This window comes from Scyliorhinus canicula, chromosome 1, assembly GCF_902713615.1.
Source record: "Scyliorhinus canicula chromosome 1, sScyCan1.1, whole genome shotgun sequence".
Lineage (NCBI taxonomy): Eukaryota > Metazoa > Chordata > Chondrichthyes > Carcharhiniformes > Scyliorhinidae > Scyliorhinus > Scyliorhinus canicula.
The window spans coordinates 94086988-94375345 of record NC_052146.1 but is presented as its reverse complement, the minus strand read 5'-3'; the positions used below and the strand labels follow the sequence as shown (position 1 = coordinate 94375345).

General features: G+C 47.6%; 1 protein-coding gene and 1 long non-coding RNA gene across 4 annotated transcripts in view; one reads left to right on the top strand and one right to left on the bottom strand.

Annotated features, from left to right (window-relative positions):
- The first annotated feature begins 61782 nt into the window (after positions 1-61782).
- On the top strand, positions 61783-278821 carry si:dkey-34d22.1 (discoidin, CUB and LCCL domain-containing protein 1). 3 transcript variants are annotated; one of them, XM_038795503.1, is made up of 15 exons: positions 61783-61953; positions 98392-98616; positions 131874-132011; positions 202733-202784; positions 209152-209224; positions 214077-214210; positions 215552-215589; positions 227587-227787; positions 235725-235849; positions 242105-242267; positions 255302-255400; positions 263961-264051; positions 264776-264813; positions 266959-267084; positions 277910-278821. In XM_038795503.1, exons 1-15 carry the CDS (start codon positions 61857-61859, stop codon positions 278185-278187), a joined length of 1878 nt encoding a protein of 625 aa, XP_038651431.1. In that variant the 5' UTR covers positions 61783-61856; the 3' UTR covers positions 278188-278821. The 3 variants fall into 3 exon arrangements, with proteins under 3 accessions (XP_038651431.1, XP_038651452.1, XP_038651441.1); XM_038795513.1 differs by lacking the exon at positions 61783-61953 and adding an exon at positions 96780-96808; XM_038795524.1 differs by lacking the exon at positions 131874-132011.
- Positions 278822-283365: 4544 nt separating this feature from the next.
- Positions 283366-288358, bottom strand: part of LOC119965242 — a 17873-nt gene continuing 12880 nt past the window's right edge. Inside the window, exons 2-3 of the long non-coding RNA XR_005460476.1 lie at positions 286249-286328; positions 283366-283880 (exon numbers count right to left, since the gene is read on the bottom strand). This is a non-coding gene — a long non-coding RNA (uncharacterized LOC119965242). The remainder of the gene's footprint in view (positions 283881-286248; positions 286329-288358) is intronic.

The window sequence follows — 288358 nt, the reverse complement described above, 5'->3', positions numbered from 1 at the left end:
CTGAAGAGTAGAATATATAAAATTGGATGATAATCAAAGGCCTTGTGTTAAAATGTTCTTTGACCAGCTTGACTATCTGATCAAAGGTCTTTGAGTCGGACCCTCTGGAGATGTGAGGTTCCTTATTAAATTACAATGACTTGTGCAGAATTACAGTTGCATAAAAGCCAACTATCCTATTGAAAGTGAGAGGATGCCGTAGTACCCAGAGGCAGAAATGGGAGAAAACCGGCCGTCTGATAGTAATATGCAAAATTCAGAATCTTAACAAAGGGGTTAACTATCACAACTTGAATTTGCATCTTAGGAGTCATCAGTGACGTTTCCGATTCTAACAGCCCGTTCCACTTGCATCAAGACTGAAATTGTGGAGAAATCTTTTTCTCTGAAAAATCTTATGACAGCTTGAGATTTGCGACATTTGTAACACAATCGCATATTAGAGAATGGTGATAAATATTCAGTTAATCTCTCTCTTCCTGAGCATGAGGTAGCTCATTTTCTATTGCATGCATAATTGGAGAGTAACTTCAATAAAGATTAAATTATGGGGTTGTTTTAACAGCAGTAAGGACATAAGAGGAAGGTGAAAATGTATTTCTGAAGGCAATAACATGTAGTTTAAAGAAGATATCCGAGCAATTACACATGACTACTGCATCGTAATAACCCCAATTTTGGGAGTTCACTGAGGAGCATCAACTTGTGGTGACAGTCACTTTCCTCAAGTTATCCATTGTTTCTGTTTAGAATGCCACCAAGGATGATGACAAGACCACTCCTTACATCCAGAAATTACCCACAGATGGGTTTCTACTAAACCAAAGCAAGAAGGTCCCGTTGAAGGTGGACACACCAGTCAAGCATGCCTTGAGGCCAAGAGCCTTCTTAGTTGGCTAGAAGTAGAACTAGAAAGTTCTGATTCTCTGACCCATGCTCCCACCAAGTGAAGTTCTTCGGTGGATTCAACAATCATTCCTTTTTAGTGATGTATCTGCTATCTATTACAATGGTTATATTGGGTGCAAATTGCTACAGTAACTGAAGTACTGCACATGTCAAACCTTCCCTAATTGGATTGGGGAGTTATTGAGTTTTCTTGTTGAACTTGATTAATGTATCCCCTCTGGGATCTTAAACAAATTTGTTACACCAGTTTCCTCAAAGTATGCAATTATTTTTTCAATTATATTCTCAGTAACTCGATGTGCATAATTTGAAGGGGATAATCTGTTTCTGTATTCATTGTCTCACTTTTGTTTTAATAAAGAGTTCCAATCTTTCTTGCAATAAATGTCCAAAATTTCAAGTGTGTCACTCAATGGAAGGAGAATGTCCAGAAGGCACCAAATGTGTCTTTTTTGCAGTGAGAACAATAACTAACAGGTAACTATTGACAGCTCATTGCCAGTATTTCTCTATATCCTTAACAATGCCCATTTGCCACAGTTCAACATTGGTGCATCTCCTTTCTGCTGTAAATGTACCCAGATACAAGTACTCTTTACCGAACTTGTGTACCAGCACCGTTGCAACCTTCTCCGGGAGGGTAATGGGGTAGCACACATGCTGTATTCCACAATTGCCGCTGTTCATCAACTGTCCTACCTTTTAGTCTTCCCACCATTCACTAGGGCCAACACAATTACCTTTGTTTAACTCCAAAACGCGAGTGTGGGTCTCCAGTTTGTTGTCCTCAAACTGAATTTGAAATTGAAATTCTATCATGCTATGATCATTCTTTTCTGGAGGGCCCTTAACTATTAAGCAATTAATTAATCTATCCTCGTTACACAATACCAAATCCAGAATAGCCTGCTCCCTGGTTGGTTCCACAAAATATTGCTTCAATAAACTATCTCTAGTACATTCAATAAACTCTTCCTCAAGCTACCATTGGCAATTTGATTAATCCAGCCTATACACATATTAAAATCACCCATGCTCATTGTTGTACCTTTCTCACAAGCTTCTAATTTTCCCTGGTTTATATACTGTGCCCCAGTATGGAACTACTGTTTGGGGACCTATAGATCACATCCACCAGGGACTTCTTTCCTTTGCTATTTCTTATTTCTACCCAGACTGATTCCACATCTTCATCTCCAGTGCCTATATTATTTCTTACTACAACACTAATCACTTACTTTACCAACAAAGCTACATCACCTTCTTTTTCCTTTCTGTCTACCCTTCCGAAATACTGTGCACCTTTGGATATTCAACTCCCAGACCTGGTCTCCTTGTACCATATCTCAGTAATCGCCACCAAATCATACCATGTTGACTCTATTTGTGCTGTAAAGTCATTAACACAACGCCTTTAAGTTTGTTCTATTATCAAATTTCCTTGCTCTTGTAAGGTTCCTTGGTGCAAAATAATGTTCACACATACTGTGCCGTTCTTTTATTTTCTGGCAACAATCCACCTCATCACTAATCTGCACTCCTACCTTCTCCTTTAAGTTTGATTTTCTAATTTTCCATACAACTGAACCCTCCACCCATGAGCCAATGATATCATGAGCTTATGAGTCTAACAGTATTAATTTTTAAAACATATATGTATGTGTGTATGTGTGTGTATATGTATGTATGTGTATATATATATATACATATACACACAAGAGCAGCAAGCAAGCATAGTATGTGCAAATAGTCCAAATTGACAATAGTCAAATAGACAAATTGAGTCGATCAGGTTTTCATCTGGCTCTGGTTGATCTTCTCAAAGTTTGACCTTGCTGCTCAGAACTTGTAGATTCAATGTTCTCCATGACAATTGCATGCTCAGGAACTGCTGAACTATCTGACACTGCAGCTTACGTTGATTCATTATCCAACACGTTGTTGTGAAAGTCTCCTCTGGGTTTGAAGAGTGCGCGACGATTTCTTCGAAAACCAACCCATCCTCTGCCTGTACATATAAGCTGCTACAGTACTTCTTCAAGTACAATGACTTTTCTCAACCAATTTGCCTGAATCTTCTACTCTCATAATTTCATCACTAATCAGAGGTGGTAAAGTTCCAGACACTCTATCATAGAACTGCTTTTGTTTCACTTTAATGTTTTACATTTCCCGCAGTACCACTGCTTCTCCTCCTTCATTGTCAAGTATGGAAGTGTGGTACGCAATCTTCTATTCATGAGTAACTCTCACAGCAATCTACCATGTGACAATGGTGACACTCTGTAACGCAATAATGGATCAGATTGGCTGTCCATTGCTTACTTCAACAATTGCTGAACAATATTTACACCTTTTTCTGCTTTTCCATTGGCTTGAGGGTTACAACGGACTCGATGTGACATGATTGAAATCATACATGACTGCGAAGTGTTGCCACTCTTTACAGCTAAAAGGACCGTTGTCACTCACGATGACTTGAGGAATTCCATGTCTAGCAAAAATGGACTTGGCATGCAGTATTACACTGCTTGCCATTATGAGTTACAGTCGAGCCATTTTGGGATAGTTTGAAAAATAGTCTATGATCATTAAATCATTCTTCCCTCGTCGGCAAAAGAGATCCGTAGCTACTTTCTGCCATGATGCTGTAGGTAAATGAGATATTTGCATAGGTTCTCTTGTTTGCTTGCAACGATGTGTCTGGCATGTGTCACAACAACTGACCGTCCTGTCAATATCCTGGTTTATACCTGGCCAGTAAACAGAGTCTCAAACTCTCCATTTATACTTCTCCATCCCGAGATGTCCGTCATGCGTCCTCTTAAATTCAACCTTGTGAAGAGATTGAGGTATAACTATAGTGTTCAAATGAAGTACCACTCCATAATGATACTGAGTCAGATCTTGTATTGTAGAACTTCATACATTAACCTCTGGGCAAGTGTGAGTTGATATTCCTCAACATCTCTTGAAGAGTTTGATCATTCCTGGTCTCTTCTTGGATCTCACATAGTTTTGCATCTGATATTGGTAGTAATGTGGAAATAGGATTGACATATAGATTATCATCCTCCGTAAACTCACCACCAATACTCGATAATGCATCTGCTAAGAACAAAAGTCATAGCGTTGTAACTTCATGATCAACCTCCAAATGCGCGGAGACATCTGGTTGTGATTTATTTTGATGATAACCAAAGGACAATGATCTGTCTCAACTGTGAAAGTTGGAAGATCATAGACGTAGTTGTTGAATTTCTCCAAGCCTCCAACTAAACCCCGGCATTCTTTTTCGATTTGAGCGTACCTCTGCTCTGTTGTCATCATGGATTGTGATGCATACGAGACGGGTTTCCAACCATCATGTTCGAGTTGCCGAAGAGCTGCTCCCAGGCAATCTTTGGACTTCTCTGTTGACACTTTACTCTGCTTAAATTGTCAAAAAAATGTGAGACTTGGTGTGGTGGTTCGTGAAGTCTTGAGCTTCTTCCACTCTTGTTCATGTTGCTCAGTCCAAATGTCTTATGCAGATCATGTGGTTGTCTTGTTTTTGCTGACAGGTTTGGAATGAATTTCCCGATAAAATGATCACGCACGCCCCCCCCCCCCCCCCCCCCCCCAATCACTATTAAGATGGTGTTCTTATCGTGTGGTTTTGGCATGTTAGGAATTGCTTGAATTTTGTCCTTGTCAGGTTCAATGGCAATTGATGAGGGCTTGTCACCTTGGAATTTGACCTCAGTTACTCGAAATTGCCACATCTATTTATTGAGCTTCAGCCCATTTCTCCTGGCGCTCATTAGAACTTTAAGCAATCTCATATTGTGCTCTTCTATGGTTGAGCCCCAAACGATGATATCATCCATGTTCACACGTACACCTTCGATTCCTTCGATTATGTGCTCCATGGCACAGTCAAAAATGTCTGATGCTAAAATTATTCCAAAGGGCATTCTCAGAAAGCAGTGCCACGCAAATCGTGTATTAGAAGTGCAGTATTTTGTACGTTCCTCGAGCTTTAGTTGCCAGAAATTCTGAGATGCGTCAAGTTTCGTAAATAATAGTGCACCAGCCATCTCAGATGTAATTTCCTCTTGCTTTGGCATTTGGTAATGTTCTCTTTTGCATTTCTTGTTAAGATCTTTAGGATACATGCAAATGCGAATATCACCATTCTTTTTCTTTGCACAAACCATGGAGTTTACCCAATCGGTCGGTTCTTCTATCTTTCTGATTACTTTTAATTTTGTCATTCTGTCTAGCTCCTTTTTGAGGTGATCCTGAAGAGGTGCAGGTACTCTTCTTGGTGGTGTACCAAAACCTGTGAACACATCACTGAATTTGCTGATAATGTTCTCAGAATCGTTGGAGTGTTGATCCAATCCATTGTGGATGCTATATACTGATGAAATGAAATGAAAAAATGAAAATCGCTTATTGTCACGAGTAGGCTTCAATGAAGTTACTGTGAAAAGCCCCTAGTCGCCACATTCCGGCGCCTATCCGGGGAGGCTGGTACGGGAATCGAACCGTGCTGCTGGCCTGCTTGGTCTGCTTTAAAAGCCAGCGATTTAGCCTTGTGAGCTAAACCAGCCCCGTGATTGCACTCGACCTAATTTTTCACAGGACTGATTATCTAATAATGAATCCAAGCCCTTGGGTACAATATAGAATGGGACAGAATAAACTGTGTTCTTCATCACCACACTCAGGTCACAAGCATCATAACATTTAATGCTTGAACCATTGTGATCCCTCAGTGATATTTTGGGATTTCTTCTAATCGACTGAATTTTTAGTTTTTAAAAAAATCTGTCATGCTGATTAAATTGGCTTTGGCACCAGTGTATAACTTCAATCGGACCACTGTACCGTTCACTTCAAGTGGTAGCAGCCATTTGTCCTCATCAACCTCATTTATTTTAAATGGAGTATCAGTTTGCATCTTTTTAAGTGCTGGAGAATTTTTTGATGTCTCCAACAAATATATTTCATTTCATATATCATCACTGGAGACCGTGTGTTCCACTGTGCTGACCGGTCTTGGGTTGAGCTTAGAGTAACAATTCTGAGCAAAGTGATTTTTTTCCTTTGCATCTGGAACAAAGCTCGACAAACGCTGGGCACTGCCTTAATTAGTGCATTTGACCACGTCTTTCACACAGAAATACTTTGTCCTGATCTTTAATCTGTTGGTTGGTGTAAGAGGAGCTGCAGGAACATTCCCATTTTTTTTGGAAGTTTCACGTCCTTTTGGAAAAATAGTGGCAACCAGAGTGTTCCTCCAAGAAGACACCACCATTACTGAGAAACATTTTAGAATGCTGTGCTGCTAGATGGTGAGCCTGACAAATCTCTTTTGTTGCAAAGACAGCTATGATTCCCTCAGCAACCGTTCCCTCAGCTTATTGTCATTCACACCAAACACAATCTGGTCCCGAATCATGGAAAATTCCACCGCAGAAAATTTAAAGGTTTTAACTTTTTTGTTGAAGTGATCCATGGATTCTCTTGCCTGCTGTAAACGTGATCTAAACACATAGCGTTCACAAATTACATTCTTTCCGGTGTGCAATGGGCATCAAATGTTCGAATTACTTTGTAAAAATTTTAACAATCTTATTGTTTCCAAATTTAAACGTATAAACACAGCTTTGCTTTGGGCCCTGTCGCTGTTAGAAGCATCGTGACCTTACATGAATCTGATTGATCTTCCACATTTACTGCAGTAAGAAACAGATTAAAGTGCTGTTTAAATACTTGCCAATTGCTGTCCACATTACCATGACAGCTGAGGCTCTTTGGTGGCTTCAACGACTCCATGCTGTTAATTCTGCAGTTGCAAAATCTTCAAATATCTGTGGCAGGCTTTTTTAGTGTTAATGTTCTTGTCGAATGGCTTGAGTTATTACAAGAACACTTGTAAATAAAGCTATAAACAAGTTATTAAACATTAAGTGTCTGTAAACTATGTACAAGACAACAGATGAATAACAGAATCATCATGCACAAGCTTCAGCTTCCTCTAAGCAGTCTGAGGTCAGCTGACTTTAACATTCACTTATACTAGTGAGATTCCTAGTGGTCAGTCAGTGAATTACAACACAACCATGATATCACTACATTTGGCATTCTATTGGCTATGTTGACTTCTGTCGTAAGTAGGTTGAATATATTACAAGTTAAAGACTAAGACTCCAGGGTCTCTTTAAGCTTCATCCTGAACATTATCACATTCCATTTATTTTTCCTTTGGATTTTATACTTATCTGTGTTAAATTTCATTGGACATAATTCTGCCTCATTTATTTCTTTTGTCCAACTCATTCTATAATTGCTAAGCAACCATTTGTTGTGCCGATTACAGGCATGAAGATATTACAAATTTAAAAACTATGAACGGGCGCCCCAATCTGCATTAAAATTAGCATCCAAATGGATCAGGAGAACCCCTTCCGTCACATACAAGAACCAGGGCAATCCCCCCCCCCCCCCCCCCCGCCCCTCACCCATCACAAGCACTGTGGCAACATCCCCACACACAAGTGGAAACCACCACCAACCCCCGTTGCACATGGAGCCCACCAGAGGGTTCCCCTTGGAACTGTGCGGAGGGGGGCCATGGTGGGAGCAGAGCCAAGGGCAGTGCCAGGGCAGTGGCCAAGCATGTTCCTCTTCCCCTGGGGGCTATATTTCCCTTTACATCCCCTCGAATGTTTTATGTTTTAAAATACCTTTCGTAAACCTTGCCAACAAGGGGGAAATTCTAAATGTGGGGGGAGCATATGGCAGGGAAGCCCTTTCAAATGTCATGTCATGGTGTTCCCGCCCTTTCTGGACAAGGGGGAAGGAGTAAGAGTGGATGAGCAATAGTGGTGGGAGACTCCATAATGACGGGTGCAGACAGGCATTTCGATGGCCGCAGACGTGACTCCAGGATGGTGTGTTGTCTCCATGGTACCAGGTTCAAGGATGTCACTAGATTGTTGCAGGGCATTCTGAAGGGGAAGCGTGAACAGTCAAAGGTTGTGGTTCACGTTGGTACCAATGACATAAGTAGCCAAAGGAATGAGCTCCTGCAGCAAGAATTTAGGGAAGAAGTTTAAAAAGAAGGAACTCAAAGACTGTAATCTCTGGATTACTCCTGAGAACACGTGCTCGTGAGTCTGGGAATATGAGTATAAAGTAGGTGAATGTGTGGCTGAAGAGATGGTGCAGACTGGTGGGCTATAGTTTCCTGGATCACTAGGCCCATTTCTGGGGAGGTTGTACCCTGTACAAGTCAGATATGTTTCACCTGAAACAGAACGAGACTAACATCATTGCGGGGAGGTTGGCTGATGCTGTTGGGAGGGGAATTTAAACTAATTCAGCAGGAGGATGGGTTACAGAGTGGAAGGACAGTAAGGGGTGATGCACAGCCAATATAGAAGAAAAACCAAGTCAGTCTGAAAGCAGAACGAGGATAGAGGTGTTAAGGCACAAGAGAATGTGACAAGGCTGGATGGCATTTATTTCAATGCAAGAAATCTTACGGGTTAGGCAGATGAGTTGAGGGTGTGGATTAACACATGGGAATATAATATTATCGCTTTCACTGAGACATGGTTGAGGGAGGGGCTGGACTGGCAGTTCAATATTCCGGGATATAGAATCTTCAGGCAAGATGGGGTGTTGCATTATTGATCGAGGAGTCAATTACTGCAGTGAGGCGAGATGAAGAGCGGGATTAAGGGTGCAATTCACAGGCTGCGTTGTGCTCTCGCTCGAACGCGGTGTGAACGGTGAATGCTGGGCCAGGCCTCTCGCAGGCTTCTCGCCAGCCTTCACGCCCTGCAGGAGCCACCCAAGCCCCACAGTTGGAATCTGAATCACGCCTACAAGGGGCATGACTGACCAAATGGTGCTCGCCGAAGCTGGGTTTAAACCGACTTTTGCGTGCTTACCTGGGATCCACTGGCCTTGCGGGATCCACCGGCCTCCCCAGTGAGGCCACAGCTGGGCGACATTCATCACTCACCCAGGCCATCGGAGAGTCCTGGGTGGTCAGGGACATGGCAGGTAGTTCCCTGGCCCTTGCCTTGGAATGTGGGCACCTTGGCAGTGCTCAGTTGGCACCTTGGCACTGCCAAGCTGGAAGGAGCACTGCCCTTGCCAAGCTGGAAAGAGCGCTGCCCTTGCCAAACTGGAAAGAGCACTGCCCTGGTTTCAGTGTGCCAGTGCAAGGGTGCTCAGGTGCCAGTATGGCACCGCCAAGGGCCAGGGGCCAAGGGGGGCCATGCCTATGAAAGGAGGGTAGAGGGCGATATAAAGGGTGGGGGGTGTGCAGGGCAAGTAAATAGGGGCCTTTGGAAGTTTGGGGGGGGGGGGGGGTGATGGCTGGGGATCCTGGAAGGAAGGGGACTGTAAGTGGGTGTGAGGATCCTGACGAGGAGGTCCACCAGGGACCCCAGAGAGGGGTGTACTCACTTGGGGGAGGGGGGGGTACCGCCCATGTGTGTAGGGGTGGCACTGCCCATGGGTGGGAAGAAGTGGCGGACCCACAGGCTAGCTTAGAGATCGGGGCACCCTTTCAAAATGATGGCCCAAGCTCTGAGTTCAGCTCTCCATTGCTGGAAAAAATTCGAAGTGTGGACTAAACTGGTCAGAAATTCCCCAGGACCCAAAAAAGTGACTAACGGCACAATTCTCTGGAAAGATTCTGAAATATGGTAGCGAGCAGAAATTGCCGCGAGCTTCCCGACGCTCAGCCCAGCGAGGCCGGCAACGCAATTCACCGTTAATTGGTCCACTTAACGAGGCCTCCTGTGCTTCCTGCAGCGAATGACAGCTCGCCAGCTGATTTGACGGTGCCACGCTCGCCAGCTCCCCGCTGACACCGAGCAGCAATTAAACTGCACTTGCTCAGCCAACCCCAGCCAGCTCACAAAAATGGTGCCCGAGAGACAGGCGCCAAAGTTTGGAGATGCTGACCTGGGGCGGCTGCCAGACGCCGTGGAGGCCAGGAGGGATGTCCTGTTACCCGAGGGTGACAGAGAGTCAGCCACAGGTTGGCCAGTGCTGCCTGGAATGAGGTGGCGGCAGCTGTTACTCGGGGTGTGTGACCAGGAGGACTGCCCTTCAATGCAGGAAGAAGGTCAATGACCTACACCGGGGAGCACGAGTGAGTAGACACCAATGCCCCCTGCCCACCGAAGGGAGCATCCACCCCCCAACTCCCCATGCGACCACCAGCCCTTCCTCCACCCCCCCCCAACCCCTCCTCACACCCCCTCTCCCATGACTGTAAACCACTCGTGTGGCTAACAATGCCCTCTCTGTGTCACCTCAGGAAAAGCTCTCCCATAACCGTCAGGAGAAGATTTGTGTAGAAAATTTTAATTTAGACGGGCAGCAGGTCGACGCAGGCTCGGAGGACCGAGGTTCCTGTGCTGTACTTTTCTTTATTCTTTATTCTTTGTTTGGGAGAGGGACCAGATTGGCGGAGGGGTGCATGACATAAGAATCCTCACCTCTTTTGAGGAGTGTTTCCTGGAGGTGACCGGCGTGACCAAGGACAGTGCGGTCACCAACGCGGAGGCTGGCGGACGCCGCAGAGATGAGGAACCACCGGGATCCACCTGTCAAATGTGAGTTGTTATTGTCTTACAGACTGACCCATCCCTCCCACTGACCACATGTCCATTTCCCCGCAGGCCCTCCAGCCGAAGGCGCCGGCCCATCCCGAGTGGCCCCATCCCTTGACTCTGAGGAGAAACCTCGGAGGAGAGCTCCACCATAATAGTCACGGCACAGCTGTCATTCCCACCCTCCACCAGCGCAGATACACACACCTCGGTGTGACCTGTTACACAATCTGGTGAGCATCACACTGCTGATGATGCACATCAAGTGGAGGCAGGAACCCCCAGGCAAGACAGCAGTCGGAGGGCTGCTGGATTCCAGGACCCAGTGGTACAGAGTTTCCCAGAGCTGATGGAGATGATAGGGAGTAGTTGATAACTGAGCTGGGGCCCTCAGGCCCCAGAGCCCCAGAGGATGCCCAACAGGGGCACCGAAGCCCACGAGATGAGGTAAGCAGCTGGCTGCTTCCACCTCATATGTGCATCCTGGGGAGACACCAAGATGTAATAGTAGAGCTAGGAGGGCCAGGCACATTGAGGATCACTGAGGGGGGTGGGGGGGGGGGGGGGGGGGGGGGGGGGGGGTAGGTCGGGGGGGGGGGGTGGGGGGAGCGGCATCACCGGGGGTTTGTACAACACATTAAACATCCTTTCGCACAACCATTGTGATGCCTCTGTCACTTTGTTCCACAATGCGAGCTGACCACCGGAACCTTTGACCAGCTCTCCAGGCATCTCTCACCCCCCCCCCACCACCCACCCACTCCGACTCCCCGGCGCACTCACCCACCTTCCGGCCATTGTCTTGCCGCTGGAACTGTGTACCATCCCCTGGGTGTTCGGATGTTGCCTCCCGCTGCTTTCAAGTACAGTGTCCAGGCATCAACATTCTCTGATCGGCCCCCAACCCTCCCTCCTGACCCCCCCCCCCCCCCCCACCCGTGCTCCCAACCCCTCCCTAACACCCTCTCTCCCACCACGGTGAACAATGCGTGTGGCTCATGATCCCCTCCCTGTGTCTCATCAGGAAAAGCTCTCCCACAATCAGCCGGAGAGGGCACAGACTGCGGGATCCCAGGACGCAGCTGGGTCCCAGCCTGATGCTGAGCCTGTGGTACAGAGTTTCCCAGAGCTGATGGAGAGAGAGAGAAGTCCCGAGGGGGACCACTAGATCTGCGGCCCCACGCTGTTGGCGGGCACTGGACCTGGTCAGTGAGCCCGGAGAGAGGGCAGTTGCCGATGCGAAGGTCGGCATCGGGCGACCAAGTGAGCCCCCGCTGAGTTGCGGTTCCTCATGGCACATGTGGCATGACCACACCAACCCCCCACCACTCGCATACCACTCCCATACCATCCACCACCTGAAACCGCAATCCTATCAGGCGTCATGTCTTGTGTCTCACAAGATTACCTGTCAAAGTGACAGGCCCTTCTGGTGACCCCTGGCCCCCACTGCAAGCATATTCCAGCGACGAGGCGGCAACGGACAGCGGCGAGAGCCCCCAAACAGCAGCCTGAGACACCCTCTGACAGAGTACCAAGGCAGATTGAGAAGGTGAACATTTTTGTACAGGTTTGTACTCTAGCCCCTATCACTATATTGTGTGCTGCACCTGTGCCAACTTCAGTGGTACTGCGCTCATTGGAGGACATGCATCCTGACGATTACCCTTCGGACCTGGGACATCCCAGCGATGGCACCGAACCCTATTGCCTGGGCATCCTGGTGGGCTTGGTCCACGTTGAAATGGATTTATCGATCCACATGGGCGTATAGGGCCTATGTGATGGCGCAGATGCACGTGTGCGCTGAAGCCTGTGAAATCCCAGACAGATCCCCACTCAGTGCCTCGAAGGACCCGTGGCATAGTAGCTTAGGGTGACCGTCACCTTTATTGCCAACGGGAGAGGGTGTCTTCCTCCATATCCCCATGGTTCCAGGTGCTCTGTGATCTGGCAGATATGCCATAAGGTCCCCCTGCTCAGGCGGAGTCTTTAATGGCATGACCGATCCGGCAGGTCCTCAAATGACAGTCACTGCCGATACACACGAGGCATAATGCAATGCCTCCTTCCCACCTCCTCCTCAGCCTGTTGGGTGGCCGACTCTCCATCCTCATCGGCTGGTTCCTGTTCCCTTGGGGCAGGCTCCTGTTCTGCAGGGTCCTCCTGGAGCAACCTGTGCTCATACAGCCTTAGTGCATCACCCAGGGCTGCAGCAGCCTGGCAGAAGGCCACCATTCCTGGTTGAACTCCAAAGTCCAATGTCTGCAGGGGAGTGAAAGGCAGACATGTTAGCATGGTGCAAATCCTTATCCCAACCAGGTCCACCAGGCTTCACAGTGGCCCCGACCTGCACTCTAACCCCACGGCCCCACTACTCCCCCCATCCCGTCCCTGACAGACTGCCCCACCATACCAAAGCCAGCACGTATCGCGGACACCCCGGATAATACCAGGTGAGGCTCGTTATTAAAATGCCAACAGCGTTTACTGTACGTGTGGAGTAGAATGCATTGACGCTGCTGTCGAGGCACCATACCATGGCATTCCAGTGGACCTCCGGCCCCAGCTACAATTTTCGGCTCACGTGCAATCCTCCGCTCAATTGTGTTTCCCGATTCCGCTGCCGGCCGTAGGAGAACGCAACCCGACCCCCACCCCACCCCGATACCTTAGCACCCCCCACCCCCTCCCCCCGATATCTTAGCAGCTCCTCAATTGAGGCCATATAGATAGAACTTAAAAACAAAAAGGGGGCAATCACATTGTTGGGAATGTATTATAGGCCCCAAAACAGTAAGAAGAGAAGATATGTAGGCAAATCATGGAATCCCTACAGTGCAGAAGGAGGCCATTTAGCCCATCGTGTCTGCAACAACCCTCCGAAGGAACACCCCACCCAGGCCCATGCCCCTGCCCTGTATCTGTAATCCCACCTATCCTTTTTTACATTAATGAGCAATTTAGCATAGCCAATCCACCTAACCTACACATCTTTGGACTTTGGTAGGGCAGCACAGTGGCGCAGTGGGTTAGCCTTGCTGCCTCACGGCGCCGAGGTCCCAGGTTCAATCTGGGCTCTGGGTCACCATCCGTGTGGAGTTTGCACATTCTCCCTTTGTTTGCGTGGGTTTCGCCCCCAAACCCAAAGATGTGCAGGGTAGGTGGTTTGGCCATGCTAAATTGCCCCTTAATTGGAAAAAATTAATTGAGTACTCTGAATTAAAAAAACAATACTTGGGTTTGTATAAATAGAGTCAGCCAGTAATCACCAACCAGAGAAGATCCCAGTCGGGAACTAGTGGAGCTGTAAATAATAGTTATTGCTAAATAAATTGCATTTTAGTTTCGATCTGCTCAGCTTAGACTCCTTGTTGCCCTTACAAAAGTTGCTCCAATATTAATTGGGATAGTTAAAGGGTGAAAGGATTAGCGGGGGTAAAGTGCATCCGGGAGAGCTTTTTGAACTAGTGCATAGAAAGTCCTGCAAGAGACGGGCGGTATTGGAACTCATTTTAGGGACTGAAACCCGGTAAAATTTAAGGTAGTTGTGGAAAAGAACAAAGATGGGCAGGAAATAAAGGTTTTGATCTGGGAGAAGGCCAATTTTAATATGATAAGACAGGATCTGGCCAAAGCGGATTGGGAGCAGCTACTTGTAGCGATAATTAAAAAATAAATTAGGAGAGTGAAGAGGGGTGTGAAGAAATATGGGTGGGCAAAATAAAAGAAAATCACAAGGTGCTTTATAAGTATATTAAGGGCAAGAGGGCAACTAGGGAAAGGGTAAAGCCCTTTAGGTTTAAATAAAGGATCTGGATCGGTGCAGGCTGGGAGGGTCTTTGTTCTTTAGGGACCAAAGTGGCAATCTTTGTGTGGAACTGAAAGATGTAGGTGTGGATTTCAATTTTTTTTTGCATCAATGTTCACTATGGAGAAGGATTATATACGTATATCGAGAGAAATCAGGGAAGGGGACTGTGGTATAATTGAACAAATTAGCACTGGGAGGTATTAATGGTTTCAGCAGGCTTAAAAGTGGATAAATCACCAGGCCCAGACGAGAAGACACTCAGGTCCTTGGGAATTCTTTGCTTTACAAGAGCTCCATTCTAGTTAAAGCATCAATTTGCCTCAGAAACTAAAGGCTACGAAAGAGACTGAAATAATCCCATTTGGTAACTGTATTTTATTTCTTCATTTGGATCTAATCCTTGGGTGTATGATGGTGGGCAAGATCTTCCGGCTCTTCACATCGATGGGATCCTCTGGTTCCGCCCACGGCACACCCCAGCCACGGGTTTCCCGGCAGCATTGGGTGGAATCAATGGGAAATCTTATTGATGGAGGTGGGAGCAGAAGACCCCACCATCAGCCAATGGTGGGTCATCTCCCACTGCCGCAGCGAGGCCAGAGAAACGCATCCAGTGTGTGAGAGACATCACATTTTAACCTCCAGGGCAAGACTGTGATAATAATTAATCCTCTTTGTTTTTAAATCTTTAAAGGTTGCTGCTGGACATTATTTAAATTGGGATACATCATTCGTGATCAGAAAAAACACATACTTTGTATCTGAAAACTTTGATCACAGACAACAAGAAAACAAATGGGGCTGGATTTTCATGGAGTTGGGAAGACTCTGCAGACCTTTAAAAATGGTGGCTGGGGCACGGTTCCGTGACTCCCGACACCATTCTTGGGGTTTATGATTTTTAACAGTGCCGTTTAAGGTTGGTTCACCTCATGAGCGCACACCCTGCATTCCCAACCTGGCCAGCTCCATTGCGGGGATGGGTGTGTCCTAGTCCTCTACAATTGTCATGGAGTTAGGCCAGTTTTACAAAGAGTCGTGGTTCATGGTATCTCAGAGATATCAGGAATCATAGTCTGATGAGGGAAACCTTTGAAAGGTAATTTCAAGAGGTCTTCCGACCTACCCAAAGGTTAAAGTAAACCCTTCCACACACCCACTAAGGGCCCTCATCCCCCATGATAAGTTATGGCACTTCCCTGCCCATTCCACCACTGTACACTATATAGAACCACTGAACCTTAGTGACAATAGGATGTGTGAAAGTCATTCATTGCTAACTCTTCACTTCCCTAAATAAAAACAGATTTTTGTTACAGGCCAATAAAAGTTTCAATCATCCATACCCGTTAACATATCAATATTTTAAATGACATGCAATTAAATCCACTTTATCCTGTGTGAATAAAAATTGTGCAATTGACAGAAGAGATCAAGAGCCAGGGCTGCCAATCAAGCAATGTTATCTCTGGGGCTCAGGTGTTTCAGTACTCTAATGGATTTCTAGGCTCTCAAGCAAGCATCACTACGCCCCTGTGGTTACCTCAAAACTTTCTCCCAGGTTGCCTGGCCCAAATGCAGCCTGCAACATTTCCCAGCTGCCTCCCCCACCCCTGTCCACCCCGGGGATATACATTACCATCTTTCACTGGTTATTTCTCCCATGGTGGATGGATTGATATGGGAATTTTCCCAACTCCCTCTGCTCACCTCAAGGATGAAAACCCAGCCCGTAAACATTGTCCGTGATATCTTTCTGAATCCAAAGCCCCTTGTTGTTTAAAATCATCTTTACATGTGAAGATCAAAGATTGTCATCGAGTCCATAGTACATTTTTAAAAAGCTTTACTCAGAGCCAGCATCGCGTAGGTAATGAAAAGCAAAAACGGACTTCTGTTTGTGATTTTTCTACAGTTCGGTGGAGAATTGGTACTGATTAATGGTTCAGCCTTCATGCCTGAAAGAGTAGATTGCTGCTCAAATTCCATACAGCTCTTTGATGGGGAACTTTTGTACTTCTACCAAATCTGATGAAAAAGTAATCCCAGTTAATCAAAATAATTTCTGTTAGGTCCATTAATTTACCTCAAATTTTATAAAATGCAGTAAGTAAAGTGCATGGAACATACAGCACAGAAACAAGCCATTTCACCCTATGGGTCCATGTCAGTGTTTCTGCTCCACTTGAGCCTTCTCCCATTTCCTCATTAAATAACCCAAACAGCATAACCCTCCATCCATTTCCCATTTGTACGTTTATCCAGCATTCCTCTGAGTGTCAGCCATGGCCCACTGGGTTCAAGACACATAACAGAATTTTAGTACTGCTCTGTTGGAGTTGCTGTCTTGGATGCTGAACCAAGGCTTCATCTGTCTCCTCGGATAGATGTAAAAGATCCCACTGCACTATTTCAAAGACGAGCAGGGGAATTATTCCTAACCAATATTTATCCCTCAATCAACATCAGAGAAAATAGTTGATGTGGTCATTGTCACATTGCTTTTTGCATGGGTGCTTGCTGAGTGCAATTCGCTGACCATGGGCTGGATTCTCTGCAGCCCCGCGCCGAAATTGCGGTTGGTGCGAGGTGGAGAATCCAATTTGGCGTCGAAATCAGGCCCAGCGCCGGTCCGGCGATTCTCATGGTCCCTGAAAATCGGCGCCTGCGCGTACTACTCCGTGCGGCTGGGGGGCCATTGCCAGAGGTCTGCCCTCCGCTCCCGACCAGCCGAGTTCCCGACAGCGTGGAACTAACATGCTATGGCCAGACGAGACTCTCGCGTGACGACTGCGGACTCAATCCGCGGCTGCCCTGGTGGGGAGCAGAGGGAATGGGCACCTGCGGGGACCTTATGGGTGGCCAGGGGAGAGATCGGACCCGACGGATCCTCGGGTGCATGGCCGATCGGGGGTCCTACATCTTCCAGATGCCTCCAGTGTCCGAGTCCGCCATGGCACCTGGCGCGGGCTGCTGGAAGCCACCGCTGTGCACATGCGCAGATTCGAATCCAGAAGTGTAGGGCCAGTATCCATGAACAAAGCTGCGTGAAGCACTCCAGATCCCTGCTCGTCCCCTGAAGGTAAGTGAAACGGCTTGTATTTTTTTCAGGAAACTCAGCAGTGCAACGCCAGCGTTTTTACGCCGCTGTAGGAACATAGCCCCATTTTGGGAGAATCCAGCCCCATGTTTCTGACATTACTTAGTGATTATGCGTGTCTATAATCAATCTATTATTATTGTGCTTGATTAGTTAAACCTGGGTGTGGACTCAGTGCTAAAGTAAGGAGAGTAATTGCTAGATACTGAACGGTCAGCATTGTGCAAGCATATACAACAAAGCAGCAAAATACTACACATCAAAAAGTACTTAATTAGCTGTAAAGTGTTTTGAAACATCAGGTGGTTATGAGAAGTGCTATATAAATGCAAGAGTTTCTATCTTTTTCGAATAGAAGCCGCAGAAGTTCTTTTAAAAACGTATTCATGCAAGCTTCCATCCTTCCTTCAGTCACGGTACATTACTAATTGCAGATTACATCATACTTTGCGCTGCATGCATTGAAGATCTTGGATAGTTCAGCATACTAGTATAGTAATTTTCAAGCTCTGGTTTGTGACTCGTGGGTGGGTCGCAGGCGGGTGTCGGAGGCTCGCAGAGCAATCGGACGCGGTGCTCCCAATCATGGGAAGAAATGCCCAATCGCTGCAAGTGACTTTTAAAAATTCCGGTCACGACTGGCTTTCAAGAATGCCGGCTGTCCTATCCCTCACATGTGTGACCGCTCAGCCGGATGTAGCAGTGTGCAGGCCCAGAGCACAGTGGGGTAGAATGCCTTCTCCCAACATCAGCGCACTGTCCTAGGGCCAGAATGTTTTAAAAATCATTGGAGTCTTCCCACCAGAAACGGCAGCAGAAAGAAGGTCACGCGCCCCATACACTGAAGTCATGTGCTGTTTGTGCAAAATCATGGAAGAGAGTTTCCTCCAACAGGACTGTATGGAGAATTGATGCTGGATCATTTTGTAATAAAGGCAGAGAGGGCCAGAGACACAAACAGACCAAGATCTCGGAACCTTTCAAATAAACATTGGATCTCTTAACACCCCTTACTTCAAAGATAACCCCGAAAATAATACAACACTACCCAATCCCGCAAACTGTTCCTTTAGACATCCAAAAGACTTAACAAATCCTTCAAACAGAAGCACATTAGGTTTATATTCAATACTGAGACCTTTTTACAATTCCAATTTCACCAAAGGATTAAGAGATAGTCCTTCATGGCAGAGATCACCAGCAATGCAGCTCACAGCCACACCCAAGCTTTCTTCAAACTGAAACTAAAACTCCCAAAAAGCAGAAGTGAGCTCAGCTCCCCACTCTGTGACATCACTTCAGTAATATGATCAGCTTAATTTCTTAAAGGTACATTCCTTAAACATCAAATTCTTAAAGGCACTCTCACATGACACCTCCCCCAAGAAAAAAAAATAAACCATCAACTTCAAGATGGTTTCATTTTTCACTTTTGCACCATCCATGAAGAAATGCACACAGTAAATATAAGTTTTTGTTTTAAAAAACAACACACGCAAACAGGTATAATAATATAGTCCATTTTTCCCATTCTTCTTCCTCCAACCGAAAGCCTTCTCGATTGACAGTCTCTTTGAACAAGAAAGTCTCTGCACGATCCATCCATTCCTCTACTCCTCGGCATTTCTCTTTAGAATCAGATACTTTAGTTCAATCTGACCTTGCAATTCTCCAATACAGGAGCATTGGTGATCACAGCTTTCAGGCAGTCAAATGCCTGTTGAAAGTCCCCTGTCCATTGAAATTTTTAACATTTCTTCAGCAAGTCCATCAGTGGAGTAACCACGCGACAAATCTTTTGCACAAAGGTTCGATCAAATTCATTCATGCTAAGAAATCGCATTATTTCCCTTCGTCTTGAGGGTATCAGAAACTCCTCAAGGAAAGTGATTCAGGCTTCTCCAAATTCACTTTCGGCCAGGTTCATCACCAAACCCGCCTCCTGAAGTCGATCAAAGAACTCCATATGATGTTTTAAATGTTCTTTCCATGTCTGGAAGTTGGACATAAAAGCAGATTGTCCTACTTTCTCAATGCAATCCTTCAAACGTGGGATAGGATAAGAGTCCGTTCTTGTAAGTTCATTCAACTTTCTATAGTCCACACACAACCACTGGGTACCGTCTGGTTTTGGTACCATCACTATGGGTGAGCTCCATTGGCTGCAACCCACTTCAATTATGCCATTTGTAAGCATACTCTCAATCTCTTTGTTAACTTGTGCCAATTTTCAAGGGTTAAGTCTATATGGATGTTGTTTGATCAGAACAGCATTTCCCACATCTACATCATGTATAGCCATTTTAGTACTTCCCAATTTATCTTCACAAACTTGCCCATGTGATATCAATAACTCTTTCAGGTCAGTTCGTTTTTCCTTTGGAAGGTAACTTAGCAATTCATCTCAATTTTTAAGAACATCCTCATTTTCCAATTTAATTTGAGGTATGTCAAATTCACAGTCATCTGGATTTGGTTTGTCACTTTGAGTTAGAATCATTAAAACCTCTTTTTTCTCTTCTTCCCTTTCAAAGTGCCTTTTAAGCATATTCACATGACACACTCGGTGAGTCTTCCTTCTATCTGGTATTTTTACCACATAATTCACCTCACTTAATTTCCTTTCAATCTGATAAGGTCCACAAAACCTAGCTTTTAAAGGCTTCCCTACCACTGGTAACAACACTAAAACTTTATCTCCACTTGCAAAACTACGAACTGTGGATTTCTTGTCCGCTACCCGTTTCATCACATTTTGTGCAACTTTCAAATGTTGTCTGGCCAATTCACCTGCTCTATTTAATCATTCCCTAAAATTTGACACGTAATCCAATAGTGTAATTTCCGATTTCTCACCCACCAATTTTTCTTTGATCAATTTAAGTAGTCCTCTTACATCATGACCAAAAATTAGTTCAAAAGGACTAAATTTGATTGACTCATTAGGTGCAATTAGGGATTAATTGCAAACAGTGCTAATGGAATTCCTTTATCTCAATCCTCTGGATAATCATGACAATAAGCCCTCAACATTGTCTTTAATGTCTGATGCCACCTTTCTAACACTCGCTCCGATTCTGGATGGTGCACAGTTGATTTAAATTGTTTTATTCCAAAGCTATCCATAACTTCTTTTAATAACTTTGAGGTAAAATTTGATCCTTGATCCGATTGTATTTCTGTGGGTCGTCCATATCTCGTAAAGAATTTAAGTAACTCCTCCACAATCCTTTTAGCTGTAATATTACGTACTGGAATGGCCTCTGGAAACCTAGTGGATACATCCATTATAGTCAAAAGATATTGATTCCCACTTTTGTTTTAGGAAGCAGTCCTACGCAATATATTAGGACCCTCATAAAAGTTCCTCAAATGCTGAAATGGGTATTAAGGGTGCTGGTTTTATCACTGCTTGAGGTTTCCCTATCACTTGACATGTGTGACATGATTGACAAAATTTAACTACATCTTTATGTAGTTCAGGCCAATAAAAATGTTTCTGGATTTTAGCTTGAGTTTTCCTTACTCCCAAATGACCTCCCACTGGTACCTCATGTGCAACTCGCAACACCTCCTTTCGATACCCTACCGGCAATACTACTTGATGAACTTCTGCCCACTTTTCATCTGCCTGCATATGTACAGGTCTCCATTTTCTCATCAAGGCATCACTTTTACGGTAATAACACTCTGTTATACACTCAGATTCCTCTTCCGTATATGCTTTCTGATACATCCGTTTTATTTCTACATCTTTCTGTTGTAACTCCGCTAATTTTCCTGAGCTAAAAATATCCGCCTCATCCTCCACCTGTTCTTGTTATTTTTCAACCATCTGATCAAAAATCGTTTCTGATAATTGCACTTCTACTTCATCTTCACTCTTTGATTTCTCTTCTTGTCTTTTTTTTTAACAAACAATTTTATTGAGGTAGTTTTTAGCTTTGTAAACAGTTACAGACATCAACAGAAAGAAAGCAAAAAAGGCAAAAATGTGCAAACATCCATGTACTTTCAATACTTTATTCGTAACATAGTGCACAAGCCCGCTCCTCTCCCACCGGTACTACCCGCCATTTTGTCCCTCCTACTCTACTCTACTCTACCCCCCCCCCCCCCCCCCCACACCCTGCTGACGCTCACTCTCCCGCAAAGAAGTCAATAAATGGTTGCCACCTCCGGGCGAACCCCTGTACAGATCCCCTCAAGGCGAACTTAATTTTTTCCATACCCAGGAAACTCGACATGTCCGCAAGCCACAACTCAGTCTTCGGGGGCTTTGAGTCCCTCCATGCCAATAGTATTTGTCGCCGGGCTATCAGGGAAGCAAAGGCCAAAACATCGGCCCCTTTCTCAACCTGGACTCCCGGGTCTTCTGAAACCCCAAAAATTGCCACCCCTGGACCCATCGCCACCCTTGTTTTTAGCACCCGGGACATGACGCCCGCAAATCCCTCCCAGTACCCCCTAAGCTTAGGGCATGCCCAAAACATGTGAACGTGGTTCGCCAGTCCTTCCGCGCACCTAGTGCATTTGTCCTCTATCCCAAAGAATTTGCTCATCCGAGCCACCGTCTTATGGGCCCGGTGAACGACCTTAAATTGAATCAGCCCGAGCCTGGCACATGTCGCGGTCGAATTTACCCTACTCAGGGCCTCTGCCCACAGCCCATCCTCCATTTCCCCACCTAGCTCCTCCTCCCATTTAAGTTTCAGTTCCTCCATCTGGGACCCTTCCTCCCTCATGAGCACCTTATATATACCCGAGACTCTGCCCTCCCCTTCTTCCCCCCTAGAGACTATTCTGTCTAGGATCCCCATTGGCGGGAGGCGTGGGAAAGATGGGACCTGTCTACGAACAAAGTCCCGCAACTGTAGGTACCTAAAATAATTTCCCCTTACCAGCCCAAATTTCTCCTCCAAGCGCCTCAAACTCGCAAAGCTCCCTTACAGGAACATATCATCCACCCTTCCCACCCCCGCCCGCCGCCATACTCGAAACCCCCCATCCATACTCCCAGGGGCAAACCGATGGTTGTCGCAGATTGGCGCCCAAACCAACGCCCCCGTCTCCCCTACGTGCCTCCTCCACTGGCCCCATATCCGCAGGGTCGCCACCACTACCGGGCTGGTGGAGTACTTGGCCGGTGGCAGCGGTAGAGGAGCCGTGACCAGGGCTGCCAAGCTGGAGCCCCTGCACGAAGCCGCCTCCACCCGCTCCCAGATAGACCCCGTACCCACCATCCACTTCCTTATCATAGCGATGTTGGCCGCCCAATGATAATTAATCAGACTCGGCAAAGCCAGCCCTCCCTCGCTGCGGTTCCTCTCCAGCATCGCCTTCTTCACCCGCGGGGATTTTCCCGCCCAGACAAAGCTCATGATCATCCTGTTAACTCTTTTGAAGAAGGACTGTGGGACAAAGATCGGGAGGCACTGAAAAACAAACATAAATCTAGGGAGGATTGTCATCTTTACAGTCTGCACCCTCCCTGCCAGCGACAGCGGGAGTGCATCCCATCTCCGAAACTCTCCCTTCATTTGCTCCACCACCCTGGCCAAATTTAACTTGAACAGCCTGCCCCAGTCTCGTGCCACCTGGATTCCCAAATACCGGAAATTTTCCTCAACCAGCCTGAACGGTAGCCCTCTCAATCTGTTCTCCTTGCCCCTTGCCTGTACCACAAACATTTCACTCTTGGCCGTATTTACTTTGTATCCTGAAAACTGGCCGAACTTCCTCAACATTCCCAGTATACTTCCCATCCCGGCCACTGGGTCCAACGCGTACAGGAGCAGGTCGTCTGCGAAAAGAGAGACCCTATGTTCTACCCCGCCCCTCACCATCCCCTTCCATCCCTCTGCGGCTCTCAGCGCAATCGCCAGCGGCTCTATGGCCAGCGCAAACAGCAGCGGGGAGAGCGGGCAGCCCTGTCTGGTCCCTCGGTACAGCCTAAAGTACTCCGACACTTCTCTGTTAGTCCTGACGATGGCCCTCGGGGCCTGATATAATAATTTGATCCAATTCACCAGTCCCTCCCCGAACCCAAACCGTCCGAGCACCTCCCATAGATAGTCCCACTCCACCCGGTCAAAGGCCTTCTCGGCGTCCATCGCCACCACTACCTCCACCTCCCTGCCCACCGGGGGCATCATTATCACATTAAGTAATCTTCTCAGGTTGGCCGCCAGCTGCCTACCTTTCACGAACCCCGTTTGGTCATCCCCAATCACCTCCGGTACGCAGTCCTCCATTCTAACTGCCAGTACCTTTCCAGGAGCTTGGTGTCAACATTAATCAGGGAGATTGGCCTGTAGGACCCGCACGCCTCCGGGTCTTTATCCCGCTTCAATATCAGTGATATAGTGGCTTGCGACATTGTCGGCGGCAGGGTCCCTCTGTCCCTTGCCTCATTGAAAACCCTCGCCAAGTCCGGGCCCACCAGCTCAGAAAACTTCCTATAGAACTCTGCTGGGTATCCATCCGGCCCCGGGGCTTTCCCCGACTGCATGGCCTTTAGGCCCCCCAATACCTCCTCCACTCTAATCGGGGCCCCCAGCTCATCCACTCGCCCCCCCCCCCCCCCACCTGTTGGGAATGTTAACCCGTCCAGAAACCTTTTCATCTCCTCCGGTTCTTCCGGCGGCTCTGAAGTGTACAGCTTGCGATAGAAGTCCCGGAATACCTTATTCAATCCTGCCGGGTCCTCCACTTTGCGCCCCTCCCCATCCATCACTCTACCTATTTCCCTGGCCGCCTCCCTCCTCCTGAGTTGCTGCGCTAACAGTCTGCTAGCCTTTTCCCCATGCTCGTACACCACTCCCCTCGCCTTCCTAAGCTGTTCCACGGCCCTACTCGTGGATAGTGTCCCCAGTTCCGCCTGTAGTCTCTGCCTCTCCCTGAGTAAAACCTCCCCTGGGGACTCCACGTGCTCTTCATCTATCCGACCCATTTCCCTGACCAATCCATCCATCTCTGCCCTGTCTGCCTTGGCTCTGTGGGTCCCAATTGAAATCAGCTCCCCCCACGCTACTGCCTTTAGCGCCTCCTACAGGGTCACTGCTGAGACCTCCCCCGTGTCATTCACCTGCAAGTAATTTTGCATACACCTCCGAAGCCTCTCACAGATCCCCTCCTCCGACAACAGTCCCACGTCTAGCCTCCATTGCGGGCGTTGGTAGCTCGCCCCCCCGATCTGCAGGTCTACCCAGTGCGGGGCATGGTCTGAGATAGTAATTGCCGAATATTCCGTGTTCTTTACCTCCCCTATACAATCCCTGCTTAGTACGAAGAAATCTATCCTAGAATATACTTTATGGACGTGCGAGTAAAACGAGTAGCCCCTTCCTGTCGGCTGTCTAGCTCTCCAGGGGTCCACTGCCCCCATTTGCTCCATAAACCCTTTCAGCTCCCTTGCCATTGCTGGGAGTCTACCCGTTCTGGAACCTGACCGATCCAGCCCTGGGTCAAGGACCATGTTAAAGTCCCCCCCCATTATTAGCCTGCGAGAGTCCAGGTCCGGGATCTTCCCCAGCACTCTTTTAATGAAGTCCACGTCATCCCAGTTCGGGGCATATATATTCACCAGCATCACTCTTTTCCCCTCCAGTCTGCCCCGTACCATCAAGTATCTGCCCCCCCTGTCTGCGGTTATGCCCTCCGCCTCAAATTGCACCCGCTTGTTGATCATGATTGCCACCCCCCTGGACTTTGAGTCCAAGTCCGAGTGGAAGACCTGGCTAATCCAGCCCTTCCTTAGCCTGGTCTGGTCAGATGTGTCTCCTGCAACATAATTACGTCTGCCCTCAGAGCCCGCAAGTGCGCGAACACCCACGCCCTCTTAACCGGCCCATTCAGTCCCCTGACGTTCCAGGTGATCAGCCTGGTCGGGGGGCACAACCCCCCCCCCCCCCCCCACCACGCTGGTCAGCCATAGCCTTTCTCGGGCCGGCCCCCGGCCCGTGCGTCGCACCATTCCTGGCCCGCCCGTTGGCTGCCTCCACCCTTGACCTCCTTCCCAGTGCCTATTTCAAGTCCCTCCCACGGCTCCTCTTGTCTTTACCTGCGACTTTGCAACCTTGTTACTACACAATCTGGAAAAATCCCAGGATGTTCGTCCTTCAACACCTCAGTTGTCTGATTTTCCACTGGCTTATCAACCACAGTAGGCATCACTCCCACCTGCAATCCAGCTATATCATTACCCAAGATAAACTGTACTCCTGGACAAGATAGTTTATCTATTACTCCTACTGCCACTTCACCACTCTTCACTGGACTTTCCAACCTTACCTTATATAATGGAACACTACTCCTCTCACCCTGAATTCCACATATCACCACCTTTTCTGGCAACATTCTTCCCAAACTACATAATTCCTCATCTCTTACCATTAAAGACTGATTGGCCGCTGTATCTCTTAAAATTATGACTTCTTTACCTGCTCCTCCTGATACACATGAGTAAACTTTACCCACACAAGTAAATTATTTAAAGACATCTAGCACCTTCTTAACAAATACTTCTTGAACAGGCTGTATAATCGTTTGCGCCGCCTTCGCTTCCCTTAGGCTTTCCTTTACCACTTTAACAAACCCCACTGTCTTACCCTGTTTTACCACATCAGCCTTCCCAGTGCTTTTCTTCAACCACCAACACTGTGATTTTACATGGCCTAGTTTATTACAGTGAAAACATTTGAAACTTTTCATTTCTTTTCCACCCTCCTGGATTTCTTTTTTAATCTGAGGTACACTCTCTTTATTGTCTCCCATCAGATCACCTATACCTTTACCACGTGAGTATTTCTCATGTCCCCAGTTTCTATCCTTCACAGGCTGAAACTGATGTCGGAAACCAATCTTTGACTTATGAACTAATTCATAATCATCTGCCATTTCTGCTGCTAATCTCCCAGTTTTAACCCTCTGTTCTTCCACGTGTTCTCACTCCATCAGGAATTGAATTTTTAAACTCCTCCAAAAGTATAATTTCTCTGAGACCTTCATACGTTTGGTCTATTTTCAAAGCCCTTATCCACCTGTCAAAATTACTCTGTTTGAGCCTTTCAAACTCCATGTATGTTTGACCAAATTCTTTCCTTAAATTTCTAAACCTTTGTCTATAAGCTTCAGGCACTAGCTCATATGCACTTAAGATGGATTTCTTCACCTCCTCATACGTTCCAGATACCTCGTCCGGTAGTGATGCAAACACTTCACAATCTCCACCTAACAGCTTTGTTTGAATTAGTAACACCCACATGTCCTGTGGCCATTTCATTTGTTTACCTACCTTCTCAAATGTAATGAAAAAGGCTTCCACTTCCTTCTCGTCACACCTTGGCAATGCTTGGACATATTTAAATAGATCCCCGCCATGTCTTTGACTTTGACGCTCTTTCTCACTATCCTCATCACTATCATCCAACTGTACGTTTCCCTTTACATCTGTCAATTTTAACTGACTGTCTTGTTTCATGGCCATTTTCTGAAATTCAAACTCTCTCTCTTTATCTTTTTCCCTGATCTGTATCTCCCTTTCTCTTTCTTTTTGTTCCGCTAGTGCTATTCTTTCTTTTCTCCTTTCTTCTCTCTCCTTTTCTTTTTCCTCTCTCTCTTTCCTTTTCCGCTCTCTCTTTCGTATTCAAGCTGCTTTAATTCTTTCTCATGTTCCATTTGTTTAATTTGCAACTGAATTTTTGGCATTTCCAATGAGTCAAATTGTATCTCAGGCAACTTTAAAGGCTTAGCCACCGCCATAATTACCTCATCTTTTCGCATTTTGTCGGGTAATGTTAACTGCAATGTTTTTGCCAAATCTAACAGTCTGCTTTTAGTCTCTGTCCATAAGGTACTGTGTGTGACAGTATCCACTCCCAAAAACTTCTGAGCCTCTGAAAGAGCCATTGTCCACAACACACTTAAACTAAAATACCACACCGGAAAATCAACAATCCTTCACTGTCTTTAAGTTCACAAATGCCAATCCAATCGATAGACTTTATTCCCGGACGACCCCCCAATTGTTGTGGGAGAGGTGTTTTCAGAACCCCAAAATGTACCATGGAGTTCAACCAACCCCCACCATTAATGGATTGTTGCTTTTGAAGCCCACGGCTTGTTCCCCGGGTGTAGTATTACAATTATGGACATGTGGTTTTTAAAACAAAACAATGTTTATTCCATGAATGCAAACTAATCTTTTAAATAAATATTGGATCACTTAACACCCCTTACTTCAAAGATAATCCCAAAAATAATACAACACTACCCAATCCTGCAAAATGTTCCTTTACACATCCAAAACACTTAACAAATCCTTCAAACAGAAGCATGTTAGATTTATATTCAATACTGAGACCTTTTTACAATTCCAATTTCAACAAAGGATGAAGAGATAGTCCTTCATGGCAGAGATCACCAGCAATGCAACTCACAGCCACCCCAAGCTTTCTTCAAACTGAAACTAAAACTCCCAAAAAGCAGAAGTGAGCTCAGCTCCCCCCCTGTGACATCACTTCAGTAATATGATCAGCTCATTTCTGAAAGGTACATTTCTTAAACGTCCAATTCTTAAAGGCACTCTCACATGACACAGTGTAAAGGTGATTTCTTGAAGTATGACATTGTCAATTTTGCCAATGCAAATCAGGATGCAAAGCTCATGTGTGTTATATGCAGGGAAGTACTGGCGAATGAAAGTTTATAACCCTCAAAACTTCAAAGACATTTAAAGTCGAGTTGAATGGCGAGTTTGAGGACAAAGCTCATGATTTTTTTCAAAGGATGCAGCAAATACTAAAATCGTTAACTGAAGTCCTTCGCAGAAATGTAACATTGAATGACAAAGCAAGTGAGAGTGAGGACCAAGCAGGCTCACCTGTTGCATTAAAGGTGGCTTTGCAACTATTTGTCTTCAGGGAGAGATCCAGAGAGCATCCTGGGAAGGTAAAAGTTTAATTTAAAGGGATAAGACATGACAGGAGAGCTCCAAGCCGCGGTTTGCTCCTCGTGCTCCATGTGGCAGGCTGTGGAAAATTCCAGAGTCCTCAGGGTCAGCATGTGTGCAGGAAGTGTCTCCAGTTCCAGCTCCTGTAAGCTCGAGTTCCAGAGCTGGAGCACTGGCTGGAGAAACCGTGGAGCATCTGCAAGTCGGAAAGCATCGTGGATAGCACGTACAGAGAGGTGGTCACACTGCAGACTCCGCAGGCAGGAAGGGAATGGGTGACCACCAGACAGAGCATGAAAGCTAGGCAGGTAGTGCAGGAATCTCCTGTGACCATTCCCCTGCAAAAAAGATATACTGTTTTGGATACTGTTGAGGGGAATGACCACTCAGGGAAAAGCAACAACAGCCAACTGATGGTTCTGCTGCAGAGGGGAGGGGTAATAAGTCAGCCAGTGCGATAGTTATAGGGGACTCAATTGTAAGGGGACTAGACCGGTGTTTCTGTGGCCGCAAGCAAGCCTCCAGGATAGTATAGTATAGTGTGTTATGGACAATGGCTCTTTCAGAGGCTCAGAAGTTTTTGGGGGTGGAGACAGTCACACGCAGCACCTTGTGGACAGAGACTAAAAGCAGACTGTTAGATTTGGCAAAAACATTGCAGTTAACATTACATGACAAAATCCAAAAAGATGAGGTAATTATGGCAGTGGCTAAGCATTTAAAATTGCCTGAGCCAGTTTGACTCATTGGAAATGGCAAAAATTCAGTTACAAATTAAACAAATGAAACATGAGAAAGAATTAAAGCAGTTTGAATACGAAAGAGATAAAGAGGAAAAGGATAAAGAGAGAGAGGAAAAAGAAAGCGAGAGCGAGTTTGAACTTCAGAAAATGGCCATGAAACATGACAGTTAAAAATGGCAGTATTATTATTATCAATAAAGGGAAACATACAGTTTGAGGATAGTGAGAAAGAGCGTCATAGTCGAAGACTTGATGGGGATCTATTTAAATATGTCCAAGCATTGCCAAGGTTTGATGAGAAGGAGGTAGAAGCCTTTTTCATTTCAGTTGAGAAGGTGGCTAAACAAATGAAATGGCCACAGGACATGTAGGTATTACTGATTCAAACAAAGCTGGTAGGTAGGGCTAGTGAAGTGTCTGCATCACTACCGGAGGAGGTAGTATCAGGAGGTGAAAAAATCCACCTTGGGTGCAGATGAACTAGTGCCTGTAGCCGACAAACAAAGGTTTAGAAATTTAAGGAAAGAATTTGGTCAAACATACAAGGAGTTTGAAAGGATCAAATAGAGTCATTTTGATAGGTGGATAAGGGCTTTGAAAATATACCAAACGTATAAAGCTCTCAGAGAAATTATACTTTTGAAGGAGTTTAAAAATTCAACTCCTGATGTAGTGAGAACTCATGTGGAAGAGCAGAGGGTTAAAACTGGGAGATTAGCAGCAGAAATGGCAGATGATTATGAATTAGTTCATAAATCAAAGCTTGGTTTCCGACATCAGTTTCAGTCTGTGAGGGATAGAAACTGGGGATATGAGAAATACTCAAGTGGTAAAGGCAAAAGTGATTTGATGGGAGATAATAAGGAGAGTGGCGAGTACGTGCCTTCCAAAGAGTGTGTTTGTCTTCTGGACGTAGTTCTCTTTAAGGAGTGCCATAGCCTCTGTGTAATTCGGGGCGTCCTGAATCAGCGGGAACACGCTGAAGCTCAACCTGGAGTAAAGCACTTGGATCTTCTGAGCTTCCGTCGGCACGGGGGTCGCAGCGTTGATATAGGCCTCAAAGCAAGCCAGCCAGTGATTAAAGTCCTTTCTGGCGTCTGGCGAGTGCGGATCCAGCTGCAGGCGATCCGGTTTGATCCTGATGTCCATAATGTAGAAAATCTGACTGTAATAAATTGATGCACGATCAATTGCACGAAAGGCTCAGATTGGTACAACTGTGGCTTTATTACAGTCAGATGCGTGGCCTCCTACTGCAGCTGGCAGAATGGCTGATCAGGAGGAGGTCATGCATATTTATATGGCTCCTTGTGGGAAGAGCTAGCCGGCAGGGGCTACCGGCGAACCTGTAGTGTAGGTCTTAATGTACATCCCCTTAAACAGGTGCACACAGATAACACAGTGGATCATCACACATAGTCTAATTGCAGGAGACACGCCTGAGAGAGAAGGACCGAGTGCTGGTAAGGAAGGGCTGGGTGGGACAGACGTACCATTCATGCTACGGGTCGCGGGCTCGGGGAGTAGCCATACTGATTAGCAAGAGGACGAGATTTACTGAGACCAGGTCGCTTACAGACCCAGGGGGACGGTACGTCATGGTCAGCGGTGTCCTGGAAGGGGCACCGATAGTACTGGTAAATGCATCACCTCCAGTACAAATTATTGATGTTAAGTATATCCAATAGTCATATTTACCATCTCCTTTGATTTTCTGGATTTTCTTCTGATATAAACCTCTTTATTTGTTGGTATTCTATGATCTATATATTTTTAATTGTCTTTTACAGTTTCATTTCCTTTTTAATTTAGCTCTTCTCTTACAGGTTTTTAAAAATCTGTTTCTCAATTCGTTTTGCCGCTACAAAACAGCCAGTTTTATTCTAATCTTAATTTTTTTTTTTCTGTGTCGAATATTTTCCATTGGCCTCTCAGCCATTTCCATCCTCTCTTCAATCACTTCACCTGCTTCTTCTCTTTCCTGATGATCCCTTCAACTTCCTAGGCTGCCACTGTTTTCAAATCAGGCCTTTATATTTGAACCTTCATATTTTTCACTTCTCAGACCAGTGTTTCAATTTTAAACGTCAGACATTCAACTTCTAAATCTGGTGTTACAACTTGGAAGACAGTGATCAGCTAACAGTATCGTCTTTCCTACGCTTCTACAATTAACTCTAATTCATATTGCTTGCAGTAATACTGGGATTCTTGAAGCCTGAGCTTGCTGAATTGGGTTTGTTTGTAAGATCATTGGGCGCGATTCTCCGTTCCCCACGCCGGGTGGGAGAATAGCGGGAGGGACTCCCGACATTTTTCACGCCCTCCCGCTATTCTCCCCCCCCCCCCCACGCCCGACCCACGCCACGAATCGGCGCTCGCCATTTTTTAGTGGGCGTGAAGGCTGCCGTGGGTCACGGCCTGTCCCACGGCAGCCTTTACGATTCTCCGCATTTGCGGAGAATCTCGGCCATTGGCTTCTCCGGGTTTTGCCAGGTACCTGTGGATGGCGAGATGTGAACGCTGATCCATGGCCACTCAACCCGGACTGAAGCTGTGGTGCACCCCCCGAATCAATGACTCACATCACTGAAGACTTCCCTCTGACAGAGGGCTTAAGAGCTCCATTTAGCCATTGTGGAAGCTGTTGCCAGGCCTGGTCGTTACTGCACACACTAATAATAATAATAAACCTTAATAAATGTTTTTTTCAAAATTCCAATTCTCTTCTGGCGCCTAATGGTGCACTGAAGCAGGCTTTCTTCCGTTTCCATAGCTATTAATTCTCGGAACAGGATGCTCATCTATTGCCAGGGGCTTATAGCTTGAGGGGTGCCACTCCATATCAAGACCAGGAGTCTCTCTCGCTCGTACTGCCTGCCATTGGTCTGTTTGGAAGGATTTGCAGGTTGACACTCAAACTGTCTGTTATGAATGCATCTTTCTTGGCCATCAAGTTCTGAGGTGACATTCAAATGCAGAGCTTCTGTGTCAGAGGCTATCGACTGCACCACAAGGCCTCTTTTTCAAAATAATCCAGTGCATATTTTAGGAGGGCTATTAAGCAGCACATCAACAATTCAGAATTCCACTTGCTGCTAATTGGCCACACATCCTACTGATACATTTACTGTCAAGACTTTGATTCTCTGACTAGACTTTACCACTAAACATAGAACATAGAACATACAGTGCAGAAAGAGGCCATTCGGCCCATAGAGTCTGCACCGACCCACTTAAGCCAAAGAAGCTTACTAAACGGTAGCTCAGTCAGCACACACACTGACCCCAGGGTATAATGGTTATGGGTATAAGTCACACAAATGAGTAGGCTGATGATGCTAAAGTGCTGGGATTCTCTGCATTTTCAGAGCTGCTGGGCTGGATTCTCCGATTATGCGGCTATGTCCGGTGGAAACATCTGGTCTTATGACCAAAATGTCAATGGAGCCCCCGCACTGATGCTCCGCCCGATGGGGGGCTCGCAACCACGGCATGTAAAGCCCCCCTGCAGATACGGACGCAGAATGGCCGGGTCTGTGGCCGCGCATGAGCACAGCGGCGGCCTGCAGTGGCCGCGCCATACATCATGCCGCCGGCTGCACGTGGACCCGGCCGGCAGTGGACCCGGTTACAGTGCCCCCTGTAACCCCCCCTCGCCACTCCCAGACCACTCCCACCAGTTTCCCCTCCAACTGTGGCGGCGCTGGACACACTCCATAGCCGCCACGCCAGGTTCACGAAAGTTGAGAGGACACATGTCCCACGCTATCAGGAAGTGGGCCCATCGGGGGTGGAGCATCGGGGGGCACAGGTGATATCCTGAGGGCGCGGAACATCCGAAAATCAGCGCCGTCCCCGATTTCGATGTAAATACGGATTCTCCGGCTGATTGCCGAATGCTATTTCGTCGTCGGCAATTGGAAAATCCCGCCCACTGTCTTTCAGCTGTGATATTAATCTGAGATCCTGGCTGCCCTCGCAAGTGGATACTGTATAAAACAAATTATCTGTTAATTTATCTAATAGCTGTTTGTGAGACCAATGTGTTTTCCAAATTGGTCACCGTGTTTCTTATTGTACAACAACGGCTTGATTTCTAAAGTTCATCATTAAATACAAAGCTTCGGGGTCTCCTGAAGCTTATGCGCAGCACGGTAGCACAAGTCATTAGCACTGTGGCTTCACAGCGCCAGGGTCCCAGCTTCGATTCCTTGATGGGTCACTGTCTGTGCGGAGTCTGCACGTTCTCCCCGTGTCTGCGTGGGTTTCCTCTGGGTGCTCCGGTTTCCTCCCACAGTCCAAAGATGTGCAGATTAGGTGGATTGGCCATGATAAATTGCCCTTAGTGACCAAAAAAGGTTAGGAGTTAGTAGGTTACCGGGATAAGGTGGGTGAGAGCTTAAGTGGGTCGGTGTAGACTCGATGGGCCGAATGGTCTCCTTCTGCACTGTATGTTCTATGTTCTGTAAAATGTGTTGTATAAATAGAAGTCTTTCTTTAAATGAGCCAGACGTTTGTCCAAATTTGAACCCTGGATATTTTTATCCTTTACTCCTATCACAAGGAGGTGTCCTGAGAGTAAATTGCTTCTCGGTGAAGAAAAATGATCAAAGTGAGGATGAAGGGTTAATAACTAACGTACTTTATTCCCTTGTGACAAACAGTAACTACTTCATTAGGGTAATAAATTGCACATTCACTTTTATTCTTAAACCGACCAAATACATTTTCTAAAGACTAACTTTGAATAATTGAAGCATTTACTGATGAAAGTCAAATTAACCTAAACTTCAGTCAGTGAGGAACATTAGAATATAATCTGACAGCACAGCGTGGGTCTTTGTAAAGTTATTTCTTATTTGCCAGAGGACACATTGGATTTTACCAACTCTTGGTAGATATTTACCACCATTTCCTCTCATATGAGGAGCTTGAAGACTTGTGAACCTGCAATCTCCCACCCTGCCAATACGGGTTAGACCCTGTGAGTGATTGGACCTTGCATATAGTTCTCAAGTACATATCATTTTGCCAAAGAATTTTCACTGCCATTATGAAAGCTGGAATAACTCCATGTCTATGACAGTAACATAAAATGGTCAAAGTTCCTTAGCCTGGCCAATGTGAAGAGAAAAAGGGTGTCATAATATCCACTCGTGGATATAATGAGATACAGACAGGCAGTGATTGACACACAGGATAACCAATGAACACACACAACACAGAACAACCAATCACCAGACAGGACACTACCACTAGAAAGCGTATGATAAGGTTCCCCACGGCCGGCTTTTGCAGAAAATACGGAGGCTGGGGATTGAGGGTGATTTAGAGATGTGGATCAGAAATTGGCTAGTTGAAAGAAGACAGAGAGTGGTAGTTGATGGGAAATGTTCAGAATGGAGTTCAGTTACGAGTGGCGTACCACAAGGATCTGTTCTGGGGCCGTTGCTGTTTGTCATTTTTATAAATGACCTAGAGGAGGGCACAGAAGGATGGGTGAGTAAATTTGCAGACGACACTAAAGTCGGTGGAGTTGTAGACAGTGTGGAAGGATGTTGCAGGTTTCAGAGGGACATAGATAAGCTGCAGAGCTGGGCTGAGAGGTGGCAAATGGAGTTTAATGTGGAGAAGTGTGAGGTGATTCACTTTGGAAAGAATAACAGAAATGCGGAATATTTGGCTAATGGTAAAATTCTTGGTAGTGTGGATGAGCAGAGGGATCTCGGTGTCCATGTACATAGATCCCTGAAAGTTGCCACCCAGGTTGATAGGGTTGTGAAGAAGGCCTATGGTGTGTTGGCCTTTATTGGTAGAGGGATTGAGTTCCGGAGCCATGAGGTCATGTTGCAGTTGTACAAAACTCTAGTACGGCCGCATTTGGAGTATTGCGTACAGTTCTGGTCGCCTCATTATAGGAAGGACGTGGAAGCTTTGGAACGGGTGCAGAGGAGATTTACCAGGATGTTGCCTGGTATGGAGGGAAAATCTTATGAGGAAAGGCTGATGGACTTGAGGTTGTTTTCGTTAGAGAGAAGAAGGTTAAGAGGTGACTTAATAGAGGCATACAAAATGATCAGAGGGTTAGATAGGGTGGACAGCGAGAGCCTTCTCCCGCGGATGGAGGTGGCTAGCACGAGGGGACATAGCCTTAAATTGAGGGGTAATAGATATAGGACAGAGGTCAGAGGTGGGTTTTTTACGCAAAGAGTGGTGAGGCCGTGGAATGCCCTACCTGCAACAGTAGTGAACACGCCAACATTGAGGGCATTTAAAAATTTATTGGATAAGCATATGGATGATAAGGGCATAGTGTAGGTTAGATGGCCTTTAGATTTTTTCCATGTCGGTGCAACATCGAGGGCCGAAGGGCCTGTACTGCGCTGTATCATTCTATGTTCTATGTATGTAGTTTCTGAATTTGCCTGTAGATATTGTATCTAATTTACTTTAGAGCACCATCTACTGTTATGTTTTATGCACTGCACTTGATCGAATATAAAAAACGGATATTGATGATTACTCTTCAGTTGCTTTTGCCCTGCAAATGTACATAAAAAGTTTATAAATTATGCCTCAATAAAAAAGACAAAACATTATCTAACCTATTCTTTAAGCTAGTCTTTCAGAAGTAACATTAATAATTGTTCATTTATTGCTTTTCTTTACTGACTACAGGAGTTAATAATTTACCTGTTCAACTCGGCCCTCCTCCAAAGACTCTTTTCTGTCCATCCTGTTTACACAGGGTTAAAACACTGCTGAGCATTGTTAGATATTTATAAATGCCAGTCACATCAAAATAACTGATTGCCATATCCATAACTGAGGCAGTCACAAAGCTTACAATGAGGACGGGGTTCTCCAATCGTCCAGCCGTGTGTTTCTCGTCGGCATGCCGTTCGCTGGCGGTGGGATTCACTACTCCCCCTGCTTGTCAATGGGATTTCCCATTGAAACCACCCCACACCACCAGGAATGCGCTGCCAGCGGGAACAGAGAATCCCAACGATTGGAGAATTGCGGCCCAGACTGCTCGACCACTCACACGTTTAGCCACAGAGGCTAAAATTTGTCTCCACTTCCAGTATTTATGTATGGATTTTGTTGGAAATTTGGGCCTGGATTCTCCCCTACCCGGCGGGGCGGGGGGTCCCGGCATGTTGGAGTGGCGTGAACCACTCCGGCGTCGGGCCGCCCCAAAGGTGTGGAATTCTCCGCACCTTTAGGGGCCAAGCCCTCACATTGAGTTGCTCGGCCTGCGCCAAAGTGGTTCACGCTCCAGCGGCTGGCGTGAACGGCCTTTGGCGCCACGCCAGCCAGGGCCGAAAGGACTTCGCCGGCCAGCGTAAGTCCGCGCATGCGCCGGAGCATCAGCGGCTGCTGACGTCATACCGGCGCATGCGCAGGGGAGGGGGTCTCTTCGCGAAGGCGGAAGAAAAAGAGTGCCCCCCACGGCACAGGCTCACCCGCCGATCAGTGGGCCCCGATCGTGGGCCAGGCCACCGTGGGGTCACCCCCCAGAGTCAGATCGCCCCGTGCCCCCCCCAGGACCCCGGCGCCCGCCCCGCCGCCAATCCTGCTGGTAAGGTAGGTGGTTTAATCCACACCGGCGGGAGAGGCTTGTCAGCGGCGGGACGTCGGCCCATCATGGGCCGGAGAATCGCCGCGGGGGCCCACCGACCGGCGCGGCGCGATTCCCGCCCCTGCCAAATCTCAGGTGGCAGAGAATTTGGGACACAGCGGTGGCGGGATTGACGCCGTCCCAAGGTGGGAAGCAGAGTTGGGGCCCATATTAAACGACGAGGAGTGGAGTGAGTCCCTTCACAGGGTGAACTTGACATCCTCGTTCTCGAGGCTTGGTTTGATCCAACTTAAGGTAGTTTTTAGGGCACAACTGACCGAGTCCAGAATGAGTTGTTTCTTTGTAGGGGTGGAGGACTGGTATAAATGTTCTTCAGAAGGTCTGGCTAACCGCGCGCACATACTCTGGTCTTGTACCAAGCTCGTGGTCTTCCTCTTTAGCACCATTACGGCGATTCTGTGGATTGAGCTGGAGTGTTAGACTGGCTGGATCTGCACGCAGGCGCGGGGGGGGGGGGGGGGGGGGGGGGGGATGTCCTGGCCTGTGCCTCACTGATTGCCTGCAGGTGAGTACTGCTGGAGTGGAGGTCCCTATCTTCACCTCGTGCCTCAGTGTGGCTGGGGGATCGGATGGAGTTCTGAACCTCGAGAAAGTACACCGCGAGGGGAGCAATCAAAGGGTTCTATCGGAGATGGCAGACTTTTATTGTTTATTTCAAGGAATTGGTCACCGTTAGCTTTTGGGGGGGGGGGGGGTGGGAATGGAGAGATGTGGGTTTTGTGAGGTCCATTTTTCTGTATTTTAGGGTTGATGTTTGTAAATTTGTTTATTTTTTTCTATTTTGCATTTTATAAAATGAAAAATTATAATATTTTTAAAATAATAATTTGACCTTTGCCCGTGCAGGCATACAGCAGGCATACTGCTTCCCAAATGGTGTGTGATGATGTCAGGAGGGCATCCTGGTGTGATCATGCCGCCTTGCGATATTTTGGTTGACGATGGAGTGCAGAATTCGGAAACGCACCTGTAATTATATATATAGGTACGCCTGTGAAGGGTTAATTATTACATCTCAGTGTAATTCAAACACTAGAGGGCACTACTTGTTCCCAGTATAAATATCAGACCTCAGGTAATCTTTGGTAGGGTTAGCAAAGGAGAAGTATTGAGCACAGCACGAGGAGTAGTTTAGATTAGAGAGAGAATTAGCACAAGGTCACCATTAGTTAATACTAGATTATAGATTATTGTTTCACATGTTCAATCTTACGTTATTCATAGTTATAGCTCTGTAGTGTGTTCAAACTTTTATTTAATTAATTGTTATTCAATAAATTAGATTTGCTTCAATCTAAAGATTGATGGTTTCTTTATCATCAACTCATCAGGTCATTCTGCATCACAAGGCAAAGAATAATGACATTATTACCACAAAGTGTAACATAACAGCACCTGCCAACAATTAAAGGGTTAATTAAGTCCATTGAAGCTCCAATTCACCAGAAATTTGAGTGGCCTGTGTGCTTTTATGCTTGGTGCAGATGCCAGTTGGAAAGGCAGCCTTGACATTTTTTATTATTCTACATCAAGAGCAGGATAAAAGGTCCAGGTGATGTTGGAGAGATAGGAGTTTTGAATTGACCTGAGAGTTGGTGTGGTGATATCATGGTCATGTTGTAATTCACCGACTGACCACTAGGAGTCTCATTAGTATATAAGTGAATGTTAGAGTCAGATGACCTCAGACTCACGAGGGAGCTGGGAGAGAGATTGCTTGTGCATGGTCATCCTATTATTCATCTATTGCTTGTTTATATTTGATCCACAGTTAATGTTAATAAATTATTTATAGCTTTGGCTACGCGTGTTCTTGTGATATAAATAAGGCCATCCGACAAGAACATTGCATGGTACCAGGGTTGGGTGGTATTAAACACTGAGAAAAATACTATCACATCATCGAGTGAAGCTTGCCACAAGGTCCACAGAGATTGACGATTTTGCAGACTGCAGAAATGAACTACGTGGAGTTGTGGAAGCCACCAGTGAGTCTCAGATTTCATGGTAATGTGGACAGCAACTGGCGTGTGTTTAAACAACACTTTAATCTGTTACTTTACTGCAGTAAATTTAGGCAATCAATCAGAGTCGTGTAAGGTAGTGATGCTCCTAACATTGGCAGGGCCCGAAGCAATTGCTGTGTTTAAAGTGTTTAAATTTGCAAACGATGACGATAGTAAAAACTTTAATGAACATTGCATCCCCAGAAAGAGTGAAATTTATGAACGCTATGTGTTTAGACCACATTTATAGAAGACAGAAGAGTCCATCGATCATTTCATCACTGATTTGAAGTTAAAAGCTAAAACCTGTAATTTTTCTGCGGTGGAATCTCCCATGATCTGGGTCCAAATTGTGTTTGGTGTGAATGAAAATAAGCTGAGGGAGCGGTTGCTGAGGGAATCGGAGCTGTCCTTGGAATAAACAGTGAAGATTTGTCAGGCTCACGAGCTAGCAGCACAGCATTCTAAAATATTTCTCAGTAATGGCAGCGTCTTCTTGGAGGAATGCACTCCGGTTGCCGCCCTCTTTCAAAAAAGGCAGTATACGTCCAAAAAAAAGCGAGAAAATTCCTGCAGCTCCTCACACACCAACAAACAGGTTAAAGATGAGTAAGTAGTATTTCTGTGTACAAAATGTGGTTAAAAGAGGCTATTCAGCCCATAGAGTTTGCGCCAGCGCCTGGAAAGAGCACCCCACTTAAGCCCACACCTCCACCATATCCCCGTAAACCAGTAATCCCATCTAATTTAAGGGCAATTTAACTTGGCCAATCCACCTAACCTGCACATCTTTGGACTGTGGGAGGAAACCGGAGCACACGGAGGAAACCCACGCAACACGGGGAGAACGTGCAGACTCCGCACAGCCAGTGACCCAAGCTGGGAATCGAACCTGGGACCCTGGATGTGTGAAGCAACTGTGCTAACCACTGTGGTACCGTGCCACCCCGTCTCTGTTAGGGAGAACTAATAGAGGTATACAAAATTATGAGAGGCATAGACAGGGTGGATAGTCAGAGGCCTTTTCCAAGGATGGATGTGTCAATTACAAGGGGCCACAGGTTCAAGGTGAGAGGGGGAATGTTTAAGGGAGATGTGCGGGGTAGCTTTTCCCTTGACCCTGCCCCAAACCCGTAGTGCTGGCAAAACTGCCTCCAAATTCTCAACAAAACTATTACTACCGGACTTCCTGATTTTTCTCCCCAGAGCCGTAGGGAGCAGCTCTGTCGCTAGTACCTACAATCCCGACCCCCTACCCAAACTCGCCTCCATTCTGACCCATTGGAAGTCAATCCTCTGACCCAACTCTGTACCTTTTCCACATTCGCCGCCCAGTAATAATACATCAGGTTCGGAAGACCCAAACCCCCTGTCTGCCTTCCTCTCTGTAGTCGCACTTTTCTAATTCTGGCCACCTTCCCTCCCCATATGAACGAGGTAAAAAATGCCTTTGGCAGGAAAATCGCCAGGCATTGAAAAATAAACAGGAATCGTGGCAGCAGATTCATTTTAACTGCCTGTACCCGCCCCGCCAGTGATAGAGGGAGACCATCCCACCTTGCCAGATCAGCTTTCACCCGCCCCACCAAACTAGAAATGTTGTACCTACGGAGCCCGCCCCAATCCCGAGCAACCTGCACCCCCAGGTATCTAAAGTGAGTCCCTGCCCTACTGAATGGCAGCCGCCACACCCCCCCCCCCAACCCCTGCCCCCACCCTGGCCGAGACACCATAAAATATTCACTCCTGTCTAGATTTAATTTGTACCCCGAGAAAGACCCAAACACTCGAAGCAGCTACAATATTCCCCCGATTGACACACTCAGTTCCGATACGTATAATAACAAGTCATTGGCGTATCAGGACACCCTATGCTCTATTCCTAACCCCCCCCCCGCCACCCCCACCGCACTATTCCTTTCCATACCTCCGAACATCTTAATGCAATGGCTCAATCGCGAGTGCAAATAACAGGGGGGATATAGGACATCCCTGCCTAGTCCCACGGTGGAGAGAATAGTTTCTTGAGCTGATGCTGTTTGTGCGGACACTGACCCACGGCTCCTTGTATAATAGCTTTACCCAGTCCACAAATCTGGGTCCAATTCCAAACCGTTCTAAAACTGCCATCAAGTACCCTCATTCTACCCGGTCAAACGCTTTCTCGGCGTCAAATGCCACAACCACCTCTGTTTCCTTCCCCTCCGCCAGTACCATAACCACGTTCAATACCCTCCTCATGTTTGAAAAGAGCTGCCTCCCTCTCACAAACCCAGTCTGATCTTCACCTATCACCTTCCGGATGCACTCCTCTAGCCTACCTGCCAGTACCTTCACCAATATCTTTGCGTCCACGTTTATAAAGTGGTATGGGCCTAAACGACCCAGGGAAATCGATGCCTGCCCCAAAGTTTGTGATAACACCCCCTTCCCTATTGCCTCCTCAAACATCCCCACCATCAGCGGTCCAGCTTATTTTTGAATTTTTTATAATATTCCACCCGGAAACACATCCGGCCCTGCCACCTTCCCCGTCTGCATCCTCCCAATTGCATCTATTATCTCCTGCTCCACTATCGCCCCCTCTAATGTAGCCCTGTCCCCCTCACCTAACCTCGGGTACTCCAGCCCATCTAGAAATTCCAGCATCTCCCAGCATCCCCCAGGTGACTCTGACCTGTACAACCTCTCATACAATTCCTTAAAGATCTTGTTAATCAGATCTGCAGCTACCACCAACTTCCCTGCCCTAGTGCCAAAGCCAATTTGATCAATATGACCGATTTTAAAAATCTAAAAATTCAACTGATTAGAAGAAATCACAGAATATCTCTGAGAGATCATAATGGTTCCAGCATTAAATGTTATGGTGCTTGTGACCTGAGTGTGGTGGTGAAGAATACAGTTTATTCCATTCCATTCTGTATTGTTTCCATGGGCTTGGATTCATTATTGGGTGCTTAGTCCTGTGTAGAATTAGGTCCAGTGCAGTCGGTATATAGCATCGATAAAGTATTGAATCAACACGACAACGAATCTGAGAACTGGGGCGGGATTCTCCCCTACCCGGCGGGGCGGGGGGTCCCGGTGTAGTGGAGTGGCGCCAACCACTCCGGCGTCGGGCCTCCCCAAAGATGCGGAATTCTCCGCACCTTTGGGGGCTAGGCCCGCGCCGGAGCGGTTGGCACCACACCGACTGGCACCAAAACCCGGCACCAGCGGCCTTTGACGCATGCCGCTCGGCGCCGGGGCTGGCCGAAAGGCCTTCGCCGGTTCACGCATGCGCTGATGGTGACGTCAGCGGCAGCTGCCACTGATGTCACCACCGGCGCATGCGCGCTGGGGAATTCTCTTCCGCCTCCGCCATGGTGTAGGCCGTGGCGACGGCGGAAGAGAAAGAGTGCCCCCACGGCACTGGCCCACCCGCCGATCGGTGGGCCCCAATCGCGGGCCTGGCCACCGTGGGGGCACACCCCGGGGTCCGATTGGCCCGCGCTCCCCCCAGGACCCCGGGGGCCCGCTCGGCCGCCGATCCCGCCGCCACCAGAGATGGTTCAAACCTTGGCGGCGGGAGAGGCCTCCCAGCGGCGGGACTTCGGCCCATCGCAAGCCGGAGAATCGCCGCAGGGGGCTTGCCGCTCAACGTGGCACGATTCCCGCCCCCGCAAATTCCCGGGTGGCGGAGAATTTCTGCCACGGCGGGGGCGGGATTTTTGGCGGCCCCGGGCGATTTCGCCCCTGACGTGACCATCAATTCACTCGGAACACGATTGGAAGTAAACTGTGGTTTTAATAGTCTTACAACTGAGCCTGCCTGTGACCAGAAGAACTGAGGGCATGCTCACACGGCTGCAGCACTTTATACTTCCGGTAGTGGGAGGGGCCATGGGCGCAACCGTTGGCGGAGCCAAGGGTGGAGCCCTGTACAAGTTCCTCATCTCCCCTATGGGCAGAGTCGCACACCGGCTCACAGACAGAGCCCACAAGGACATAATACTATACAATACAATACAGTGTGAATTACATTCATCACAAGAACATTATCAGCAAATTCAGCGATGTGTTCACTGATTTTAGTGCACTACCATTCGCCAACGAGATACAATTTGAAGAAGATGCATTATTGAAAGCACCGATACAAACTATTAGTAGTAAAATTGCTCAAGATGTAAATCTGCATATCAACCTCATTTCTACCCTACCACCCATATCAGATATGGAACCACAAGTTATCACGAAGATATAAGAACCTACCAATGGGGTCAATTCCATGGTATGTGTGATACAAAAGAAAGGTGATGCACATAGAGGCATGGATCCCGATGATCTTAACGACAATAGTGTACATATTAAGGGCAGCACGGTGGCGTAGTGGTAGCACTGCAGCATCACGGTGCCGAGGTCCCAGGTTCGATCCCGGCTCTGGATCACTGTCTGTGTGGAGTTTACACATTCTCCCCATGTTTGCGTGGGTTTCGCCCCCACAACCCAAAAGATGTGCAGGTTAGGTGGATTGGCCACGCTAAATTGCCCCTTAATTGGAAAAATGAATTGGGCACTCTAAATTTATTTTGAAAAAGTGTACATATTGTAAAACAATCATCACAGAAAGCAATGGACAGCTAATCTGATCCATATCTCGCAAAATCACATTACAAAGCGTAACCATTGTCACATGGTAGATCACCAGTAGAGTTACTCATGAATAGAAGGTTGCGTCCACACTTCCATACTTGGAAAAGAAGGAGGAGAATGCAGTGGTACTGCAGGAAATGCAAAACATTAAAGCAAAACAAAAGCAGTTCTATTATAGAGCGTCTAGAACTTTTCCACCTCTGAGTAGTGATTTCATTGTGAGCATAGAAGATTCAAGAAATTGGTTAAGAAAAGCCATTGTACTTGAAGAAATCGCACCTTGTTCCTACAATGTACAGATAGAGAAAGGGTTGGTTTTAAGAGGAAATCGTGACATGCTCTTGAAAACCAGAGAAGGCTTTCACAACAACGTGATGGATGATGAATCTACATCAGAATCAATTTCAACTGCAGTGTCAGAAAGTTCAGCAGTTCGTGAGCATGAGAACGTCATGGAGAACATTGAATCTACAAGTTTGGGGCAGCACGGTAGCACAAGTGGATAGCACTGTGGCTTCACAGCAGCAGGGTCCCAGGTTCGATTCCCCGCTGGGTCACTGTCTGTGTGGAGTCTGCACATCCTCCCCGTGTGTGCGTGGGTTTCCTCCGGGTGCTCCGGTTTCCTTCCACAGTCCAAAGATGTGCAGGTTCGGTGGATTGGCCCTGATAAATTGCCCTTAGTGACCAAACAAAAGGGAGGAGGGGTTATTCGGTTACGGGGATAGGTTGGAAGTGAGGGCTTAAGTGGGTCGGTGTAGACTCGATGGGCCGAATAGCCTCCTTCTGCACTGTATATTCTATGTTTGAGACAATCAACCTTGAGTCAGAAAAAACCTGATCAGCTCAATTTGTAGATGTGGACCATTTGCACATGCTATAATTGCTGTTCTTATGGATATATATATATGTATATATTTGTTAAACCAGTTTTAAAAGTTTTAAAGAAAACATTTATACTGTCAAGACTCACAGGCTAATGATGTCATGTAAATATACTGATGCCAATGTATTAATTTATTTCTTCAAAGGAAAGGGGATGTAGTGACATCATGGCTGTGTTGTAATTCACCAACACACCACTGGGAGTCTGATTAATACATAAGTGAATGTTAGAGTCAGGTGACCTCAGACTGACTAGGGAGCTGGGAGAAAGGTTGCTTGTGCATGGTCATACTATTATTCATCTGTTGTTTGTATATATTTGACCCTCAGTTAATGTTAATAAATCGTTTATAGCTTTCAGGTGGTCTTGTATTATTAGTCAGGCCACCTGACAATACCATTACAATTGGTGTGTTATGTAGATCATTTTTTGAACACTTGGGTTCATAATTCTAGAAGGTTCAATATTTGCAGAGGCTTTCTGCAGAAAGGCCTCTTCGTTGCTGAGGTCTGTGCAAGCATCAGATCAGACATTGGGATTGCATACTTTGCTGGAAGGTGCTCCTCAGAAGAGGAGAAGGGGCCAGCAGGGAGTGGAGAACAGTTCCCACAGGCACCATGCCATGATCTGTCCTGAAGACCAGGGGATGTCGCCAGAGGCAGTGAAGAATCAGCAGAATTTGCAAGGGAGAAGAGTCCTAAGATGCCAATTCCCTGCATGTAGAGTGTGAAGACAACATGCATGTTACCTTGACATGCCAGAGGTTCAGTGCTGAAGAAGGCTTTGCCTCTTTAGGAAAACAGTCATCTCGAACTGCTAAATTCGGCCTCAAAATAGCCTCAAGCTATGTTGATGGCGGCACAGTGGTTAACACTGTTGCTTCACAGCGCCCGGGTCCCAGGTTCGATTCCCGGCTTGGGTCACTGCCTGTGCGGAATCTGCAGGTTCTCCCCATGTCTGCGTGGGCTTCCTCTGGGTGCTCTGGTTTCCTCCCACAAGTCCTGAAAGATGTGCTGTTAGGTAATTTGGACATTCTGAATTCTCCCTCCGTGTACCCGAACAGGCACCAGAGTGTGGCGATTAGGGGCTTTTCATCATGTCATGTGAGAGTACCTTTAACAAATGGGTGCTTTTATAGAATAACTGTAGTGGGTGTACCTTTAAGAAATGAGTGTTTATTACTGCAGTGATGTCAGAGAGTGGGTGGAGTTGGACTGTCTGTCTGCTTTACTTTCATTTTTGAGCAGGCTGCTATCGAGTGAAGTTTTAGTTTTGTTTTCAGAGAGAAGAGCTGCGGTGAAAACCAGCAGATGTGCATGGATCTCTGTACAAGCTAAAGAGTGTTCATTTGGGTGATTTCAAAGGGATAACTGCTCTCATTGGAGAATTTAAACCTGATCTCTGTGTTAAAAGGATCTTTTGTCTTCTGGATGTTGCTTGGGAATTTATTAAGAATTACTTAGTGTTGTATTCTTTGGGGATTGTATTTGAATTGATAGTTGCTGAGATGTTTACTGTATGTTTTAAAAAGGTTAACTTGAGTTCATAGAATAAACATTGTTTTGCTTAAAAAAATACTTTTCGATTTCTGCTGTACCACACCTTAGAGTGGGCCATGTGCGTCCATACCACAATCTATTAAAAGTTGTGGGTCAGGTGAACTCCATGATACACTTTGGTGTTCTCTAAACCCTGGCCCAAAGCAATAGTAACTTCCTTGCAGTATTGATGTAAGCCTACTTGTGACAATAAAGATTATTAATTATTACTTGGCCGTCCATTGCCAGTGTCTCTGAAGATGACAGTGGCCCTGAACTTTTATGCCTCGGGATCATTTCAGGGGTCAGATGCGAGATCTCTGCAGAATCTTGTTATCCGCTGCGCACAGTTGTATAAAGTTGGTCACAGATGCACTGTTCCGAAGGGTAAACACCTTCATTCAGTTCAGGACAGACTTGGCCAGCCAGGCAGAATGATTCACTGCATTGGCAAGATTTCTGAGAATTCAGAGAGCCATTGGCTGCACACATATGCCCAACAAGGCACCAGCAGCGGAGCTGGGTGCGTTCGTGAATAAAAAGAGGTTCCATGTTCTAACTGTACAGACGGTGTTCGACCACAAGCAAGAGATACTGTAGGTTTGTGCCAGATATGCAGGAAGCTGCCCTGATGTGCTCACAGGTGCCATGGTTCTTCATTGCATCAGCACAGTTGAATGGCTGGCTGCAAGGGGACAAAGGCCCCCTTCTTAAAAGGTGACTGGTGCTGCCACTAAGATACCCAAGGACTCCTGTAATATCCTGTCGAGGGAGTCTCCCTGTGTGTTTGCTGCATACTGCACAGTTTGGCTCTCTCAATGGTGGACTATTTGGAGAATGAAGAAAGTGATGCTGTGCTAGAGGCTACTGATATCAAATCCAGCACTTATTGTGAGGAGGATCCAGTTCAGTTCCAGGGTGAGGAGCAGGATCCAGCATTGAGGATGCCTATGGGAGGCTGGAAGATCAGGGAGGCCTTGATTAAGAGGACTTTTCATTAGGACTACAAAGTTGGGAGTTCAAATGATTGGAAGGAAACCGCTACCTTACTTCTCCTGTCACCCTCAACTCATGTCCCTCTCACTGAAATAAAGTTTTCAGCCTAGTCTATGTGTTACACAGTCAGATGCATGATTCTCAAGCCTCCTCCCTTACAATTGCATGAAGCACACTAAGGTCACTGGGGAAAGATCTCACATTTTAATAGTGAACTGTGAGATATAAATCCACCATTATGCATCTGGCAATGAAAAATGATTCACCCATGAGACCACTTCTGTGTACATAGTGAGTCAAATTTCAGCTTATGGGTGTTATGTCTTGGTGCTTCCCGCTCATCAGCAGCTGCATTGGAGGCAGGCACTGCCTCTGCTGTCCCATTGTCCTCGATAACTTTGGCGGCCGTCCTCTGGTACCCCGTCTGGGTGGGAGAGGCCAGCGCCATGGCTGAGGCACTCCTCAGTCATCCCGGTCTCCTCGGATGTGACAGTCATGGGAAAAGGTGCGGAGGAGCTGCTGCCATCATCAGGAGTGCCCTGAGACGAGCCCCCAGATGTGAGCTCCAGGTCGCCCACCATCATGAGGTTTGTTTGAACCTCCGTGCTCACCATAGATGGACAGGCAGCTAACAAAGTCACCACATGCCTCATTCATCTTTCACATTGGCAGTAATCTGTGGAGAGTTTTGCAAGTCTGAACACAGTGTGTTCCTGGAGCTGCTTCTCCATGAGAGTCGCTATTCTCTCTATGGAGGAAACTTTACATTCAGAGCTCTGGGTTAACTCAGTGCTCGTGTTCCACATGGGCTCTTCCAACACTGAGAACAGGCACGCAAACCCTGATGAATCTCTGTCAGGTCTTCAGGCGCACCCCGTTGGACATCCACATCTACCGCATGATGGGCGACTCCAGAGGTTCATCACCTGCCTTAGGGTCAGCAACATATTGGTCTCCAGAAGTTCTTTGACTGCAGCACTCTGTAAGAGTCCTTCCTTATTTCTGCTTTCTTTATTTTTGTTGGTATAATTTCTGATCCATGGATGCCAAATGGACATATAACTTTAGGTCAAAGCAGAGAGAAACAACATAGTATTTGGTGCTGCTAGCTTTGGACAGCAAAACTCAGACCTGTCGGCACCACCGAGATGGGCTGGGATTCGATTCGATTGGTTGGCAGGTGGCCAATGAATTGGCCAAAAGGCCATATTCTGCCCAGTAACAGGTGGTGATTGGATCCTGCCTGAGTGGGATGATTTCCAGAGACCTGAGGAAAGTAGAGTTGAGACCTGGACACAGAGAAAGGAACCTGCTCTCTCTCTCTCTCACTCTCTCACTCCCTCATGTTTTCTCCAGGAAAGTTGTGAGTTGCTGTATTTCTGAAACTGCAGAGACCCGAATGAATCTGCAGTGAAAACCATTACAGGCTGCCAACAGGGACCTGGATCTGAAAGCTTACTTTGAAGGTAGGTCTGCTTAAAGTCAACCATCTGAAACAAAGACTCTTTTCCTTGTCCTTAACATTTTCAGCCATCTCATAGAACATAGTGTCGTGTGTGTGTGTGTGTGTAGAGATGGTGGGGGCAAATTGAAGTGGGGATTAAGAATTAGATAATAGTTAATGAGTTGTATTAGCTTATTTCATTATAATTCTTGTTCTTATAAAAAGTAATTGTCTAAAAAGTAATTGTCTTTAAATTTACAGTCCTGGTGACTAATTATTGGACAGCCAAATGCCAAAGACTTTGGGTATTTTTCTAAGAATTATTGGTTAATTCAATTGTGTTGCGATTCCAGGTCAAGAGTGGCTGGAACTGACCACGCACTAACCCAGGGTGTTGTAACAACTCTCTGCTTCCAGCAGCTCACCGCAATGCACCCGCATCACATATTCTCTTTGCACCATTGCTTTTGAACATCCTCTGGTGACAAGGGAGTGTCCTCTGAATCCTTCTGGAGGAGGCCCTATTTGAGGGAGAGAAAACATTTGGAAGTCTCAAGCAGCATTCAGAACTCAGAGTGGGTGCAGTCTGGTTGCTTCTCAGAATGGGAAACAAGCTGAGCAAAGACTTCTGATTGGATGAGCAACAGGGGTCGGTGAATTTCACATGTCATTCTTAAAACCATTGCCCCACGTCTCTCATAACCTCTCTCAGTCTTTTGTGTGTCCACTGGACCCTTACCCTCCTCTGAGATGCCTGCCTCTCTGACACAACCCATACAAGACTAACAAGGTGGCAATAATTAAACTCCCTATGAGCCTCGCTGAATATGGGCTCCCCCATCAAAGGGGTGGGGAACCCTGATCTATCTTCTGTATAAAGTCGGCCAGTTTGGGTACCAATGAGAGAAACCCGCCTGGGATCTTTCCTGTTGTGCAAATAATAGTGATTGTAATAAACTTTTATTTCCCTTTCACATATCGGTGTGAACTCTGTCCTCTGCAAAACTGTCAGCGGGGGTTCAACTGGTTTGCTGTCGACACTGTTACTCTGGCGGTTAAGCCACCTCCCTAACTCTGCTGGATTAAGGTCAGAATATTTTCATTTACCATGCCTCTGTTTGGAAGATTAGATGTGTTTGATGTCCATTTGGAGGGCCAGACTCAGTATGCGGAAAGAATACACAACGTTTTCTGGGCCAATAGTATCACAGAGAATTATCGGCAGACAGTCATTTTGCTAACTGACTGCAGCACACATACCTATAGTGTGATACGGAGCCTCACCTATCCTGCGGCACCTGACACTCATTCTTTCAAGCAGCTAGTAAGACTAGTGGGGCGACCACCCAAAATTGTGCAGAGGTATCACTTTAATACAGCGGAAAGGACCACGGGTTAATCCGTCACCGGACTTTGTCGGGATTGCGAAAGATAGCCGGATTTTGCGACTACGGCACGTCCCTACCGGAAATGCTGCGCGACCGCTTGGTATGCGGCATCAATAACGTGGCTACTCAAAATAAATTGTTTGTCGAACCATCCTTAAACCTACAGCAAGCTGTGCAAACTTTGCTCTCTCGCAAGAGTGCTGAGTGAGGGGTGCAAGAAATCTGGGGAATGGAAGTTAACACCTTGGGACTCGCCCACCTCCGAGCAATCGACTCTTCCCAAGGGTGATACGCCGCCCTGGACAGAGCACCGTACAGGCTCGGTCTATTGGTCGAAGTCCGGGTCATCCCGAATGGATACTCCCCAGAATCTGCAGAGGGAGAACTGGGCCGTTGTAGGGCACGTTGTAGGCCCCGGTATGAGCGCAAGCTCGGTAGAGGTAGGCATCTGCTTAGGGCCTGCATTTCTCATCTGGATGAGCCAGAGGAAGACTGATTGCAGCTTAACTGTGTGGCATTGTCTTGGGTTGCCCTCATCATAATGCAGGTGAATGGGCATTTATTAGATATGGAGCCTAACATTGTCGCTGCAGTTTCCATTGTAGAAAGGCAAACGTTTGACCGCATTAAGAAAGGCGTACAACATTTAGATTTGAGGATTAATGTGGCTCGATTGGTCACTTGTACCGGTGAACCGCTGGACATTGCGGGCCTCCCAGCGGCGGGACTTCGGCCCATCCAGGCCGGAAAATCACCACAGGGGCCTCTCCGATCGGAGTGGCAAGATTCCGCCGCCGCCACTTCCCGGGTGGCGGAGAATCTCTGCCACGGCGGGGGCGGGATTTTAGGCGCCCCCAGGCGATTCTCCGACCCTGCTGGGGGTCGGAGAATTTCGCCCCTTGTCCGAGGAATCCCACTCGCCCGACAATCCTAAATTCAGGAAATCCACGCGGCGCCAGGAGAGAAAGAAGCCACAAAACGTCGAGGCCCATAATGTTAATTAAACCCTGCGTATGCCTGCAAAATACCACATGGTCTTTACATTGCCATTCTTTAACACTTTTCTTGATGATGTAATTGATTTCAAATATTTGATTTGATTTGTAACTATGAAGATTTTATTCAAATTGGTTTTTTTACTGTATCATTGGGGTATACAAAAAATGGAGCATCGCTACAATTACTATTTCACCTGATCTCTTCTAGAAACTATTGTCTTGTGATTTTCTACCCATTCCGGAGAACAGACCTTACTGGAGGAACTTCACTTGAGAATAAAAGGGCGGCTCCTTCTGTGTGTGAAAACAAAATGGCATTTATTGTCTTCAAAGGCAACATTCAAGATTTACAACTGATCTTGTGTGTCTGTTGAGGGCCTGGTTATTTACCCCTCTCCCTATTCTAGTCAATTGTACCACCATTACAGCTACCCGAGCTGAGATCAGCTCAACTGAATGCAGAATAAAATTAAACCTGAGACCTCACTGGGCCGCTCTTGGTTCATGCTAAGCAGTGGGCACCATCAGCAAGCTCAATGCATCTTTGAAAATGGCATCTTTTCAGTGCCCATGTAGGTGTCCAATGCCAAATGTATCACTAATTATTTGCATTTGGCCGGGCAATGCGGTCAAACTAATAATTTGTTACTTCCTGCCATTGCCAAGAACACTTGGCCGAAAGAATCCAGAGAGCAAACAACCTGCAAGGTATTCAAGATTTTGGCAAGATATTTCAGCCTGCACAAAGAAAGATTTTTTTTTTTTAAAGGGCATAAAATACTAGACAAACAAATTTCACAGTTCAACGATAACATTAACTCTATCCATCCATGGAGCTGAGTATTGCTTTGAAAGTTCTTGGAGCTCTGAAACATGTTTAAAACACTAACTGAGCCCCAGATAGATTGTTCTGGACACACCACTTCAGGAAAGAGGGAAAGATACAGAACAGCTCTGGTACAATGGTTTCTGGAATGAGAGATTACAGCGAGATGGATTGACTGGAGATGCTGCACTTGTTCTTCTGACAGCAGAGAAGGCTCAGAGGAGATTAGATAGAGGTGTTTAAAATCATGAAGGATTTAGATTAAGTAATTTTTTTTAAAGAATTTTCAATGTTGCAAGTGCTGAGAGCCAGGATGCTCAAAATTTAAAGGTGATTGAGAACAGAGCCTGAGAAAACATAAGGGGAAACCATTTTATGCAACAAGTGGCTAGGATTTCAAATGCACTGCCTATATGCTGTTATATAACCTATAACACCAGGTTATATTAAACTCAGTATTGTGTAATGTGACAGGATTAATAGGGTGATGGGTACAGATTAAATTGTGGCCTTCACCAGGAAATTGGATAAATACTGGAAGGAGAGGAGAATTGCAGAGATATAGGGAAGGAGCTGGATAGTGGGACTAATTGAATTTCCCTTGTAATAAAGGGATGGCAATAATCATGTTTGACAATCTATATATAAACTGGAAAAATCAGATTGGCAGTAGTAATCTGGATGAGGAGTTCATATAATACTTTTGAGATAATTTCTTAGAGTAGCATGTTCTGGAATCAACCAGACAGCAGGTTATATTATACTCAGTATTGTATAATGTGACAGGATTAATGAAAGATCTCAGGGTAAAAGCACCCCTAGGTAGCAGCAACCACAATACAATTGAATTTGATATCCAGTTTGCAAAGGGGAAGAGTGGATCCACGACTGGTATTTTAAACTTAATTAAGGGCAACTGTGAGGATATGGAAGTTAAGCTAGCTGAAGTGAGCTGGGATATTAGGTTAGGAGATAGATCAAAAGAGAAGCAGTGGCTGACATTTATGGGGATATTTTGAATACTTAGAATACGTATATTCCTACTATAAAGAAAAATTCTAAAGGGATCACCCACCATCATTGGTTAACTAAAGAAGTTAGGGAAAACATCAAACTTAAGGAAAAAGCATCCAACTACACAAAGGTGAGGGGTAGATCAGGGGATTCATCAGAATGTAAAGAACATGAGGGAATTACTAAAAGCTTAATCAGGAGAAAGAAATTAGAGTATGAGAGAAGCTGAGCTAGAAATCTAACAACACATAGCAGACGGGGCAGCACGATAGCACAGTGGTTAGCAGTGCTGCCTCACGGCACCAAGGACCCAGGTTCAATTCTGACCTTGGTGACTGTCTGTGTGGAGTCTGCACATTCTCACCTTGTCTGCGTGGGTTTCCTCCGGGTGCTCCGGTTCCTCCCGGAAGACGTGCTTGTTATGTGAATTGGACATTCTGAATTCTCCCTCAGTGTGTCCGAACAGGCGCCGGAGTGTGGCGACTAGGGGATTTTCCAAGTAACTTCATTGCAGTGTTAATGTAAGCCTACTTGTGACACTAATAATAATTATTATTATTAAGGACATGATGGATGGAATGATCAAATATTTTGGTTCTGTCTTCACGAGAGAATACAAAAAACATTCAAGTAAATCGGGAGGTGGAGGGGAGAGAGGAACTTGGTAAAATTACAATCACTAGGGAAACAGTACTGAGCAAACTGCAGGAGCTGTGGGCTGGCAAGTCTTTGGATCCTGATGGACTTCATCCAAGGATTTTATAAGAGGTGACAGATGAGGTAGTGGATGCGTTGGTGTTAATTTTTTTAAATTTGCTAGATTCTGGAAAGGTTCCATCAGATTGGAAAGTAGCAAATATAACCCCTCCATTCAAGAATAGAGGGAGGTAGACAACAAGAAGCTATTGACCAATTAGCTTGCCATCTGTCGTGGGGAACGTGACTGCAGAATTCCGAGGTGCAGAGGGATCTGGGTGTTCGTCAGCATGAGTCACAAAATGTTAGTATGCAGGTGCAGTAAGTAACCAAGAAAGGTAATGGAATGTTATCTTTTGTTGCATGAGGAATTGAACATAAAAGTAAGGATGTTATGCTTCAGTTATACAGGGTATTGGTGATACTGCATCTCGAATACTGTGTGGAGTTTTGGTCTCTTAATTTCAGGAAGCATTTTTTAAAACTCATTGTTGGGATGTGGGCATCACTGGCTGTGCCTGTATTTGATGCCCATTCCTAATTGCCCTTGAACTCAGTGGCTTGCTGTGCCATTTCAGAGTGGGTCAGTTAAGAGTCAACCACATCGCTGTGTGGGTCTGAATTCACATGTAGGCCCGACTAGGTAAGGATGGCAGTTTTTTCTTCCCTGAAGGATGTTAGTGAACCAGATGGGTTTTTACAAAATCAGCAATGGTTTCATGGTCATCATTAGACTTTTAATTCCTGATTTTTATTGAATTCAAATTTCACCATCTGCCATGGTGGGATTTAAACCCGGGACCCCAGATCATTACCCTGCGTGTCTAGATTACCAGTGCAGTGACAATATCACTACACCATTGCCTCCCCAAATGTGTTGGAGGTGGATCAGATGGGTTTTACTGGATTAATACCTGGAATAAGCGGGTTGTCTTATGAGGACACACTGGGCTTATTTCCACTGGAGTTCAGGCTGACTTGATTGAAGTATATAAGATCCTGAACGGTATTGGCAAGGCCAACTTGGAAAGGATGAGTCTACAACTAGTGGGCACGGTTTAAAAATTAAGGGATCATCCTTTTAGGACAGAGATGAGAAGAAATGCTTTCTCTCAGAGGGTTGTATGATTTTGGAACTCTCTGCTTTCGAAGGTGATTGAGGTGGGGGTCACTGAATATTCATAAGGCAGAGGTAGATAGATTCTGGTTAGACAAGGGGACCAGAGTTTATTTGGGGTAAATGGGAATGTGAAACTCGAAACACAAACAGATCAGCCATGATCTTATTCAGTAGCGGAGCAGGCTCGAGGGGCCGAATGGCCTACTTATGCCCCTATTTCGTATGTTCCTATGTACGTTCTTCGAAAGAGAAGATGCAAATTGATGGGCTGAATGGCCTCTCCTGTGCTTCGCTATTCAATGATTCTATGATCCTCGGATAACTGAATAGTTTACGAGCTACCTATGTTAAATTATAAAGCACAACCCTGGTCAAGAAGTTCTGATTGACTGTCAGTGCCATATTGTCCTGCCACAACGTGCAGCTCTGACATTCTTTTATTCATTTATGGGATGCAGACATCACTGGGAAAGCTAGCATTTATTTCCCTTCCTTAACGGCCCTTGAAAAGGTTTTGTTTCACATTGAAATTGCCATTGCAGATGAACTGCTGTGTACCATCAAAGAGTAAACTTTCTCAAAATATACAGGTGTAAGGCACATTAACCTCCCTCACATGTACAACACATCCATATATGTGGCTCAGTGTACCCCTGTAACTACCAATTGTTTAGTTTTACGTAGAAAATATTTGGTGACTTTCATTCCATCCGGGTTTGGCTCTGATACCCTGCCAACTGTTGAAGGACCAACACAGAGCATACAACAGAGAATCCCTATGGTGCAGGAGGAGGCCATTCGGCCCATTAAGTCTGCACTGACCCTCTGAAAGAGCACCTTACCTGGACACACTGTATCATGTCAGACTGTCTCTCTTTGTCGTGTGAGGGAGCTCGTAGGACATTACAGTGAAAACAGTGCACTTGCTCAATTCCAAAAGTCACTGATCTTTACCGGACATGACATTGGAGCAAGAATCCGAGAGGAAACGAAGAGAAACTTTTGCTTGCTACAAGTTGGAAACAGCTGTGTTCGATGTTCCTCAGCCCAAAAGCTTTTCTTTGTTTCTTCAGGCAACTATATTTGAAGTGAAAATGAACAGAGATTTATTTTTGTCTGACAAATGGGACTCATATTAACAACATATTGCAATCCACCATAATGCAAGTATCCAACTTTATCTGCACAGTTTATAGTATTCCATCGAATAGAGAAAAAATTTAACCACGTTCACTGACATACATCCTGCAAGTAACCAGGACAGGCAACTTTGGAAAGGAATTTGAACAATCAATGTTTAGCTGTAAGAACAACTACAGTCTTTGTTAGCACTGTCACTGTTTCCTTCACAAAATAATACGGAATTTGTTTTCATTTATCATCATGTAATGCATTTAATAATAAACTGGAATAGGGGTTGAACTAAATATAAGGCAGTGATGTGCAAGTAGGGTGAGGGGGTTAGTGGCGTAGTGGTATTTTCATTGGACTAGTGATCCAGAGACACAGGGTAAGGCTCTGGGGACCTGGGTTCAAATCCCACCATGGTAGGTTCACTAGTGTCCTTTAGGGAAGGAAATCTGCCATCTTTACCCAGTCTAGCCTACATGTGATATGTGCTTGACTCCTAATAGCCCTCAGGGATGAGCAATAAATGCTGGCCTAGCCAACGACACCCATATCCCATGAACAATTTTTTTTTTAAATTAATGAGAGATAAATGAATAGAAGAATGTGCTGATGGAACTGGAAGCGGTTGGCATTTGGCGAGTCCAATGGCCTGTTTCTGTGCCATCAGTTCTTTGCAAATTACAAACTTTAGATCATTTTTGAACATGTTCAGAATTACTAAAATTCAACAACCTCAAGGATCCCCGTTTATTATTGATCACTCATACCTAAATTGCATTTCCTTGCAGCAATTAGTTGACAGGGAATAAATTTTACTTGTCACCAACAGGGGGAGCCCACGCTTCATTTGTCAAAAACTAAAAATGCGACTGTTTTGTTTCCCATTGCCTCATCAAGAGGATGTGCAAATTCCTACTTTTGATATTTTGAAAACGAAGCAGCATTTTTGTGGCGTGCTTGTTTGCTTCAGTACAGGGACTTGGTTACACCCATGCCCTTACTTTGTGTTGAATTCTAGATAATCCCACACTTATTGGGATGTAATGAATCTCAAACCACTTTTTCTGAGAATGATAATTCGCCAATTAAAAATCAATTTACTGTGAAGGATAAGAATAGCAGTGAAGTATAATTGCAAATTTATGTGACTTAAATTCTTTTAAACTATAGCATAAATTCTCAAATTGCAATTCATAATTATGTATGTAAACCACTTTATTCTCAGCCACTCCAAAGACGTAAGCAGAGAAATTCAGGTTGACACTCCAATGCAGTGCTGAGGGAGTGCGGCACTGTCAGGGATGAGATCTGAGATATTAAACCAAGGCCCCTTAGGTGGATATAAAGGATCCCGTTTCGAAGAAGAGCAGGGGAGTTATCCGCAGAGTCACGGTCAATATTTATACCTCAACCAACATCACAAGGCAGATTAACTCGGTCAGTTTGGCAGCATCTGTGGAGAGAGTAACAAGGTTAAACATTTCGAGTCCATTTGGCTCTTCTTCCGAGCTAAAGACAGAGAAAAATATGGTGGATTTTATGCTGTTAGAGAGTAGGTGGATTAGGTGAAGCAAAATGGAAGGTCAGTGATAGGTGGGAGCACAGGCGAGATTGTACAAAGATGTTAAGGACACAAGACAAAGGTGGTGTGAATGGAAGGGTAAAGGACTGTAGAAGGTGCTGATAGTGGTAGGATAGCAGAAAGTGTTAATGGGAAAAGAAAGATCAGTGCTCAGTGAAAACAAAACTTTAGAGCAAATAATAGAAGGGAGAGGGCAGGGGGTTGGGTTAGGACAAGAATCTGCAGTATGTTGCTGTTATTTTAGTTTTTAATTTGCTGCCATTTCTCTTCCAGGAACGCAGACCTTGAGGAACCTGTCTCTTTCTGAACTTGTCAGACGCCATTCTCTCAAGTTCAACTCTAACTTTGTTATCAAACCGCCAACAAGTGTGGGGCTGTTTTTATCTAGCATACTGGCCTTTACCTCGCTGAGAATGAACGCCAACTCTCAGATTCCTCCTTCTACCTTACCCTGGACCAGGGCCCTACTACCAAGCATCAAGCCATTGTTTCCAGGATAGTCATTGACCTCATCACCTCTGGAGATCTTCCCTCCACAGCTTCCAATCTCATAGGCCCGAAACCCGCTTCTATCTCCTTCCCAAAACCTACAAACAGGACTGTCCTGGTACACCTATCAGCTTGTCCCTCTGCCACAAAACTCATTTCGTCCTATCTTGACTCCATTCTCTCTCCCATTGTCCAGTTTCTTCCCACCTACATTCGCAATTCCTCTGATGATCTACGCCAAATCACCAATTTCCAGTTCCCTGGCCCTAACTCTTCACGATGGATGTCCAATCCCTCCACACCTCCATCCTCTACCAGGAGGGTCTGAGAGCTCTTTGCTTCTACCTACAGCAAAGGCCTGGACAATCCTCCTCCTCCACCTGGTTGAACATGTCCTGTCAAATAATTTCTCCATTAACTCGTGTCACTTCCTGCAAGTAAAAGGTGTGGCTGTGGGTACCCGCATGGGCCACAGTTATGCCTGTATTTTTGTGGATTATGTGGAACATTCCTTGTTCCAGTCCTACTCGGGTCCTCTCCTACAACTCTTTCTCCATTGCATTGACTATATTGGTGCCGCTCTGTACTCTCAACTTGACCTGGAAAAATGTATCAATTTTGCAAATTCCACTCCTCTCTCACATTCACATGGTCCATCTCCGACACTTCATTTCCCTTCCTTGACCTCTCTGTCTCCATTTATGGTGATGGACTGACCATTGTTCTTCATTACAAACCCACCAATTCCTGCAGCTACCTCGACAATAGGTCCTCACACCACGCTCGCTCTAAGGACTGTGTCCCATTCTTCCAGCTTCGCTGCCTCTGGTGACATCTGTTCCAATGATGTCAGCTACAAAAATGACACTTCTGACATGTCTGCCTTTTTCTTTCAACGAGAATTCCCTCCCACTGTGGTTGGCTGGACACTCAACGTGTCTGAAACATTTCCCATACCTCTGCCCCGCCCCTTCCCTTCCCTCCCAGAACCACGATACGAACCCCCGTGTCCTCAATTTTCACCCTGCATTCATTTTTGCCATTTTTGCTAACTCCAGCATGATGCCATCATGAAACACATCATCCTCCCACCCATCCCCAGGCAGCATTCCATAGGGACCACTTTCTGCATGACACCCTGGTCTACTCATTCATCTCCTCATCCCCTTCCAACATCACCTCCCTACGTAGAAGGAACAACACCTGCTCCTTTGCCTCCTTCCTGTCCAAAGTTCCAAACACTCATTTCAGGTTAAGCAACATTTCACTTGCGCCTCCTTCAATTTGGTCCACTGTATTTGCTACTCCCAATGCAGTCTCCTTTACATTGGGGAGACTACACACAGACAGGGTGAACGTTTGGCACACCACTTTCGCTCAGTGCACTGGTATGACCCAAAGCTTCCTTTTGCTTGCCATTTCAACTCACCATCTTGCTCTGATACTCACATGCATCTTCCGCCACAGATGCTGCCAGACCTGCTGAGTTTTCCCACCATTTTCTGTTTTTATTTCAGATTTCCAGCATCCACAGTACTTTTATTTTATCGTGGAGCAGATTATTAGGTCATTATTACATTGCTGAATGCGGGATCTTGCGACATTGCAACAGTGATCACATTTCTAAAGTGCTTCATTGTGGTTAGCATAAATGCTTCACAGCTCCAGGGTCCCAGGTTCGATTCCCGGCTTGGTCACTGTCTGTGTGGAGTCTGCACGTCCTCCCCCTGTGTGCGTGGGTTTCCTCCGGGTGCTCCGGTTTCCTCCCACAGTCCAAAGATGTTAAATTGCCCGTAGTGTCCTAATAAAAGTAAGGTTAAGGGGGGGGTTGTTGGGTTACGGGTATAGGGTGGATACGTGGGTTTGAGTAGGGTGATCATGGCTCGGCACAACATTGAGGGCCGAAGGGCCTGTTCTGTGCTGTACTGTTCTATGTTCTATGTTCTATGTTCTATGTCTGTCCTTGGACTGCTGCAATGTTCTAGTGAAGCCCAACACCAACTGGAAGAATAACACCTAATCTTCCGATTAGGCACGTTACAGCCTTCAGCAATTGGCACGGAGTTCAACAACTGTGACCTTTCTCTTACATCTTGACCCTCTTTTTAATCCAAAAAATATTTTATTGTCCCAATTCAAACCACCCCCCGCAGAGGACGGTCTGTCACTTGTTCTTAAGTTTTGCATTCATTGAGCATTCAATTTTGTTCCCCTATTAACACATTCCTTTGTGGCACTATCAGCATCTTCTTTTGTCCTCTACACTGCCATTATATTTCATTTCTCTTGTGTCTAAACATACTTGTGCAATCTCTCCTAGCTCCCATCTATCACTGACCTTCTATGTTTGCACCACTTGCTCCAAGCTTCTCTGACAGTATAAAATCCATCACATTTCTCCTTCTCTTCAGAAGAAGAGTCACATAGACTCAAAACGTTAACTCCGCATCTTCCGCCACAGATGCTGCCAGACCTGCTGAGTTTTCCCACCATTTTCTGTTTTTATTTCAGATTTCCAGCATCCACAGTACTTTTATTTTATCGTGGAGCAGATTATTAGGTCATTATTACATTGCTGAATGCGGGATCTTGCGACATTGCAACAGTGATCACATTTCTAAAGTGCTTCATTGTAAAGTGATTTGCGACATCCTGGGCCCATGCAAGGTATTATTTCAATGTGAGTCTTTCTTTACCGTATCTTGTTCTTTATTCTTTCGTGGGATGTGGATGACACTGGCAACACCAGCATTTGTGGCCCATCCCTATTTGCCCTTGAACTGAGTGACTTGCTGGGCCTTTTGTGAAGGCAATTAAAAGTCAAATACATTGCCATGGATCTGGAGTCAGGTTTCTTTCCCGAAATGACATTTGTGAACTGGGTGGGGGGTAGATTACAACAATCAATAACAGCTGTCATGGTCACCATCACAGGGACTAGTTTTGTAATTCCAGATTTATTCATTGAATTTAAATTCCACTAGCTGCTGTAGTGGGGTTTGAATCTATGTGCCCGGGATTCTGGATTGCTAGCCCAGTGACGTCATTACCATCTCCCCCATAACTCTGGGGGAAGCGGGTTTCCTACCCCGGCATTTCGTTTTCCACTATGTTATATTTTGAAATATATTTGAAAACCTTACTCCTGCATCCACTTCTTGTATCTGTGTTCACCTTTCTGATGAAAACTGCCTCAATAAACCTGTTACCCTGAGATGCAGCAAAATTGCAGGTGAGCATTGAAAGTGAAGTTGGCTTGGTGGATGTAAATGATTCTTTGCCAGTTACTGGTAGGGGTTCAGGGGAGAGATATGCCACCGTCCGAGGCCAACATTTAACTTCCAACCAACATAATTAAAAACAGACTGTCTGGTCATTCAATAATAATCTTTATTGTCACAGGTAGGCTTACATTAACGCTGCAATGAAGTTACTTTGAAAAGCCCCTAGTCACCACACTCTGGTACCTGTTCGGGTACACTGAGGGAGAATACAGAATGTCCAATTCACCGAACAGCAGGTCTTTCGAGACTTGTGGGAGGAAACCGGAGCACCAGGAGGAAACTCACATGCAGACATGGGGAGAACGTGCAGACTCCACACAGACACTGACCCAAACCGGGAATCGAACCTGGGACCCTGGTGCTGTGAAGTAACAGTGCTAACCACTGTGCTACCGTGCCACCCATATCAACCCAGGTGTCTGTTTCTCTTCAAACTCTGAACATCACCTTGTTGGCTGTGCATGTGATAAATAAATGCTTTGCAAATGCCTCTCCAATGGTAACAAAAAAAGACTTGCATTTATGTGGCGCCATTCACAAGCACCTGATGACTCAAAACAGTTAAGAAAAAATGAAATGCACGTGAAGTGTGGCCACAGTTGTAATATAAGAAACTAGACTAGTCATGAAAAGACATTGCACCAATTATTTGCCCAAGTTTGTTTCTTTAATCTTAATTAGAAAAATTACCCTCAAAAATCTAATGCAGGTTTGTTTCCTATGTGTAATAGATATTGAAGCTGGTCCACTCTCCTAAAAAATTAATTACAACCCTCTATCCCTGATATCACTGCTGGGTCAAAAGTTAGCAAATTGTCACTTCTGCCTTCGTGAGAGCAGCAAATACTCTTTCCAAATGATTGGCAAGAGGGGGCAGCCACTAGCAGAGCGCCTCTGAACTCCGAGGGCCAATAAGGCTAGGGGAAATTCGGAGAGGGGCGGGGGTTGCACGGGCTGGGCGGTAGTTTACCTTCCGTTAAATTGCTCTGACAGGCGAATATCGGACGACTGCTTCTGCTGCGCCCGGGGGACATGTCTCTGTCACTTCACCTTGCGCCAGAGTCCCATCTCCTGCTAGTACTGCTGGCTATCCTGGCTGGAAGGAAAGGTCTTGTGCAGGGGCAGCAGGGTAAGTCTGACCTGATCCAGTTGCTGACACTGTGAAGTTGCGTGCAGAGAGAGAGAAAAACAAAAAGTTTTTTAAAAATTTCGCCACACTGCGAAGAAGAGCGAGCAAATCCAGAGTGCTGCGTGCAAGCTGATGTTATTTGCCACCACCTATTTTTGCAGCGTGCAAAAGGGCGCAGAAACAACTTGCAGGAAATTAATCATTAACCTGCGAACCTCTTTACATTTTACACTATAGGTGTAGGGAAATTAGTGTGTGCTTGGCCGCAATCGAACGCCAGGAGAAATTATCGCGGACTGGTTTCAGGGAGCACCCCACACAGTCAATAAAAAACCACTTTGGACCTCATTCGTGACAGGGGCTCAGGGAATTCAGCAAATTTTCTCTCCAAGAGCAGTCTTGCTTGGCTTTAGTGAATTGTAATCAGCTTAGTTGTTCCTTCCACGGCTGCGGTTATTTTCTCTTGCTGTCATCTGTTAATAGGTTTGTGTCATTCCATAACCGTGCCGAATTGAATGTTATTCTGAACGTCGATTAATGCCCGCAACATTGGGAGAAATGGTGCATCTTTTGCCTTTTGACAGTTTGAAGAGGCCGTTTTCCCCCTGGTAGTTATTCCTCTGGCCTTGCATGAAAGGCAAAACAAAAATCGAGTGCAACTCCTTCGACTGTGTGTGTGTGTGTTTGTAATTCAAACCTGCTTTTAGCAAGGTGAAACTCACATGAGCGAGAACATGTACTGGAAGGGAACTGCGCTGTTCATCCTGTTAGTACTGCTCCTTGAGTTGCAGGGATTAAGACTAGGATGGCAGAATGTACTTTGCAAATGATGTGATGGACAAACTGGATCTTTATTTTCTGGGTCTTTTTATAACACAGTTAAAACACGTGGTCACTTCAGGTGCGTTTTGGGTTTTTTTTTTATTGGGATTTTAAGTGACCACTGTGAGATGAACAAGAACGTCTTCTGACACATTTCACTCAATTGTTTCAATGAAGTTTCTTTGTTGCTCGAGTTTGATTTTGACATTGTCCTGTATTCTGATGTCTGCAAGAGTTCACTGATTTCGGAAGCTCTTAATGTTACACTATGCAGACATTAAAAATCCAAACTTCCATCATTTGGCTGCACATCTAGGCAAAATGCACATTATAAACAAAAATCACCACACAACAGTTTATTCTTGTTGTTAATACTTAGAAATCAAACTGAGTTATTGAGGTCCACCGTGAAAGGACACTGCCAATGTTGGGTCGTTTTGTGTAGTTAATAGTACCTCAGTTCGATGTTGTTATTGTGGGTGAAGAAGGTGAGGCAGGATGTTGGAGTTGGGTGGGAACAAGAGAAAAGTTCACTGGAATGGTGAGCGAAGTACCAGTGAAATGGGGCAAAACTGCAAAGGAGAGAAGTTAAGGGTAAGAGTGGGGTAGCCTATCAAAGAGCAAGCTCCTTCCTTTCCTCTATGCAAGATTACCCGAGTTTGGAAGAGTTTTCAAATTGTGGATGAGTTAATTAAGGATTGAGTTGCTAAGAACAGAAGGGTTTGTCTTGGCACAGGAAATGGCTCAGAGTTAGGTATGTGGGCGTATCATTTGAGGTAAGACACATTTTTGTGACACCCGAGGAGGTGAAGCAATGTGTTTGTTGCAATGATCCATTTGTTGCAATCAACATGATTAACGTAATTAGTTATAAAATTACTGGTGTATTGAGGATACTGCAGGGTTGACATTAAATTTGTCATCACACATTATTCAGAAAATGGTACTTGCACCAAAACGTGCAAGTTTCTATGTATATTTCTAGAACCCTTTGCAGGTGACAGTGCATGAGGGAATATCTAATTTGCATGAATATATAATAACTGGTCTCTCATCAAATGGATTCCAGACGTTATAACAAAAATCTTTGAGTTTAGTTTGTCTGTGTTTCCTGTCCAGCTCACATGACAAGTGCAATGTTGAACTGAATGGCCTTATCACTGGCAGTGGGAATCTGTTAAAGTGGATGAGCCTGACAGAGGTGGTGAATTAGGGAATGTGTTAAATCTAGGCGGTCTGGTAAGGGACCAATTCTGTTTGATATTCTTTTACTTTGATGGGTGATGCAGTATCGTTGGTTACTTGAAAAGGCTGTTACCTCAGTGTGCAATTCAGGTATCGTTATAAACTGGGGCTGGTTAAGCACAGTGGGCTAAACAGCTGGCTTGTCATGCAGAACAGGACCAGCAGCGCAGGTTCAATTCTGGCCTCCCCGAACAGGCGCCGGAATGTGGGGCTTTTCACAGTAACTTCATTGAAGCCTACTTGTGATAATAAGCGATTATTATTATTAAACTCAAGTTGAAATCACAGGCTTGAAATTGCTTCTTGAATCCATTACATGTAATGTGCACTGTCAGCTGGGCTTAGTCAGTTTTGGGTGTAGTAAGGCAGACAATGAATGCACACGGCAAGATTAATTATCGCAACACACAATTACTGTAAATTTATTCAATGACGAATCCACAACTGATTGGAATAATAAATGGACAATTGCAGAATTTCTCAATCGTGAATCCAGCAAGAGAACATATACATACGTCAGATGCTTGAAGCAGCCTAGTTGTGGCATGATGTTTGCTGGTGATACCAAGCTGGTGGGAAGGTAAGCTGTAGGGAGGACACAGAGATGATGCAAAGAAATATAGACAGGTCAGATGAGTGATCAGCAAGATGGCAGATGGAGTATAATGAAGAGAAGTATGAAATTATTTGCCTTGGTCGTAAGGATAGGAACACAGAATAGGTTTTAAAAGGTGTGACACCAGTAAGTGTTGCTGTTCAAAGAACCTCATGTGTGGTAGTGCAAGGAATGCAGTAAGTTAGGTGCAACAAGCAGTTCGAAAGCAATTGGCTTGTTGCCCTTTATTGCAAGGGGATTGGAACACAGGAATATATATGTTTTGTTGGAATTGTACAGGGATTTGGTGAGAATACATATAGAATACTCTGTGCAGTTTTGGTCTCCACATTTAAGAAAGGATATACTTGCATTGGAAGTGGTACAACAAAGATTCACTAGATTGGTCCCTGGGATGAGAGAGTTGTACTGTGATGAGACGTTGAGTAAATTGGGTCAATATTCTCTGGAGTTTAGATGGCGATCTCACTGAAACCTGCTAAATTCTGAGGGGGCTTGAGAGGATGACATCCACCATGGCAACCCATTGTTACCAAAACAAGATTTGCACTAATTCTACTATGGTAGCGATATCAATGTACTTGGACAACCTGAACGCAAATGTGCAACAAGAACGTACATTTATAATAATAATAATTTTTATTGTCACAAGTAGACTTATATTAACACTGCAATGAAGTTACTGTGAAAAGCCCCTAGTCGCCACATTCCGGCGCCTGTTCGGGCGCACAGAGGGAGAATTCAGAATGTCCAAATTACCTAACAGCACGTCTTTCGGGACTTGTGGGAAGAAACCGGAGAAACCTGCAGACACGGGGAGAACGTGCAAACTCCACACAGATCCAAGCTGGGAATCGAACTTGAGACCCTGGAGCTGTGAAGCAACAGTGCTACCCACTGTGCTACCATGCTGCCCTTTTAGGGGCTGTTTAGCTCACAGGGCTAATCGCTGGCTTTGAAAGCAGACCAAGGCAAGCCAGCAGCACGGTTCGATTCCCGTAACAGCCTCCCCGAACAGGCGCCGGAATGTGGCGACTAGGGGCTTTTCACAGTAACTTCATTTGAAGCCTACTCGTGACAATAAGCAATTTTCATTTCATTTTCATTATGTGGTGCCTTTGACATGCCAAACCATGCTAAAGCAGTCCATAGGAATGCCATCAAACAAATCTGACACTAAGCCACAAAAGGCAACATTGGGCATATGACCAAAAGCTTGGTCAAAGAGGTAGGTTTTAAGCGCTACCCTAAAAGAGGAAAGGAAGATAGAGAGGTTTAAAGAAGGGAATCCCGAGGGCAGCACGGTGGCACGGTAGTTAGCACTGCAGCCTCAAGGCGCTGACAACCCGGGTTCGACCCCGGCCCTGGGTCATTGTCCTTGTGGAGTTTGCACATTCCCCCTCCCGGTGTCTGCGTGGGTCTCACCCCCACAACCCAAAGATGTGCAGGGTAGGTGGATGGGCTGTGCTAAATTGCCCATAATTGGAAATAAATAATTGGGTACTCAAAATGTATTTTAAAAAAGGGAATCCCAGAGCCCAGGCTGCATGATTGCCAGTGGTGGAGTGATTAAAAGTGGGGATGCTTAAAAGGCCAGTATTGGAGGGGTTCCAGGATCTTGCAGGGCCATTGAGCTGGAGCAGTACACAGTCTGTAGGGAGGGGGTGAGGATGTGGAGGGATTTGAAAAGCAGGTGAAAATTTAAAAGTGGGAATCTGTTCAAATGATAACAAAACCTGTGCATTTTACAAATACTGCCTGTACATATATTCACCTTTTAAAATCTGCTGCTGGTGCAATTGCATCAGGGTAATGCCAGTAAAAGCAGAATGCTCATAGAACATAGCACAGAACAGGCCCTTCGGCCCTCGATGTTGTGCCGAGCTTTGTCTGAAACCAAGATCAAGCTATCCCACTCCCTGTCATCGTGGTGTGCTCCATGTGCCTATCCAATAACCACTTGAAAGTTCCTAAAGTGTCCGACTCCACTATCACAGCAGGCAGTCCATTCCACACCCTAACCACTCTCTCCTATATCTTCCACCCTGAACCTTACAGTTATGCCCCCTTGTAACAGCTACATCCTCACGAGGAAATAGTCTCTGAACGTCCACTCTATCTATCCCCCTCATTATCTTATAAATCTATTAAGTCGCCTCTCATCCGCCTCCGCTCCAAAGAGAAAAGCCCTAGCTCCCTCAATCTTTCCTCATAAGACCTACCCTTTAACCAGGCAGCATCCTGGTAAATCTCCTTTGCACCCTTTTCAATGCTTCCACATCCTTCCTATAGTGAGGTGACCAGAACTGCACACAATATTCCAAGTGTGGTCTCACCAGGGTCATGTACAATTGCAGCATAACCCCGCGGCTCTTAAACTCAAGCCCCCTGTTAATAAACGCTAACACACTATAGGTCTTCTTCACGGCTCTATCCACTTGAGTGGCAACCTTCAGAGATCTGTGAACATGAACCCTAAGATCTCTCTGTTCCGCCACATTTCTCAGAACTCTGCCGTTGACCCTGTAATCCGCATTCAAATTTTTCCTACCAAAATGAATCACCTCGCACTTATCAGGGTTAAACTCCATCTGCCATTTTTCGGCCCAGCTCTGCATCCTATCAATGTCTCTATGCAGCCTACAACAGCCCTCCACCTCATCCGCTACTCCACCAATCTCGGTGCCATCAGCAAATTTGCTATGTTCATTTGCTGAACTCCGATTACCAAGCTCAGCATATATGTGGTGGTGCAGACATTCTGGAGTCTACCATTGATCCCTGATACTGTATTGTCGCCATAGCACGGACAAATCAAGTTTTTAAACTCCAGGCATTGCTCCATGATGTGATGGAAAATAGTTTTAATAACAATTCATTTTCATTATTGAGGCTTTACGAGTAGAAAGTGAATGTTTTGGAGAGTGGAAGATGTTAAATGAAGCTTTTTTTAAACATTGAAGTACAGATACCTGAACTAAGAGTACTGCTATTTGCACACCTGTGTGCTGTTCACGTGATCAGTGAACTGTAGTAATTATACTTTTACCAGAGCTTACAATTGTCCTGATTAAAGAAGATTGAAATTTATTGACATTTAATTTGAATGGGTTTGGTATCATTACCTTTAAAGTGCAAATAAAAATATGTTGGAGAGTGTGTTGTATATTGTTACCAGGAAATTAATTCCAGAATGTGTGTTTTGAAACAGCTTAGCAACTTCAAGTAATTATTTTAGGAACACAAGCAGAAAATCCGTTAACTACACACAGTGTACTTATTGTAAAGCAGTCCATCTGAAAGATTATCCTTATTTATTCTTGTATTGATTTGAATCATTGTTAGTCACTGTGTGTGAAGAACTTTGCAGCTGGCGATTTAAGTTATGTGATTTAATCGTTTTCAAGTTTTGAAATTAAAATCTCAGTGACTTCATTTGTTTCAGTGAGTTCTCATTAATAAACTTTTTTCTTCTGATCGCCTGAATTCCAGCAGATTTCTGCTGATCCTCTCTCATGTCTTGACAAAGGGTACACATAACTGAAAGGCACAGGCAGGCAAACATGGTTTGGCGAGTTGTAGAGGTGGCCAGGCCAGGCTGTAGAGGGATTTATAAATATGAAGGCTAAGATTTTTGGTTTGCCAAGGGCCAGGATGGGATTCTAGGTAAGGAATGATGGCAAATGTGCCTTAGTGCAAACTGGGAATTTGGAAACGTTTTTTAAAAAAATCTTTTTATTGCCATTTTCAAAATTATATACATTGCTGTTCGTTTTCATTTATTGTACATTTAAAAAGGTTCCTTCTTAGGTTTCTCTATTTACAATCTGTTTCTGTCTGGCTGGCTCAGCCTACAGTCCTTCCTATCCCCCCCCCCCCCCCCCCAGCTCCACTCTCCTTGAACCCCCCCTCCCCCCACCCCTCTTTTTCACTGCTGTTCCCCATTTTTTCTTGCTAGGTTTTGCTACCTTGCCTTGCTCTCCCCCCCCACTCCCCGGTCCTCCCTTGCTTTCCTCTTTCTATCTTGTCCTGGCTATTTCCCCTGGCTACTGGCTATTTATTTATTCATGTGTTGGCCACAAACAGGTCTCGGAACCGACGGGTGAATGGCCCCCATGTTTTGTGGAAGCCCTCTTCCGATCCAGGGATGGTGAATTTGATTTTCTCCATTTGGAGAAATTCTGATAAGTCGGACAGCAGTCTGCAGCTTCGAGTGGTGCTGCTGATCGCCAACCAAACAGGATTCTACGACGGGCGATCAGGAAGACAAAGGCGTCTGCCCTCCTCCCCATGAAGAGATCTGGTTGGTCTGATACCTCGAAGTCTGCCACTTTCGGGCATGGCTCCACCCTCATCCCCACCACTTTAGACATTGCCTCGAAGAAGGCTGTCCAGTACCAGCAAGTCTAGGGCAAGACCAGAACATGTGGGCATGGTTGGCTGGGCCTACTTGGCACCGTTGGCATCTGTCCTCCACCTCCAGGAAGAACCTGCTCATTCAGGTTCTGGTCAAGTGGCTCTATGTACCACTTTTAGCTGCGTTAGGTTGAGCCTCGTGCATATGGAGGTATAGTTGACTCTGTGCAGTGCTTCGCTCCAGAGTCCTCACCCTATTTCAAACACCAAGTCTTCCTCCCATTTCCTCCTTGTTGTGTCCAGTTCTATATCGGCCCTCTCTAGCAGTTGTTCGTACATGTTACTACAGTTCCCTCTGCCTTCTAATTCTGTCTGTCGTGGTTGTTGCTGGTATGTCCTTGTCTCCTTCTTAGGGCAGCACTGTAGCATAGTGGTTAGCACAATTGTCACAGCTTCAGGGTTCCAGGTTCGATTCCCAGATTGGGTCACTGTCTGTGCGGAGTCTGCACGTTCTCCCTGTGTCTGCGTGGGTTTCCTCCGGGTGCTCCGGTTTCCTCCCACAGTCCAAAGATGTGCAGGTTAGGTGGATTGGCCATGCAAAATTGTCCCTGATGTCCAAAATTGCCCTTCGTGTTTGGTGGGGTTACGGGAATAGGGCAGAGGTGTGGGCTTGGGTAGGGTGCTCTTTCCAAGAGCCGGTGCAGACTCGATGGGCCGAATGGCCTCCTTCTGCACTGTAAATTCTATGATTCTGTAGGAAGTTTTTAAGCTGCAGGTATTTGAGTTTGTTGCCTTTAGCTAGTTGGAATCTCTGCATCAGTTCTTCCAGTGTTGTGATCCTACCATCAGTGTGTAGGTCCCTGACTGTCAATGTAACCCCCCCCCCCCCGGGTCCTGTCTCCACCTTTTGAAGGTGGCGTCGGTGAGTGCTGGTGTGAACCTGTGGTTATTTCAGATGGGGGCTTTGTCGGACATTTCGATCAGTCCGAATGCTGCCGTAGTTAGTTCCATGTCTGGAGAGTGGCTAGCACCACTGGGCTACTGGAGTGTTTCTTGGGCGGGGATGGGAGTGCCGCCATGGCGAGGGCCCGGAGGGAGGTTCCCTTGGAGGAGGCCTCCTCCTCATGCTGTCTTACCTCAAAGAATGGCCACTTGGCAACTCCCATTGCACCAAATAGAGTCAGTGCTTTCAAACGAACAAGGGAGCCAAATGAGGAAGAAACTTTTGGTTCGGCTCGGCTTCTGGCTCCTTTATCCATCCCATCACTCTTTCTGCCGTTGCTGCCCAGTGATAGAATTGTAGGTTTGGGAGAGCTAGCCCTCCCCTGGAATGTGTTTTCTGTCGGACCTTCTTTGTGATCCTAGCATTCTTTCCCTCCACTACAAACAGAACAACATTAATTGTTAACATAACAACATTAATCCCCTCATGATTAATTTGTCCAGTGCGTTGAAAAAGACCATGGGGATATCAATCAGGATGGATCTTAGCAGGAAGAGGAATCTGGGCAGTACATTCATTTTGATCATCTGTACTCTCCCTGCCAGGGAGAGTGGGAGTGTGTTCCACCTCTGCAGGTCCATTTTGACTTCCTCTGTCCGACTAGTCAGGGAATTTGGAAAAGTTGGTGGATCGTAAGCCAGCAAAGAGAAAATCAAGATTATATTTCATAAATATGATTTTTTTTTTAAATGTTCAGAAGGGAAGACTTTCAAAAGTTTCTTCCTCATTTGGCTCCCTCGTTCGTTTGAAAGCACTGACTCTATTTGGTGCAATGGGAGTTGCCGAGTGGCCATTCTTTGAGGTAAGACAGCGAGTGTTGACAAGCCATTCAACCTTGGGTAATATAAGCAAGATCAGTTCTGTTGTCACTTATAGTCACCACATATGTACCTTCTGGCACAGGTCAGGAGGAAACTGGTGCAGGAACCTTTGTTATATTTTTGTCTTCATCAGATCAGGCCTACTGTGTATATTTCAACTGCTCCTTCATCTGGGATGAGCTAAACTTTTTGATTTGATTTGGTTTTTCGATTTGATTTGGTTTTGATTTATTGTCATGTGTACCGAGATTCAGTGAAAAGTATTGTTCTGCGTAGTCTAGACAGAACATTCCGTACATGGAAAAACATAGGACATATGATAAATACATAATGTAAATACATAGACACAGACATCGGGTAAAGCATACAGATTGTAGTACTAATGAGTAGAGAAGATGTGTAGAGAGATCAGTTCAGTCCATAAGAGGGTAATTCAGGAGTATGGTAACAGCAGGGAAGAAGCTGTTTTTGAATCTGTTCATGCGCGTTCTCAGACTTTTGTATCTCCTGCCCGATGAAAGAGGTTGGGAGAGAGAATAACCAGGTGGGAGGGGTCTTTGATTATGCTGCCCGCTTTCCCAAGACAGGGGGAGGTGCAGACAGAGTCAATGGATGGGAGGCGGGTTTGTGTGATAGACTGGGCGGTGTTCATGATTCTCTGAAGTTTCTTACAGTCTTGAGCCGAGCAGCAGGCTGTGATTCAGCCAGATAGGATGCTTTCTATGGTGCATCTGTAAAAATTGATAAGAGTTAATGTGGACATGCTGAATTTCCTTAGGTTCCTGAGGAAGTATAGGCGCTGTTGTGCTTTCTTGGGGGTAGCGTCGATGTGGGTAGACCAGGACAGGTTGTTGGTGATGTTTACACCTAGGATTTTGAAGCTGTCAACCATCTCCACCTCTGCACCATTGATGCAGACAGGCATATGTACGATACTTTGCTTCCTGAAGCCAATGACCAACTCCTTAGATTTGCTGACGTTGAGGGAAAGATTAATGATGTTACATCATGTTGTTGTTAAACTTCAGCCATTTATCTATTTCCACTAAGTTCATTCACCTATCACCCCTGTCCTCGCTGACCCACTTTGGCACTGTTTAAGCCGTATTTCAGTTTAAAAGTTACTGTCCATGTTTTCAAACCCTTCCTTGGTCTCACTATTACCAATCTCAGTCACCTTCCCCCGTCATATAACCCTCCAATATACAAAGAATAAAGAAAATTACAGCACAGGAACAGGCCCTACGGCCCTCCCAGCCTGCGCCGATCCAGATCCTTTATCTAAACCTGTTGCATATTTTCCAAGGATCTACTTCCCTCTGCTCCCTGCCCGTTCATATATCTGTCTAGATACATCTTAAATGATGCTATTGTGCCTGCCTCTACCACCTCCGCTGGCAAAGCGTTCCAGGCACCCACCATACTCTGCGTAAAAAACTTTCAATGCACATCTCCCTTAAACTTTCCCCCTCTCACCTTCAAATCGTGACCCATTGTAATTGACACCCCCACTCTTGGAAAAAGCTTGTTGCAATCCACCCTGTCCATATTTCTCATAATTTTGTAGACCTCAATCGGGTCCCCCATCAACCTCCACCTTTCCAACGAAAATAATCCTAATCTACTCAACCTTTCTTCATAGCTAGCACCCTCCATACCAGGCAACACCCTCGTGAACCTCCTCTGCACCCTGTCTAAAGCATCCACATCCTTCTGGTAATGTGGTGACCAGAACTGCACGCAGTATTCCAAATGTGGCCTAACCATATACAACTGTAACATGACCTGCCGACTCTTGTACTCAATACCCCGTCCGATGAAGGCAAGCATGCTGTATGCCTTCTTGACCACTCTATTGATCTGCGTTGCCACCTTCAGGGTACAATGGACCTGAACTCCCAGATCTCTCTGTACATCAATTTTCCCCAAAACCTTTCCATTGACAGTATAGTCTGCTCTTGAATTGGGTCTTCCAAAATGCATCACCTCGCATTTGCCTGGATTGAACTCCATCTGCCATTTCCCTGCCCAACTCTCCAATCTATCTATATTTTGCTGTATTCTCTGACAGTCCCCCTCACTATCTGCAACTCCACCAATCTTAGTATCATCTGCAAACTTGCTCATCAGACCACCTATACCTACGTCCAGATCACTTATGTATATCACAAACAACAGTGGTCCGAGCACGGATTCCGTCACCCTTCTTCATTTTGAGACACTCCCTTCCACCACTACTCTCTGTCTCCTGTTGCCCAGCCAGTTCTTTATCCATCTAGCTAGTACACCCTGAATCCCATGCGACTTCACTTTTTCCATCAACCTGCCATGGGAAACTTTATCAAACGCCTTACTGAAGTCCATGTATATGACATCTACAGCCCTTCCCTCATCAATTAACTTTGCCACTTCCTCAAAGAATTCTATTAGGTTTGTAAGACATGACCTTCTCTGCACAAAACCATGCTGCCTATCACTGATAAGTCTATTTTCTTCCAAATGTGAATAGATCCTACCCTTCAGTATTTTCTCCAACAGTTTGCCTACCACTGACGTCAAGCTCACAGGTCTATAATTTCCTGGATTATCCCTGCTACCCTTCTTAAACAAAGGGACAACATTAGCAATTCTCCAGTCCTCCGGGACCTCACCCGTGCTCAAGGATGCTGCAAAGATATCTGTTAAGGCCCCAGCTATTTCGGCCCTCGCTTCCCTCAGTAACGTGGGATAGATCCCATCCAGACCTGGGGGCTTGTCCACCTTAATGCCTTTTAGAATACCCAAAACTTCCCCCTTCCTTATGTCGACTTGACCTAGAGTATTTAAACATCCATCCCTAACCTCAACATCCGTCATGACCCTCTCCTTGGTGAATACCGATGCAAAGTACTCATTAAGAATCTCACCCATTTCCTCTGACTCCACGCATAAATTCCCTCTTTTGCCTTTGAGTGGGCCAATCCTTTCTCTAGTTACCCTCTTGCTCCTTATATCTGAATAAAAGGCTTTGGGATTTTCCTTAACCCTGTTAGCCAAAGATATTTCATGACCCCTTTTAGCCCTCTTTATTGCGCGTTTGAGATTTGTCCTACTTTCCCGATATTCCTCCAAAGCTTCATCAGTTTTAAGTCGCCTAGATCTTATGTATGCTTCCTTTTTCATCTTAGCTCGTCTCACAATTCCACCCATCATCCATGGTTCCCTAATCTCGCCATTTCTATCCCTCATTTTCACAGGGACATGTCTCTCCTGCACTCTAATCAACCTTTCCTTAAAAGACTCCCACATTTCAAATGTGGATTTACCCTGAAACAGCTGCTCCCAATCCACATTCCCTAGCTCCTGCCGAATTTTGTTCTACTTGGCCTTTCCCCAATTTAGCACTCTTCCTTTAGGACCACTTTCGTCTTTGTCCATGAGTATTCTAAAACTTATGGAATTGTGATCACTATTCCCAAAGTAATCACCGACTGAAACTTCAACCACCTGGCCGCAATCATTCCCCAATACCAGGTCCAGTATGGCCCCTTCCCGAGTTGGACTATTTACATACTGCTCTAAAAAACTCTCCTGGATGCTCCTTACAAATTCTGCTCCATCTACGCCTCCAACACTACATGAGTCCCATTCAATGTTGGGAAAGTTAAAATCTCCCATCACAACCTCCCTATTGCTCCTACATTTTTCTATAATTTGTCTACATATTTGTACCTCTACTTCACGCTCGCTTTTGGGAGGCCTGTAGTAAAGTCCCAACAATGTTACTGCACCCTTCCTATTTCTTAGCTCTGCCCATATTGCCTCAGTGCTCGAATCCTCCATCGTGCCCTCCTTAATCACAGCTGTGATATCATCTCTGACCACTAATGCAACTCCTCCACCCCTTTCACCTCCCTCTCTATCCCTCCTGAAGCATCTATACCCTGGGATATTTAGTTGCCAATCTTGCCCTTTCCTCAACTAAGTCTCAGTAATACCAATAACATCATATTCCCAGGTACTAATACAAGCCCTAAATTCATCTGCCTTACCTGCTACACTTTTTGCATTAAAACAAATGCACCTCAGACCGCCTGTCCCTTTGCGTTCTTCCCTGTCTACTCTTCCCCTTAGTCACAATGAGTTTATTATCTAATACCTTACTGGCTTTAGTTGCTGCTTCTTTACTGACCTCTAATTTCCTAATCTGGGGCGAAATTCTCTGCAGACCGTCGTAACGCCGATTTCCGGCGAGCAGAATTGGTGTAGATGACTCCGGCGTCGGGGCCTTCTTTTAGGCGGCGATTCTCCGTTCCCGGAGGGGCCAGCAGCTGACTGACGCGATACGCGTCAGTTTCACCAGCTGCGGAAGTGGTGAGACACGGCGTTTTTTGGAGGAGGAGGAGGAGAGAGACAGCCCGGCGTTTGGGGGGGGGGGGGGTTGCGGCATCGGGGGGGGGTTGCGGCATCGGGGGGGGTTTGCGGCATCGGGGGGGGGTTGCGGCATCGGGGGGGGGGGTTTGCGGCATCGGGGGGGGTTGCGGCATCGGGGGGGGGTTGCGGCATCGGGGGGGGTGCGGCAATCGGGGGGGGGGTTGCGGCATGGGGGGGGTTGCGGCAATCGGGGGGGGTTGCGGCATCGGGGGGGGGTTGCGGCATCGGGGGGGTTGCGGTCATCGGGGGGGTTGCGGCATCGGGGGGGGTTGCGGCATCGGGGGGGGGGTTGCGGCATCGTGGGGGGGTTGCGGCATCGGGGGGGTTACGGCATCGGGGGGGTTGCGACATGGGGGGGTTGCGGCATGGGGGGGGGGGGGTTTGGGGGCGGCGGCGTGCAGAGAGGGGGGGCGGACGGATGCCCGGGGCCAACGCACCATCGCCCCCCCCTCTGCACGCCACTGCCCCCTACCCCAACCACCCCCCCTCACCACCCCTACCTCCCTCCCCACCACCCCTACCCCCCTCCAATGCCGCACCCCCCTCCCCACCACCCCTACCCCCCTCCCCTCCACCCCTACCCCCCTCCAACGCCGCCCCCACATCTCTCGCAACGCCGCAACCCCCCACCCTCAGCGCCGCAAACCCCCCCTCATCGCCGCAACCCCCCCCCTCTCAACGCCGGGTCCCCCCCTCTCAACGCCGGGTCCCCCCCCTCCCAAACGCCGGGTCCCCCCCCTCTCAACGCCGGGTACCCCCCCCCCCCCCAATGCCGGGTCCCCCCCCCTCTCAACGCCGGGTCCCCCCCCCTCAACGCCGGGTCCCCCCCCTCAACGGTGGGGAAGGAGGTAGGGGGGGTGGTTGGGGTAGGGGGCAGCAGCGTATAGAGGGGGGGGCGACGGTGCGTTGGCCCCGGGCATCCGTCACCCCCCCCTCTCTGCACGCCGCTGCCCCCAAACCCCCCCCGATGCCGCAACCCCCCCCGATGCTGCAACCCCCCCCGATGCCGCAACACCCCCCCGATGCCGCAACCCCCCCCCCCGATGCCGCAACCCCCCCCCCGATGCCCCCCCGATGCCGCAACCCCCCCGATGCCGCAACCCTCCCCCCGATGCCGCAACCCCCCCCGATGCCCCCCTCCGATGCCGCAACCCCCCCGATGCCGCAACCCACCCCCCGATGCCGCAACCCACCCCCCGATGCTGCAACCCACCCCACCCCCCCGATGCCGCAACCCCCCCCCCCCCGATGCCGCACCCCCCCCCTGATGCCGCAACCCACCCCCCCCGATGCCGCAACCCACCCCCCGATGCCGCAACCCACCCCCCCCGATGCCGCAACCCCCCCCGATGATGCAACCCCCCCTCCCCGATGCCGCAACCCCCCCCCGATGCCGCAACCCACCCCCCCCGATGCCGCAACCCACCCCCCCCCGATGCCGCAACCCACCCCCCGACACTGAACGGCGTCAACCATCATCAATGGTTAACGCGGGCAGCACGGTGGCACAGTGGTTAGCATTGCTGCCTACGGCGCTGAGGACCTGGGTTCGAATCCCGGCCCTGGGTCACTGTCCGTGTGGAGTTTGCACATTCTCCCCGTGTCTGCGTGGGTTTCACCCCCACAACCCAAAGATGTGCAGGGTAGGCGGATTGGCCACGCTAAATTGCCCCTTAATTGGAAAAAATAATTGGGTACTCTAAATTTATAAGAAAAAAAAAATCAATGGTTGACGCCGTTTTAAAGCAACTGTGATTTTCGTGACCCGTGGCCACGTCGGCGGGACTTCGGCCCATCCGGGCCGGAGATTTGTGGAAACTAAAAAAAAAATGAAATCCGGCACAGCGCCGGTTTTTGGCCGGTCAGAGATTTAAAAACCCTGCGGGAGCGGGAATAACGCCGCTGCTGGCCGATTCTCCGACCCTGCGTGGGGTCGGAGAATTTCGCCCCCGTTCCCATCCCCCTGCCACATTAGTTTAAAACCTCCCCAACAGTGTTAGCAAAAGCACCCCCCCGGGACATTGGTTCCTATATCTCTGCTCTCCTCCGGATCTGGCCTCATGAACATCCCTGATTTTAATTGCTCCACCACTGGCGGCTGGGCCTTCAGCTGGTGAGGTCCTGAGCTCCAGAATTTGCTCTCCAAATCTCTCTGGCCTTCTACCTCTCTTTTCTCCTTTAACATGCTCCTCAAAATCTACCTCTATGATCACGTTTGACCGGTCCCAATTTCTCCTTTTGTGGCTCAGTGCCAAATTTTCTTAATGGTCCTGTGAAGTGCCTTGGGATGATTTACTATGTTTTAAAAAGTAGATATTTTATTAAACTTTTGTCATTTTATATAGTTGCGTTACTGGTTAGGGAGAATATCACAGCTGTACTGTGGGAGGACACCTCAGTGGGTAGAGATCAGGAATAAGAAAGGTGCAGTCACAATGTTGGGGGTTTACTAAAGGCTTCCCAACAGCCAGTGGGAGATAGAGGAGCAGATAGGTAGACAGATTTTGGAAATGAGTAAAAGCAACAGGGTTGTTGTGATGGGGGACTTTAACTTCCCCAATATTGATTGGGAGTCATTTAGTGCTAGGGACTTGGATGGGGCAGAGTTTGTAAGAAGCATCCAGGAGGGCTTCTTAAAACAATATGTTGATTGTCCAACTAGGGAAGGGACTGTACTGGACCTGGTATTCGGGAATGAGCCCGGCCAGGTGGTAGAAGTTTCAGTAGGGGAGCTTTTCGGGAACAGTGACCTCAATTCAGTAAGTTTGAAAGTGCTGGTGGACAAGGATAAGAGTGGTCCTAGGGTGATTGTGCTAAATTGGGGGAAGGCTCATTATAACAATATTAGGCGGGAACTGAAGGACATAGATTGGGTGCGGATGTTTGAGAGTAAATCAACATCTAACATGTGGGAGGCTTTCAAATATCAGTTGAAAGGAATTCAGGACCGGCATGTTCCTGTGAGGAAGAAGGATAAATATGGCAAATTTTGCGATCCTTGGATAACGAGAGATATTGTAGGCCTCGTCAAAAATAAAAAGGAAGGGCAGCACGGTGGCGCAGTGGGTTAGCCCTGCTGCCTCATGGCGCCGATGTCCCAGGTTCGAATCCCGGCTCTGGGTCACTGTCTGTGTGGAGTTTGCACATTCTCCCCGTGTTTGCATGGGTTTCGCCCCCACAACCCAAAGATGTGCAGGCTAGGTGGATTGGCTGCACTAAGTTGCCCCTTAACTGGAAAAAATGAATTGGGTACTCTAAATTTATAAAACAAAAAAAAGAAAAAGGAGGCATTTGTCAAGGCTAGAAGGCTGGGAACAGACAAAGCCTGTGTAGAATATAAGGAAAGTAGGAAGGAACTTAAGAAAGGAGTCAGGAGGGCTAAAAGGGGTCACGAAAAGTCATTGGCAAATAGGGTTAAGGAAAATCCCAAGGGTTTTCCATGTACGTAAAAAGCAAGAGGGTAGCCAGAGGAAGGGTTGGAGGGAATTCTTCAAGACAGGATCTACTCCCATTTGGAAGCAAGTGGTCGTATTAACGAGAGGCAGCACAGTTTTGTGAAGAAGAGGTCGTTCTCACTAACTTGATAGAGTTTTTCGAGGCGGTCACAAAGATGATTGGTGCAGGTAGGGCAGTGGATGTTGTCTATATGGACTTCAGTAAGGCCTTTGACATGGTCCCTCATGGCAGACTGGTACAAAAGGTGAAGTCACACGGGATCAGAGACGATCTGGCAAGATGGATACAGAACTGGCTAGGTCATAGAAGGCAGAGAACAGCAATGGAAAGGTGCTTTTGTGATTGGAGGGCTGTGACTAGTGGTGTTCCGCAGGGATCAGGGCTGGGACCTTTGCTGTTCGTAGTTTATATAAATGATTTGGAGGAAAATGTAACTGGTCTGATTAGGAAGTTTGCGGACGACACAAAGTTTGGTGGAATTGCCGATAGCGATGAGGACTGTTGGAGGATACAATAGGATTTAGATGGTTTGGAGACATGGGCGGCGAGATGGCAGATGGAGTTTAATCCGGACAAATGTGAGGTGCTGCATTTTGGAAAGTCTAATCCAGGTAGGGAATATACAGTGAATGGTAGAACCCTCAAGAGTATTGACAGAGAGAACTTGGTGTATAGGTCCACAGGTCACTGAAAGGGGCAACACAGGTGGAGAAAGTAGTCAAGAAGGCATATGGCATGCTTGCCTTCATTGGCCAGGGCATTGAGTATAAAAATTGGCACGTCATGTTGCAGCTGTGTAGAACGTTAGTTCGGCCACACTTGGAGTATAGTGTTCAATTCTGGTCGCCACACTACCAGAAGGATGTGGACGCTTTAGAAAAGGTGCAGAAGAGATTTACCAGGATGTTGCCTGGTATGGAAGGCATTAGCTTTGAGGAGAGGTTGAATAAACTTGGTTTGTTCTCACTGGAACGGCGGAGGTTGAGGGGCAACCTGATAGAGGTCTACAAAATAATGAGGGGCATAGACAGAGTGGATGGTCAGAGACTTTTTCCCAGGATAGAGGGGTCAATTACTGGGAGACATAGGTTTAAGGTGCGAGGGGCAAGGTTTAGAGAAGATGTACGAGGTAAGTTTTTTTACACAGAGGGTGCCTGGAACTCACTGCCGGAGGAGGTGGTGGAAGCAGGGATGATAGTGAGGTTTAAGGGGCATCTTGACAAATGCATGAATAGGATGGGAATAGAGGGATACGGACCCGGATGTGTAGAAGATTTTAATTTAGACGGGTGGCATCGTTGGCGCAGGCTTGGAGGGCCGAAGGGCCTGTTCCTGTGCTGTACTTTTCTTTGTTCTTATTATATCACAAACTATTGCAGTGATATTTTATCTGCAATGTAATAAAATCTCACACATGGCACTCACTTGCTTCCTGTTATGGGATTCCCTGTCATACTTTCCTTGTCACATTTTCTGACTCACGATTAGTAATGGCACAGGCAGGCTGCTGGAGTTCTGTGCAGTTTTCTTTTACCATATTTCAAAAACGCTCATCAGAACTGTAAAGTCCAAAACTGTTCCAATTGCCTCAGATATCTGGGCAGCAATTGTATCATTTGTTTTATGTAGGTGGAGTTTTGTACAAATTCATTATCAAAGCTCAGGCAGCAATCAGTAATGTTAATAGTCTGAATAAAATCTGAAGAGTAAAATTACTGGTTTTTTAAAATTTCTTAAAGGAAAGTGGGCATTATTGCCCATTTCCTAATTACCCTTGAGAAGGTGGTGGTGAGTTTCCTTCTTGAACCGCTACAGTCCCTATGGTGTAACTGCATCCACAGTGCTGTTAGGGAGAGAGTTCCAGGATGATGCCCCAGCAACAGTGAAGGAACGTTGATATATTTCCAAGTCAGGATGGTGAGTGACTTGGAGGGGAACCTCCAGGTGGCGATGTTCCCAGGTTTCTGCTGCTCTTGTCCTTCTAGATGGTAGAGGTCGTGCGTTTGGAAAGCGCTGTTGGAGGAGCTTTAGTGAGTTCCTGCAGTACATCTTGTAGATGGTACACACTGCTGCAACTGTATGTTGGTGGTGAAGGGGGTGAATGTGGAAGGTGTGTCAATCAAGCAGGCAGCTTTGTCCTGGATGGCGTTGAGCTGTTGTTGGAGCTGCACATATCCAGACTAGTGGGGAATATTCTATCACGCTCCTGACTTGTGCCCTGTAGATGGTGGAGAGGGTTTGAGGAATCAGGAGGTGAGTTACTCAATGCAGGATTCCTCGTCTCTGACCTGCGCTTGTAGCCACACTATTTATATGGCTAATCCAGATGAGTTTCTGGTCAATGCTAATTCCCAGGATGTTGGTAGCGGAGGATTCAGTGAAGGTAATGCCATTGAATGTCATGGGGCGATGGTTAGATTCTCTCTGGTTGGAGATGTTCATTGTCTGGCAATTGTGTGGTGCGAATGTCGCATTCCACTTGTCAACTTTAGCCTCAATATTGTTCAGGTCTTGTTGCGTTTGAACGTGGACTACTGAGGAGTTGTGAATGGTGCTGAACATTGTGCAATCGCCAGTGAACATCCTCACTTCTGACCACATGGTGGAAGGAAGGTCATTGCTGAAGCAGCTGAAGATGATTACCTAGGACATGCTTCTGAGGAACTCCTGCAGTGATGCCTGGAGCTGAGATGACTGACTTCCAACAACCGCAACCATTTTCCTTTGTGCTAGGCACGTGTCCTTGGAATGATTCACGGAGCTACACACGGTGGAAATGCAGACTGAAGAATTAGTGTGTGACAGGATAGTGCCCCTATCCGTTACTATTGAATAAAGGGAGATAGCAGTGTTAAAAGTTAACCTGCGAGTGACTTCTGTTGCGAATCAGTCCCATAAACAAAAGGTCAATCATGTTCCATCTTAAACAAAAGAGAAGTGAGAATCCTTTGCAAGTCCGGAATATTTGAAAACAGGATTTTCAAGTTATCTGACAATAAAATATGACCCGAGTATTATGGTGCACAGAGGGAGGCCATTCGGTCCATGGTATCTCTGGTAGCTCTTTGAAAGAGCGACAATTAGTTTCCTTCCCTTGCTTTTTCCCCCAAGCATTGAATATTTCTCCTTTTCCAGGATATATTAAGTTTTTTCTTCAAAGTTAATCTGTTCCCACCAGCCTTTCAGCAGGGAGTTCCACGTCATAACAACTCACTGGGTGGATAATGTTTTCCTCATCTTCCCTCTGGTTTATTTTACCAATTACCTTTAAACTGTGTCCATTGACTATCACCCTCCTTGCCAACAAAAACAGGTTTTTATTTACTCTGCCAAGTCTCTTCATAATTTTGAACGCCTCTATTAAATTTCATACCAACCTTCTCTGCTATTAGGAAAGGAAAATAATCGCAGCTTCTCCAAGCTCTCCAGATAACTTGTTTTAGTGTCACTCTAATAAACCTCCTCTGAACTCGCTCAAAGCTTTTGATATCCTTTCTGAAGTGCGATAGCAAGAATTATGTACAGTACTCCAGCGGTGGCCTGACCAGTGATTTATAAATATTTACCACCATATCCATGCCTTTGTACTCCGCGCCTCTATTAATAAAACCCAGGATCTCACTCACCTTGTCCTGCCAATTTCAAAGATTTATTGAGCATAGTAAAGCAGTGCTATCTGCCTATTGATTAAACACAGTAAGTAACGCTGTATTTACACTGATTAGTAATTCACTATGTTTCCCCAGTTTAACAAGCAGCCCAGTGTTCCTTTCCATTTGGCAAGCCAATATCACAGTGTGTATTATTCTTTCAACAAGGGTCCTCAGAACTAAGCTGTAAATGGAAGAATTGTATGGTGCTCGGAAACATCTTAACCCAAACGTTCCCCCGCATTTACAGTAACTCAAACTCTTCCACTTTTAGCAATAAAGGGGAAATTAATTAAAATTCAAATCCAGTTAGTCCAATTCTGGGACAGATGCTGCAATTAGTCCAACTCTGGGTCAGATGCTGCTTGTGATGAAATCAACATATTCCTTGTTTAAACAAACAAACAGATACTGGTAGCAAAGGATTTGAACTATGGGTGAGCCCAATAGCTTTGTGAATTCTGTTAGCAGGCAAAGCTTAGGAATCAGAAGCTTCCAGCTTTGCTTCTGGCCTGTGCAAGTTCAGTTGGGTAGCTGAAAGTGGCTGAAGTGCCTTAAGGCGAAGGAGAGAATGATCTGAAACCACAAACTGCTGGCATGGAAGCTCAGATGGCTTTGGGAATCTCCGTTGAAAGGGGTTTCCAGGCCCTTGCATAAATCTTCTGCCCTGTTCTTGTGCAGAGTGACATTTTCTCCAAGGACGAGGAACCAACTGAACTCTCTCAGGATGGCAACCTGTCTGTGCCCCTGACGGACACTCTCCTCCAGTGACTAAGTGATGATTCCACACAGCCAGTCAGGCCTAACTGCTGCATCCCCTGTTAAGACACTGCAGTCTACAGCTGAGAGGGCCCTTTTTAGGTCCTTACTTGAAGCTCAATAGGGTTCTACCTCGCAAGTCACTTGCATCTTTCCAATGAGATGTTAAACTGAAACCCAGCCTGCTGTCTCAGGTGCACATAAAAAATCCTTATTATTATTTCAAAGGAAGCTCGGAGGAGTTCGGCCCACCTTGGCCAATATTTATCTCTCCGCTACATCACTAAAAAACAGATTAAATGATCACTTTGCTGTTTGTGGGACCTTGCCACATGCGAGTTGGCTGCCATATTCCCTACTTTACACTTCAATTGTATTTCATGGGGTCACATGATGTGAGTGCAGGAGTGGCTGCATTTTTGTGAGCTCCAGTTCTGTTCATCTTTCAATCTTTACTTTTATCCTTGTGCTCATCTCTTTTATGTATTTTTTCTGTTCACATGACTTTTACCGTGTACCAAGATTTGTCCGTCAACGCGTCAGCACTTTTGAGTCGAGACTCAATAGGCTTTGATCCTCATTTACTGATGGCGGCTGTAGGCAGTTGGATTGGGGCCTTGTCTTTGGTGGCCCAGCTACCTCTGAAAGGTTTCCCACCCTGATGATACGGTGTGCACCAACAGATAATGTTTGCTAAAGATGAAGAGATCCATCCGATAGACTTGGCCCTGCGGTACAGGACGTTAAATCCCAATTTCAAGAGTTGCGAGGCGGTGGCAGAGCACGAGAAGGTTCCTGTCGCAGAGAGAGTGCTGTCTCTGGTGGGAGGCGGTTGAGATCCTGTTTCATGACCTGTCGTCCATTCTGAGGGATTTGGGTGAGGATGAAGGGGAGCCAGTGAGGCGCCCAGTCATGCCTGATGTCTCCAGTGAGGTGGTGGAGATGTTCCCAGCTGAGTTTGAGAACTGGCTTCCATGTCTCCGGAATCTCGATCTGGAGGCTGGGCAGCTCAAATTCGATGGGGCACAATTAATCCTGCCTCGGAGGCCTGTGGTTCGGTTGGCCTTCCAGCCTCTGGTTCTGTGTTGTCCTGTTCCTGGTGTCGGTCGAGAGGGGTTGGCATTGCCTGAGCTGGCCAGGTCGTCCTCCGATGCTGAAGCCTACGTAGTTGACCACCTGGGCTCGGTCGCGTCGGCATGTTGGAATGAATTAAATCATTGGAATCCTTGGAAGATCCTGAAGAGTGCTCTGCGTTTCAGTTCTTGTTTTATTCTGGATATTCTTCATGTGCCAGTAGAGTGGCCTTAGTTCTGATGACTGCTTAGTTTTTCAGTTGTTATACTGGACTTTACTCCCCGATAGTCATGCTGTTGTCAGTTAATATTGTCAATTTATTCAGTTGCAGGGAGGTAAATATCTCGGGTGTGAGGTCATGCACCATTAGTTAGGCTGAATATTGATTTTGGGATTTGTACAGTTTCTTTATCCTAATCTATTCTGGAGGGAGGATGAGCAGAGCTAAAATGGAGCAGGGGATGGGGGGGAGTGCAGGTGTTAAAGTTCGATTTGTCCTCGTTATGTTCAAGGAAGGTTTGATGATAATCCTTTTATTGTTGCACATATGCTTACATTAACAATGCAATGAAGTGAAAAGCCCCTAGTCGCCACATTCAGGCGCCTGTTCGGGTACACAGAGGGAGAATTCAGAATGTCCAAATTACCTAATGGCACATCTTTTTATTTTATTTTTTTATAAATGTTTTTATTCTCCATTTTCACATTTTCCTCCAATATTTCCACCCCACCCACAAACAGTAAACGGTAACAAATACAAAATCAACCCCCTTAACAATAACAATGATCCCATCCTCCCACCACCACAAACAACGACCCACCTGTCAATACATGCAGCCAATAAAACAAACCCTCCCACGGTGGAAACAAAAAGCAAAGGAGAAAAAGATAAAAGGAGTCCAGGACCGCCCATGGTCACCATAGAGTCCACACCGTCCTCCTTCCTCATTGTCTCCATGTATTTTGTAAACTGCCTTTCAAATTCCACAGCCATTACCTTAGTTATTTCTTCAGCCGTAAGCAATGTGGCCTCCCCTGATGCTCCAGCCTCCATTTTCCTTGGTGGCCCCGCGGGGTCCTTTCTATTCCCCAACGAACTTTCAGCTGTTTTCACAGCCGTTTTCTTACTGGACCTCGACATATCCCTTCCCTGTACTTTCTCCTGGCCTTCACCGCCTTCGCTGCCCCTAGGACCGGGTGTCAATCCCCGACAATGCCGTTCCCGAACAGGAGCCCTTCAACGCGCGGCTGCCTCCCGCCCACCGTCACCGGAGGTCAGCCGTCACCGCTTCTTCAATGGCCTTGGTGAGATCTTTTCACAGTTGTTCCCTCTGCTGCTAGAATTCAGCTTTCATAAAGGCCCTCAAGTCAGCTTGAGGCCTTTAAGCTCGCCCTTCCCCCGCCTGCATGCTGGAAGAGGCTTTTGTCTCTGCTGTAGCTTCAGCCAAATTATTTCACTGTTTCTGCGGGTCTGGTAACCAAGAAACATACCATTCCTGGGGGAAAGTATTCGTCCAACATTCACCTACGCCTTTTCATCAAAATTCCACCCCGTATTGCTTAAAAAAGAACTCTTTTCTGCAACCTTGGGCAGGAGCTGCCTTGTGTGTGACCACTTACTCCATTGTGCACCCTAATGGCACATCTTTCGGGACTTGTGGGAGGAAACTGGAGCACCCGGAGGAAACCCACGCAGACATAGGGAGAACGTGCAGACTCCGCACAGACAGTGACCCAAGCCAGGAATCGAACCTGGGACCCTGGTGCTGTGAAACAATAGTGCTAACCACTGTGCAACCGTGTGCCGCCATAGTCTGAGTTTTTGGGGGCTGCGCCGTTTCCTTCTTCAGGCAGACTGTGTATTATACTGTTGAGCTGTGTTTTCAACTTTTTCCCGGGACCCACTCTTAGCAACCGGCCGACCTTCACGGCCCACGCCGGCCAACCTTTGTGACACACCATTTTTGCTTACCTTTAATGTGACAGGTTCTGTTAAGGATTTTAAATGTTGTTTTAAGATTTTACTGCGTCCTTTGAAAACAAATCAAGCTCGCCATGCCTTTGAAGTTTTGAGTGTTTTAAACTTTCATTTGCCAGTAGTTCCCTGTATGTGACACACAATGGGCGCGATTCTCCGCTCCCGGGAAAAATCGTGAAGGCCGACGTGAACTCGGCCGAGTTTCACGACGGCCTCGGAGCCCGCTCCTCTCACCGAATTCACCCCCACTCAGGGGGCGAGGAGCGGCGCTTGCGTCAAGGCGGCGCGCCGCGAATGACGTGACGGCGGCTCCTATGTGACGTCAGCCGCGCATGCGCAGGTTGGTCGGCTCGAACCCGTGCTGCGCGGCTGACGTCACGACGGCTGACAGCTCGAACCCGCGCATGCGCGGTGGCCGTCTTTCCCCTCAGCCGCCCCGCAAGACGTGGCGTCTTGATCTTGCGGGGCGGCGGAGGGGAAATAATGCGTCCGATTCAGACGCCGGCCCGACGATCGGGGGGCACCGATCGCGGGCCTGTCCCCTCCCGAGCACAGTCATGGTGCTCATTCCCCACCAGGCCCCCCACAAGCCTCAAAACGGGCATCTCACGGTGGTTTCACGACAGCAACGACCAGGTGTGGTTGCCGCCGTCGTGAAACAGTCGCGAACGACAGGCTGCTCGGCCCATCCCGGTCGGAGAATCGCCGGTCGCCGTGAAAAACGGCAAGCGGGGGGTGGGAGAATCGCGGGTGGCGCCAGGGGGTTGTGAAATTAGTCGAGCGGCCCTCCTGCGATTTCCCACCCGGCGTGGGGAGCGGAGAATCGCGCCCAATGGCTTTGCATCCTGATTTGCATTGACACAGTTAACAAAGCCATACCTCAAAAAATCATCTTTATACTGTTGTTTACAATTTCAGTTTTTTCTTTGTTTAAAATGATCCATCTTGGGGCGGCACTGTGGCACAGTAGTTAGCACTGCTGCCTCACGGCCCTGAGGACCTGGGTTTGATCCTGGCCGCAGGTCACTGTCTGTCTGGTGTTTGCACATTCTTCCTGTGTTTGTGTGGATCTCACCCCCACAACCCAAAAACGTGCAGGGTAGGTGGATTGGCCACACTAAATTGCTCCTTAATTGGAAAAAAAGAAGTCGGTACTCTAAATTTTTTTTAAAATTAAAAATAAAATGATCCATCTTCAGTTCTTCACAGTCCTGTGCCCTTGCTTGCTCACAAATAGAAAATGAATGAATCTCTTTGTGATTTTGCGGCAAAATCATGGATGTACAGGGCATGTGATGTCAGTGCACATGCTCGGCCGGTAACCTACTCTCTGCCGCCACCTCTGGCTGGAAGACTGCATTGTTCTATTTAAAAACTGGTCACGCCCGGCATTCTTAATTTAAAAGCCGGTTATGGCTGTTGAGCGCTTTTCCCGCAATCAGGAACGCTGCAGCTGAACCCTCCACGACCCACCCAACGGCCATGACCTGCAGTTTGAAAAACCCTGCTGTTCAGGACTGGGGTTTCTTGGACTTGTCTTTAGGGGAGTCGTCGTTTCTCCCGATGTGGGTCTCCTTCTGTTTTAACGGGGGCAGCACGGTAGCATGGTGGTCAGCATAAATGCTTCACAGCTCCAGGGTCCCAGGTTCAGTTCCCGGCTGGGTCACTGTCTGTGCGGAGTCTGCACGTCCTCCCCGTGTGTGCGTGGGTTTCCTCCGGGTGCTCCGGTTTCCTCACAGTCCAAAGAAGTGCGGGTTAGGTGGATTGGCCATGCTAAATTGCCCGTAGTGTCCTAAAAAGTAAGGTTGGGGGGGGGGTTGTCGGGTTACGGGTATAGGGTGGATACGTGGGTTTGAGTAGGGTGATCATTGCTCGGCACAACATCGAGGGCCGAAGGGCCTGTTCTGTGCTGTACTGCTCTATGTTCTATGTTCTAACTGCTGTCGGAGCTCTTGCCTATGAGGCTGGTCTGAATACCCTTTATTTGGTGGCAGGTGGTATGTCCAGTGGGGTTGTCCCTCCCAAGAGGTGTTCTCATTTTTATTTTCTCGTCTCCTGTTGAAAATGAAAATCGCTTATTGTCACGAGTAGGCTTCAATGAAGTTACTGTGAAAAGCCCCTAGTCGCCACATTCCGGTGCCTGTCCGGGGAGGCTGGTACGGGAATTGAACCGTGCTGCTGGCCTTCTTGGTCTGCTTTAAAAGCCAGCGATTTAGCCGAGTGAGCTAAACCAGCCCCTTGGGGTGTTGGTCCTGATATTGGAATGTGTATTGGATGGTTTGTGGGGGAGGAGAGGTGTTGTATCTTGTATGGGACTAAACTTAGCCTTAAAAGGGTGCAAGGACTGGGGTGTCATGGGAATACTTGGAGACAATTCTGCGATTTGTTTTTTCTTTTGTGGCAGTGCTGGGCTAGCGCAGGTTCAGCATCGCACTCGAGATCATATGGCTCCTTCGGCAGGGTTACCTCCCTCGGGGGTGTCGTGGAGGAGTCCGGTGTGGGTAGGTCCAAAGCGGACAATGCAGCAGCAACTCACCGTTAAACATGGAACACTACAACCTTGACGGGTACACACAACTTATGCGCAGTCGTAAATGTCAACATTCTAATTTCTCACTGGTGAGGAAATTAATTCTGGCATACATTCGCAATAGGCATGTAAAAAGGCTTCCCAGCATAGTTTGCGCCACCTTAAATCTGCCTTAGACCTCCTGAGAACATAGTTGTGAAAGTTGATCCTGCCATTGGGAAACTGTTTTATGTCCTCCTGCCAAATTAAGCAACCTTGCCCGCCAAGGAAGTGAAGCTAACTAAATTGCTCTTGCAAAGAGTTGGCATGAACTCAAAGAGCCAAATGGCCTCTCCTGTGCTGTAACCGGTGCATGATTCTATTGGGAAGAGATGTAGGTATTCCTCATGGGCTATCAGATCCTGATACATCTCTTGCCTGTGAACCAGTAGATGTTGCTGATGTCTCCTTGGAGATAGCCCATTGCACACGTTGAGGATCACAGTTGTCTTAACATCGACAGGCAGTGTTGCCCATGCCCAGGTTCCTGTTTTTGGAGGAGGGTAGCATTACACAAGAGTGCATATCCATACTCACTTGTACATCAACTTTACAATTAAGTCCATGTGGAGTTTGTACATTCTCCCCGTGTCTGCGTGGGTCTCACCTTCACAACCCAAAGATGTGCAGGGTAGGTGAATTGGCCGCACTAAATTGCCCCTTAATTGGGACAAAGAATAATTGGGTACTCTAAATTTATATTAAAAGAAGAAAAAAAAACTTTCCAATGAAGCAATGTATGAGGAGCCTTAGTTTCACAAAGGAGGGTGACACTGAGTTACGCCGCCTAGCTGTAGCCACAACTCAAAACTAATACTCGGACATAGACAACACTGCTTGCCCCCATCATATTTTGAACTTCATAATGCATTTAGTGAACAGAGAAATAGGCCTGCGTAACTGAATGGCTGGACCACCTGGAGATGCATGGATACACCACGACCTACAAGTTCTCCAAGTCACAAACCATCCTCATCTGGAACAATATCATGATTTCTTCATTGCCACTGGGTAAAATTCCAGGAATTCCTTCCGTATCATCACTGTGGATCTACCTACACCACACAGACTGCACAGTTCAAGAAGGCGGCTCAGCACCAACTTCTCAAAGGCAATTAGGGATTGACAATAAATGCTGGCCTTTCTGCAAGGCGGAATGTGGATAGATTTCAAACAGATCTAGAAACTAAAACTGTGCATCCATGAGGTAATATGGGCCATCAGCATCAGGAGAACTGTACTCAACCACAATCATCTGTAACCTCCTATTCCAGCACATCCCCCACTAATCATTACCACCAAACCAGAGACCAGCCCTTGTTCAATGTTGAGTGCAAGAGAGCATGCCAGGGTCTGCACCAGATATACCTAAAAACGAGGCATCAACCTGGTGAAGCTACAACACAGTCTACTTGCATGCCAAACAGAGAAAGCAGCATGCAATAGACAGAGCTAAGCGATCCCACAACCAGTGGATCAGATCTAAGCTGTGCAGTTCTGCCACACCCAGTCATGCACAGTGGTGGACGGGCAGCACCATGGTTAGCATTGCTGCCTCATGCGCCAAGGATCTGGGTACAAACCTGGGGCGGCATTCTCCCCTACCCAGCGTGACGGAGGGTCCCGGAGTAGGGGAGTGGCGCCAACCACTCAGGGGTCGCGCCTCCCCAAAGGTGGGGAATTCTCCCCACCTTTGGGGGCCAGCCCCGCGCCGGAGCGGTTGCCACCAGAAGACCGGCACAAAAAACCTGCGCCCTCGGCAGCGGGGCTGGCCGGAAGGCTTTCGCCGGTCCGCGCATGCGCCGGCAGTGACGTCAGCGGCAGCTGGCCGCTGACGTCACTGTCGGCGCATGCGCGATGTGGGGTTCTCTTCCGCCTCCGCCATGGCAGAGGCCGTGGCGGTCGCGGAAGAACATAGTGCAGCCAAGGCACTGGCCCGGAGTCTGAGCAGTGGCCCCGATCGCGGGCCAGGCCACTGGGGGCACCCCCCGGGGTTCGATCGCCCCCCGCCTCCCCAGGACCCCGGGGGTCTGCTCGCGCCGCTGAGCCCGCTGTTCCAGAGGTGGTTTAAACCTCGGTGGCGGGAGAGGCCTCCCAGCGGCAGGACTTCGGCCCATCCGGGCCGGAGAATCACCGCAGGGGCCTCTCCGATCGGAGTGGCGAGATTCCGCCGCCGCCACTTCCTGGGTGGCGGAGAATCTCTGCCACGGCGGGGGCGGGATTTTAGGCGCCCCCAGGCGGTTCTCCGACCCTGCTGGGGGTCGGAGAATTTCGCCCCTGGTCCCGGATCACTGTCCATGTGGAGTTTGCACATTCTCCCTGTGTCTGTATGGGTCTCACCCCCACAACCCAAAGATATGCAGGGTGGGTGGATTGGCCATGCTAAATTGTTCCGTAATTGGAAAAAATAGAACTAGGTATTTTAAAAAAAATTTTGTTTCAAATGAATGGTGGTGAAAAATTCAACAACTAACTGGAGGAGGAGGCTCCACAAATATTTCCATCCTCAATGTTAGGAGATTACAACCTTGGTCCAAACATGGGCACACGAGTTGAACTCAAGTGACTGTCGTTGGCGTAAAGGCAGCATTTAACCAAGCATCACATTCAGGAGCCATCTCCTATTAACATTCTGGAGGTTACCCTTTGACCAGAAATTGAACTGGATCAGCCATATAAATACTATGGCTAAAAGAGCAGTTCAGAGGGCTTGGAATTCTGTGGCATGTAACTGACCCACCAACGCCTGTGCACTATCCACAAGGCACAAGTTAGGAGTGGGATAGAATGCTTTCCATTTTCCTGGATGAGTGCATTCCAACAATATTCAAGGATCTTGACACCATCCCGGACAAAGCAGCCTGCTTGATTTGCACCCCTTCCACAAGCAGTCGTATGTACCATCTACAAGATGCACTGCAGGAACTCACCAAGGCTCCCTTGACAGCACCTTCCAAATCCATGATCTCGACCACCAAGAAGGACAATGTGCATGGGAACTCCATCCAAGTGTCACACCATCTTGACTTTGGAGTATATCACTTCTTTCACTGTCACTGGGTCAAAATCGTGGAACTTCCACTGAGTGTACCTACACCACATGGACTGCAGCGGTTCAAGAAGGCAGCTCACCACCATCGTCTCGAGGGTAATATTTAATGGGTAATAAATATTGACCATATCTCATGAAAAAAATTATAAATTCCATGAACGAATAAATTAAAAATTATTTACAGGCAGTAATGTGTACAATATCACACAATCTAATTAATATTTTAAAATGCTTGTTTTACATGTAATGTTGACAATTTTATGTAGGTGGAAGAAAGCAGGAACCCTCTTAGATTGCTGAGCAGTTGAAGAAATCAAATCAAAATATCTTAATTGAAGAATTGATGTTCTTTCCTTTCTTTCAAGCTTGCAGCAGCTCACCTCCCTGTCTGTTCTTCAGCCCTGAGACAGTGTGTCATCATGCTATTCAACCACAAATAGCATCGCATGTTTGATCCTGTCCTTGCCAAATATTAACACATACACACACACACACAGTTCAGCAAGAACTATCAGTCAGCAATCAGGAGCAGAAATTCTGACTAAATTTCCTCCTCCCTAGCCCAGGCGTGTTGGAGTTAATTGTACCATCTCAACAGTTGCCTCAACTGAGATCATACAATGACAATGCTGGACTATGGATTGAAGCCTGGACTTCTGGACTCTGGGACTGAATGTTACATCAGGTGGTGCCTATGCCCAGTGCAACACACTGAGACAGAAAGTGGAGGAACAGGTCTCTCAGAGGGCTAGAGAGGCCTGTGTCACTTACAGCCATGGAGGCCCCTCACCAAAATAAAACAGTGACGATACATGAAAACAAAATAGTACACCAAAATAAAGTGAGACAGGATGTTTCACCAGGCAACATCCTGGTGAAACTCCTCTGCACCTATTCTAGTGCAACCACATCCTTCCCATAGTGTGATGACCAGAAATGCCCACAGTACTCGAGCTATGACCTAATGAGATTTTTATACATCTCCATCATAACCTCTACTCTTATATTCCATGCTGTGGAGATGCCAGCGTTGGACTGGGGTGAGCACAGTAAGAAATCTTACAGCACCAGGTTAAAGTCCAACAGGTTTGTTTCAATCACTAGCTTTCGGAACACTGCTCCTTCCTCAGGTAGAAGTCTTACAACACCAGGTTAAAGTCCAATCAAATCATTACAGATCCAGGGAGAGGGATAATCACAGGTTAAAGAGGTGTGAATTGTCTCAAGCCAGAACAGTTGGTGGGATTTTACAAGTCCGGATCTGTAATGATTTGATTACCTGCAAATGCTCGCATTCCAAGCATTGTCCAGCATCTCTGACTTTGTCTATATAAATGTTTCTGGAACATACCTCGCCATTCACCTGAGGAAGGAGCTGCGCTCCGAAAGCTCGTGTTTGAAACAAACCTGTTGGACTTTAACCTGGTGTTGTAAGACTTCTTACTGTGCTCACCCCAGTTCAACGCCGGCATCTCCACATCATGCCTTCCTCAGGTGAAGGAGCTCAGATTTTAGGTACCTGGGGGTGCAGGTTGCCCGGGAGTGGGGGTAGCTCCGCAGGTAGAACATTTCTAGTTTGGTGTGGAGAGTGAAAGCTGATCTGGCAAGGTGGGATGGTCTCCCTCTGTCACTGGCGGGTCAGGTTCAGGCGGTTAAAATGAAAGTGGTGCCGCGATTTCTGTTTATTTTTCAATGCCTGCCGATTTTCCTGCCAAAGGCTTTTTTCAGAGAGATTGAGGGAAGGGTTACGACGTTCATATGGGGAGGGAAGGTAGCCAGAGTTAGAAAGGTGCTGCTACAGAGGGGAAGGCAGGCAGGCGGTTTGGGTCTTCCGAACCTGATGTATTATACTGGGCAGCGAATGTGGAGAAGGTACGGAGCTGGGTCAGAGGGGTTGATTCCCAGTGGGTCAGAATGGAGGCGAGTTTGTGCAGGAGGTCGGGATTGAAAGCACTAGCAACAGCGCCGCTCCTGATAGCCCCGGGGAAATACTCAGGGAGTCCGGTAATAATAGCTTCATGGCAGTTTCGCCAACACTTCAGCTTGGGGGCAGGGTCAAGAGAAATGCCGATTTGGGGGAACCACAGATTTGAGCCAGGGAGGTTGGATGGAAATTTTCGGAAATTATGAGGAGAGGGGGATTAAGACACTGAAAGATTTGTTTCTTAGGGGTCGATTTGCAGGCTTGAAGGAGCTGGAAGCAAAGTATGGGCTGGAGCAGGGGGAAATGTTTAGATACATGCAGGTGCGAGATTTTGCCAGAAAGGAGCCATCCTCCACATTGCTGGAGGAGGTGCTGACGACAGGGGGACTGGAGAAGGGGGTAGTGTCAGCTATTTTGGAAGAGCAGAAGGCACCACTGGAAGGGATCAAAGCAAGTGGGAGGAAGAGTTGGGAGAGGATATGGAGGAGGGGTTCTGGTGTGAGGTGCTCTGGAGAATGAATGCCTCCACCTCGTGCGCGAGGTTGGGGCTGATACAGCTGAAGGTGGTAAACAGAGCACACCTCACGAGGGCGAGGAGGAGCCAATTCTTTGAAGGAGTAGAAGATGTGTGTGAACGTTGCGGGGGGGGGGGGGGGGGCGCTAATTACGTTCATATGATTTGGTCCTGTCCAAAGCTAGAGGATTACCGGAAGGAGGTTTTTAGGGTAATTTCTAAAGTGCCGCAGATGAAACTGGACCCGGGTCCCCGGGAGGCCATATTCGGGGTGTTGGACCAGCCAGAGTTGAAACTGGTGCAGAGGCAGATGTTGTAGCCTTCGCCTCGTTGATCGCCGAAGGCAGATGTTGATGGGTTGGAGAGCAGCCTTTCCACCCTGTGCCATGCTGTGGCGGGGGGGACCTGTTGGAATTCTTGACTCTTGAGAAGGTTAAGTTGGAACTAAGGGGAAGGACGGAGGGGTTCTACAATTCATGGGCATTATTCATTATGCACTTTCAAGAACTGGATAACATCGAACATTAGTTGGGGGGGTGGTGTGTGTTGATGGTGACTATGGTTTATTCCTGATTCCTTTTTGTTATTTGTTTATGTGAACATGCGGGCTAATGTTTGGGGTTTGGTGGGAGGATGGGATTGTTGTTATTGATATGGGGATTGACATATTTGTTGCTGATTATTGTTTATTGTTGGTGGGTGTAAATTTGGGAGAGAATGTGAAAAAGAAGGAGAATAAAGAATTTTTTTTTAAAAAAAATTTTAAGTTATACATATGACAATTGAAAAGAATCAGGAGCTGACTAACTAATTAATTGTATGTGTACATAATTATATAATGCACTCAGAAAATTCCCAACCAAACTTGCTTTATGCAAGATACTTTACAACCGGGTAATGTGTATATAAACGTTTGAAATGCTGCTCCAAAAATACACCACAGAATACTTTTGAATTTAAGAAAATGTGAGTGCAGATGGTTGGAGGGATTTACTAAGCCTAATCTATGATTCCCTTGCAAAGAAGCGATCATAGATCAACAGCTAAGAAGATGCTTGCAGCATGGATGACATGCAAAGAGGCGATACATCTGCCCCAGGATTGTAGAATTATAATCACACACATTCTCTGGATGTCTTTGAGCTGTGAACAGGAGATAAATTTGCCCCAGGATTGTAGAATTGTAATCTCACACTTTCTCTGCATGCCTTTGAGCTGTAAATGTGCTGCATATGTGTGAATGTGCTAAACATTTGCATTAGCTCCTCTTGTGCAGACTCACCACATGCCTAGGAACAGAAAGTTCAACAAAAATCACAGCATAGCACTCGGTCACATCATTACCTCAAATGAGCATCAGACCAGAGGGCAGGCTCTGGAGGGTTTTGCGTGAATTTTAAGAGTTGAAGCACAGGGTGACTCATCTTGCCGAGCTGCGGGAGGGATGGAGACAGTGGCTGAGGTGGGGTGAGGCCGCTGCTGAGTGGAGGCATAGGATTGTCATGGGGTCTGCTGAATCACCTGCACCATTCTGACATCACAAGGCCATCTATGGAAGGAGAATCATTCTGGAGCACACCCTGGAGTAATAATTACTTGGACGACATTATGTAATGCCATTGAGAAGCAATAGCACATGCTGTGCAAACTCACATACCACATCTGGCAGGCAGAGTGGCACATCATGTTGAACACATAATGTGCTTTCGCTAATTTCAATGAAGAGACCTCTTCCATTTGGTAGTCATTATTTCAAGCAGTTCTGAGGATTTGGTGTTTACATATTTTTTTAGAAGTATAATGAATCATCAAGAAAAGAATCGGGATCTGGTGAAGCTAGTTTTATTTCTGATATTCTGGTTTGCCAGTTAAGGACCAAGCCCCAATCCAAGCTGCTTGAAATGGGTTAAGGCTGCCTTGCCACACCTTTTGGCGTGCTTGGCCTGAGCAGCCTATCAGATGGTTAAATGAGATTACTGGTGGACGCCTTTAAATAAAGAGCATAAATCTTTTTCAAAATTGTTCTTTTGTGGAGTCGGATGAAGCAGAAGTGTTCCTCTTCCCACAAAATTATTACAAACTGTTTTCCCCTTGTTGTCCTGCTCATGGCTTTACCGCTGTCTCCTTGCTTCTTAGGATCTAACCAAAGTCCACCCCTGCCCCAACATGGCCACTGCTTCCAGTGCCACATTTAGCTTGGGCCTCATCTGTCACCTGCACAGAACTATCATTGCCCTGAACTGTCGACAGTTTGAGGTGAAATTTGAATTTCTGTCCAACTGTATTCACGTAGACTCCATCAGCTGTCCATTTGGATGTTGATTTAATATAATCGCTTTCTCTTAGCAAACACCATGGGACGTTGACTATAATGATGTATCAAAGCTGTTTCTAACATACTCACCAACCTATCAGGGAAGGACATCTAAATTATGTAGCACTGAACCACAACCTGGGTTGTCCCTTACTGTTGCCTGGAAACATCCTGTTGCAACAATATTGAGTTCTGTCATAACCATTTATGGTCACTGATAATGGACCAGTGTTGTCCTTTAATGAACCAAAGCAGTTCAAGAAGACATCTCACCACCACCTTCTCATGGGTAATTAGGGATAGGCACGAAATGCTGGCCGAGCCAGTGACTTACATATTCCATGGATGAATATTTTTTCAAATTGCTAATTTGGTTCCAAGAGCCAGGACGTATTTTCTGTGGCTTTCTTACTGTGCAGTAGTGTCTTCACACATTTCTCACCAGTAAAGTCAGGGTAGCTATGACGCCGATATTAGACAGATGGCTGGAGTATAGTGACTGGCACCTCATCTCCTATGTGCTTGGAATTTCCTGGCCCTCCTCCACCACCTCCATGGAGACATCCTCTGTGCGGAGTCTGCACGTTCTCCCCGTGTCTGCGTGGGTTTCCTCCGGGTGCTCCAGTGTCCTTCCACAGTCCAAAGATGTGCAGGTTAGGTGGATTGGCCATGCTAAATTGCGCTCAGTGACCAAAAGGGTTAGGAGGGTTATTGGGATACAGGATAGGGTGGAAGTGAGGGCTTAAGTGGGTCAGTGCAGACTCGATGGGCTGAATGGCCTCCTGCACTGTAGGTTTTATGTTGTATGTTCATTCTGATGAATCCAAACTGTTGTGTGAGCTTAAGGTGTGACGGGAGTCACTCATTACAAAGTGTTCTGCTTGACTCTACGTCAAAAGCATCTGCCAACTCCAAACTGCCTGAACAACGGGCGGAATTCTCCGCTTCCGGGAAAAATCGGGAGGGCCGTCGTGAACTCGGCCGAGTTTCACGACGGCCTCGGAGGCCGCTCCTCGCCCCCTAACATTCTCCCCTCCCGGCGGGGCTAGGAGCGGCGCTCCGTAACTCTCGGCCGCCAGGCGGCGCGCCGAGAGTGACGCGACACGGCGCCTATGTGACGTCAGCTGCGCAGGTTGGCCGACTCCAACCCGCGCATGCGCGGCTGACGTCACGACGGCTGACAGCTCAAACCCGCGCATGCGCAGTGGCCGTCTTCCCCTCAGCCGCCCCGTAAGATGTGGCGGCTTGATCTTATGGGGCAGCGGAGGGGAAATAGTGCGTCCGATTCAGACGCCGGCCCGACGATCGGTGGGCACCAATCGCGGGCCTGTCCCCTCCCGAGCACAGTCGTGGTGCTCATTCCCCACCAGGCCCCCTACAAGCCCCAAAATGGGCATCTCACGGTGATTTCACAACGGCAGCGACCAGGTGTGGTTGCCGCCGTCGTGAACCGGTCGCGAACGGCAGGCCGCTCGGCCCATCCGGGTCGGAGAATCGCCGGTCACCGTGAAAAACGGCGAGCGGCGATTCTTCCGAGCGGGGGGGGCGCCAGGGGGTCGTGAAATTAGTCGGGGGGCCCTCCCGCGATTCTCCCACCCGGCGTGGGGAGCGGAGAATCGCGCCCACTGACTAACCTACTGAGTGTTTCCAACATTTTTTTGTTTTTGCTTAATTTTGAGACATCATCAGTGTGTTTTTCTTTTTGGTTTGAAAATAAATTTTTAATATAGTTTGTGAAAGTCTTTGCTATTGTAACAAAGTTGTTTGCTCCGTTAACTAGTATAAAACTAAATAGCTAAAATAGAAATGTCATCCCATCTAATTGTGACTTGTACCTGGAGATTTATTGTCACTTTTTCACTCTTGATTCAGGTGATGGATGTGGGCACACAGTCATTGGCCTTGAAAGTGGTACTCTGACTTCAAAGAACTACCCTGGCACCTACCCGAATCACACATTCTGTAAATGGGAGCTGCGCGTTGCACCAGGGAAGAGTATAATTCTGAGGCTTGGTGACTTGGACATTGAGTACACAGAGGACTGTTCATCCAATTCATTGAAAATTTATACTTCATCATCTGCTAATAGCAGCTATGGTAAGGGGTTAATAGACTGAGTAAATTAGTCAACAAGTTTATAAATAGAACAAAGTAAATTAAGAAAATGGAGCAAGAAATACTTTCTCGTACAGCCATTCTGAACAGTACTAAAAGAGAGAGGTTTGCAGTGGCCTGTGTGAGCTTTTGGTTAGGATACTAATTCTAATGGTACATAGAACAGTCCCATTGACAAGATGAGTTACATTTTAGCAAGCTTCAATGTTTTACTGAATTAAAGGTGATCCACTGTGATGTCAGTCAGTAATGAGCACCGTTGCAGTTGGTTTCAGGCTTCTGTTGAATTGCATTGATGTCATGCTGCTGTACTGTTAGGGCAGGGGTAGACCAGTTCCATTCAGTTAAATGTAGGCAACAATTTTATGGGTGGGAGGCCTCAGCAAGATGCCTTTGGACGGAGGGCTGGTATTTGCAGCTTCTGTGTTTAGATGCCTTGAACAATTTTCTTTGTGTAAACAGAGATTTCTAACTCCACTGATGGCATGTGAGGTCATTTCTTCATGTACAGCTGTAAGGTATATTAATTAATCCCTTGTCAGATGGATTACAGCATAGTGATGCACATTTACAAACCCAATAGCAGAACAATTATTAACCGTATTTGTCATGAAATGGTCTTTTATATATTTATTGCTCACAATTATTTTGGTGAGTTTCTGTGCTCCTCAAAGTGAAGGTTATCAATGTTGTTCCCATTACAAGGATGCATGCCGGGTGTATCATGGTTACACCCTTTTATGAGTTGCGGGGGGGGGTGGGGGGTTGCTCCCAAAACAGAACATCTCCATCAAGTGTGAGCGTGCCACAGAGAGGCTCAATAAGGAAATGTGAAGGCTGGTTTTGATCTAAAATACAACAGGCATTGCAATTATGAAAAAGTACAATCTTGAATGCTGCTGACAAGTTGGCTGCTACCATTCCCAGGTCAGGCTCCAACTAATTGGAATTCAGATCCTTCCTGGAAGCAAATTTTTGCTTTCTGATGTGCTCAATGAACAGAATTTTACAAATGTGCTGCCAGTTAATCGCCAGGTAGGACAGCAGAAATACGCAATATTATCTTGTCTAAAGGACATGACTTAGGTTTATTATTTCCTGCTCAGATTCTGTTGATTCCTGTGGGCTAAAAGTTCCATAGCATGTTAATGCAATTGTTAAAAAAATTAATAAAACCATAGAATCCCTACAGTGCAGAAGGAGGCCTCTCGGCCCATCGTATCTGCACCAACCCTCTGAAAGAGCACCGTACCCATGTCCACTCCCTCGTCCAATCCCCGTAATCTAATCTGCACATATCTGGACACGAAGGGGCAATTTAGCATGGCCATTCCAAATTACCTGCACATCTTTGGACTGTGGGAGGAAACCGGAGCACCCCACGCAGACACGGGGAGAATGTGCAAACTCTACACAGGCAGTCACCCAAATTTGGAATTGAACCAGGGTCCCTGGCGCTGTGAGGCAGCAGTGCTAACCACTGTGCTGCCTATAAAGTTTGTGGTTGTTTTCTCTTTGGCTGATTACAATTGCTGAAGTAAATGGTGAAACTGAACTCAAAAGCAAGGTCATAAAACAATATAGTTATTGCCTGGAGGGAGCTTCAATAGGTTAATACGTTGAGAAATGATACTGCAGTGATAGAAGTTCCTTACTGCTGTTCCCAGGGAAGGCTCATCACTGGCTACTTAAGTACCTGACTATCACTTGATATGGTGGGCCTTCCCCGAAGGGGGCAACGCAAGTTTCTCTCTGGCACTCCAGATATCGGGCGAAAACCTCATGTTAAATACTGCCCATCTTTTGCATCCTTGGGCTAGAGATGGGAAATGTCATCCAGGGTTCCTTCTCTTGTTTGCTCCCCATTAATCCCGGTTGAATCTCTGCATGTGTGGACATAGAGTGAGACAGAATCATGCTCAGTCACTTCGCTGTTCAATGATGAAATTGCCTGTCAACACTCATCATTCAGGCAGACACAAGACTGTTGCTTTAGAGAGATGATGTGGAGATGCCGGCGTTGGACTGGGGTGAGCACAGTAAGAAGTCTTACAACACCAGGTTAAAGTCCAACAGGTTTGATTCAAACACGAGCTTTCGGAGCACTGCTCCTTCCTCAGGTGAGGATTGGCTAACCAATCAGCACTCTTGCCTCTTGCAGTATAAACTGTTCAGTGTTTGAAATTTGGCATTCTTGTATTTGTCCTCATGAATGCAAGAAGAAAAGTTTTAACAATATCACTCTCTTTTCAGTAATATTCACGTTCTGTCCCACCAAGTGATAAGAAGCATGGCTACCTCAGCAAGATTCTAAATGGAGACAGGATTGCTCGTGGAACTGAGACTCGGCTTAAAATATTGCCTTCAAGGCAGGAATTGCGCCTTTTAATAATTATGCTGCAATCATAATTCTTTCAGCATTTTCAGCAAAGAGGAAAATCGCTGGTTGTCAGTACTCCCACTGATGGTTACCATCAGGAAAATACAGAACCAATCTAAAATTCATAAGTAAATACTTTGAGAAAGCAAATAAATCAGAACATTTAAAAAACCATTGGTTAATCTGAGGGGTACAGAACTATTCTAAGCCACTTTATTTTCACTCTTAAAGTTTATAATTATTAACTGATGGTTTAATTTTTTTGCGTAATGAAAATTCCCAGAAGAAAGCACAGGAACTATTTTTAAATTTGTTTATGGGATGTGGGCGTCACTGGCTAGGCCATCATTTATTGCCCACCCCTAGTTGCCCTCGAAGGTATTGGTGAGCTACTGTCTTGAATCACTGCAGCCCATGTAGTGTAGGTACACCCACATTGCTGTTAGGGAGGGAGTTCCATGATTTCGACCCAGCGACAATGAAGCAACGGCGATATATTTCTAACTGTATTTACAACACGACCGTATTTGATGACTCAGATAAATATTTGCACAATGTACCTTATTTAGGCTTTCTGGATTGCCAGCACATTTTTGTTCTATGATTTCAGTGATGGCATATCCCAAACAAGGTTATTTTATTAAAAATGCAGCATTTCCTGTACCAATGGCTATTGGCATCTATTCCTGTGTACTTTTGAATGGGAACATTCATAGAATCATAGAATTTATAGTGCAGAAGGAGGCCATTCAACCCATCAAATCTGCACCAGCCCTTGGAAAGAACACCCTACTTAAAGCCACACCTCCACTCTCCAACCTCCACGTCTCCAAAAAGAAATAATTAACAGAGTAATTATCTTTCATGTATTTTAAAGAATTATGTTATTTTAGCTGCTAATCAATTCTACAACATGATTTGCTGGTTCTAATAACTCCCTGAAGACAGTGACAATGAGCTGACTGATTTCAAGAGCTGTCTCATTGACTCCTCATGACAATATTGGGAGTGTTCAGTTGGAAGCACTGATGCCTCTCAGCCAAAAGACCTGAGGTTTAAGTCACATTCCAGGTCTTGTTGGCGATGGAAGGAGCAGTGATGTGGCCCCTAGTGGCTTGTTAATCAGCCGGCGAAATCCTTCCAACACTCCACACTATTCACCAAGGGGGAAAAGAGTGTGAAGATATACCAAATAAACAAATGGTACAGTATCTGTTCAAGCCAAATGTATTATCTGAAGCATCTATTTAATTTTAGTGCTTCCCAGCATGACCCCAGCACCCCTACCTCAGACACTGAGTATGGATTCTGGCTGCTATAGTTTAATTGTAGAGCTGATGCAAGGTAAATTTGAAGACCCTGAAATACTGAAATCGCCCAAGTGACACCATTCCACTGCTGGGTAAAGTATTATTCATGAAAGTCTTAGATGAACACCAAAGGCTTGGAAATGGATAAGTATTCCAGAATTTTGCTTTATTACTTAGTATCAGAGAACATTAATATTCCATTCTCCCACAAGCAATTAAATTGGTGGGACAGCGCCTGTTGGAGTAAAATACACTTGGTATGTTGAAGGTACAGACTTGAAGGACCAAATGGCTTGTTCCAACACTGTAAATTTTAGTTTTCGCACCTGTGCTGAGGTGTTATAAATAATTCTATCAGCACAGTCTCAGAAAAGATTAGTACCAAGTACCCAACAGATTATGTTGATCCATGTGAGTCATTCTAACCGGCAGAAAATGGGTGGATTTGGGTCAGGTGGGAAGTTAGAATTTCAAAATTCTTGAACCATAAGTTAACCCGCCTTGAATCCCCTCAACTTCCCGTATTTAGTGAAGGTGGGATCAAGGGGTGAACTGACCAATCCAGTCCCAGGGTATACTTTTCCAGGATGCACTTTTAGTTTGTGTCCTCGGCTGGAATTTTCCGGTCTTTGCAATTCACTTTTCACGCCGGCAACACACCCCCGCCTGCGGGTTTCCCGGAGGCGTGGAATGGTTACAATGGGAAATCCCATTGACAATCGGCGAGAAGATAGAATCCCACCATCAGAATATGGTGTGCAGCCCATAAACACGCGGCAGGCGGACCAGAGAAACCTGCCTTTTGTAAACAAAGTCACTGCGGCCAGGAAAAACAGATAAGCATTAGAAATTCCTTTTTCAAGTGTGATGTGTGTCAAGGAATTGTCGCTGTATTGGTTTGTAGGGCAAAAAGCAATTTCTTACCAGCGGGAAACATAAAAAAATGTTAATTGAAAAATATGTTCAGAACATACTTTTTTAAAGAAAATCCTACATAATATAACTTTTACCATCTGTTTAAACTCTTGTATCTAAACATCTATTTTGGCAAAATTGAAATCACCAGATACGAATAAATGATTGTCGGAGCTATAAGAAACAGCAATGAAAAGATTCAGAACGCCTGTTTTGAATTATATTAGGTATGCACACTTGGATTCCTCTCTCCAGGGGAATGAAGCCATGGTTTTTATTCAACAATGTGCTTAAATAAGAAATGAACTTAATTTTGTATAAATAGAGTGCCCTGTTGTGTCACAAATTGCTTCACAACATTTTGAAATGTAGTTACTGAGATGAATGACCTATTAATCTGTTTTTAGTGCTTGTTGAATCCAGAACTAGGTGTTCTCTGTGAGACATTTTCTTTTCAACAAACTGACAGAACCTCAGACTAGCATCTTGCCCAAAAGGCACTTGATAATGCAGCATTCCTTAAGTGGGGTTTGAACCCACTACCTTCTGACTCAGAATATTACCAACTGAGTCAAGCCGACACTTGGTAATCAATGGATAAAATGTTGATACAAATTCACTTTGTTTCTGTTGTATAAAGTATTAAGCACCATCCCATTTCCCTTTATAACTTTGTTCATAGGCTGTGGTGAGATAAGTGCTCATCAAATTGTAGTTCTTGCAGACTATAATTTAGCAAGAAATTAGGAAGGTAAATTGTATGTTAGCCATTATAACAAGGGGTTTCAAGTATAAGAATCAGGTTGTCTTGCTGCCATTGTATAGGGCTTTGATGAGACTACTGCTGAATTACTGAAAATAGTATTTGTCTCTTTATCTAAGGGAGGATATACTTATTGCCCTGGAGGAGGTACAACAAACATCACCAGATTGATTTCTAGGGTAAGACAGCTGCTCCATGAAGAGTAAAATTGACCTGCGTTCTCTGGAGTAGAGCGAAATAAGAGGCAATCTCCTTGAAACATGAGGGTTTGACAGAGTAGAGGTTGAGAAGCATTTTTCTTTGGTAAAATCTTGCCCTGTGAGTCTAGTTCTGGACTCCCAAAGTGATGATGGTCCTGTTGCCAGGTGGTTTCTGCTCAGACGAGAGGCCAGACTTCCTCTACAATTTTGCCAGGAGGAGGCAAAGAGTCAGCAGGTTGGGGACATGGCCAATTAAGAACAGTGAGCAACCCTTCCATTCCAGCACAAACAGAGGGAGGAATCTTCGGGACCCTCAGCTGCACCAGTCACTGTGATGGTCTCTGCTACGGCAGCATGGAGAACACGAGGACACCTCAAAATGGAGAGAGAGCATTATGTGCATATTTTCAAACGGGACAAGCAGAGAGACGCCAGAGAATAAGGGGAACCCCTCTATCAGAAGTGCTTGGATGACCTTGTTTGGAGGCGGGCCCATCCATGTGCCAAGGTGACTCCAGCTCTGATGACGTCCCCCACAATCCAAAATCACTTTTTAAAAATTCATTTAAGGATGTGGGTGTCGCTGGTTAGGCCAGCATTTATTGCCCATCACTCATTACCCTTCAAAGGTGGTGGTGAGTTGCCTTCTTGAACCACTGTAGTGCCTGCAGTGTAGGTACACCCACAGTACTGTTAGGGAGGGAGTTCCAGGATGTTGCCCCAGCAACAATGAAGGAACGGCGATATATTTCCAAGTCAGGGTGGGGAATGACTTGGAGGGGAAGCTCTTATTGGTGGGGTTCCCAGGTATCGGCTGTTCTTGTCCTTCTAGATGGTAGTGGTCGTGGGTTTGGAAGGTGCTGTCAAAGGAACCTTGATGAGTTACTGCAGTGCATCTTGTAGATGGTACACATGGCTGCCAATGTTTGGTGGAAGAAAGATTGAATGTTTGTGGAAAGGGGAGCAATCAAACGGGCTGCTTTGTCCTGGATGGTGTCGAGCTTCTTGAGTATTGTTGGAGCTGCACTCATCCACACAAGTGGAGAGTATTCCATTACGCTCCTGACTTGTGCCTTGTAGATGGTGGATGGCTTTGGAGGATCAGAAGGTGCATAACTTGCCGTAGGATTCCTAACTTTTGACCTGCACTGGTAGACACAGTATTAATTTGGTTGGTCCAGTTCAGTTTCTGATCAATGGTAACTCCCAGGATGTTGATTGTGGGGGATTCAGTGATGGCTATGTCATTCAGTGTCAAGGGGTGATGGTTAGATCCTCTCTCCGGAGATGGTCATTACCTGGCACTTGTGTGGTGCGAATGTCACCTGTCACTTGTCAGTCCAGCCTGAATATTGTCCAGATCGTGCTGCAATTTGGACATTTATCTGTGGAGTCGCGAATGGCGCTGAACATTAGAACATAGAACATAGAACAGTACAGCACAGAACAGGCCCTTCGGCCCTCGATGTTGTGCCGAGCAATAATCACCCTACTCAAACCCACATATCCACCCTATACCCGTAACCCAACAACCCCCCCCCCCCCTTAACCTTACCTTTTGGGACTTTACGTGCAATTTAGCATGGCCAATCCACCTAACCCGCACATCTTTGGACTGTGGGAGGAAACCGGAGCACCCGGAGGAAACCCACGCACACACGGGGAGGACGCACAGACAGTGACCCAGCCGGGAATTGAACCTGGGACCCTGGAGCTGTGAAGCATTTATGCTAACCACCATGCTACCGTGCTGCCCATTGTGGGGTCATCTGCAAACATCTCCACTTCTGAGACCTTATGATGAAAGGGAGGTCTTTGATGAAGCAGCTGAAGATGATTGGGCCGAGGATACTACCCTGAGGAACTCCTGCAATGATGTCCTGGAGCTGAGATGATTGACCTCCAACCACCACAACCATCTTTCTTCGTGCCAGGTATGACTCTAACCAGTGGAGAGTTTGTCCCCTGATTCTCATTAAAGCCAGTTTTGCTTGGGTTCCTTGATGCCGGACTCAGTCAAATTCTGCCTTGTTGTCACCTTACCTATGGCATTCAGCTGTTTTGTCCATGTTTGAACTAAAGTTGTAATGAGGTTAGATGCTAAGTGACCCTGGCGGAACCCAAACTGATCTTCTGTGAGCAGGTTATTGTTGAGTTACTGCTGCTTCATAGCACTGTTGTTGACTCCTTCCATCACTTTACTGATGATGGAGAGTAGACTGATAGGACCGTAATTGGCTGGGTTGAATTTGTCCTTTTTCTTCTGTGGAGGACTCCTCCAAGCCTGTGACGCAGCTAGGAGGCTTCTATGCTGCTCCCCCATTGGTAAAATACTGGTGGCCTGGGAAAATCACCTCAATTAGTCTCTGCCCCTCCCACCCCCACACCCCTGTCCATTCTCGTTACCTGTAGTCAGGTAAAATTCCACTTGTTGGCTTAGGATAAGGGGTCAACCATTTTGGTCTAAGATTTCTTCACTCAGAGAGTTGTAAATCTTTGGAATGTTCTCCCCAGAGGGATGTGAATGTTAAGTTGATAAGTATGTTGAAGACTGAGATTGCAACATTTTGCACTGTAAGAGAGTGAAGACATGGAAATCAGAGAGAAAAGTGAAAAGAAGAGGCCTAGATCAAGGCCTAACCTCAGGAACTACGAAACCGAAACACCAACTCTGGAACCAACCATGTGACCCAGCCCAACCTGACCCAGGAAGACCCTGCCAGCAACCCAAAACCAGCCTAAACACACCCAAAACAACGAACACCCATCCTCGTGGAACCCTGGGGCCCGACTGGATTGCGAGCATGTCCCCCCCAGTGACTCTGAAACTGCGACCAGAGCCCAGGACCCCTCCAGGCGGAACCACTCACTTTCCAAAAGGTCAGACTTCTCCCATCGGATCCCCGGACCATCCATAAGCAGCCACAAACCTAGGAAGCGAGGGGAACGTGCTGGTGTTCAGGTAAAAGAAAAACGTGGTTTCAAGTCTTCTCTCCCCACCATACTCCTCGCAAAAGTCCAAGGAAGCAAAAACAAGCTGGATGAGCTTAATGCTCATCTCAGTGGGAGATGGGGGGCAGCAGGTTGGCACAGTGGTTAGCATTGCTGCCGCACGGCGCCGAGGTCCCAGGTTCGATCCCGGCTCTGGGTCACTGTCCGTGTGGAGTTTTCACATTCTCTCTGTGTTTACGTGGGTTTCGCCCCCACAGCCCAAAAGATATGCAGGTTAGGTGGATTGGCCACGCTAAATTGCTCCTTAATTGGAAAAAATTAATTGGGTACTCTAAATTGTTTTTAAAACAAACAAAAAAATCTCAGCGGGAAGTAAGAGAATGCTGTGTGCTCTGTTTCACAGGGGCATGGCTCACTCCTGCCTCATCGGACTGTAACATACAACTTGACGGTTTCTCAATACACCAGATGGACCGCATGGTGGCATCGGACAAAGTGAAGGGTTGGAGGGGTTTGCCTCCTCATCAATTCCTCCTGGTGTTCAGACGAATGTGGCAACCCTGGCAAACTGCTGCTCCCAACAGCACCTGACTATGAAATGCTGCCCTACTTCCATCCACCATCATCACGGCGGTCTACATCCCACCCAGGAGGAAAGGAGGAAGTGAAGAATGCTCTTGATGAATTTACACTGCGATAAATAATAGTGAAACAGAACACACGTAGGCCTTGTTCATCGAGACCGGGGACTTCAAAGAGGCTAACCTCAAGAGTGTACCACCACACTTCCACCAACACATCTCCTGTACCACTAGGGGCCCCAACATCCTTGACCACTGTTACACAAACATCAATGGCGCCTACCGATCCATCCCCCGACCACATTTCCGAAAATTGGTGCTCCTCCTCCTGACATATAAACAGAAACTTAGCGGGAGAATCCGGTTGAGAATGTCATGCAGTGTTAGTCCGAGGCAACAGAGGAGATCCTACACGACTACTTGGAGTCAGTGGGCCGGTCCATATTCAAGAACTCAGCAGCCAAACAAAACAAGTTTGCCACCACTGTCACAGACTTCATCAGCAAGTGTGTAGAAGATGGTGTTTCAAAGAAGGTAGCATATGCATTCCCCAACCATGGTTTCACCGGGAGATCCACTCCCTACTGAAGTCCAGGTCTGAGGTGTTCAAGACTGCCGACCCTGACCTATACAAGAAATCTAGGTACAACCTCCACAAAGCCATCAAGGACGCCAAGAGACAAAATCAGACGAAGCTGGAATCATAGACTGACAACATGGGCTCCCATCAGTTGTGGCAAGGCTTAAACAATATAATAGACTACAAAGCAAAGCTGAGTAGAATCTCTGGCAACTAAGCACCCTTTCCTCATCCTCATGAACTCAATGCATTCTGTGCTCATTTCAAGCAGGAAACCAACAAACCAGTCACGTGCTCCAGCAACATCAGACACATCCATACCAACCAAGTCCAATCGGCTTTCTTGAAACTGAACTCATGGAAAGCAACGTATCCTGATGGAGTCCCTGGATGTGCACTCAGATCCTGTGCGGACCAACTGGCAGGTGTGTTCGTGGACATCTTCAACTTCTTCCTACTCTGTTCTGAGGATCCCACCTGCTTCAAGAAACCACTATAATACCCGTGCCAAAGAAAAACCAGGCAACCTGCCTCAACAACTACCATCCGGTGGCCCTGATATCTATCATCATGAAGTGCTCTGAGAGGTTGGTCATGAGACACATCAACTCCATACTCCCAGAGTATCTTGATCCACTGCAATATGCAAACTGCCACAACTGGTCCACAGCAGACACTATCTCCCTGGCTCTATACTCAGCCATGGAGCATCTCGACAACAAGGACTCCTATGTCAGACTCCTACTCATTGACTACAGCTCCGCCTTCAACACCATTATCCCAGCCAAGCTCATGTCCAAACGCCAAAACCTAGGACTTGGCTCCACCCTCTGCAACTGGATCCTCAGCTTCCTGACCCATACACCAGAATCAGTAAGAATAAACACCAACACTTCCTCCACAATAGTTCTCAATACTCTCAAGCCTGCATACTTAGCCCCCTAGTATGCTCCTTATGCACACACGACTGTGTGGCAAAATGCAGCTCCAACTCCATCTACAAGTTTGCTGATGGCACGAACTTAGGGGGTCGGATCTCAAAACAAGGATGAGTCAGAGTACAGAAGGGAGATGGAGAACCTAATGGCATGGTGCAATTACACCAATCTCTTCCTCAATGTCAGCAAAACTAAGAAGCTGGTCATTGACTTCAGGAAGCGAAGTGTCGTACACACCCCTGCCTGCATCAATGGTGCTGAGTTGAAGATGATTGACAGCTTCAAATTCCTGGGTGTACACATCACCAACAATCTGTCCTGGTCCGCCCACGTTGACACGACAAGAAAATGCAACAGCGCCTATAATTCCTCAGGAAACTAAGGAAACTCGGCATGTCCACATTGACTCTTACCAATTTTTACAGGTGCACTATAGTAAGCATCTGGCTGCACCACAGCCTGGTATGGCAACTGCTCAGCTCAAGAGTGTAAGAAACTATAGACCATTCTGAACACAGCCCAGTCCACCATATGAACCCGCCTCCCATCCATTGACTCTGTCTACACCTCCCTCTGCCTTGGGAAAGCGGGCAGCAAAATAAAAGAACCCTCCCACCCGAGTTATTCTCTCTTCCACCTTCTTCCATCGGGCAGGAGATACAAAAGGCTGAGAACACACACAAACAGATTCAATAACAGCTTCTTCCCCGCTGTTACCAGACTCCTGAATGGCGCTCTTATGGACTGAACTGATCTTTCTATACATCTTCTCTATAGTTGTAGCACCATATTCCGTATGCTTCACCTGATGTCTATGTATTTTCATTATGTATCCTCATGTATTTATCATGTGTTCTATGTTTTTTATGGATGGAACGATCTGCCTGGACTGTAAGCAGAACAATACCTTTCATTGCACCTCGGTACACGTGACAATAAATCTAAATTTAAGTGTGGAGTGGAGGTTGAGGTTCAGTGGTGATCTTACTGAATTTCGGAGCAAGCTTGGGGGAGTGGATGTACATCTCATATGGCCTGCTCCTATTTCTCATTTTTTTAAAAATCAATTTCGATTACCCAATTATTTTTTCCAATTAAGGGGCAATTTAGCGTGGCCAATCCACCTACTCTGCACATTTTTGGGTTGTGGGGGCGAAACCCATGCAGACACGGGGAGAATGTGCAAACTCCACACGAACAGTGATCCAGGGCCGGGATCGAACCTGGGACCTCAGCGCCGTGAGGCAGCTGTGCTAACCACTAGGCCACCGTGCTGCCCTCTATTTCTCATTTCTAATACAATTTATCAAAGTAACAATTTTTAAAGCCAACATCTAGTTTTGAAATCTGTGCCATTTAAGCTAAATTAGTTAGGTTTCTCTTCGGCCAGTGTCCTTTCACAAGAAAGCCCAACATATTTCCACACTCGACTGCTTTTTCAAAAGCATAGTAATCGAGTAAGTAGATTAAGAAGCTTTTTATTAACAAGCCCGTTTGCATAAATGTTTGCTTGCTTTCCAACCTTTAGACATTTGGTTTAATTGTGTCTGTACACTGAAAAATGCCGTTATGCGTAGTATGTGCCACATATTGTATAAAGTAATCCAGGCTGACTCAACCATTGCATCTGGCATGTGTACAAGTTGTTGGTTAGCATCTGGATGCAATACTGCACAAACTAAATAGTTTTCCAGTGGGGGTTTGTCTAGCATCTGACACTGCTTAGATTTAACTATCTGTTTACCTTATGGATCCGAAGTCAAGTACTCTGCACATCAACAGTAATTGCTGATTAGGTAGTGCCCGAATAATCTATTACAAATTGTGGCATTTTGAGAGACACAATTCTAATTGTCTCAGGCCACTTTGTGAATTTATCTGTGAAAGTATTTGATTGCTTTGTAATTTATTGCAAATCTCTTAATGAGGTAATAAATAAGTAAATGTGTACTTCAGCATTTTTGACGTTAACATCCCCATCCTTTTATGATGCGGCATGGTACACAATGGTTAGCATTGTTGCTTCACAGCACCAGGGTCTCAGGTTTGATTCCCAGTTTGGGTCACTGTATGTGCAGAGTCTGCACGTTCTCCCCGTTTCTGCGTGGGTTTCCTCCGGGTGCTCCGGTTTCCTCCCACAGTCTAAAGATGGAAACCATGGTTAGGTGGACTGGCCATGATAAACTGCACTTAGTCTCCAAAAAGGTTAGGTGGGGTTACTGGGTTACGGGGATAGGGTGGAGGTGTGGGCTTAAGTCGTGTGCTCTTTCCAAGGGCCGGTGCAGATTTGATGGGCTGAATGGCCTCCTTCTGCACTGTAAATTCTATCATTCTATGACCTGAGATTCACAAGGGAACATTTACTGTTTCTTCTGTCCTCTGAGAGCAACTCACCATTAATTAAAATGTCTGCAGCCCGAAACAATGTAATATTTCCAAATTTGCCGATGGCACAAATCAAGTGGCTCAATTCAAGTTTGAGTTATGAGGAGGATGCAAAGATGCTTGGAGAGGCAAATATGAAGTGAGTGGGCAAATATTTGGCAGGTAGAAGACGATGTGGATAAATGTACAGTTATTCACATTAATAGGAAACGCAGAAACAGAGAGTATTTCTTAAATGGTGAAGTGTTGATGTTGAATGGTACTACGGTATCCTTGCTCATGCATCACTGAAAGCTAATGTGCAGATATGGCAAGCAATTAAGAAGGCAAATAGTACGTTGACCTTTATTACAAAAGGGTTTGAGTACAAAAGGAATGGTGTCTTACTGCAATTATATAGAGCCTTCGTGAGACCACATCTGGAATATTGCGCACAGTTTTGGTCTCCTTTCCAAAGGAAAATAGATTTGCCGTAGAGGGAGTATAGCAAAGGTTCACCAATAAACAAAACTCTTGCAAGACCCAACAGGGTAGATGCAGGAAGGAAGTTTCCCCTTGCTGTGGGGGAGGGGGGTGGGGGTCTTGAACCAGGGGACAGTCTCAGAATAAGGATCAGGCCATTTAGGACTGAGACCAGGAGAAATTTCTTCCCTCAGAGGATGGTGAATCTTTGGAATTCTCTACCCCAGAGGGCTGTCGTGACTCGGTCGTTAAGCATGCTCAAGACTAAGATTGATAGATTCCGACATATTAAACACAAAGGATAAGGAGTAAATGCAGGAAAATGATGATGAAGTATAAGATCAGTCATGACCTCATTGAATGGCGGATCGGGCTCGAAAGGCTGAATGTTGCATGTTTCAGTGAGAACCTCCCATTCTTCTGAACTCCATGGAACATAAGACCATAAGCTACAGAAGCAGAATTAGGCCACTTGGTCCATCAAGTCTGATCTGCCATTCGATTAAGGCTGATATGTTTCTCATCCCCATTCTCCTGCCTTCTCCCCATAACTCCTGATCCCCTGATTAATCAAAAACCATCTATGTCTGCCTTAAAGACACTCAGTGAATTGGCCTCTGCAGCCTTCTGTGGCAGTAAGTTCCACAGGCTCGCCACCCTCCGACTGAAGAGATTCTTCCTCATCTCTGTCTTAAAAGGTCGTCCCTTCAGTCTGAGGCTGTGTCCTTGGGTTCGAGTCTCTCGTACGAGTGGAAACATCTTCTCCACGTTCACTCTATCTCGGCCTCTCAATATTTTATAAATTTCAATGAGATTCCCTTAATCCTTATAATAATCTTTATTAGTGTTACAAGTAGGTTTACAGGAACACTGCAATGAAGTTCTTGTGAAAATCCCCCAGTCGCCACACTTCGGCGCCTTTTCGGGTACACTGAGGGTGAATTCAGAATGTCCAATTCCCCAAGAAGCACGTCTTTCGGGACTTGTGGTTGGAAACTGGAGACCCAGCACCTGGAGGAAACCCACGCAGATAAGAGAAGCACATGCAGACTCCGCAGAGACAGTGACTCAGGCCGGGAATCAAACCGGGTCCCTGGTGCTGAGAAGCAACAGTGCTAACCACTGTGCTACCGGGTCTAAACTCCATTGACCCACAGTCTTCTACCGCGCCTCATATGACAAGACCGTCATTGCAGGGATCACTCCTGTGAACCTCCTCTGAGCCCCCTCCTAGGCCAGCACATCCTTCCTTAGATAAGGGGCTCAAAACTGCTCACAATATTCCAAATGGGGTCTGACCAGAGCCTTATACAGCCTTAGCAGTACATCCCTGGTATTGTATTCTAACCCTCTCAAAATGAATGCTAACATTGCATTTGCCTTGCTAACTGCCAGCTGAACCTGCATGTTAACCTGAAGAGAATCCCGAACTTGGACTCCTAAGTCCCTTTGTCCTTCTGGGGTGCAATTCTCCCCTATCCGGTGGGGCGGGGGGTCCCGGTGTAGCGGAGTGGCGCCAACCACTCCGGCGTCGGGCCGCCCCAAAGGTGCAGAATTCTCCGCACCTTTAGGGGCTAGGCCTGCGCCGGAGAGGCTCCCGCTACGCCGACTGGCGCCAAAACCGGTTCGCCGGTCGGCGTGAGTCCCCATCGGTACATGCGCGGTGGAGGGGGTCTCTTCTGCCTCTGCCATGGTGGAGGCCGTGGCGGTGGCAGAAGAAAAAGAGTTCCCCCACGGCACAGGCCCGCCCGCCGATTGGTGGGCCCCGATCGTGGGCCAGGCCACCGTGGGGGCACCCCTGGGGTCCGATCGCCGATGCACCCCCCCAGGACCCCGGGGGCCCACTCGCGCCAGCAATCCCACCGGCACAGAGGTGGTTTAAACCACGTCAGTGGGATTGACCTGTCAGCGGCGGGACTTCGGCCCATTGCGGGCCGGAGAATCGCCACGGGGGGGCACGCCGATCGGCGCGGGGGGAACACCGATTGGCGGGGCGTGATTCCTGCTCCCGCCGATTCCTGGGTGGCGGGGAAGTCCGGCCACGGTGGGGGCCCCGAGCGATTCCCCGACCCTGCGGGGAGTTGGAGAATTCCGCCCCTGATTTCCAAAGCCGTTTCCCGTTTAGAAAATAGTGTATGCCTCTATTCCCCCTACCAATGTGCATAACCTTACATTTGTCCACATTGTATTCCATCAGTCACTTCTTTGCCCACTCTCCTAACCTGTCCAAGTCATTCTTCAGCCTCCCTGCTTCCCCAGCACTACCTGTCATAGAACCCCTACAGTGAAGAAGGAGGCCATTTGGCACTTGGAAAGAGAACCCTACCTAAGCCCAACCCCTTATCCTATCCCGTAACACCACCTAACCTTTTGGATACTAGGGGGCAATTTAACATGGCCAATCGACCTAACCTACTCATCAATGCACTGTGGGAGGAAACCGGAGCACCCGGAGGAAACCTGCGCAGGCATGGGGAGAAAGTGTAAACTCCACACAGTTACCCGAGGCTGGAATAAAATCCGGGCCCGTGGAGCTGTCAGGCAATAATACTAATGACTGTGCCACTGTACTGTCCCTCCACATATTTTTTTATCATCTGCAAACTTAGCCACAATGCCCTCAGTTCCTTCTCCCAGATTGTTAATGTATACATAGACAGTCTATTTAATCTTTCCTCATAGGAGAGCAATGAAATATTTAGCTGAACAAACTATAACTGTATGATATTACTGTTGAATTTGCAAATGTTGGGCAGGGAAAAAACAGTGGCGGAATTCTCCGACCCCCCCTGCAGGGTCGGGGAATCGCCCGGGGCCGGCGTAGATCCCGCCCCCGCCGTGGCTGGAATTCTCCGCCACCCGGGAATCGACGGGAGCGGGAATCACGCCGCGCCGATCGACGTGCCCCCCGCAGCGATTCTCTGGCCCACAATGGGCCGAAGACCCGCCGCTGACAGGCCTCTCCTGCCGACGTGAATTGGAGCACCTCTGGTGCCGGTAGGATTGGCGGCGCGAGCGGGCCCCCGGGGTCCTGGGGGGGCGCGGGGCGATCAGACCCCGGGGGGTGCCCCCACGGTGGCCTGGCCCGTGATCGGGGCCCACCGATCAGCGGGCGGGCCAGTGCCATGGGGGCACTCTTTTTCTTCCACCGCCGCCACAGCCTCCACCATGGCAGAGGCCGTAGAGACCCCCTCCATTGTGCATGCGCCGGTGGTGACATCAGGACCGTTGATGCACCGGTGCATGCGCAGACCGGCGAAGGCCTTTCGGCCAGCCCCAACACCGGGCGGCGGGTGCCAAAGGCCGTTGGCGCCGGTTTTGGAGCCGGCCGGTGGAGCGGAAACCACTCCGGTGTGGGCCTAGCCTCTAACGGTGTGGAGAATTCCGCACCTTTGGGGAGGCCCGACGCCGGAGTGATTGGCGCCACTCCGCTACGCCGGGACCCCCCGCCGGGTAGGGGAGAATCCCGGCCCAGAGTCCTGCTTTGGGCGCATTTAGCGTGTGTTCCTCGACATGATGCTGAGAACAACCCCGCTATCAAACAGGTCTCTGTTTTTTTTTTGTCACTGTGAGGACTGCCTCGCCAAGGCCGCGCTTACCTTCATTTCCTGCACTGATGAGTTCAGGAAGAGATCAGGGCACCATTTGTGGTCGCTCGACTCCTCACCGTGGCCCCTGGACCACTTCCAGTCTCCCAACTTAGCTATTAGGGGCCCTTGTGCCCCCCCGCCTCATAAGCACAGGACACCCCGATCCTCAGCAACCTGACACCCAGGCGCCTTGGCACTGCCAGCCTGGCAGAGCCAGGGTGCACTGCCAAGTTGGCAATACCATGGTGCTTAGGTTGCAATGCCAAGGTACTAGGCTGGCACCCCGAGGCCTCCAATGTCCTGGGAGACACCCCCCTCCACGATTGTGTAGACCAGTGCTAAGCAGCGCCATGGCGATGGTCTCCCAGGCACTGACGCTTGTTCTCGGTTCCTGGGTATCTCTGGCGCAGACACATTTAAGTGAGCCTAACTGTTCACTTAAATATCACAGGGCATGATCCAGTTTGTGACATCTTGTGGGATCTCATTAGAATCGTGAGTCGATTCAAGCGTCGCAAATCTCGTGAGATTTAACAACCTCGTCACATCACTGAATCGGGTGCAATGAGGCCATTCGATCGCTGCTGTTGTTTATAGTTTCACTATTTTTGCTGACGAATATTATTAACCAGGTAGCAGATCAAGGTTCCAACTAGGCTTAGAGTGGAATACCATGTAAATGTCAGAAAAATGAAACCAGTAAACCTATTAGGTATAAATGGAAGAAATAAATGTAATTCATAAAAGGAATATTTTGTAACTCTATTTTTAGTCCAGGAAGGATAGTTCTATGAATGTGGAAAATCAAAAGCTGATCATCCACACTTGAAAATTATCACAATCTGCTCAATGGCATTTAATCTTCTCATGAAATGTTAACAATGTGTACACTTAGGCTATCTCCTTGCTCTTGGTGTCTTCCACACATAAGAGTGAACAAAAGAAGAGGATTGGATATGTTTTTTGATGTGGAAGATTGTTAGGATCTGCATTGCCCTCCAGAAGTCTGAGAACACGCACAAACAGATCCAAAACAGCTTCTTCCCCGCTGTTACCAGACTCCTAAACGACCCTCTTATGGACTGACCTGTTTAATACTACACTCCTGTATGCTTCACCCGATGCCGGTGAATTTACATCGTGTACCTGGTGTTGCTCCATTATGTATTTTTTTTTCCATTTATTTTCTTTTAATGTACTTAATAATCTGTTTGAGCTGCTCGTAAAAAAATACTTTTTGTTGTACCTCGGTACACGTGACAATAAACAAATCCAAATCAATCCAAAGAAATGGTGGTGGAAGTAGCCATTTAATGGGGAGAAAATTGAACCTCGTACAGACATAAAATGGATACAATAAGGCCCAATTTCGGAACCAATTGCCTCCCTACCCAATATTGAACCATCACATTTTTGAGAAATTCTTGGTTACTTCTTGAATCCCTTACAGATGAAATGAGAGGCATCAAGTTTCTTTTAGATTCAACAATAACAACTTTTGACATGACACCTTTAACATCGCAAAACATCCTGAATCATTTCAGAAGCTTTATCAACAAAACATTTTGACACGAACAGGAGTGGATATCAGGACATGTGACATTGGTTCATCACACAGGTCGGTTCCCTTTCAGAAATGGTTCTGTGATGTATGGAGATGGCCTGCTCCTTTCGGAAGCAGTCGAAGCAATGGCCAATATCCAACATTATCATTTTTTAAAATTAAGATTATTTCTCAAGGACCCATGTGCTGCTTGATGGCCACTGACGTTCGCGATCGCCTTCTCCTGCTGCACTTACCTGAGGCTACTCATACAAAACACACGGCAGACATCTGGGTGTAATCACAGAACCATACACTGCAAAAGAGGCCCTTCAGCCCATCGGGTCTGCACCGCGCATGAAAGACACCTGACCTGCCAACTAATCCCATTTCCCAGCACTTGGCCCATAGCCTTGAACGTTGTGACATGCCATGTGCTCATCCAGGTACTTTTTAAAGGATGTGAGACAGCCCACCTCTACCACCCTCTCAGGCAGTGCATTCCAGACCGTCACCACCCTCTGGCTAAAAACATTTTTCCTCAAATCCTCCCTTAAACCTCCTGCCCCTCACCTTGAACTTGTGTCCCCTCATGACTGATCCTTCAACTAAGGGGAACAGCTGCTCTCTATCCACCCTAACCATGCCCCTCATAGGCTTGTACACCTCGATCAGGTCACCCCTCAGTCTTCTCCGCTCCAGCGAAAACAACCCAAGTCTATCCAACCTCCCTTCATAGCATAAATGTTCCATCCAGGCAACATCCTGGTGAATTGCCTCTGCACCCGCTCCAGTGCAATCATATTCTTCCTATAATGTAATGACCAGAATTGCACACTGTACTCCAGCTGTGGCCTCACCAAAGTTCTTTACAACTCCAACATGACCTCCCTGCTTATGTAATCCATGCTTCGATTGATGAAAGCAAGTGTGCCATAGGCCTTTTTCACCACCCACTTAACCTGCTCTTTCACCTTCAGAGATCTATGGACAAACACGCCAAGATCCCTTTGTTCCTTGGAACGTCCCAGTGTCAGGCATTCATTGAATACTTTCTTGTCAAATTTCTCCTTCCAAAGTGTACCACCTCACACTATTCAAGGTTAAATTCCATCTGCCACTTTTCTGCCCATTTGACCATCCCATCTATATTTTCCTGTATTCCAAGGCACTCAACCTCACTATTAACCACCCGGCCAATCTGTGTGTCGTCCACAAACTTACTGATCCTACCCCCCCACATAGTAATCTATCTCGTTTAAATAAATGACAAACAATAGGGGACTCATCACAGATCCCTGTGATACACCACTGGACACTGGCTTGCAGTGACTAAAGCAGGGGTGGGCAAACTACGGCCCACGGGCCGCATGCGGCCCGCCAAAGGTCTTTATGCGGCCCACCAAGATCAAGTCATTAAAAAAAAAAATTTCTTTTTTTGAAATTTTTTTTTTAATTTTAAGGTTAATGGTGGGGGCTGTTGGGTTACTGGTATAGGGTGGATACGTTGACTTGAGTAGGGTGATCATTGCTCGGCACAACATGTGTTTCATGTGAAGTGTCTACTTTAAAATATTAATTAATAAAAATTAATTGCTTTTTTTTCTTTAAACTGAGTTACTTTGTTTTTCAAATAAATGTGCTTCATGTAAAGTTTCTACTTTAAAATATTAATTAATAAAAATTAATTGCTTTTTTTTTCTTTAAAAACCTTTTATTTTGGCTATTTTAAATATTAATTATTTTACTTAATATACTATGCGGCCCTTTAAAATTGTGAATTTCTGAATGTGGCCCTTGCACGGAAAAGTTTGCCCACCCCTGGACTAAAGCAACCGTCTGTCATTACCCTCTGCCTCCTACAGCTAAGCCAATTTTGAATCCACCTTATCAAGTTACCTTGTAATCAACTCATCCAATTTTTTTAGATATGGCCCCCGGGTCCTTTCTTTGGCTCTATTCACGTCTCACAGCTTAGGAACGTGTTGATGAGTCCTATGCATTGAAAATCAAGCAAATTTCCACCTCAATAATTTTTAAGAGCTGATTCAATAAAGAATTGACTCAGAAAATTGTAAGGAGTTGAAGGGATAATGCAGAGAAGTGGGACTAAAGGAATAGTGCTTTCAGAGAGTCAAACCCAGCACAATGGGCTGAATGGCCACCCCATGTGCTATGAAGCCCGATGATTATATGGTTCTATTGCATGTTATTCATTTTGTTCCTTTGCGTACTTTTAAGAGCTGATGTAGCCAACAACATACCCTTTATGAATTAAGTGGTGCTGTAATCTTGGTCAGGAGCCAGAGTTCTTCAATGAGCATGGCTTGCTAATATATCAGTTCAGTGCAATGATAGGTAAGATTGTTGAGGGATTTTTACACAGTCTTTGCCTTGCCAGTAACACATTTTCAGTGGCACAAGCTACTTATTCTACATTGCTACTTAAAATGTCTTGGAGCTCGGAGTGTTGGAAAGACATTTTACTTTGAAATTACTTCTCCATACCATCCTTCTGAAATTAGGGGTTATCCCACAATCTCAAACACAAATCATTAGAATGAATGGAGGAGACAACACACCAGCAGAAAGCACCTTGACTGGATACATTGGTACAGATTGTAGCCACAGGGATTACTTGCAGAATAGCTGCAGTCAATTTACATTCAGTTTTTCCTCACACCTGAATTACTCGACAGTCATATCACCCGAGGGAGGCACTAAGGGAGTCCATGCAACTTTCCAAAGGGTGAGGAACATTGAAGCGGAGGTCATCTTTGTGGCACTCTGACAACTACTGGGCTGGAATGACATTGGCAGAGGCCAAGCATGCAGTTATCTACCACAAGACACCAGGGAGTGGGGTATGTTGTGATACGAGATACATTTACATTTAAGGGCACATATCCTAACTGCTGTCAACCACTACCACCTCCACAGGATGTGATATATTACAAATAACAAAGAAAAGTACAGCAAAGAAACAGGCCCTTCGGCCCTCGAAGCCCGTGTCGACCATGCTGCCCGACTAAACTACAATCTTCTACACTTCCTGGGTCCGTATCCCTCTATTCCCATCCTATTCATGTATTTATCAAGATGCCCCTTAAATGTCACTATCGTCCCTGCTTCCACCACCTCCTCCAGCAGCGAGTTCTAGGCACCCACTACCCTCTGTGTAAGAAACCTGCCTCGTACATCTACTCTAAACCTTGCCCCTTGCACCTTAAACCTATGCCCCCTAGTAATTGACCCCTCTACCCTGGGGAAAAGCCTCTGACGATCCACTCTGTCTATGCCCATCATAATTTTTTAGACCTCCATCAGGTCGCCCCTCAACCTCCGTCGTTCCAGTGAGAACAAACCGAGTTTATTTAACCATTCCTCACAGCTAATGCCCTCCATACCAGGCAACATCCTGGTAAATCTCTTCTGCACCCTCTCTAAATCCTCCACATCCTTCTGGTAGTGTGGCGACCAGAATTGAACACTATACTCCAAGTGTGGCCTAACTAACATTCTACACAGCGTTCTGTATCCTCCAACAGTCCTCATCGCTATCCGCAATTCCACCAACCTTTGTGTCATCTACAAACTTACTAATCAGACCAGTTACATTTTCCTCCAAATCATTTATATATACTACGAACAGCAAAGGTCCCAGCACTGATCTCTCCGGAACACCACGAGTCACAGCCCTCCAATTAGAAATGCACCCTTCCATTGCTACTCTCTGCCTTCTATGACCTAGCCAGTTCTATATGCACCTTGCCAGCTCACCCCTGATTCCGTGTGACTTCACCTTTTGTACCAGTCTACCATGTCAAAGGCCTTACTGAAGTCATATAGACAACATCCACTGCCCTACCTGCATCAATCATATTTATGACCTCTTTGAAAAACTCTATCAAGTTAGTGAGACATGACCTCCCCTTCACAAAACCATGCTGCCTCTCACTAATACATCCATTTGCTTCCAAATGGGAGTAGATCCTGTCTCGAAGGATTCTCTCCAGTAATTTTCCTACCACTGACGTAAGGCTCACCGGCCTGTAGTTCCCTGGATTATCCTTGCTACTCTTCTAAAACAAAGGAACAAAATTGGCTATTCTCCAGTCCTCCGGGACATCACCTGAAGACAGTGAGGATCCAAAGATTTTTGTCAAGGCCTCAGCAATTTCCTCACTAGCCTCCTTCAGTATTCTGGGATAGATCCCATTAGGCCCTGGGGACTTATCTACCATAATATTTTTCAAGACGCCCAACACCTCGTCTTTTTGGATCTCAATGTGACCCAGGCTATCTGCACACCCTTCTCCAGACTCGACATCCACCAATTCCTTCTCTTTGGCGAATACTGATGCAAAGTATTCATTTAGTACCTCGCCTATTTCCTCTGGCTCCACACATAGATTCCTTTCAGTGAGCCAACCCTTTCCCTGGCTACCGTCATGCTTTTTATGTACGTGTAAAAAGCCTTGGGATTTTCCTTAACCCTATTTGCCAATGACGTTTCCTGACCCCTTCGAGTCTTCCTGACTCCTTGCTTAAGATCCTTCCCGCTTTCCTTATATTCCACACAGGCTTTGTCTGTTCCCAGCCTTCTAGCCCTGACAAATGCCTCCTTTTTCTTTTTGACGAGGCCTACAATATCGCTCGTTATCCAAGGTTCCTGAAATTTGCCGTATTTATCCTTCTTCCTCAAAAGAGACAGGATGTGATATATTAGTCCAGAAGCAGCAGGGGTACAGATCTTATGCATATACATAGTCACCCAGTTAACTCCAGTTGTAGTGGAGTGCGCTGTGATATGAGCTACATGTACTTTTAAGGGTGCATATCTTAAACAGAGCATCCCGCCAGCAGAAAATCCAGCTCCAGGTCTTCACACTCAAAGAACAAAAGGCAAACTGATTTTTGAGATCTGCTGCGCTCAATTCTTTATGTGCTGATGAAGGAGCAGTTTTGTACATTATAACCGTGAGGACATTTCAAAAATACTTGTGAGCTGCAGAGCTGTGGGATGTCCTGAAGTCACTAAAGGTGTGATGTAAATGCAAGATTGTTTTCAATTCTTTGTTTAAAAAATGATTTGGCAATCAACCTATTTATTTTACTGCCAAAAATATGTTTAGCATTAGCTTCTATCTTCACGCCGTGCAACAAACAGTTTGGAAAGATCACACAGATTACGGGCAGGATTCTCCGGCCGTTCGCTGGCGGCAGGATTGTCTGTTCCCACGAGCAGCTCACCCCTACCGGTGGTTTCCCGGCAGTGTGGGCTGGTTTCAATGGGAAAATCCCATTGACAAGCATCAGGAGTAGAGAATCCCGCCGCCAGCGAACGGCGCAGCAAAATTCTCTGTCCTCGCTAGCAGCGATAGCAGGATAGACTCACAACAGAGAATCCAGCCCTACATCTACCTACATAGCTGTTGCAAAATAATACTCGAATATTGAATGGAATTCTCCACTCCCCTTAGATCGGGAATGCCAATTGGGTGGAGTATCCCACGTTATGCCCAAAAACGGGTTCAGCGCCAGACAGCAGTACCAGCCTCCGGTCCCGCCCCGGCGGGAACATGCAAACAGCTCATATGCATTCATTTGAATGCGATTAACAGGCTGGTCACCCAAATTTCCACCCCCCTGTTATGCACAGTCGTCGTCCCCAGCGGGAACTCCACCAGATGAGCTTTAGTACAAGAATTGACAAGTGCTATCCTGGCGCTCTGGACCACGAGGGGAGTCAAGATTCATGTTCCCCTCTGCCGTTGCCAGGTTGCAGAGGGAGTTTTCCCTAAGGGTCCTGAGGGTTAGGTGGACTCGGGCTAAGGTTAAAGGGTTGATACCAGGATCCTCCCCCGGGATGAGGGGCCCCCATCTCTGGACTGCTTTTTCTAGCCCTGGGCTCACTCTTGGCATGGTGATCTCAGATAGCCCTCTGTTAAAAATAATAATAATAATAATGTTTATTGTCACAAGTAGGCTTACTTGTAACACTGCAATGAAGTTACTGTGAAAAGCCCCTAGTCACCACACTCCGGCACCTATTCGGGTACACAGAGGGAGAATTCAGAATGTCCAATTCACTTAACAGCACGTCTTTCAGGACCTGTGGGAGCAAACCCAAATCATCATCCTTGTCTGACCTGTTTAAACTCTGAGGTGCTGTTTTCACTCTGAACTGCTCTGCTGACAGCTCGTGAGCAGACCAGACAGTTCGTTGAGCAGTCAAGTCAGGAAGGCTTTCCCTTTCCTCACATTTTCACCCTCAGCCTTATGCTTTTAAAATTGCTGCTTTTAAAGTAGCTGAGCCTTCCTAGAAAGCCCACAACACTTGAAAAGAGTAAAAATCCACTGAGATCCTTTGAAATGCTCTGCATTAATTCAATTTCACAGTATCTTTAACTAGCCTTTGATTGACAGCTTAATGGTTTAAACACAGCAGGCAGGAGATTTGGTTATTTATCTTCCCCTTCACCTGTGAACACATCTGAATTACCTTCCATTGATCCTAACCAGAATGTTAAAACCATGTTTGTTCTGATTGACAGCCGCTGACCACTTCAACAATGCGGAGTGTGTTCTGCAGTTAGAAAAGAGGAAGTGAAAGCACTTAGCTTTATAAAGGGTCAATCTCACACGTGCATGGTGTGGGGTGGGATGGCCCATTATCCCGAGGGAGAGGGGAACTCCTCTCCCCAATGCGGGGTTGGGAGTGCTCCGCATATCAGAGGGGGACCTGCCTCTGGATGCTGGGATCGGGACGCACATTCAAAATGGTGGCTCAACAACAGTAAATGTAGGGAGATTGGCATGCTCGCCGTTTTGTGTAATTTAGTAAAAATATGAGAATACCACCTTGGCGACACTCCTAGAGCCAGCGGGATACAGTCCTGACTATCCGCTGGTGGGAGCACTTAGTTTTCAAACCGAAGAATCTCGCCCATTGAATTTATATGGCTATTTGCTCATCATACTGAGCAACTTTTGCATTGTTGAGCATTCATTAATTCTCTATAATTGAAGTATTTTCTTTCATTGAAAGTTTCAATAAAACCTCAAAATTGGATTATGCATGTATGTGATAAAAATGTGGAATAATGAATTGTGCAGAATTGATCAAAAATGCATGGCTCACTGACAGCAGAGCTTGTTTAATGCTTCATATGGAAGAGTAAAATGCATTTAATCATCTTCACAACAGTATTATTTGGGCTTTTCCAAATGTGTTTATGTAGGTCATTTAAGTACCTGGTTTCTCATATTTCATTTCACTTGAAATGACGGAAGGGGGGGGGGATAGTTTATAAAGATATAATCCGGGGTACCAAAGTTTCTAAATTGCAATTTTTTACACACTGTACAAATGATACCACCCCCCCCCCCCCCCCCCCCCCCCGCATGCGCAATCTGTAGAATCAGTCTAATATTAATTAGTATCTTAAGATTTGTTTGAGTAGCAGGATATGTTCTCACTGCCTCTGCACAGATAGAGTTCATTGACTCTCTTATTTCCATTTTGCTGGGATCAGTTTTATAATTTGAAATGCAAGCTGTAAATCAATACAGTTAATACAATTCTAGCTCAGTTGTAATAATTTTGTTTTTCTGTTTTCTCATGATTCTACCCAGCCTCCCGCCCCTCCCCCTTCACATCCCAAAGGCACAGACACATGCTGTGGTGCAGTTGCACTTTCCCAAGCTATCCTCCCTAGATAGTTGCCCAACTTCTAGTCTGTCACATTGACATTTCAAACAATATCTTTAACTATCAGGACATTGACCTTTAAAGACACTGGAGCTTCTCAGTGCTTTCCCATTGTCTGCCATTCTGGAACTGATCGAAGATGGCAGCTCAAGAGTTTAGCTCAGTTTAGAGATTGACTCGTGGCAGAGATTACCTAACTACAGCAAGCCGGATAGGACATATAGTCCCGTTGCATTTCAAAACCCAAACATCCTCCTTTTCATTACGAACAAAAGTGGGGAACTTGGAGAAATCAGTTACACATGATCGTGCATGGAAATTTGTCTTTTGTTCGGGAGGAAAAAGGAGATGTTTATGTCCTTTTGTTTCTTATGAAAAGGAGGACATTTGAGTTTTGAATTGTAACAATACTACCTGTCCTATCTGGCTTTCCCTAGTCATGCGACCCCTGTCTTGAGGCAATCTCTGTTTGCTGCTCATCTTCAATCAGTTCACTAAAGACCTAGAATGAGAAAACAGTGAGAAGCTCTGCTGCCTTCAAACACAAAACTAATGAATGTGTCAACTCTTCATCAAGGTTGTCATCATATTGGACTAGTCACCTTAACTGAAGCTTGGAGTTTCGGTGGCATCATTCAGGAGGTTTAGGGATATATTTTCATTTGGAAGAACAGGGGAATTCTCGCCAGTTTCCTGGGACCAATATTTATCCCTCAGTATTCATCATAAAAATAGATTATCGGGTTATTATCATATTGCTGTTTGTGGGAACTTGCTGAGAGCAAATTGACTGCCACATTTCTGACATTACAACGATGACTGCTCTTCAAAAGTACTTCATTGGCTGTAATGCACCTTGAGACATCTGGTTATTGTGAAAGGTGCTTTAAAATACAAGGGCGAAATTCTCCGCACCCGCGGAAAGTCGGCAAACGGTCGTAAAAATCGGGACCGTTTTACGACGGTCGCGAAGGCTTCATTTCCCGACCGATTCATTTCCTGGAAATGGGCTAGCAGCGCGGCCGCGTCAATTACGTGCGTGATGACGACGGAACGCGACGACGACACGAACCCGCCCACGTGACGCTGCCCGACGCCGTAAAAAGGCGCGGGCGACCACAGAATCTGTCGGGCAGGATGTCGGAGCCTAGGCGAGCTGCACCTCGCTTTATTGATGCAGACGTCGAGGCGCTGCTCGATGCCGTGGAGCAGAGGAGGGGCATCATCCGCCCGCGTAGAGGGCATCGCCAACCTGCCAGCACGGTACGCCAGGCCTGGCGTGACGTGGCTGCTGCCGTCAGTGCTGTGGGGCAGACCCCTCGCTCAGCAGAGCAGTGCCGAAAGAAGCTACATGACCTCACCAGGTCTGCCAGGGTAAGTGCCATGAGGGTGCCCCCTAGTCACAACCATCCCTCCCCCTTAACTGCCCGGGGGGGGGGGGGGGGGGGGGGGGGGGGGGGGGAGAGGGATTGGGGCAGAGTTATTTGAGGGTGGTTCACAAAGTTGTCACAGACCCAGCGCTCTGGCCCCGAGGAGAGATGCAATCATCTGATGACAACTTGCCCCCCCCCCAAACTGTGCCAGTATCAGAACGGACTTCTGATACCTACCGTTTTGTAATGATCTACCTATGTTTCCTCCCCCAACAGGCCAAGGCCGGTCATAACCACCGTGAGCGGCACAAGACTGGAGGGGGTTCGCCCAACATGCACCCCCTCAGCACCTTTGAACAGAGGGCACTGGACCTTGTTGGGGGGTCTGCCACCCGCGATATCGCGCAATGCGAGGTTGGCGGAACTGCAGCAAGTGAGACAACCCTCCCTGACAAACACCCTCCCCCCCCCATCCTCTGTCCCTTCACACACCCTGCCCACTGGGACACCTCCCCATCCTCTGTCCCTTCACACAGCCTGCCCACCGGGACCGTCCAGCGGCCTGCCGAGCAAATCGAAATAACCCGTCTCATTCTCTTCCCTAGGACGTGATGCCGAACGACCAGGGCCGTCTTGCTGCAGACGGAGACAGGAATCTGCCGCCACCTCACCCGGGGCCTCACAACAGAGGGTGCCCGATCAGCGGGCAGCCCTATCTGCCCCAACCCAATCTGCGGGCCAGGACGCACAGAGGGTTCGAGGTCCACCACCACCACCAGAAATGGCCAGGGACAACCCTCCTGTCGCTGAGCGGCCCCACACCCTGGACGAGGACCTAACCATTGAGAGCGTCGGGCTTGCGGCACTGCTTTCTCCCACAACTTCCATCATCCCAGAGATACACACCCCGGCGGGCCTATTTAGTGATGAGTCTCCTGGGGCACAGTCTGGTTGGCACATCACAGATGAGCAGGTACAGCAGGTGGAGGTCGGAGCAACAGAGGGCCCGGACTCGCGGAGGCCAGACCAGGCCCAGGATGCAGCTGGCTCCCAGACGTTTTCGGAGTTCCTGGAGTTTCTCAACCCACCCGCACAGCCGATGCCTCAGGAAACCCAGGGAAACAATGACGGGATGAGGGCTTCCTTCCAGACTCTGCAGACGCTGTTAGAGGAGTCGATCCGCGTCCAAGAGCAGGGAGTGGTGCCGCTCATGGCAGAGACCCAGTCCGACACCGCACGGGTGGCATCCGCGGTGGAGGCAATGGGTCAGGTTATGCAAGACGTTGGGATTAATGTGCACGCGTCATCCTCGGCCCTGGACAGGGTTGCCCTCTCACAGGCAGCAATGTGCCAGAGCCAAACCGACATTGCCGGCGCCCTGCGGGCCATGGCCGAGTCTCAGCAGGTCATTGGCCAGTCGCAGCAGTCAGTCGCCGAGAGCATCAACCGCCTGACACATGTGCTGGATGGCGTCGTGCACAATCAGGTTGAGATCGCACAGTCCCTGGCGGGAATGTCTAACTCCCTGGACTCCGTCTCTGCAAACCTTCGGATCCTGGTGGATACCGTTGCAGGCCTCCAGGACTGGCAGCGCCAGGTGTCGGTGGTGCGACGGGGAACCTCCCCGTGAGGCCCGGGGGCCACCGGGCTCCCCGAGGGAGGAGGAGGTTTCGGGGCCCGTCCCATTAACTCCATCACGGGACGTCCCGGAATTCTCGGCCTCCCCCCGTCCCATCCCTGGTGCATCGGGTGGGCAGCAGGCAGAGCAGGGTGGCACAATGTCACCCGAGACGCACGCAGAGCAGCCTGGCCCATCAAGGCCGGGTCGCCCCAGGAAACGCTTGGCCAAGGAGAAACGAGTCGAGGGGGGCGATTCGCAGCAATCCTCCTCCACTCCTGCTGTATCATCTGGGGATTCACTTAGACGTAGTGGTAGGGCCCGTAAGGCAACTAAGATAGACACTGAGTAAGTTGGCACGGGTGAAGGGCACAGTTTAGTTGTAGGGGCTAGGGCACCTGTAAATAATTGTTAATATTAAACACACTGTTCCACCTTACTTGTAATACCGTGTGATTGTTCCACAGCCACAGGAATCGTGATGGTGACCGAGTGTCGCTGGGGGTGACGGGTGGTGAAACCACGGTGCCGGGTGTGCAGTCCCTGCCCCTACCCCCCTCCCACAGCTAGCCCACGCGGGCACGTGATGGAGTGTCAGTGACGAACTCAGCGGCCACCAAGGTGGATGGTTCAGCTATTGCCATGGGTCAGACTCTCTCTAACGATTCTGAGCTCACAGCTCTTCGCAGAGCGGGCTGTCATCATTCCACATGGCACTGATCACACCCGCTGACACAGCCATCAATGTTGTGCCATTCCGTCTGGACCCAGTGATAAGCGTCATGTCGAAGTGGAGCAGTGTACACTGAGGGGGGGGGGGGGGGGGGTTTGGTGGTGGCAGTTGTGTGGTGACCCTCTGCATGACTAGTGATGCAGGTGGTGGTTTGGTGTTCATCGGGGACGTCACATGCGATGCGTGAACCGTGCTGCCACCATGGCGTCGCGTGCCCGCCGTCCTTGCCGGGTCCGTCGTGCCGCCTCCTGGACATCACCAGCACCTGGGTCGTGTCTGCGTGCTGCGCCCGCCACTCCGCCAGCGTCCTCCTCCTCCTCCTCCTCCTCCTCCTCCTCCTCCTCCTCCTCCTCCTCCTCTGTGCTGGCACCACTGCCACTAGCTTCTCCCTCCGCCTCCTGCAACAGGTCATCTCCCCTCTGCATCGCGATGTTGTGCAGCGCACAGCAGACCACTACAATGCGAGCGACCCTGTCGGCCTGGTACTGCAGGGCCCCTCCGGAGCGGTCCAGGCACCTGAATCTCATCTTCAGGAGGCCAAGGCAGCGCTCCACCACACCCCTGGTTGCTGCATGGGCCTCGTTGTATCGTGTTTCCGCATTGGTCTGAAGCCTCCGTATCGGCGTCATCAGCCAAGACCTCAGCGGATAACCCCTGTCACCTAGCAACCAGCCCCTCAGCCGGGGGGGACGTCCCTCAAACATCGCAGGGATGAACGACTGCGCTAGTATGTAGGAGTCATGCACACTCCCTGGGAACCTTGCACAGACGTTCATGAACCTCATGTGGGGGTCGCATACCACCTGGACATTAATGGAGTATGTCCCCCTCCTGTTTGTGAACACGTCCCTGTCCACAGCAGGCGGGCGCATGGGGACGTGAACACAGTCGATTGACCCCTGAACCCTCGGTATCCCGGCCACACTGGCAAATCCACGGGCTCGTGAGTCTTGACTTGCTCGGTCCTCGGGAAAGGTGATGTAGCGGTCGGCGATGGCATAGAGGGCGTCGGTCACATCCCGGATGCACCTGTGCACCGATGACTGGGAGATCCCAGAGACGTCCCCGCTCGGAGACTGGAAGGAGCCGGTAGCATAGAAGTTCAGAGCGACCGTCACCTTGATGGCTACCGGGATCGCGTGTCCTCCCCCCGTTCCACGTGGGGCGAGGTGCGACAGGAGTTCGCAGATATGTATCACCGTCTGCCTACTCAGCCGGAGTCTTCTCCTGCAGGTGATGTCCGGCATTGTTAGGAAAGAGACCCGGACACGGTACACCCTCGGCTTTGGTCGTCGCCTCTGACGCCGTGGCTGCACCCTCACTCTCTCCTCTTCCTCTTCCTCCTCCTCCTCCTCCTCCCCCCCCCATGCTGCTCGACGACTGGAAACTCCTCGGCCCTTCCCTCTGCTGCTGCAGCTGGCCCTGCAGCCACTGCGGGTTGTGGGTGTGGATGCTGCAGCATCTCCAAATCCAGTAGAGCTGCCCCAACCACTGCACAGAACATAGCCGTTCTGTTCCCATGCATCGTGCTAACCTACAGAAGGGTGGTGGGAGCAGAGAAACGGGACATGTTAGACGGACGTTAGTCGACACCTCGGCAGCCGCCAGCCATGGGATACCAGTGTGTCCCGGTGGCCTGGTCGCGCTGCTGACACGCGGTCAGCCTAACCCCTGGTCACTTCCTGCATCCAACGGCCAGTAAACTATGTCCTCCTCACGGGTGCGTCAGTGGCCTGTGGCCGGAAGCCACAGGGGAACCAGCGGCCGTGTCCTCGTCACCTGCACACCATGGCATGGTGGCAGACATTTTGTTACGGGGTTGGACGGCTCACTCTCTACCTAACCCCCCCTCTCCGTCGCCCCCCACTGCCCCCTCCGTCTCCCCCACTGCCTCCCCGTCTTCCCCCACTGGCCCCTCCGTCTCCCCCACTGCCTCCCCCGTCTCCCCCCCACTGCCCCCTCCGTCTCCCCCACTGCCACCTCCGTCTCCCCCACTGCCTCCCCCGTCTCCCCCCCACTGCCCCCTCCGTCTCCCCCACTGCCACCTCCGTCTCCCCCACTGCCTCCCCCGTCTCCCCCCCACTGCCCCCTCCGTCTCCCCCACTGCCCCCTCCGTCTCCCCCACTGCCCCCTCCGTCTCCCCCACTGCCCCCTCCGTCCCCCCCACCGCCCCCGTTCTGGACCGCCTCCCGTTCCCAGGGATGCCTTCCCCGTTGTGGCCAGACTCGAGCGGTGGGCTGCGCGGTGGGCTGAGCGGAGGGCTGAGCGGTGGGCTGAGCGGTGGGCTGAGCGGTGGGCTGAGCGGTGGGCTGAGCGGTGCGCTGAGCGGTGCGCTGAGCAGTGCGCAGAGTGGTGCCCTGACCTCCTCCAAGCAGTCGTCAGCCAGGCCGACTGGTTGACGAATTTAAAAAGCAGGTGTGTTTCACGACGTCCAAACAGGGCGCCATGACGTCGGGACTTCGGCCCATCCGGGCCGGTGAATAGCGGGGGGGCTCTCAGTGGCGATTCTGGTCGTGTCAGGGGCGGGAAGGAGGCGTTTGTCGGGAAACGCGACTCCGACAATTTGCGGGGTTCGGAGAATAGCGGGAGGGCGTCGGAACAGCGTCGCCGTAAAAATTTCCGACGCCCGCTATTCTCCGACCCGTCGTGAGTCCGGAGAATCTCGCCCCAAGTCTTTTGGAGGGGAGGTGACGCTAGACATCACCTGGGTGGAGCTCAGGAAACAAAAGTCAGTGAGACAGAATTGCATACCTGTTGCAGTTTTCATCTGAATTTGCTCCTGTTACTCTGAGAGAATATTGAGTGGGTTTTGCAACCAGTGTCAGCTCCTTTTCATCACACTTTCCCTTGTATTCCACCCAAATGGTGCGCAATGCCCAAAACAATAAAGGTGTACGCCAATCCTAATAAGATTCTGTTTGTAATTCAGTACAACAATGATTGCTTCGTATGGATATTCATCTGATCAAAGTGGAGCGGAAGCAAACAGTCATATGCAATTGTACCCCAACAAAAGTCACAATGTGCTCAGGACGGGAGGGAAGAAAATGAAATGGTGGAAGGAACAACATAATGAGTAATGCCTTCAGTGCTGTACAGTGGAACTGCTTTGGTGTTCAGCTTTAATTTCCCATCCAGTCTTGTTTGGATGCAGTGATGTTGTTGCTCCACACATTTGAATTTGTATAAATACTTATGGCAGGTCCTTATTGCGGAAATATGAATGAAGTCCCTTCAACCATACAGTTGACGTCCAATGCGATGACCGTGGAGTTCAGAAGTGGCACTCATATATCAGGGAGAGGATTTCTGCTCTCGTATACTACCACTGACCATTCAGGTAAGGATCCTTTATCTCCAATGCCAATTGGTTATGTTAATAATGAATGCTATCTACCAAAGCCCCATTGTCCCAAACTTGCTTCAGGCTGTTTCAATGTTCTGCAATCCAGAGGCAAATGCATCGAACTGGAGGGCATAGCCATTTCGCAGCAGCCTTCTTGATATCAGTAAGAAATTTCAAAATCTCTTTGGATTGCATTAATGTGAACTTATGTTCCAAGTATAATAATAATCATCTTTATTATTGTCACAAGTAGGCTTACATTAACACTGCAATGAAGTTACTGTGAAAGCCCCTAGGCGTCACATTCCGGCGCCTGTTCGGGTACACAGAGGGGGAATTCAAAATGTCCAAATTACCTAACAGCATGTCTTTCGGGACTTGTGGGAGGAAACCGGAGCATCTGGAGGAAACCCACACCGGGAGAACATGCAGACTCCGCACAGTCAGTGACCCAAGCCGGGAATCGAACCTGGGACCCTGGCGCTGTGAAGCAACCGTGCTAACCTCTACCAATGTTTGGGGATCTTATGCGCTCCTGGTGGTCTGCAGCATTATGCTGAGTCCATGTTTACAGCTAGATATCAGCCATATAGGAGTTCACACCTGTCCACCTACATATGGGCCTAGCTGATACTAAGTGACTCCTGAAATACCTGCTAGAGGGTGGCGGCTGTGTGAGAACAGATGTGTATGTCAAGGTCCCAGATGCCGGACTATTACACAGGATATGCCGCTCTGGACCCAAAGGTCTGGCTAGCGTGACTTGCCCAAATCCCTGAGACAGCTATCTGATGGGCAGTTATATAGTTATCTCATTGTAAAAGGCTGTTCACCAAAGTATATTGACTATAGTCGTTTGGTTGTGTAGAACTTGAATTTGCTAAAAAGAGACACATTGCTGAAATTTTTCATCTTGCACTCATCAGGAAATATGCAACAATGCCACATTTCAAACTATCGCCACAATTTATTCTACAGCAGAAAAGGGTATTGACGATAGGTGTCAATTTTATGTGAATCAGAAAATGGGAGATTTTAGTGGAAGTTGTTTACAGTAGCTTGAGTTTCAACGGTATTTAGCATTGACAGTGAAACAGTTGATTTTTAGTGGAAAGTGACTTGTAAGTAAACAGATTTGTGTAATTTACTTGGTGCGACCTGCAAATGTCTCACCCTTGCTCATTTACAGTTTCTTCCAAACATGCCTGCCAATCTGCAAACCTATCACAACAAATCACCTCCGTGTTTTGTTTTCCATACGATAGATATAGGTTGGAAGCATGTGAAGGCATACCCACTTCTCATGCCCAGTTGACATCACAGAAATATTTAAGACCTGGGCCGGGAATCACCCCTACCCGGCGGTGCGGGGGGTCACGGTGTGTCAGAGTGGCATGAACCAATCCGGCGTTGGGCCGCCCCAGAGGTGCGGAATTCTCCGCACCTTTAGGGGCCAAGCCCTCACATTGAGGGGCTAGGCCCGCGCCAGAGTGGTTCCCACTCCGCCGGCTGGTGTGAACGGCCTTTGGCGCCATGCCAGCCGGGGCCGAAAGGACTTTGCCGGCTGGCGTAAGTCCGCGCATGCGCCTGAGCGTCAGCGGCTGCTGACATCATACCAGCGCATGCGCAGGGGAGGGGGTCTCTTCCGCCTCCGCCATGTTGAAGACCATGGCGAAGGCGGAAGAAAAAGAGTGCCCCCACGGCACAGGCCCGCCTGCCGATCGGTGTGCCCTGATCGCGGGCCAGGCCACCCTGGGATCAGATCGCCCCACGACCCCCCCCGGCCAGGACCCCGGAGCCCACCCGCGCCGCCAATCCCGCCGGTAAGAGAGGTGGTTTAATCCATGGCGGCGGGAGAGGCCTGTCAGCGGCACGACTTCGGCCCATCGCTGGCCGGAGAATCGCCGCTGGGGGGCCCACCGACCGGCGCGATTCCCGCCCCTGCCGAATCGCGTAGGGCGGAGAATTTGGGACACGGCGGGGGCGGGATTGACGCCGGCCCCGGGCGATTCTCCGACCCCCCGGGGTCCTGGACCCTGATCCCGCCCCTGATCCTTATTTTACCAAATCTGTTGTGTTAAATTTTGTATGGTAACACTGAAACCACGCCACAACTAGATTTGTGTCGGGTATTGTTAGCATAACGGTTATGTTACTGGACAAGCAATCCAGAGGCCTGGATTAAGGGTCCAGAAACATCCCACCATGGCAGCCAGGAAATTTAATTCAATTAATTACATAAATCTACAATAGGTCGCAGGATACAGTTTGGGGAGGTAAGGCACCCTTTTGGGATTGGAAAATTAAACATGTTCATGCAAACTCATTGGAACTGTCCAGCTATTAAGCAATTGTCCACCTGTCAAAGAACTGTCAAGGAAGTATCAAAACTGTCAACAAAGGGGGGCATTATCTGCTCCCTCCCCGTGGCATGTTGCTCGGTAGCGGGAAGAGGCTTGCCATTGGCCAGTGGTGACACCAGAATGTCACGCCGCCGTCAATGGCATTTTTCATTAAATCCACCCTCCGTTGCCAGGAAACCCATGGTGGGATTTGCCGTCAGAGGCACCGGAAGATGCAGTTGGTGAGAACGGCCAGAAAATTCCTCCCAAAGTACCCATATTAGATGAGTTGACATGAAGGAGGTAGGGGCCAAGGGCGCAGGTAGAGGGGCATTGGGTGGCAAAGGAGGTATGAGGGGGTCATGCACAGGAGGACTTACGCTTTTGGGGGCCCTGTGCTCCCCTTTGTGGGGCCCCTGGCAGTCGAATCACCCCTGCAGCTATTCCCCTCGACAACTTAAGCTCACAGGTGTGCTTGTGATGGCTCACTGGCTGCCTGGCTGCTGCTGGTTATCTGACCTGGCCTCTGCTCTCGCCCCGTGAGTCCGGTTGCCGGTCCCAGCCCTCTCACTCTCAGCCCTGGTCTCTAACTCTGGCTGAGTCGCTTCACTTGCCGCTACTCCCCAAAAGCCACGATGCCAGCACTTGCCTGGCCTTCGCACCTCCCGACTGCTCACCTCTCGGCTCTCACTCAGCAGCCAGTCTTAGAGCCTCGATGACCACACGTGATCCTGGCTGGCTGCTGCTGCTGGCTATCTGGCATGATCTCTGTTCTCTCGGTCTGGATGTCGCCCAGCCCTCTCACTCAGTCCTGGCCTCAGGCTCTGGTCAAGTTGCCCCACTGGCTGCTGCTCCCCGAAAACCACAACATTGGTGCTTGCGTGGCTGTTGCACCTCCTGACTGCTCACCTCTCGGCTCTTGTTCGGGTAGTCGGGCCTTGAGCCTTGACAACCCTGTGTGTGCTGCTGGTTGGCTGATTGGTTGCCTGGCTGCTGCTGCTGGCTTTGTCTGGACAGACCTTTATTTATTTATTTGCTCGCCCTCCTCAATTTTGGTCTGAAGATCAAGCATTACCCCACTGCTCTCCTCAATGACTGTTGACCAGTGCCTCCTCGTCACCCCACTGAAGGCTTTGCAGGCTCGCACCCTGATGTTAGGTTGGCAACCCCACTTTTGCTTCAGACTTAGCACAGGCCAATGTTAGAAACCTAGGTGCTGCTTTACTTAATGAATGTTCAGAAACTTCACTCCAATTCAGGAGATCTGTCTGAACTGCTGTAAGTCTCCACCACCTCTCAATGTCTGGCAAACTGTTTTCCCACTCTAAAGGGATGTCCACCAATCAGAGCCTGATGTTGTTCTGTATTGCCCGGTGTTCGGCTCATTCTTGAGCCTGTCAGAAAACTCAGGGCCACCAGGAGGGGCCCAACGCTGCAGCACTATGCATTTCATTGGTTAGCACTGGGGGGATATAGGGAGTTTGAGGAGGCTGAGGGGGGGTGACAGATTTGGGCTGCAGGACTGTTTCTAGGTTTGATCTTTTCTTTATTTAAACCCAGTGCCTGTGCACAGAAGTAGACTTTCCACCCAGCCCACTTCTACACCTGGCAGCCTTTGCACTTGTTCCAAGCTTGCCCCCCCCCCCCCCCCCCCCCCCCCCCCCCACCCAAAGAAAAGCCAATCTGTGGGCAGACATTTTTAAAGGTGAGGTCTGCAGGGCCAGGATATCAGCTAACCCGAGGCCGATAATCGGCGACTTTGACTGCGGGCGAGATCTCCCAGCCGTTCACACCAGCGGGATCTTCCGGTCCCTGCCGCGGGTTTCTCGGTTGTTTGGGGTGGATTCAGTTGGAATTCCCATTGACAGCGGTGGGACCAGAAGATCCCGCCACCAGCTAACGGAGGTCTGCCTCCCACTGCCGAGAAACACACCACGGGGGAAGGCCAGAAAATCTCACCCTTTGTGTTTTACATTCAAACTGTCAGATAAACAGATTACTTATAAACTGGTCTATTGGCATACGTAACTGTGTAAAAGTTTATTCTGCCCATTTAAACTGCTAATAAGAATCAATTTTATTTTCATCAATGTGAAGCAATTTATTTTAAAGGTCTCTTACTGCAGTGGCTTTATAATGATTGAGGAACATACAGTGAGCTGAAGCTGTTGGGACTAATAAATTATCCTGTACTTCTGGTGGTGATTACATCAAGGAGCAAGTAGAGACAGAGGGCGGGATTTAATTAAATGGGCAGTGCCAGGATACCACCCTGCCCAAAGGTCATACACCTGGGAGCCTCCGATCCCCTGGGAGACCCCCACAAGTGCCGTTCCATCTGGTGGCCATTTGTGGAGACCAGATGGGGCCGATTTAGCTCAGTGGGCTAGACAACTGGTTTATGATGCAGAACAAGGCCAGCACCAGGGGTTCAATTCCTGTACCAGCGAAGCAATTCAGGAAGGTCCACTTTCTCAACCTTGCCCCTCACCTGAGGCGTGGTGATCCTCAGGTTAAACCACCACCAATCAGCTCTCCCCCTCAAAGGGGAAAGCAGCCTATGTTCATCTGAGACTATGGCAACTTTACCTTATTTTTACTGAACAGCATTTGCCCGAGGTTATCGAGGCAAAAGTGATAGATTCCACGCCTCAAGAATCTGCACATTAAAGTGAGATTAGCAGTCTCGCTCTCATATGCAGATTTTGCTAAAAAGTGATTCCGCCCACAATCTACAGGGCTCACATCGCAATGTCTCCCGAGATCGTGTCAAATCTCGTGAGGCATTGCAAGCCAGGTAGATTCGGGTAGGGTCTCCTGGCTTCTATCAGCCATGTTGCGCCGCAGCGCGCTGCTTTTTGGACACAGCGTGGCTGTAAATCGTGCCCAGAAAATCATTGTGAGTGAGCTGTGGCTTAATTTGAGAAGGGCGGTTCTGCACTCGATGAAGGACAGATCATTCATTTGGAGCACTCTTACTGAGTGCCCACACCATTCAAATCAATGAATCGGGAGGAGTTTCAATGAGAGTGAGGAGGAGGGTGCAACCCTGGATGTCAGTCGCCCTGGCTATTCAGGGAGCATTTCTACATTTACTTCACTGAGGAGCAATATGTGGAGGACCTTTGCTTCAATGCTGGAAGCTGTCACCAAACCATATAATCTGCAGCATCCACAACATAAGTCTCACAGTGCCGGTGGTTGCCTAGGTCACTGCGACATTTAGCTCTTATGCCATGATCTACTGTCAGGCTGCAACAGGTGATATCAGCAAAATATCATGGTTCATGGTCCATGCTGTGTCAGAGAGGCCACCAAGACTCCCCTGCACGAGAATAAATGCCTAAGTCCCATTCCCCAATGCAAAGCGTAAAATAAGACAAGAGTGCATCATGTTTTACTTATATGGCAAGCTTCCCAGGGTGAATGGAACCATAGATTCCACCCGCGTTCTCCCTCTCTATCTGACAACTTTACCACTGAAAAGGTTTTCACCTCTCTCAATGCACAGTTACTTTGCGACCACTACATGACATCCTCCCCACCCTAGCTCCAGTACAGTTCCGGTGATTCACTACTTGAAGATCGTCCCTTTAGCCTGCCAAAGTACACATGATGACAGTATCAGAGCTGGTGCTTATGGAGCTGGTGTGATTCAGTGACACTGCATCATCATGAGGTACGTACAAGAGGGACAAAGCTTGACTTCCGGTGTAAAAGAAAGGAGTGGGCTGTTAATCATCTGCAGTTTGACATGCAGAGTATGCAGGCATGAAATAGAAATAAAAAGAGGAAAGCGTGTGAAGCAGTTCTGCATGATGTCTCCTTCAGCATTGCGAGTTGTCCAGGCTGTGACTCTGCTTCTCCCCATGAAGATCAAAGTGCTTTCCTGGAGCTGGGCTCATCCTGCTCCACTGGCAGCCTGCTGCCGGGAGCTATGGGTGACCTTCTGCAACATAGTGTGTTGTGTTACTGATAGCCTTGAGGTATTTGGAGAACTCGCCAATCATCGTGAAATGCAAAAATGAAAATCACTTATTAGAACATAGAACAGTACAGCACAGAACAGGCACTTCGGCCCTCAATGTTGTGCCAAGCCATGATCACCCTACTCAAACCCACGTATCCACCCTATACCCGTAACCCAACAACCCCCCCCCTAACCTTACTTTTATTAGGACACTACGGGCAATTTAGCATGGCCAATCCACCTAACCCACACATCTTTGGACTGTGGGAGGAAACCGGAGCACCCGGAGGAAACCCACGCACACAGGGAGAGGACGTGCAGACTCCACACAGACAGTGACCCAGCCGGGAATCGAACCTGGGACCCTGGAACTGTGAAGCATTTATGCTAACCACCATGCTACCCTGCTGCCCCATTATCACAAGTAGGCTTCAATTAAGTTACTGTGAAAAGCCCCTAGTCGCCACATTCTGGCGCCTGTTCGGGGAGGCTGGTGCGGGAATTGAACCGTGCTGCTGGCCTGCCCTGGTCTGCTTTAAAAGCCAGCGATTTAGCCCAGTGTGCTAAACCAGCCCCAACCAAATGTAATGGTGTTACAGTTAAATAAAGGTAATTATGAGGGGATGAGAGAGGAACTGGCGAAAATTGACTGGAAGCAGACCCTAGTGGGGAAGACAGCAGAGCAAAAATGGCAGGAGTTTGTATGCATAATTGAGGACACTGTACAGAGGTTCATCCCCAAGAAAAGAAAGATTATCCGGGGAGGGATTAGACAGCCATGGCTGACAAAGGAGGTCAGGAAATGTATCAAAGAAAAAGAGAGATCCTATAAAGTGGCCAAAAGCACTGGGAAATCAGAAGATTGGGAAGGCTACAAAAACAAACAGAGGTTAACAAAGAGACAAATAAGGAAGGAGAGGATCAAATATGAAGGCAGGCTAGCCAGTAATATAAGAACTGATAGTAAAAGTTTCTTTCAATACATAAGAAACAAACGACAGGCCAAAGTAGACATTGGGCCAATTCAAACTGATTCCGGAAGGCTAGTGATGGGAGACGAGGAAATGGCTGGAGAACTTAATAAGTACTTTGCATCTGTCTTCACAGTGGAAGACATGAGTAATATCCCAAAAATTATAGAGGGTCAGGGGGCTGAGTTGAGTATGGTTGCCATTACAAAAGAGATGGTGCTAAAAAAGCTAAAAGGTCTTAAAATTGACAAATCTCCTGGCCCCGATGGGCTACACCCTAGAGTTCTGAGAGAGGTGGCTGAAGAAATAGCGGAAGCGTTGGTTGAGATCTTTCAAAAATCACTGGAGTCAGGGAAAGTCCCGGACGATTGGAAGATCGCTGTTGTAACCCCCCTGTTCAAGAAAGGATCAAGACAAAAGATGGAAAATTATAGGCCAATTAGCCTAACCTCGGTTGTTGGTAAAATTCTAGAATCGATCGTTAAGGATGAGATTTCTAAATTCTTGGAAGAGCAGGGTCGGATTAGAACAAGTCAACATGGATTTAGTAAGGGGAGGTCGTGCCTGACGAACCTGTTAGAATTCTTTGAGGAGGTGACAAGTAGGTTAGACCAGGGAAACCCAGTGGATGTGGTCTATCTGGATTTCCAAAAGGCCTTTGATAAGGTGCCACACAGGAGGCTGCTGAGTAAGGTGAGGGCCCATGGTGTTCGAGGTGAGCTACTGGCATGGGTTGAGGATTGGCTGTCTGACAGAAGGCAGAGAGTTGGGATAAAAGGTTCTTTTTCGGAATGGCAGCCGGTGACCAGCGGTGTCCCACAGGGCTCAGTGTTGGGGCCACAGCTGTTCACCATATATATTAATGATCTGGATGAAGGGACTGGGGGCATTCTAGCGAAGTTTGCCGATGATACGAAGTTAGGTGGTCAGGCAGGTAGTGCTGAGGAAGTGGGGAGGCTGCAGAAGGATCTAGACAGTTTGGGAGAGTGGTGCAGGAAATGGCTGATGCAATTCAACGTGAGAAAATGTGAGGTCTTGCACTTTGGAAAAAAGAATCCAAGCATAGACTACTTTCTAAACGGTGAGAAAATTCATAATGCCAAAGTACAAAGGGATCTGGGAGTGCTAGTCGAGGATTCCCTAAAGGTAAACATGCAGGTTGAATCTGTGATTAAGAAAGCGAATGCAATGTTGTCATTTATCTCAAGAGGGTTGGAATATAAAAGCAGCGATGTGCTACTGAGCCTTTATAAGGCTCTGGTTAGGCCCCATTTGGAGTACTGTGTCCAGTTTTGGGCCCCACATCTCAGGAAGGACATACTGGCACTGGAGCGTGTCCAGCGGAGATTCACACGGATGATCCCTGGAATGGCGGGTCTAACATATGATGAACGGCTGAGGATCCTGGGATTGTATTCATTGGAGTTTAGAAGGTTAAGGGGAGATCTAATAGAAACTTACAAGATAATACATGGCTTAGAAAGGGTGGACGCAAAGAAACTGTTTCCGTTAGGCGAGGAGACGAGGACCCGTGGGCACAGCCTTAGAATTAGAGGGGGTAAATTCAGAACAGAAATGCGGAGACATTTCTTCAGCCAGAGAGTGGTGGGCCTGTGGAATTCATTGCCGCGGAGTGCAGTGGAGGCCGGGACGCTAAATGGCTTCAAGGCAGAGATAGATAAATTCTTGATGTCACGAGGAATTAAGGGCTACGGGGAGAATGCTGGTAGGTGGAGTTGAAATGCCCATCAGCCATGATTGAATGGCGGAGTGGACTCGATGGGCCGAATGGCCTTACTTCCACTCCTATGTCTTATGGTCTTATGGTCTAACCAGCCATCGTGGAATAGTTGTTGCGAAATATGTCAGATATGAAGTGTGGGGAATTACGTGTTGAGATAATAGTGAATGAGTGAGTCTGAGAGGAGAAGATGGAGAGACGTGTGGCGAACTGTAGGAATGAAGGGAAATGAAAGGGAGTAGTGAGGCTGGAGGCATGGTCAGAGTCATTTTTCTTAACATTCAAGCAGGCAATGAATAACATGAGTTGTGGGCGTTGTGTGCCTAGCTCGTGATCGTGGACAGGCAGCACAAATATTGCATATTGCCTGGAACAGCACTGACAGGCATATACAGGACATAACTCACCTGTACACATGTGATGAATGTTATCAGTAGCTGATATAATGGTACCTTACCTTTAATGCATTGGCCCTTTAAGACTGGGCTTGGAACCCTGGGGGACTCCGCCTCTGGCTCCGCCCCCAGGAAACGGTATATAAGATAAGGCTCACTCAGGCAACATGTGATGAGCACATTTCTCGGTTGCTGTACAGTTCTCAGATGATTAAAGCCTTTGAATCATCTATCTTCTCTCCTGTGTCGTGATTGAGGGTATCTCAATTTAATCATCTGACACATCAAGATGGACAGCACTCTAAATCCGGAGAAACTCAACCTGGACGCTCGGTCGCCGGAAGCCCCGGAAACTTTTAAATATTGGCTGCGGTGTTTTGAGGACTATATTGACTCCTCAGCGACTGATGTCGACGGCGCTCACAAGCTGCGTTTACTACATGCCCGGGTGGGCCACCGACTCTCCTCCGCGATCGAGAATGCTGCAAATTACGAAGCTGCGGTTGAGATACTCACAAAACGCTTTATGAAGCCGATTAATGAGGTACCCGCCAGGCATTTGCTCTCAACTTGCAGCTCGCGTTCCGGGGAAACTCTGGACGAGTACGTGGAGAGACTCACTGTGCTCGCGAGGAACTGCAATCATAAAGCAGTGACGGAAGAAACCCACATGAACTTGCATATTCGCAATGCCTTTGTGTCCGGTATCAGGTCCTCGTACATCCGGCAGCGGCTCCTAGGATACGGGGCAAAGGATCTGCAAGGCACAGTAACGCTCGCCTCTTCCCTAGAAACGGCCCACCGTAACCTCCGGACATACTCCGCGGATCTTGCAAACGCCTCTCGATCCCCTCCAGACCCGGCCACGCTACAGGCCTGCGCCGCGCGGCGATCTCCTCACTCTGTGGGTTCCCCATGCTATTTCTGTGGGCAAGGCCAGCACCCACGGCAATGTTGCCCGGCCCGCTCCGCGATCTGCAACGACTGCAGGAAGAAAGGGCACTTCGCTCAGGTCTGCCTGGCTGGCCCCAAAGGCCACAACCAAAATCCTCACCAGGCCCAGAAATCAAGCTCCCGGTCTCACAGGCCCCGCAACGCGGCCACGCGGTGGCCGGACACGCCCACTTCTGACGCGCCATCGACCTCATGCGAGTCATGAGAGCGGCCATCTTGGCGGCGGCCATCTTCGAACCCCGACACGTGCGACCGACGGTGGCGGCCATTTTGTGAGTCTGACTTAACCGTGGACTCTGACTATCCGCAACTAGCAGCGATCACGCTCGATCAATCGCGGCCGAAACACCTGCGTAACTCGATGATGCGGGTGCGAATCAACGGCCACGAAACTCCCTGCCTATTCGACTCCTGGAGCACGGAGAGCTTTATCCATCCAGACACGGTAAGACGCTGCTCTCTGCGCACCCACCCCGCCTCCCAAACTATCGCCCTCGCCTCTGGGTCCCATTCGGTTCAAATCACGGGGTATTGTGTCGCTGACCTCGCAATTCAAGGTGCTGAATATACCCGTTTTAAACTTTACATCTTTCCTCAACTCTGCACCCCCCTGCTGCTCAGTCTGGACTTTCAGTGCAGCCACCGGAGCCTGACACTGAAGTTCGGCGAACCCCTGCCCCCACTCACGGTATGCAGCCTGGCGACACTCAAAGTTGCGCCACCCCCCCCCCCCCCCCCCCCTCTTCGCGAACCTCACTCCCGACTGTAAGCCAGTCGCCACCAGGAGTCGCCGGTACAGTACCCAAGACATGATTTTATCAAGTCAGAGGTTCAGCGGCTACTAAAAGAGGGGGTCATAGAGGCCAGCAACAGCCCTTGGAGGGCTCAAGTATTGGTAGTCCGCTCCGGTGAAAAGCAACGAATGGTAGTGGATTATAGCCAGACCATAAACCGTTTTACGCAACTCGATGCTTACCCACTTCCCCGCATAGCAGAAATGGTGACTCACATCGCCCAGTATCGGGTATTCTCCACAGTTGACCTAAAATCGGCCTATCATCAACTCCCTATCCGCCCAGAGGACTGCCCCTACACAGCTTTTGAAGCAGCCGTCGGCTGTTTCACTTCCTCAGGGTCCCTTTTGGTGTTACAAATGGAGTCTCTGTTTTCCAGAAGGCGATGGATCAAATGGTGGACCAGTACAGCTTACGGGCTACCTTCCCGTACTTGGACAATGTCACCATCTGCGGCCATGACCAGCAGGACCACGACGCAAACCTGAGGAAGTTCCTCCAGACTGCCCGGGCCCTCAACCTCACGTACAACAAAGAGAAATGCGTGTTCCACACAACCCGGCTAGCCATCCTCGGCTACGTCGTGGAAAACGGGGTCCTAGGCCCAGACCCCGACCGCATGCGTCCCTTTAGAAACTTCCCCTCCCCCGTAGCCTCAAGGCACTCAAACGGAGCTTGGGGCTTTTCTCCTATTACGCCCAGTGGGTCCCCAGATATGCGGACAAAGCCCGGCCACTCATTAAGACCACAGTTTTTCCCCTGACGGATGAGGCCCAGTCGGCTTTCTACCGTATCAAGGCCGGCATCATCAAGGCCGCCATGCACGCAGTGGACGAAGCCATTCCCTTCCAAGTAGAAAGCGACTCATCAGACGTCGCCCTGGCTGCTACCCCCAACCAGGCGGGCAGACCAGTAGCGTTCTTCTCCCGAACCCTCACCACCTCGGAAATTCGGCACTCTGCAGTCGAGAAGGAGGCACAAGCCATAGTGGAGGCCGTGCGGCACGGGAGGCACTACCCAGCTGGTAGGAGGATCACCCTCGTCACCGACCAACGGTCAGTCGCCTTTATGTTCGATAACGCACAACGGGGCAAAATAAAGAACGACAAAATTCTGAGGTAGAGGATAGAGCTCTCCACCTACACGTACGATATTAAATATCGCCCGGGGAAGCTCAACGAACCCTCTGATGCCCTGTCCCGCGGCACGTGCGCCAACGCGCACAAAGTCCACCTGAGAGCCATCCACAATGACCTCTGCCACCCGGGGGTCACCCGGCTTGCCCACTTCATCAAGTCCCGCAACCTTCCCTACTCCACAGAGGAGGTCAAGGCCATGACTAAAGCATGCCAGATCTGTGCGGAATGCAAACCGCAATTCTATCGACCAGACAGGGCCCGCCTGATAAAGGCCTCTGGGCCCTTTGAGCGACTAAGTGGACTTCAAAGGGCCCCTCCCGTCCACCAACCGCAACATCTATTTCCTCACCGTGATCGATGAGTTCTCCCGCTTCCCTTTTGCTGTCCCCTGTCCCAATATGACCTCGGCCTCCATGATCAAGGCACTGCACAGCATCTTCACACTGTTTTGTTTCACCGCTTATATCCACAGCGACCGGGGTACATCGTTCATGAGCGATGAGCTATGTCGGTACCAGCTCAGCAAGGGCATCGCCTCGAGCAGAACGACGAGCTATAACCCGCAGGGAAACGGGCAAGTGGAGAGGGAGAATGTGACAGTTTGGAGGGCCGTCCTCCTAGCCCTACGGTCAAGGAGTCTCCCAATCGCCCGCTGGCAGGAGGTCCTACCCGATGCCCTACATTCCATTAGGTCGCTCCTCTGTACGGCCAGGAATGAGACCCCTCACAATCGTTTGTTTGTCTTCCCCAGGAAGTCCACCTCTGGGGTCTCGCTTCCACGCTGGCTGACGACCCCGGGACCAGTTCTACTCCGGAGGCACGTGAGGAGCCATAAATCCGATCCCGTAGTCGAGAGGGTCCAACTGCTACACGCAAACCCTCAATACGCCTACGTCGAGCACCCCGACGGCAGGCAGGATACCGTCTCCCTGCGAGACCTGGCACCCGCTGGCTCTCCCACCGACCCCGCTGGCGCACCCACCGACCCCGACGCTATCCCCACCGACCCCCCCCCCTACCGACGCTCCCCTCCCCGCACCGACCGCCGACCCCGACAGAGCCCCCCCCCATAGCGCCCCCTGCCCTCCAGCCGTCGCCGGCACCTATCACCCTAGTCATCCCGGATCCCCCCCCCCCGCCCCAAGGCGGGCAAAGGCTCAGGCAACCGTGCTCCCGGATATACCACCATCAATACCGACCGTATCCACGGCACCACCACCGGAGCAGAGAAAGTTAGCACGGACGGTCAAACCACCCACAAGACTGAACACTTCACCCCCGACGGACTATGTGTTTTTTTAAACAGGGGGTGAATGTGATGAATGTTATCAGTAGCTGATATAATGGTACCTTACCTTTAATGCATTGGCCCTTTAAGACCGGGCTTGGAACCCTGGGGGACTCCGCCTCTGGCTCCGCCCCCAGGAAATGGTATATAAGATAAGGCTCACTCAGGCCACATGTGATGAGCACATTTCTCGGCTGCTGTACAGTTCTCAGATGATTAAAGCCTTTGAATCATCTATCTTCTCTCCTGTGTCGTGATTGAGGGTATCTCAACACATCTGCTTTTTGAGCATGATCTAATTCAAGTTTGGTATCGTTAGCTCCGAGCCTTCATAGAGCTTACACAATTTTGACTTTATTATTTTCCAGAATACTGGAATGGAAGAATACGTCCATTTATTCACTTTGATGTTTTTTTCAGAAACTATTAGTTAATCAAAAAAGCAACCAATCCCAAAATAGTTTTTTTTGTTACTAGATATATTTCATGGGCTAAAGGCCAGCAGCTGGATTCTCTGTTTTTGGGACTATATCCCCACGCCATCGTAAAAACGGTGTGAAAGGGCCACATATTCCCAGCCCTGCAGGGGGCTAACAGTGAACCATTGTGAAACAGCAGCTTTCACTGCAGATGTGGGTTCCCACACTTCCGGGTCAGAGGCCACGCATGCACACAGCGGTGGCATCCAGCAGCCACGCCTTGCTCCATGGCGGACACAGAACTTGGAGCTGGATCTGCCAAATAGTGCCCCCAATCGGCCGCGTGCCCGACCTGGACTGCCCGTCCCAAATTAGCGCGGTGTCGTATGAGGCAGCCCCTGCCCTCCGATCAGCCTGCTTCCAACCATGGCAGCCACGGACTGAGTCCGCAGCCGGCACGCTAGTATCCCGACTGGCAGGACCATGTTAGATCTACGCCAGGACTTCGGCTGGTCAGGGGCGGAGAATGGCGGGACAGGCCTAAAACAATGCCCGCAGCTAAGCGATACGCGGCGAGAGTACACCGCTTTTCTGAACAATCAGGGACCCCGCGCCAGTCCCAATTCCATGTGGGAAACTGGAATCTCCGCCCGGCGGCGGCCGTGATTTCGGCGTTGGGGTGCAGAGCATCCAGCCCCTGATTTTGCCAGAATTTGTTGATCACTGCTTTAGCTATGTTGGAAATGAAATAGCCTAGACGGAAATCTGGGCCATTGAATCTTTGTTTCACATTCAACTTATTTATACTCCGATACACAATTTATTTACAAACAGGACTTGGGGCATCCGTAACTGTGTAAAAGTTTAATCCGCCCATTTAAACTGTGAATGAGAATCAACTTTATTTTCATCAATGTGAAACAATTTATTTCAGAAGTCTTTGACTGTAATGGCTTTATAATGATTGAAGAACACACAATGAGCTATTGGGACTAATAAATACATTCAGCACTTCAGGCTCGTCGCATCACTTCAGAAGAATGTGAAAATTAATGTGGTTTGGAAAGACAATCAGTCATCTTGCAGTGACCACTGCTCTGATAGGTCAAAATCTGTAGTTCCAATTTATCGGAAGCAGAGTGGTTAAAACATCTCCCTCTGATTCATTTGTTGATTGTGCCCTTTTGATGAATGAGATGAGTGGGTGGGCTTACAGGAAGCTGCAGACGTGGTTTCATGGTGTACAGGGCTGTGTCGCTCCTGAGGGAATTTACTACATGGAAAAATAGTGGAAAATTACACAAAACCTTCCTGTCAGACTGAAGGGTCCATGTTTCCACAACTGCTTCTCAAACAACCGGCAGTGCTGAATTGACCGGCATTCATTTTCTTCTGTGTAATTTTCTTCTGAGAGTAATTTTAACCCCCAAGATTAGGTGATAGATAAAGGGCGGGATTCTCCGATCCCCCGCCGGGTCAGAGAATCGCCGGCGGGGGAGAGGGGGGGGCATGAATCCCGCTCCGACTCTGGCTGCCGAGTTCTCCGACGCCGGTTTTCGGGCAGGGCGGGGATCATGCCTTGCCAGTCGGTGGCCGTTGGCAGTGGCCCCACCCGGCAATTCTCCGGGCCCTGGAGGCACTCTTTCCCTCAGCGCCGGCCTCTGTAAGGCTCCCCCATGGCCGGCGTGGAGAAGAAACTCCCTGCGCATGCGCAGAAAACACGCCGGCGGTTCTGTGCATGCGCCGGAACACACTGGTGGTTCTGTGCATGCGCCAACCCGTGCCGGCCCACGGCGGCCCTTCGGCACAGGTTGGCGCAGCGCCAACCCCGCCACCGTCAACCTAGCTCTGGAAATGCAGAGGATTCCGCAACTTCCGGGCGGTCCGACACCGGAGTGGTTCGCGCCGCTCTTGGCACCGGCATCGGGCCATCCCGCCAATTGCGGGAGAATCCCGGCCAAATAATCAAAAATTTCAAACGGGATAGAACCAACTGTCATCAAATACAGTCATGACTATTTTAATTGCAATTAGTCCCAATTTGATGGGATTCAGGCAAGTAGCCCATTTTCAGGAGGCGGGTCAGTTATTAAAACTGTTTAAAGAGATTGCCAGCCTTCACTGAAAAAGTTTTTATTTTAAACCTGACTGGTAAAGGGAGTTGGCAACTGCTGGAACCAGAGGTCTTTGTAGTACTGCTTGTGGACAAGGGGGAGCAGGAGTGTTTCCTGCAAGTTCAAAAGGCTTCGCCGAGCCCCAGTTCACCCACCATCTTGCTTCCCCATTTCTCGCCACCTGCCGCTCCGCTGTGACTTTCTGCTGCCGGCTTTCCTCCTGTCAGGCAGACGGTTAGCGTTAACAACTGCAGAATTTGGCAAACCTGTGCAATCCACACCAGCACCCCACCTCCCCAACTCTCACACCGCTAAATAAAAGACGCAACAGCAGAAGTATCAAGGCCAGGATAAATATTTGTTCAGCATTTGTCTGGTCGCACAGCCCATTGAGCCTCTTCTGTCATTGGGTTAGATAGCAGTTGATCCGGACCCCGACTGCTTTTTAAAATTGATATCAAGAGATAATTGTACCACCGACAAGACCAGAATTTATTCCCAATCCCTGCTTGCTCTTGAGAAGGGGCCGGTGATCAAGCTTGTTGAACTGCTGCAGGTGTAGTCCATCCATAATGCTGGGAGGAAGGGAGTACTGAGATTTTTGACCCAGTGCCAATGAAAAATGGGGAGTATGTCTCCAGGTTAGGATGCTGCTTGACTTAGAGCAAAACCTGCAAACTAGTGATGTTTCTGTGCACCTGCTGCCCATGTTCTTCTAGATGGTGGTGGTGGAGGACGTTGTGGGTTTAGAAGGCGCTGTCCCAGGTGCCTTGGTGAGTTGCTGCAGTGCATCTTGTGGATGGTACACACTGCACCCACTGTGCATTGGTGGTGGAGGGAGTGAATGTTGAAAGTGGTGGATGGGGTGTCAATCAAGTGGGCTGCTTTGTCCTGGATGGTGTCAAGCTTCTTGAGTGTTGTTGGAGCTGCACTCATCCGGGCAAGTTGCGAGTATTCGATTACACTCCTGATTTGTGCCTTGTAGATGGTGGTCAGGGTTTAGGGAGTTAGGAGGTGATTTCTGAACTTATGATAAAGAAAACGTCATTGATGATGGAGCTGAACTGGTTGGGCCTTGTATGCTACCCTGAGGAAGACCTGGTAGTGATTGACCTTGAACATCTTCCTTTGTGCCAGGTTTTACTCCAGTTTTTTCCAATTCCCATTGATGCCAGTTTTGTTAAAGCCACTGTGGTCAAATTCTGCCTGAATGTCAAGGGCACCACTTTTCCGTCGCCTCCTCAGTTCTTTTGTCCATGTTTCGCACAAGGCTGCAAATAAACCTTTGGTCGTATGGTTCTGGCAGAACCCGAACTGAGCATCAGTGAGGAGGTTATTGGTGAGCTAATGACACTTCTTTGCACTGTCGACAATACCTTCCATCACCTCGCTGCTAGAAAAGGGGAAAGGGAGAGAAGGGGAGCCTGAAGGGGAAAGCTGAGGACCAGGAGAACTGGTCTAGATGACAGAATATTTGAATAGTGGGCCTGCCAGAGGGATTACAGGGCAGAGAACTGACTGACTACGTGGGCCAGATGCTCGGCAACTTGGTTGGAAGAGCAACTTCCCCAAGCCACTGGAGATTGACAGGGCCCTCAGGTCACTTCAACCGAAGCCCAAGGCTGGGGAGCAATAGTCACCAAGTTTCACAGGTACCAGCATCCGGAGAGGCTCCTGCGTTGGGCTTGGCAGACCAAAGCGAGCAATTGGGAAGGACACAGAATACGGGTGTATCAGAACATTGGGGCTGTTTAGCACAGGGCTAAATCGCTGGCTTTGAAAGCAGACCAAGCAGGCCAGCAGCACGGTTCAATTCCCGTAACAGGCGCCGGAATGTGGCGACTAGGGGCTTTTCACAGTAACTTCATTGATGCCTACTTGTGACAATAAGCGATTTTCATTTCATTTCATTTCATTGGGGCAGACCATGCCCTCCTGAACTTGCAATACTACCACTGGGCAGCCATGGCCAAAAGAGTGAAGGGATGGGTGAAGGAACCAAACATAGAATGGGTGAGGATGGACAAGTTCTCCTGAACAGGAACAGGAACGACCCTCCAAACACTCGCCTCAACAGCGCTCCCATCCCCTCCAGTAAAACATGCAAACAGCCCAGTGGTAGTAGCAACACTAAGAGGCAGACGAGGCAGTAATTCTGTCTAACCGAGGTGTCCACCATGGCCCCCATCTATGGCAACCACAGGTTTCCACCAGCCATGCTAGATGCCACCTTTAAAAGGTGAAGACAGCACGGGGGAGACTAATGGTTCGAGACAGACTCACAACCTTAGAAAAGCTGACAGAGAGACTGAAACTACTGAACGGAGAGGAAGTCCAACATTTACAAATCAAAAACTTTCTCCGCGAGGAGACGACGAGGCACGCTCGAGCCCCAAGAGACACAATGTTGGAGGAGTTAATCGACACGGACAGTCAGGAAAAGAGGACATATACGAACGAGTCTTAGAAAGGACATGCTCCCCATTGGACGGAACAAGGGAGAAAAGGGAAGAAGAATTAGGGACGGAAGTAGGACAGCGACTCTGGATCTAGGCACTGAGCAGGGCCAACTCCACCTCCTCCTGCGCAAGGCTGAGCCTCATGGAGCTGAAAGTGGTGCACAGAGCACACCTGACCAGAACCCGAATGAGCAGGTTCTTCCCGGAGGTGGAGGATAAATGTGAACGGTGCCAGGTAGGCCCGGCTAACCACGCCCACATTTTCTGGGCCTGCTCCAGACTTGTCGGGTTCCGGACAGCCTTCTTCGAGGCAACGACAAAGGTTGTGGGGGTGAGGGTGGAACCATGCCCGAAAGTGGCAGTCTTCGGGGTATCAGAGCAGCCAGAGCTACACCTGGGGAAGAGGGCCGATGCCTTTGCTTTTGCTTCCCTGCTCAGCTGGCGATCAGCAGCACCACCCACAGCTGCAGATTGGCTGGCAGACCTATCAGCATTTCTGCATCTGAATAAGATCAAATACACCATCGAGGGTCGGAAGATTGCTTCCACAAAGCAGGGGCCAATTTATCGGCCTGTTCCAAGACCTGTTCGAAGCCAACAACGGATAAAACAGTGGGGGGATGCACGGGCACCACCAGGGCCATGGAAAGCAGTCAGGAACGAGGGGGGGGGGGAGTCACTCAAGGAAATGCCAAAGGGAAGCCCAGGGGGAGACCACACGGGGACCAGAGGGCCCATCAAAACGCTGTAAGAATAAAACAAACACCAAACAAACCATCTATGGCGAAAGAAATGGCCTAGGATAGGATCCAGAGGCAGCAGAAAAGGGAAGGGGGGAAGTTGGGGTGCATGGGGTGGGGTGGAGGGAGTGCAAAGAGGGGGTGGAGGGGGTGCCAAAAAGGAACAACATGTACATTGATGCGCTATCAATTGCACTGAAAGACTCAAATTGGTACAAGAGAGGCTTTATTATAGTTAGATGTTTATCCTCCGACTGCAGCTGGTAGAATGGCAGCTCAGGAGAACTCATACATATTTATACGGCTCCCTGTGGGCGGAGCTAGCCGGCAGGGGCTACCGACGAACCTGTAATACAGGTACTGCTGTACATCCCCTAATACAGGCACACACACAATTACACAGTGGTGGATCACCACATACATTATCACTGTTTTATCAATTTCCTGCAAAGTGTAAAAGTGTAAACATTAATAAACCTATTTAAAAAAAAGAAAAGATCAACAAAGCCTTTGCAATGTTCTACCGAGGGCTGTACACCTCCAGCCCCCTCCGAGTAGGTACTCAAAGTTGAAGCAATTCCTCGACGGACTGGACATGCTGGTCATGGGAGAAAACAGGAGACGGGGCCTGAAGGCACCATTAGAACTGGGGGGCGTCATGGAGAGCATCAACTCCATGAAGGCAGGGAAGGCGACGGGGCCAGGTGGATTCCCGGCGGACCTCTTCAAGAGATTTGCCCCAGCACTGGCCCTGCACCTGCGGGAGATGTTCGCAGATTCACTAGTAAGGGGCGTCCTGCCACCAACACTGGCACAAGCCTCAATATCGCTGGTACCCAAAAAGGATAAAGACCTGATGGAGTGCGGGTCCTACAGGCCCACCTCACTACTTTATGTAAGTGGAAAATTCCTGGCGAAGGCCCTGGCGAGGAGGCTGGAGAGCTGAATGCCAGAGCTGGTCGCTGAGGACGAGACGGGCTTTGTCAAGAGCAGGCAGCTAACATCGAACATCAAGCTCCTGCTGAACGTGATAATGACACCATTCAGATAGAGAACACCAGAAGTGATCGTAGAGGTACTGGAATACACAGGTTCACTCGTGGGTGAAACTACTGTACAGCGCTCCTATGACGACCGTACGGACAAACACCACCAGCTCTAGCTACTTCCAAATGCACAGAGGCATGAGGCAGGGATGCCCGTTGTCCCTGCTGCTGTTTGCCTTGGCAATCGAGTCACTGGCGATTGCCCTCAGAGTGGCAAAGGGGTAGAGAGGTGTCAAAAGGGGGAGCAGAGAGGTTCACTAGTTGCGGATGACATGCTCCTCTCCATCTCAAACCCCTGGACCAGCATGGAAGGGATAATGAAACTCCTGAAGGAGTTTGGAGCCTTTTCAGGTTACAGACTTAACCTGAGCAAGAGCGAGATCGTCCCTGTAAATTTGCAGTGGGGAGGGACAGAACTGGAGGGACTGCCGTTTCGGCAAGCCAAGACCAAATTCCACAACCTGGGGATCCAAATAGCCCATTATTGGGCACGGATCCACAAATAGAACCTGACGAGTCTGATGGAGGAAGTCAAAAGGGATCTGCAACGGTGGGGCCCACTCTCATTCTCCCTCACAGGGAGAATACAGACAATCAAAATGAACGTGCTATATAGGTTTCCCTTCCTGTTCCAACCCTCCCGATCTATATCCCCAAGGCCTTTTTCAACACAGTCGACAAACTAGTCATGGTGTTGTGCGTGTGGAGGAAGAACCCGAGAATTCAAAAGAAGGTCCTGCAAATGAGAAAAAACATGGGGGGCCTGGCCCTCCCAAACCTACAGTTCGACCACTGGGCAGCCACAGCAGAAAGAGTGAGGGAATGGGTGAAGAAACGGGAGCAGATGGATGAAGATGGGAGAGAGTTCTTGTAAAGGGATGTTCCTCCGAGCCTCAGCCGTTCTCCCTTCTGTCCTTGACCAAATACTCGAGGAGCCCAGTGGGAGTAGCCACGTGGTACCAAATGAGGCAACACTTCGGCCTAACCAAAATGTCCACCATGGCCCCTATCTGCAATAACTATGGATTCACTCCCGCAATAATGGACTCCACCTTCAAAAGGTGGAGACAGGATGAAGGGACACTGATGGTTAGGGACATGTACATGGACAATAGAGTCGCAGCCCGAGGGTAACTCACGGAGAGGTTTCAGTTACCAAAAGGAAACATCCTGAGATAATTTTATCTCCACGAATCAAACAACGACGAACCCCCAGATACCAGGACAATCGTTAGTAGGAGCGACCTAAGGAAGGGACTCTGTGTGGCTTTGTACGGGTGACTTAGAGTAGGTACACTCCCCCTGGATGAGACAATGAGAAATTGGGAGGAGGAACTAGGCATAGAGATAGGGGGAGGACTCAAAGCACTGCACAGGGTGAACTTCACCTCAACATATGCAGGGCAGAGCCTAATGCAGCTAAAGGTCTTGCACAGAGCACACCTAACCAGAACTCGAATGAGTGGGTTCTTTCTGGAGGGGGAGAAAAAATACAAACGGTGCCGGGGAGGCCCGGCCAACCATACCCACATGTTCTGGGCCTGCCCCAGACTTGCCGGGTACTGGAAGGCCTTGTAGGAGTGAGGGTGGAGCCATGCCCAAAAGTGGCCGTCTTTGGGATATCAGATCAGCAAGAACTCTTCATGGAGAGAGGGGCCACTGCCCTAGCCTTTCCTACCTGATCACCCGCCAGAGGATCGTGCTCAACTGGTGATAGGCAGCACCACCCAAGGCTGCAGACTTGCTTTCCGACTTGACGGAATTTCTCAGTCTGGAGAAAATAAAATTTGCCATCTGTGGGTCGGACAGACGGCAAATCTTCCTCTACTCTACGTGTTTAAAGACCAGTTCATAGCCAGAAACCAGTGGAGTAAGTGGGGGGGGGGAGAGACGACAGACAGCAAAAGGGAAGGGGGGAGGAAGGGGGACGAAGGCACACAAAAGGAACTTGGGCTCAAACCAAGGCCCGAACCAAATTGTAAGTAAACGCCTGTAAATGCGTGAGTTGGCCATCGTGGGGAATGTAAAATATGTATGCTGACTAAAGGGTGGTTACGGCCGCAGTTGGAATGAAGCTACTGGCTTGTGAATACATGTGTTGGTTTTTAGCGTGTTTTTTTGTCATTTATAAATTGTTGGACAAGAAATATGAAAACTCAGTGAAAACATTTTTTTAAAAACTTATCCAAACTAGATATGAGCCATGCCTACCTCCAGCTAGAACTAGACGAGTCATCCAGGAAGTCCGCGATGATTAACACCTGTAAGGTTTATATGAATGATATGCCTGCCCTTCGGAGTCTCGTCGGCCGGCATGCGTCATGTTTCAGTGCGTGATGGAGAACATTCTCTCAGGCCTACTGAAAGTATCAGTATACTCAGATGACATTCTAATCACAAGAGCCACGGGGAAAGAGCACCTAGAAAACCTGGAGGAGGTTTTGAGATGATTTTCTGACGCGGGTGTCCGTCACAAATGAGAAAAACGTGTTCCAGGCAGGCAAAATGATACTGAGTCAATAAAAAAGGCCTTTCGCCCCTGGAGGATAAAGTTAAGGTCATCAAAGAGGCACCGACCATGCAAAATATGACAGAATTCAAATCTTTCTTCGGCCTCGTAAACTATGATGGGAAGTTTATCCCAATCTCGGCCACTTTATTGTCACCCCTGCACACACTGTTTAAAAAAACACCAGAAGTGATCATGGCAATTGCTGTCGGATAATGCCGTCGCGATGGTGAAGCACCAGTTACTATCATCAAACATTCTGGCTCTTAACAACGCCAAGAGAGAACTGGTATTAACATGTGGTGCCTCTCCATATGAAGTAGGAGAGTCATTTCCCATCAATGGGACAATGGCACAGCGAGACCTATAGTCTATGCATCCAGAACCTTACCGGACACAGAGAGACATTATTCTCATATTGATGAAGGACTGGGGAGGGTTTAAATTAATGTGGCAGGAGGATGGGAACCAATGCAGGAAGTCAGAGGGTGGTAAAGAGGGGATAGAAACAAAAGCTAGTAAGGAGAAAAGTGGAAGGCAGAGAAACAGATTGAACTGCCTAGTATGACAGGGGGGTGGGAACCAGAGCAGTAGGTCAGCGGGAGAAATAACTGAGGGAGAGCTACAGACTAAGGCCAGTAAGATTAAGAGGAAGAGCAGGCAGGGAGTGGTTGGTCAACGCAGTGGGGCTGAAGTCCACTGGTTTCAATGCGAGGTGTATTTCAGGTAAAACAGGTGAACTTAGAGCTTGGGTTAGTAAGGGAAATGATGATGTTATTGCTATTATAGAAATTTGAAGGAAAGAGAGACAGGGCTGGCAACTAAACATTCCAGAATTTAGATGCTTCAGGCAGGATAGAGGAGGATGCAAAAGATGGGGGGGGGGGAGTTCCATTATTGGGTAAGGAGAATATCCCAGCTGTGCTAAGGGAGGCCACCTTGGAGGGTTCAGGCAGCGAGGCAATATGGGTAGAGCTCAGGAATAGGAAGGGTGCAGTCACAATGTTGGAGGTTTACTACAGGCCTCCTAACAGCCAGCAGGAGGTAGAGGAGATCTTGGAAAGATGCGTAAACAATAGGATTGTCATGATGGGTGATTTTAACTTTCCTTATATTGACTGGGACACACTTACTGGATGGAGCAGAATTTGTAAGGAGCATCCAGGAGAGTTTCTTGAAACCAGATGTAAATAGCCCAACTTGGGAAGGGGCCATATTCGACCTGGTGCTGGGGATGGCAAGTATAGGGAATCCTGGGTAATGAGGGATATTATGAACCTTGTTGAAAAGAAAAAGGAAGCATTCGTAAGGTCTAAAAGGCTCAGGCCATATGAAGCCCTTGAAGAATATAAAGAAAATAGGAAGGAACTTAAGATAGGAGTTAGGAAGGCTAAAAGTGGTCATGAAATGGCATTGGCAAACAGGATTAAGGAAAATCCTATAGTTTTTTATACATATTTAAAGAGCAAGAGGGTAGCCAGAGAAAGGGCTGGTCCATTCAATGATATTGGAGGGAATCTATGTATGGAACCAGAGGAAATGGGCGAGATACTAAATGAATACTTTGCCACAGTATTCACCAAAGAGAAGGACTTAGTGGATGAGGAGTATCGGGTACAGTATGTAGATATTCTGAGTCATGTTGATATTAATAAAGAGGAGGTATTGGACATCTTAAAAAAGTATTAAAGTAGATAAGTCCCCAGGGCCTGATGGGGTCTACCCAGAATACGAGGGAGGCAAGGGAGGAAATTTCTGGGGCCTTGACAGTAATCTTTGTATCCTCATTGGCTACAGGTGAAGTTGCAAATACTGGAAAGTAACCAATGTTGTTCCATTGTTTAAGAAGGGCAGCAGCGATAATCCAGGAAATTATAGGGCGAAGAGCCTTACATCAGTGCTAGGGAAATTATTGGAAAATATTCTTAGAGATAGGATTTACTCACATTTGGAAACAAATGGACTTCGTAGTGAAGGGCAGCATGGTTTTGTGAAGTAGAGGTCGTGCCTCACTAATTTGATCGAGTTTTTCAAGGAAGTGTCAAAGATGATAGATGAGGGAAAGGCAGTAGATGTTGTATACATGGACTTCAGTAAAGTCTTTGACAAGGTACCTCATGGTAGACTGGTACAAAAGGTGAAGTCACATGGGTTCAGAGGAGAGCTGGCAAGTTGGATACAGAACTGGCTTGGTTACTGAAGACAGAGGGTAGCAGTAGAAGGGTACTTTTGTGAAAGGAAGGGTGTGACTGGCGGCGTTCCACAGGAATCAGTTCTGGGGCCTTTGTTGTTCGTGGTGTATATAAATGATTTGGAAGAAAATGTAGCTGGTCTGATTAGTAAGTTCGCAGGCGACACAAAAATTGGTGGAGTTGTGGATAGTGAAGGATTGTCAGAGGATACAGCAGGATATAAACTGGTTGGAGTCTTGGGCGGAGAAATGGCAGATGGAGTTTAATCCGGACAAGTGTGTGGTAATGCACTTCGGAAGGTCCAATGCATATTGGAATGACACAATAAATGGTAGAACTCTTGAGTACTGACAGGCGGAGAGATCTGGGCGAGCATGTCCACTGATCACTGAAAGTGGCAACGCATGTGGATAAGGTGGTCAAGAAGGCATACGGCATGCTGGCCTTCATCGATCGGGGCATTGAATATAAAAATTGGCAAGTCTTGTTGCCGCTGTATAGGACCTTAGTTAGGCCTCATTTGGAATATTGTGTAAAAGTCTGGTCGCCCCACTACCAGAAGGATGTGGATGCTTTGGAGAGGGTATAGAAGCGGTTTACTAGGATGTTGCCTGGTATGGGGGGAATTAGCTATGAGGAGAGGTTAGATAAACTCGTTCTGTTCTCACTGGAACGACGGAGGGTGAGAGGCGACCTGATAGAGGTCTACAAAATTATGAGTGGCATGGACAGAGTCGATAGTCAGATGCTCTTTCCTAGGGTAGGAGAGTCAAGTACGCAGGGACATAGGTTTAAAGTGCGTGGAGAAAAGTTTAGAACAGATGTGCGAAGCAAGTTTTTTACACAGAGGGTGGTAAATATATGGAACACACTGCCTGGAGAGGTAGTGGGAGAAGGTATGATAGCAGCATTTAAGAGGCATCTGGACAAATATATGAATAGGGTGGGAATGGTAGCCACTCGTATGTCTATGGCTACCATTTCTCAATCGTAACAGACTATAAATCCCTGATGGGTCTTTTAATGCGATTCATTCCATCGCCTCAGATCCAATGTTGGGCATTATTGTTAGTGGCGATGAATATTCTCTCAAGCACCATACAGGAACACACATTTCCAGTGATGAGTCGCGTCCCGCTGTCCACAAGCTTGACTCCTCTGCTAGTATTGGAAGAAGTCATCTTGGCCCAGAACTTCCTGGATACCTTGCCAGTATCCATGAAGCAGATTCAAGCATGGAACAGAAGGACTCCACACTGACAAAATTGTGTCCTATGATCCTCAGTGGCGGAATCCATGGACACTTCACGGATGGCATCAAGCTCTTCCTCACTAAACGACAAGAGCTGAGTGCAGAAGATGGCATTGTCCTGTGGGGAGCCCGAGTAGTCATCCCCGACCGAGGTTGGTGCCCAATCCTGATGGAATTATCCAAGTGATACCTCAGGGTATCCAAGATTGAAATGCTCGCAAGGAGCTACGTCTGATGGCCTGGGTTCGATACCGACATTGAGAATTTGGTGAAGCAGCGTTCCTTGTGCCAGGAGAATCAGCAACACCACCTTCAGCCTCTTTGCGCCCATGGGAATGGCAGGACGACCATGGGTATGGGTGCACGTGAACTTGAGTTGATTGATTTGATTTATTGTCACATGTACCGAAGTACAGAAGTATTTTTCTGCGGCCAAGAGAACGTACACAGTCGACAAAAAAGAATAATCAACAGAGTACATTGACAAATGGTACATCGACAAATAATGATTGGTTACAGTGCAGAGCAAGGGCCCAAACAAAGCATATACATGAACAAGAGTAGCATAGGACATTGTAAATAGTGTTCTTAGAGGGAACAGATCAGTCCAAGGGAGAGTTGTTGAGGAGTCTTGTAGCTGTGGGGAAGAAGCTGTTCCTATGTCTGGATGTGTGGGTCTTCAGACTTCTGTACCTTCTGCCTGATGGAAGGGTCTGGAAGAAGGCAATGCCTGGGTGGGAGGGGTCTCTGATAATGCTGTCTGCCTTCCTGAGGCAGCGAGAGGTGTATACAGAATCAATGTGAGGGTGGCAAGCTTGTGTGAAGCATTGGGCTGAGTTCACCACACTCTGAAGGTTTTTGCGATCTTGGGCCGAGCAGTTGCCATACCAAAATGTGATGCAGCTGGATAGGATGTTCTCTATCGCACATCTGTAGAGGTTTGTGAGAGTCGATGCAGACATGCCGAATTTCTTTCGCTTCTTAACTATTGCTTTCTTAACTATTACATCAACGTGAGTGGACCAGGACAGACTTTGCTATCCCGTTCTTGGATTTGATGCTCCTTATGGTCAACGCCCACTCAAAAATGTTGGACGTACACCGTATGTCCTCCATGATGTGTCATGCAACAGTAGAAAAACCCCGGCAAAGTTCTGTACCCACGGCACACCAGAAGTCCTCGTATCCGATAATGGTATCTCTTACCAGTGGAGAATGTCAGGCAGTCATAAAGTCAAATGGTATTAAAGACATCCGAATGGGGCCTTACCATTCATTGTCTAATGGCCAGGACAAATGGGCAGTTTGAACATTCAAAACCGGAATTAGGAAACAGCCTACTGGTTCCCTGGATACGATATTATCCTGGTTCCTGTTTATAGGACCATGCCTCACACGACAATGGGAGTCGAACCAGCGGAATTGTTAATGGTTGGGGGGGGGGGGGGGGGGGGTCAAAGCAGGAGACACAAAAAAGAACACCCGAAAGGTCCTTCAGAAGAAGAGATGCCGTCTATATGCAGAATTTCGCAGGTGGATCCCAGGAGTCATGCTGGGAAACACTGATCCAGTTTCTGACAAAGTTAAAGTCCAAGAGAAGGCCGTGAAACAACACCTGGACCACCTGACAAGCAGGGAACCAACTCCAGCGAAGATGATTTCAGCAGAGGTGATATCCTTGATGCCCATTGCGACTACCTGAAGTAAGGGATGGGGGACCCAAGAGTTCTTCCCCCCGACAATGAAGATTCCGAGTCTGAAATGGAGGAGATTGATCCTCCGCCGGAGACGAGCCTCCGTGTGTGGCCCTTTGGCACTCAACAAGAAAGCGACAATCCCCAAACTGCTTCAAGTTCCCCTGTTCGGTTCCAGCTGTTGCCAACTCGAGGCCTTGTGCAAAGCGACATAAGAGGGTCGTTGCTGCAGGAGTGAGGGGGTTGATTCAGACTTGATGGGTGAGGGACATGATAACCCTCACAAGGACCACGGGGAATCACTGATTGATCTGCCCTTGGGCTTAATAGAATACGAGTTCTCGTGTGAGTGGGATCTTTAAATGTAGCTCCCAGAGTCGGACCAGCAGCTCCCAATATAGTCCTGGGCTGGGATGTTTGTTTTGTGTGCCACGGTAGCGGCTTTATTTTCAGTTTAAAATAAACCAGTTTGACCTTTCACTCCGCGTCTCCAGAAATTAGTACAGGGAGGAAATCCAGCCCTCAGGAGCTGCCAGCCAATTGGATTTGTCAGCAGTTCCATCAGTCGCGGCAACACCAAGAGTGGTTAGTGGGCACTGAAGAGAAGAAAGAAGGCCCATGGGTTGGGGACGGGTGGGTTTAAGGCTACGGACAGCTGGGAAGAAAGGCAGTTTCATCTTAAGGGGCAACCCCCCCCTTCCCCCTGATCTACAAATGGCTGTCAGTTTGATGAGGGGATGTGTGGTGGTATGACTAGGAGGTTTACGGTACCTCAGAGTAGTGCTGCCATTGGTGCAGAAGACTCGCTGCCCATTGGCTCAGGCAGGTCATGTGTCTCTCTGCCACTTGGCTGAGGCTAGCGATGTGACTGCTCGCCGATTGGCCGGCTCGTAGCCATTCCTACGAGGCGGGGTATAAGAACCCGTAGCAGCCGGCAGTCGGCCTTTCTCTGTAAGTCGACTGCAGGGCACACAACTAGTTCATTAAAGCCTGATATTTGGAACTTCTTCACGACTCGAGTCCAATTGATGGTACATCAATTTAATGAACTGGAATTTTGAAATGGAGCTACGGATCAAGCCAGACTGCCTCCGCGTCAGCCCGCATGCTACAAACGCGTCAGCATCTTTTAAACATTGGCTGGCGTGCTTCAACAGCTACCTCACCACTACAGACAATCAACCAACAAAGGAGCAGAAATTCCATATCCTCCACTCGTGCATGGGCACCGCCGTTTACTCGATGATAGAGGATGAACCGGACTATGACGCAGCCATGGATCTCCTAAAAGGACATTTTCTCAGGCCAGTAAACCAAGTCTACGCGCGGCACCTCCTGGCAACAAGGCAACAATTCCCCGGTGAGTCCCTTGACGAGTTTTATCGGGCCCTCATTGTCCTGGGGACAAATTGCGCCTGCCCGCAAGTTACCGCAGCGGAGCACACTGAACTGCTAATCAGGGATGCCTTTGTCGCGGGCTTACAATCCTCTCAGATACGCCAGCGGCTCCTAGAGAAGACACTTTGAGCCTCGTTGAGGCACGGACCCTCACATCCTCCCTGGAGATTGCCGACCGAAACGCCCGCGCATATGCCCCCGGCCGCGCGGCGGCCCCTTGGGCAACATGGCACGCAACTCACCTCTCCCCCACCGATTCCGACACCCACCCCCCCCCCCCCCCCCCCCCCCCCCAGGCCTGCGCTGCGGGACGCCCCGATAAGCCCACGGGGTCCCGCTGTTATTTCTGTGGCCAGGCCAAGCAACCGGGGCCCCAATTGGCCCGCTCCGCAGTCTGCAAGAGCTTTGGTAAAAAGGGCCACTACTCCGTGGTCTGCCAGTCAAAGTCGGTCGCTGCTGCTCTGCGCAGCGACCGCGGATTGCCCCCCTGCACTCCTCCAGGGCCCCGGGTGGCCCGCAGACCTCCCTGCCCCCGCTCCCAGCCACCACGAGTGGCCCACGGACGCCGCCATTTTGGGGCCCTGACGCCACGTGCGGGCCCCGGGCGCCACCATTTTGGGGCCCCGACTCCACGTGCGAGCCCCGGGCGCCGCCGTTTTGGGACCCCGACTCCACGTGCGGCCGACGGGCGCCGCCATCTTGGGTCAGCACGGAGGACCCCACTAGTGAATACTCCATGGGAGAAGACGACTCAGAGCTCCTGCCACGATTCGCTGCACTAACACTGGACCAATCGCGGCCCCGCACGCTCTCCACATCCGCATGCATGCGACTACGCAAATCCTCCTAAATGGACACGAGACGAGCTGCCTACTAGACTCCGGGAGCACAGAGAGTCTTGTCCACCCTGACAGGGTAAGACGCTGTGCGCTCCCTGTTCACCCGGTTAAGCACAAAATCGCTCTGGCTTCAGGTTTGCACTCTGTCCAAATCACCGGGTGCTGCGTAGCGGACCTCACGGTCCCAGGGGAGGGTTTTTTTAAATTACAAACTCCTCGTCCTTCCCCGTCTCTGCGCACCGGAACTTTTAGGACTGGATTTCCAGTGCAACCTGCAGAGCTTGACCTTCAAATTTGGCAGCCCTATTCCCTCCCTTACTGTCTGCAGCCTGGCGTCCCTCAAAGTGGATCCCCCTTCCTTATTTGCGAACCTCACCCCGGATTGCAAACCCGTCGCCACTAGGAGCAGACGATACAGCGCCCAGGACCGGACCTTCATCAGGTCCGAGGTCCAGAGGCTGCTGAAGGAAGGAGTCATTGAGGACAGCAACAGTCCCTGGCGAGCCCAAGTGCTGGTGGTTAGGACTGGGGAGAAAAACCGGATGGTCATTGACTACAGTGAGACCATCAACAGGTTTACGCAGCTGGACGCGTATCTTCTCCCTAGTATCTCTGAGCTGGTTAACAGGATCGCGAAGTACAAAGTATTCTCCACGGTGGATCTTAAGTCCGCCTATCACCAGCTGCCCATCCGCACGAGTGACCGAAGGTACACTGCGTTCGAGGCGGATGGGCGCCTCTACCACTTTCTAAGGGTTCCATTCGGTGTCACAAATGGGGTCTCTGTCTTCCAACGGGAGATGGACCGAATGGTTGACCAATACGGTTTACGGGCAACCTTCCCGTATCTCGACAATGTCACCATCTGCGGCCACGACCAGCAGAACCATGACACCAACCTCCAAAAGTTCCTCCGTACCGCAAAACTCCTTAACCTCACATATAAGGATAAGTGCGTGTTTAGCACCGACCGCCTAGCCATTCTCGGCTACGTAGTATGTAACGGAGTGATAGGCCCCGATCCCGAACGCATGCGCCCCCTAATGGAACTCCCTCTCCCCAACTCCCTCAAAGCCCTCAAACGCTGCCTGGGCTTCTTTTCTTATTATGCCCAGTGGGTCCCGGACTACGCTGACAAAGCCCGCTCCCTCATCCAATCCACCACATTTCCCCTGTCGATGGAGGCCCACCAGGCCTTTAGCCGCATCAAAGCAGACATTGCAAAGGTCACGATGCGTGCTATCGACGAGTCCCTCCCATTCCAGGTCGAGAGCGACGCGTCCGATGTAGCTCTGGCGGCCACCCTGAACCAAGCGGCCAGACCCGTGGCCTTTTTCTCCTGGACCCTCCACGCTTCCGAACTCCGCCATTCCTCGGTAGAAAAGGAGGCACAGACCATAGTCGAAGCTGTGCGATACTGGAGGCACTATCTGGCCGGCAGGAGGTTTACCCTCCTCACAGACCAACGGTCAGTGGCCTTTATGTTCGATAATGCACAGAGGGGCAAGATCAAGAACGACAAGATCTTGCGGTGGCGGATCGAGTTGGCCACGTACAACTACGATATCTTGTATCGTCCTGGGAAGCTCAACGAGCCTCCTGATGTAGCTGCGCCAGCGAGCAGATTGACCGCCTCCGCACCCTCCACGCGGACCTCTGCCATCCAGGGGTAGCCCGCTTCTACCATTTCATTAAGACCCGCAACCTGCCCTACGAGGCAGGGTATAAGAACCCGTAGCAGCCGGCAGTCGGCCTTTCTCTGTAAGTCGACTGCCGGGCACACAGCTAGTTCATTAAAGCCTGATATTTGGAACTTCTTCACGACTCAAGTCCAATTGATGGTACATCAGGATGTAAAGAAATCAGGCTACTCATTTCTCGCCCCATTGCATACGCCAAAGGTTTTATGGTATGGGCAGTGTATTATAAGGCTCGATTGGCTTGGTATCAAGCCTAATTGACCCTTGATTACCGATTTAAATATGGTGGGTGGGCTCCGGATTTCAGTACCCATCCGGGTACCCATCAGTACCCTTGTATAATGAGGGTGTGCTTGGGGATGGTGAGTACCCGAGTGGGTGGGTACCCTGTGGTGGGTACCCTAGTGGGTGTGTACCCAGGTAGGTGGGTACTTGGGCCGGTGGGTACCCACTCTATTTTGTGTGTCCGCCGGTCAAAAACACTTCCTGCGAGGACAGGTAAATTGCAACCCACTGTGTGGAAATAGTGTTTCCAGATGTTTCTCCTCAGTGGCCCTAATTTTAAATTGTGCCTCCTTGTTTTGAGTTTCCCCAGCAGTGGAAGTAAGTTCTTTGTTTCTGTCCGAACTTTATCATTCTAAGCACCTCAATTAGGTTACTCCTTAACCTTCTAAACGCAGGGAAATATAAGGCAGGTTGATGCAACCTGCCCGCCTAATTTAAACCCTGGCGTCACCTTGTTGAACCTGCTGCAGAAGTTGTGAATCCTGGGCACGCAGCCTTTAAAATATCTTAAGATTGTTGTTTCATCTTAAATTGGAGCTAGCACTACAATGATCACATTGAACTACAGTGTTCAGAAAACTGCTTGATACTGTCTCGTTTGGGTATGCTGCGTTTTCCCAGCCTCTATAGACTGGAGATTGATTTAGACAGCCATTTCAGAGTTCATTAGGAAGATGAGTGGGGGGAGCAGTGGAGGGGTTTGTGGGGGGGTGGTTGCAATGTCAAAGATTCAAAAAGAGGATGGAAAGCAGATCAAAACAATTGATTTGAAATTCCATTTTAATCATTTTATTTTGAATCCTTTAATGTGCCCGTAACGTCACTTTGAAAGGTCATGGTGACTGATTCCCTCATTACCAGCTGAGCTTACCCTGACCAGTGTGGGACTCAATTGCAGACACACGCAAGCTGAATAATGCAGCCCTTTATCGGTGATTTTCTGCCTGCTGATCCCTTTTATTTTTAAAATAATTTTTATTACTTTTAAGAAGCCTATATTTTGCATTTTTACTTGTAGTTTTATTTTTCTAGTTCAGGATTGGACTGTGGACCTAAATGGCAAAGCCAGCAATTAATGCCCAACCACTTTCCTGTTTTCTTTTAAGCTGCCCAAACACTTCTCCCCAGCTGAGAGGTCAGCCTCCATGCTTCCAAGCGGCTGCCAGCAGTTTTGTAATGAGCTGCAGGACGTTGTCTGAATGTAGCCAGTGTGACTCACTGCTAATTCCTTTATCCGACCCCATTCCATCAGTGCCAGAGAGCCTAACATCAGTGCGAGTGCGTGACAAACCAAAACCATGACCACCGGTAAGGACCATTCCAACTCGGTGCTCTGCCAGCTCATTGGTATTAATCATTTTATATTGAATCCTTTCTCAGAAACCCCTGAAAAATGATACTGTTACGATTGCTGAGTTCCTTGTGGCGCTTTTGTGAAGAACAGGGGCGTCATCTCCATTATCCCTCAACCAACATTACTTCTAAAGAACAGATTATCCTGTGATTATTCCGTTGCTGTATTTGGGAGCTTGCTGTGTGCAAATTGGCTGCCACATTTCCAACATCGTACCAGCGGCTTCTCTTTAAAAGTACTTAATTGGCTGTAAAGAGCTTTTGGGACTGACTGGGGTCGTGGAAGTTGCTACATAAATGCAAGTCCTTTCACATTAACCAGAAATGCGTGGTGACAGCATGACGGGGATATTCCCTATGTCTGGCCTTTAATCAGGCCCTGTGCGCATTTTGGCTGAATTTTCAGTGATTCATCAAATTGTCTCCACGATATGGAATCGCCTGATGGCAAAAGCAATTTGATTGGCTAATTGTCCAGAGTTAAGTAAATTATGAAGACTGGAATGTTTATTCATGTCTGACTCACACGATAATTTGGATGAACGGAGCCAGTTTTCAGTTTCCTATACAGAGGGATTAGAACGTTTAATCTCATATCTACCGTGCTATTTGCTTTAATGTCTATATTTGCAACATACAGTATATGCAAACAAAATAATATGGATATGCCAGTATTAGCTATTTGCTAAATAATATGCCTTTTCTACTTGGGGATTAAGGTCAGGATTTAGTTTAGAGGACAATTTGGTGGTGTTACAATTAAAACAGCCTCTTCCCATTTCTATTTTTGCTATACGAGAGCTCTTGGCTCATTAAGAATCCAGATTAGCTCCACGTGGAAGTTATTGGCAATCGCTTGTCCTGGTAAAACAGTTGCAGTTTAAGTTTGACTCTCTCGAAAATAATAGCAAAATTAATCAGACTGCAGTTTCAGCATGTGTGTTGATCCACTTCAATGGTCTCCTTTGTTTGCTCTGAATAACGTACATATACAGTGCACTATATGTTAACATATGCTGTACAGAGAACAGCACTTTTGCTGAGGCAGGTTTGTAGCTTATCTACATTTTCTTCTCGGGTAAATAGAATGGAACCTCCTTACCATGGATTCTGTTTATGTGAAGTTCTGCTGAAACGATAATTTAAGAAAATTTGTAATGAGTTTCAACATTTTTCAATCACAAAACAGTTCACCGCAGCAGCAATCCAATCAACCTACTGTGTGTGTGCTGGCTCTTTCAAACAGCGATCCACTTAGCCCCACTCCCCTGCTCACCTCACACACCCAACAATTTTTTTTCTCCTTCAAGCTTCTATCACTTTCCTATCAGTTTCTTGAATAGTATGATTGAACCTATCCCCTCCTCGGGCATTACATTTCAAATCCATAGAATCCCTACAGTGCAGAAGGAGGCCATTTGGCCCATCGAGTCTGCACCGCCCCTCTGAAAGGGCACCCTATCTAGGCCCACTCCCCCATCCCCTTAACTCCACCTAAGGGACAATTTAGCCTGGCAAATCCACCTAACCTGCACACCTTTGGACTGTGGGAGAAAACCAGAACACCCGGAGGAAATCCACGCAGACACTGGGAGAATGTGCAAACTCCACACAGGCAGTCACCCAAGGCCAGAATTGAACCCAGGTCCCTGACCCTGTGAGGCAACAGTGCTAACCACTGTGCAACCGTGTCGCCCCATGGACTCTAGACTAGTGTAACAATGTTCATTACTTTTACTGTTTTTGGCAATTATGTACTGTAATTATTCCCATGTGCAAAGAGGGACTTAAAGAGGAGAGGATTAGTTGCAAGCCCCTTTATGTTTTTTATTGGGTTTTTGAACAAAGTATATTTACTGTTATGTACACAGAATTATACAACATATATATATATATATAAGAGAAGGGCACACATAAACATATCAAAAAAATAATAATAATAAAAAAGCGATAAAAAATCAAATAAAATAACTGGTAAGGTATTATGCACCAGCTCGACAACAGCAACTCTGTACAATTGGCAATATTATTTATAAAACAGAAGCAAGCTCCTTTATGAGGCTTGAGAGAGGAGCCATGTGACCCGCTAATTCAATCAGGGACAGGAGTTAGGATTTCACTGGGATGTGTTGGGACTTGTCCCAGCAGTTGGACCCTAGAACTGAGAATGTAAATAGTTGTTTAGTCGGACAGGTGTTTTCGACCTTGGACTTTAAAACAAAGGGGGTGGCGCTCCTGGTTAATAAAAAGGTAGCATTCGAGGTGCGGAAGATAGAGACAGACCCGGGGGAAAGATTTATTATGGTTAGCGGGAAGCTGGAGGGAATGGCGATGGTGCTGGTAAATATATATGCCCCAAACTGGGATGATGTGTCGTTTGTCCAGAGGGTGCTGGGGTGGATTCCCAACCTCGATTTGCACCAGTTGATTATTGGGGGGAGGGGATTTTAATACAGTTCTGGACCCGAGGCTGGACCAGTCAAGCTCCAGGTCGGGGAAAGTGCAATGGCAAAAGAGCTGCGTGGGTTTATGGAGCGCATGGGGAGTGGACCCGTGGAGATTCGGGAGATCAAGGGGCAAGGAGTATTCATTTTACTCCCCGATGCACAAGGTCTATTCCAAGATAGACTTTTTTGTGCTGGACAAAATGTTGGTAGCGGGGGTAGAGGACACGGAGTATTCAGCAATCGTGGTGTCGGACCATGCTCCACACTGGATAGATTTACGGGTAAACATGGTAAAGTCCCAGTGTCCACAGTGGAGGTTAGATGTAGGGCCGTTAGCGGAGGATGAGATTTGTGAGCGGGTGAGGGAGGCCATCTGGTGGTATATAAAGAGCAACGACATGGGTGAGACTGCGGCGGGGGTGTTCTGGGAAGCACTGAAGGCAGTAATTAGAGGGGAATTTATCTCGATTCGGGCCCACAGGGAGAGGACTGAATGGGCAGAGTTGGACAGACTGGTAGGTGAAATCTTACAGGTGGACAGGAGGTGCGCGGAGTCTCCAGATGAGGAGCTCCTAAAGGAGCATCAGAGACTCCAAATGGAATTTGAGCTCCAGTCCACAGGTAAAGCAGAAGGGCAGCTGAGTAGGGTAAAAGGGGCAGTTTAGGAATATGGAGAGAAAGCTAGCAGGATGTTAGCCGGAGGCGGTGAGAGAAATTGGGACAGTAACGGATATGAGAGGGAAGGTGGTGGTGGACCCGGGGGCTATAAATGATGTTTTTCACGAATTCTACAGTCGGCTCTATGAATCAGAACCTCCGGCTGGGGAGGAGGGTATGAGGAAACCTCTGGAGGGGCTGGAGTTCCCGAGGGTAGATGAGGAGCTGGTGGAGTACTTGGGGGGCCCAATTGGGCTCGGGGAGGTGATTGATGGATTAGGGGCGTGCAATCGGGAAAGGCAATCGGTTCCAGATGGATTCCCAGTGGAGTTCTATAAAAAGTTTCCTGGCCTGTTGGGGCCCCTCCTGGTCAAGGCCTTTAATGAGTCGAAGGAGCTGGGAGGGCTTCCCTCAACGTTTTCACAGGCATCACTCTCGCTCATTCTGAAGCAGGACAAGGACCCAGAGAGCTGTGGGTCGAATAGGTCGATTTCCCTCCTGAACGTAGATGCTAAACTGCTGGCAAAGATCCTGGCTATGCGTACAGAGGACTGTGACCCGGAGGTAATTGGGGAGGACCAGACAGGGTTTGTGATGGGCAGGCAGGACGTCAGGTGCCTGTGATGGGCAGGCACCTGACGTCCAACATTAGACGGCATTTGAATGTTATAATGATGCCAGCGGAGGTGCAAACAACAAGGGGGACAGGGGGCAACCCTGCCTGGTCCCTCGGTAAAGCCGGAAGTACTCTGACCTCCTCCTATTCGTGGCCACGCACGCCATTGGGGCCTCATATAACAGCCTTACCCATCTAATGAACCCTTCACCAAATCCAAACCTCCCCAACAACTCCCATAGGTACCCCCACTCCACCCTATCGAAGGCCTTCTCCGCATCCAGTGCCACCACTATCTCTGCCTCCCCCTCAATCGCCGGCATCATGATGACATTCAACAATCTCCGCACATTCGTGTTCAGCTGCCTTCCCTTCACGAAACCTGTCTGGTCCTCGTGCACAACCCCTGGCACACAGTCCTCTATCCTGGTGGCCAGGATTTTTGCCAGGACCTGAGCATCCACGTTGAGGAGAGATATGGGCCTGTATGAACCACACTGCTGGGGGTCCTTGTCCCTCTTTAAAATTAACGAGATCAGCGCCCGCGACATCGTCGGGGGCAAAGTCCCCCCTTCCCACGCTTCATTGAGTGTCCGCACCAGCAAGGGGCCCACTAGGTCCACAAACTTTTTATAAAATTCCACCGGGAACCCATCCGGCCCCGGTGCCTTCCCTGACTGCATCTGCCCGATCCCCTTAACTAGCTCCTCCAGCTCAATCGGCGCACCCAACCCCTCCACCTTCTCCTCCTGCACCTTCGGGAAAGAAAGCCCGTCAAGGAACCTCTCCATTCCCCTCCTCTCCCCCGTTGGCTCCGACCGGTACAGTTCCCCGTAAAAGTCCTTGAAGACCTCATTCACCTCTACCCCCTTCCGCACCACATTCCCACTCTTGTCTCTCACTCCAGCAATTTCCTTAGCCGCATCCCGCTTGTGGAGCTGATGCGCCAGCATCCTACTTGCCTTTTCACCATGTTCGTTCACTGCCCCTTGTGCCTTCCTCCACTGTGCCTCCGCCTTTCTAGTGGTCAGCAAATCAAATTCAGCCTGCAGGCTGCTCCTCTCCCCCAACAGTCCCTCCTCTGGTGCCTCTGCATACCTCCTGTCCACCTCCAGCATCTTTCCCACCAGTCTATCCGTCTCACTCCTCTCGCTCCTCTCCCTGTGTGCCCGGATGGATATCAGCTCCCCACGAATCACTGCCTTCAGGGCTTCCCAGACCATCCCCACCTGAACCTCCCCCGTATCATTCACCTCAAGGTACCCCTCAATACTTGCCCGGACCCTCCTACACAGCTGCTCCTCCGCCAACAACCCCACATCCAACCGCCACAACGGACGTTGGTCCCGCACCTCCCCCATTTCCAACTCTATCCAATGCGGAGCGTGGTCAGAGATTGCAATGGCTGAATACTCGGCCTACTCCACTCTCGGAATCAGTCCCCTACTCACCACGAAGAAATCTATCCGAGAGTAGACCCTATGTACGTGGGAGAAGAAAGAGTACTCGCGTGCCCTCGGCCTCACAAACCTCCATGGATCCACCCCACCCATCTGATCCATAAACCCTCTCAGTACCTTGGCTGCCGCCGGCCTCCTACCCGTCCTAGAGCTGGACCGATCCAGTGAAGGATCCAACACCGTATTAAAGTCCCCCCCCATGATCAGACCTCCCGCCTCCAGATCCAGGACCCGTCCCAACATACGCCTCATAAAGCCCGCATCGTCCCAATTTGGGGCATACACACTAGCCAGTACCACCTTCTCTCCTTGTAGCCTGCCCCTAACCATAACATACCTGCCCCCCTTATCCGCCACCACCTCCGATGCCTCAAACAACACATTTTTCCTCACCAGAATCGCCACTCCCCGGTTCTTCACATCCAACCCAGAGTGGAAAACCTGCCCCACCCATCCCTTCCTCAGGCGGACCTGGTCCGCCACCTTCAGGTGGGTCTCCTGAAGCATTGCCACATCTGCCTTTAGCCCCTTCAGGTGAGACAGTACCCTCGACCGCTTCACCGGCCCATTCAATCCTCTCGCATTCCAGGTGACCAACCGGATCAGTGGGCGTCCCGCCCCCCTCCCCCATCGACTAGCCATAGCCCGTCGACTGCCCGCCCCAGGCCAGCACCCCCTGCCCAACCCAGTCCCCACAACGACAACACCTCTCCTCTGTCCCCCCAGCCCCCACCAGCTCCTTCTTGACCCTACCAGCAGCAACCCGGTATTCCCCTTTCCCCCCCTACCTTCCCCCCCAGGCTAGGAACCCTCCCAGCCGCGAACCGTCCTCCATTGTACTTCCGTGGGTCAGTTAACTTCTGCTGACCCCGGAAACTCCCGGCAATAACCCGACCCCTCCCAAAGTGGGATCATCCCCCAATCTATCCCTCCTCCAGGCACCGCTCCAGCGCGGGGAAGAACCAGTTAAGGCCCCGCCTCCCCAGCCCCGCAGCACGGGAAACCAGAGGAAAGCCTGCGCTTTCGCACTGTCCCACCACACCCTTCTGACGCAGCTCTCAAATAACAGCCCCACTCCATACCCCCAACCCGACATAGAATACAACAAACCCCCCCGACCCTCCCCGCAAGATACACAACTCAACCAATGCCCCACAGCAGAAAAAAACATAGCAGAACAACACCCCCATAAATAACCATATCAAAATTGCAAAAGTACAAAAAAAAAGAACATAGCAACAGCAGAATCCAGCGCTAAGATATTACAACCGACCCCGCAACCCCAAACCCCTAGTTCAAGTCCAGTTTCTCCGTCCGCACGAAGGCCCACGCCTCCTCCGGGGAATCGAAATAATAATGCCGGTCCGAATAAGTTACCCACAGGCGCGCGGGCTGCAACATTCCGAACTTTATCTTTTGCCTGTAAAGCACCTCCTTCGTCCGATTAAATCCGGACCGCCGCTTAGCCACCTCCGCACTCCAATCCTGGTAGATCCATACGACCCCATTCTCCCACTTGCTGCTCCTCACCTTCTTGGCCCAGCGCAGCACACACTCCCGATCACTGAACCGGTGGAACCTCACCAGCACCGCACGCGGGGGTTCATTGTCCTTAGGCCTCCTGGCCAGTGTGCTCCCTCCAGCTCCAAGGGCAGATGGAAAGACCCGGCCCCCACTAGCGAGTTCAGCATTATAGCCACATTGGTTGTCAGGTCCGACCCCTCCAGCCCCTCCGCAAGGCCCAAGATCCGCAGGTTTTTCCGCCTCATGCGGTGATCAAGCTCCTCGAAGCGTTCCTGCCACTTCTTGTGGAGTGCCTCGTGCCCCTCCACCTTACTCACGAGGACCACGGCCTCCTCCTCTCGTTCAGTGGCCTGCGTCTGCAACTCCTTGATGGCAGCACCCTGGGTGGTCTGAATCTCCGACAGCCTTCTGTTTGTTTCCTGCAGAGAGCTCAGTACCTCAGCCTTGAAGTCTGTGAAGCAGCGCAGGAGAGCAGCTAGTCGCTCCTGGGCCCACTGTTTCCACTCCTCTGGAGCTCTGCCGGTGGCCATCTTGGATCCCTTCCCCCGTTTTTTCTGGGGAGCTGCTGCTGCTTTTTCCCCCTTTCTACTCCGAGTTCGAGTCATGGACTGCGGGGAAAGTCGTTCAGCACACCTTCCCCCACCGGGAGACGTCGAAAAATTTCCGTTTTGGGCTCTAAAAAGAGCCGAAAAGTCCGTTTAAAACGGGAGCTCCCAAATGTGTGGCTTCCTACTTCATCACAGCCACCGGAAGTCTGTCTAAGCTTTTATGTGTAAAATGGTCATGCAATGAAGTAAAAAAGAACTACAGATAGCTGTGAATCTGTGCTGCCACAAAAGACACCGCCTTTGGAACCTGCTCAAGGTTTGAACTCTTCCAAATCAGTTTGTTTTGAAGTGATGGGGGTAACAGTGATACAGTCGCAGTGTAAAGGAGTGGCTTGAAGCTTGCTCCAATGGAAGGAGTGAAAACTTGTAACTAGGAGACTATGAAAAGCATTACTGAATATCCCAATAAGCAGAGTGGCACTGATGGCAACCAGGGACGGAGATGCCTTTTCAGAAATTAAATTGTGGTAGAGGGAGAGGAGGAACAGGAAATGGTGCACAGAACAATGAATGGAAAATAAAGTGAAAAACAAGAAAGGACATCTGGCCTCATTGAGGACTAGCTACAGTCCAGGATTTACAGCTTCTTCAGAAACCACATGTAGAGTCATGGCTGCTAATTTTGAGCAAGCTCAGCTTTTGTGCCGTATCTGTTGGTCGTTCTGGGTGAGTGTGCTTAACACTCGCTTTGGCTCTGTTTCACGTTCTAAGCTCTGGAGTCGCCAGGTGCTGTAAAGACACCGCCACAAGTTTCAAGGTGAAGTACAAAGCAATAAAGCTGTACGCCAATTAGTAAGTCCAAAACAATTAGAGTTTATTATAACACAATTATAATAACACTCATGCACACGCTAAAGATTAAACTTACTTCTACCACTAAACAACTAATACTTAGCTAAGAAGGAACTGCGAGGTCAGGGAACAAGGCCTTTGTTCTGTTCTGGTCTACAGGCTTCGGATCGCTATCAGTTGGCAAGGGTGTCAGTAATGCCTGTGTCAGGTAGCGGTCGTCGTTTAGGCACTTACTTGTTGGTGGCTGCTGCTCAACGGCTGGTGTAGAAGACAGGAGGCTGGAGCCGGAGACCGGAGACAGGAGACTGAACCATCTGTGGGACCTTTCTTTTATCGGTCCCAGGGGGTCCGCGCCCCTTTGGGCGGACTCCCTTACCTGCTTGGGATCGATTGGGCCTCTTCCCAATCGATATGTTTTGAACTCCCCAACCATTCCTTGGTTGCTGGGGCAGTTCTTAGGACTTATTGTCCTGGGCTTCTCTGGCGCCACTGGGTCTGGTCTCCTATTGAATGTATCGATTAATACTTAATTTGTGTCCATTGTATCTGGGACTTGCCCGGTATCACCTCATTAGTATGCTAACGACTTCTCTTTCACAGCGCTGCCTGGTCTCTGCAGCAGTCAGAAAGCGGTTTCTGCAGTTGTCCCAGTACATAATTGCTCTGCAAGCTGTTTGCTTTTCAACATGTCCGTTTTCCCTGCATGCTTTGCAGTCTTCCATTTTGTGTTCGTTAGTAGCCATCTCAGGTGGCTACATATCCAAAAATAATAAGATGAAAAGTTTCCATTTTCTTTGTGGAGTACAAAGTTCAAATGAGGTCCTTGGTGCCTATTCACATTATGCACTTGTATTAAATTGTAGAATCTTGAAGGATACATTTAAAAGTGAATGTTTGTCTCAATGGGGGGTGGGGGGGGTGCAGTTTAAGCAAAATTAGATAATTCGTTGTAAGTTCAAATATTTAGGATTTTTGGTTAAATCGAAAAATGAACTTACATTCATGAAATGCCTTCTACAACCTCAGGATGTCACAGAGCACTTAAAGCCAATTGGAGTGTAATTATAGTATATTATACAAAGTAAGGCATACAATCTGGCATGTGACAACTGTAGTGATCTGTATATCTGTTGGTATGTAAGGGGTTAACATCTGTAAGTAAGTGCCAGACAACCATTAGATGGCAGCACCAGATATATGTATATAAGCTATTCTCAGAGAGAGTTCTCGCCTCTTCGTATCAGGAGTGACTAGTGAGCAGTGTTAGCGATATAGCTTAGTGAGCAGGTATAGTTAAACATTATATATACTTATTCTTATTTATCTAATCTTCAGTTATAGTTGTGGAAGAGTGAACTAACTCATAGTTATTTATAGTCGTCACTCAATAAACAGTATTTGCTTAATTTGAAGACTGAGAGTTTTACTGAACATCAACCATCAGACCATTCTAGAAGTAAGCAAAAGAATAACAAGATATTACTGTATCGTAATATAACAACAACAACCAGTTAATCTATTTTAATGATAGTTTTTTTTTAATTTTAGAGTACCCACTTCATTTTTTCCAATCAAGGAGCAATTTAGGGTGACCAATCCATCTAGCTTGAACATCTTTGGGTTGTGGGGGCGAAACCCACGCAAACATGGGGAGAATGTGCAAGCTCCACACGGACAGTGACCCAGGGCCGGGATCGAACCTGGGACCTCGGCACCGTGAGGCTGCAGTGCTAACCCACTGCGCCACCGTGCTGCCCTTTAATGACGTTAGTTAATGGATAAATATTGGGCAGGACAATCAAATGAACTTCCCTCCGCTATTTTGAAAAATGTTCTGGGATATAATGGTGACCTATGCAGAGGGTGTCTGAGGCAGATACAGCCTCAGTTTAATACCTGGACAGACATTAGGCTGGATTTTCAGCTTCAAAATGGGAATCGGGAAGTTTCCCAGCCTGACATGCCCTCCTCAGGAGAAAGTGCCAGCAAAGACGGGATTATTGTTCCGGAGGGACGGGTGCTTACTGGTGTCAGGCCAGCCCTCTCCCGAAAGATTTTGGAGGCAGCCACAGGGGAGATGCCAGGTGCGGAGGCTGGTTGTTTAAAAAGACCACTTCAGTGCTCTGGGACATTGTCCCAGTTATATTAAAAAAGAGTAATACCCTCCAGCCTTCACCCCACACACTCCCCATGCCCCATCTGTAGTGTAGCGAGGTAAGGCTTGAACCCAGGTCAGTGAACCAACAAAGGCTTGTTAACAGAACAGTGGCACGCATGGCAGAGCAAAGAAAGGTCTTAATTCCCTAGTGCCCACACTCTGAATATTTTGTTTAGGCCCCAAACTCTGACTGCTGGAACAGTCCAGGCAATTCTGCAATTCCGTTCCCAATTGAACCATCGGGTCACATGACCCTTTAGGCAAACGTCCCTGAAAGGGGCTACGACATCACACCGTCCATGTCACCTCATGTACCCAATCTACCCTCCATGCCACCATGCACCTCAACCCACCTCCCATGGCCCCTCATTCCTTCTGCGGCAACTTTGGCATTTCCATGACCATGGGTTGCCACACTTTTGAACTTGCCTCTCAAAAAAGTTCCCTCAGACTGTGGTTCATAATACCATGAAGTGCCATGAATCACGAGTCTTTTAAAACCAGGCCCGACTCCATGAAAATTACGGTTGACTAGAATATGCCTATCCCAGCTATGGAACTGGCCAAGCCGAATGTGGAGGGTGTGGATTCACAACCGGCAACTGCCCCAACTTAACCTGCACTAGTGAAAATTGGAACCCTGAGAATGAGGTCAGGAATCCAGGAATCAGGTCCCGGACATAATTTTCACATTTCCACCAAGTCTCTCCGACTTCATTGCAATTTGGAAGGTCTAATACAGGTAGGAAATATACAGTAAATGGCAGAACCCTTAAGAGTATTGACAGGCAGAGGGATCTGGATGTACAGGTCCACAGGTCACTGAAGGTGTGAACACAGGTGGAGAAGGTAGTCAAAGAACAAAGAAAAGTACTGCACTGTGCCAACCATGCTGCCCATCCAAACTAAAATCTTCTACACTTCCGGGGTCCATATCCTTGTCGACTATCTATTTATCTATGTTCCTCATTTTTTTATAGACCTCTTATAAGATCACCCCTAAGCTTCTTACGCTACAGGGAAGAAAGTCCCAGCCTACCCAGCCTCTCCTTATAACTGAGACCATCAAGTCCTGGTAGCATCCTCGTAAATCTCTTCTGCACTCTTTCTAGTTTAACAATAAGAAGACATATGGCATGCTTGCCTTCATTGGCCGGGGCATTGAGTATAAAAATTGGCAAGCCATGTTGCAGCTGTATAGAACCTTAGTTAGGCCACACTTGGAATATAGTGGTCAATTCCGGCCGCCACAGTACCAGAAGGATGTGGAGGCTTTGGAGAGGGTACAGAAGAGGTTTACCAGGATGTTGTCTGGTGTGGATGGCATTAGCTATGAGGAATAGCTGGATAAACTCGGTTTGTTCTCACTGGAATGGTGGAGGTTGAGTGGAGACCTGATAAATTATCTGAAAGGAACATTGCAAAACACTTTCAAATTGTCACAACAGGAAAGTGCAATGACATTCACATTTTCTACATTGTACTCTGAGGTGCTGCAAGACATTAAGCAGAACATTACAGACATTTCAAAATGGTCATTATAGAGAGTGCAGTGATGTACAAATTATCTGCATAGATCATGTTACATTCTGAGTGCTTCAGCACAGTGGCATGTACTATTTACAGTCAAGAACAAGTTTACAGCCTGAGGGCTTATACGTAGTTACCAGCCCCTTGGTGTACTGTGGCTGAAAGGCCTTACCTAGTGCTCTTCCCCATTGTGCCTTGGCATTGGCTGCCCCAGGTTTGAGTGTGTTCCTCAGCACATAGTCCTGGACCTTGGAACGTGCCAGTTTGTGATACTCGTTCGAGCTCTTTGCGCCTGTCAATAAGGGGCCAAACACCTAAACACACTGAAGGATCCATTAGGTCTGATGCAGCCAGCACCAGTGGTAAGCTCGGTCATATTTAAAGTGACTGCCGGCTATAGGTCACAGTTACCAAGGTATCCCCTCCTCCACCCCGTGCTCCGCCAGCTCCGCAGCACTACTGTAAAGTGGTGTCAGTCTGCTCTGATATGACTCATGTCTTTTTCTATCCTCCCCTCGCCCCTGAACTCACCATTATTCTGGGGTCAGCAAGGGAACAGGCCCAAATTCGAAACCCAGCTTTGGATGAGCTGCCAATAAAAGGCTAGCACACACCATTACCTCATACCTATTTGTAGACTCAGACCTGGGGTCCCATTTTTGGCAAGTTTCCCAATCCCCATTGGAATTGGATTGGCATACACCTAAAAACAGATCTTTATCCCAGTGTTTTTCAAACTTTTTCCTGGGACACACTTTTGCCACTGGCCCACCATTGGGTCCCACGCCGACTGACCTCCATGGCCCACACCAAGTTTGCTTACCTTTAATGCGAAAGGGAGCCTACTTGGTCCTCACAATCTCACTCCAATCAGGGTCATAGGGGCAATGCGCATATCAGGTGCAGAGCTTCACCAATTCCTTTGTGCTATCTTCATCTTTCAAATTTCAACATTGCACAAGTAGGTCATCGTGAAGGGCAATAGCAACAAAATACTTGTTTTACTCAGCACTGGATACTTCTGGGAGATGCTACTTCAAATGCTGGCAGCCTCATGGACTTTTGATGTGTTTTTAATGTGCTATCACAGGTCAGGCTCAGCTGTATAGTCTTTTCATTTTGAGTCAACTGTATGTAAATAACTGACTCTGGGGTCTCAACCTCAAGAGGAATTTTTCACCCACCACTTCTCTTTCAAAATCTGAAACGCCTCAGTATCCTATAAGTTTCAATAAGATCCCCCCTCATCCTTCTAAACTCCAACGAGTACAAACCCAGTGTCCTCAACTGCTCCTCATATGACTAGCTCTTCATTTCAGGGATCATTCTTGTGAACCTCCTTTGGACCCTTTCCAAGGCTAGCACATCCTTTCTTCAATACATGGCCCAAAACTGCTCACAATCCTCCAAATGGGTCTGACCAGAGCCTTATACAGCTTCAGAAGTATCTCCCTGCTCTTGTATTCTAGCCCTGTCGATATGAATGCTAACATTGCAATTGCCTTCCTAATTACCGACTGAACATGCACATTAACCTTAAGAGAATCTTAAATGAATCGCTGCAACCGATCTCCATCCGACCCTCCCGACACCCGCCCTTGAGCCCCCCTCCCACCCCACCACGGTTTGCCACCTTGAAAAACCTTGCTTTAATGAATGTTTATCTCTTGGTGTCTATACTCAGATGTGAAGACTAGCCAGGTAGTGAGAGCCTTTACAGAACAGGACGGCATCATGAGTCAGAGTTACAGGAACAACACTGGGAGGAAAGCTATATATGTATTCTCATCTGAAATGGTTCTGTGAAACCCACAAGATGTTTTAATTCTTGAAGCTTATTTGAAGGAATTATCAGTCAACAGAGAGTCCAGAATGGGCTAATACACTGCCAGTCACAGAATTATTACTAAGCTTGAGGAGTGTGAGTATTTTAGAATCCAGCCAAGGCGGACCAAGAAACTGAAAAAGAAAGGGAAAGTAGAATATAAAAGTAAGTTACCGAGAAATATGAGAACAGGCTGTAAAAGTTTCCGTAGGTATGTAAAAAGGGATAGATCACCAAAGACAAATACAGGCAGAGACAGGAGAATTTATAATGAGGAATAATGAAATGGAAGACATAGACATAGAACATACAGTGCAGATGGAGGCTATTCATCCCATCGAGTCTGCACCGACCCACTTAAGCCCTCACTTCTACCCTATCCTTGTAACCCAATAATCCCTCCAACCTTTTTTGGACACGCAGGGCAATTTATCATGGCCAATCCACTTAACCTGCACGTCTTTGGACTGTGGGAGGAAACGGGAGCACCCGGAGGAAACCCACGCAGACACGGGGAGAACGTGCAGACTCCGCACAGATAGTGACCCAGCGGGGAATCAAATCTGGGATTTGGAGGGGGTGAAGCTACAGTGCTAACCACTATGCTACCATGCTGACCCAAGAGAAACTAATCAGATACTTTGGGTGGGATTTTATGGTCCTGCCAGCAGTGGGAATTGTGGCAGGCAGGGGAAAGAAGTTTAGCATGATGCAAAAAGTTAGTTTTCGGCAGGCAGGAAAATAAGTCAGAATTGTTCCCTCCAGACTTTCATGATGGATCGAATTTCCTGCTGCTCCATATCAGGAACTTCATTTACATCCCTTTGTATTTCATGAATGATCATTAAAACCATTTTGCCAGAATCACGTTCACACCCCAAATCTAATACTCCAGCAGTGGGTAATGAGACTGGTCTGATTCACGACTGGATATTGTGATGAATGTAGGAATTTCAGATATATCATATAAGTATACAGTGTGTATGACTGCTGCAACCATGTCTTAAACGAATCCTGGTTTGAAAGGTTGGGAGCCAAGGGTGGAAATTAGGGCATTGCAGAACGGATTTCTGTGCCTCTGCATTGATTCACATTGCTTTTTTTAAACAAAATTATTGAATATCTTTAATGAACACAGAACAATAAAGGAAAAGAAAACACACCCTCAAACAAAACCACAACACCCTCCCCAACAGCTAACAGTGACTAGCTGTTTAAAAAAAAACAGAATGAAAGGACACCATCTTTTATAAAAGCCCTCAATTGTTCCCTTAACGGTTACTTAATTTTCTCAAGATACAAAGACTCCATAAGATCCCCCTGCTACAGAGGCATTGGGTGGAGAAGCTGACCTCCACTCCAACAGCACCTGCCTGCGAGTGATCAGCAAGGCGAAGGCTAAGACATCCACCCGCACCCGTCTGCAGCTCCGGCAGGTCTGACACCCCAAAGCTGGCCACCAGGGGACTGGGCTCCAATTCCATTTGTAGAATCGCTGACATATGCATATAGCTTACCAGGCCCTTCCCACAATTCTCACGCTTATCCACCCCCTCAAACAACTTAGCCTTAGTTAAGTGTGCCTGGTGTACCACTTTCAACTGTATTTGTCCCAGTCTCCCGCACAACAAAGAAGCATTCACCCTACGCAAGGCCTCACACCACACTCCCTCATCTACTTCCATCCCCAACTCCTCCTCCCACTTGGCCTTAGTCACCACAAGGGATGCAATATCCTCCGCCATTATCCTCCTGTAAATTCCTGAGGTTCCCGCCTCCTCCATCCCTGTGAGTGACAGAAATCTCTCCAACTATGAGACTGGTGGCACTACCGGAAATGATAGGAAGACCTTCCTTATAAAGGTATCTAAAGTTCTCCGCACGTGAAAGCCCAAACTTCTCTGATAACTCCTCTGGATCCACAAACCACCCGTCCAGAAACAAGTCCCCAAACCTTCCACCTCCTCGTCTACCTGGCCTCGAAACTCGGCATTCAATCTTGCCGGCTCAAACATGTTATCACAAATTGCCACCAGCTTCGACAACCTACCTCATTTATAATCTGCCAGAATTGCCGCCATATTTTCAACATCACAACCGCCACCAGATTACACGAAAACTTCCCTGGAGAGAACAAAAGAGGGGCCGTCGCCAGCGCCCGTAGCCCCGACCCCCGACATGAAACCGGTTCAGTCCTCACAAAAACTGTCTTCTGGCACCCACACCAGCCCAGCATCTTCTCTGCATTTGCCATCCAATAATAAAACATCAGGCTCGGCAACGGCAAGCCCCCAGACTGCCCATTGCTCTGCCAAATCCTGGCAACCTTACTCGCCCAAATAAAGGATGAAATCAGTTTCTACCCACACAAAAAACACTTCTGGCAAAAAAAAATCAGCAAGCATTGGGATAGGACCAGAAATTGTGGCAGAATGTTCATCTTCACATTCTACACAGTCTGCCAAGGACAGAGGGAGCCTATCCCATCTCTGTAGGTCAACCCAACCCGCCAGACATGTAGCGTTTAATTGCCGAAGCCGAGCCCAATCCCACGCTACCGGCACCCCCAAGTCCCTAAAATGTGTGCCCGTCAAACAAAATGGCAAGTCCCTCCCCCAGGTTAACTCCTTTCTCCAGCAGGGTGACCGAAAAACACTCCTCAAAATTAAATTCATACGCAGAGAATGCACAAGACCACTTCAGCAGCACAATTATGCTTCCCATTGTAGGGACCGGATCCGAGACGTACAGTAACAACGCATTGGCATATTGGGATATCCTATGCTCCAACTCCTTCTTCACTCTCCGCCACCACACCCCCAAATTCCTCAATGCGATGGCCAAAGGCTCACTTACGAATGCAATTAAGAGGGGGGCAAAGGGCAGCCCTGTTTTGTTCACCTGTGCAATTGGAAATACTTCAACTTCATATTATTCGTGCAAATGCGAGCCTTAGGTTCCTTGTATAACAGTCTCACCCCAATAAAAACTTGGGCCCAATCCCAAACTGCTCCAACACTACAAACAAATACTTCCACTCTACACTGTCAAAGACCTTTCCTGTATCCAATGCCACAATGGCCTCCTGCAACTCCTCGCCCCCCAATTTAACAGGCGCCGCACATTAGACGACAGCCACCTACCCTTCACGAACCCCAGCAATGATTGGGAGACATTCTGAGCATCAACACCTTCGCCAGCATCTTAGCATCTCCATTCAATAAAGAGATTGGCCGATATGACCTCACTCCACTGGGTCCTTATCATTCTTAAGAAGGAGTGTGGATGCCTGCATCATTGTCTCCAGGAGTGACCCCCAAGCCATTGAGTCCTCAAGTGCCTCCCCTAGCAGCGGTATCAACCGCTTTATCAAACGGTATCAAACATTTTGTAAAATTCCATCAGGAACCCAGCTGGCCCCGATGCCTTACTGGTTTGCATGATTGTTTTCCAAACCTCCTCCACCCCAGTATCTCTTCTAATCCTTCTTGTTCTTCTTCCTCCAATCCCGACCAAATCTCTCCTGTCTGACTCATCCTCTGGCAATTGCGACCTATACAACCTCTCATAGAAATCCTCCAACGCCCAATTCATCTTGTCACGCACGGCCACCGGCCTCCCTCCCATACCCCACATCTGAACAATCTCCTGGGAAGCCACCTGCTGCCTCAACTGGCCAACTAACAAACGGCTAGCCTTTTCCCCATATTCGTACATTGCCCCCCTAGCCCTCCACAATTGACGCACCGCTTTATCCGTAGTCACCAGATTAAACCGTGCCTGCAGTTTCTTCCTACTAGCCAATAGTTCGGGCATATTTCCCATTCACCTCTAAAATTTCATCGACCTGCTGCTGCCGCTCAATGCTCGCCTCCCTATCAGCCTGCACCTTATATGCAATTATCTCTCCTGGCACCACTGCCTTTGACACCTCCCATAGCACCGAGGTCGAGACCTCCCCATTTTTGTTAAACCTCACATACCCATCTATCGCCCTCACACAAAACCCCAGATCTGCAAACAGCCCTACATCTAAACTCCAGGTCGGCCAGCCCCCTCTCCAGCACCACATCTACCAGAAGCGGGGCATGATCTAAAATAACAGTAGCAGAATATTCCGCTCCCCGAACCCCTGGCAACATAGACCTCCCCATAATAAAGAAATCAATGCGTGAATAAACCTTATGCACAGGCAAAAAAATTGAGAAATCTTTGCCCCCCCTCCACCCGTGTGGAGAAACCTCCATGGATTCTCCCCATCTCCCCCCCCCCATCTCTCTCATAACTGCTGCCAACATTTCACCCCCCCATCCCCCCATCCCCGCAAAGGGGACAAAAATTGTAGTGTCCACCTTTGGATCTAAAACCGTATTCCAATCACCCCGTAGGATCAATTGATTCGTATCCATATCTAGGATTGTTGTCATCACCCTCTTCATAAATTCTACATTATCCCAATTTGGAATATATACATTCACAAAACTATCGATCTTCTCTCCAACACCTCCAAGACCATCACACATCAACCACCCTGATCCGCCACCACCTTCTGCATCTGAAATCGGACTCCTTTATTGATCAGGATTGCCACCCCTGGACCCTACTCAAATGAGCAATACTCTCGCCTGATTTACCGGCCCCCAAAGTCCCCCTCACTGAATAACGAACAAATACAAACCCAAGGGCCCCTTCCACACTCATCTCAATACCTCGAAAACCCCTTCACAGGACGGTGCAACATCATGGGCCGAAGGGCCTGTACTGTGCTGTAATATTCTATGTTTCCCCCATTCTCAACCCCTTATCCCCTCTCCATTTCCATGTACCTATATCAGTCCCTAAAACCAAAAAAGACAAAGCAGAGAAGCAATCCTATTCTACGAATTCTCCCAAAACACTTTTCAGTGAACAATTCACAATACCATAACACAGAAGGTAAAACAACACCCCAATAAAACAAAGACAATACAAAACACAGCCCTTTAAAAACAAAGTCCCACTTCCAATAATCTCAGTTCAGTCCAAGTCTCTCTGTCATAACGAACGCCTCTACCTCCTCCGCCGTCTGGAAGAAGTGATCCCTAGAGTTGTGTATGCCCCACAACTTTGCCAAGTAGACCACTCCAAAACGCACTCCGTTTTTGTAGCGAGCTGCCTTCGCCCTATTGAAGGCCGCCACCTTTTCGCCAGCTCCGCGATGACATCCTGATATATCCGCATACCACTGCCTTCCCACCCCACCTCACAGTTCTGCTTAGCCCATCGCAGCACCTTCTCCTTCATCCAGGAGCTGTGAAAGCAGACTATCACAGCACTGGGTGGCTCGTTGGCCCTTGGCTTCGGCTGGAGCGACCAATGTGCCCTATGCAGCTTGATGGAGAAGGCTTCATCACTCTTCCCCAACACATTCCCAGACATTGTCAAAACGTACTCCAATGGCCTCGGGCCCTCCAACCTTCAGGCAGCCCCAACTTTCCGCAAATTCAGCTGCCGGGCCTGTTTTTCAGGTTGCAATAACCTGTATGTGGCACGCAGGAGGTTCATCCAGCTAGGGCTGATTGTTCCCTTTTCTTGATTGGACAGGGAATGAACCGCATTTGTATAATAGTTCAGCCTCTGTTGTAGCCAAAAAAAAGGAGTAAGGATCAGTAATGTGTAACCGGGCACTATGTATTTGCCATTGTAAAGCTGAATAAACGTCTCCCTCAAACTCGCTGTCCCTTTGTCGTTGCTATACAGTACTTACATTTTCTCTCAGGCCCTTATTCCTGTCCTCAACCTTCAACAGCTCAGCCTCCAGAGACACGAGCTACATGCTGTGCCTTAACAGCACCGCTTCCACCCCCTTCAACACCTCACCATGCTCCCGCACCGTCTCTGAAATCCTTCCAACTGCCTCCTTTATCAGGGCCAACAAGCCCTCCACTGACTGCTTAAAACTCTCCAGCATTTCCCTTCCATATCGCCCAAAATGGTTACTGAACTGCCTCTCAAACTCAGCCACCAATACCTCAGCCAGCATATCCATCATTACTGCAGCAACCCCACCTGGAGAGTGTCCAACTCCGCCATCTTTCCTCCCACAGCACTCCTGACCAATCTCGACCCTGCCGGCGGACTAACGCTCACACCTTTAGAACATAGAACATAGAACACTACAGCGCAGTACGGGCCCTTCGGCCCTCGATGTTGCGCCGACCTGTGAAACCATCTGAAGCCTATCTGACCTACACTATTCCATTTTCATCCATATGTCTATCCAGTGACCACTTAAATGCCCTTAAAGTTGGCGAGTCTACTACTGTTGCAGGCAAGGCGTTCCACACCCCTACTACTCTCTGAGTAAAGAAACTGCCTCTGACATCTGTCCTATATCTCTCACCCCTCAATTTAAAGCTATGTCCCCTCGTGTTGGTCATCACCATCCGAGGAAAAAGACTCTCACTGTCCACCCTATCTAACCCTCTGACTATCTTATATGTCTCTATTAAGTCACCTCTCAGCCTTCTCCTCTCTAACGAAAACAACCTCAATTCCCTGAGCCTTTCCTCGTAAGACCTTCCCTCCATACCAGGCAACATCCTAGTAAATCTCCTCTGAACCCTTTCCAAAGCTTCCACATCCTTCCTATAATGTGGTGACCAGAACTGCACGCAGTACTCCAGGTGTGGCCGCACCAGAGTTATGTACAGCTGCAGCATGACCTTGTGGTTCCGAAACTCAATCCCCCTGCTTATAAAGGCTAGCACACCATATGCCTTCTTAACAGCCCTATTAACCTGGGTGGCAACTTTCAGGAATTTATGTACCTGGATGCCGAGATCTCTCTGTTCATCTACACTACCAAGAATCTTGCCATTAGCCCAGTACTCTGCATTCCTGTTACTCCTTCCAAAGTGAACCACCTCACACTTTTCCGCATTAAACTCCATCTGCCACCTCTCAGCCCAGCTCTGCAGCTTATCTATGTCCCTCTGTATCCTATAACATCCTTCAGCACTATCCACAACTCCACCGACCTTCGTGTCATCTGCAAATTTACTAACCCATCCTTCTACACCCTCTTCCAGGTCATTTATAAAAATTACAAACAGCAGTGGCCCCAAAACAGATCCTTGCGGTACACCACTAGTAACTGAACTCCAGGATGAACATTTGCCATCAACCACCACCCTCTGTCTTCTTTCAGCTAGCCAATTACTGATCCAAACCGCTAAATCACCTTCAATTCCATACTTCCTTATTTTCTGCAATAGCCTACCGTGGGGAACCTTATCAAACGCCTTACTGAAATCCATATACACCACATCAACAGCTTTACCCTGATCCACCTGTTTGGTCACCTTCTCAAAAAACTCAATAAGGTTTGTGAGACATGACCTACCCTTCACAATTTTTTTTTTTTTTTTTTTTTTTTTTTTTTTTTTTTTCTTTAATTTTTTTTTTTTTTTTTTCTTCTTGTTCATCTTTTATTGAACACTTGGTAGTAAATTCAAATAATTTAAGAACAAGTCGCTTTGCAATGAAGACACTGTCCTCGCCTTCCGTCGCTCCCTACAACACAATTGCCACAAACTCACAGAACCACCTCAGCTTCTGGGCAACATCGGTGGGAGAGAAAGATTTCAACGTTGTGAGCGAGCGCAATGTTAACATCCAGAGGGGACCAGTGCAGCAATTAGGATGATTTTTGCATTAATCAGATACACCCACACTGTAGCTCAGGAAGCAATTTATGGACAATCACTGTGGATACCCAAGTAAAAAGAAAATCAACTTACTCCAACATTTATTACACATCCTTAACGGGAGGAATTTACTGTGTAATGATTCCATTATCACGTCACATGAAATACGATTATAGGATTTGAGAATATACTATATAAGCACTCATTACTTTTCATAAATGTATCTTTTTCATCTCGTAAGTACCACAATGTACATACACAACTTATAGGGTTATTATTTTTTTAAAATGGCTTTCCTCATCTCTCTTGGTCACAGTAATTCACCGGAACAAAAAAGGTTTCCCTGTGAGTACACTATGCGACGTCAGCACTTTTGAATCAAGTGGCTTAATCACATGCTCTAAATGCACTAAAAATCCCACCATCCTTCAGACTTACAGTTCTGAAACGTGTCACAGCACGATACACACAAAAAAAATCAAAGTACGCATTTCCTCCCCTCGTGTTGCTATAAAGACACTTCCCAATTATAATTCTGAAATGGAGCCTTCCCAGAACTGAGAAGAGGGTTTTCTTGGGAGAGAAAATGATCCAATCATCAGTGGCAAATACACAAATTCCAAATAATTTGACCATTTTCGGGGTGTAAAGGTATGCCTTCTTTTGCTCTTAGACATCCTCTAATAACCAACTTTCAATTGGGACAGATTTCCCTGCGCATTCTACCCCAGAAACGGGTGGAAAAATGCCAAAAGTCAAAGATTCTGGTGGAAATTACCCAACATGTAACCGCCTTCTACATGTTGTTGGTTTTTGGGAGAAACCAATCTTGCCTTCAGTGCTGGAGTGGTCTCTGTGCTCCACAGCCAGCTCTGCCATCTGCTCCTCAAAGGGGGTGAATGGCCTCACTCCAGCATCCCCCCCGAAGTCAATCTCTTCCTGCAGGTGATCTTGTCCCGCATAAAGACAGATGGATAGACTGTGAGCACCACAGATGAAAGAGAAATCATAAGTATGCAGATCTGCTGTGCCTGCTAAGTGCTCCCCGTCAGGACTGAAGATGCAACTTGTGCAGCATATCAGGAGATGATGATGTTAAAGTGGTGATGTCCCTTCTGCTGGTAGTGTGCGAGACCTTTGCACTGTAACCCTGCTAATGCCTGATGGCCTTATGAGAGTGTGAGTTGGGAGTGAGGAGAAGGTTGACTTACCCTAGTGGAGCAGATGAGATCATTCACCCTTTTTTAGCACTTTGGGGTGGTTAGCACTTTGGGGTGGTTCTCTCCTGAAGTCCACAGGCACTGACCTCCCTGGCAACCTTCACCCATGCCAACATGGTTAGTTGGTGGACCTCCTGCTGCCATGTCTGGGATAGAGGACCACCCTCTATCTGGACTGCCTGGAGGAGTCTCTTCAGGGAGCATTCACTGTACTTTGGGAAAAATGGTTTGGATCTTCTCAGGCCATTCTCAGCTTTGTCACAAGTTCTGGGCCATGTTACAATCGGTTCCTGGATGAGGTGCCCAATTTGTTATGATTCAGGGTGAGGAGGGATGAACTGGCTCCCCTTCTTCATTCAACCAACACTCTCTGTTGGTTGCAACAAGGTTGGGTCCCTTCTCTCATGGATACCTTTTCTAAAAGGAGCAGGCTTTCTTGAGTTAAAGATAGAATCGGTTTATTAGTTATTAAAACGTGAGAAGAAACTAATAAAATGTAACACACATATACACAGTTTAGAAATAAGACATGAGTCCAAAAACAAAAGTTAAAAAGATATATAAATCTGTCTTTGTCTAGTCCATGAGGAGTAGATGGTGAAAGGTTGTGGCCGTTAAGTTGGGTGATTCCAGTAGTGCTGACTTTGGCAGGTGAGCTGTTGGTTTGAAAGTTCTTTGTTCTGCAGGTTGGCTGAAAGGAGCTGTCTTGTTTCCTTTACACCTGTAGTTGTGCTGACTAGTGACTTGCTCCCGGCAATCAGACTGAGAGATTGACTGTTCTTTTTACCTGCAAGCGCAGGGATACTCAGTAGATATTCTTCCCCTCTGACCCTCACAGCACACACTTGTGCAGTGGAACAGGCATACCACAAATAGACCATGGTTGCAGTTGTTTTTTCAACCCCTTTCCTTGCATATTCGGGGAGGGAAGAAAACACAAACATGTCTTTCACCCAGAACTCCTTTCATTCAACTCACATTATGTTGACCGTCTGAGATATAACTCAAGGAGATGGTTTCTGCTGAGATGGTAGTCAGCCTCCATTATCTCTGCACTAGATTACAGTTCTGTTTTTGCTTTAAATATCTTCCTTTGAATTGTCTCTGTCTGATGATTGTAATCCACATAGGAATTCCAGCAAATGGTTACTTTACCCCCAATTCCATGTGCTTTAATTTGCTTACTAACCTCCTGTGTGGGACCTTACAATCTCAGCCAGCTTTTGCTTGCACATTCTTCCTTTAAAAACACATGTGCTACTTAAAAGTCTAATACGTCCGTAAATAATTCAGGGCTATGATTCGTTATCATGACAATGTGTATGTGGGTGTTGTTTAAACATGGCGTCTTGACTTTCAACTCCATGAGGTAACAGTGGAGCGGATGAATCCCAGCATGCCCCACCAGCAGATTCACTGATCTACTCATTGATGCATAAATAATGAAAAGCAGGCGATAAACATGGGAACCTTCCCCTACACCCAGCAGGAATCATGTCAACATTCCTGCCCGCCACCGCAATTAGAATGGAAAATTCTGTTCATTTGTGTCTGTCACCACAGAGAAAGGTTTTTTAAAAACTCACAGAAATACCAGGAGCCAAGGAACCAACGGGAATAAGGAACTGAAAGAAATTAGTGTTAATAAAAAGACAATAATGGAGAACTTAATGGGACAGAATGTTTATAAATCCTCTGGACCTAATGATCTACATCACAGACTGTTGAAAGAGGGGGTTGTAGACATAGTGGATGCATTGATGGTCATCTTTCAAAATTGTATATATTCTGGAATGATTCCTACAGATTGGAAGGTTGAAAATGTAACCCCACTATTTAACCCAACATCAATAGCAGGGAAAATGTTAGAATCTGTTATAAAGGATGTAATAACTGGGCACTGAGAAAATAGTGGTAGGATTGGGCCGAGTCAACATGGATTTATGATGGGAAAATCTTGTTTGACAAATCTGTTCAGGTTTTTTGAGGAAGTAACTAGCAGAATAGAAAAGGGGGAATTAATGGATGTGGTGTATTTGGATTTTCAGAAGCTTATGATAAGGTCTCACACAGGAGATTAGCAAAGAAAATTACAGAACATGGAAGTGGGGTAATAGACTGCCTAGGACTGAGCATTGCTTGACAGACAGAAACCAAAAAGAGTAGGAATAAACAGATCATTCTCAGGTTAGCAGATTGTGACTAATGGGGTATCAGCAAGGGAGAAATGAAATGAAATGAAAATCGCTTATTGTTACGAGTAGGCTTCAATGAAATTACTGTGAAAAGCCCCATGCCTGGCCCCAGTTTTCATAATCTGTGCCCACCGCATTGTGCCTGGCTGATTTAAATATAGGCTTATTTAAATATCCCAGTCAATGGCCGTGCATGCGAGGCCTCAACCGGGTGCCAATTAGCCCTGGTTTCCACAAGTGTGGACCAAACATGATGATGGCACCTCGGGCGGTTTCAAAGGCCATTAGAGCCCCCTGGGTGGCCAGGGACAGGGTATTACCCTGTCTCTTCCCCTGGCAACCAGGCACATTGGCAGTGTCACATGGGCAATGCCAACCTGGCACTGCTAGGGTGCCCGATTGGCACTGACAATGTGTCCGTAGCACTGCCAGGCTGGCAGTGCCAAGCTCATCCACCCTAGGGGGCCATGTCTGGGTGGGTGAGTGGGGTTTAAGAGGGCTGCAGAAAGGTTGGGGGACTGAAGGGGGGGGGGTCCTGAAAGTGGGGAGAGGGTGTGGAGATTGGGGCAGTTTTTCAGAATGGTGGCCCGATCTGTGAGGAGCTGGTCATGTAGACGAGCGCAGCTCCCCAGTGCTGGAAAACTTTCAAAGTGCGAGCTCAATGGGAAAAACTCCCCGTGGCCCAAAGAAACGCAGCCGTCGCGAAACACCATGCCAAACACGCCCAAAACCGGTCTTTGAAAATTCTCCGATGAATCAGGCCCAATATCAATGATTTGAGTGTGGGGACCAAAGATAATGGGCGGGATTCTCCCCTACCCGGCGGGGCAGGGGGTAGCGGAGTGGCGCCAACCACTCCGGCATCGGACCTCCCCAAAGGTGCGGAATCCTCCGCACCTTTAGGGGCCAAGCCCTCACATTGAGGGGCTAGGCCTGTGCCGGAGCGGTTGGCACCACGCCGACTGGCGCCCAAACCGGCTCCAGCGGCCTTTGACGCCCGGCGCCGGGGCTGGCTGAAAGGCCTACGCCGGTTCGCGCATGCGCCGGTGTGTCAGCTGCCGCTGATGTCACCATCGGCGCATGCGCGCTGGGGGATTCTCTTTGCCTACACCATGGTGGAGGCCGTGGTGGCGGCGGAAGAAAAAGAGTGCCCCCAAGGCACTGGCCCGCCCGCCGATCGGTGGGCCCCAATCGCGGGCCTGGCCACCGTGGGGGCACCCCCCGGTGTCCGATCGCCCCGCGCCGCCCCGGGGGCCCGCTCGCGCCACCGATCCCGCCGCCACCAGAGGTGGTTCAAACCATGGCGGCGGGAGAGGCCTCCCAGCGACGGGAATTTGGCCCATCGCGGGCCGGAGAATCGCTGCAGGGGGCTCGCCGATCGGCGGGTAGTGTTTCCGGGTGGCGGAGAATTTCTGCCACAGCGGGGGCGGTATTTCCGGCGGCACCGGGCGACTCTCCGACCCTGCGGGGGGTCGGAGAATTTCACCCAATATTTCCAAGTTTGTTGATGAGACATAACTAGATGAGAATATGAGTTGTAAGGCGGGTGCAAAGAGGTTTCAAGGGGATTTAGACAAATTAAGTGAGTGGGCATGAACATGACAGATCGAACATAATGTGGAAAAATGTGAAGTTATCGACTTTGGTAGGAAAAACAGAAATGGTATTCCTTAAATGGTGAGAGATTGGGATGTGTTGATGTCAAAGCAGACCTGGGTGTCCTTGTTCGTAAGTTACTGAAAGATAACATGCACATATAGCAAGAAATAAGGTAGGCAAATTGTGAGTTGGCAATTATTGCAAGAGGATTTGTGTACAGGACTAAAGAAGTCTTGGCTGCAATTGTACCGAGCCTTGGTGAGGCCACACCGTTTCCTCAGCCAAGAAAGGATATGCTTGCCATAGAGGGAGTGAAGTGAAGGGTCACCAGACTGATCGCTGAGATGGTAGGATTGAGGAAACTGCACCTGTATTCTCTTGAGTTTGGAAGGATGAGAGGTGATTTCATTGAAATGTACAGAATTCTTACAAGACTCAAAATTATAGATGCATAAAGGATGTTTCCCCTAGCTGGGGGTGGGAGTGGGTGGAGGGGAGCTCTAGAACCAGGACACACGGTCCCAGATAAAGGAAGACCATTTAAGACTGAGGTGAGGAGGAATTTCTTCACTCCAAGGGTGGTGAATCTTTGAATTCTCTACCCCAGAGGGCTGTGGAAGCTTAGTCACTGAGCATGTTCAAGACTGAGATCAATAGATTCCTGGATATTAAAGATGTTAACGGGTAGGGGAATAGTGCAGGAAAATGACATTGAGGTAGCAGAACAGCCATGATCTAGTGGGATGGCGGAGCAGGCTTGAGGGGCTGAATGGCCTACTCTTGCTCCCATTTCCTTTCCCTATGCTGCTATTTGGAGAGGAGGTAAAAAGATTAAAGATTTTTTAAAAAGCAGGCTGATATATTTAGCTCCAGTATGTGACCTGTGGCTGCTATTTGCTATCCTGTTCTGTTATTTCGACAGTTGCCACTTATCAGTCTGTTACAATAATGAGTTTAATGGTTTCTCTCCTTTACTGTCACCTTTTGGTGTCACTTTTTTGACTTTTGAAATCAGGCAGATTTTTGTTCGATAAGGGTATGGAGAGACATTGGGCAAAGTTGTGTAAAAAGAGCTGAGGTACAGATCAGCCATGACCGAATAAAGTTTTTGAACAGTCTGCAGGGGCTGAATGGTCTCTCCGTGTTGCTACTTTTAATTTCAAATAGTCCCCCTGAAGTCCATAATTTCATACAGATGCTTCTTTTGCTGAAAGAATTATTGCTTTAGATTGTTAATAATTAAAGTGGAAATGTTGCAGACTGTGCTTTGAGCAATGCTGAATTCAGAGGAATTGAAATCCTCCATATCGGCAACAAACCAACTGGATGGCATCAGTGCACATTTGAGGTCATTTGATTTGAATATAAATGGCTCAGATTGTCGACTGTGGCAAATGAAAGTCAAGAGCTCAAAATGAGCGTATTCAACTGCTGGTGGTCAGAAACCGTCACCGGGCAGCTGTTCTTTATGCTAACCGAGTGCCTGTGGGGATCCCATTCCATACATTATAAAAAGAGATGATAAGACTTCCTGCAGCCACAAACCAGCTGTGGTGGAGAATGTGGGCTGGTGACCTGTTCCCAAGTTCTCTACCACTCTTCCAGCTTCTCGTAGTTGCCCAGGAGCTTCCCTGGGCGTAATCATGGTCTCATTTTCACTCCCATGGTAGGGAAATGCCAATGGATTAACAATTCAATGGAAAGGAGGTAACTGACCCTGAATCCCATCACTCGAGCTTTCTTTTTGCTTTAGTGCTGCAAAGCATTGTGTCACTCCATTGCCAGGGACTTCCTATGTTATCACATTTTAAAGATAGAGTTTATTTAATTTTTCTTTTATGAGATCGCTCCTTGTCGCGATTCTTCTTGTTCTTGTTCACATCTGTTAGTAATATAAAGCAACATCTGCCTTTTTGTTAGCCAAGTGTACAACAATCCCATGTGGCCATCTCCTTAACACTATGAACAGGAGATTACATGCCGCCCACCAATGTTACTATTGTTTATAATGTTACAGAGCCCAACGCCCACACAGAGGCCACTTCTAGTAATTTCTGGAGATGAATCTTCAGCTTTGCTCTGAGCGTGTACCCAAACCAGTGAAATATATTTGGTTCTTTGTAATGCTGTGCCTTAAGGCGATGGTGTTAATCAGATAGGTTTGGAGCAGCAACAGCCTTATGGTTTCCCCACAGTCGTGAGCACTGCTGACTCACAGCTCCAGGGACCCGGGTTCAACTCCCGCCTTGGGTCATTGTCTGTGTGGAGTTGGCATGTTCTACCCTTGTCTGCGTGGGTTTCCTCCGGGGGCTCCGGTTTCCTCCCACAATCCAAAGATGTGCGGGTTAGGTGGATTGGCCATGCTAAATTGCCCCTCAGTGAACAAAAGGTTAGGTTGGGTTACAGGGATAGGATGGGGCGTGGACCTAGGTAGGGTGCTCTATCGGAGGATCGATGCAGACTCGATGGGCCAGATGGTCTCCTTCTTCACTGTAGTGATCCTATGATTCATTCTCCCCACAGTCCCCAACCAGATTCCAGACAGAAGTGGAACTGGTGATTCTAGCAGTCCAGAAAACTGTCAGCTTCCACTGACGATGGATCAAGAAAAACTGTTCCATATATGTTTCCAGGGGAGCCACTTAGCCCATTAATTGCACGTTCATGACGTAAAACAAACTTTCTAGTTGGACAGAAATGCAATGATTTGCATTTTGGCTTAGAACCCCAAATTTGGGGTAAATTTGCATACCAACCCCACACTTGGTCGGGAGCAGTCATCCAACTTCGACTTTGATTCACTTAGTGATCATGAGGCATGCTGAACATTCAGTTAAGGCTGGCAAGTGGGCTCCTGAAGCTGGTCGGGCAATAGGATGTTTCCCCGGTTGGAAAGCTGCAGCCTGCCATTGCAGGCAAGAGAGACAGAGGGTGCTTCTATCTTGAGGAAAGATCTGCCCGATATTTATGCACATAATTTGAAAACTGAAAAGGAAGCTGCCAATGTTTACTTTTAAATTTGTCTCACGTAAAAGCAATGATGAAATAGAACTTGACATAACCTTCACTCCTCACTTGGGCAGATTCCATGAAACATCTTCTTCATGTTTAATATGTAAATTCATTTGAACCACTTTACTGCTGAGGAATGCAGCACTAAAGCATGACAGTACGTTAATTACAAATCTAAAAGCCTGTGTTATTCCACAACACTGATTAAAATCCTTATGATTGTCAATATTTACCACCATCCATCTCTGTTTCAGATGGATATGTATTTCCTGGCACCACACTGCATGTCTCCTGGCTCCCCCCGGTACCTCATCCCACTTCGTCCCCTGTTGTTGTAGAAGGAATTTCACTTTTCAGCTACCCCAACATAATGACTGAGAAATCTTTCCAGTGAAGGTTAGCTGATAATGTTGAGGCTGAAGTGCAGCAAGCCGTTAGCCTGTTACTTTTTCTGATTGTGAATATATTATTGGATTGGATTTGTTTATTGTCACGTGTACCGAGGTACAATGGAAAGTATTTTTCTGCGAGCTGCTCAAACAGATCATTTAGTACATGTAAAGAAAATAAAATAAAAAGAAAATACATAATAGGGCAACACAAGGTATCCAATGTAAATGCATAGACACCGGCATTGGGTGAAGCATACAGGGGTGTCGTGTTAGTGAGGTCAGTCCATAAGAGGGTTGGTTAGGAGTCTGGTAACAGTGGGGAAGAAGCTGTTTTTGAGTCTGTCCGTGCGTGTTCTCAGACTTTTGTATCTCCTGCCCGATGGAAGAAGTTGGAAGAGTGAGTAAGCCGGGTGGGGTCTTTGATTATACTGCCCGCTTTCCCCAAGGCAGTGGGAGGTGTAGGTCGAGTCAATGGATGGGTTGCAGGTTCGTGTGATGGACTGGGCAGTGTTCACGACTCTCTGAAGTTCCTTGCGGTCCTGGACCGAGCAGTTGCCATACCAGGCTGTGATGCAGCCAGATAGGATGCTTTCTATGGTGCATCTGTAAAAGTTGGTAAGAATTAATGTGGTCATGCCGAATTTCCTTAGTTTCCTGAGTACGTTTAGGCGCTGTTGTGCTTTCTTGGTGGTAGCGTCAACGTGGGTGGACCAGGACAGATTTTTGGTGATGTGCACCCCAAGGAATTTGAGGCTGTTAACCATCTCCACCTTAGCCCCGTTGATGCTGACAGGGGTGTGTACAGTACTTTGCTTCCTGAAATAATTTCCTGAATACATATGTTTTGATTTATGGACCAGGTTTGACTTGACTGGGGCATCACATGGCATACCCCAATAGTTAGACATTGTTTGCACCCTTCAGCGTTGCATCATAACTTGCAAAGTGGTAAGAATGCAAATTGGTAACAGCACAGCAAAGGTAATCGGACATCTGACACCATAGTCCACACCAAATCACGAGCACAGCCCAGTCAGGTGGCAATTGTGTGTGCTTGGGCTGCTTGAACTTGCATCACATCCTGATCGCTTCATCCATGACAACGTTAAACCCAAGACAAGAGCAAACATGTGTAACTAAAAGACATCTTGGATGAAGCCACCATGTTTAACCTTATCTATACAAGGATCAAGAAGTTGGAAGAGATTAAGTCACAAGTACAACTCACTGAATCCCACACACTCAATTTGTAAACGTTCTGGGAAAGCAAGTCATGCTAAATGCTTTGGTTTTGATTAAAACTGGAAGAATATAGTGTGGAATGCAGATGGTCTAAGTGTTGCCATTTTAAGGGAATACTATCCCATAAGCGTCACCAATAATGTTGCTCTTTCGAGTCGCCAACATGATACTGAGGCTCTTTTTATGATCGGATGCTATGTCCCAACAGCGTCGCCAATACTGTGGGTGTTTCTGTTTCTCTTACTGAACCACAAGGCTTTCCCATATATCGGTCAAAAGTCACTCAACCAGTTAGTCAGTTCAAGTTCAAAGATGGTTTATTTACACACAAGGGTTACTTTGACATGCAAGCACAATATACTACAAGCTAAACTACACCTATCAGCTACATTAACCTGTACTTAACCTCAGGTGACCAGCACTGTGCAAGTGGATAAGGCCTTTATCATGATCTCACGTGGCTGGTTTAAAGAAGTGGCTCTGTCTCTGCTGGGCTCATCCGTCAGGTAGTGATCGTTGGTCTTGAACTTGGCTGTCTGGTCGTTATGCTGCACAGGCCGGGTCCAAAAGAGACTGAACACATGACTGTGTCCTCCTTTATCCCTCTAGGGTTTCACGCTCTTTGCGGCGGTCCTTAATCTTGGGATTAAGGATCGCCCTTAACGACCAGCAATAGGTCCTTAATCCTATTGTTCTGGGGAAATGGACCATTAGAATGCAAACGAGTGGGGGTTTCAATCAGGTCAAGCTCCTGCGTTTCAAATACACAGAAGCTCTGTATCTGTCTGAGTCCTGGGTTGGCCATAATTCTCATGGTCCTTTGCAGGTGGCCATCTCAGATGGTTACATCAGTGAAAGTGTACTGTTTGAATGACATTTATTCCTTTTGGTTCTGGTGGTGTTAATAATAATAATAATAATCGCTTATTGTCACAAGTAGGCTTCAATGAAGTTACTGTGAAAAGCTCCTAGTCGCCACATTCCAACACCTCTTCGGGGAGGCCGGTATGAGAATTGAACCCGCGCTGCTGGCCTTGTTCTGCATTACAAGTCAGCTGTTTAGCCCACTGTGCTAAACCAGCCCTTATAATAATTGCTTATTGTCACAAGTAGGCTTCAATGAAGTTACTATGAAAAGTCCCTAGTCGCCACATTCCGGCACCTGTTCGGGGAGGCTGGTACGGGAATTGAACCCGCACTGCTGTTCTTGTTATGCATTAAAAGCCAGCTGTTTAGCCCACTGTACTAAATCAGCCCTTATAATAATTGCTTATTGTCACAAGTAGGCTTCAATAAAGTTACTGTGAAAAGCCCCTAGTCGCCACATTCCGGCGCCTGTTCGGGGTGGGTGGAACGGGAATTGAACCCGCTCTGCTGGTCTTGTTCTGCATTGTAAGCCAGCTGTCTTAGCCCACTGTGCTAAACTAGCCCCTGAAAAAGGGAGGGGAGGCTACCTTCGAGCTGGAATTGAACCAACAACCTAAGGGGAATGAACATGTGCATGGTTGAGGTAGGCACAGTGGTTAGCACTGCTGCCTTATAGCACCAGGGATCCGGGTTCAGTTCCTGCCTTGGGTAATCACATGATTGGAGTCTGCACTTCCTCCCCGTGTCTGCGTGGGTTTTCTCCGGATGCTCCGGTTTCCTCCCACAGTCCAAAGATGTGCAGGTGGTATCATTGGGGCATGGCGGGAGATTGGGCCCAGGTAGAATGCTCTTTCATAGGATCAGTGCAGACTAGATGGGCCGAATGGCCTCCTTCAGCACTGCAGGTATTCCATGATTCTATGTCGGGATTTTGTGCTTTCATTTGCCCCATTCAGTCGAAGTGGATTTCAGGAATTTGTACAGCCTCCTACCCGAAAACCAACCTCACCACCCAATGTGCCCCCCTTGTTGCTCGTTATGCTTTCCCTTAATTTGCTCTGTTTCAATTACCTTTGCTCAAGAGTCGCCAGGTATATTTCTGATTCCACCACAAGGTTCAAAACCGAATACTGATCAATGACTCGATACACCAGTTAGTAAGTTTGAAATCAATGCACATTTATTTACACACACAGTAAATTATTACTCATGCACAAACTCTACTCACTAAACTACAACTACTACTAAAAGCCTATACTTAGCTTCGGGCGCCCACTCAGTCAGAGGAACAGTGGCCGTTGTCCGGTTCTGAAACTGCTGGCTTCGAACTGGTATAGAATAGTAGCTAGGAGCGCCTATCTCGTAGCGTGCGTTGACTTTAGACTTACTTGGCTGGTACTTGGCGGGCCTCTCGTCGCTGAGATCCAAAGGCCAAGGTGAAGGTGCAGAAGAAGAGAACGAACTGACCTTGGGGACTCTGCTTTATACCCCAAAGGGTTTCGCACCCTTCTGGGTGGATCCTGGACTTGGTCCCAATTAATTGGACCATGTCCCAATCGTTTGTATCGATTCTCTCCAATAACGGGGTCGTTCCTCGATCACTGGGAGGGCTCTAGGTAACCGTTGGCCTGCCTTTGTTTTAGTCCCCACTGGTGCCGGGGAGCCTGGCCTGGTACCAATTGCTTAAATGTTTCTCTTTTGTCCCCGGAGATAGCTCATTACTATGCTAATGGCTTGTAGTTTCAGTTCTGTCTGGGCTCTGCAAGTTCCAATCCACAGGAAACCTTGCACCTGCTTGTTTTTCTAGTACTGTCCATTTTTCCCTGCACTCTTTGCGAATGTCCATTTTGGAATCGGGACGTGGCCACCCCAGGTGGCTACACCCTCCCCTCCCCCACCCCCACCCTATTTACGAACATGAGCGGTTGTCTAATACTCGGATCAAAGGTACAGAAATAGTATGATTCCTTTGGACGTAGAAAAGAAACCATTAAAATGTGAAATTACCAGCTATAATTTTACCTTGGTGACAGAGGGAGTGAAACATGGAAGACTACCAAGGCAAACAAAAACTGCACATTTTTTCTTTCAGCTTTTATTTTTCTTCATATCATTTATTATCGCCCACTACCTCTAGTGTCAGGTGAAGGTCAACTTTCGTCTCTTTAGATTTGCTGTTAAATTTCATGGCTTACACTGGAAAGTGAAAAGAGATTGCAGGTTCATTCCCCTGCCCTATTCCTTTGGTAAACTAACTTATTCCAGCTGCCTGGTTATGCTGTGGTGACTGTCCTATGCTGTGACTCTGTGGACATTGACTTCTGCTGCATTTCAAACACTATGGTGTGTGCGTTAATGCTTCCTTTCACTGGATGGCTGAAGATTGGGCAGGGGACTGTGATCGCAGAAGTAAGTTCTCCACCCAACAGAGAGAAAAATCTACTGTAAAATAGTTGGAAAATGTGTAGAGATCAGCATTCTCTCTATGTCAGCGTTATTAATATTCCTCCCTTATCTTTCTCACACAGCGTTTTATTAACTCTACTCCCTTTGTCCCAATGTTATTTAAGTGAAATTCTTAAGTATTTTTTCTCAAGGAGTTGAAGAAAGAAGGTTTTATGTTCAGAAACCACCTTCCATGGTCGCAGTATGTCACAAAACCTTTTCCAACCAACAAAGTATTTTTAAAGTCACTCTTGTAGATATCTGCACTCAGTAAACTCCCGCAAACAGAAATGCAATAATGACCAGGTGATTTGTTGTTGCGATACATTGCACTGGATGTCGGCCCCCACTCTGCCCATAAGCGCTGGGGCAGTGCTGCTGATATTATTATTGTGTGCCCATTGTCCGCTCAGCGCCAACTTGCTGATCCTGCTCACTGTCTTGTCTGTAGGTCTGAGTATTGCAGAGGTGAGTTTTAAAGCAGTGAATTTTTTTCACTGCTTCTACCTGGACTGCTCTCTAGCTTCCACACAGGGGTCTCTCTTCTGGGGGGCTTCCAGACAGGGGTCTCTTTGCTGGGGGTTTCCCGACAGGGGTCTCTCTGCTGGGGGCCTCCACACAGGGGTCTCTCTGCTGGGGGCTTCCAGACAGGGGTCTCTCTGTTAAGATGTTTACTGTGGGTTTATAAAGTGTTAACTGGTTTTATAAATAAACATTGTTTTAATTTAAAAGCACTGTAGATTTCTGGTGCAGGTAGGCCGTGTACTCCCCATAACCGCAATCTATTAAAAGTTGTGAGTCAGGTGAACTCCCATGATACGCTTTGGGGCTCCCTAAACCCTGGCCCATAACAGGCCTTCCAGACAGGGTCTCTCTTTGGGGGGCTTCCAAGCAGGGGTCTCTCTTCTGGAGAACTTGCAGGCAGGAGCCTCTCTTATGGGGTATCTCTGGTGGGGGTCTCTTTAATTAGGGGGTCCCTAGTGGAGGTGCATTGGTAGGGGTCTGGTGGGGGTGAAGTTGGCAGGTCTTGCATTGTGAGAGGGAGTGTGGCCATCCAATGGGCTTTGGGGACAACTTCCTTAAAGAGTTACCCACTTGGCCTACCATGTGGTCCACCAGATCAGGGCAACACTTGGCAAGACCTGCATCAGTTGTCGCCCACGTGACCCCTGGCTCAGTGGATTGGAAAATCACAAGGGCCCAAGGAATATGGTACCCGGCCCGTTAGTAGGATGTAAATGGGTCTTGTACAGCATTTCTGAGGAAATGCTGCACTGTCAGAGATGCTACATTCTGGATGAGGTTTTAAACTGAGGTCTTCTCGGGTGGATGAAAAAGATACAATGGCACTGGGCTGGATTCTCCGCTGTATTGGGAACTCCACTACAGGTGGCAGGCGGTGACCCATTTGTATCCTCCCGCTGGCAGGGGCGAACCAAGATCCCGACACCAGCGGGGGACCGAAACATCGGGCAACCGGAACATCGGGCACCAATCCAGTTTTCTGGAGTTACATTAGCCACCTTTCAATCTACAGGAACTGTTCCGCAGTCTAAAGAATCCTGGAAGATGACCACCAATGGATCCTCTATTTCTAGAGCCACATCCTTCAGTACCCTGGGATATAGATAATCAGGCCCTGGGGATTTATCAGTCTTCAATCCCATCAATTTCCCAACACCATTTCTCTACTGATTTTGATCACCGCCATTTCCTCCTTCTCACTAAACCCTGCATTCCCCAACATTTCTGGTATATTATTTGTGAAGACAGAACCAAAGTATGTATTTCATTGCTCAGCCATTTCTTTGTCTCCCATTATACGTTCCCCTGTTTTTGACTGTAAGGGACCTACATTTGTCTTCACCAATCTTTGTCTTTTCACATACCTCTAGAAACTTTTACAGTCAGTTTTATGTTCCCTGCAAGTTTACTTTCGTACTCTATCTTCCCCTTAATCGATCCCTTCGTCCTTCTTGGCTGAATTCTAAACAGCTCCCAATCCTCAGACCTGTTTTTTTTGCCCAATTTATATGCTACTCCCTTAGATCGAATACTATCCCTAATTTCCCTTGTAAGCAATGAATTGACACCTTTCCTGTTTCACTTTTGTGCCAGACAGGAAAAACAATTGTTGCAGTTCCTCCATGTGCTCTTTAAATGTTTGCCATTGCCTATCCGCTGTCATCCCTTTAAGTAACATTCCCCAATTGATCATAGCCAACTCACGCCTCATTTTGTTGTAATTTCTTTGTTAAGATTCAGGACCCTAATTTCAGAATCACCTACTATACTCTCCATTTTGATGAAAGATTGTATCAAATTATGGTCGCATAGACAGCACCTTCCAGGTTTCTCCTCCTCCTCTCTATTTCCCCTTCCTCTCTAGCCTAAAACCTAAGATCCCTCTGTCCCTGCACACTCTTTAGAACTGTGCCATTGGTCAGAACTTTCTGGCCATTCACACCGGCGGGATCTTCCACCAGCAGGGCACCCCACCAGCGAGGGGTGCATTCAACGGGAAATCCCGCTGACAACAGTGGGACGAGAAGATCACGCCACCGCCAATGGCGGGCTGCCTCCGCCGCCATGAACCACATGGCGGGTTGCGTGGAAAGTCCCATCCATTAAGCCTCTGCAATCCTTTCCTTTCTGCAAAAGCGATTGACCTCCCACTTCTCTTTACTGTATTCCAGTGTGGCATCTGAATTAAGCTTGCTGCAGTGAGACTGGATTTCCTTGGGGGGGGGGGGGGGGGGGGGGGGGTGTGATGGGGGTTTAAAACCATTGCATCAACTAATACATATTCCATTTATTAATGTATCAGTACTGTGTTTTGTGCAGATTTGATTTCCTGCCTGGATAAAGGGATTCATTATTCACAACAGTCTTTTAGGTAAGTTGAAATCCATATTAACCTTGTCTTATATACTGCACATGTTAAACTGAGCCTTGGTGCAACGTTTGCATTGTTTAGAAAACAAAATTCCAGGAATGTTGGTGCATTGACGTGGAAAGGGAGTTGGAAGCAGGAAGACAATTGTCCTACAGATAAATGGCAGCTATCAAGCAGTGGACACGCCTGTTAGGGAGTTTACAGGATGACATCTAGTGACAGGAAATCAAGCTCGCCAAAAATCCTCTTTCGGGAAGGTTTGCTCTGCCAATATCATGTTTTTTCCTCATGTTCCTTCTTGAGTCAACAAATAAATTGCTGGAGCTTTGTAGATGTTGCATCTAATCTGCCATTAACGATGTTATAACTGCAGCGCTGTGAGGAAAAAGCAGTGAGCTTGGATTAGGATTGCTCTTTCAAAGAACAAACTCAGACACAATGGGCCAAATGGCCTCCTTTCTGTGTATGATTCTATGAATAAGAATTACAATCCAAATTCTTTTACCAAGAATTACAATTAGAATGGTAAACACAGAATTCAAGCTCTCACTTGAAAGAAATTGTATAATTTTTGAATGTCCATTATGCGTAGTGATCAGCATTGCAACAGGATAGGTTTCCGTTATCTTTTTGACAGATTAATATTTGGTGCAGTATCTACAAAGTTTCTACCATGACTATACCTTTTAGTTATGTACAAACTGTAGAGGACAGATAAAGGAAATCTGGCTGCCGGCAAGACTTGGAAGCTAACAGACGTCGAAAGCATTTATAAATAGTAAGCTTGAGCTGTATAATCTCTCACAGTCCTGTAACAGAATGTGAAAATGTTTCTACAACTACACATGGTTACCAAAAAACATAGTGCGTTCGCCCTCTCCAGTTACTAGCTGCCTTGACGTTTCATTTGTTTTTGCTAAGGCCTCAGTCTCATTGCGTCAGTGCATGTGCGTCTGTCACAGACAGACACTAATAAAAGCTGAATAAACTGGAGGAAGTCATAGAGTCATAGATGTTTATAGCATGGAAACAGGCCCTTTAGCCCAGTTTGTCCATGTCACACAGTTTCTACCACTACGCTAGTCCCACATGCCTGCATTTGGCCCATATTCCTCTCTTCCCATCCTGCCAATGTAACTGTCTAACTTTTTAAAGGAAACAAATTGTACCCGCCTTACCACTGCTTCTGGCAGCTCGTTCCTGATGCTCACCGCCCTCTGTGTGAAAACATTTCCCCTCTGGTCCCTTCTGTATCTCTCTCCTCTCACCTTAAACCTATGCCCTCTAGTTCTAGACTCCTCTACCTTTGGGAAAAGATGTTGACTATCTACCTTATCTATGCCCCTCATTATTTTCTAGACCTCTATAAGATCACCCGTAAGCCTCCTACGCTCCTGGGAAAAAAAGTCCCAGCCTCTCCTTATAACTCAGACCATCAAGTCCTGGTAGCATCCTCGTAAATCTCTTCTGCATTCTTTCTAGTTTAACAATACCCTTTCGATAATAGGGTGACCAGAACTGAACACAGTATTCCATGTGTGGTCTTACTAATGTCTTGTGCAAATTCAACAAGATGTCACAATCCCTGTATTCAATATTCTGACCAATAAAACCTAGCATGTTGAATGCCTTCTTAACCACCCTGTCCACCTGCCACTCCACCTTCAAGGAACTATGAACCTGTACCCCTAGATTGCCTTGTTCTGTAACTCTCCCCAACTCCCGACCATTAACTGAGTAGATCCTGCCCTGATTTGATCTACCAAAATGCATCACCTCACATTTATCCAAATTAAACTCCATCTGCCATTCATCGGCCCACAGGCCCAATTGGTCAACATCCTGTTGCCATCTTATATAACCTTCTTCACTATCCACTATGCCACCAATCTTGGTGTTATCTGCAAACTTAGGCTCCTATATTCTCATCCAAATCATTAATATATATAGCAAATAACAGTGGACCCAGCACTGATCCCTGAGGCACACCGCTAGTCACAGGCTTCCAGTTTGAAAAACAATCCTCCACAACCACCCTTTGGCTTCGGTTGCCAAGCCAATTTCGTATCCAATTGGCTACCTCACTCTGGATTCTGTGAGATTTAACTTTTTGCAACAACCTACCATGCGGTACCTTGTCAACGGCCTTGCTAAAGTCAAGACAACATCGACTGCACTGCCCTCATCTACCTTCTTGGTTACCTTTTCAAAAACCTCAGTCGAATTTGTGAGACATGACTTTCCCCTTACAAAGCCATGCTGACTTTCCCTAATTAGCCGTTGCCTGTCTAAATGCCTGTAGATCCTGTCCCTCAGTATACCTTCTACCAACTTACCCACTACAGAAGTAAAGCTAAATGGTCTGTAGTTCCCAAGCATTCTCCAGTGTGATGGAGTCTGAGATAACTGAAACAATTAAGATTCGATCAAATTTTGCAACACCCTAACAGTTGGAAAGTAGTGGGGATATTCTGGAGATGTAAAATGCTTCCTGCACTGTGGAAAGAGCCCAAAGACACATAGCATGCACTTACAGCCAGCACCCCATCATGAAGTATCAGATCATTTAATATACATAATCACCGTCATTCTGAGTAGAAATGTGTGAATGCATCACAGGGTTGTAACGTTTCTATTTTTCCAAATAGCATCCTTATTCACCATAAGGAGATACCTGAGATGAAGCAATGGTTTCCCTCTGCACAAATTGTTGTGCTATTGCTTTATATTGTACAACATGCCAGGCGCAAACCTCAACTGAAATCCATGTTCTCTCAGATTTCCCATTGCTGTGCAGGCCTTCTTGTTGCATCGTGTGGTCTCCTTATGTTTGCACTGTGGCTGCACATGAATGCATCTTAAAGGGGCCACTTCTCATAGACAGCCTCTTTGTCTCTTGAGCCATAAGATCTGACTCCTATTTCTGCCTCGGTGGAAAAATTCAGCCCGTGCATGACTTCAGTTTATGTAAAACACCAATTCTGTACATGCAGGTCTCCTATCCTGTTACGGGAGTTTGACATCCGTATAATATGCTCCGTTATGGGGGAGCCGGCTCCATATGCTGGACATATACACAGACCACAGAGAGGAAACACATGGGACCATCTCCTCTGCGACTAAGCTGGCTGCCTTCTCCAGATGGGAGAAGAGTAGATTCATATTTTAACAACTCTGTGATAGTATGAATTCCTGTTGCCTAGGTTTGTTTACACCATGGCATGTGGCTGGGGGAAAGAGATCTACACCTCTAGGGCGGGATTCTCCAATAATGGGGCTATGCCCCACTCCAGCGTCAAAACACTGGCGAATCACTCTGGACTTTCCTGAAGCTCCGGCTGCCGATAAGGGGCCCTGCACTTATAGTCAGGGGTCCGTGCATTCGCACAGCGGCGGCCTGCGGCAGCCGCCCCGCGCGACATGGCGGACCCACACTGCGGACCGGCACCTAAAAGATAGGCCTCACTGAGATCGCGCGCCCGCGGATCGGTGGCCCCCAATCGATAGCCTGGCCATCTGAGAGGCCCACCCCCCGGTGAAGAACTGACTCCGCAGCCACCACTGGCCGTTGCCAACAGGCAAAACATGGTTGTAACCACGGTGTCGGGAACTCGGCCAGTTTATGTTGGTAAATCGCTGCGGGGGCCGCTGTCAATGGCCCCCGACCCACGACTTGTAGACTGCGCTCACGCGATTCATGGTGATTCTCCAGGGACCAGAGAATTGCGAGAGCGGAGTCGAACCGGATTTCGAGTTTGACGCCCATTCTCCGCCCCGTGGTGGTTGCCATTTCGGTGTGGAGGCTCGGAAAATCCTGCCCCCAAAGTCAGTTTCATTCTTGTCATCGAAAAGCATCTTCAGCATAAAGAGAGAGCTACCCAGTGTTATACAGGCTGCACTGTTAACCAGAGGGAGTCCAGCTGTTCACTTCAGCAGAGGAGATGTTTTGTTGCTTTATTTTTCTCACAGATGTACCAGGCCACACATTCTAACATATATATGTGGGAGGTTTTTCCACACAAATTCCTAAGACATTTCTAATGGGCCGATTAACTGCTTCACGCACTGTTTTCTCTCATAGAAATACCTTTTCAGAATTCTTTATTTAATTCCAACTCTTGTACATGTGATGCAGATTATGCACCCAATTGGCTGTCTACAATAGACGTTGGGCAGGATTCTCTGGTCCCCAGCTGCATGTTTCTCGATGGCGGTCCTTTCACTGGCAGCAGGATTCTACCTTCCCGCCGCTTGTCAATGGGATTTCCCATTGAAGCCGCCTCACGCCACAGGCAAACCCGTGGGCAGGGGGTACGCTGCCAATGGGAAAACATTATCCGGCCATTATATTGTTTATACCCAGGACTGTCAGAAGCACATTCTCAGTAGTAATATAACTGCATGGATTTTACTGTCAGCGGTTAATGAGCACTGATCACTATATCTGTAGTTGTCCACAGATTGTTTTGTGGACTTTTGCGAAGCAGCTTAACAGGCCCAATTTTAACCCATTCACAACCCATACGCTCGTAAAGAAGTAAAATCTGGCCCATAATCATCAGTTGTCCAGTTGCCCTCTGAAAGGGATCTGTAACCTGCTTGAATAGGACAAGAAAAATTGGGCGGGATTTTCTGTAGCCCGACGCCGAAATCGAGAACAGCGATCGAGCGGAGAATGGCCCTCGACGCCGAAATCGAGAGCGGCAATCGGGTGGAGAATGGCCCCCGATGCCGAAATCGGGGCAGGCACCGGTTTGACACCGATTCGCGATTCTCCGTCCCCTCCAAATCGGCGTCATTGGGACGTGCACCACGCACAGTCATAACCCTGTCGGTGCGCCATCAGCCAGCCCACCCGCGATGCTCAGCCTCTGATGGGCCGGGTTCCCTATACCGCATGCCACATGTGGTCCCAGCGATCATGAGCCTGGCGTGCCGGTTGTGAACAGTGTCCAGCACCATCAAACTCGGCTGACATCTGTGCCGCTGGTAGGGGGGCTTCTGCAAGGGCTGGGTGGAGTAGTGGGGGTTGGCCAGATCAGTCCTGTATCAGTATGATTCACCCGATGCCGGTGTTATCTAGTTACATTATGTACCTTGTGTTGCCCTATTATGTATTTTCTTTTAGTTCCTTTTCTTTTCATGTTCTTGATGATCTGTTGAGCTGCTCGCAGAAAAATACTTTTCACTGTACCTGGGTACACGTGACAATAAACTAATCCAATCCAATCCAATCATGGGCGGGATTCTCTCAGCCCAGGGCCAGGCCAGAGAATCCCCACGACCGGCGCGAATCGCGCCACGCCGCCCCGACACTGGCACGCGATTCTACGCAGAGCGGAGAATCGGTACCATTGGCGCCGGCGTGGTTGGCGCGGTGCCAGTCGGGGGGCGCTCAATGCGGCCATCCGGCCGATTCTCAGCCCGGGATGGGCCGAGCAGCCGTCATAAAAACGCCGAGTCCCACCGATGCCGTCCACACCTGCTCGCAGCCGGTGGGAACTCGCCGTGGAAGGGTAGGGGGGCAGCCTGTGGGAGGGTGGGGTCCGACCCCGGGGGTGGCCTCCAGTGTGGCCTGGCCCACAATCAGGGCCCACCGATTGGCGGGCTGGCCTCTCAGGCTGGCAGCCTCCTTTCTTCCACGCCGGCCCCTGTAGTCCTGCGCCATGATGCGTCGGGGCCAGCACGTTGAAGGAAGCCACTGCACATACGCGCGTTGGCGCCGGTGTCACTGCTGATCCGCGGATCCCGTGGCGGCCAGTTCCTGACAGGGATCAGCAGCTGGAGCCCCCATGCGTTTCCGACGGCGTCAACACTTAGCCTCAGGATCATAGAATCCCACCCCATGTGTTTGAATGGTGAGTCCCTTGCTGAGGTACTGGTGCAGCAAAGATTGTGGAGGACAACCCAGACAGCAACTTCCTGATTTCTGTGTTTAACTATGCATATGTGAGCGCCCGAAGTTTCTGTCAGATTTGTCCAGCATAACGGTGAGTACTGATAGCTTCTCGTTGTTCTTATAACAAACCCAATCCACTATAAAGGAAGTCAACTCGGTGCCTGAAATGGTGTCTGAGGCTCAACGGAAATTAGTTAAGGGTAGCGATACAAATCATGTGGGTCTTTCTTACTGGCCCACCATTGGGTTCAAAAAGGACATATTTGTGAAGGAAAGTGGCACTTGGAGATCTTGAATTCTGTTTGAACAGTGCTTTGGACGCTGCTAATCGATTGCCTGAGCAGGAACGCGAAAGCACTTTTAGAACACAGTTCACGCAGAATCCACTTAATGTAAGTATTGATTTACTGAGCAGTTCATTGTTCTGCAGTGTTTCTGTGCTAACTGTTCCTTTTGCTTACATTACAGTAAATATTGTCCAGCGGGTTGTAAAAATGTCACTGGTGATGTTTGGGGAAATCTTCAACAGGGTTATCGTGATGTGAGTATAAATGAACTCATTATACAAATAACTAGTTGAATTTTTTAAGACATGCAAATATGAATACCATGAGCATTTTTATTTGTTTTCCCCTCATTGACGTAGTGTATAATTCTGTTTTTGGTGCAGTTTTGACAGATCAAGATAATTAAATATTGTTGCATACTCTTCACGATAATGCTGAGCACAAATAGTTTCGACAAGAATGTAAGAAGTGGGAGCAGGAGTAAGCCATGTGACCCCTAAAACCTGCTCTGCCATTCAACAGGATCATAACTGAATGTGGCCACAACTCTACTTCTCGCCCCATCCCTTGATTCTCCTAGAATCCAAAACAACCAAAAATCTATTGATTTCTGCCATGGATATGCTCAAAGATTTGAGTATATACAGCCCTCTAGGGCAGAGAATTTAAGGGAATCACAATTGAGTGAAGAAATACCTCCTCATCTCTTTTTTTTAATTAAGAGGCAATTTAACGTGGCCAATCTACCTATCCCGCACATCTTGGGTAGTGGGGGTGAAACCCAGGCAGACACGGGGAGAATGTGCAAACTCCACACAGACAGTGACCCCGTAAAACCCGTGTCGTCAGCACCGTGAGGCAGCAATTCTAATTATCGCACACTGTGCCGCCCTCATCTCATTTTTAAATATCAGACACTGTATCCTGGGACCGTGCCTTATAGTTGTAGAGCCTCCAGCCACAGGAAACAGCCTTTCAGTGAATACGCTGCCGAACACACTCAGAATATTGGGCAGGATTCTCTCAGCCCGGGCCGGATGCGATTCGCAGGACGCCGCCCCAACGCCGTTCTGCCAATTCTCCGGAGAACCCAATGGTGGCCATTCCTCCAGTGCAGCCACCTTTGACACCCGTCGAGGCGGATAAGCCCCTCGATCTTGAGAGCGGTGAATCGGCGCCATTGGCGCAGGCACAGTCAGCACGGCGCCGGTCGGTGGCCGCTCTATGCAGCACCCCCAGTCATTCTCCGCCCGGTATGGGCCGAGCGGCCGCACAAAAAATCCGAGTCCCGTCGGCGCCTTCCTCGTGTGGTTTTACCCGGCGGGACCTCGGCGTGCATGCATCCGGGGGTGGCCTGGTTGGGGGGGGGGGGGGGGGGTCCAACCCCAGGGGGAGGACCTCTGCTGTGACCTGGCCCGCGATCGAGGCCCACCAATCGGCGGGCTGGCCTCTTGGGCTGGGGGCCTCTTTTGCTCTGCACCGGCCCCTGTAACCCTATGCCATGTTGCGTCGGGACTGGCGCGGAGAAGGGAGCCACTGCGCATTGCCGCCAGTCGCACTGTGCATGCTGCATTGGCGTCAGTCTCAGTGCGCATGCGCAGACCCGCGGCGCCCAGTGTACGTCGGCATCGGCAGCTGGAGCGGCGTGGGTCGCTCCAGTGCCGTGGTGGCCCCCTGTAGGGGTCAGAATTGCTGCTCCTGAGGGCATGTTGATGCCGTCATGAAACGCAGCGGCGTTTATGACGGTGTCAACACTTAGCCCCAGGATCAGAGAATTCCGTCCCCTATGTTTCACTGAGATCAAGGAGTGGATTCTCCATTCAATGCCGCTCCGTTCCGATTGGGAGGAGAATGGAGCGTCGAAATACGGGTTTGGCGGTTGTGATGTTCCCATCTCCCACTGGCGGACTCAGCGTGCAATTGCCCAATGCCACGGTGGATGCAAATCAAGCATTTCAATAAATGTTAATGCCATTAACAGGCTCGGAGACCAAGTCTCCAACCCTGCTCCTCCGTTATGTTCAGGCCCAGTCCCATGTACAGTGAGCATGCAGGGAGAGGAATCGAATAGGACCGTGGACTACCTCCACAGCCATGCCCTAGATGTCCTCGAGGGAAAACTGAAACCCCCACGTCCAGTGGTGGCCCTTCCTCCATGCAGCCGCCGTTGATAGCCGTCGAGGCGGATAAGCCCCTCGTTCTTGAGATGCAGGACACCGACATATTGAGCCCCGAATCGGACATAGAAACCTTGCCGATGGATCCGGTGTGGGCCGCCGACCCCCACATGGTGGACCCACCCAGGTGCTCGACCCAGAAACATCGCTCCCCCGTCCATGACACCACACTGGGCCCCGCACAGCAGGCATGTGTGAAACAGCCCCGGCAAAGAGGGCAAAGGAAAAGGACGATGTATTGGACTTGGCCGGGGGGAGGGGGGGGGGGGCGGTGTTGAAAACCATTGGGACTGTAACATCAGAGTCCCAGCAGCCTCACCTGGATACTGGATATGATCTCCCCAGATGAGGGAGCGGAGCTACACCCTTAAGCAAGGGTCCACTGGGACACAAATACCCCAGTCCAAGTGTGGGCAGGGGACGGGAGACCTTCGTGAGTAGGGATTGTATCTAGTAGCTAAGATAAATATTGAGTTTTCTAACCGTCATCGCCTCCGTATGGTCGCTCACCTGGATCTTTACAGGGTGGGACCCACAATGTATCGCTGGTGGGGCAGCCTTTGATTTGCTCAGCCCACCAGCAACTTAAACACTCGAGGGTCAGGGCACCATTTTTAAAGGCTGCCCAAGTACTGAGTGAGCAAAGGAATTCACTCTGGAACCCTGGGTCTACTCTGGCACTGCCCCCTGCCAGAGGGCAGTGCCCAGACATGACATTCTTTCCCCTCAATACTACACACACCTGAGCTCCGCTGGGAGATCTGGTCGCCAGGTGCATGCCTTGGGAGACCGGTCGGGTTTGAACCGACCCAACGTGACCGAGAGCAGAAACTCCCAGCCTTTTCTGTGCTCCTCTAATTCTGTCTTTTTGGGCATCCCAACTTTAATTGCTCCACCATTAGAATTTGCACTTTCAGCTGCCAAGGCCCAAAGCATAAGAATTCTCTCCTGGCACCTCTGTGCCTCACTCTCCTCCCTAAAGACATTCCATAAAACCTACCTTGTTGTCCAAGCTTTTGACCGTCCCACGTAATGGATTCGGTTCTCCGATTTGGAGACTATGTCCCCCAGCACGGTAGCATGGTGGTTAGTATAAATGCTTCACAGCTCCAGGGTCCCAGGTTCGGTTCCCGGCTGGGTCACTGTCTGTGCGGAGTCTGCACGTCCTCCCCGTGTGTGCGTGGGTTTCCTCCGGGTGCTCCGGTTTCCTCCCACAGTCCAAAGATGTGCGGGTTAGGTGGATTGGCAATGCTAAATTGCCCGTAGTGTCCAAAAAGTAAGGTTAGGGGGGGGGGGTTGTTGGGTTACAGGTATAGGGTGGATACGTGGGTTTGAGTAGGGTGATCATTGCTCGGCACAACATCGAGGGCCGAAGGGCCTGTTCTGTGCTGTACTGTTCTATGTTCTATGCCGACGTGGAAACAGTGGCGGAAAACTGGTGCAAAACGGTCACCGATTCCCCGTTTTGCTGGGGATTAGCAGGAAGGCAGCGTAGAGCACCCAGCTCTAGCTGCCGATACATCCCGAAGAATTGCCGTGGCCGTGGCCGTGCATGCGCATGCCGGTGGCCTGCAGCGGCCATGCCGTACTTCATGGCGGACGCAACAAAATAGTCCCCCCCCTTCGGCCGGCATGCGCACCCCCCGACCGCCCCACCACAGTGCCCCCATCCCCAAATAATGTCCCCCCTACCCCTGGATCGGCCCTCCCCCAACTGTGGTGGCGCTGGACTGAGTCTGCAGCCGCCACACTGAGTTCCCGACTGGTGAGACCATGAGAGACCCATGCTGTCTGGAACCCGGCCGGTTGCGGGCGGAGCATTGGGGGCGGGCCTCAGGCAATGACCTCAGGCCGTGGATACGTGGCGCGGCGCACAGAGTATGGCGCTTTGGAGGGGGCGGAGCATCACGAAAGTGGCGCGGCACCCCGATTCTGTTGGGAATTTGGATTCTGCGGCCTGTCGCCGAACGAGGTTTTGCCACCGGAGACTCCAGCCCAATATCTCCGTTTGAGGCTGCGTGCCACATTTTGTTTAAGAATGCTCAAATGAAAATAAGAACTTTTTGTTTTAATTTAGAGTACCCAATTCATTTTTTGCAATTAAGGGGCAATTTAGCATGTTCGACCCGCCTACCTTGCACATCTTTGGGCTGTGGGGGCGAAACCCACGCAAACGCGGGGAGAATGTGCAAACTCCACACGGACAGTAACCCAGAGTCGGGATCGAACCTGGGACCTCGGCGCCGTGAGGCAGCAGGGCTAACCCACTGCGCCACCATGCTGTCCAGAAAATAAGAACTTTAAGAAATAGGCCATTCGGCCCTTTGAGCCTGAACTGCTGTTCAATAAGATCATGGCTGATCTGATTCTGGCTTTAACCTCACTTTCCTGCCTGTCCCCCACAACCCTTGACTCTGTTGCCAGTCAAAACTCTGTCGTACACAACTTGGAATATATTCAATAACCCAGCCTCCACTGCTCCCTGGGAGAGAGAAATCCAAACCCGTCCTATGGGAGAGAGAATTGCAAACATGATCCTTTGAGAGAGGAAATTCCTCCTCATCTCCATCTTAAATGGGAGACTCCTTATTTTGAACTGTGCTCCCTGGTTCCCAATACCCCTGTGAGAGGAAAGATCCTCTCAGCAACGACCCTGTTAAACCCCCCTCAAATTCTTACATGTTTCAATAAGATCACCATGAAGTGCCGTGGGAGGTTTTATTATATCAAAGGTGCTATATAAATATAAGTTGTTGTTGTGAAATATTGTGTACATTTGAGGGCTCCAATACAGTGAACATTGAGGCAGAAATGTAAAGATGGCAGGCAATTGAAGTGTTGATGATGAAGATAGCACTACCAGATCCAACACATGTTCACAATTCTTACTAAATAAATTGAAGGTAATAAATTATTTTCTATCCCATAGACATCTGTTTTGTGTAAAGCAGCTATCCATGCTGGTGCAATATCAGATGATCTGGGGGGCCCGATCTCAGTGATTCTGAGGAGAGGCATCACTCTGTATGAAGCGGCTTCTGCAAATGGAATACTAACTAAAACGTAAGTTTAAAAAAGTGAAGGTAGCGTTTCCGCGGCACATCGTCTGGTCTGCTGTCATAATGTGGCACCAATGTTGCAGCAGGTGATCAGGGAGCACCAGAATACATTCCAGCTGCTGATGTCTTCATGGCAAGAGCTTTTCTCAAATCGAGATGCCAGCATATCGTTCCCTTAGGATTAGTTTTATAAGAAGAAGCGCAGGGCGGATTTTGGCTTTTGAGGTGGGGGCAGGGATGGCAGTGGGCAGGTCTGGAATTTCCCAACTCTGGCCAGCATGCCGGGTACTGGCACAGTCCCAACTCCCAGCCATTTTCGAGGAAGCCAGACCGGGTGCGGAACACTTACCCACCCCAAGTCGGTGGGTGGGTAACCTATAGAGCCAATTAAGGGGCCGATATATGTCCCTTGACCACACTGATAGAAAGTTGCCATTCAGCAGACAAACCCTCGGGTGATTAATGCCAACATGGTACAGGATTTAGACAGGGATTTCATCGGGCTCCCAACCCCACATGGAAAATCCTGCCCACAGTAACTGCACCCAGAGGATGTTGTGATTTTAATGACCACACTGTGGCATTTCTTTGTTAAATACAAGTAACTTGACTCATATTGTGCTACAATACATAAATTGAGTTTTATTTTCTCTTTATATGGTAAGTGCTAGTGAAAGGGCAAAGTATAGAAAAAATAACAAATTACATTTTCTGGATTGATATTAGCTGTAACTTGAACTATCTCATTTGCAGTATAGAGTGCAAGCGTTTTTATTTATTTAAGAAATAATACATATCTATGCAGGAAGAGGACCACACATGGAGCTTTCATTTGAGGGACTCATTAATGCTATGTAAATTGGTAAAAGTAGTTTTTTTAATGGAGATTTTTCTGTAAGGAAAATAATTTTGTGATGTTAAATTATATTGTTTTGCCAAATGGATTTTTGCTTTTCTGTTAGCAGAATCTCGCAGTGGAATATTGCTGCTAATTCTGTACCTCTGGCCATTACTTGACTTTTATAGTGATGTTTATAGCTGCCAGAGCAAATCAGTGCACAGAAATGGAATCGGAGCTGCACTTTTTTATTAAACCTGTGCATAGGCTCCCCCTTGTACAAACAAAATAAATTGCATTTTTTCGTGAAAAAAAAAAAAAAAAGAAATAATACATAGTCACCTTCAGTCGCAATGTATAAATAACCAGGCGCCCTTGTGGAGCACCTTTAAATTGCATGAATGAAAATGTCCTCTGGTTCACTTTAATAGTGAGATGCTGTGCATTATGTTTGAGGAAACGGGTTTAACTATCATTATAAAGCTTTGATGTCTCCATATCTTCCAGAGGTCCTTTGTCTGAGAAACGGATGCAGATCAGCAAAGGTAAAAGAACAAACTTTACTTGTACCAAATTTTTCACAAAGATGGTTAAAATAAGCTCTATGAATGGAACTTGCAGACTATTGCATGCACCATTACAATTAAGAGGAAGCATTGGTGAGCATGTGGAGGAAGTTCCACACTTCGAAACTTGTGACACACGGTCGGAATGGCAGATAGTTGAAATGTTGATGGTGACGATTACCCCGACCAATGTCCGCACAAAACCAGAATTCTCACTGAATACATTGAAGATAATTATTGTCTGGAATGAAAAGCAAAGCCCCTCACATAGTACAAAATCTCTCAATGTACTTCATAAAGGAAGTGACACTTGAAGTATTTATGGAGATGGCTTCAGTCCTTGAGACCAAGGTATCAGTGAAGTCCTCCAGGATGATTTGGCAATACTAAAACAGGATTTGACAATGGAGGGGGAAGTGTGGATAATAATTGAATTTAATAGGTCAGATCTGAAAATGGATGACTAGATTTGTCATGCAATCGATGTGCGCAAGTATTGTCGCCCTGAGGATGTGGAGAGGAGAGCTGTACCGGACTCAGTTTCAAAGAAAATATGACTTGCATTTATACTGGGTCTTATGTATCTAAGGAATGTACCAACTCATGCAATTAACTATTTTGAACAGCAGCAACTACTGTTCAGTACACAGGCATGACAACCATCTGACATACAGAAAGATCCTGCCTTACTGTGTAATAGACTATAATTTCTTGTTTCAGAATTTTGCAGTGTCTGCTGCCTAGAAGCACTGATATGATATCTAATGACTCCGAGCAAATGCAGGTTATATTTGTATAGTAATTGTAGGTGATTGGTACGTTTGGATCAATTAGATTTGACACAAGCATTTTAAATCACATTAAAATTCCCACTGTAGGGTTGCAGTTTCCTTAATGAATTTGTTTGAATGTTATAGTCCAGGGTTCAAGTTGACGTTACTGAGTATTGTCTATGAGACTCACTGAATGCGATGTGAGGAGTAGGCAGATATACTTCTTTATATTGTTGACTCTTTTTATCAGCTTGAAATACTGCTGACTATAAATAGAATGAATAGCTTTTCTAATCAATTGATAAGGAAGGCGCTACAGTGATGAGCTCGACCAGCCTCACCAGGAAATTCTCGCCGAGGCACTTTAGATCTTCTGGAGTAAGATGCATGGCAAGGCTAATGACATGACATGCTTTTGTAAGATGAATATCAGACCACGGCTGCTGGAAAGCAAAATGTTTAATGAAACCCAGATTTTTGATTTATTTGTCATGCTATAGCACTTATTCATTTGTTTGGGTTCTGCTGTTCAAATTATCTTGTGGAGTAGGATTCAAAGACAGTAGCTTCTATTTTTTTGACAATGAAACGGTGAGGGTAGTTTTATTAAACCAGTAGACATCTCATGACATTACTTACAGTAAGTCCAGCGATAGCCTCTATTCTGACAGCAACTGGTAATGCGGTCTTATTATTCTGCTGCTACAGTTCAGCTAGGTTGCGACCTGTACCTCCTGAGAACGCGTACATCCTTAGACCAGTTAAAGCTGTCGTGAATTCCCGATTCTGGGTCAGTGAAAACCACATGAATTGATTGACTACCTTTTTGTACTTTGGCGTGTTTAAGGATGGATGTGAAAATTGCATATAAACGTCAGATTAGCTCTAATATCTTCAGCTAGGAACAGTTTTCAGTATTAAATTAATTCATTATACGAATGACCATCCAGCCATTTACTGCCTGAAACTTTAGGATCAGCAGTCTTTTTTTCCTTTGTTTGCAGGGTTTTTTCCACACGGAATTTCCCTTCTTTCCTCACGATAATAGGGCAGGAGTAGAGGGGGGAGCCAAGAAAGAAATTCATCTTGCAACCACTCCAGCACCGATCTTGCTGAGCTTGAGTTTGAGACAGTTTTGGTTTTGGACCTCATTTCACTGCCACTGCGAACTACAAGCAACCTGCTTACTGATTGGAAAAAAAACAAAATCAGCAAGATTTCCTGCGCAAGGGATGGTGGGAAGGAGGTTTCTTTTTTTACTTTCTTCATGAGACGTAAGTGTCCCTGACAAGGTCGCTGGTTTGGAAGATGCTGACTAAAGAGCTTTGGTGAGTTGCTGCAGTGCATCTTGGAGATGGTACACACAGCTGCCACTGTGTATCGGCGGTGGAGGGAACAAATATTTAAGATGGTGGATGGAGGCCGCCAATCAACTGAGTCGCTTTGTCTTGGATGGTGTTAAACATGAGTGTTATTGGGAGTCATACTCATCCAGGCAAATGGAGAGTATTCCATCACATGCCTGACTTGTGCCTTGTCGATGTGGACAGGGTTTGGGAGTCAGGAGTGTGGTGATATCATGGTTGTGTTGTAATTCATCGGCTGAGCACTAGGAGCCCTGTTAGTATATAAGTGAATGTTAGAGTCAGGTGACTTCAGACTGACTGGGGAGTTGGAAGCGAGAAGTTGCTTGTGCATGTCAATACTATTCTTCATCTGTTGTTTTGTATGTAGTTGACCCACAGTTAATGTTAATAAATTGTTTAGAGCTTTAGCTACAAGTGTGCGGCACAGTAGCACTGTAGCTTCACAGCGCCAGGGTCCCTGGTTCGATTCCCACTTGGGTCACTGTCTGTGCGGAGTCTGCACGTTCTCCCCGTGTCTGCGTGGGTTTCCTCCAGGTGTTCCAGTTTCCTCCCAAAAGTCCCGAAAGATGTGCTTGCAAGGTGAATTGGACATTCAGAATTCTCCCTCTGTGTACCCAAGCAGGTACCAGAATGTGGCAAAGAGGGGATTTTCACAGTAACTTCATTGCAGTGTTAATGTACGCTTACTTGTGACAATAATAAAGATTATATGAGTGTTCTTGTAATATAAATCAGGCCATCCAACAAGAACATTACATAGTACCAGGACAGGATGGTATTAATCTTCTGTCTAAGTGATGCAGTCAAAGGCACAAATTAAGGCAGTATCCAGCGTTTGGTAAGTTTTGTTCCAGATGCAAAGGAAAAAAAATCACTATGCTCAGAATTGTTACTCTCAGCTCAACCCCAGATCAGTCAGCACAGTGGAAGATACAGTCTCCAGTGATGAAACATCATTGTTCGTTGGAGTAATAACAGAGAAGAATAATTATTGGAGAGTCAAAGAATTCTCCGGCACTCAAAAAAATTCAAACTGATACTCCATTTAAAATAAATGAGGTAGTTGAGGACAAATGGCTGCTACAACTTGAAGTGAATGGTCCAATTGAAGTTAGACACTGGTGCCAAAGCCAATTTAATCAGCATGGCTGATTTAAGAAATCTAAAACTTCAGCTGATTAGAAGAAATCACAAAATATCTGAGTGATTATAATAGTTCAAGCATTAAATGTTATGGTGCTTGTGACCTGAGTGTACTGGTGAAGAGCACAGTTTATTCCATCCCATTCTGTATTGTATCTGAGGGCTTGGATTCATTATTAGGTGATCAGTCCCATGTAGAATTAGGTCTAGTGCAGTTGGTATATAGCATCCACAAAGGATTGGATCAACACTCCAACGATTCTAATTCAAAATTCAGAGATGTGTTCACTGATTTTAGTGAACTACCAGTCGCCAACAAGATACAATTTAAAGAAGATGCATTACCTAAGGCACCAATACAAACTATTAGTAGTGAAATTGCTGAAGATGTAGGTATACATGTCAATCTCATTTATACCCTATCACCCGTATCAGATACCAAACCACAAGTTATCAAAAAGATAGAAGAACCTACCAATGGGGTAAATTCCATGGTGTGTGTGAAACATAAAATGGTGATGCTCGTATAGACATGGATACCAAAGATCTTAATGATAAAAGTTTACATATTGTAAAACAACTGTTACAGAAAGTAATAGACAACAAATCATCCATATCTCGCAAAATCACATTACAAAGCGTTACCAATGTCACATGGTAGATCACCAGCAGAGTTACTCATGAATAGAAGGTTGCGTCCACACTTCCATACTTGGGAAAAGAAGGACGAGAATGCAGTGGTATTGCAGAAAATGTAAAACATTAATGCAAAACAAAAGTGGTTCTATGATAAAGGGCGAAATTCTCCGACCCCCCCCCCCCCCCCCCCCCCGCAGGGTTGGAGAATCGCCCGGGGCCGACGAAAATCCCGCCCCTGGCGTGGCCGGAATTCTCCGCCACCTGGGAATTGGCGGGGGCAGGAATCGCGGCGCGCCGATCGGCGAGCACCCTGCGACGATTCTCCGGCCCGCGATGGGCCGATGTCCCGCCGCTGAGAGGCCAATCCCGCCGCCGTGGTTTCAACCACCTCTGGTGGCGGCGGGATTGGCGGCGCGAGCAGGCCCCCAGGGTCCTGGGGGGGGCGCGGGGCGATCAGACCCCGGGGGGTGCCCCCACCGTGGCCAGGCCCGAGATCGGGGCCCACCGATCGGCGGGCGGGGCAGTGCCGTGGGGGCATTCTTTTTCCTCCGCCGCGGCCACGGCCTGCACCATGGCGGAGGCGGAACAGAACCCCCCTAATGCGCATGCGCCGGTGGTGATGTCAGCGGCAGCCTTTCGGCCAGCCCCGACGCCGGCCAGCGGGCGACAAATGCCGTTGGAGCCGGTTTTGGCGCCTGTCGGTTTGGCGCCAACCACTCCAGCGCGGGCCGAGCCCCCAAAGGTGCGGAGAATTCCGCACCTTTGGGGAGGCCCGACGCCGGAGTGGTTGGCGCCACTCCGCTACGCCGGGACCCCCCCGCCCTGCCGGGTAGGGGCGAATCCCGGCCAGAGTGTCTAGAACTTATATTACCTCTGAGGACTAATAATAATAATTTTTGTTATACGTTTAGCTGCTGTTGTATAAAGAGTCAATGGTTCAGCTCTTTTTCACAAACACCTTTATTTTACTTTAACAGACTCTGCACAAAACTCTATCATCACTTCACCTGACACAAAGACCACCTGAAGCCTCTTTACATATCAGTGTCAATTATTGGATACTTAACATAAATGAGCCAACTAATTGGAATGTCTCTTCACCCATTACTTAACAGTCTCCTCTTCCTTGGAGAAAAAAAAGTAATTAGGTGAAATAAAAATTACAAGAAACTCAAAAACACACACGCAATTTCCACCCTTCTTTTTTTCATTTTTGGAAAAACAATAGTCACAGAAACAGGCGGCTTTCATTAACTGTCTCCAAAAGTTTCTGTGAACTAGCCCCTCTTTTTATAAAATAGTCTGACAATTGATAGCTACTGTCGACCCATTTAATTTTTGCTATTTCCCCTCTGTCCAACATCTGCTTCAAACTTATGATGTCTATCCTTAACATTTTTCATTAACACTTTTTGTAGAGTGCACATCTTCCCACAATGATTTATTGTCAGTGTGACATTCAATAGGTATATTACCCAAACCCCCAATCCCCAAATTTCTGTCAATATCTGAGATATAAAAAAGGCCATATCCACCGCTTCTACAAGGCCTAACGTCTCAGCAGCCAAAGTGCTTTTGACCACTCTCCTTATTTTCTTTGTTTCCCACACAAGAGGGCAACATTTACCATTGTTCCCCAAAAGGAAAATTATAAAACCTCCTGCACTTGAAATCCCATCACATAAATTTGCATAGGACGCATCACTATAAACTATGAGTTTCAACTGCCTACAGTCACCTAAAACCGGGAACCTCTAAACACACTCCTGCATTTTTAGTTTGAACAACGCTTTATTTGCTCTTATGTCTTTCATTTTGGAATTATTCATTTTTGTACTCAACTCTAAGACATCAAAACTCACGTCTGGTTTAGTCTGTCTATCTAACCAATTCAGTTGCCCAATTAAACTTTGCTAAAGCTGAATTTAGCTTGCAGTTTGGTCTAGCTGCCAAAATTTTCCAGAGCATGTCATCTATTACCGCATGGTTTCTTTCACACACACCATTACTAAATGGGCTTTCTGCAACCGTATTCATAACTGTGATATTCACATTTTCACATATATCCCGAAACTCATCATTAGCAAATTCTCCCCCATTGTCCGTAAGGAATTTTGCTGGTGGGCCCATTCATGTCCCTATCCATTTTTCCACGATTTGATCCAGAATTACTCTCTTTTCTTTACTTCGTACAATCGTTGATTGACTAAATCTGGTTGCTAAATCTACAAAATATAAGATAAGTATATTATTGGCTTTATCCCAGATCTTAAGATCCATGGCCACAATGTCATTAAAATTCCTGGCCAAAGGTAGGGCTACTACCGGTTGTGCTGGTGTTCTTCTGTACTTCCTACAAACTTCACAGCGATCACTAACCTGTTCTATCAGCTTAGTATCGGTCTAGTCTTCATCCCTTACCCCTGCATCTTTTAATAATTTTTCCAGCCTCCGAGTAGACGGATGCGCAAATTGCCTAAGCAGTTTAAATACAACAAGCTTTTTATCAGCCAAAGTCCCATTTTCAACTGCCATTAACACATCCTTAACAACTGTACTTGAAATATTATTTGTCAGTAATGGAATACAATAGTGTCCCGACTGTGTAAATTGTAAGTCCACCGTCTTTCCAAAAAGTGTTGCCTGTGTCCAATACACTGTCCAATACACCACAATTGAAGGATTCTGCAACCGACACCCTCATTACCGGCGTTAAACTGCTGGTTATTAGGACAATGCCTTCTTTCTGGTCACTATCTTTTTCCTCTTTTGACTCTTCCATGTCATGTGTTGCTTCAAACACTCTATTATAACTTGTTGGACAGTTGAAATCATAATGGTATTGAGAGTCACATCGAAAACATTGATTTATCATACCTCGTGCATTTAGAACATAGAACATAGAACAGTACAGCACAGAATAGGCCCTTCGGCCCTCGATGTTGTGCCGAGCAATGATCACCCTACTTAAACCCACGTAACCCGTATCCCAACAATCCCCCCATTAAACTTACACTACGGGCAATTTATCACGGCCAATCCACCTAACCCGCACATCTTTGGACTGTGGGAGGAAACCGGAGCACCCGGAGGAAACCCACGCACACACGGGAAGGACGTGCAGATTCCACACAGACAGTGACCCAGCCGGGAATCGAACCTGGGACCCTGGAGCTGTGAAGCATTGATGCTAACCACCATGCTACCGTGAGGCCCCTAATTTCTGGGGTTCATTTTCCTATTGTAGGTTCTAACTGGGTTTCTGTCTTCATAATTTCCAGGCCCCGATCTCTTTCTATAGTCTTGGAACCTGTTCGTAGCCATACGATTTCGCCATCCTGTTAGTATTGTGTCTTCCATATTCTCCTTTATTGCAGACTGACCTATTTGGGTCATCAGAGCCATTGAATCAAATGTTTTCCCAGAAACTTTTTTAAAGCTTCTGTCATCTGATCGAATAAGGTATCCTTATCCGTAAACTGAACTCCTGTCAAAACCAGGAGCCTATCCATGTTGCTCACTCTAGCACAGTCAAGTAATTTAAAGGCCAACACAGATTGTGGAAATTCCAGGTTGTGTTTCTGCAGCCTTTTATATAGTCTGCCAAATTCCATTATATAGTCTTCCATGGAGAAATCCTCCATTTTCTGGAACCCATCAAAATCCGACCATGCTTCATACGAACTTAATAACTCATCCTTTTTATACATCTTATCCATATAATGTAATAGAGTCTCCAGACCTTCTTCTGAGTCTAACTGTTCCTATTCCAGCTCAGAAAACACTTTGCTTCGGATTTTACTGTGATAAGGTAGAGAAAGAGCCACTGCCATAGCTTGTTTTCTCTTTCCCAAGGCACCTTAGTCCACATAACTACTGCACTTCTCCATTGGTCTTACGATCCCCTTTCAGAAAATAAGGGGGAATAGTCATATCCGGCCATCTTTCTCCTAGATTCAGCCATATCATTTTGGTATGGTCTGGAAAAGTTGTATCTTTCAACCCTTCACATTTGCACAGAAACCATCTTCTGCTACAATTTGTTATACGTTTAGCTGCTGTTCTCGCAAGAGTCAAATGTCCTGCTCCTTTTCACAAACACCTTTATTTTACTTCAACAGACTCGGCACAAAACCCAATCATCACATCACCTGACACCACCTGAAGCCCCTTTACATATCAGTGTGAATTATTGTATACTTAACATAAATGAGACAACTAATTGGAATGTCTCTTAACCCATTACTTAACAATTTGTATTGCTGTCACAAGTAGGCTTACATTAGCACTGCAATGAAGTTACTTCAAAAATCCCCTAGTCACCACATGCCAGCACCTGTTCGGATACACTGAGGGAGAATTCAGAACATCCAAATGACCAAGTAGCACATCTTTCGGGACTTGTGGAAGGAACTGGAGCACCCAGAGGAAAAGCACACAGACACGGGGAGAACATGCAGACTCCACACAGACAGTGACCCAAGCCGGGAATCGAACCTGGGACCCTGGCACTGTGAAGCAACAGTGCTAACCACTGTGCTACAGAGTAGTGATAACATTATGAGAATAGAAGATTCAGGCAATTGAATATTCAAGAAAAGACATTGTACTTGAAGAAATATGTACAGACAGAGGAAGGGTTGATTTTAAGATGAAATTGTCGCCTGCACTTGAAAACCAGAAAAAACTTTCACAACATAGCGATGGATGACGAATCTACATCAGAATCAACATGAGCTGCAGTGTCAGATAGTTCAGCAATACCTGAGCATGAGAATGTCATGGAGAACATTGAATCTACAAGTTCTGAGCAGCAAGGTCAAACTTTGAGACGATCAACCAGAGTCAGAAGAAAACCTGACCGACTCAATTTGTAGATTTGGACTATTTGTACAGACTATGCTTGCTGATATATATCTATTTGTTAAACGAGTTTTTTAAAAATTCAAGAAAAAAATAATACTGTTGGACACACTGGCTTATGAAAACACATGTAAATACACTGATGATAATGTTTATAGATGAATATGCAATCGTTCAAAGGAAAGGGGATGCGGTGATATCACAGTTGTGTTGTAATTCACTGACTGACCACTAGAGGTCTCATTGGTGCATAAGTGAATGTTAGAGTCAGGTGACCTCAGACTGACTGGAGAGCTGGTAGCGAGAGGTTGCTTGTGCATGTTAATACTGTTATTCATCTGTTTTGTATATAGTTGACCCACAGTTAATGTTAATAAATTGTTTACAGCTTTAGCTACAAGTGTTCTTGTAATATAAATCAGGCCATCCGACAAGAACATTATAAGTAGGTGAGCTATTTTCCGGAGAAGTCCCAGCCTTTGGCCTGGTCTTTTAGCTACAGTATTTTATGGCATGAAGTACAGGCAGCAGATCAGAGTATCCCTGTGAAGCTGGGAGGAGCCATCCTAATTCTCCTGGGGCCAAAAAAGTAAAGGTAACATTTCTTGGCTCTTCCTTTGAGTTGACCTCAAAGTCCCTTTAAGAAGCATTGGTTAGGTGGCACAAGATCTTGTACAAATATGTGGAATGTGCATGGCTCATGCTCTGCCTATTTGCACGTGAATTTCATAATTGGTTTTCTGTTACTGACATAGGAATCTGAGTGGCTTTTGTACCAGCCTTGTGTCTGTTTCAGGTGAGAAGGATATGGTTTTCATTTGTATATTCATCTAACTATTGCATCCATTTGGTGTTGGGCTTTCAAAGAGCTCACTACACAGTGCAAAATGGGTGGTCATGAGTTGAATTTCTCCCCTTGTTGACGATTTTCTGATATTGTTCCGCTGGCACAGCTCACTCTCTGGGAGAGATCTATCGGCCACATTGTGCCCGAAAAGCAGCCAGTAGATGCCAGGAGATCACTCTTCCGGGATCTACCCCCCCCCCCCCCGCCATGCCTCGTGAGATTTAACGCAATCTTGCAAGATGTCACAATGTGAATCCCACCCATTGTTGGCGTGTTCAGTTTCTGGAAAATCTGCATTATATGCTGGTCTCACTCTAATATGCATTCCCGAGATCTATGCAAAGCATTGGGATCTAACCCCCTCGCCTTGGAGATCTCAGCCATTCAGGGCTGTTCTCCACAAACTGAATGGCACTTGCATGGATCTCCCAGGGGAATGGAAGCCCCCAGATGCATGCCCTCTGGGCAGGAGCACTGCCAGGGTATTAGGCTGGCACTGCCACGGTGCAAAGCTGGCATATTCTGCATGATGGAGTTCGGGCCTGGGATGCCGGGAGTGAAGACCCCCTTATCGGTGAGATAGAGCTTGGAGAGGGCTTTGGGGGTCACGTCAGGGGAGTCGCGAGATTGGGACGGCATTTAAAAATGGCATCCCAATCTCTCCCTGCACTGATGTGTTCCGGCGAACAGAGTTCCTCAGTGCAGAAAATGGGATTAAGTGGGACCTCGGTCCCACTGAGGCCCCTGATCTACCCGAATGGCCGTTCGATAGCGCACTATGGGACTCTGTTCCCATTCGGGTAGCTCTGACAACGAACCATTATTTTTTTCGAAATGAAGTTTGATTAAAAATTCTGCCTCTTCCACTGTCTGGGTTAAAAAGAATCTCTATCCCACTCCATACACCTGAAATTTAAATTTCTCCCTTTTGGAGGAAACTCAAAACTGCACAGGTGGGGAGAATTCAAACAGATGTGATGAATGTAGAAATTTTTGAAATATATTGTATACCGAAATTGTGAGGGGTAGAGATAGAGTAGACAGGAGGATCCTGTTTCCCTTGGCAGAAAGGTCAAAAACCAGGGGTCGTAAATTCAAGCTAAGTGGCAGAAGGAACAGAACAGAGATAAGGATAAGAACAGGGGGTCATAGAATCAAGCTCAGTGGCAGAAGGAGTAGAGGGGACATGAGGGGGTTAAGCAGGGGGTGATGGGTGTCTGTAATTCGCTGCCTGAGTTGGTGGTGGAGGCAGAGTCCCTAAACGCTTTCAAAAAGTATCTGGACCTACACCTTAAGTGCTGTAAACTGCAGGGCTATGGGCCGTCTGCAGGAAGATGGGATTAGAAAGGGCACCTGGGTGTCTTTGGGTCAGCATGGACAAGATGGACCGAATGGCCCCCTTCTGTGCTGTACCGTTTCTATTGCCTGTTGCTGTAATGTTATTAAAATAATTTACGTTAAAGTATCCAGATTATATGTCTGCCAAAGCTGTGATTAAGGGGTTAACAGCCATGGTACTGTGATGTCATGAACGGTGGTGGGTTCGCTTTTTAATTTCATTTTCAGCCCTGTCCTGTGTCTGTTTCTAGTTCCATTTTCGAGTTTTGCTCTGGGTTCTCAGGAAAGGAGTTGTGTCTCTCAGACTGGCTTCTGAAAGCTTCTCTCCCAGGACTTTGTGAATAAATCTGTAAGCCACGGAGTGTTAATTTTATGAATAAGTAGCATTTGACTTGTATTGGATGCTGCTTAATTTAAATTTTTAGAAGTAGATGGAAAACTAAGTTCAAAGACCTTTCTTTATTTTTTTTCAAGAACTGTTTAAGGGTTAATTGAAATGCTGTTTTTCTTGGCTGTTAATGGGGTTAATCCTGTGTTAATATAGAACATAGAGTGCAGAAGGAGGCCATTTGGCCCATCGAGTCTGCACCGATCCACTTAAACCCTCACTTCCACCCTATCCCCGTAACCCAATAACCCCATCTAACCTTTTTGGTCACTAAGGGCAATTTATCATGGCCAATCCACCTAACCTGCACATCTTTGGACTGTGGGAGGAAACCGGAGCACCTGGAAGAAACCCACCCAGTGGGTTTGTTTTAATACAAGTTAATAAAGTTTATTCTAATACAAAGTATCCCTGTTTGTCAGTGCAATCACTCGTGGGGGTGAAGTATCCTTTCCTCGCAGTTTACAAATTTATACGATTGTTGGGGTTTCTTGTCCGGTTTTCTAATATAAGTTGTGGGGGGGGGGGGGGGGGGGGGGGGGCTTTGGTCCGAAACCACAGCAAAGAAATAAACATACCTGTTCAGGGTAACCAATGTGATATCTCTTTAACTCTCAGATTGCAGTGGTGTTCTTAAAAACAGACATTTTTCTGCCTCATCATCGTGGACAGAGAAGAATGACATTGGAGAGTTGATTGTCTGGTCTCCTGACAAAGCTAATGTCAGCAGCAAAGGACATCCTTGGGCTTGGGCTGCAAGCTCAGACAACGAGGAGGAATGGCTGCAAATAGACGTGGGAGAACGGAGGAACATCACAGGTCAGTGTGAATATTACATATTCAAGTTTTATTAACCAAATTCTAATCTACATTTCTACGCTTACGTGGTGTCCTCGCAGGCTACTTGCAATAAGCCAGCGCAGAGTAAAACTGTCTCTGCAAACTCCGGTGGTGGGGATGTGCTGAGCAATCATGGTAAAGGTAGCTCTCTCCTTGGCGACCTCAGCTTAGGTGCTTTTTATCTGAAAATTGACCATTAAGTCAATCAAAGCGCCCCCCCCCCCCCCCCCCACCCTCACCCATAACCATTTAACACCCAAGGAAACAACCCTGAACGAGCAAAGTTGTAGAAAAGAGAATAAAGGCAGCAAAAGCTCAGAAAGGAAGGCCGAGGTGGCAGACACGAGAAACGAGTAACAACATGGCGGAGGGAGTGGAGTCACCTACACAAACGCTGGCCTACCCCCTGATAGGGCAATGGATGGAGCTCCTAACCAAAAGCTCCTGAAACAGAAGGACACCATCAAGGAGGGCCTGATAGCGATGGTGAAGTCAGCGGTGGCAGACGCTCTGGCCCCCTTCAAGGAAGCGCTGGAAAAGCAGAACGGCAGCTAGAGGCATTGGTGTGAGATCCTAACACAATTGCCCGAATGCAATACTAAGTAATCCTTAATAACTTCCCAAACAACATCCAGAGGACAAAAGAAACACCTTTTAACAGAAGCACATCAGGTTTACATTCTCTACTGAAAACATTTATAATTCCGAATTCACCAAATGATCAAGAGATAGTCTTTTCATGGCAGAGAGATCAACAGTACAACCTGCTTTGTCTGGCTTCAGCTCCAACACTGGAAACGAAACCAAAAATACACAGACACACGCAAGCTTTTCTCAAAGTGAAACTAAAAAGCAGAGCCAGAGCTCAGCTCCACCCACACTCTGACATCACTGCAGTAACATGAGCAGCCAAACATTTCTTAAAGCGACATTCTCATGACAGGTGCTTTGATTTTAGGTAAACTTTAGAGTGCCTCATTGTTTTTTTTTAAATTACGGGGCTTTTGGGAGTTACAGGGTGTTGCCTGATGTCGTTCCCCCCCCCCCCCCCCCCCCGCCGCTCCCTCCGTCGCTGGAAAGCATGCCACGACGATTGGGCCTTGGGTTGATGGGTCTGATGCCATGCTGTGCGCAGTCCCCAGGTTTGGCTGTTGGCAGCTTTGCCCCTGTGTGACTGGTGAGGATGTTGGGCCAGATGTAGTGCTTGGTGGAGTATCTGCCCGCCCGTCCTGCTTTCCTGTTCGGTGGTGCCATATCTGAACCAATCTGTTTTTTTTAAGGTTTATTGTCTGGCCACTGTGGTTTGCACCTGTTTCATAGAATCATCATAGAATTTACAGTGCAGAAGGAGGCCATTCGGCCCATCGAATCTTCACCGGCCCTTACAAAGATCACCCTACTCAAGCCCACATATCTACCCTATCCCCATAACCCAGTAACCCCCATTTAACCTTTTAGGACACTAAGGGCAATTTAGCATGGCCAATCTACCTTACACGCACATCTTTGGACTGTGGGAGGAACCCGCACATCTTTGGACTGTTTGGGAGGAAACCGGAGCACCCGGAGGAAACCCACGCAGACATGGGGAGGACGTGCAGACTCCGCACAGACAGTGACCCAGTTGGGAATCGAACCTGGAACCCTGGAGCTGTGAAGCAATTGTGCTAACCACTATGCTAACATGATGCCCTTTTATCCTCTCCTCCTCAATGGTCATCCTTGCAAAGGGTTTTGGTCTTTTTGGCGGAGCGCTGTAATTGCCTGCACAGGACTCATCCAGCTGGGGATGATTCCCTGTGCTCAATTCGACTGAGTTAACACAGCACTAGCGGCTGTAGAGCCAGCTAAAAAGGGAATGAGGATCCGGTGAAGGGTAACTGGGCCCTGTGTATGTATGATGCTGTTGCTGAAATAAAGGACTTTTAAGAAGCTTGTTGGACTCCCCTGCCTTTATTATGCCTTCTGATCCTAGACTCTCCCACAAGGGGCAACAACCTCTCAGCATCTACCATGTCAAGCCTCAATAAGATCACCTCTCATTCTTCTAAACTCCAATGAGTACAGGCCCAACCTACTCAACTTCTCCTCAGAAGAAAATCCCTCCATACCTGTGATCAACCGAATGAACCTTCTCTGGACTGCCTCCAGTATCAGTAGACCTTTTCTTCGATAAGGGGGCCAAAGCTGTTCACCGTAATCCAGGTGTGGTCTAACTAGTGCCTTGTATAGTTTAAGCAAGACTTCCCTATTTTATGCTCCATTCCCTTTGAAATGAAGGCTAGCATTCCATTTGCCTTCACAATTACCTGCTGAATTTGCACGCAAGGTTTTTTGTGAGTTATGCACGAGGATCCTCAAATCACTCTGAGCTGCAGCTCTCTGCAGTCTTTCTCCATTTAAATAACATCCAGTTCCTTTATTCGTCCTACCAAAGTGCATAACTTCACACTTACCTGCATTATATCCCATCTACCAATCCCATCTGCCTCCTCAATTAACCTACTTATATCCCTCAGTACACTCTTTGTGTCATCCTCACCACTTGTCTTCCTACCTATTTTTGTGTCATCCGCAAACTTGGCAATAACGCATTCACTTCCATTGTCCAAGTCATTAATATATATAATAAATAATTGTGGCCCTAGCACTGATCCCTGTGGCACTCCACTCGTTACAGGTTGCCATCCTGAAAATGCCCCTCTTATCCCGACTCTCTGTGTTCTATCAATTAGCCAATCCACTAATCCAAGCTTATATAATACCCCAACACCAGAGGCTCTTACCTTATTAAGTAGCCTTTTGTGTGATACGTTCTCAAACGCGTTTTGTAAATACAAGTATATTACATCTACTAGTTCCCCTTTATATGTCCTGCTCATTATCACCTTAAAAAACCATACTAAATTTGCCAGACATGATTTCCCTTTCACAAAGCCATGCTGACTCTGCTTGATTATATAATGCATTACAAAATGCTCTGCTATTACTTCCTTTATAATGGACTAACATTTTCCGATGTTACGGGCAGCACAGTAGCACAGTGATTAGCACTGCTGCTTCCCAGCGCCAGGGTCCCAGGTTCGATTCCCTGCTTGGGCCACTTGTCATGGGAGCGTCTCTTTAAGCAATGTTTTTATATCAGCAGGGTGGCACAGTGAGTTAATCCTGTTGCCTCACGGCGCCGAGGTCCCAGGTTCGATCCCGACTCTGGGTCACTGTCCGTGTGGAGTTTTCACATTCTCAAAGTGTTTGCATGGGTTTCGCCTCCACAGCCCAAAGATGTGCAGGCTCGGTGGATTGGCCATGCTAAATTGCCCCTTAATGGGAAATAATTAATTAGGTACTCTAATTTTTTTTTAATGTTTTTGTCTTATCACATTGCTTCAGTGCTGTCATTGTGTGAGTGGAGCTGGGCTTTGGCTCTGAGTTTTACTTTCGCTTTGAGTTTGACTTAGTTTTGTATTGCACAGGTTGGAAAGAAGTGCCTCTCTATCTTCAGTTGAAAAGCTGTTTCCAGACTACTTGATAACTTAAAAGTGATAACTATTTTCTGGCAGGAATTCAAACCTGGTTTGAAAAGGAAACAGGTGTATCCATACCAAATCTTAAAGATAGTACGAGTGCCGTGTGTTGGGCCACACCTTTGAAAAGGTGTTTCTGGTTTCTGGGATCTTGTTATTAAATTAGAACAGTTAAAGGGGGAAATTTGTTAAGGGTGATACATAGATTACTGTAGCTGTGTAGGGTATTTGTTTGTAGTTGATAAAAATACTTAGTGTGTTTGTAAAAATGTTAACTAAATTTATAGAATAAAGCTCGTTTTTGATTAAAAGTGCTTAAGCTTCTATTGACTAACACCTGAAAGGCAGGCCCTTGTGCTCATCGTAACCAAAATCAATAAACAGTTGTAGGTCAGGTGAACTCCATGATATACTTTGGAGTTTTCGAAACCCCGGTCCATAACACACTCTCTGTGCGGAGTCTGCATGTTTTTTCCGTGTCTGCATGGGTTTCCTCTGGTTTCCTCCCACAAGGACGTGCTGTTAGATCATTTGGACATTCTGAATTCTCCCTCCGTGTACTCAAACAGGCGCCGGACTGGGGGTTTTTCACAGTAACTTCATTGCAGTGTTAATGTAAGCCTACTTCTGACAATAAAGATTATTATTATTATATTATTAAAAGCTAATTGGCTTCTAGTTACCTGTTTTTGTTTTGTCTCCCTGCCTTTTTGAATAAGAATCATTAGCAGGTTTCCAGTTCTCTTGGACTGTTCCAGAATTGGAAGATTATTACCAGCATATTAATTATCTCTGTAGCTACTTCCATTAATATCCTGGGAAGCAACCCATCATGTCCAGGGGACATATAGGCCTTTAGCCCCATTAGTTTACCTGGTACATTTTCTCCAGTGATGGTTATAGTATTTAGTTCCTCTTCCCCACCTTTTGCCCCTTGATTATTTAGTATTTTTGGAGTGCAATTAGTGTCTTCCACTGTGAAGACTGACGCAAAATATTTGTTTAACTTGTCTGCCAAGCTGAGGTCCCAGGTTTGATCCCGTCTCTGGGTCACTGTCTGTGTGGAATTTGTATTCTCCCTGTTTTTGTGTGGGTTTCTCCCACACAACACAAAAGATGAGCAGGGTAGGTGGATTGGCCATGCTAAATTGCCCCTTAATTGGAAAAAAATGAATTGGATACTCTAAATTTTTTTTAAAACTTGTCTGCCATTACCTGGTTCCCCAGTCCCATTCTCTAAGGATGTTCGCTTTGACCTCTCTCTTCTTTTAATATATTTAAAGAAGCTCTTACTGTCCGTAATGACACTATTTGGTTGTAAATAATCTTTATTGTCACAAGTAGGCTTACATTAACACTGAAATGAAGTTACTGTGAAAATCCTCCAGTCGCCACATTCCAACGCCTGTTCGGGTACACAGAGGGAGAATTCAGAATGTCCAGATTATCTAACAGCACGTGTTTTGGGACTTGTGGGAGGAAACCGGAGCACCCGGAGGAAACTCACGCAGACACCGGGAGAACGTGCAGACTCCGCACAGACTGTGACCCAAGCTGGGATCTGGGACCCTGGCACTGTGAAACAACAGTGCTAACCACTGTGCTACCGCGCTGCCCATTACTCGCCATTCTATCCTCATCGTTTAGCATTTCCCTGTTTATTTTTTATTGACCATCTTATGTTGGTTTTTAAAACTTTTCCAGTCCTCTGGCTTAGCACTAATCATTGCCGCATTGTATATTTTTTATTTCTGTTTAATACTTTAACTTCCATGGTTAACAATGGTTGATTTATCTCCTTCCCAGAATCCGTTATCCTCACTGGGACCCCTGGGTCTTACCTTTTCAATGGTCCCGTGACTTTGTCCCAGGCAGAGCACAACAGTGCTGCTTCTAGCCACTGTAGCGCTGTGCCTGGCTGTGTTGGAGAGCTGTCGGCCAATTTGATTGGTGTGAGACATCCTTCTGAGCGTAAAATGCCAGTGGGAGTTCAAGAGTCAGTGCCTGCACATTAGGCACTGACTCTTGGGATGGTGAGTGCCAGTTTTTCACCATCCTTAAAATTCTACCCTGCGAATTCTTCCTCATTGCTACCGACGCCAATTTTATTTTCCCAATCTACATAAAGTCATGCATAATTATTTCCTCTATTTTCCACCTCAGACATTCTATTGAGTAGGATTAATTTTCTTCCAAATTATGGGAAACGCGGAAGGGGTTCAAAACTACCAGATTAAACTCTTTTATGGACATTTACTGCTGAGTAAAGGGTTAACATCAGAAGTGTGCAAGATGCTGATGTAGTAAAGTGTCATATTACATAACTGAGAAGTAAGGGAAATCCTAAAGAGAGCAGAAGCTCTTACCTTGTGTGGTGATCCAAATGTGTAAGCACTTGCTGTGCATAAACAGTTCTAGCAAAAGGACTGTGGACTTGAGCAACGTATCTTTGGGACTCTAGTCAACCCCAAAACCCTGTCTAAGCCCCTGCCAAACAATAAAACACTTACAACCAGCATTGCACCCATGGATACGGTGGGGATGGGCAGTGCATTAATACACTGTATTAGCCCCCCCATTATCCCCTTTCTCATTATTGAAGAACTCAGATAAGTTATGTATTAATCAATTACCATGCATATTCAGAATTCTTCTCTGAACCTTTCAGATGTTGAACCCTCTGTATGAAGCGTGTAGTATGAATATAGTTCCAGCTTGCTCAAGCCAAGTATCTGCACTTAGCACCCAAGGCACTCACAATTTCACAGCACACCAATCAGCCATGGAATTTTGCCTTGGCTGCAGAATGGGCCCTCAGCGATATTTCACAATGCCCTTCAGCAGCATTTGATTCAAGAGCACTCTTTACTGATGCATTTGAGGTTTTTTTTTTTCATTTTCTGGTTTGATTTAATGCTTTAGCGTTAAGATTCATAGAATTTCATACTTAAGCAATTTTCACAGATGCGAACCTGGCACAAGGATCGGACCATACTCTTTGCTCCCCCCCCCCCCCCCCCCCCCCCCCCCCCCATTCCCCCAACAATTTCTGGAAAAATCAGAAATACCTTGGGCTGGATTCTCCGTCCCGCCGCACCCGTTTTCTGGCGTAGCGTGTCCCCGCCTGCAGCAGGATTCTCCATCCTGGCAGCCAGCCAATGGAGTTTCCCCCACGCTGTAGGGAAACCCATGGGCGTGGGTGCGTGGCGGCAAAGCGGAGGATCCCACCAATGGAAAATTCAGACCCTTGTGTCAGATGTTCCATTCTGAGTTCCAGTTTTCTGATCCATGCTTCTGTAATTAGGCTCTGCATCAGGAGCGATAAGCTGCAAAATCAACACATTTGTATTTGAAAAAGGCTTATTAATTCTTTACTACCTCTCGGCAACGCGTCGCGTGTTTCACGGCGGTGGAGACCGCCCGCCACTGGCCGGTGGAGGAACCTCTGGTCCCGCCGTTGCAATGGGATTTCCCGTTGAATGTAGCCCTCAACAGGCGCGACATGAATGGCCAGAAAACTCCAGCCCCAATGACATCCAGAACCAGAGCCAAGCCTGTTTCCAAAGTGAAGTGAGACCCCTTGGAGTGGTTCTCACCATTGCTTCAACTGATACACGGAGTAAATATAGTGGAGTCTCAGATCTGTAAAATGTTCAGGGGGTTCATAGAATAGAATCATGAAGCATGGGGAGTATGGTTAGCACTGCTGCCTCACGGCGCGGAGGTCCCAGGTTTGATCCCGGCCCTGGGTCACTGTCCGTGTGGAGTTTGCACATTCTCCCCGTGTTTGCATGGGTTTCACCCCCACAACCCAAAGATGGGCAGGGTAGATCGATTGGCCTCGCTAAATTGCCCGTTAATTGGGGGGGGGGGGGGGGGGGGAATATGAATTGGGTACTCTATATTAAAACTGAAGCACAGGAAGAGGCCTTTCAGCCCATCGTGGCTGTGCTGTCTCCTTGACAGAGCAATCCATTTATTTCCACTTCCCTGTTCCTTCCCTGAAAATGCCTCCCCTTCAAGTATTGATCCAATTCAATGTTCAGTGACTAAGGATTGTCCCTTCCCATCTCTCCTAAACCTCCTCAACATCACAGAAAACAAAGTTATCTGGTGATTATCAAATTACTGTTTGTGGCGTGATTCCTGCATTATAACGATGAATACATTTTAAAAATATTTAATTAGCTGTAAAACTCTTTGGGATGGCCCGTGGTTATGAAAGGTGCTGTAAAAACTTAACTTTCTTTTTATAACCAAGGATATTGATCAAAAATATAAACTGTGTCTTGATTATAAATTTCTCAGGAAGTATAATTATGTACAATTTGCGAGTGTATTATGCTCTATCTGTGTAACTGAGAATGTATTTTGCATCACATTTACTTTCAGGGATTGTGACCAAAGGCAGCACGAACAATGGGTACAACTTCTATGTAAAGACATATAAGATTTCCTACAGCAAAGATGGAAAATCCTGGCGAATCTATAAGAGTAAGAACAGCAAGGAAGGCAAGGTGATTCTTGTTTGATTTAAAATTTAATTCATATTTATGTTGAATAATAGAATCTCCAGACTGTGCATTCAACAAAGAACAATACAGTACAGGAACAGGCCCTTCGGCCATCCAAACCAGCGCCAAACATTTGTATACATTTATGTAACATATGTAACTGATATACAATGGCCCCAACCGGCACACCACAGGTGTCCACCGGCAAGGACTGTATAGGAATTACCTAGAAAGTTTCAACTTTTGATGGGCAATTGCCCTGCACCTGGAATATCTAAAACCTCAGAAAAAAATAAAACTACTTCCAACTCCTGGGTAACTCTGGTACTGATGGCCCCAACACCCCATTGGAACTCCCTCCTAACCACCCCACCCGACTACACCCTCAACCACCCTCCTTAGCCTCCTAATATCCTCCTGATTCATCCTCGCCCACTTGCCTTATGCACTTACCTTCTCTCCTATCAAAGTGAGTGGGGCATTTAAACTTAGCACTTTGTGGCAGCTGGTGCCATGAAAAGGGGGCGTGACTTCACTTCCCCCAATGCTGCTGCCCTGCTCTGAAGAGATTCCGGAGGTGCTGTCCTGCATATTTGTCACCAGGCCTGCGTCGAAAGACGGTGCAAAATTTGCAGCTCCCAACCTGGTAGGTTAAAAGGACTAGAGTGGCTATTGAACGGTAATTGTCACTCCTCAGAGTCCTGGGTCAATGGGTGGAATTCTCCCATTATGAGACTTGGGGCACGATTCTCCAGAAAGATTTCTAAGTGTGGCGGCGAGTGGAAACTGCCACAAGTTTCCGGGGGCTTGGATCGGCAAGGCCCGCAACGCAATACAACGTTAATTGGTCCACTTAACGAAGCCCCTTGGGCTTCATGCCGCAAATAAAGGCTCGCCCGCCGATTCACCGGGACAGCGCTCGCCAACTCCCCACACAGAAGATCGAGGAGCACTTAAACAGTTCTTGCACAGCCAATCCCACTCAGCTCACAGCCATGGCGCCGAGACGACCAAGGTTTGGAGACGCGTACCTGGGGAGGCTTCTGGATGCAGTCGAGGCCAGTAGCGGTGTCCTGTTCCCCTGAGGGTGCTGGAGGGTGAGCCATAGGGCAGCCACTGCTCCTGGGATGAAGTGGCAGCGGCCGTCAGCTCGGGCAGCGTGACCAGGAAGACAGGCACTCAGTGCTGCCAAAAGGTCAATGACCTACATCGGGGCCACATGGGTGAGTTGACACAGCCCTCCCTTAACTTTGCCCATCCCCACGCATCCAGCACCCCTCCATTAGCACCCCCTAACCCCCCCTTCACCCCCCCAACCACTGAACCACGGGTGCAGCCAACGATGCCCTGTCTGTGTCTTCGAAGGAGAAGCTATCCCACAATCACCAGGAGAGTGCTCAGACTGGCGGCAAAGTGCCAGACATAAGAATCTTCACAACCTTCAAGGAATAGGCACTGGAAGTGACAGAGAGGTCACCAATGTGGAGGTCGACGTATGTCGCAGTGGTAAGGATCCATCGGGAGTACCTGTCTAACGTGAGTTGTTATGCCATACAGACTGACCCATCCTTCTCACTGACCACATATCCTTTCTCCCACAGGAACTCCAGCCGACAGCGCCGCCCATCCAGGGTTGTCCACCCCCCAAACTTCTAGAAGAGCTCCGAAGATACCCATCGGTGCATCACAGTTGTCATCCCTAACCTCCACCAGCACAGACACACGTACGTCAGTGGGGCACTTTCTGGTGAGCATCACACAGTTGCTGATGCACAGGTGGAGGCAGTAACCTCCAGGCGAGACAGCAGTCGGAGGACTGTTGGATCCCAAGACCCAGCGGGGTCCCAGCCTGATGCTCAGCCTCTAGAACAGGTTTACCCAGAGCTGATGCAGACTTTAGGACCCAGCCATGACATTCAGAGGGAGATGTCAACGACACTCTAGCAGGTCCATAGCCAATTGGAGGAGTCCCAGAGGCTACAGGCACAGGAGATGGCACCTGTTGTGTTCTGCTGCTTCAGATAACGCAGGCTGCTACCTGATGCAGTCTTAACTAAAGGATGCTCCAGACTCTGAAATGAGTTCAACATGTTTATTGAACTATTAACACAGTTCTCAAATGAGTTTGACTCTCTGCTAATATAACTGTTGTAACTCAGTCTAACTGTACCAGCTTGCTCTAAGCCACGTGCTGGGGTGTGATGCTACTGATCAACCCTGTCTAACTCTCAAGATGTCTGTCTGTGGAAAGAGGCAGGGTGTGAGTGCCTCATCCCTTTTATAGTGTTTATGTCATGCCCCCTTGTGGTGATGCCACCTCTGAGTGGCCTGACTGCCCATTGGTTGTGTCCTGTTCTGAGTGTTCATTGGTTGCATGTTTGCATATCATGACAGCGTCGCAATGTGTGGCACTGAGGCCAACACTGCTTGGGTGGTGACTGCAGTAGAGTGCCTGGTGCATGACTTCACCTTCATTCAAGGCGTGATGCAGACGGCCATCACTGAGGGATTAGGCAGTATGTCTGCCACACTAGAGGACATAACCCATTACCAGGCTGACCTCGATGAGGCACTGTGGGACTTGCCCCGGCCTCGGATGGGAATGACTGAAGCGCTGCAGAGGTTGTCTCAGTCGCAGGTGGGTATTGCTGAGGCACTACAGAGCATGACCCAATCACTGAGGAGTATTGCCGAGGGCACTTACACCTTATTACAGACGTTGAGGAGCCACCAGGGCTGGCAGAGTCCAATGACGCAGAAGTAGCCGGGGCTCAATCAGCTGCCCCTCCGTTCCGAGGTGAGTCCCAAGGACCTATGGGCACAAGGAGGGGGCGCGGTGTGGGAACACGAACCTATCCTATGGACTGGCGACAGTAACCACCAGCTCTCCGGGTTCCACCCCTCTGACGAAGCCACGTCCCTCAGTCAACACCCGGAACAAGTTGGCACAGTTTCGACTGCCGCTGTGACGTGCGCCGGACCCTCTGGCCCCAGAGCAGTAGAGGATGCCCGCCAGGGACATCGAAGGTCATGGGCCGTGGTAAGCAACTGGCTGCCTCCACCTCTGATATGCATCCTGGGGAAACACATAGACGTAGCGGGAGAGCTAGAAAGGCAAGCACATTGAGGATCAATGAGGGGGCACTGGGGATTGGGGGGGGGGGGGGGGGGGTAGATAGGGGGTAAAGAGGGGAATGTGTGGTAGGGGGAGGGAGAGTGAGGATAGTGGGGTGGCACTTTCGGGAGAGGGGGGTAGTGTTCACTTGTATGAGAAACATTGAAATACTCTCACCACAACAAGTATGACGCCTCTGGGTCTCGTTGCGCCAAGCGGGCTGACCAACAATGCCCATTTCCCTCCAGACATGGGGTCCTGGTATCTCCCCCCACCACCACTCGACACGCCTTGCCCATGCACACCTGGCCAAGGTGGGAGTTGGGGGGGTGGAGAGCCCTGCTCACTGGTCAGCAAACCCAGTCACCCAAACAGAACATCTCTAAAGCCCAGCCATTGATGTGTGCCCGGGCTGGGGCCCATCCCCTGGGTGTTCAGATGTTGGCTACTGCATCTGTGGTGCTGCCTCCCACAGTGATCAGGCACAATGTCCAGGCATCACGGCATGATTGGGATGCTAGACAAAGGGTCTATCATGCTACATAGCCCACCCACCCACGGGGATCTACTTGGGTTGTGTGAAGTGCTCACTTAACCACAATTGCCAATTCCCTATTAGCAATAGCATTCAGCCACACACCCAGAGGCCTCCGCGGTCAGTGGGTTATGGATGGCTGGTTGGGCAGATAGGCAGGGACTACAGTTGTCCCCGGAATGGCAACCCCCGATCCAGGGGTTGGCATGGAAGACCTGCGCACAGTTGCTCCCCACCCACCCCCACACCATGCCCTGTTTCCGCCCCGCCTACCCCCCAGCCCTGATACCCTCCATTGGCGTCCCACATCCAACTGAGGCTGCAAACCCCCCCCCCCCCGGTTCCCCCCTCACCCCTCTCCGAGCACAGGGACAGCAAGCCCAGTGCCCATGTGCTCATTGTCTGTGAACAAAGATGGCTGCTTACCTTCCAAGGTTCCTGATGCAGCCCTTCCACCACGTTTTTCAAAAGGAGTGCTAATCAGCACCATTTGCTGGGGTGGTGGCTGGATTACAGGAGGCCATTGGATATGAGTTGGCTCCCGTTAATTGGATGGAATTAGGTTTTAAGTGGTGTGTATTGGTTTCTTGCCACGCTATGGCAGAATCCTGATTCCATCTAAGGGAGCGGTCCGGTTGCAGAGAGCCTGGTGCACGACGTCACCTGCATCCAAGGCATGGTGCAGTAGGTGATGGCCATGGCTGAGGGCCTCGGCGGAGTGTCTGACTCAATGTGGGACGTGACCCAGTACCAAGCTGACATTGATGACGTACTGTGGGACAGGTTCTGGTCTCGGATGGGTTCTCTTTTTAGGCCTCTTCCACTATTCATTGGCCTCAGCAAAAAGAGGCTACTAAATTGCACCCTAAGTGCTATGGCAAGGCCAGAAATGTGGAGTATTTGTGCTGCGGAGGTTGGCGGAAAAACAAGCCAAATATTCAGGCCCCTACCTCGTTAATTATGCCTTTCATGGTGTTTCAGGGCACCTGGATGGCACATAGTCCGCCATCGTGTCTGGGTGCCACTTTGAAAAGGTGCCCAACATCACTGACCTACTATTGAAGAAAGAAGGTGAACCTCCTGAAAATGATTATCGGGAGCACTCTGAGATTGGAAGATGGATCTCCTGAGAATAAGGATGGATTGTGGGAACATTCGGAGGCAGGATGGTCCACCTTCCTTCAGGACACTCAATCTGGAAAGTCCACCTGCAGATGTACCTCCGACTCACTCCTGTTGTGTTCTAGGCTCCAGGTGTGGGGCAGCCTCTACCCTAAACTCCAGAGGTAGCACAGGCTTTGTTCAGATGCATCCCGACACCTGCACACCACATTGTTCTGAACAATGGTGTTTCACGCCAGCATTGCGGAGAATCTCGTGTGGGTGGTTGGGCCTTCATCTGCATCCCATTAATGGGTTCACGCTGGCTTCTGGCGTGTTATCCGACCCTCCATGGCTGGAACCGGAGGAAGAACCCACAGTTAAGTTCACGCCGGAGTAAAACCGATTTCTGAACCTTCCGCCATATTCTCCCCCCATTCACCAGTGCACCTGCCGGTGGGGACTTTTGGGAGAATTCCGCCAATTTAATGTTTTTATTTTCTCTCTGTGAGAATACTTCAGTGTGATTGGAAAATTGCACACTTGCTGACATCCCAATGCTGCTGCACGCCAGGAGATCTCATGGACCAGAGATCAGATTTAAACGTCAATCGAGAAAGGGGAAGTATGTGTGTGTGGGATGTATCTGTAAGCTCTAGCGACCGTGTCGCAGTTTGCGATGCTCAAAACGTCACGCGAGATTCAGCGGAATCTTGCGAACCATCATGATCTGGATCTCGTCCTTACTGGATGTTTGCATATTTATATCTCTGCGTCAGATTTTCCCGCGCCTGGGAATGAACGACCATGCTTGGGAGACCTCGTCAGGGTCATTTATGCTAGAACACACAAACGTGGCGCAGGTGTAGTGGCACCTGGCGGGATCTCCCAGGCCTTTAGAGACCCCCAGGTGGCCGGGTTCTGGGCATCGTGTGCGCTAACACCCAGCGGCCTTGGCACTGCCAACCTGGGCACCTTGGCAGTGCCACCATGGCAATGCCTGGGTGGCTGGATGATACTGCTAGGCTGGCAGGGGCACTGCCCAGCTAGCAGTTTACAGGTGCCAGGTTGCCTCTGCCAGGGGACAGGCCCGGGATGCCTTGCCCATAAGAGGCAGGGTGAGGGGGGAGGGGTGCTCAAGGACCCCAGGGGCTGAGGTGGGATGCCTGAGGGGGATCGAAAGATCTAGGCGACCTTTAAAAATTGTGCCCTGATCCGCAAGTCCTCTTCCTGAACTGACAAGCTGAGCCAAGAAACACCCCAATAAACCCACCCAAAACGAGACTCTCTGTTTTTGTCCCGTTGAATCGCGCTCTATATGCATGTGTATATATATGTCTGTGTATATATCTCTTAGTATGTGTTTATATCTTTATATGTATACACTATATATGCAATATATATATAGATGTATATATTATAGATAACATGTGTATATATAACCTTTCAAACAGAGGGCTCACCTACCTTTTTTCTGTTTTATTTTTACCTTTTTTCTTTTCAAAAGGTTTTTGAAGGGAACACGAACGACCAACAACTAGTTCGCAACAATTTTATTCCATCGTTTGTGGGACGGTACATTCGAATTAAACCACTGACATGGTCCCAAAGAATAGCTATGAAGGTCGAGCTGATTGGCTGCAAGGTCTTGCAAAGAATCCGACAATTTGGTAAAAACCCAATTTCTTTTCTTTTCTGGTTTTGCTTTGTGGGAGGGGCCAGGGGGAGACGTCAATCTTAATTATCCAAGGTGGTTGAGTCAGGCAATGTAAAGGCTTTGGTACTGGACTGGTAACCCAGAGGTTGTGAGTTCAAATCTCAACACAGAATGCTGTAAAACTGTCCTCATTAAATCTTTCCTCATTAAATCATCGGGCCTCACGGTAGCATGGTGGTTAGCATCAATGCTTCACAGCTCCAGGGTCCTAGGTTCGATTCCCGGCTGGGTCACTGTCTGTGCGGAGTCTGCACGTCCTCCCCGTGTGCGCGTGGGTTTCCTCCGGGTGCTCCGGTTTCTTCCCACAGTCCAAAGATGTGCGGGTTAGGTGGATTGGCCATGATAAATTGCCCGTAGTGTAAGGTTAATGGGGGGATTGTTGGGTTACGGGTATACCGGTTACGTGGGTTAAGTAGGGTGATCATTGCTCGGCACAACATCGAGGGCCGAAGGGCCTGTTCTGTGCTGTACTGTTCTATGTTCTATATTCTATGTTCTACTCAGGTGAAAAAAAAAGTAATTACCATAATGTCATAAAATGCATCCAGTTCACTTTATTGTCCTTCAGCAGAGAAAACTTCTTATACCTATCCAATATTATGATCCCAGACCAGCCCCCAACAGTGACTACGATACTGGACATATTTAATTTTAATTTTATAAGACTAAGGAAAGGATATTTTGCTCCAGGAGTGATTTCACAAAGAAATAGGAATATGGTATATTAAAGTAAATGTCATTACTAACATAGTATTAAAATCTTTAACATCACACCCAGAAATATCTTACATTTGTCCCTCAAACAATGCTACTCAATACAGTGATTACAATACTCTTAGTTACTTTCTTAATTCCCACTAAAACAAGAAAATAAACCATTCCAGCTCTCAATCCACGTTGAATGTCAATGGCACAGAGGAATACTTGCTTTACAAAGATACTCTTTGAGAAATAAATCTTTGACACTACTTTACAGAAAACAATCTGACTCTCATCAGAAACTCTGACTTTATGTCCACAAAGACTGTTTCAACTGGCTTGTATCATCTCCCCATTTCCCAGATAACTCTGCACTGCTATAAAGACTATTAATCTCTTTTTTACTAAATTGCAGAGAGCAAAACCTGACTCGTAGTCCCAACTCCATCCAGATCAGAACAAACTGAAAATGCTTTCTCCAAAAGTCTGATAGCTCCACCCAGCAATGACACCACCTCACCAAGCCGGAAACAAATTAAATTCCCAGCGAACCCCCTTAATCAAAACAAAATTGTATTGGCCCAAGTTTTTCACAATGACTAATTGCACCACTGGCTCCTAAAAGCTTTGTTGTCTTTCAACCTAAGAATCTTGGGGCGTTTAGCTCAGTGGGCTAGACAGCTGGTTTGTGATGCCGATCAAGGCCAGCAGCGCGGATTCAATTTCCGTACCAGCTTACCTGAACAGTCACCAGAATGTGGCAACTAGGAGCATTTCACAGTAACTTCATACTTGTGCCAATAAAAGGTTATTATTATTGAGGGCAGCATGTGGCACAGTGGTTAGCACTAGGACTGCGGCGCTGAGGACATGGGTTCGAATCCAAGCCCTGGGTCACTGTCCATGTGGAGTTTGTATATTCTCCCCATGTCTACATGGGTTTCACCCCCACAACCCAAAGATGTGCTGGTTAGGTTGATTGGTCTTTCCACAGCTCCAGATTCTTGCGTCCATTGCTAAATTGCCCCTTAATTGCAAAAAAGAAAAATAATTGGCTACTCTAAATTTATTTTTTAAAAACCTAAGTATCTTTTAAGCAGTCAAGCACGCTCGACCCAGGCTTTTAAGACTTACTTCACCAAATACTTAGAATACAATATATCTGGGGCGATGTCCCACGCCCACGACAAAACGCACGCGAATCACTCTGGACTTACCTGGAGAAAGTCCAGGGTGATTCTCCGCTTTGCTGAGGGCTAGCAGGGCCCCGGTGTAGTCCTCGCAGCCCCGGCTGCTGATACGGGGCCCTGCATTTCCGGTCGGGGATCTGCGCATGCGCACGGCGGCGGCCTGTGCCGGCCGCCCTGCGCGGCATGGCTGACCCACACTGCAAACCGGCACGCGGATCGGCAGCCCCCGATCAGTAGCCTGGCCATCCTGGAAGTCCCCCCCACCACTTGAATGATCCCCCCCGCCCCCCCACCAGGGCTGCGGACTGAGTCCCTCTGCCACCTGTGCCCAGGCACGGCAAACGGTGGCGGTGGGCAGCCTCCTTCTCAGGCCGAGGGAAAAGGGTGGCCCATCGCATCCAGCATGGTCTCCAGCTCAGCGTCCATGCAGCATGGGCCGCTCTCCTCGCTGCCATCCTGTTGACTGGGGTGGTGTGTGTGTGGGGAGGGCAGTGTGCGGCTACAGTTTGTCAGCCTTCTGAGTGGCAATCGCAAAACCGGCGAATCCCGAACCATTTCTCATTGGAATCGATTGTGCTTCATGTGGTGCGTCAGAATCGATTCTCCACCCAATCACATTTCCCAATTTCGGTTTTCCCGATTTTGCCAACAGAGAATCCCGCCCCTTATCTTAGTTGTGTTCCCATTCCAAAGAACGGGTTAATTGTCTCTCAGCTGAAGAACAATGTCATCACTTGCATATCAACCAAATATGGAGACTCAGGTTTGCCTTCCCATCAGTTTTCTGCATTCCTGCCAGGTGAATGGATATATAATGAAATAAATTAGTTCCGTTTTTTTTTATAAATGTTTTTTTATTGAGTTTTCATATTTTATATATGACAAATTACAAGTTATTAGAGAGAGAGAAAAAAAAAGGAAAACACAAAAATTTAACATGAATATTTACAGGTAAGCATCTTCATAACAATAATTGTGGCCGCCCCCTTTAGCCAGCATACATATTTTACATTCCCCAATATGGCCGAGGCACATGTTTATAGGCATTATTTATAGTTTGGTTTTGGGCCTTGGCTTGCCATCAACCCCCCATACCGAGCCCGTATCCCCCCCCCCCCCCCCCCCCCCTCCCCCCGGCTACCTTCCCCCGATTCCCGTCCATTTTCCCCTGGTTCTTGGCCACCCGACTATTCTTCCTCATGTACGTTGGCCACAAACAGGTCCCGGAACAGTTGCATGAATGGCTCCCACGTTCTGTGGAAGCCGTCGTCCGACCCTCGGATGGCGAATTTGATTTTCTCCATTTGGAGAGATTCCGAGAGGTCGGACAGCCAGTCTGCAGCTCTGGGTGGTGCTGCTGACCGCCAGCCAAACAGGATTCTACGGCGGGCAATCAGGGAGGCAAAGGCAAGGGCGTCCGCCCTCCTCCCCAGGAATAGATCTGGCTGGTCTGAAACCCCGAAGACCGCCACTATCGGGCATGGCTCCACCCTCACCCCCACCACTTTGGACATAGCCTCAAAGAAGGCTGTCCAGTACTCCACAAGTCTGGGGCAAGACCAGAACATGTGGGCGTGGTTGGCCGGGCCTCTCTGGCACCGCTCACATTTGTCCTCCACCTCCGGGAAGAACCTACTCATACGGTTTCTCATTAAGTGGGCTCTATGTACCACTTTTAGTTGCGTCAGGCTGAGCCTTGCGCACGTGGAGGTGGAGTTGACCCTATGCAGTGCTTCGCTCCAGAGTCCCCACCCTATCTCCATCCCCAGGTCGTCCTCCCATTTCCTTCTTGTTGCGTCCAGTACGGTGTCGTCCCTATCTACCAGTCGGTCATACATGTCACTACAGTTCCCTTTCTCTAGGATACTTGCGTCCAGTAGGTCTTCCAATAGTTTCTGTCGTGGTGGTTGTGGGTACGTCCTTGTCTCCTTTCGTAGGAAGTTTTTGAGCTGCAGGTACCGTAGCTCGTTCCCCCCAGCTAGCTGAAATTTCTCTGTCAGTTCGTCCAGTGTTGCGATCCTGTCGTCCGTGTATAGGTCCCTGACTGTCAGTGCCCCCCCCGTCCTGCCTCCACCTTTTGAAGGTGGCGTCGGTCAGTGCTGGCTTGAACCTATGGTTGTTGCAGATGGGAGCCTTGTCCGACATTTTGTACAGGCCAAATTGCTGCCGCAGTTGGTTCCAGGATTGGAGGGTGGCTGTCACCACTGGGCTGGTGGAGTGTTTTTTGGGTGGGGATGGGAGTGCTGCCGTGGCGAGGGCCCGGAGGGAGGTTCCCATGCAGGAGGCCTCCTCCGCACGCACCCACTCGGCTTCTGGCTCCTGGATCCATCCCCTTACTCGCTCGGCTGTTGCCGCCCAGTGGTAGAATTGTAGAAATTAGTTCCGTTTTAACTGAATGAATGAACAAATCAAAATGTAATTGGCATACATATAACGCACTTTGAAAATAACTACTCAAAAGTTTCAGCATCGTCTTCCTTCTTATCGCTTTTTCAGTTTTCTCCTTAAAGCATTCCCACCTTGGTGAAATACAATTCTACATCACCAGACAGAATTTGATACCTCACCTTTCAGTGCAGACATGCAACGTGGGTAGCTAATACTTTGTGCCTGAACCCTTGTTTCCACGGATAAACTGATGCTATGGCTTTGTAGTTCTACTTACACAAGGTGTTACCCATCATAATTTTAGCAGCGCATCTTATAAGTAACAATTTGCTCCATTTTGGGGAGGGTCAAGCTGCGAGGGAAATTGCTGAGCCAGAGAAAGTCATCAGGATTGAAAACATAATTCAAAAGAGGGAGCAAAAGCAAGATTGAAAGAGCTAACCTAGAAGGAAGCCTTCAGTGAGGTGAGGTAATAAGTGTGCGGTTAGAAAGGTAAAAAAAATGCAACTGCACTGAGCATTTGAAGACTAAAATCAGAACAGTGTCATTAGTTCAAAGAGAGAAATAGATCATCATTTTTCAAACCACAAATGTGAGATAATGTAATATGAATTGCGCTTTAATTGCTGTATTTGAAACACAAATAAACAGTTATGTAAAAATCGAAGGAGGATGTGGCATTTTACATGACATCATTTGCCTCCGAGCTCACATGACACATCCCATCCTGTGCTGATGAATTCACCACTAGATTGGGTCACTCTGTCTTCTTATAATTTCCATAAGAATATGCATGGAACTGGGGATTGAGTGGTACACTGAGTTAGATGCAGGCCTTCGCTTTTGAAAAATTAGATTTGAACCTAGCCCAGCTATTTGGTATGAAAGTCTGCTGGCTGTGGGAAACTATTAGAAACGTGTTCAGGCACCCTTAAACCTAGTTTCTGGGAATTTTCCCACACCACAAATGTGCTCATATTTCAACCATAATTGACATTATGGTACTGTGGGAAATTAGGGGGAAAATGCACTAATGCAGTAGGGATGTTCTGCTGAGTATGTTACTGAGTGGAGGGAATTTCACTCTGCGTCTAACAATTGCATCTGACTTGGAAGAGGTTTATACCAAATGCTTGAAGCAGAATAAGTTCTGTTTCGAGCACTAACATCCCTCACCTTCATAATCTGAAAATAAAAGTCATAAAAATATGAACTGAACAATTTTGCCAGATACATTGCTTATTGTGGCAGGTGTCAGTACAGTCACACCCAAACTTCTTAAATTTTACATAACTTGATCTTTTTTAAAGGAACTCAACATGATTAGCTCATGGAGAGCGCAAACACAATGATCAATGCCAGAGAGCTAAAATAACAACTATTCACCTGTGATAGAAGATCAGAGATCAAACCGAAATAAAGGCAGAAATTGCTGGAAATATTCAACAAGTCAGACAGTATCTGTGGAGAGGAACAAAGTTAACTTTTCAGCTCGAGCATCTGAACTGGAGAAAGTTAATGATGTAACCGATTAGACGCAACACTTCCCTTTTTGCTCTTCCTTTCTCACCTACCAGGGCCCCAAATACTCCTTCCAGGTAAACAAAGAACAAAGAAGACTACAGCACAGGAACAGGCCCTTCGGCCCTCCCAGCCTGCGCCGATCCAGATCCTTTATCTAAACCTGTCGCCTATTTTCCAAGGATCTACTTCCCTCTGTTCCCCACCCGTTCATATATCTGTCTAGATGCATCTGAAATTATGCTATCATGCCCGCCTCCACCACCTCCGCTGGCAAAGCGTCCCAGGCACCCACCACCCTCTGCGTAAAAAACTTTCCACACACATCTCCCTTAAACTTTCCTCCCCTCACCTTGAAATCGTATCCCCTTGTAATTGACACCCCCACTCTTGGAAAAAGCTCACTGCTATCCACCCTGTCCATACCTCTCATAATTTTGTAGACCTTAATCCGGTCCCCCCTCAACCTCCGTCTTGCCAACGAAAGCAATCTTAATCTACTCAAACTTTCTTCATAGCTAGCACCCTCCATACCAGGGAACATCCTGGTGAACCTCCTCTGCACCCTCTCTAAAGCATCCACATCCATCTGGTAATATGGCGACCAGAACTGCACGCAGTATTCCAAATGTGGCCTAACCAGCGTCCTATACAACTGTAACATGACCTGCCGACTCTTGTACTCAATACCCCGTCCGATGAAGGAAAGCATGCTGTATGCCTTCTTGACCACTCTATCGACCTGCGTTGCCGCCTTCAGGGTACAATGGACCTGAACTCCTAGATCTCTCTGTACATCAATTTTCCCCAGGACTCTTCCATTGACCGTATAGTACACTCTTAAATTGGATCTTCCAAAATGCATCACCTCGCATTTTCCTGGATTGAACTCCATCTGCCATTTCTCTGCCCAACTCTCCAATCTATCTATATTTTGCTGTATTCTCTGACAGTCCCCCTCGCTATCTGCAACTCTGCCAATCTTAGTATCATCTGAAAACTTGCTAATCACCTATACCTTCGTCCAGATCATTTATGTATATCACAAACAACAGTGGGCCAAGCACGGATCCCTGTGGAACACCACTAGTCACCCTACTTCCACCACTACTCTCTGTCTCCTGTTGCCCAGCCAGTTCTTTATCCATCTAGCTAGTACACCCTGAATCCCATGCGACTTCACTTTTTCCATCAACCTGCCATGGGAAACTTTATCAAACACCTTATTGAAGTCCATGTATATGACATCTACAGCCCTTCCCTCATCAATTAACTTTGTCACTTCCTCAAAGAATTCTGTTAGGTTTGTAAGACATGACCTTTCCTGCACAAAACCATGCTGCCTATTACTGATAAGTCTATTTTCTTCCAAATGTGAATAGATCCTATCCCTCAGTATCTTCTCCAACAGTTTGCCTACCACTGACGTGAAGCTCACAGGTCTATAATTCCCTGGATTATCCCTGCTACCCTTCTTAAACAAAGGGACAACATTAGCAATTCTCCAATCCTCCGGGACCTCACCCGTGCTCAAGGATGCTGCAAAGATATCTATTAAGGCCCCAGCTATTTCGCCCCTCATTTCCCTCAGTAATCTGGGATAGATCCCATCCGGACCTGTGGACTTGTCCACCTTAAAGCCGTTTAGAATACCCAAAACTTCCCCCTTCTTTATGCCGACTTGACCTAGAGTAGTTAAACATCCATCCCTATCCTCAACATCCGTCATGTCCCTCTCCTTGGTGAATACCGATGCAAAGTACTCATTAAGAATCTCACCCATTTCCTCTGACTCCACGCATAAATTCCCTCTTTTGCCTTTGAGTGGGCCAATCCTTTCTCTAGTTACCCTCTTGCTCCTTATATACGAATAAAAGGCTTTGGGATTTTCCTTAATCCTGTTAGCCAAAGCTATTTCATGACCCCTTTTAGCCCTCTTTATTGCGCGTTTGAGATTTGTCCTACTTTCCCGATATTCCTCCAAAGATTCATCAGTTTTAAGTCGTCTAGATCTTATGTATGCTTCCTTTTTCATTTTAGCTAGTCTCACAATTCCACCCGTCATCCATGGTTCCCTAATCTTGCCATTTCTATCTCTCATTTTCACAGGACATGTCTGTCCTGTACTCTAATCAACCGTTCCTTAAAAGATTCCCACATTTCAAATGTGGATTTACCCTTAAACAGCTGCTCCCAATCCACATTCCCTAGCTCCTGCCGAATTTTGTTATACTTGGCCTTTCCCCAATTTAGCACTCTTCCTTTAGGCCCACTCTCGTCTTTGTCCAGGAGTATTCTAAAACTTATGGAATTGTGATCGATATTCCCAAAGTAATCACCGACTGAAACTTCAACCACCTGGCCGGGATCATTCCCCGATACCAGGTCCAGTATGGCCCCTTCCCGAGTTGGACTATTTACATACTGCTCTAAAAACTCTCCTGGATTCTCTTTACAAATTCTGCTCCATCACCGCCTCCAACACCACATGTGTCCCATTCAATGTTGGGGAAGTTAAAATCTCCCATCACGATCACCCTTTTGCTCCTACATTTTTCGATAATCTGTCTACATATTTGTACCTCTACTTCATGCTCACTTTTGGGAGGTTTGTAGTAAAGTCCCAACAATGTTCCTGCACCCTTCCTGTTTCTCAGCTCCACCCATATTGCCTCAGTGCTCGAATCCTCCATCATGCCCTCCTTAATCACAGCTGTGATATCATCTCTGACCAGTAATGCAACTCCTCCACCCCTTTTACCTCCCTCTCTACCCCTACTAAAGCATCTATACCTTGGGATATTTAGTTGCCAATCTTGCCCTTCCCTCAACCAAGTCTCAGTAATACCAATAACATCATATTCCCAGGTACTAATCCAAGCCCTAAATTCACCTGCCTTACCTGCTACACTTCTCACATTAAAACAAATGCACCTCAGACCACCTGTCCCTTTGCGTTCTTCCCTGTCTACTCTTCCCCTTAGTCACAATGAGTTTATTATCTAGTAACGTACTGGCTTTAGTTGCTGCCTCTTTACTGACCTCTAACTTCCTAATCTGGTTCCCATCCCCCTGCCACATTAGTTTAAAACCTCCCCAACAGTAGTGATTTACTCTAGTCCTTTCAGTTTAGTACACTGTATTCACTATTCACAATGCTCTCTACTGCATTGTAGAGACCAAATGCAGATTGGATGACCACATTTTGAAATGCGTCCATTCAGTCACTAAATGTGACCGCAAGGTTCGGGCTGCTTCCCATTTTAATTCTCTGCCCTATCACGCTCTGACCTCTCTGTCCGCAGCCTTCCACATGAAACATGAAAGAATGAAGCTCAATGTAAGCTGGAGGAACATGTCATCTTCCAAATGGGCATCTCACAACTTTCCAGGCTCAACACAAGTTCAACAATTTCAGTTCATTTTTTAAATATAAATTTAGAGTACCCAATTGTTTTTTTTCTAATTTTTTTTTTTTTATTTTTTTATTAAAGTTTTCACAAAATATCAACAACAGAATGGAAAAAGAACCCCATAGAATTAAATACAAAACAAAACAAAACACCCCAGTACCCCCTCCCCCTGTACATAAATAATAAATTAACACCCATCAAAACACAAAGCAAACATAGCAAATATGTACACCCCCTCAGATCCCCCAGTGTTGAACAACAAAAGTAAAAACACCCCCCCCCCCCGGTGTTGCTGCTGCTACTGACCATTGTCTACCGTTCTGCCAGGAAGTCTAGAAACGGTTGCCACCGCCTAAAAACCCTTGCACCAACCCCCTCAAAGCAAATGTCACCTTTTCCAATTTAATAAATCCCGCCATGTCGATGATCCAGGCCACCACGCTTGAGGGCCTAGCATCCTTCCACTGAAGAAGAATCCTCCGCCGGGCTACCAGGGACGCAAAGGCCAGAATACCAGCCTCTTTCGCCTCCTGCACTCCCGGCTCCTCTGCCCTCCTGAGGGCATCAGCCCACATCCCCTCCTCGATCTCCTCCCCCAACTCCTCCTCCCACTTACCTTTCAGCTCTTCCACCGAGGCCTCCTCCTCCTCCTGCATCACCTGGTATGTTGCCGAAATCTTCCCCTCTCCAACCCATACCTCCGAGAGCACCCTGTCCTGTACCGTGCGTGGCGCAGCAGCGGGAATTCCACCACTTGCCGCCTGGCAAACACCCTTTCCTGTAGATACCTAAAAGTGTTTCCCGGGGGAGCCCGTACTTCTCCTCCAGCTCACCCAGGCTCGCGAACTTCCCATCCACAAACAGGTCCCCCAACCTTCTTATCCCTGCCCTATGCCACCCTGCAAACCCCGTATCCATTCTCCCCAGGACAAACCAGTCGGGGTCCACACCGAGGCCCCCACTTCCCCCCTGTGTCGCCTCCATTGCCCCCAAATTTTGAGGGTAGCCACCACCACCGGGCTCGTGGTATACCTCATTGGAGGCAGCGGCGCCGTTGCCAGCGCCTCCAGACTCGTACCCCCACAAGACGCCGTCTCCAGCCTCTTCCATGCCGCCCCCTCCATCACCCACTTGTGCACCATCGCCGCATTAGCGGCCCAGTAGTACCCACAGAGGTTGGGCAGCGCCAGCCCAACATCCCATCCCTGCTCATCCCATCCTTGCTCCGCTCCAGGAACACCCATCTCACTGTCGGAGTTCCTCGCGCCCACACAAACCCCGTTATGCTCCTGTTGACCCGCCTAAAAAAGGCCTTCAAGATACGAATGAGGAGGCACTGGAACAGGAACAAAAACCTTGGGAGCACCGTCATCTTGACTGACTGTACCCTACCCGCCAAGGGCAGCGGCAACACATCCCACCTCTTAAACTTCTCCTCCATCTGCTCCACCAACCTCATGTAATTAAGTCTATGCCCCAGCTCCGGGCCACCTGGACCCCCAGGTATCTGAAGCTCCTCTCCGCCCTTTTTAGTGGGAGCTCGCCAATCCCCCTCCCCTGGTCCCCTGGGTGAACCACGAACAGCTCGCTCTTCCCCATGTTGAGCTTGTACCCTGAAAAATCCCCAAACTCCCCGAGGATCCTCATTACCTCCGGCATCCCCCCCACCGGGTCCGCCACATATAGCAGCAAGTCATCCGCATAGAGCGACACCCTATGCTCCTCCCCACCCCGCACCAGCCCCCTCCATTTCCTCGACTCCCTCAGTGCCATAGCCAGGGGTTCAATCGCCAGTGCAAAGAGCAGGGGGGACAAGGGACACCCCTGCCTCGTCCCTCGGCACAACCAGAAGTACTCAGACCTCCTCTTGTTTGTGGCCACACTCGTTGTGGCGTCGTGAGACAGCAGTGCTAACCACTGCACCACCATGCCGCTCCTCAATTTCAGTTCATGACCCCTGCTCCCATTTTATCCAGACAGCAACTGTTGGTAATGGTTTTTCTATTCTAATTTACATCTGCTCTTGAGCTCTCTTTTGTTTCTTTACTTGTACCATTACCATCTCCGTTATCTTTGCACCATCATCCCTTTAATGTATCCTATCTTCTGTCCAATCACAGATCTTCTCTTTTATTCTGCCACCTGCCCCATTTTTTCCACCTCTGTCCTTGCTTAAAACCTGTGGCATTTGTAAATTTCCAGGCCTGACCAAAGATCATCGATCTGAAGTGTTAACTCTTGTTTTACTCCACAGGTTCTTCTTGACCTGCTGAGTATTTCCAGCATTTTCTCTTTTATTTCAGATTTCCAGCATCCACGGTACTTTGCCTTTGTATTTTTTTTTAAAAGGTCTATTGTGCACAACCAGGGCTTCCCCAATAGAGAAATACTCAACTGTTTGTTGGTTATGGTGGTGTAGTGATTATGTTACTGATCTAGTAACCCACAAACTTGAATTTAAACCCCGCCATGGAACGTGGGAAATCCAAATTCAGCTAACTACATCAATTTGGAATAAAAAGCTACCATCAGTAATGGTGGCCATTAAATTATTGGATTGCTATAAAAACCCGTTTGATTCACTAATCGATGGAAATCCTCTGTTCTTGCCTGGTCTGGGCTCTCTGGCTCCAGATGTTATTGATTCCAAACTACCCTAACAAACTACTAGGTTGCTAACTCCAACTTCTCAAGCACACTTCGGGTTGGGCAGTAAATCATAAGAACATAAATACATTGTTTTCTATTTTGTATCCTGTAATTAAGAAAACATTAGAATTTTTTTTTTTTCAAATTTATTAGTGGAGTTTTTATTTGTCTTTCATGGAGCACAGTAATGATCAATGCAGGCCAATAGGGTATAATAACCAATTTACAAAGTTATTTGCATCTGAATATAATTACCACATACAATTACCGCAGTGAAAGTCACCATAGCCATGAGGACCATTGTCTGCTCTCCCCCTTTTGAAAGAAAGCTGACTGGTGGTGATTTAACCTGAGGGTTACCACACCTCAAGTGAGCGGCAAGGTTGCAAAGGTGGGGCCTCCATAGATAACCTCAGCCGGTATGAGAATTGAACCCATGCTGCTGGCATCGCTCCAAGTCACGGAGTGGCCGTCCAGCCAACTGAGCTGACTAACTCTCACATGCTCACCCAAAAGATGTACCTTGTGTTTGTATATTGCTGAGTAGAGGGACATGTTGCTGAAGCTTTTGCTCTTGCACTCATCAGGACAAACACAAGAATGCTAAATTTCAATCAATGTGATCGCTATCAGTGCTCTTCAATACTCTGTTTTACACAAAGTCATGTTTCCAATTTTTCCGTTAAATCTGAGCATTTCCCAGATATCATTAAGATTATTGTCATTAAAATAAAGAAAGCAAGTCAAATTCAACAACCCATGCACCTATATCCCAAGCAAAATAACTGCTGATGTGAATTACCTCCTGGTACCGTGTTTAAGGGCTGTATTGACAGATCCTTGAGAAATAAATACATATCTAATCACACCGCTGAGAATGATGTGTTGGGTGCAGAGGAGGAGGGAAGGGGGAGAAGGTTAACGAGGAAATATACGAGCAGATCATAAATTATAGTATAAAGAAGAGACTATTAATCCTGCAGGGAAATGTATAGAAAACCCTTTCACTGTTGCTGGAACTACTGAAGGAAGCTCTTCAAAGGAAGCATCTGGGTTTGAAGATGATTCTGTTTTGAGGTGTCTCTGGATTGCATTTGGTTGTTCACTCTGCCTTTGTTTATCTCCAGGTAACCCACGTAGTTCAAAACCTTTGCCCAAGCCAACTGGTCCCCCCACGGAAAGCAGCACTCTGCCAGATCCAGTAGTGGTAGAGAAACACACACCAGGTAATGTGAAAAGTGCAGAGAGGCAGATAAGACAACAAAATCTGAAACCAAAATAAAAAATGCTAGAAATCCTCAATTTACCATGTCAGTGACTGTAAAAAAGAAGACCAGCTCAAGTGTAATCCATCATCAGAGATCTCGTGTAGACTGTTAGCTTTACTACATGAGTATTGCTAGGGCCAGGATGGGAGGAGTGTGCAGTTTCTCTGGCCCCATTACTCCGCAGATCATACCATTCGTTTAAAAGTTTGATTCACTCACCGAAAAGGCCAATTATTTACCTTCGCTGCTGTTAGACCGAGAATAAAAGAGACTTTAACAAGACCACTTTCAATAAATTCAGAATGAAACTCAGACAAAAGTTCCTTTTTAAAACAAATTACAAGAACTGTTGCACACACAGTTGTACTCCAGAAGTATAATTATCTATCCTTTTTTTAAAATACCCCAGCACATACACACACAAACAAACAAAGGACAAACAGATAGGGGGCAGGATTCTCTATTTCGCCGGCAGCGCACTCACACCCGCAGATTTCGCGACGGCGTGGTGATGGCCACGATGGGGAAACTCCATTGACTGACTGCTGTGACGGAGGATCCCGCTGCTGGCGGGGGCGAACCGCGCCAGAAAGCAGATCTGGCCGAATGGAGAATCCCACCCACGGTCACTGCACAGAAGGACTTTGCAGGTGTAATGACCCTCACGAGACCCACGGGGACGACCCGATTGATCTTCCAGTGGGGCTCGTGGAACACGAGCTCCCCCACTGATGAATGGAGAGGTCTAACAGTTGGAGCTCGTAAAATCAACTCTTAAAATCCGACCCGGATTGGAACCAGCACGATCGGTAGACCCAGTTGGGACTAGTTTAGCACAGTGGGCTAAATAGCTGGCTTGTAATGCAGAACCAGGCAGCAGCGTGGGTTCAATTCCTGTACCAGCCTCCCCGAATAGGCGCCGGAATGTGGTGACTAGGGGCTTTTCACAGAAACCTCATTCAAGCCTACTTGTGACAATAAACTATTATTATTAGTAATATATGCTGTACGCCGGGTTTTCTTTTGGCTAGAAAATAAGCCTATGTTTGAATCACCCTCTCGGGTCTCCTGCAGCTTTTATACTGTCGATGAATAAAATCTTGGGCTGTGATTCTGGACGTTTAGACTGCTTGCCTGTCACAACCTCACAAATTCATGTGTGGGCTCAAAAGGACCCTACGTTGGCAAAATTGCGCCACGTCGTCCTACATGAGAGGCTTTAGAGGATACTTCCTGAAGAACTGCGGGCATTCACAACCAAGTAACAGGAGCGTAGTGTGGAAGATAGCATTCTCCTCTGGGGAGTCTGTGTATTAATTCCAAGGCAAGGCAAGAAAGCCATTTTGCAGGACTTGCATAGTATCCGGGGGTGTCCAAAATGAAGATGCTTGCCACGCGCTACGTGTGGTGGCCGGAACTCAATGGCAATATCAAAAGGTTGGTGCAGCAGTGTGCGGTGTGCCAAGAACTTCTAAAGCTCCTCCCATAAGCTTCGCTCCACCCATGGGAGTGGCCAGGGCACCCTTGGGTGCGTTTACATGCCAACTTTGCCGGGCCCTTCCTGGCATCAATGTTTCCGCTGTTAATTGATGCCTACTCAAAGCGGATAGATGTATACTGGATGCCATCCACCACTTCGCAAGCCACCAGAGAGAAACTACAATTGTTTAGCATCCATGGTATTCCAAAGATGCCGGTCACCGATAACGGCACCCCCTTCACTAGTGAGACATTTCTGGGGTTTATGCAGATGAATGGAGTAATGCATATTTGGACCACCCCGTATCAACTCTCTTCAAATGGTCTGACTGAGCGGGCAGTGCAAACTTTCAAGAGGGACATGAAGGAACAAACCATGGGGCCTGTTGAAATTAAACTGGCACATGACGATTGAGGTAGCACCGACTGTGCTACTGATGGGGCAACAGCTCGGAACTCATCTAAGCTTGACATTACTCAATCTTAGTGGGAAGGTGGTAAAGAAACAAGACCTCTGGAAGAGGCATCATGACCACCAGAAGCAGGACAGAGGGTTCAAACCAAGGCATGCAGTATACGTCTGGAACCTGGTGGATACCAGGGACCCTAGAGGAGAAGACGTACTCATCTCCTGCTCCATCACGACCAGAGAACGGACTATATGCAAGCAAGTGGACCATCTCAAAAACAGAGAACCAACACCAGAGGTAGTCCCACCAGATGAATCAGTCCCTCGTCCCACTTGCCCACCATCCATGAGCCAGAGAGCACTACTCTCCAAGGACCAGGGCGCAGGTTTACATGAGATATGAAGACAGAATCTTCCATACTCTCGGGTGACAGTATGGTCAATGATAGACATCTGACAGGACCCCTCTGATAGTCAGCATGGAAACGATGCTCCACAATGCGTCTTGCACCCCCGACCCAGCTTCACATTCATTGGAAGCACAACCACGGGAAAAGGAGACTTCCTCTGCATCCAACAGCAGAAGGTCCTATGGACCTTGTGGCAGAGGGATGTAATAACCCTTTTGAGACCCACGGGGATGACCCAATTGATCTTCTCATGGAACGCAAGCTTCCCTGCTGATGGGCAGACGTCTTGCAGCTAGGGCTCGTGAATTCAACCCATAAAAGATAGCCCGATGAATACGCGCATGATTGCTAGTCCTGGTTGGGACCTATGTATTGTACTCCGCGCTGTGGCCTTTTCTTTTTGCTAACCTATGTTTGAATCACCTTTATCGGGTCTCCAGCTTTTCTAGAAGGATAAGCTTTATAACCTGAAGGATAAAGTCCACAGGGTTTGAAGCTGTCAAGCTGTCAATAGGGGCAGCACGATAGCATTGTGGATAGCACAATTGCTTCACAGCTCCAGGGTCCCAGGTTCGATTCCGGCTTGGGTCACTGTCTGTGCAGAGTCTGCACATCCTCCCCATGTGTGCGTGGGTTTCCTCCGGGTGCTCCGGTTTCCTCCCACAGTCCAAAGACGTGCAGGTTAGGTGGATTGGCCATGATAAATTGCCCTTAGTGTCCAAAATTGCCCTTAGTGTTGGGTGGGGTTACTGGGTTATGGGGATAGGGTGGAGGTGTTGACCTTGTCTAGGGTGCTCTTACCAAGGGCCGGTGCAGACTTGATGGGCCAAATGGCCTCCTTCTGCACTGTAAATTCTATGATAATCTATGATAATCTAGAACTTCCTCATGTGAAGACCCAACAGATGGAGGTTCTCATCAAGAAAGCTTCAACATGGAGGTGAATGTAGAGCTGGATGAATTCTTTTTAGCACTGTTGCTTCACAGCGCCAGGGGCCCAGGTTCGATTCCCAGCTTGGGTCTTTGGCTGTGCAGCGTCTGCACGTTCGCCCCGTGACTGCGTGGGTTTCCTCCGCTGCTCCGGTTTCCTCCCACAGTCCAAAGACGTGCGGGTTAAAAGGATGGTCCACTATAAATTGTCACATAGTTAGGTAGGGTTGCAGGGATAGGGTGGAGGTGTGGGCTTAAATAGGGTGCTCTTTCCAAAGGCCGGTGAAGACACGATGTGCCGAATGGCCTCCTTCTGCACTGTAAATTCTGTGATTCAGACGAGGTATACTTAAATGAAGATTCTCTGGCAGCAGGTAGGCAACTACACAGGCACGGTGGCGCAGTGGTTAGCACTGCTGCCTCACGGCGCCGAGGACCCGGGTTTGATCCTGTCCCCAGGTCACTGTCTGTGTGGAGTTTGCACATTCTCCCCGTGTCTGTGTTGATCTCACCACCACAGCCCAAAAAGATGTGCAGGGTAGGTGGATTGGTCACGCTAAATTGCCGCTTAATTGGAAAAAAGAATTGGGTACTCTAAATTTATTTTTTTTAAACATGGCAACTACACAGGGAATTTCAGGCAAGGCAGAGAGAAAGCAAGACAGGGCAGCCTTCTTTCTCATTTTATTCACCAAAACACACTTGATTTCAGCAATAACAGGTCCAAAACTTGAAGCTTGTCTCTGCCATGTGATTCCCAATAAATCACCCACATTTCCTAGTTTTTTTTCCCATCCGTTAAAATTATTGCAATTTTTTTGCAAATCATGCAATATTTTTCCATTTTTAAAAGAAAGATATAACTTTGAAACAATTTCCCAACTTTGAAACAATTTCCCAACAGTATAATTTTGATTCTGTAATTAAGAAATTGTTAATTGTCTCAATAATGGGCATAATTTTATTAGTAGAGCATTTTAAGTTTTACCTTTGTCTTCAAAGAGTAAATTGTAGAGCTGCAATTAATAATACGGGTGAAATAGGGGGAGATAGCCGCATAATTGCAATATCAGTAGGTAGCACTGTTGCTTTGGAGCACCAGGGTTCCAGGTTCGATTCCCGGCTTGGGTCACTGTCTGTGTGGAGTCTACATGATCCCCCTGTGTCTGTGTGGGTTTCCTCCGGGTGCTCCGGTTTCCTCCCACAATCCAAAGTTAGGTGAATTGAACATTCTGAATTCTCCCTCTGTGTACCCGAACAGGCACCGGAATGTGGCGACTAGGGGCTTTTCACAGTAACTTCATTGCATTGTTAATGTAAGCCTACTTGTGACAATAAAGATTGCTAAAATATATTAGGTGAGTGCTCTGGGGACAGGGGTTCAAATCCCACCACGGCAGCTGGTGGAATTTTATTCAGTGAGTAAATTTGGAATTGAAAGCTAGTCATTATAATGATGACCATGAAACCATTGTGAATTGCTGTAAAATCCATCAGGTTCAGTAATGTCCATTAGGGACGGAAATCTGCCATTCTTACCTGGTCAGGCCTACATGTGACTCCAGACTCACAGCAATGTGGTTACCTCTTGACTGCCCTCTGAAATGGCCTAGCAAGCCACTCAGTTAATGGGGTAAATTAGGGATGGGAAACAAATGCATTGCCAGCGACAACCACTTTGAACGATAGAGTTCAGTAGAGTATAATAACTGTCTTATAATATCCTTTTATGCTTGCATATAATTATTTTATACACACTTGACTACTTTACCTGGTGTTTAATAATGTGCCTGTAGTCCCTGGTGGGGCCTGGGACCAGCCTCTCACCATTCAAGAAATACTCTCTGTTTCTGCATTTCCCACTAAAGTGAATAACAATACATTTCTCCATATTGTCTTCCACCTGCCAAATATTTGCCCACTCACTTAGCCTCTCCAAGCATCTTTGCATCCTCCTCACAACTCACCCTTCCATCTAGTTTTGTGCTACTTGCAAACTTGGAAATATTACATGGGGCGAGATCTTCCAGCTGTTCATGCCAGCGTGATCATCCGGTCCCACCAACAACGCACCCCCGTTGAGGGTTTCCCAGTGGCAGGAGGTGGATTCAATGAGAAATCCCATTGAAAGCAACGGGACTAGAAGATCCTGCCGCCAGCCAACAACAGGCTGCCTCCTGCCGGCAAGAAACATGCCGCAAGGAGTGCGGCTAATCCCTCCCCCATGAGTTATGATTAATTCTTCCATTGGCACTAGGCACTTCTCAGATTGCATCAAGATTATTGTCATTTAAGTAAACAGTCAAAACCTCATATGTCTACAAACTAGGCAGCTCAGCAGTTAAAATCACCATGTTACTTCTTTCCCGCCTCAGTGGTGGCGGGAGTTGATGATTCCAGATTTTTATCTGTTTATTCCCAGCAGCTCAAAGCTGATAGGGTCTGACTGCAATTTTAACATGAGTGGGAGGCAGCAGTGAGTTTCTCGCCTGGTCAACACAGCAGGAATGCAGAGCACCCAGAAGGGACCCAATGCGGTACTTTTTTGTTGAGAAGATTTGATTTTTAGTTTTTAATTCCCTCCATTGCATACCGTGGCCTCACTCATCAGCTATTTAATGACCAAGTTAGCCGGAATACTGTCAGGGTCAAGGTGGCTTCATGATGACACACCTTCAATATAAGTGGTAGGCTAGGTCATCTGATAGCCATGACAAGCAGCTCCATAAAATTCCACAACTTGGTATGCTTTTTACTCAGCTCCAGAAAAAGTGAGGATTAATGCTTTTTGGAGGATTGTTCTCCATGTTCATCGGATCAATGTTCAATCGGAGTATGCTGAGTAATTTGAATTTGTTAAACTCCACAAACTTGGATTCCTAAACTTTGACGAGGCCAATCTGCAGCTCATTGCTCTGCATTTGGATAAAGTGGGTGTGTCCCTCCCGACTGGCACATCACTCCATATCTCCAGATAATGGCAGACACGTGACCCATTTCTCAGTCTTTTGGTGTGGAGGCTCTCAAACACGGCAGACATGTCAGAGAAATAATCAGTTGGAAGGGTTCAGCTTTGGTTTTGATAACTCTGCCATGTCACATCTATATAGTGGCTTTGACAAAAGCACAAATAGTGAAACCTACTGGCAAAGCAAAAATGTGCATGCAGGTTGATTAGAAGGCGAAGCTTAGTAAGTTGCTAATTGCTTTAGATAAAATGTGACTGGGTCCATAAATGGAAGATTTCACTCAGTGTGTAGTACTGCTGTGTTAGATACAGGTGCCAGGAACCTCAAGGTATTCCATGCGAGAGTACCAATTAACAGTAATAAGAGCATGAATGGGAAATCATTGACGGGTCACTAAAGATTCATAAATAATGTGTGGTAGCTTCAGGGAAGCAATAAAAGTTCGAGGAAATATTGCTACCTCAACAAAGCGAAAGCATTGTTCTTCAGTTATACAAGTCTTTTGTATCTTTGCAGTTTAATTGTGTTCCACTTTGGCCCCCACATCTGGTGATGGTTAGATATAGAGGCTCTAGAGAGAGTGCAGAGGAAGACAGCAACAATGATATCTCAACTTAAATCTCTTATTTGAGAGGATAAGCTTTAGAAAGCTAGGGTCATTAATTTTGGAGATATGTAGCCTCGCGGGGGTAAAATTGAAGTTTATTAAAATTCCGAAAGTAGATTTCGATGAGATATTTGAAACTAAAAGCAATGAGCAAGCTTGTAAAATACATTGGCAAAACATCAGCAGAGATATGAGGGGGTGTTCCTTTTCAGAGTTTTTGTTGTCCAGTTGACTGGTTTACCAGTGGATATCGTAAGAATGGGTATACCATCATAATTTTAGAAAGGACACGGCTAGTGTCTGACGACCAAAGACTTCAAGATGGATCAGGATTAGTTGATTATGTGGGAGGAGAATTTTTTTTAGAGTACTTCCTGAAATTGGTCAAAGATTTCCCTCTCTGCGCTTGCCTTTCCTGGGAGCTAGCACTTCAGGAGGGCAGAGTGTGAGATTGCACCACCTAGTGGAAAGTGTGAACACTTTTTTTCTCACCTTTTTGTATGTTCTGATTTGAGATGAATTGGAAGCAATGAGTTGCGCATATTCAGGGCAGGTATTTGGACAGTTCTGAAGAGTGCATCTCACCTCAGGAAATATACTGTGTCCTTTAATTTATTTAGCAGTGCAGCACTGAAGATTTGTTACTGCCAGCTCTCCTTTTTCAAGAGAAGGAAAGTACATGGTTCAAATTAGCAGCTTCAATGAAAAATGAGACACACAAAGAATGGTAAAATGTCAATAAAGCCTTCCTCCGCAGATGCTGCAGTCTTCGTCTTAGATCCAGTGGCATATGAAACAGACAAAGCAGATGCTTATGTGGCTAGTTTTGTCCCGGAACAGGTTCCCAGTCTGTAGAGCCTAGCAAATGGGAATTACCTCAGATTCAATCCCTGCTGTGGGATATAGTCGCTGCTGGGGAGTAGCAGTGGGGGTACTACATTATGCCTCAGTGGTCCTTGCTTTGGGAGAGAGAAAGGTTTTAAGAAGGACTCCTCCCATATTTGTGGACATCAAATCAGCAATTCTGTCGCAAAATCGTAGTACGTCCCCAATTCTCAGTGTACCACGTGAAGAATCATGCTGGAGGGGATTGTCATTGCCTGTGCAACCACAAAAGAAACTAACAACCTTTTTAAGGTGGAGGGGAAATTACTCTGAAATGGATATGAACTTTAGAAACAGTAGAAATTTAAAATCTTGGTAAATAAGACCAAAAATATGACCAAAGTATTAAGCAAGACTTCATGAATGATCCATTTTTTATTTATAATATGCCCTTTTCTGAGCCCTCGCTTTATAGATATTCAACCCCCTCATCCATTCCCGACTAGGAAAACCTGCAGCCAGGGATGGCACAGTGGTTAGCACAGCTGCCTCACAGCACCGATGACACGGGTTCGATCCCAGCTCCGGATCACTGTCCATGTGGAGTTTGCACAATCTCCCCACGTCTGGGTGGGTCTCACCCCCACAACCCAAAGAAATGCAGGGTATGTGGGTTAACCACACTCTATTTCCCCTTAATTGAAACAAAAGAATTGGGTTCTCTAAATTTATTTGAAAAAAGGAAAATCTGCAGCCTCCATGGAAAGAGAAGCAAAGACGGAAGCTTGCATTCATGAAGAAAGTTTAAGCGGTATCAATTTATACTCAGGTTCTTAGAATTATAATCAAATCTTTGCTGTAATTTATATTGTTATTTTTTTTGTTGCAGGTTTTAATTTAATGGTGATACTTATAGTGGTTGGTTTTGTCGTAATAATTTCCGCAGCTGCCCTATTGCTGTGCCTATACTGCAAAAAAAGGTGAGTCATCTGATATACTGTTAAAAATGCAGCGTTCAATAAACAGAAGAGGTAGTTAAAACCTATTCAGTGGGCACCTTTGCTCCTAATCCTTTATAATTAAGGGATTTTTTTTAGTTGATTGAGAGTATGCTCGTCACATTATGATAAAACTTTGTTTCTTCATAGAGAAATGTATTTCTTAAAACATCCAAAGCTGGTGGGTGAAAGAGTATCAGGCGTGGATAGTAGCTGGTGAAAGTTAGTGGTTCAAAACCAGGATATGGCACTAAAGCCTTGAAAAAAAAAGCCTGCTGGCTTTTGCAGGAATTGATTTTTTTAAAATACAGAAGTCATGTGAGTTGTAAACGTTCGCAATGAGCTGCCACTTCCTGTGTGTCTTTTGAATTGAGGTTAAAGAATGTTACTTTAAATGACAATGAGCATTAATCTTTTTCTAATCCTTTGTAATTAGGATCATTATGCAAAGATGGCGTTATTTAAGTAGAATTTGTGCACAGCAGTGAACAAACTATAGCAACAAAATTCTGATATATATGAGAAAAACTGAAAGCCGACAAAACATTTAAAGATTATTTGCATTTTTTAATGTTTAAATTGCTCATTTTGAGGAATTTTATTGATCTAAATTGTAATTTATCTGACAAATCTAATTGTTATTTGAGTAAAATATGAGATCTTGTGTTTGTACAGATACCTATAATTGATATTTTATTGTATGTAGGAAGACTGGACCAAGAAAGGACTGTTCTTTTATAGAAGGTAAACTTCTGTTAATTTTCAGATTGAGGCAGGTTGTCACTTAATATTTGACTTTGTAACAACCAAACTTTGTCAAACTGGCCCAAAGTCACTGAATCTTACTGTGCAGTAGCTCCACGAGCACTGGAGACCCTCCAATATTTCACATCAGTGGCTTTGTGTAAGTCAAGACCGTGAGCATCATCAGGCTGGCTATTTGATAATGGACAGCATCACAGCTAGGCTTGATTCAATCCTCACCCAAATGTCAATAAGTACACAGTAACGAAAATGCCTGATAAGTTCTTCCTGACCCTGAAAAGAGTGGACAACAGCTCTGCCTCTTAAGAGGCTGAGTGGAAATCACAGAATTGTAGAACACAGAAGAGTCCATTCAGCCCATTGAACCAAGTCTTTCCAAGAGCAGCCCAGTTGGTCCCATATTCCTGCAATGTTTCTCCTTCAAGTATTTATCCAAAGCTCTTTTGAAAGATATCATTAAATGTGAACCCAGCACCATATAAAGCAGCGCATTCCAAATCCTAGCCACTTGTTGCTCAAAAACAGTTCTGGCTCTTGTTGCCTTTGGTTCTTTTGAAAATCGCCTTAACTCTGTGTCCTTGCTTATTGGCCTTTCAGTTTCTCTTCTTCCAAATGAAAACCTTGGGCTGGATTCTCCGCCACCAGTAGCGGTAGCATTAAAATACTTGCACAATCCATGCCTACGTAAATCCCGGTCCAGAGGGCCAGAGAATCACAGAGGTGTGAAGAATCCGGTGCCAAGTCTGGGGTGTAAACTTCGATGCTGCCGCCAGCGGGGCACCGAAGCATTGGAAATGGCTCGGCACCGGATTCTCCACAGCTCTGGCCCTCTGGACCGGGATTTACGTAGGCATGGATTGTGCAGGTATTTTAATGGATCTCAAGTACCCTGCTGTGTAACGGACTGCAATGTTTATAGACATCTAACTATGAAGGACAGCTCTTCACCACATCTAGAGTAGTAAAGTGCCTTCTGCTCAAAGGAATTTGGCCACAAAGGCCAGTGCCTAACATATCTAGATCCTAGTCTTGTGGCCCTTCCACTTTTAAAAGAGGTATGGTGGGATTGCTTTAAATGACTGAGCAACTTCAAGCCCAATGTCTTTGTTGGGACACTTGTAATGTTGAGCTAGATTCTCTGCACTCCCCCGCGGCGTGTTTTCCGGTGGCGAGAGGCGACCCACTGTTGGCTGGTGCCGGGGTCTTCTGGCCCCGCTGCTGTCAATGGGAATTCCCATTGAATCCACCCCATGTCACCAGGAAACCCTGTTTCATTCAAATGCCTGTTCTCCACGGTGACTTTTGAAAGTAGCTGTCGGCACAGAGTTTATCAGCAGAGCACAATACCTTTCCAGGATAACAGCTGCTTCTGTATAATGTGACCTAAGAAATAAAAAGAGAAAATGTTGGAAATGCTGAGCAAGTCAGACAGCATCTGGAGAGAAAGACGCAGAGTGAACATTTCAGATCAATGACCGTTTGTCAGAACTGGAAGAGGTTAGAGATGTAACAGGTTTCAGCAAGTATAGAGGTTGGGAAAGTGGGCGAGGAAAGAATGTAAGAGAAGGTCTGGGATTGGGTGAAAATAAGAGAGATTAAGTGACCAAAGTGACAGGCAAAAAGAAGATGGTTTTGGGACAAGAATCATTTGGCCGGAATTCTCCAACCGTTGGAATTCGCTTTTCCCGCTGGCAGCAGACCCCACTGCGGGTTACTCGGCGGCGTGGGGTGGCTTCAATGGGAAATCCCATTGACAAGTGGCAAGAAGAAAGAGTCCCACCACCAGCGAACATCATGTCGCCGAGATACATGCAGCTGGGGTATCAGAGAATGCCGCCCATAATAGGTCTAGAGGAGGTGTAAATGGAATAGCAGGACCGTTACCTCCAGCCTTTATCCAAAAACATAGGAACAGTGGTTATGACCTGAAATTGCTGAACCGTAAGTCCAGAAAGCTGTACGGTGGGGAGATGGGGTATAGTTCCTTGAGCTTCCATTGAGCTTCATCGCCCAAGTGTTCAATTTCTCATTAGGTACTTTTGAAGTGTTCTTCATTTGTTTGGAATGCATGAAGGTGACCAACTAGAAAAGTTGTTTATTTTCCATGTTCCTTTTTATCTTCAGTTTGTGACAAATCAGTGACAAAGCAGAACTGTCAAAGGGGTCAGCTGAAACCCACTGAGTCCGAGATTATTACTTACACCAGTGAGGAGGGATCGAGCAGGAACTTCACTGAAAATGACATGTCAGGTACTGGATCTATTTCTTTTCCATCAATAAATGTCACATTTTTCCTTCATTGTAAAGTTTGCCCTCCTTTTCTCCCCTCCTGCCTTGAAAGCAGGGATGACTAGGGGCTTTTCACAGTAACTCCATTGCAGTTTTAATGTATGCCTACTTGTGACAATGAAGATTATTATTATTGTTATACATAGGGACAAGAGTAGGCCATCGGCCCCTCCAGCCTGTCCCGCCATTTGATGAGATCATGGCTGATCTGTGGCTTAACTCTATATACCTGCCTTGATCCTTATCCCTTAACATCTTTGCTTAACAAAAATCTATTGAAATGAAATGAAAATCGCTTATTGTCACAAGTAGGCTTCAAATGAAGTTACTGTGAAAAGCCCCTAGTCGCCACATTCCGGCGCCTATTCATGGAGGCTGTTACGGGAATCGAACCGTGCTGCTGGCCTGCTTGATCTGCTTTCAAAGCCAGCGATTCAGCCCTGTGCTAAACAGCCCCTATTCATCTCGGGAGTAAAGTTAAATAAACAATTGCATGCCTCACCCAAATGTCCACTCTTGCAAGACTGTCAGCTCTGTATTTGATCCTAGAGGATAACCTAGCAGAGTCTAACTGGGCCCCTATCTGTTCCTTCAGATGAATGAAAAAGACCACATAGCATTCTCTTGAAGAATATCATTGCTGATCTGATTGTCTCTTTAACTCCACTTTCCAGCTTACTCCCCACCCCCTAACCCTGAACTCCCTTGGAGATCAAAACTCTGTCTACCTCAACCGTGAACGTATTCAATGAAGCAGCCTGTACTGCACTATAAGCCAGCTCTGTACACCCACCCTTTAAAAATGGCTGCCTGGCATAGAAATAAAACAAATGCTACACTCTGGCTGAGAATACTTTGGGTTTGGCAAAGATTTCAGCGGACCAATGAATATGGCAATTCAGGGATGAATTCCCTGAACCGAACACTCCTCCGGGGCACAGAAATGTCCCTGGCATATGTGGATATCTGTTCAGCCTAACCTTTGTATAGTATCCAACAATTCTCCAGTTCCGCATTGCCTCCTCTAATTCCACTGTCCTTCATAGTTTAATATAGTTTACAAACTTGACCACTTTGCTTTGAATTTCTGAATTCAAGTGACGTAGGGCTTAATTTTAATAATGTTCATCTTAACCTGTAATAAATAAACAATGGAATTTCAAATCTTTTTATCGGTATTTAGTGCAGTTAATAATATTTTTTCATCAAAATAAAGACACAGCGCCATCTGGTATTTTAGAGAAGCAAGTGCAGGGATTTGTGCACATTTTAATTCATCCTAATTTAATTGATGTTTAACATTTTTATTAACATGTACTTAAATTTCATGGGCGGTATCATTAACACATATTGCAAAGCAGTTTGAAATATGAGCAAATATACAAAGACCTCTGATCAAGTTCAGCATACTCATTAACAATCCCAATTAGTTGGCAAAAGAACCACAGGGGAGATAAATCATGCAATCCCTACCATGCAGAAGGAGGCCATTTGACCCATCAAGTCTGCAACGACCCTCCAAAAGAGACTGTACCTAAGCCTACACCCCGCCCTATCCCCGTAACCCCACCTAACCTTTGGACACTAAGGGGCAATTTAGCATGGCCAATCCATCTAACCTACATATCTTTGGACTCTGGAAGGAGACCGAAGCACCCGGAGGAAACCCACGCAGACACGGGGAGAAGGTGCAAACACCACACAGTCACCTGAGGTTGGAATCGAACCCAGGTCCTTGGCTCTGTGACGCAGCAGTGTTTTTACAAAGCGAGTAATGATCTGGAATGCACAGCCTTTAAAGGGATGGTATAAGTAGATTCCACAAATGCTTTCAAAAAGGGATTTGGATAGATGCTTGAAAGGGAAAAACTGACCAGCAGTGGGAAAATGGCTGAAGAATGGATAGCTCTTTCAGGGTCAGCACTTGCAAGATGGGCCAAAAGCCATCAGAGGATTACATAGGATGTGCAGCACAGGAACAGGCCCTTCGACCCAACTGGTCCATGCTGGTGTTCATGCTCCACTCGAGCTGCCTTCCATCTTTCCTCATCTAAATCCACCACTGTAAACCTCTATTCCCTTCTCCTCCGTTATGTGCTTGCCCAGCTTACTGTTAAATATGGCTGCACTATTATCTTCAACCACTCCCTGTAGTAATGAGTTCCACATTCTCACCGCTCTTTGGGTCAAGACATTTCTTCTCAATCCCCTATTGGATTTATCTGTGATTATCTTATATCGACTTCCTCTAGTTAGCTCTTCCCACAAGAGAAAATAGTCTCTCTGTACACACCCCACCAAAATCTCTCATAGTCGGCCCTCAGGCTTCTCTTTTCAAGAGAAATCCTTTCTTGTTATGTGTACACACGCATATCTGGTATTATCCTTTGTAATATTCTCTGAATCTTCTCCAGCAGGTAATAATATGTCGATTATTGCCTGAGTCACATTCAGAGGCGCAGCCAGACCAGGAGAATCAAGAGATGGCTAAGGGGGCAGATGTTTGACGGAGGGGTTCCTTTTCATTGGACATTAAGTTCTGGGACAGGGAGGAAATGTAACAATGGGTTGGGCTCCTCCAGAACCAGGATGGGACCTGTGTCCTTGCAGAAAGGGTAAATGTGGAAGCGGCAAAGGCATTAAGCTAGTAAAAGGTGCAGAGGATCTTCAAGGAAATCATGCAGTGTAAATGTAAAACTACAGCAGGGCAGGAGAACGTATCTTCCAAGTGAAACAAATCGGAAATGAAGTCTAATAAAGGTCAAATATTGGTACAATTCCAATTTTGATTAATGGCTTTGTTCTAGGAAAATAACATTCTGTTTTCCTGCTTCTACACAATTTCATAGATTGGTCTAATTACGTCACTACATCTATATGATAGTCTGGCACATGTTTCAAATAAAACATCTTAAAGTGTCAAAATGATATATTAAAAACACTGAAACAAAGGCAATTAATTCATACTGGAGTTGAAAATTTACAATCACCTGCCAAAGCATAAATGCTTCATTTTGTTCCTGTCTGGCCTGAAGACCTTTAAAGAACTTTATAAGTACCTTCTAATCTACAATATAGCAGTTGAACCCAATGGACCTATAGCTTGTGTACCTTTATAGAATATCTTCCCAACAACCAACAATACAGTTTGTACATATTTTTCTCCTTTTTCACCCCACCCCCTGCGACGAACAGCTCCTCAAACATGGGCCGGGATTCTCCCCTACCTGGCGGGGCGGGGGGTCCCGGCGTGTTGGAGTGGCGTAAACCACTCCGGTGTCAGGCCGCCCCAAAGGTGCGGAAGTCTCCGCACCTTTAGGGGCCAAGCCCTCACATTGAGGGGCTCGGCCCGCGCCGGAGTGGTTCCTGCTCTGCCGGCTGGCGTGAACGGCCTTTGGCGCCACGCCAGCCGGGGCCGAAAGGACTTGGCCGGCTGGCATACGTCCGGCGCACGCGCAGGGGAGGGGGTCTCTTCCGCCTCCGCCATGGTGAAGAACATGGCAAAGGCGGGAGAAAAAGAGTGCCCTCATGGCACAGGCCCGCCCGCCGATTGGTGGGCCCCGATCGCGGGCTAGGCCACTGAGGGGGCACCCCTCGGGGTCAGATCGCCTGCGCCCCCCACCGGACCCCCGCGCCGCCTGTTCCCGCCGGTAAGGTAGGTGGCTTAATCCACGCCGGCAGGAGAGGCTTGTCAGGGGCGGGACTTCGGCCCATCGCGGGCCGGAGAATCGCCGTGGGGGGCCCGCCGACCGGCGCGGCGCGATTCCCGCCCCCGCCGAATCTCGGGTGGCGGAGAATTCGGGACACGGCGGAGGCGGGATTGACGCCGGCCCCGGCCGATTCACCAACCCGGCGGGGGGGTCGGAGAATCCCGCCCATGGTCACAAACATCCCCCACCTGTTCTCAAACTCCCCTGCTGAGCCCCTTAACTCATACTTTATCTTTTCTAACCGCAGGAAGTCATACAGGTCACCCAACCATGCTGCAAACCCCGGTGGCGATACCGACCGCCACTCCGGCAAAATTTGTCGCCGTGCTATCAGAGGCGAAGGCCAAGACATCGGCCTTCCTCCTCTCCATGAGCTCCGGCTTCTCTGACACTCCAAATATCGCCACCAAAAGGTCCGGGTCCACTCCCTCCTCCACTATCCTTGCTAAGACCACAAACACTCCCGCCTTGGATCTTCCCAATTTTTCACAACCCCAAAACATGTGCGCATCATTCGCTGGCCCCCGCCCACACCTCTCACACTCATCTGCTACCTACTGAAAGAACCCACTCATTCTCGCCGAGTCATATGCACGCTGTGCACCACCTTAAACTGTATCAGGCTCATCCTTGCACAAGAGGTGGTCCCGTTTACCCTTCGCAGTGCCTCACTCCATACTCCCCAATTGATCTCCATTCCCAACTCCACTTCCTGTTTCTCCTTGATCCTCACCACTCGCTCGCCTCCCTGCTCCTCCAGCCACTTATATATATATCCCCAATTCTTCCCTCCCTTTCCACATCCGGAAGCAGCAGTCGCTCCAGCAGGGTATATCCCGGCAATTTAGGGAACCCCTTCCAGGCTTTTCGTGCAAAGTCCCTAACATGTAGATACCTGAACTCACTACTCCTCGGCAGCTCTACCCTCTCCCTTAGCTCCTCCAGACTGGCGAACCCTTCCTCCAAATACAAATACCTCACCTTGACCAGCCCCACTTCCCTCCACCTCCTGTATACACTATCCATCCCCCCTGCTCAAACCCATGATTCTCGCACAGCGGCGTTAGCACCGACATCCCTTCCACCCTAAAATGCCTCCTAGCTGATTCCATATCTTCACCGTGGACTGCACCACTGGGCTCCCTGAATATCTACTCAGAGCCATTGGCAATGCTGCCGTCACCATAGCCCTCAAACTAGACCCCTTACAAGATTCCTCCTCCATCCTAACCCACTCTACCCCTTCTCCTTCCCACCACCGCTGCACCTTGTCCACATTTGCCATCCAATAATAATGAAGCAAGTTTGGCAACGCCAACCCCCCCTGCTGCCTCTGTAGCAGGGTCCTCCCCACCCTCGGCACCTTCCCCGCCCATACAAAGTCAGAGATGATTGTGTCCACTTTCCGAAAAAAGGCCTTTGGTATAAACATCGGGAGCGCCTGAAAGATAAACAAGAACCTCGGCAGAATATTCATTTTCACCACTTGGACCCTCCTCGCCAATGTTATGTGCAGTGTATCCCACCTCTTGAGATCCTCCCTGGCCTCCTCCACCAGCTTTGTTAAGTTCCACTTATGGAGCCCCGTCCATTTCCTCGCTACCTGAATTCCCAAGTACCTATCCCTCGCTACCGTAAATGGCATTCCCCCTAAATTGGCCAGCTCATTCACCGGGAATACTTCGCTTTTCCCTACATTCAGCTTGTATCCCAAGAACCCTCCAAACCTCCCCAACAGGCCCATAATCCTTCCCATACTCCAATGGATCCGAAACATATAGCAAGAGGTCATCGGCAGAGAGCGACAACTGATGCTCCCTCTGTCCCCTCATTAGCCCCTGCCACTCTGCCGACCCCCTGAGCGCCATCGCCAATGGCTCTATGGCCAGCACAAACAGCAGCGGCGACAGCGGGCACCCCTGCCTCATACCCCTGTGTAAGTCAAAGCTTTGTGAGCTCATATCATTCGTCCTCACCCTTGCTCTTGGCGCCACATACAGCAACCACACCCATACAACAAATCATAAGAACTAGGAGCAGGAGTCGGCCATCTGGCCCCTCGAGCCTGCTCCGCCATTTAATGAGATCATGGCTGATCTTTTGTGGACTCAGCTCCACTTTCCGGCCCGAACACCATAACCCTTAATCTCTTTATTCTTCAAAAAACTATCTATCTTTACCTTAAAAACATGTAATGAAGGAGCCTCAACTGCTTCACTGGGCAAGGAATTCCATAGATTCACAACCCTTTGGGTGAAGAAGTTCCTCCTAAACTCAATCCTAAATCTACTTCCCCTTATTTTGAGGCTATGACCCCAAATTCTGCTTTCACCCACCAGTGGAAACAACTTGCCCGCATCTATCCTATCTATTCCCTTCATAATTTTATATGTTTCTATAAGATCCCCCCTCATCCTTCTAAATTCCAACGAGTACAGTCCCAGTCTACTCAGCCTCTTCTCATAATCCAACCCCTTCATCTCTGGGATTAACCTAGCGAATCTCCTCTGCACACCCTCCAGTGCCAGTATGTCCTTTCTCAAGTAAGGAGACCAAAACTGAACACAATACTCCAGGTGTGGCCTCACTAACACCTTATACAATTGCAACATAACCTCCCTAGTCTTAAACTCCATCCCTCAAGCAATGAAGGACAAAATTCCATTTGCCTTCTTAATCACCTGTTGCACCTGTAAACCAACTTTCTGTGACTCATGCACTAGCACACCCAGGTCTCTCTGCACAGCGGCATGCTTTAATATTTTATCGTTTAAATAATAATCCCGTTTGCTGTTATTCCTACCAAAATGGATAACCTCACATTTGTCAACATTGTATTCCATCTGCCAGACCCTAGCCCATTCACTTAACCTATCCAAATCCCTCTGCAGACTTCCAGTATCCTCTGCACTTTTCGCTTTAACACTCATCTTAGTGTCATCTGCAAATTTGGACACATTGCCCTTGGTCCCCAACTCCAAACAATTGTGGGCCCAACACGGATCCCTGAGGGACACCACTAGCTACTGATTGCCAATCACGGCCCAAACCCAAACCTTCCCAAAACTTCGAACAAGTACCGCCACCGCACCCAATCAAATGCTTTCTCCGCGTCCATGGACACCACCACCTACGGTACCAGAGCTCTCGACGGATTCATCACCACATTCAACAGCCGTCTTATATTACTCACGAGCGGCCTGCCCTTCACAAAGCCTATTTGATCTTCTGCAACCACCCCCGGGACATAATCCTCCATCCTCCCGCCATCCTCCCCGCCAACAACTTAGCCAATACTTTCACATCCGTGTTCAATAGTGATATGGGTCTATACGACCCACATTCCACCGGGTCCTTTCCTTTTTTGGGGATTAGTGTGATTACTGCCTGCTTCATCGTCTCCGGCAACTCCCAATTCTCTAGTGCGTCATTAACCGCCCTCAACAGATGTGGTGCCAGGTCCGCTGCAAATCCTTATAAAATTCTGCCGGGTACCCATCCGGCCCAGAGCCCTTCCCCGACTTTATACCCCTGATACTATCCAGCACCTCCCTCAGCCTAGGGGCTCCTCCAGTGCTTGCCTCTTTGCTTCCTCCACATGGGGAAATTCCAGCTCGTCCAGAAACCACCCCATGTCCCCCTCCTCTCCTCCTGGGTCTGCCTCATAAAGTCCCTGGTAATACTCTCTAAATGCCTCATTTATCTTCATCAGCCCCAGTCCAGATCTTCAACATTTCCCTGGGCGCGGCCTGCCTCCGCAGCTGGTGTGCCAGCATGTGGCTCACCTTCTCCCCATACTCGTATTGCACCCCTCTTGCCCTACGCAGTTGCCCTACCGCCCTCCCTGCTGTCAGCCTGTCACATTGCCCCTGCAGCTTTTTCCTCCTCGCCAATCCCGCCACGATGGGCACCCTCAAATATTCCCTGTCCACCTCCACTATCTCGCTCACTCGACGGTCATGTTCCGCCCTCCTTTCCTTATTCGCACGAGCCGTAAATGAGATAATTTCTCCCCGGACCACTGCCTTCAGTCCTTCCCAAAAAATGCCCGCCGACACCTCCCCATTCTGATTGAATTCCTCATAATCCCTAATCGCCAACCGCACCTTATCACAAAAACCTCCATCCGCCAACAAACCTCCAGCCCGGTCTCTGCTCTCTTCCCGTACTGAACCGAATCTCCAGCCAGTGGGGTGCATGGACCAAGAAAGATATCCCGGCATACTCTGCCACCTCCACCCCAACCAAAATCTCCCAACTCACTACTAAGTAATCAATCCTCGAATACACCTTATAGACGTGTGAAAAGGAATACTCCCTTCGCCCTGGGTTCTGAAAACGCCATGGATCCACCATGCCCATCCTCTCCATAAACCCCCCAGCTCCCTTGCCATTCGTACCCTACCCATCGACCTGAAGCTCGATCTATCCACCCTCGGCTCCAGGACACAGTTAAAATCTCCTCCCATGATCAACTGGTACGTGGCCAAATCCAGGATTGCTGCCAGCAACCCCCTCATATAACCAACATTATCCCAATTTGGGGCATACACATCTACCAACCCTTCCAATACCCCACTCACAATCACATATCCCCCACCTGGATCCCTCACCTCCTTCGCACTCACGAATCCCCTTTTTTTGCTCATTAAAATCGCCACACCCCTCGATTTCAAATCAAACCCCGAGTGAAAAACCTGCCCGATCCACCCCTTCCTTAACCTAACCTGATCCTTCACATGGAGGTGTGTCTCCTGCAAAAAGACCACCCCTGCTTTCAGGCTCCTGAAGTGCACGAACACCCGTGACCTTTTAACCGGCCCATTCAGTCTCCGGACGTTCTACGTTACCAGCCTTACTGGAGGCTTGCGCGTCCAATCCCCTCTACCGTCCATCATCTTCCCCACTTAACACCTGCCCCTTTAATTCCACTCTGTACCTAGCCCATCCCAGGTGGCCTCTTTTTCCGCCCTTGACCATGTCATCTCTCACCCCCTGCCACGTCGCAGAACCCCCTGCCCCCCGCTTTTCCCCTTCCCCGCTCCCCCCAGCCACCCCTCTTGGCCTTCTCCCCCACCACCTCCCTTCCGTTCACCAGCATAACCTGCCAGTGCGGCTGCCCCTGCCCAAAGGCACACCCTAATGACCTCCCCCTCCCTCCCCCCACTCCTCAGCACAAAGAAGCAGGCCTCCTGCTGGCCTTACCCTCCCCCACCCAAACAAGGACTTCAGAGGTGATTTCAATAAGAACTATTAATCAACAATGTTTTAAACATTGTAGTTATTGACAAAAACAAGTAAACCCCAAAATGATTGAATGTTAACTTCCTGTGGCACTGTTATGTATTGTAACCAATGCCTCTCTGTATCGTATGATTACATGGTGACATCATCAGAGACACCTGGGAGACTTCCTGCTCTTCCTTGTTAAGACTGTGAGCAAGCAGCACCTCTGTAAATAAACACGGACAACTCGTTAAGTAACCTACGTGTGCCAACCTGGTTATCCTTTGTGTATACCGTGAGTAAAAGTAAAACCCCTGAAAAAATAAAATGAGATAACTACACTACGTCACTCAGCATCCTGTTTACATAAGAAATTGAGAAAGGCAGCAAACAGGGAAATCGTGAGAATTCTATGTAAAAGACTCAATGTCCCAGCTCTGGGTCACTGTCTGTTTGGAGTTTGCACATTCTCCCCCTGTTTGCGTGGATTTCGCCCTCACAACCCAAAGGTGTGCAGGGTAGGTGGATTGGCCACGCTAAATTGCCCCTTAATTGGAAAAAATGAATTGGGTACTCCAAATTTTTTTTTTTAAAAGGACTCAAAGAAAGAATTTTAAAGAGATAATGACCCAAATCTTCTGGTCTCCAAATGGTCATAATCTGGAACTTCCCTGGCAATTCCCTGGGCAATTCCCCTGCATCCGAACCTTCTGAAAAAGGCGGAGACTCCAGAGGGTTCCGCATCACATAATGGAATAGTTACCCAGGAAATGTCAGGCAGGGGGAAAGAAACATATCTAACTCATAAAACTATACAACTGACCACCTCACATCTACTACCTATTGATCCCCCGACCCTTCAGTTACCCTCCTCGGCCCTCTGACTTCCACTGACTCCTCCCCTTCAACTCCCTCGCAACGCTCTGACGACCACCGATCCTGCAACTATGCCTCTGACCCTCCGATTCCCACCCAGCCTTCCAATTCCCACCGACCCTCTGACTCCTCCCCAATACTCTGTCTACCCCTGACCCGCTGGAACATCCCTGACGCAACCTCACCATGATGCCACTTTACCTAGCTGGAAACATGCCGACCAACCTGTCATCTTACCCAGCTGGCACACAACCACCCTGACACCCTACTGACTCACCTCTCACACACTCATTCACTAACAGTGAAAAGTTATTTCAATGTCCCAACATTTTTCACTGCGCTAATGAATGAAGACCTAGAAAAGTATGGCATCTAGAGCTGTAAAATGGGGCACAGCTTGGCTTCGCTTGATGATCTTGCCCTACAAAGAAAGACTTTGAGAATGGTACATTCCACATTTCTTAAGAGGCCTGGTTTGTAAGTCCAGGCCAGAAATACAGAGCTCCAGCACTGTGCAACTCCTTGGAAGATTCAGTCCCATGTTAACCACTGTGAATAACCTGCATGCGTTCATTAGTGAGTCGGCCACTCTCAGCCAATCGGCAGTTTTTGGGAGTACGATCAGGGCAGCCTTCCAAAATTGCACCCTGATCTGTGAGGAGCCTTTGAAGCTCACCAGCAGATAATGGCTGTAAGGGATCGAGTCTTCCACGCCATCCACCGCATAATCGCCATGGGCGGGACGAGGCCAGAGAATCCTGCCCCAAGTGCGGCCTCGGTGGAGAGAAACTCTTCAAAGCCAAAAAAACCCAGCAAGGTGTCGTTGAGTAGCGGAGAGATTCTTAGCACAGCAGCCACCAAGAAACACCACACTAAATGCGCCCAAAGCTGGACATAGATTTTTTTGGGGGGTTGAATCGCGCCCATATATTTGTTTGTTTAACTTGAAACTGTTATGTATTTTCTTCCATTAGAGTATGCAGAGCCTGACATTATTCAAGTGGGGATAACAGCCCAAAAAACCTCATCAACTTTCAAACCCTCAGTGGACGATGGTTACACTATACCACTTGTTGTGAGTCACTATGACGTCCCATTTTCAGGGAAGGACCATGAATATGCTGAGCCATTATCTAACCCAGAACCAGAGTACGCTACTCCATTTGTTGAGCAAAGTACAGACCCAGAACAATCCACAAAGAAAAATGTCTGCATAGTAAAAGTTGTTCCAGCTACGCCAGAAGCACTTTAAAAGCCTCAGTCATGCCAGATGTGCTGCCTCGGTATGATTCACATAACCAAATACTCGGCAGGTTTGTGTTATGTACTGAACCTTTGCAGAGGTTGCCAAGAAACAGAGTACAGTCAAAAGCAGTAACCAGAAAGGTACAACGGCAAGCAAATTATACCAAAGAAAGCTCCTCCCTGCCTAGTGGCTCTGTGATGCCGGCCGATGTACCATCGAGCACTATGATTGTGAACAGTAAGCACTTGATAATTTTTTAAACCACCAAATTCCTTCATTAAAAAGGAAGTTGACAATACAGTATTGTTTTATGTCAATTGGTACAAAAGATAGGAATCGGGGAGAAAAAGGCCAAGTCACTGAAAGCGGTTCCAGGGCAAGAAGACTACACTGACACCACTAAGTGAAAACCTTGGACTCTGGACATGTGATGCTGTTTCCAACAAGCAATGTTTTGATAGTCGAGTTATTTAATCTATTTTTTTAAGTATCGAATAGATAAAAGCACTTCATAAAATAGGATTGGATGAGAGCATGCATTAATTGTTCATTTTTGTTACAGGATATTTTTTACTGCAGAAAATGCTGATTTATTTAATCAGCAATCATTAGATTTGTATTAATAAAACGTGACATCTAAGTTTCTGTATCGACTCTTACTGCATTCAAAATGTTGGGATTTACAATTCCAAACCATGGGGCGCGATTCTCCGCAAATGCGGCGAGTCATAAAGGCTGCCGTGAAACTGGCCGTGTTTCACGGCAGCCTCCGCGCCCCCTCCCGGGACCCGATTCTCCCCCCGGTCGGGGCTAGCAGCGCGGCCCCGCGAAGCACGGCATCGCAGGATTAGTGACCGTCGCTAAGCCCGCGCGCCAAGGGTCACGGCGGCTGACGTGCACGATGACGTCAGCCGCGCATGCGCGGATTGGACGGCTCCAACCCACGCATGCGCAGATGACGTCATCACGCATATACGTCAAACCCGCGCATGCGCGGGCCGTCATGCCCCTCAGCCGCGCCCGCGGACTGATCCTGCGGGGCGGCGGAGGAACAAAGAGTGCACGGGTTTCGGACCCGCTGCCCGCGATCGGTGCCCACCGATTGCGGGCCCATGTCACCCTTCGGCCGTGCCAATCGGTGCCATGGTTGTCGGGAACGGCACTTTGCAGCCGTTTTCACAAACGGTGAGAGCAGGTGTGTTTGCGTTCGTGAAAACGGCTGTAAAGGCCTGGGAACTCGGCCCATCGGCTAGGAGAGAATCGCTGTTCGCCGTAAAAAAACGGCGAGCAGCGATTCGTGTCGTGGGGGGGGGGGTGGGGGGGGGGAGAATAGCGGGAGGTCGGGAAAAATATCGGGAAGGACCTCTCGCTATTCTCCGACCCGTCATGGGCAGCGGAGAATCGCGCCCATGGTGCATCTTCAGGCTATTCACTCAGAATTATCTTTCACAAACTAAGAATTAATTTTACAACATAACATAAATATGGAATAAATACATGGGAGTGATGTGTAGATAGCAGTTTGGTAAAGTTGCTCAGCATGAATAACCTTAGAGCTTCTTCCAAAGGTGGAGTTGATATTACTACAATGAAATCATGTCCTTTGTGGTGGTATGATTTGCATAGCTGTCTGTCATTGGTGCAGAACACCGGCTTACCATTGGCCCTGGTCGGTCATGTGCATCTCGACCGATTGGTTGAGACCAGTCATGTGACGGCTCTCCGATTGGTCGAGAGGCTGAGTTAACCACGCCTCCATACCGAGGTATAAATAGTCAGAACTAAGTTAAATAAGTTAGGCTTATTAAAGCCTAATTTTTGTATAGCAACTCGTCTCTCGTGCAATTGATGGCTCATCATCCTTGTACCTAATGTTTTTCAAATTTTGTTTCTCTGTTCCAGGACATTCAATGAAGTAGAAATAACAGAATTTCCTTATCAAAAGTTTGGTCTTCATTAAATGGTTATATCAAAGTCCACTGAAGGGACAGCACGGTGGCACAGTGGTTAGCCCTGCTGCCTCACGGCGCTGAGGTCCCAGGTTCGATCCCGGCCCTGGGAGACTGTCCGTGTGAAGTTTGCACATTCACGTGTCTGCGTGGGTTTCACCCCCACAACCCAAAGATGTGCAGGGTAGGTGGATTGGCCACGCTAAATTGCCCCTTAATTGGAAAAAAGTGAATTGGGTACTCTAAGTTTTTTTAAACAAAAAAAAAGTCCACTGAAAATCCATAGGGATCAGTAGGAAATAACATCCCTTAAAGACTAATTTTTAAAAATACATTTTTATTAAAGACATTTTGCATCTGTACATAGAAATATGTGCGACACCTGCCAGCACCAGGTGGCAGGGGAACCTCAGGGGATAGCTCCTCTCGCACCCCCGTCCCATGGAGTATCCCAGGGGCCATCGGTCACCTTGATGGAGGAGGAGGTGATGGGGCCCACGTTGGTGACTCCCACACAGGTGCCGGAACACCACAGCACCTAGAACTCTTTCACCCCACCCCCGTGTCCCTGGTACATCTGATGGACAATGGGCAGAACAGGGCAGCATCACACCACCTGGGACACCCGAGCAGCAGCCAGGCCCAGTTGCCCCAGAAGACACCCGCCAACGGGGATCCAGGTCGCAGGACGGGAATCACAGCAAGCCGCCTGCATTCCTACTGTGCCGTCTGGGGACACACCTAGATGTAGCGTTACGGCCCGTAAAGCCAGAACGTTAGACACCAGTTAAGTTGCACGGATTCAGGGCACAGTTTAGTTATAAGGGCTAGGGCACAAATTGTAACATTAAATACCTGTTACCACTGTTTCAACCAGCCTCGGTGTTCTGTCAAATAGATGTGAGGGGTGGGCTGGTCTTTGTTGGCCAGAGAGGGGGTGCGGGGAGGGAGAAATAGGCAGACATTGTGGGTGACCCGCCCAGACCCCTCCTCAAACATCCTGACCACTGTCACCCCAGGGATCCAATGGGAACATATGATGAAATGGCCATCTCGCATGCAGGGATCACCCAAGTGATAGTGGGAAGTGTTACCGTGATCAAGAATCAGACGTTGTCATACAATGGGGAGCACGAAAGCTCATCACAGAGCGCATTATCATCATCCTCCATCCCATGGACCAGAACCGCTATTACTGTCAAGCCAGGGCCCACACACCATAGTGCAGCAAGCACGCACCAAGGAGGAGATTGCATGTGGGGGGTGGGGGGGAGATGCGATTTCCGTACCCCTGGCCAGTCCCCCCTCCCTAGTGAGTGGCCCTGGAGGAGATCAGAGCGTCCCATGCACGTTGGCTCTGGCACGCACGCTATGCGGCCTCCCTTGCCTGCCTGGGCTCCATTTGCTGTCCATCATGCCTCCTCCCCACATTCTCCTCGTCGGCTGAGGCCTGGCAGTCACCCTCATCCTACAACACATCACCCCTCTGCTGTGCGATGTGGGCAACCCTCCCAGCGCCATACTATAGGGCCCCTCCAGAGCGGTCCAGGCACCTGAAACACATCTTCAGGGTGCCGAACATCGCATGAACATGCCCCTGGTCATGGCATAGGTGTCGTTGTAGCGGGTCTCCACGTTCGTCTGTGGCCTCCAGATAGCTGTCATCAGCCATGACCGCAGCGGATAACCCCTGTCACCCACGAGCCAACCCCCCCCCCAGCTGAGGGTGTGCCTCAAAGAGGCCGAGACATGTCAGTGCCAGGATGAATACGCCGTGCACACTGTCTGGGTATGATGCGCATCTGATGGTCACACACACCAGCTACACGTTTATCGAGTGGAACCCCCTTTCGGTTTTTGCAGAGCGGCCTGTCATCTGCAGGTGCTCATAGGATGACATGCTTCCCATTGATCACGCCCGGGACCAGGGCCATCTTGGCAATGGCAGCAAACTCTGCCCTCCGGGCATTTTGGTAGGCTCGGTCTACATTGAAATGGATGTATTGTACTGACTGGGCATATAGGGCCTTCGTGAGGGTGCAGATGCACCTGTGCACCAAACTCTTTGTGGTCCGGATAGGTCCCCATTCGGCACTTGGAAGGACACCAAGAAGTGTAGACGTTCAGGGCAACCATCACCTTGACAGCCACCGGAAGCGGCTGTCCTCCCCTATTCCCCCGCGGTGCCTGTGCACCGTGATCTGGCAGATGTGTCGCACTGTACCTTTCTCCACCGGAGTCTATGTCGGCAGGCCCGGTCCAGCAGGTCCTCGAATTACAGACGCTACCTGTGCACATAAAACCTCATGCGGCACCTCCTTTACACCTCCCCCCCCTCGCCCTGCCGGCTCTCCATCCTCACTGGCTGCCACCTGTTCCTCTGGGCAAGCTCCGCTGCTGTAGCTTCCTCCTCCTGAAGAAGCTCCAGCTCATATAGCCTCAGTGCATCCCCAGAGCTGCAGTGACTTGGAAGAAGGCCACCATTGCTGATGGATTCCCCTGTCTGCAGGGGTGAAAGGCCGAGATTTTAGCATGATGCGTACCCCGTGCCCAATCAGGCCCACCGGGCTATTCGGTGGCCCCAGTTTGCACTACGACACTGCCCCTGCATGTTCCCCTCCCACCCCATCCCAACACCCCTGGCCCAGGCAGTGCCCGGCACATTGGAGCCTCTGGCCCCTGTCCCTGCTGACAGGGGCACCATCGGCTGGTGCTGCCCATGCCAGAGGTATGTACCGCCAACCCCGTCCGGCACCCCCCTGTAGGTGCCTTGGACGGTCCTTGTGATGCCCCACCAGGGTGGGTGATAGGCAGTTGGGAAGATGGTATGGCGGAGGGCGTGAAGAAGAGTGGGGGCTTGGGAGTGGGATTGGAGCACTCTGCAGAACCAGGGGCCAAGGTGGGTGGTCAGCGGGGTGCACAGCAATATGGCTGCCTGGACATCGCCCCAGTCCAGTGGGGGGGGGGGGGTCACCCGGCCCCAAGGCCCTTCCCTCCCATCACCCCCCCCCCCCCCCCCCCCCCCCCCAGCCCAGTCGTGGCAGGGCCCCACCCACCCCGGCCAGCCTGGCCAGCATCAGGACCGGCAGCCCTCAGTCGGGACTCTCCATGTCCGACCTCCTCTCCCTCATCAGTCACACTGCCTGTTTCTTGATTTTTAAAATCACAAGTGAAACCTCGCCGTCAGGAATCCCCCCCCCCCCCCCCCCCCCCCCAGTATTGGCAGAGAATCGTGGAGATCCAGAGAATTTCAGGTCAGGCCTCCTAATGATATGTAAACGCCGTTTACTGTACATGCAGAGTAGAACACATTGACGCTGCTGTCAAGATACCGGAGAATTGCGTTTTGGTGTGAACTCCGGCACCTGCTATGATTTCGACGTCAAAATCAATTCTCCGTCCATTCGCCTTTTCCGAGTTCGGCGTCGGCAATCGGAGAATCAAGCCCCATATCTCTCCTTTCTCTTCTTACGAGAACGCAGAACCCCAGGGAGGGGCAGGAAAACAGGGGGTGTGATGACTTTCCAATGAGAGCTATCTTGTCGGCCATTGGCATCGTATACCCAGCTGGTCCACTGAGAAGGTGGTTGTGATCAAAGAGGCTACAGATGTCAGCAATGACTTGCCATGAAAGCCTGATCCTCCTGAGACACTGGATACTCCAACATATAAAGAGTGCCGACCTCTATATATAGACCCTTATTGAGGATCTCTCCTTCCCGATGAATCTCTGTGTCCATCCCCTCTGTCCTATTGAACCGGGGAAAGAAAAGAAATACTGATTTTAAATTATTATAGGATATCATTAATGCCGAAACTAAAATTAATCCTAACATTGGTTACTGGAATTTAATAAAGTATCCCAGTAATTAATGTGTAATACTTCAGTTTGAACTGCTGTAATATTTTATCCTCTTACCTGTATTGCACGCTAAACATGTATCATCATGAATATTGTCACATTGTAATTGTTACAGAGAATGATGGGTATGAATATTACTTAGTGCTTCCCTTAAGGAAAATGGACATATTAAAAATTGTACGGTTATGAAGATTTTGTGATAAAGAGACTGAATATTAAAGACACATTGCCATTGGGAGTTTGTGCTGAAGACGGATATTTGTTTGTTAAATTATCAAGGCATTGGGTGGCCAAATGAACATGTGCCATTACTTCTGTGCATTGAGACACAAATCATCCAAAACAAAAGAAAATAAAGTTTCTTCTCTTACTGCTTAGTGTAAGGGTGCTATGTTGAGTGTGTTTGTATATTCTCACTCAGTTCACACTAGACAGCGGTGTGCAGTATTAAAAAGTCCACAATTTTGCATAAAGAGAAATTATACAGAAAATGGGGAGGTGTTGGAGGATGCAAATCACAGTTGATACAAGCAAGAGGACACAAGTAACTTGAGACTACAAAACCCTGCCAATCTAGATTTTAAAGCCCAGACAACCTTTTTGGATGAGACATTAAAGCAAGCTCTCACAGGTGCATGTAAAAGATCCATAGCACTATTTCAAAGAAGATCATGAGAGTCAATCTCATAACATGTCTGTGTATGCCTGCTAGAAGCGACACACAATCATACACATGTACAAACAAAAAGTCAAATCATTGCGCTTTTTTGAATTACCTGAGAACTTGGGGAACCTATAATTCCCCGTAGCTTTCTCCATGGCAACACCTCAACCAATCAGAGTTGACTTGCCCGACCAATGAACACTCTTTTCTCCTGTAGTATAAATTATTGTGATTGTTTGAAATTTGGCATTCTTGCATTTGTCCAGTAATATGTCCTTTTCAGCAATAGTCAAGACCATGAGGGTTATTCCCGGTGTACTGGCCAATATTTATCCTTCAACCAATATCACAAAAAGAGGCTATTTTGTCATTATTACATTGCTGTTTGTAGGAGCTTGCTCTGTGTAACTTTGCAACCATGTTTCTTACACAATACTGATTGCACTTCAGAATTATATCATTGGTTCTAAAGCACTTTGAAACATCTGAAGGTAGCAAAAGACACTATGTAAATACAAGTCCTTTTTAATTTCCTCAGGATATCAACAGCACTGACAAGGCTGTATTTACTGCCCATTCCAATTGGTGCAAATGTAGTGGTCCTCAGCCATCCTAAACATTCACTCCCAGGGCAGAACGGTGGCGTAGTGGATAACACTGCTGCCTCACACCGCCGAGGGCCCAGGTTCGATCCAGGCTCTGGGTTACTCTCTGTGTGGAGTTTGCACATTCTCCCCATGTTTGTGTGGGTTTCAGCCACACAACCCAAAGATGTGCAGGGTAAGTGGCTTGGCCACACTAAATTGCCCCTTAATTGAAAAAAATGAATTGGGTACTCTAAATTTATTTTTTAAAACATTCTCTCCCTCCACCACTGGCACACAGTCAGCGCCGGCCCTAGGGTTGCTGGCGCCCCGGGCAAGCTGAACTTCGGCGCCCTTCGGGGGGGGGGGGCGGGGCTGGAGGGGTGGGGGGGGCGGGGCCGGGGGGGTAGGGGGGACGGGGTAGGGGGGCGGGGCTGGGGGGGTAGGGGGGGTGGGGCCGGGGCCCCGAGGGGGGGGGGGCGGGCCCAAGGGGGGGGGGCAGGCCCGAGGCGGGGGGGCGGGCCCGAGGGGGGGGGCGGGCCCGAGGCAGGGGGGCGGGCCCGAGGCAGGGGGGGCGGGGCGGGCCCGAGGCGGGGGGGGCGGGCCCGAGGCGGGGGGGGGGTGCCGGCCCGAGGCGGGGGGGGGCGGGCCAGAGGCGGGGGGGGCCCGAGGCGGGGGGGCGGGCCCGAGGTGGGGGGGCGGGGCCGAGGGGGGCAGACGGAGGGGGGGCGGAGGGGGCCGCCCTGGGGGAGGGCGGCCACCGCGCATGCGCTGGTTGGCACCGGCCCAACTGCACATGCGCGGGACCCGAGTCTCTGGCGCCCCCTAGCACATGGCGCCCCGGGCGACTGCCCGAGTTGCCGGTGCCTTGGGCCGGCCCTGCACACAGTGGCAGCAGTGTTTACAATCTTGCACTGCAGAGATTTCCCAAGGCTCCTTCAATAGCACCTTCCAAACCTGCGACCCCTACCGCCTCAAAGGACATGGACAGCAGACACAACATTGTACCTCTTAGAGTCCACATCCAATATTGGTCTTGATGCAGATAATTGATATTGCTGCTTGCTCAGTTTATCAAACAGAAATTTCTGAAAATGTAAGCACATTTGAAAGTCCAGATATTAATTCAAGAAAATAAAACTTTTAAAGTTATGTTTATTGCAAATATCATATCTCAATAGCATTTGACTATCTATTTTATCTTAATCTATTTTAATTCTATTTTATCTTAATCTGAACAAGAGCAAGAGTTAAATCTACAGTATCTTCCCCTAAAGCAGAATCTCAAGATCCCAGGGTGCAGACAGAATCTGACAGCATGATTCCTGCCCACAGAGAAAGCCTGTTCTCAACAAACAAAACAGAAGCATATCCTGCTGTGGGCTAGATCACCCTCTGCTCAAGACTGAAAACAAAATTGTGAGAACAGGGAGAAGCAGGAAAAGCAAAAAAATGAAGTATTCATACCTCTTGTTTCTCGCAGCTGTTGTATATTTTTCTCAGCTAAGGAAGCAACTTGCATTTAGCCATTATTTCCATAACAATACCTCAGGAATATTTTATTACTATTTCTATTACTATGGTTTAAGTAGCTTAACATAACTTAACATATGTATCATGTTGTTAAAATAGTGGGCATCCCAAGGATACCAGTTGATGCTTTAATACCTATAAATGCTTCTACTTTACAATTCGCAATTATTGATGAATTTACAACCTGCTGTGTATGGTAAAAAAAATAACTGCTTCAATTGCAGACTGGATCCAATCAACAGATATCACAATAGCCATGGATTAATAAGGTTTTGCAGAAAATCTATTTGAGCTGTAGCACTCACATATTTAATTTTATATAGGCAGCATGAATGGGTCTCAGCATCAATCCCCAGTTATTGCTAAGTTAGCGATCTCCGCTTTAGTGGTAGGAAGAGCATTATTTAGGTTTTTTTAGGTAGGCCAATCCACCTACCATGCACACTTTTGGGTTGTGGGGGTGAAACCCACGCAAACACGGGGAGATTGTGCAAACTCCATATGGACAGTGACCCAGAGCTGGGATCGAACTTGGGGCCTTGGTGGCGTCAGGCGGCAGTGCTAACCACTGCACCACCGTGCTGCCCAGCATTATTTAGTCTTGCCACTTATTGAGTATGGAGCAAAACATTTGACGCAGTCCCTTAACCGTTATCCATTAAGTCTCCCAATTATTACCGAGTGGGTCCTGCTGGGAATCATAGAATTTACAGTGCAGAAGGAGGTCATGTGGGCCATCGAGTCTGCACCGGCCCTTGGAAAGAGCACTCTACCCAAACCCACACCTCCACCCTATCCCCACACTTCCACCCTATCCCCGTAACTCCAACTAACCTTTTTTGGACACTAAGGACAATTTAGCATAGCTAATCCACCTAACCTGCACATCTTTGGTCTGTGGGAGGAAACCCACGCAGACATGGGGAGAACGTGCAGACTCCACACATACAGTGGCCCAAGCCGGGAATCGAACCTGGGACCCTGGTGTTGTGAAGCAACTGTGCTAACCCCTGTGGTGTGTAATTGTTGGATGAGAACAGCTTTGGCTTGCTTGTGATGCCGCCATAATTAATTAGCCAATGAATATTCACATTATCAGACTGTACAACGCACCTCAGTGAAATACCAAAGGGTGGGCTGGTCAATCGATACCAATCACAGTACGGATCCTGGGACGGAGCTCCGAGGCTGGCGTGAAACACGGCCAGTTTCACGCCAGCCTTCACGGCACGCCGGATTTGCGGAGAATCGCGCCCCAGGTCTTTTGATGAGAAGGTCGCTTTGGTTTCAGAACACTTTGACCCCAAGCTTTCTGTAATTATGCAGCAGTGCGCTTTCCTGGTAAATCAATCATGGACTTGACCCTCCTGCGATGCCTGACTGAACACTGTGTTCTGCCCAACCCTCTCCAAGAGGTTGAGGGACCGCCTCGTGTGCGATATTAACAATACGGCCACACAGAGGAAACTCTTGTTGGAAACCACTCTAGATTTGAAACAGGGCATTGACCTTTCCCTCTCTCATGAACACATGGAGAAAGGTGTGTAGGAGCTGCAGCGTTCCATGGACTATAGCATCCATAGTT

Coding starts and splice junctions, on each gene's coding strand:
- si:dkey-34d22.1 (XM_038795503.1), top strand. CDS start 61,857: ATGTCTCTGTCACTTCACCTTGCGCCAGAGTCCCATCTCCTGCTAGTA. Junction 209,225..214,076: donor TTCAACAGGGTTATCGTGAT/GTGAGTATAAAT, acceptor TCTATCCCATAG/ACATCTGTTTTGTGTAAAGC. Junction 215,590..227,586: donor ACGGATGCAGATCAGCAAAG/GTAAAAGAACAA, acceptor TTTAACTCTCAG/ATTGCAGTGGTGTTCTTAAA.